This window comes from Panthera tigris, chromosome F2 (genome assembly GCF_018350195.1).
Source record: "Panthera tigris isolate Pti1 chromosome F2, P.tigris_Pti1_mat1.1, whole genome shotgun sequence".
In the NCBI taxonomy this organism is placed as follows: Eukaryota; Metazoa; Chordata; class Mammalia; order Carnivora; family Felidae; genus Panthera; species Panthera tigris.
The window spans coordinates 72,023,155-72,311,512 of NC_056676.1; the positions used below are offsets into that span (position 1 = coordinate 72,023,155).

The 288,358-nt window shown below is 47.3% G+C and overlaps 1 protein-coding gene, 3 long non-coding RNA genes and 1 other non-coding gene across 9 annotated transcripts; 4 read left to right on the forward strand and 1 right to left on the reverse strand.

Annotated features, from left to right (window-relative positions):
- The first annotated feature begins 11,051 nt into the window (after positions 1 to 11,051).
- LOC122234925 lies at positions 11,052 to 14,398 on the forward strand. Of its 2 annotated transcripts, none has more exons than XR_006212917.1 (3): positions 11,052 to 11,185; positions 13,541 to 13,669; positions 14,202 to 14,398. It is a non-coding gene; the product is annotated as an uncharacterized LOC122234925 (long non-coding RNA). The 2 variants fall into 2 exon arrangements; XR_006212918.1 differs by having other exon boundaries at positions 14,205 to 14,398.
- Positions 14,399 to 15,803: 1,405 nt separating this feature from the next.
- ADCY8 (adenylate cyclase 8) lies at positions 15,804 to 236,932 on the reverse strand. Its single transcript, XM_042973080.1, has 18 exons — positions 235,970 to 236,932; positions 189,260 to 189,409; positions 152,825 to 152,955; positions 140,787 to 140,898; positions 135,006 to 135,133; positions 122,447 to 122,605; positions 118,271 to 118,541; positions 100,106 to 100,303; positions 84,784 to 84,884; positions 68,638 to 68,839; positions 66,509 to 66,598; positions 54,819 to 54,991; positions 46,119 to 46,197; positions 35,954 to 36,112; positions 27,213 to 27,359; positions 20,635 to 20,727; positions 19,043 to 19,157; positions 15,804 to 16,291 (listed from the first exon to the last, which is right to left on the reverse strand). Exons 1-18 carry the CDS (start codon positions 236,930 to 236,932, stop codon positions 15,804 to 15,806), a joined length of 3,759 nt encoding a protein of 1,252 aa, XP_042829014.1.
- On the forward strand, positions 26,100 to 47,752 carry LOC122234923. 3 transcript variants are annotated; one of them, XR_006212914.1, is made up of 5 exons: positions 26,100 to 26,580; positions 27,107 to 27,405; positions 31,667 to 31,839; positions 35,978 to 36,147; positions 47,311 to 47,752. It is a non-coding gene; the product is annotated as an uncharacterized LOC122234923 (long non-coding RNA). The 3 variants fall into 3 exon arrangements; XR_006212913.1 differs by lacking the exons at positions 35,978 to 36,147; positions 47,311 to 47,752 and adding an exon at positions 33,025 to 33,246; XR_006212912.1 differs by lacking the exons at positions 27,107 to 27,405; positions 31,667 to 31,839; positions 35,978 to 36,147; positions 47,311 to 47,752 and adding an exon at positions 26,886 to 27,100.
- Positions 81,367 to 81,472, forward strand: LOC122235219. The gene has a single exon (XR_006213342.1). It is a non-coding gene; the product is annotated as a U6 spliceosomal RNA (small nuclear RNA).
- Positions 139,964 to 153,115, forward strand: LOC122234924. 2 transcript variants are annotated; one of them, XR_006212916.1, is made up of 5 exons: positions 139,964 to 140,165; positions 140,414 to 140,616; positions 140,741 to 140,864; positions 144,094 to 144,276; positions 152,917 to 153,115. It is a non-coding gene; the product is annotated as an uncharacterized LOC122234924 (long non-coding RNA). The 2 variants fall into 2 exon arrangements; XR_006212915.1 differs by lacking the exon at positions 152,917 to 153,115 and adding an exon at positions 145,718 to 146,012.
- Positions 236,933 to 288,358: the final 51,426 nt, after the last annotated feature.

The following is a 288,358-nucleotide window of genomic DNA, read 5'->3' on the forward strand; positions in this document are numbered from 1 at the left end:
CTTGAAGAGATGGGCAAATCCTCTTGGCCAAAAACAAGTGTGAAATTGGACAAAAGAATCAAACAGGCCAGTTGAGGGCTCTGACAGTCGACCATAGGCAGACGAGAAATTGAGAAGTGTATTTTTTAATAGCTTTATTGAGATGTAATTTACATAAAGTTAGCCTGTTTAAAGTGTTGGATGTAATAGTCGTTTTTGGCACATTGATGGGATTGTGCCAGAGAAACGTTTATTTGGTGCACTTGGTGAAGGGGGTGTGGGTCCGCGGTCTTCTCGCCTGGAGCTGCCCCCTTGGCTCCTTCAGTTTGGGGCTGGCCTCGAACCCCCTGAGCTCTGCTGAAAGGGGCCGTGTGAGGTGGGACAGGGGCCGAACACCTGCACCGCGCCAAGGGAGAGCTGCAGGCGTGGTAAACGGCTGAGGAAACAAAACCATTATTTTATGAGACACAACAGACGCAAACAAAATGCCGTTAATGATACCTGACATCGACTGCACGATGTGTCTTGATTTTGTTAAAATGTGGATCTTGGAATGGATAGAAGAATACGGGAGGAGCAGGAGTTAGAGGGGTATGTGGCCGGGAACATGGAAGGTGCAGATGAGGTTGACTTTGAGTTGTTATATGAGGGACAGATCAGGCAAGTGGTCCAAAGCTCAGCAGGCAATCTGAAGTGTGGATGCGGACTTGGTATGTCACTTAGGGGTGGTTTTGGAACCAGAGGCGACGATCTGATGGCCCAAGAGAGTGTGGAGGCAGGGCCTAACACTGACCTCCCCGCTCCAGCCTCCTGCGAATTGTGACAACCAAAAATAGCTATAGATGTCGTCAAATGTCCATCAGGGGAGAATTTGCTCCCCACCCCATTCCTTTTGAGAACTACCGGGGTAGAGAAGAAGGAGGAGGAAGCCGAGGGGATACCTCGGCTTTAAGATATACTTACATAATGAACACAGGGTAACTGAGAAGGAGCTTGGTATTGATTAAACAATGGCGTGCCTAGTTTTTGTTTTCCCTTTTTTCATTTCACTTGGTGTGTGTTCTCTGGCCTTACAGTGAGCAGGCAGTGCTGAATTTCAGTTGCTAGTCCGCAGTAGTCCAGGTGTCACTTTTCAAACTTGACCACCCATGGCTGCATGACCCTGACCACTATCCAGCTGCATGGCCTTGACCGCTCAGTGCTGCATGGACTTGACCGCTGTCCAGCTGCATGGTCATGACCACCCATGGCTGCATATCTTAGACCACTATCCAGCTGCATGGCCTTGACCACTCAGTCCCGCATGGCCTTGACCACCGTCCAGCTGCATGGTCATGACCACCCATTGCTGTATGGCCTTGACGACCATGCTTCAAATTCCCCTTTCTTCTTCCTCCTTTTCTTCCTCCTTCTCTCCCTCTCTTCTTCCTACCCTCTTTTTTCATAAATATTTATTGGAAGCCATGTCAATCTTGATTGGAAAATCATTAGGATATGAGCATACAAATGAATGTATTATTAGCCGTTGTAATAATGGCTATGAAGGAAACCTACGTCTGACATCCTTGAAAATCCCTGTTAATCCTCCACTCCATGAACAACCTGTGTTCAAGGGACTTCATGGCCTCTCAGGGATGACTTGGTGGCATGGTGTCCCTGTCAGTGAATTTCGGAGGATGCATGTCCTGGGTACGAGGGAAGCTGTGGAGACAGACTGTCCCACGTACGAGCCTTGTGACTTTGGCTAAGCTCTCCAGTCTTGTCTGGGATAAGCCTAAACTGGGATATAATAGTATATCATCCATGTAATAGGATTGTGGAGAGGTCTAGATGAGATCATTCACGATACGTGCTCGGACCAAAGCCTAGAGTGTAGTCCGTGCCCAGTAGGCACTGTGCAGCTGCGAGGGTCTTGGAGCACATTGCCAGGAAGTGGGGTTGAGAGTGGGGTGGCGGGCAGGGGGCAGCCCAGACGATAGTGCCAACAGGGATGGAGAAAGGAGAACACATTTCAGGTAGAGCGAGTAAGTAAGAGTAGGGCCTGAGGAGTTTTGGAGACAAGGGGGTCCCAACAGGCATGGGACCAGCAGCGCTGCTGCTCTGTCAGCGTTAATGCCCGGGGCAAGGGTAAGGTGGGAACCATTACTTTGATTGACCTTGAAGAGGGAGGACAGGAGGAGGCAGACAAACTGGGAGCACCTGTGGGGCCAAGTGTCAGCAGCCTTGGAATAGGAGACAGGGTGAGCTTTAGGAGGCTTCAGTATGGCTTCACATGGTGCGAGAGGGGGCCCGGAGGAGCAGAGACTCAACCAGCCTTCTGGTCAGCTTCCAGCACGATCTCATCCATGCTCGGTGCTCAAAAACCCTTGGCAGTGGGATGAAGAAACCATAGACGGTCTAGGTCACATAGGTCTGGTTATTCCAATTTTGCAGGCGATCAGAGACACTTAGTGTTTTGCTCAAGGTCACACGGCTGGAAAGTGGTAGGGCCAAGGCTTAAACTCAGGTCTCCGGGGTCCTGGGGCTCTTTCCTTTGAGCATACTGTGGCTCTGTTAGGATTTACTGTCTGGTCCCTGACTCCGAGCCAACCTCCCGTCCTCCTGATGGACTATGGGAAGGCAAGAGAGTGATGGGCCAAAGGAGTTCTCAGTTCCAATCCTAACGTTTCCATGTCCCAGCTGTGTGGTCTGGGCAAACGTTTTAATTCTTTAAACCACATCATCTCCTCTGTCAAATGAGAAGGGCTCAGCCTTTGCGCAGCATTACCTGACCGCCAGCTAGAATGCAAGCTCTGTGAGGGCAGGGACTGTCTCTTTTGTCCACGACTCTGTGTCCAGCACCAGCACCGGGAACAGTGTCTGGTCATTGCTGGAGTTGACCTCAGATGAGCATCCCTCCCACCGTTCAGGCTTTTATTCTGAAATTCGACCACAAGATGGCAGCAAAGGAAAGCGGATACCCATGACAAGGCTGTGGCCCGTCCAAGGGCCTCTCAAGACTTTTCGGGTTGCTGGTCTCCCTGAATTAGGAAACGGAGGGCTCTCGCTGTTCCCCGAGCTTCCCTGTGCACCTAATTACTACCCTGTCTGCAGTGGCCCAGGGCTGCTCAGGCGTGAAGAGGTAGCTTTCTGACCTTGGTCTAGTGGAGCTTTCAGTGGGAGCTTGTGTCCTTAACTGGTCCCCACCGGGGCTTTGGGGACGGGGGGGACGAGGTCAGCCTGGGATTGTGGATGAGAGGCTAGCGTTTGGCATGTCGTGGCGGTCTCTACAGACTGATTACGAATCCACACCATCATCTCACTTCGAGACAGGTGTCATGATCATGGGCGGTGCCTTCAGATTTCAGGTTGCTTCCCATATCTTGGCCAGAGCAAATAATGCAGCAAGAAACATAGAGCTTACCCTTCCTTTTCCATCCAGGGCTCTTTGCCCACTCTTGGCAGGATTCTGGGAACCAGAACTCCTCTCTGGACCACCCCGTTCTCCTCCTGGCTCAGGAGCTAAGCAGCTGGGCGGGGCTGGTGGGGGACTCTCGACACGGGATCCCGTTGAGCTCCCGAGAGAGGGACAGCTAATCCCTTTCTACATAGGTGGGAAACTGAGGCTCGGAGAGATTAAATAACCGTCCCACATACCGAAACTCAGAAGAGGTGAAGGCAGCCTTTGCGGCCAGGATTCTGTCGCCTCTGAATACAGGTGCGACCTGAAATGAAAAAGGGAAACAGAAGAATTCTGACTTCCGCTCAGTCTCTCTCATTTCTTGGCTCCTTTAACTGTGCCTCCTCACCTCACCTCAATCCTATTAGCTGCGATTCTGATCTCCAAAGGGGATTCAAACCTTCTGGTGTCTCAGGCATTTGCATCAAGATTCCGGCACTCTCTGTAATTGGTAGTTACGGGCCCACTTCAAAAAGCCTTCCTCCCCTGCCCGCTTTCTGTCTCCTTTTACTGTGCTGGGCAGGAGTGACTGGCCAGCGCCAGCTCCCGGCCTCCTCAGGACTGGACGCAGGTGCCCCCGGCTTTCCTGTTCCCTGTTGATCCTCTGCCCCCTCCCCTCCAGGAGCTTAGCCCCGGGTGGCGAAGGCCGGCCTCCCTGCCTGCCCGTGGCTCTGCAGCTAAGTGGCATTTCCTCTGTGGCGCTGGAGGTGTGCCAGGCGGCCCCCATGCTGCTCTCTGCGGTCTCTCTGCCCGGCCCTCACCCAGGGATGGTGACATCAATGAAAATGAGGCCAGCCGAGAGTGAATTTAATAAGCACGGGAAAGACTGCAGTCTGAGACTGAGGCTTGAGCTAAATGGGGCTGTGGGGTCTTTAAGCAACAGAGAAGATCAGCAGCCTGAACACAGGCGCAGGTAACAGACCCCAGAGGCCCTGGGCCGTGGCCAGGGGACATCTCGGACACGCAAGGTTTCATGTAAAGGGGATGCCGGCCTGGGTTCTGGCCGAGGACACCGACCGAGGGCTCCGAGTCCGGGGTGGGGTGGGTTATCCGCACTCTTCCCTCAGCTCCCCCGCTCTCTGGCCCAGGACACCCCCTTGGAGGACTTTTTGGATCCATTTGTCATCTGTGTGGTCAGAAGACCGTGGTAGATGGCATGGGACCTTCTGCCCCTCCTCTGTGCCCTCTAGCCCTCCCTGTCCCCACAAGGAAAGTGAGTTCAGGACACTCACAGGGCACAGACTGGCGAGCTGGCAGGATTATATCCCACAACACAGGGGCCTATCCTCTGCTCTTTTCTTAGACTTCCTGTCTCTCTCTATGGGGCAGAATTGGTAAACTGAGCCAGGACCCTCCCTAACCCCCTTCCAGCTTGAGATCTGGCCGTCTCTTCCTGTCACCCTGCCCTGGTGACAGGGTCACCAGGTCCCGATGCTGGTCCCGATGTTTCCACTGGTTGGAGAGGTAGGATGCTGGGTGTGTAAGCGGCCAGCACAGCTCAACTTTAACCAGAGGGCAGGTCCCCCGGGGTCACTGTCGGCGGGGCCAGCGGCGAAGAAAGCGGTACTCCGACTCCGCGGCTGCTGTTGCGTGTGTGCGCGCGCGCACATATGTTGACAAAGACCCCCCCCCCCCCTTGACGACTATTTGTCAGGGCTCCTCCGAGCCCTCTTCGCAACTGGGCCTCAACCTTGGCCTTTCGTATCTGTCCTGTCCTCGCTGGGTCTGCCTAGAGCAGTTTGGGCAAGAATCCCGCTAAGTCATCCCTGCCACCCTGGATACTCGATCGGGTCCCTCGGCCCCACCTTTGATGCCCCCTTCCTCAGTCTCCCGGCGATTTTCCATCCACTGGCCCCTCCCCCGCTCCTTGGTTGTAAATCCCCACTTGTCCTTCTATTCCTTTGGCGTTGAGGTCCGTTTCTCTCCCCTGTGATTCCCTACGCCGTGATCTTGAATGAAGTCTTCCTTGCCATTTAAAACATTTTTTAAGTTGATTGATTGATTGATTGATTGATTTAGAATCCTAAGCAGGCTCCTCCTCCCTGTCAGCACAGAGCCCCATGTGGGGCTCGATCCCACGAACTGTGAGATCACAACTGAGCCGAAATCAAGAGTCCGATGCTCCGCCCGCGGAGCCCCCCAGGCGCCCCATTTTAATAAGGGTCAGAATAACTCTCTCTTTAGTAGTGTGTGTTTGTGTAAGTCTGTGTAGAAAGAGCTTTCTCAGCTCACCCTTAGGGAGGAAGGGGAGAAGGAAAGGCAGGATTAGGACACCTCTGTGTCCTCAGCTCTAAGAGCAACATTTTGACAACGGAACGTGTTCACATGATCCGACCGGGTGAGGCTGATCCACTGGAATGTAAGCGCCACGCAGCGGTGGGGGACGGGGCTGTGTGTTTTGTTCGCCACTGTGTCCTCCCACCTAGAAGAGAAGGAATGTATATTGGAAGAAAGAATAACTCTATGCCCAGGGGCCAGCGCTGAGGGTGATGTGCCATATGGGGGGGAGGGTGGTCCATGGTGTTTGGCAGTGTGGGATGGATGATGTGTGGTGCCATCAGGCACGGAGTGACCTGAGAGTGAGCTGGACACGGTCCCCCCCTCCTGACTGGTACCGTGTAGTAGGAGGAAGTCAGCAATTAAGCACGCGATAACGTGAAGTCTGGCAGTGCTGATGGGACAAAGTACGGCAAACTTGGAAGCACGAGTGAGAACACATGACCCGGTGTAGCGGGGGGATGAGGAAGGTGCCCCAGAGCAGTTACTTCTAAGGCGAGTCCTTGGGCCGTCCCAGCGGGTTGGGGGGAAGGAAGTGGTCTTTGTCCGCCTGGGGCATGGAAGGCGGCGGGCACGAGTTAGAGACATGGCTGGAGAGGGGTCAGGGACCAGGTCTGGAAGGGCTTTCCAGAGAGTTTGGGCTGTTTCCTGTCAGCGGGCACACCTGCATCCTGTTGGTTTACATCTTCCCTCCTGTGTTCATTGAGTGGTTCATTCGTTCAGTCATTTATTCATTCATTCAGCAGATGATCTGCGGCCACCGCGTCAGCCACAGTGTTAGAAGGAAGAAAGTGACATGGTCCCAGTCTCGAGGACTTCACGTCTGGTGGGGAAGCTCGAGGTGCCGTCACTTAGTTATTTGGGCTCCGCACCTCCTTCCTCCAATGCATCCCTTCCTACGTGAGGCCCGGATGCTATTGGCCTTGACGTTGGCCAAGGTACTATTTTTCAGAGGTTGGATTCTCCGGAAGAGAGAGATCCCTTTTATTTAAGCAAGGGGGGACTCGGCGCATTGCATTTTAAACTATTAGTGCGAACTGTGACCTCATCTGTAATTAGCAGATGGGGAAGTCACAGGCAATTAGCAGCGCAGGGTGACAGCACCTGGACCGAGAGGCAGCGCAATGTGCTGTAGTGCGCGGTGGGGAGCTGGAAGGGACAGCCCCCGCGTGCTGGTTGTCGCTGTCAACTTGGACCCACTGTCGCCCTCCTGTAAGGTCTTCTCTCCATCACAGAGGAGCCAGGGAGTGCACCCTAGAATCACCTCCTCCACGGAATCCTAGGTGACAGTGTTCTAAGGTGCGCGGTGTTTGCGGGCTCTGGGGTCTGATCAAGGGAAAATAGGCGGCCACGGCGACTGTAGCTTGCTCAAGCTTTCTTCGGGCAACATGTTGATGGTTCCAGTTCACCTGGCCCCAAAGTCCACACCTTAACCACTAGATTCCAGGAGGGTGGGCTTAAAGTCAGACAGCTGTTATGGGAGAAAGGATTCACCGCAGGATCTTAACCAGGAGTGTGTGTGTGTGTGTGTGTGTGTGTGGTTGTGTTGGCAAGGGGTCGGGAGCAGGAGGAAGGAGAAGGGAAGGGAGGTTGGAGAACCTTCTGGACGGGCCTCAGCTGAGCTGGGATTCCGGGAGCTGCTCTCAGGGCCACAGGGGCAACAGGAAGCTAGAAGAGAAGACGAGCTCCTTCACAGAGGACTGGACTAGAAGCTCACGGGACATCCCGGTGGCCTTGCCTGGAGCCAGTGAGATGTTTGATTTCCCAGTTCAGGAGAGAAGAACGGGCTTACCATCTAGGTGTGGGAATCACCAGCAGAGGTGTGGGTGATGTCATGGGAAGAAGTTCCGATGGATGGATGGGGGAAGCATGGAGGGGGAGAAGGCAGCTTAGGATCGGGGAGTCAGACAACTGCTCTAAGAAGATTGACTGAGGTCGGAGAGGTTGAAGTGACACCAGGAGGGACGGCGCTGGACGGCAAGGGGAGGCGAGCGTTCAGGAGGGAGGGAGCAGTGGCTGAATCAAACTCTTTGTCAAGGTCAAGCACCATGACTGTCTGTCCAGCTCGGACCTTTCCTCTGAACTCCACGCACCCATGCAGGTGGGCAATAGACACCTCAACTTTACCTGCCCGGAAGTGAACCTGTGGCTCCCTCACCCAAACCCAGCTCCTTCTCCTGCACTCTGAATCTCAGCACCCTTCTAGTTCATCGGTCCTCAAAGCGTGGTGTCCTGGCCCCGTCTCCTCCATAGCTCACATCCAATCCCTCATCAAGTATCATGAGCTCAGCGTGTACATATCCAGATATACCCAGAATCCGACCACTTCCTGCCCCCGCAGCTCCCAGCGTGGTGCAGGCACATCCGCATCTCACGGGTTATTGCACTGACCTCCTGACTCGTCACCCTGCTTCTGCCCTTTCCCTGTCGCTCTAGCACAACACAGCAGACAGATGTCCCTGCAAAAAAACACATGACTCCTCTGCCCCAAACCCGTCTCATTTCACGGGTGGCCCATCTCATTCGGAGGAAAGCCCTTAGTGTTGAGGGGACATCCAGGGACCAAAGGGTGTGGGTGTGCCAGTCTCTTTCCCGCCTGGCTGCTGAGAGATTTATTTCAAAACTCAGTATTTGTCCAGCCCCCCACCTCCTCCCCCATGCCTTCGCTAAAACCAATTTAACAATCCCAAGTACTGGTCATCTGAACAAAAGAGATGTATTCCTTTCAATCAAGAAGACGCATATTTCGGGGCACCTGGTTGGCTCAGCTGGTGAAGCATCTGACTCTTGGTTTTGGCTCAGGCCATGATCTCACAGTTTGTGGGTTTGAGCCCTCTCTCATTGTGGAGCTTGCTTGGGATTCTCTCTCTCTCTCTCTCTCTCTCTCTCTGCTCCTCCCCTTCTCTCTCTCTTTCAAAATAAGTAAGTGAACTTAAAAAAAGACACTTCTTTCGGCAGGAACATGGTAAATGTCAGGGGATGTGATGTCTTCTACAGGAGGCTGGGGTTTCCCTGGCTATGTCTGCACACCCATCAGAGGCCAGCCTGCAGCCCCCAGCTGCCACCAAGAGAGGGCATGTCTCTCCGAGACTGGTGCCCAAGGGAAGGTGTTCCAAAGGGTCCATTGCTTGGGCGACTTCAGTAGTTTCTTTTGGGGCTATTTTGGTCATTTCTGCAGAACAGCAAGCTGTCACTCAAAAGAACCCTTGGTCAATTGTTCACCGCTTGCTCCGGGCATGTCATACAACTGTCCTTCCCGTTTTTAATAATCTCTACCCCGTGGGGACAGTGAAGGTGGCTAACGGTGGGACTGCAGGCGTTAAGAAAACAGGTTGGCTGCTGGCATTTGTAATGATCATCAGCCTTATAAATGTGCATAGGAGGGAAGGAGTCAGGACAAGCAACAAGAAACGTTTTCCAAGCGATGGCATTTCCCTATTTTTCTTCTGTTGCTGAAATGTTTCTTTGGACTGGGCACCAGGGCCACATTCCTGGTTACAGAGGAGGGATGGGTGTCGTGGAACAGTCCTTCGGAATGCAGATGCCCAGTGTGTGTGTGTGTGTGTGTGTGTGTAAGTGTATGTGTACACAAACTGAGAAGGGGCCGAGTTTCGGGTTGGAGTCCAGCCGTGTGGGGCAGAGGTGGGTGTGGAGATGTGGGCACCAGAAGCGGAGTGAGGACGAGGGTCGTGGGGGCTGGCGGGCATCACAGGCTTCCAGGGGACCTCCAGCCAGCCTCACTCGGGCTCATGGGGCAAGGAGGACCTACACGATGTCCAGGGCACAGCGTGGCCTTACTTGCAGTGAACAAAGGAGAAGAGGTCAGAGCACCTACGTGGAGTCAAAGGTCACGAGACAGGAGTCCGGTTCTCTGCACTGGCTCCAATTCCGGTCCTGGTTGTTGAATCTTGACCAAATGCGTCCCCCTCTTTGGGCTTTTGTTTTTGTATATACAAAAATCAAGACTTCGGGCCACATGTGATCTGTAAGCTCTTTTCAGCTTTCACGCTTTAGGTTTAGATAGAGCTTTTAAAACGTTCATTTTTACTGATTTTTATGAGCCTGGGTGTGCTGGAATATTGAGATAACAATCCCTCTCCCTGACAGTTGTTATGAAGGTCAACTGAAATCATTTTTGGAAATGGGCTTCACAAACTGTAAAGCACCCTGCAAATGTTAGTTCTCATTACCACGATCGTTAGGATAATGTCAAGACAGGAGTCGGTGAATTACGAAAGAACTATATTTGAAATTATTTCCAAACGGGAGCTGATGGCACTTGAGGCAAGCTGTCTGTTTTATAAAAGGAAAAGACAGGTGCATGGAGTCGACTGAGAACGCTTTGGATGCTCACGCAAAGAATGGCGATATTATCTTCCTGGGGCCAGAGGGCAGGATGGTGGCCGGAGGTGTGTGGCTGATGGGCAATTAATAATTCAAATCGGCACAGGGTGCTATGCTTCAGGGCACCCGGCCCCCTGGTAACTCATCAATAAAATATTGGGTTCAGTTGTTTGGAGCCCACAGCTAATCTGAGAGCAGCACTCTCACTTGGAAATGCTGGTTGGCACAGGGAAGCAGAGCGTCAGAAGAGCCTGCGGGTCTGGAATAAAAATGTCAGGGAAGGAAATGAATCTCCAACACCCTTTCTCTCACTGCCTCCGAAAGGGCAGCCTTGAAATCTGGGTCAGCAGTGGTTACTGCGGCCCTGGGAAGATTCGGCCCCGGCCGTGCACGGTGTCGAGCTGGCTCTCTCCGCAAGGTGTCTGCCCACCTCTGTTCCGGGAGGGCTCCAGACCCTCTGGCTCAGGGTGGGATCCCCAAGGGCCCAGTGAAATCCTCTGCAGCTCTTCAGGTCAATCCACATGCTTTACTTTGGCTTAATTATACCTTTTTATCATTATTATTATTTATTAAAAATAAATTTATTATGCATTTTATTTATCATTTTTATTTTTAACGTTTATTTATTTTTGAGAGACAGAGCGTGAGCAGGGGAGGGGCAGAGAGAGAGGGAGACACAGAATCCGAAGCAGTCTCCAGGCTCTGAGCTGTCAGCACAGAGCCGGACAAGGGGCTCGAACTCACGGACTGTGAGATCATGACCTGGACTGAAGTTGGATGCTTCACTGACTGAGCCACCCAGGCGGCCCTCATTGTTTTCATTATAAAGTAACGTACACTCGTTAAAGCAGATTTTGTAAATGCAGACAAAGAAACAAGGCTTAAAGACAAAGGGGAGTGACCAATGCCCATTATTTCAGAACAACCTTCATGTGTGATGTCAATGACAAGCTATCCTGGGGTGTGGCAGAGGGCCAGGCTGCTGGGTGACGAGACACTCGGTCGCTTGTCATCCGTACGGCAGCCTTACGAGGCATTGTGGGTGGACAACCATTTATCGACACTTCAAATTCCACAACGTTCTAAGCGCTGACGTTTGTTTTCTAAGGAATCTGGGGGCAAAACGCGACCTGCAATGGGTCCCAGGTACAGACTCTGGTTACGCTGCTTTGTGTGTCGTTACATTACGAGCGAGTTTAATTACTGAGCAGTGCCGCGGACACCTTTGGGGTGTTTCCTAGTGTATGATATTTTAACCATGTTTCTCAGATCTGAAAGCTTCAAAATTTCCAAATCGCAGCGGCTTCCGTTGCCATCCTCGTGGGGCAGGGGAAGAACGTGGGGGGCACGACTTACGCTACTGGCCCAACATCAAACCACTGACAAGTGGTGGGGGGCCGGGATTCAAACCACAGCCTGTGTACCTCAAGGAACTGCCCTCGGGGCTCTCAGCCCAGTACGTCCTGTCCCCGACCGTCTCCACATCACAACCCGCAAAGAGAATCAGAGGCTGTCTGACCTCCTGGGGTGGAAGGGGAGGCTGTCGAGGGTCCGGGCGAGTGGTGCTGAGTTGTCCCCCCCCCACCCCCCCCGACTGCCGTTCCAGAATTCTGCCCTGGCTCGTCCATCTTCTCTGCCCGCCAGGGAGTCTGCTCCCACTTTCAACTTTCATTTAATGAATATCATTCGCCCACCACAGGGCTAGGCAGTGGTGCTTAAGGGCAGGACTCTGGAACGAGAGCTCCTGGGTTTGAATCCTACGGCCACTCGTTGCTGGGTCGAAGACCTTACAGCGTGAGTCGCTCAGGAGCTCTGCGTCTCAGCTTCCTCGTCTGTGAAATGGTGATGACAGCACAGTAGTCACTTCCAACTGTAGGAGGGAGGCAGAGGCACTGGTGGGGGGCATTTCTGACCTTCAGGTGATCCGCCTGACTTTACGGGAGGGCAGAATGCGAGGCAGCCGGGGCTCAGACCCAGCCCTTGGAGGAATAACTTACATCTTCCCTAAGAGGGGCTGTGCTCATCTCTGGGGAAGGCGTGCATCACCCACACAGGCTGATAAACGCAGTTGGGGGGTGCGACAAAAGATGTCATCACTGTCCAGAATACACAGCTGTTGAGAAAGCCCGTCTAGTGGGCCTGAACGTCTGAAGACTAAGCCAGGCCCTGTTCTGTGTTTCTCTTTGTATTTCACCATTTGGGGCACTGTTTCCTTGGCCAGAGTTTTTACACTTGGCATTCCTAAGATCAAATCCAAAATTTCACAAGCAGAAATCAGTGGGGGGGAGAAACATGAGGTTGGAGCCCCTGGCTGGAACAGGATGCCAGGTTTGTTTCGGAGTTAAGAGCAGGTTCTCAGAAATCACTTGACATTGGAAGTTCTTTTCGTAAATGAGATGAACAGACCAAAAAAGTAGGCAAACAGAAAACCGCTCTCTCATTTCAAGAAGACTGTCTTTCTTCACCACCCCCTCCAGCCTTGCACAAGGCCCGAGAAGAGGTGTGCCTCTCAGCTACGTCAACCACGGGCCAGTCTCCCGGTTCTGTCTCTGCAGACCCGCTGGGGCCACGGAATGGGCTGACCCAGGGGCAGGGACCCCACGCTTTGGGGCCAGAAAAAATTGGAGCAGAGTTCAGATGTCCACTGGGTAGGGTTCTTGATAATTCAGTGAGGATTCTTGGCACCATTGTGCCTCCTTGCTCCTCTGTTTGTTTATTTATTTTCGCGTTTTTATTTATTTGGAGAGAGAGAGAGAGCGAGCGAGCATACATGTACAAGTGGGGGAGGGGCAGAGAAAGAGGGAGAAAGAGAGAATCCCAAGCAGGTTCTGCACGGTCAGCACAGAGCCCGACTCAGGGATCGAACCCACAAACCGTGAGATCATGACCTGAGCCGAAACCAGGAGTCAGACACCTCGCCCACTGAGCCACCCAGGTGCCTCTGCTCCTCTGTTTAATGGAGCCCTGAAGGAAGCCACGTGTCCCATCCCCCCTGTCCCCTCCGTGAAGCCTGTTTCGCTTTAGGGCTCGTCATCACTGAGTCAGCGACAGGTTCTGGGTGAAGCTTCACCCCCGAAGTGGCAGCATCCAGGAGCCTGGGTCTGGCTTCATGCCTCCTCCTTTGGTTCCTGCCCAGTTATCTTGCTTAGGATGACATTCTTCTAGTCCAGGGACTGGGTCCTGAGTCCTAGCTCAGAGCTTGGGGACAACATCTGTGCTGGGTAAACTCTTTCCCTGGGACTGGATCCATCTCACCGTGGCCTGTCTGCTGCATGCCGCCCATAGAATCTAGAAGGATCCTGCCCTCCGGATCAGACCAAAGCTTGATGGCCCGCATCGAGTCTTCTCTGTCTTTGGGAGACAGTGCTGTCACAGCCTGACTGCCGTCGCCGAGGCCGGCCTCTTTGCCGGGATGTTTGCCGCAGCCCCAGACCCCCAGCTTCCCTCCTCTTCTCTGTGGCTCCAAGTCTCAGCACCCCCTGGGGCTTTACTTTGTTTCAGTGTCCTCAGAAACTCGCCTGAATAAACCAGGAGGCTTCCTCTGCGTCTGTGAAGATAATGATGAACACTGGCATCAGAAGGACTTCACAGTTCACCTGATGCCGTCTTCTCATTCCGTTGGGACCTCAGGTAGTTCTCTGGCAGGTGTATAATTTCTGAGAGCAAAGGCCATTACCCACATGGCTCAAAGTTCAAGGGCCCCCCACCTCTGTGCGTCGTGCTTCTCTGGAGACCGTAGTCTCTCTCCTACCTGGGGAGGGGGTCTCGCCTGAAATATTCTGGGTAGGTACTTCCTTGAAAGCATGTCCACTGGAGGTACGTTTCTTCTAAATGGCTGTTGTTAAGAGCGCAAGAGTTTAGAGAATGGTCGGGATTTCATCCTTCTCCTTCCATTGCTTAAACCTTGTACGTTCCTCCAACACAGAACTTACCAGAGCAGCTCCGCGTTGGCAAAGATGGACTTAGACGAGTGTCGATTCTTACGAAAGAGATTATGCTCCTTGCTGTGTTTCGTTTTACTCTTAGTAGTGAACACAGGGAGACCCCATTCCCTAACTTCCCCTGGAGTGAGGGGGGCCAGTGACGGCACTAATGTGCCACTTCCAGGCCAGGTACCTAAGATCTTCTGAGTGACACTCCTTCCTTCCTGTCTTTTCCTTAGCAGGCTGGACACAGAGGATCAAGCAGAAAGCTCTACGTCCTGAGAGAAAGGAAGTTAAGCCCTGACATCATTGTATGGAGCCCCCACCACCCTCCACCCCACGCCCCATAGGACATGAATGACAGAAATCTCATCGTGTTTTAGCCACTAACATGGGAGTGATTCTCAATACCGGTCAGCCTTGGCTGACCCATATGGTTCTGATCCCGGTTCTACAACTAATTATACGGTCTGGGGAAAATCCTTTACTTTTCTGAGCTTTCTCATCTGCATGAAACTTTGCTGGTAGTCTTTGTGGTCACAGGAGAAGATCTCAGGAGGCAGTCTTCCCGGGGGAGAGTGAACCTGCCTGCAACAGCTTCCCCACCCACTGCCTTTGGAGCTGGTCCTCCAACAGATCACGTGGGTTTGATCCCACCTCGGGGCCTTTGCCCTTGCCATTCCTTCCCATGGGGCCACTCTCCTCCCAGGGTGCTTCGTTCTCATTGTTTAGGGCTAATCTTCAACAGGAAGTCCTCAAAGAGGCCTTCCTTGTAGATCCCAGTTACACGGCACCCCCGACCTCCAATTCTCTATCCCAATTGTCCTCCCCAATTTTCTCTACGGCATCTACCCCTATCTGGAAGTAGATTACTTATGTATTGGTTTAGAGGAACGTTATGGATTATCCCCACGCTGACTGCTAGTTCTGCGAGGGCCGGACTTTTGCCAGGATTTCTCTGGAGCTTAGGAAAGTACAGGCACAGCTCAACACACGCTGGCTGAGGGGCGCCTGGGTGGCGCAGTCGGTTAAGCGTCCGACTTCAGCCAGGTCACGATCTCACGGTCCGTGAGTTCGAGCCCCGCGTCAGGCTCTGGGCTGATGGCTCGGAGCCTGGAGCCTGTTTCCGATTCTGTGTCTCCCTCTCTCTTTGCCCCTCCCCCGTTCATGCTCTGTCTCTCTCTGTCTCAAAAATAAATAAAAAAACGTTGAAAAAAAAAAAATTAAAAAAAAAAAAACACACGCTGGCTGAGGGCATGCACACAGTACTGTGAGGGTCGCGTGAGGTCATTACGTAAAGGGTCTGGCACCGGGTCCTGCGCGTGACAAGAGCTCGACAGGGGCGCCTGGGTGGCTCAGTCGGTTGAGCGTCCAACTTCAGCGCAGGTCATGATCGTGCGGTTTGTGAGTTCGAGCCCCACGGTGGTCTCGCTGGTGTCAGCCTGGCTGGGTAGACCCTGCTTTGGATCCTCTGTTCCCCTCTCTCTCTGCCCCTCTCCCACTTAACGCTCTCTCTCCCCAATAAATAAAACATGACAAAGTAATAAGGGGCCCTTGTGTCGAGTGTCTGCTTACACGTCCCTCTTTCATACTCAGTTGTGAGCCTTTCAAGGTCGAGGGAGCAGGTCTTATTTATCTGTGCTTCCCAAAGAACCTCGTGCATACGAGATGATCGATAAATGTCTCTGATTTGAGGAGAAGCTCAAATCCTGTCTTCAGTCTAGTGTATCCCAAGACCAATGAAACCATCCTTGTTCTAAAAAAAATTAAACCTTTTTATTAGTATATTTATTTTATATATAAAAGAAATACAAAAAAAAGGAAACACAAAGAAAATGCTTTCATGGCAAGTCGGACTTGTCGGCCTCCTCAGCCTGGGCCCCGGGCTCTGGCCCACTGGCTGTCAGCAAAGTCCGCCGGTTGTAGTGGCCCTTGATGATCCCTGTGTTGATGTTCTCATTGAGCAACTGCTTCTGCCTTTGCCTGTTGAGGGACTGGACAAGGCCCAGGACGACCGCGGCCAGTGAGTACTGCCCGGGCAGTCTTCTCGGGGGCAGGATGAACGGGTTGGGTTGGACTCTTCCCAGGAGAAAGTACGTTTTGATTTTTCCTTCCTGCTCACTGATGCCCTTCACGTAGATCTCCCCTCGGTAGTCGAAGGCAAAGCCCTGGTCCTTCAGGATGAGATAGGTCTCCTCGGGGACTTGGATCCTGCCGCTGACCCCTGTGCTGTCCATTCGGCTCGCCAGGTTCACAGTTTTGCCCCAAATGTCATATTGTGGCTTCTTAGCGCCGATGACCCCAGCTACCACGGAGCCGTGACTGATGCCTGCGAGCGACCAAAGGAGCGAGAGGTAAGAGAAGAGAAGAGGGACATCACTAAGGTGGCTGCACCCCCGCCTGGGACAGTGAGCAGGGAAGGTATGGTCTCTGTGGATAAACTGTGGGGCCCAGATCCCGCCTGGGCCGCTCACTGGGTGAGCGGCCTGGGTCAGTTACTTAGCCTGGGTGGACCTCACTTTTCCCACGTGCAGAGTACAAGGAAGATGGAATGAGATAACGGGAGGAAAGCCTTGGCATGGTGCCTGACTACCAGGGACTGCTCCCGAGCAAATTAGGATAATTTTCACCAGGACGCTGACGTAGCCCGTGGGACGGACGGAGCACTGTGCCACGAGTCAGGACGCTGGGGTCTCCTCCAGCCTCCGCTGTTGCAGTACTCTGAGAGCCTGGGTAGACCTTTGCCTTCTCTGTTTTAGTCCAGGGCCTGAGCATCATTCCCTTGGTCTGTGGCACAAGCCTCCCAACCGGCCTCCCTGCCTCCTCCCTTGTCCTCCAGCAGACCAGCCCCCATCTGGCCAAGTTCCAACCGCTTCAACACCTGCCACAGCCCCTTTTGCCTATAGGATGAAGCCCAGGCCCCTTGGGATCACAGCCAAGGGCTTCTCGAATCTGGCTCGTCCTGCTTTGTCAGCCTCCTTCACTGCCACCCTCTCCTTCACCTTTGTGTCCACACTGACCAGCTAGAGTCCCCCCTCACCTGCCGGCCATCGCCCACCTCTGTGCTTTTGTCCCTGCCTTTCTTTCTGCTTGGACTATCATTTCTGCCCAACCCCCACATCTTATTTGGCAAATGCCTTTTAAGACATCTCCGACACCTCCTCCTTTACGAGACGTAGACTTCTCTGCCAGGAATAATAGCATTTCACCAAACATGTTGGTGAGCACGTAGGTCTCCTTCTATTGGACTTTGAATTTCTCGTGTATTCTACTAAATTGACTAGACACCTGCTAGGTACCAGCGCTGTTCCAGGCACCGGGGCAATGGGTGGGGAAGAAAAGAGACGAGAGCCCCAACCCTCATGGGGCTTACCTTCACCTGGAGAGAAGGAAATATCAAAACAAGTAATACGATATCAATGAATAATAGAGGCTAGAACGAAAACCCGGTCAGGTTAAAGGAAGAGAGAGGTGGGAGGGGGCATTTTGGAGGAAGGTGGCTAGGGAAGGGCCTTTCTGAGCAGCCATCTGAAGAATGTGGTGGGACAAGCCATGCAGATGTCTGGGTTAGATCATTCTAGGCGGAGGGCAGTACAACCCCTCCCCGCCCCATACAAAATAAACAGAAATCAGAGAAGCAGACCCTACAGAATGTGTGGGCATCACAGTGATGGGGCTCCCTCCACGCCTTGCGGAGCCCCTCACAGGCGTCACCCCGTCTGATCCCTCGTTACTGCTACGAGGCAGGCAGGGGTGGGGGTAATAATATCACACCCAGCTTGCACACGAGGAAACTGACCTTCAGAGGGCTGGAATGATTGGCCCAACTTCACAGAGGTGGCCACAGCTGACCCCAGACACAAACAGAGGTGCCCCGTGAAATGGGGAAAATAATCTTCTGACCTCTGGTCTATGCCAGCACTGTGAGATTTCACACCAAGGGTCGGCCCTGACCCCAGCGGCATCTCCCGCCTTTGTTCAGGGTTAAAGTTCTGGTTTTCAGTCCTGGTTCCGTCGTGTGGTCAAGGATTTCAGCAAGGACACGTAGGGTCAGTGGAAGATGCGGGAACAAGCCTTGAACATCCCATCCATAGACCAAAAACATAAAATAGAGCTTTTACATATGAACAAAGATCTGAGAAGTCAGATACTGGTATTTCTTGACTGTTTTTTTCTTGAAAGCTGGTGAGGGAGAGCCAAGTAAGCAAAACGGCATGAAGGCCAGAGGAGATGTAAAATACGAAGACTGTGGCAAAGGCCGTCTTAGGCTGCAGCCCGGCAGCCAGAACGTCCCCGGTCTGTCCGGAAGTCCTGGGGCTGCCTCCAGGGTGTCCGCTTGGCTGTGTGATCGGAAGCTATCATCCCCTTCTCTGGGCCTGGGCCTGAGTTTACGGCTTTCAGACCATGCTGTAGGGGGGCCTTCGAGAAGCAGCAGAGATGCCAAAAAAGTTGGCGAGTTATACAAAGTATAAAGGGTCACTATTCACCGGGCTGTGGTTTCTGTTGCATTGCTGTGCTGCACGAGGGGGTCTCTGAGCGCAAGGAAGGGCGAGCTGTGTGGCCAAGTGAGGAGCTAGGAGCCTCTCTGCCGTCCCTGCACACCACAGTATCTGACATCTTTGGGAGTGCAATCCTGCTTTTGCTTTAAGGCATATCCAGAAGGACTGGAGACCAACACACTGACCAAGGACATGGGACAGAGTGAATGAGAGATGACTCAGCTCCCTCCCTCAACAGGGTGTTGTGCGGGTGGGGCACTGCACAAGTGAGCTGGAGGAAAGGTGGCTATGGTGTAGGGCCTGCTGTGTATGTCTGCACCCAGGCCAGCAGGCTTCCCTGGCTTCCAGCACCCAGAGCAAGAGGAAGCCTAGACAGGCCTGAGCTGACGCTGTCCCCGTCCCTGTCCTTGGTGAGGTCACACTAAGCCTGCTGCGTGTTGTAGGAGAAAGCTCCCCACGGCCCAGGGTGCCCAGGGCATGGGGCAGGGAGCGGGGGAGGGGTCTGATGGAGCCAGGCCAGGGAGCTGGTGGGGGGGAGCGGGGGCGGGAGGGAGGGGGCCACACCTCCAGCTGCTACTCACCAATCCGGAGTTCGAAATTGTTGAAGGAATGTTTGTTGATCTCCTGTATGCTTTCGGTCAGGGCGAGGGAGAAGTCGGCCAGGGCACACAGATGTCCCCACTTGTCTTCACATTGCTGGAGCACAAGTGAGAGGAGAACTCACTCACTGTGGTGAACGTGGACCTTTCTGCAGCAGAGGGGAGCCCCGCTCTACGTCCCAACCCACCTGCGCATCCCTGGGATGAAGACGGCCAGGTGTGGGAGCCCCCGAACACCCCCGTCGGCAGTGTCCCCGAACACAGGATGGCAGGAGATTTGCTTAACTCAGTGTAATGTGTGCGGCTTCTCAGATTCCTTTCTCCACATCGACACTTGTGTATTCAGGCGGCCACACTATGAATTCCTGACTGTGCTCACGGGCGCGCGGGCGCGTGTTTATGTTTGCACGTGTCGTGTTTCCATCTAGGAAACGTGTACTTCCTTTCAAGTACTCACACTGTCTGTTCAAGGGATGTTTCACATTTGCTTCGACATTTGGTCACGGACCTTGAGGGGGGTGCGGAGTAAGCCTCTGTGCCTCTCTGAACCTCCGTCTCCTCACCTAGAAGATGGGGATCAGCATCCTTGCCCCGCCTACCTCCCTACCTCCCGGGGATTGAAGGAGATTGTGTATGCGAAAGAACTTGGTACCCCTCCAGAGCAGAGGTTGGCAAGTAGTTTCGGTAACGGATTAGAGAGCAAACGTTTTGGGCCTCCTCAGGGACACTCAGAACTGCCATTTTAGCTTGAAAGGAGCCGAAGAGAAAATATATGTAATGTGTGTGCATGCGTGTGTGTGTGTGTGTGTGTGGTTGCGTTCCAATAAAATTGTATTTACAGAAACAGATGATGGGTCAGGTTTGGCAGGCAGGATGTACTTTGTGGACCCCTGCTCTCAAGTGCCACGCACAGGTAACTGATTACTAGTAGGGTTTTCTTCCCAGATAGTTACTCTTGGAATGTTTCTAGGTGTTTAGCTGGAAAGTAAACAAAGGGAGGATGAGAAGAAGGAATGAGGATTCCTTCTTCCCAGGAACTTAGACTCATATGCACGTAGCATTTATTGAGCACCTACTGGGTGTATTGAGCACCTACTGGGTGTAGACAGCATAAAGCTGTTGCGTCCACTAACGCTGCAAGGTAAGCGTTAGTGTTCTCACTTAAGGCTGGTGCCCGGCACAGGGCCCTCAAGAGAACAGGAGATATTATCGTTCTTACGTCCTACTTACACAAGTAAGAACAAGAAAACAGGCTGGTATTGGGGATTTGGTGACACTCACAATTAAATCATAATCAGGGTATTTCTCGGCCAGGGTATTTTGTCCATCAAGTCAACAATGACGTTCAGAATGGAGCCTAGAGGTTTCTGGGCCATAGAGGCATCATTTCATCCAGCGGACCCTCATTCCCTCGGGAGCAAATGTACGTCACACGACTAGAATATCCAGTGCGTCAGATTTCCTCCCTACCCGTCCCCAAGCAGCCTGGTGACGATGGCCTCTCTGTCTTCAGCGACCCGACAAGAGTGAGGCCCCTGCCATATGGTGCAGCTGAATGCAAGGTGTTCCTTTACCTGTTTTTCAGGTGACAGGCCCGACACGGCCATGTAGGTGCTGCCGATGGTCTTAATCTTTTCAATGTCCTGAAACCGGTCTTCGCCTAGCAGCTGAAATAGATCCAAGCAACCACGTTAGCTCTGGTGTTTATTCTTCCTGAAGACAGGGGCTTCCCGAAACAGGCTCCCGGCTCACACAAAGGACGGCCTCTGCCTGGTTTAGCAGCCTTGAGGACGCTACCTTTCTCCCTGTGGATCATGCATTTGGGCAATCAACATGTTTACTGAGCACCCGGCAGGTGGCAGGTGCCGGGATGGGTGTGACCAGACACCCTTTAAGGAGTAGATCGGTTTCTATGAATCTTTTTTTTTTTAAATTTTTTTTTTTAACGTTTATTTATTTTTGAGACAGAGAGACAGAGCATGAACGGGGGAGGGGCAGAGAGAGAGGGAGACACAGAACTGGAAGCAGGCTCCAGGCTCTGAGCCATCAGCCCAGAGCCTGACGCGGGGCTCGAACTCACGGTCCGTGAGATCGTGACCTGAGCCGAAGTCGGATGCTCAACCGACTGAGCCACCCAGGTGCCCCTCGATGAATCTTTGAAACGAACGCTTACTTCATTACTTCAAAGAAGAAATCCCAACTGTTCCCCAGAGCATCAACAAATTTTGGCTACACCTTCCACATGGATTTGGAGTCTTAACTCTTGTCTGTCAGCATCCTGGCCTGAGCCACTGTTGGCTTCCACCCGGTGGTTGTATCAGAATAATGTACCTGCTTGCTCTCTGCCTCACCCCCCCTCACCGCCCGCATGGCAGCCAGAGTGGTCCCATTCGGGGGAAAGTCAGATCATGTCCCCCGTCTGTGCAAAACCTTCCTGTGGCTTCCCATTCCACTGCCTGCAGAAGATGTCCAGGTCCTAATTCTTGGAACCCGTGGGTATCTTACCTTCCAGAGCAGAAAGGACTTTGCAGATGGGATGAAGTTAACGATCCTGAGGTGGGGAGATTCCCTAGACTAGCTGGGTGCGTTCCAAGTAATCGCAAACGTCCTCATAAGTGAAAGGAGGAGGCGGGAAAGTTGGAGAAGGCAATGTGATATCAGGCAGGAGCGGAAGTCACAGCAGGGTGACCACGGGCTCTAAAGACAGGGGAAGGAGCCACCAGCCAAGAAATGCAGGTGGCCTTTAGTAGCCAGAATGAAACAGAGTTTCCCCTAGAGCCTCCAGAAGGAACACAGCCGCGCTGACACCTTGATTTAACCCTGTGACATCCATTTTGGGCTTCTGACCTCCAAACTGTAACATCGTAAATTTCTGTTGTCTTGAGTCACTAAATTTGCGGTGGTTTGTTACAGCAGCGGTAGTAAACTAATACAGGAAATATCCACTGAGCTTCTGCAACGTCTCATGAATAGGACAGGAGGTCCCAGCCATCCGAGGGCTGACAGCCCAGGCAGGGTGTGTGTGTGTGTGTGTGTGTGTGTGACATGTTAAATAAACCATCACACAAAACGTGCCCTGCCTCAATTCTAGTAAAGCACATGATGGAAACATACAGGATGTAGGAACTAGGAGAGAGGAGCATTTTGATGAAATCTGGAGGGGCTGGGAAGGCTCCCCTGAGCAAGTGACTTCTAGCTTCACTTCTAAAGAGTGAGGAAGGGTCTTTTAGTGGTGGGTGCATGGGTTTGGGTGCTGGGAGGCTGGGGGGGGGCACGGAAAGGGTTGAGAGGGGCATCCGGACAGAGGGGACGACATGAATGAGGACTGGAGGTTGGGGAAGATGCGTGGTAGGTTCAAGGAAGTCAGGAGAGGGCTGCGGTTATTTTTCCCATCTTAGAGAAAGTCTTCCGGGACACCCCATTTCTTTCCACCTGTCTCCTTCCTTTTGCTGTAAAAATTTGCAGAGTTCTCTCTACTCACTGCTGCCAACTTCTTCCCCATCATTTTCAAATTCCCCCGGAACCACCTTGACACTGACATTGCTCTGACAACCCCTCCCATTGTCTGGCCTCGCTTGGTCCACTGTCTGGATCTTACCCGGTTGACTGCCACACCTCTCCCACATGGTTTCTGCCCACTCATGGCTTTACTTCCACACCACTGGCAACTCCTCAGCGTCCTTTGCTAGTTCCTTCTTATCTTCCTTATCTCACAGGCCCTCTGGGGGCCCCGGGGCTCAGGCCTCAGACCTCTTCTTTTTTTCTGTCACCATGGTTCGTGGGCTTTCAACACAATCTCTCTGCCCAAGATTCCTCAATGCATGTGTCCTTCCTTGACCATCAGACTCTTCTGCACAAAACTGCTGTGACATCCCCATTACAGTCCTCAAAGGCATCGCCAACCTGCCATTCCCAAAGCTACACCCTTGGTCCTCTCTACCCACCTGCCACCTTGATTAATGGCGTCTCCACTGTTCCAGTTGTTCCGGGGAAAAACATCATAACCCACATCTGATCTTTCAGAAAATCCTTAGCCCCATCTTCAAAGCCATCCAGATTCTGTGTCTCACTCCCTCCGCAGAAAAGGTAGGTTCAAAACTCAAACCTCCTTGGCTCCCAGGGCTAAGTTCTTAGCCTCCTCTTCCTCCACGTGGGTGGGTATCTAAATGTAACTTCTGGTTTTCCAACTCTCTGCTTCCCTTAAAGACTGTGATGTCCTTCGGGGTTCATGCCGTGCTGGAGCTGGGCAGACGGGTGGGCCAGACCAAGAAGAGAAGATGGATTTTCCATATGCATCTTGCTACAGGCATCCTGTCAAAAATGATTCTGGAGCTAAGAAAACGTGAAAAATTCCAGCTGGAGAGAAATTCTTCAGAGAAACAAGGGAAACACAGGCAGGTGCTTTTGAGATTTGCTTTGGGGTGTGCGTGCGTGCGTGCGTGTGTGTTTGTGTTGCCTGATTCACGGCTGAGGCAGCCTTTGTTTGTTATTTTTGTTTCTTGAGCCATTGAGTGAAGCCCCTCTTCTGCCCTGGCTGAGATCGCACAAACCGCGTCCAGGGAAGGCTGAGTGTCCTCAGCCTGGGATCATGTCTGACACTCGCCCTCAGACACTGCACTGAGGTTTGGTCTCAGCATCCCTTCGGCCGTTAAAGTGTTAGTTCGGGATCTAAGGCATGTCTTTGGTGGCCCACCTCTGTCCTTCTGCCTCCGTGCAGCTGCATTTCCCCAGCTTTCTGCGGGGAGGGGGGGCTCTTCCTCTCTGCTCTTGGAAGTACCTGGCCAAGGGCCAATTTCAGGCCCAGGCAATGCTGCCTCCTCTCAGAAGTGGATCAGAAGGCAGCAAGCGGCTTCATTATTTTCATTTAGTGTCCATGCAGCAAATCGATCCACCGTAGAGCTAAAAGCGTCTGGGGGCATAACGCGGTTCCTAATCAGCCCCTTTATTAATTCACTAGTCCGCACGGAGTGCTGAAACGTGGGAGCGCCCTTCAGCCTTCGAGGAAGCAGGGGCCCTGGGGTGAGGAGTCTTGAACCCGGTCTTGGCGCATGTGCTCCGTGCGGTGTTCTGCTTTCCTCGAGCCCGGAGTGAATTTTGCAGGCGCTCAGGTTCCCGTGGTGATTTTGTCAGCCGGAGCAGCTTTGTTACTAAAGTCAGCATCAGGGCCTCCATCTGGCTGGAGCTTCGCCAGGGCAGAATGCAGAGGGTCTCTCCTGACACAGAAGGGACGTGCGGGTGGCCCGAGGGGTTGGCAAGCCAGAGAATGTTCCTGCTGACCACATGCTCTTCCCTCTTCCTCCTCCTCTGTGCCGTCTCTTCTTTCCGTTTCTCCTTCTCTGCTCTGCTCTCCTATCTTTCTTCTCTCCTCCTCCCTCTCCTCCTCCTCCTGCTCTAAAGTCCAGCTCCTGGACCAATCCCACCCCCACCCTCCTTCTCCTAGCCTCCCCAACCTCCCTCTGCAAAAACACGCCACTACCACTAGGGGCGCTGTCTGTTTTTCCTAAGACTCCTGGGGTCTACCAACCGGGGCACTGAGATGCAAATTTAGTTGAAATTTACGCATTACAATTGAAAAACTTGCTTGTGAGCCCTTGGGAGGGATGGGGGGTGCTACAGCGTTTAAAATAAAACTGGGGCGCCTGGGTGGCTCAGTCGGTTGAGCGTCCGACTTCGGCTCAGGTCACCATCTCGCGGTCTGTGAGTTCGAGCCCGGCGTCGGGCTCTGGGCTGATGGCTCAGAGCCTGGAGCCTGCTTCCGATTCTGTGTCTCCCTCTCTCTCTGCCCCTCCCCCGTTCATGCTCTGTCTCTCTCTGTCTCAAAAATAATAAAAAATAAACACTAAAAAAAAAATTTTAAAAATAAAATAAAACAAAGCCTGATGGCTCAACCTTCGGTCAGATTATTTTTAATACAGCTATTTTAACTTTTTTTTTTAAATTTGAAGATATGTTCTGGATTGCCCTAGTTTCTCTTCACCTTGCTATTAGTCTGCTGATTTTTGTCCCCCATTAATTAATTAATTGATTGGTTGATCCCATGAGCAAATACTTGGTAAGCATCTGTTACGAACATCTCTTATGTTCTACGCACAGCCCCAGCCCCTGAGGACTTAAAAGGATACATAAGAATATAATTCCTATCTTTATGAGCTTATGGCCTGTCAAAAAGAGCTGGAATAAAGATACTGTTACCATAGAATCACCCTCTACTCTCCACAATGCAAGGCCCTCTGAATGAGTGCACTTACTTCCCATGTAAAGGTGACCCAATCATCTTGTCCCTCCCTAGACTGGGAAGCCATGCGAAGCAAAAAGGGACCCTGTCTTATTTATCTTGATCCCCATTCCCATCCCTAGGACAACCAAAATGGCCCTTGTTGCCTTTTTGCCTGCAAAACTGGAACCATGAGATGCCAGTTAATGGTTAAAAACCCAAACAGTATGGCGGACCTGGGTGGAAATGTTGGCTGGGACAACTGGTGGTGGCAAAGCCTGGGCTCTCTTGCTGTCTCTCAGCCTCAGTTTTGCTTATTTGTAAAACGAAGGCTAATAATTCTCCCCCTGCGGGTTTTGTTGAGGGGTAAGTGACTGAATGTTATGTCTTGAGCTTGTTTTGCATTTGTGGCAACACGTGGTAAACATTTATATTAATAAGATGGGTCTCTGCCCCCAAACTAAGTGGCTGGTGGGGGAGGCAGATTTGCACACTGAAGGGTTTCAGGCTCTCTGAGGGCAGGTTCCAGAGTATACGTTTTTCACCGAAAAAAGAGCAACGACATTTAGCTGGGTAGAAGGGGGATGAGAAGAGGCGTCACAAATAGAGATGATATCTGAATTGACTGTTCATTGAGTGTTACATGTTCTGCTGCCCGTGGAGTTGAGGGAGAGAGGACAGGGTATAGTGACGATGGCATAACTTCTGGGCACAAAGGGCAGTGGGTGAACAGCCAGGTGGGTGTAAGGGCTTGTAAGTAGCTGGATGGTGCTTGGTGGGGGGGGGGGCAGGTGGCACACAGTGGGAGGTAAAGCTGGAGAGGGTACAGGACCAGCGTGTTCAAAGCAAGTGCAAAGCCTCAGGTGACCTTATGAGGCGCTGGAAAAGGGGAGGCACTGATGGGCTTCAGGTTTCAAAGGGATGTGAAAAGATAGTCTTGCTTTTGGTGACCGCTGAGGTGAGATACGGGAGGGGGCAGCTAGAGAATGGCTGCAGTCATCCAGGGGACAAGTAAGAGGGCGGAAAGCAAGGATAGGGCAGCAATGGTAGTGAGGAAGGGGCAGACCAAAAAGCCATCAAAAAGGAACCCACGGGGCTCAGTGGCTAAACGGAACGTGGGGGTGGAGCGAGAGGGTGATGATGTCACAATGGGAAACGTCACCAATGCTCCTGGTGCCCCACCCACGTCATTCTCAAGAACGCCATGAGGCCTGGCTACTGATAATGCACGGCTGTACCCTTTTTTGGATTTCCACGGGAATCGGGCTAGCAGGCTAGACTTCAGCTGAACCCACATCTTTGCAAGGTCTCTTCCTCAGCATTTTCTCAATGAATCACTTCCCTTCTCAGGCCTGGGCAGACAGATGGACAACGGTGCCCCACTTCAAGCTAGAAGATGGCAGGCGTGGGGGGAGGGGGTGGGGAAGGATCATTCCTGCCAAGCCTATTAATGTAAATTTAGTACAGCCAAGAGTATCTCCTCCCATGTGATGTGTTCTTTGGACTCATGGAGCCTAAAAGAACAAAGTACTATCTGGATTATGCGTACGCTTATGTTTAGGTCTTGGACAAAATGCTAACTGATGGTTTTATCTCTGGCACTTTGAACAGATGGAGAAAAGTCCCCATCACTGCCCAGTCTCTGTGACGCCAGTGCCCGAGTAGCAGCGGCCTCCAAGTCCTGGTTTTGCCATTTGATGGTTGTTTGACATTGGGTTGGATTACCTAGCCTCACTGAGGCTTATGCTCTCGATCCCCCAGATGGAGAAACCCTGGTGTTTATCTCTTGTGAACATTAAATTAGATAATACGTGTTTGTGTCTACACTACAGCCTGGAGTCCCATAAGTGCAAACAATGGCTACTGCTACGGTGGACATGATGCTTTTACAAGACCGGTGCCCACTGGTGATTGGAGGCTTCCGAGGCTGTGACTTACCTCATCGAAGTCAGCAATGATCTCATTCAACAGACGCAGGCATTCTACCCCCTGGTTATTCATCTCAGTCTGAGAGTAAAAGTCTGCAAACCCCGGGATGGAGGCGAACATGACCCCGACGGCATCATAAGATTGGGAATACAGCTCCTGGACAGGGAGACACATGGGGGAGGGAGCCAGAAGGTCATCAGAGGTGAGGTTCTGCAGTGACGCTCCCCGTGCACGCGTGCACTGGCACCCACAGAGAGTGCAGAGAACGGGGCTCTGGCACAGTCATGTCAAAACAGTAACCATGTGGATGGGACCGTTGACAATTCATAGTCTCCAGCCTTGGCTGCGCCCAGAGGTCTGACTGCACATCCTTTGTGGCTGGCCAGCTTCCTTCTCTGTTCTCAGCAGCGAGTCCAAACCCTCACCACTGTCCCTAACTTTCACACCCCACACGACTCCTCTTAAGAGATGATCTTGTCTCTCACTTCTGTCGGGAAACTGAGGCTCTTGGCAGTGACCCAGCTCTGTTCCAGTATTTACACTCGTGTCTACATTCATATGTATTTTTATCCCTTTGGCTTCAACCCTAGACGATGTATTTTTCTTCTGTGGAAAGCCAACGTTTCTACCTGATGTCTCGACAGCACTCGCTTAGACCTTCTTCAGCAACTTCTTCCCGCAGCGATCCTTTTCCTTATTTCTTCTCTCCTCCACGACCTCCTCCTCTTCCTCCCCCCTCCTCCTGCAAATGTCCCCTGTTTGGAAAAGTACAACACACCCTGGAGCCCGAACACACCTGTGACCACCCACCTGTCTCTCTTTCTCCTCGTCCAAACTTCTCAAACTGGTTCTCTCCACCACCTGTCCCCACCCCTGCAGTGTTCGCTCCGTGTCAGACTTCCAGCCAAAGTGGAAAGCCTCGCCCCACAGATATCGCTTCTTCCAGATATGTCTTCGAGGACGCCTCTGCGGGGTAGCGTGGTGACTGCTCCCAAGACCGTGCGTCTCGACCTTCCTTGTTTCACCGATGTCATACTTGCTGCCATTACGCCTGGCTCCCTCAAAGATGCCTTTTTTGGGCTCACCTTCCATCTTAAAGGTGGCCGACGGCTATGGCTCCGTTCTGGACCCACTGCCAGGTCCAAAGTCTGCACACTTACCTGGGCCACCTTGTTTACTCTCAGTCTTTCTCCAACATGCAAGTGGGGCAGCCTCTGAAGTCTTATCCTCAAGTCGGCTCCCCTTCTTGGGCTTCCAGCTGGGTTGTCCTCACACCCCTCACGCTCTGCACGTTGAACCCAAGTGCATCTTCTCTCCGCCCAAACCTGCTCCCTCCTTCTCTCAGTCGGTGGCACTAGTGTTGCTGAGTCATCAAAGTTCGAGACGCTCAGAGATGCTCGGAGATGTCCTGGCCCCTTCCTCTCCATCACATCTGGATTCAGTAACTTGCTAAGTGCTGCCGGCTTTCTCTTTATCTCCAATGTTGTTTTCTGCCCCTCCTGCCATTTGCTGTTCGTCAGGCCCACCGGCTTTCCCGCCCACACTGGACTCCTTGACTCGTTTTGTCCCATCCAGAAGCATGTTCCACATCGTGGCCGGAGCGATCTTTTGTTTTTAAGTTTATTTATTTTGAGAGGGAGAGAGAGAGAGAGCGTGCGCGCATATGAGCGGGAAGGGATAGAGAGAGAGGGAGAGAGGATCCCAAGCAGGCTCTGCGAGATCAGTCTGGAGCCCGATGTAGGGCTTGATCTCATGAACCATGAAATCACGACCTGAGCTGGACACTTAATTGGCTGAGCTTCCTAGGCATCCCCCCCCCCCACCCAGGGTGATCTTTTAAAGACAGAACATTGGCCATGTCTCTTCCATTCTTAAAACCCTCCGATGGCCACACTGCCCTCAGGACAAAGCTCAAACACAGCAGCATGACGTGTATTCATATACTCATGCCCTCGCCTCCACCTTTCTCTTACTTTTCATTGCCTGTGATTCCCTGCATCAGACCTCGCGTTCCAGAAACACCGAAGCATTGTATTCTTGGGTACACATGGCAAAAGATGCTGCAGGTGTCCTGACCTCTTCTCTCACAACCATCGGCTATGAGCCCTTGTGTTTCTTGGCGTGGAGCTTTTCTCTGACCACTAGAGGGCATTCTGCGCCCATTGGCATCGGGCTGATGGCTCCGGGAAATTCAGGCCCCCAGTACTGCTCTCAACCAGTGACTGATGGCAGTTGGCTGATACTTCTCAGCTCCTTCAGCCCTTGGGCCAGATAGCTGTGAGATATGCTCTCTGCATTTCCTGGAATCCCAGGGGGATGGAGCTCCAGTCCCCTACAGGGGTAACTAGTCTGCTAATGCCTCGTTTATCACTTCTCTTCCCTTCCTTCCCACTCTCCTGCCTCCCAGGGTTTCCTGGGACCACCTCCAAGCCAATTACTTTCACCCAAATCCTTGTCTCAAGGTCTGCTTCTGGAAGAGCCGAAGACACAAACGCGCTTCTCACCCTTGGGAACGGGATATGTCCTTCTTTCCTGCAGTTAGCCTCTCTCACCAGGCTAGCTCTTCTCCTCTGCCATCACTAGCCATGTGGATACCACGTCTTTGGAAACCTTCTCAGACCCACAGGTGGCGTCAGGAGGCTGAGCGCCGTGCTACATCCCTTGCTGTCTACATTATCACCTAATGTCTGTCTCTTCCTTTCGTGCGAGTTGCACAAGGCAAAGACCCCGGGCCATTCATCTTAGTGCGTTCAAATCATCCAGTTCATAGTTTCTGGATGCCTGGACTATAGCGTGTGCCGTCTATAGGGTCTGGTACAAGATAAAACACTCTAAATTGTTGGAAATCAATGCCGCCCCGGTCTTGGCAGGAAACATCAAAGCTCACAAAGCGCTTTCATAGGAGTTCAGTGATTTCATCCTTGCAATGATCCTGTGAAGGAGCCCCGATTCTTACTGCCACTTTACAGGTAAGGAAAACGAGAGAGAGGGGTCAAGCTATTGTTCTGGATTAACACCACGAGCAGTGGAAGACCCAGAGAAAGACAGTGTCCCTGATTCAAGATCAGTCAAGCACGGATGAACCTGGATGAATGCCTTTGCCGGCCCTTGTCCCCAAGAGCACAGGCGGGAGTGACTGGCTGCAGGGGATTGGGCTGGGCAGGGTGCGGGGAGCACAGACCGCAGCCCAGGAGCAGAGCAATGGCACGCAGCTTCCTATGGTGCCGCATTCCCCTTGGCCTTGAGCAGCGGAGTGATCCCTGAAAAGGAGCCCAACTCTGCTTGATGGGTCAGATAACCTGAGGAATCGAACTTACAGAACTGCATCCTCCAAAGGGCTGTGATTTGGAGAAGAAAAAGTGTGTTTATTACCTGGTACATTAGTTTGTTCAGGCTGCTCTAACAAAGCCCCACAGACCGGGTGGCTTAAACAACAAAAATTTCTCATCCCACGGTTCTGGAGGCTACAAGTCTAAGATCAAGGTGCTGGTCAGGGTCGGTTTCTCTTGAAGCCTCTCTCCTTGGCTTGCAGATGCCATCTTCTCCCTGCGCCCTCACATGGCCTTCCCTGTGTGTCTATGTCCCAATCTCCTCCTCTTAGAAGGACGCGGTCACAGTGAATTAGGACCCGTCCTAATGGCTTCATGTGAACTTAATTTCCTCTTTAAAATTTCTATCTCTAAAGAGAGTTGCATCCAGAAGGGCTGGGGGTTAAGACTTCGACATAGGAATCGTGGGAGACACAACTGAGCCCCTAACACTCATACTAACGATTTACTGTTTAAAACAGAAAAGAGGAGACCCCAGCAGAGCCCTCTGAAACCCTTTCCATAGTTACACAGTTGTCCAGCTTGCCTCCCGCTTCCCCTAGGAGATGTAAATGCCGCTGGGATGTAATGGCCGGTCACCAGGGGGCTCTTACCAATCGTTCTCATGGATCCTAGCCCCTCCCACCCTCCAGCCTCCTCTTAGATTCAGCTCCCAGCCTCTGCCAACAACGAGAATGTTCTGATCGCTTATATAACACAAATAATGCTAATAATATCAGCTACGGCTACTGAGCCTTTACTGTGGGACAAGCGTGACACAGAATGCTGCACACACATCCTCTCACTGAATCCTGACTTCCCCGGGGTGTAGATGGGAGTTAAGATCCTGGTTTATTTGTGGGGAAACTGAGGCACGTAGAGGTTAAGTAACTTATCCAAGACCCGCGGTTGTGAAGGCACAGAGTTGAGGGGCGCCTGGGTGGCTTAGTCAGTTGAACGTCCAGCTCTTGATTTCGGCTCAGGTCATGATCTCATGGTTTGTGGGTTTGAGCCCTGTGTCTGGATCCAGGCTGGCGGTGTGGAGCCTGCTTGGGATTCTCTCACTCCCTCGCCCTGCCCTTACCCATTTATGCTCTCTCTCTCTCTCTCTCTCTCTCTCTCTCAAAATAAAATAAACTTAAAAAAAAAAAAAAGACACAGAGCTGGAACTCACACCCAGGCAGTCGGACTCCAGAGCCCCCACCGTTGCCACTACGAATGCTAACGTGAGTAAGCAAGCACCAGGAGGGTAGCCATCACCACAATAAAACAGTAATAATCAGGATAACGCCTAAGGGAAATGTCACCAGAACTGGAAACCAGATCCGGTAAGTCCTTCCGAATGGAGGGTTGATTTCACACAGGGTGGCTGTGGGAAGGGGTGTGGGGGAGGGTCTCTGTAAACCTCAAGACATATGACTTGAGTTCGGATCTTGACTGGCCATCCTCTTGGAGGCTGGACGGGTGGGACTGGGGTGGCGGGAGGCTCACCCCTCTCTGCCAGATGCTCTCTGGTGAACACAGAGGCCAGGAGGAACCAAACCCAGGGCCCTGGGCTTTCAAGTGCACCATGTGGCCTTGAACCCATAGGGTGCACCAGGCTGGACGGACCACTTCACATCTTCTTACCCAATTTGATTCCCACATCAGCTCAGCGAGGTCCGTAGTATCTCCCATTAATCAGATGAGGATATGTGCTCAGAGACGTTGGGTGAGCCGCCCTAGGTCACACAGCTAGTTAACAGCAGCGATGGAATTTGTGCTGTGGGGGGTTGGAGGGGCATGGAAAAGCTCCAGCCACCTGCCTACACCTTTATCTTATTTTATTTTTTTAAAAATTTTTTTTTTTTAAGTTTATTTATTTTTGAGACAGAGAGAGACAGAGCATGAACGGGGGAGGGGCAGAGAGAGAGGGAGACACAGAATCCGAAACAGGCTCCAGGCTCTGAGCCATCAGCCCAGAGCCCGACACGGGGCTCGAACTCACGGACCGCGAGATCGTGACCTGAGCCGAAGTTGGACGCTCAACCGACTGAGCCACCCAGGTGCCCCCTGCCTACACCTTTAAAGACAGCCCAGTGTTCAACCCGCCCCAGTCAGCTGCTTTGAGTATGCTTGCTGTTACCCCAGTCATCTGCTGCTTGCTGTCTGGGGCTCCAAGAAAATGGCACTGATCGATGAATACAGAAAAGCTATTATTGTGCCACCCTCCTCTGGATTGAGGTACAGCTCTGGGCTTTCTAGAGGATTTTGAGCACATGCGCACTCCCTGCTCCGCCTGGATATCAAGCTGAAGACTCAGCCGGCTCTTTATCCAGGGAACCTAGGCCTGCCTCCTTCCAGGTCCTGAGTCTCTTATACCAAGTTAAGCCACCTCTCTGCAGGGGAGGAACAATGTCTGAGACCGGGTGACTTTATTAGTGTCCTCGGGTTTCTGTGCAAACGTCACCACCTCCGAGAGACCCTCCAGGGCCAGCCCCACCCCCTTCACATTACTCTCTTCTCTTACTCAGCTGCTTCCGTCCTCGGAGAAGTGACCACTGCTGGGCACCTCTGAATATACATTCACTCACGTTCATGTCCATAACACATGCTCCGTATCGGCAAGGACTTCATCGTCTTAGTTCACTGTTTGAGCCCCAGGATCTGGAACGACACCTGGCATATGATGTCTTTCAATAAATAACTTGCCGGGGAGCCTGGGTGGCTCAGTCAGTTAAGCGTCTGACTTAGTCGGGCTCAGGTCATGAACTTGCGGTTCATGAGTTCGAGCCCCGCGTCGGGCTCTGAGCCTGGAGCCTGCTTCCGATTCTGTGTCTCCGTCTCTCTCTGTCTGTTCCTCCCCTGCTTGCACTCTGTCTCTCTCTCAAAAATAAGGATTAAAAAAATTTTATTAAAAAAATACTTGCTAAATGAAGGTGTGAATGAATGGGTGGGGCACTGGAATTACGAAGGAACGGAAAAAAATTGTAGGTGTGCTCCTAAAACGTGCCAAGCACCGTTGAGACGCTTTATGCATCAGAACTCACGGGAACAAGCCTTGTAGCAATTGGATTAAGTTGGGACGTACTGTCACTTTGCAGGTGAGGGAAGTGAGGTCCAGAGGGGCTCATCACTTGCTCAGTTACTGAGGTCGTGAGAGGAGGAGCTGGGATTGAACGTCCAGCGTCAGGCTGTTGAGGGCAAGCACATAGCCTTTCCACACTGACCCCCCTAGCGCCAGGCTACGCAGGGCACTTGATGTGTTCTCACTCAGCTTCATTCTCACGCTAAAGTCAGCAAGATTGGAACTGTTTCCTCAAAAACTGGATGAAAAAGTGGACTCAGAGAGGTTGGGTGAGCTGCCCGAGGTCACACAGCTGCTGAGTGCCAGAGACGGAGTTCGTGCGGTACGGACTTCCCAGCGTCTGAGACACCCGCTCTTGCTAGTGTCCTTTCAGCAGCGAGCTGCAACGAGCGGGTGGGTTTCCCGGGACCCCGCAGTAGCCTGCCTGACACTGAGGACCCAGCCCAGGTGGCCTCATCTGTGACAAAGTACCCGCCCCGGGGAGGTGAGCATTGTCCTACGTCAAAGTCCAGCAGAGTCCAGCCTCTGCTGAGGCTGCCAGAACCTCTCTGGGGGGACAGAGCCGGAACCGACTACACAGGACGTTCCCGGGGGCAAGGCTCTGTCCACTGCCCTGTGGCCGGTTGGTTTGAGTCCCTGCTTGTCACTGCCGCTCCTTCTCTCCCACTCATGCCCTAGAAACAACTTGGGACAAAACACCAGATTTAGCTTTGAAGTTACACAGGCCTGGGGGTGAATTCAAGCTTGCTACTCACTAGCTCTGAGCGAGCCTCAGTTTCTTCATCTGCGAAATGGGGATAATCATTGTCTTTTTTTACCACTCATACCCGGGAGCCCTGCGGCGGCCTCGTGAAAGCTGGGACCCAAAAGCATGTCCAAACCCCAATCAGCTTTTCAGAAGTCTGTATCGTAGTTCAGATTTGCAGCAAGAAGAGAAGCTAACATTACGCCCCACAATAACAAGATACTGGGAGTTCTTGCAGGTCACAGAAGTCCTGCCTCTGTCACACACACACACACACACACACACCCCATAGTTGTGCCAACCCCCCAGAGACAGCACGGGCTGCCCCACGGCTGGGGCAGCGCAGCACAGAGGGAAGAAATCCCAGGGGTTGGATTTGAGTCATGGCTTTGCTTCCATAAGATGAGGCAGGGCATGACCTCACTGAGCCCCAGTTTCTTCGTTGCTAACGCGGGGTGACGAACTCTCCCCTTAAGAGTGTAGAGACAAGGGAAGGTCATTTACATCAATTGCCTATATCGGAACCTGGCCCGCGGCAGGTGTTCAGGAAACGGTACGTCACCACAGCGTGAACGTTCTCTAGGCGATGTAAAATCTGAAGCCTTGGTCAAGGGTGAACTATTTAAACGTTGAAAGCTTCAAAGAAGGGTGACGACGTTTTATCGAAAACGTCTTATATGATTGAGGCCCAAACCTGTCATTTGTTTTGCTCGGGGGAGGTGTGGCCTGGACCCCAGCTGCTGACCGGGGGGTCTCAGCATCTCTGGTTGGTTTCCTTCCTGTCGGGAGAAAGCCAGTGAATTCTCGCTCCTCCCACCGGCTCCTCCGTTACCCCACTGATTCGCTGTCTTCACGGAAAGGCGGCTTTCTTTTCATTTCTCTTCTGGTTTTCCCTCCGAGGGCTCCAACGTGTTCGCTGCTCCTGCCGGTGGTCATAGCAGGCGCACATCTGCGTTCTCTGTTTCCTTGGCTTTGTCAAGAAGCTCTTGCGACAAAGCCCCTGACCTTAGGCGGCCCGGAGAAAGCCAGGCCCGAAGCTGATTCCAGAGAGCTTCATCTGTTGATTGAGGAGGGTGGGCGGTGCTTTGACGTGCATCCGGGAGATCTCCGGGACCCAGGTTCATCAAGACTATTCAAGCAGCAGCGTACTAACCCCCTTTGCTTCTCTTCCGCTGGTCTTGTTGCGGTGACTTGGATGGGGAATGGACCCTCGGGATCTCTCCTCCTAGTCCTATCCTCAGGCAAGGGTCACAAACTCAAACGTCTTCAGCGCATCAGCAGGTGACATCAGTGGTAACATCTTACCCCCAGAGAGGGAGACACCGGAGGGTCCACTCCATGCACACACATCAACGTGTGCACAGACGTACGTAAAACTTACATTTCAACCCGGTCTCGCAATGGTGATCTCATTATGTCCATCTTACAGATGAGACGCCCGAGGTCGGGGAGGCCAGGCGCAAACCTCACGCGCGCTAGGCAGCCTGGGTAGCCTGGCACTCTGGGGGTGGTAGCACGGTCTCCGTTCTCGTGTGCTGACGTGAGGACAGCAGAACTCTCCCGGAGCCCGGGGCCGGTGTGCCCACCTCCACCCTCCCCCTCCCTCGCGGCCGGACAAGCCCGGGCTCACCTCGTTGTCTCGGTCTTTCTCCAGGAAGTGGCGGGCCACGTGGCTGGGTAGAATGTTCCGGAGCATGTTCTCATTGTGCTCCCTGAGCTCCTTCATCTCGTTGATCTCCTCTTTGGCCTGCACTCGCCAAAGGAAGTCCAGACGGGCCGTGTACTCCAGCTGCCGGGCACGAGAGAGAAAGAGAAGGGAAACAGGTGAGCTCTCGGGGTACGGGCTCGGGGACACAGCGTGGGACGCGGAGAAGGCTTCTCGGGAACCCGTCACACACAAAACAGAGCCCGAGCCGAACGGTTCTGGGGGGCATTCTGCAATGCCAAGAGATCGGAGGGTGATCAGACTCCACAGGGCTGTGCACCTCCCCTTTGCTACCATTAAGGTACCTGTGACTTTGCGACTGTGTGATTTACTGAGGATGCCTGGGTCGTCTACTAGACTGCAGGTGCTAGGAGGTCAGCGGTCCTCGTACCCGCTCAACGATATCCTCACCATGTAGCAACATGCCCTGTGCAGGACAGATGCTCTGTCAGTGTTGCTGACCCCACGAATCGGTTCCAATAACAGCCAGCGAACACTTAGATGGGGCTTCCTGTGTGCCGGGGATTGTCCTGAGCAACGTACATCTGTTCACTCCTTTCATGACACAACGGCCTCGACAGCGAGGTCGTCGGGATCCCTCCTTATTCTGCAGATGAGTCAGTTAAAGCCAACGGGGTTTAGAGGGACTTGACCAGAGTTGCACCCGAGTTAGTGGGGAAGCCCGGACTGGGGCTAACTCCAGAGTCTACCTCCAGCATCCGAGCTCTTCGTCACTAGACAAGAGAAGGGATGAGTGAGGTGACAATGGAAGGACCACGCACTGAGCTGGGACACAGAGGTGGCTTGGCTTAGAGTCCCGGTGCCCCGCTTAAACACCGTAACCTGAACTCGTGACTCCATTCACGGATTCCTCATCTTTAAAGTTGGGACGAATACTGCTGACCACGCAGGGCTGGCAGCAGAATTATTCAGCAAGTTGCAGAGAAGGCACGTGGCTCACAGTAGGTTCTCAACGCACATCATTAGCTCCTTTTTGTCTCAGTGTCCCTGCACTGGAAGGCGGACAGCTTCTTTTCTGAAAGACTCTCACGCACCGTATTTACCACAGCTTTGGGGATGCCATTATTTCCAAGTCTCTCACTGTAGAAATGAGCCCTATGATGCCTGGTCAAACACGTGCCCTGAATTCAAGGGCTTGAAACGTCCAGCTAGTTTCTCTCCTTTGTCTTACGTGAAAGTCTCAGTGGATGGTAAAAATACAGAAAGACAGAGGCACAAGATTATTCCTTCAGCAGAATTTGTAACAGCAAAAGCTGGAAACAACCCAGGTGCTCATTTTGTGGCTTGAATAAACTTTTGTGTACGGCTATGAAAAAAAAAAAAGGGAAGACTGGGGCACCTGGGTGGCTCAGTCGGTTAAGTGTCTGACTCTTGATCTCGGCTCAGGTCATGATCTCACAGTCCCTGAGTTTGAGCCCCGCATTGGATTCTGTGCGATGGCATGGAGCCTGCTTGGAATTCTGTCTCTCCCTCTCTCTGCCCCTCCCCGACTCCTGCTCTCTCTCTCAATAAATAAATAAGCTTATAAAAAAAAAAGAAGACTTTCTCTATACTCTGATGGATTAGTCTCCAACATGGAGAAAAGCGTGTATAGTATGTCACCATTGATCTAAAAATGGGAGCATCTACTTCTCCACACACACACGCACATATTTTTCTTTATTTATGGGAAAAATGAGGAATAAAAAATAAAATACAAAAACTCATTACCAATGAGATGAGAAAGGGAGGGAGTAGAGTGAGAAATAAGGAACGAATTTAAAGTTTTAAAATTATATCCTTTTTTATAAACCTGGCCGTTGTTGAATCATGGAAACATTCTACTTAATTATAAAACGAAAGAGATGTTTAAAAAGACTCCGTAAGAATAAACAAACAAACAAACAAACAGTCAAGCAAATGAACCTACATGTATAAGTACACTGGGAGGAGATACTCCAAATGTCTTTCACACAAGAATTTGATGACACATTTGGAGAGGGAGGTACTCTGAGCGTAAAAAGAACTCAAAAGGAATCTTAAAACTGTTTATAGCACTCATAGTGTAGGTGGTAGTGTCTGTCTATTACCGTTAGACTACTGCATGTGAATTGCAGGATATAGCAAATGGGTAATTGCATTGCTGTCACTGAGAACTGGCCTTTCTGGGAAGGGAAAAAGGGGATGGAGATATAAAATGGATGGGTCTAAGCCAAAAGCCTGTGTGACTGTGAACTCATGGTACTTCCTAGTTTTGCCCACTGGGGAAAAAAAAAAAAAAAAAGCCTAGAAATAATGAAAATCTAGAGCAATGGGCCTTCCTGTCGTGGTTTCCAAATAGCGATTCCTACAAAAATGACCTTGCACTCTTGGCAGAAATGGCTAAAGTTTAGGGCAGAAAATGTGCAAGCCTGGAAAATCTTTCAGATCAGAAAGTAGGTAGACCCCCGGAGACTACGGGCCTATGTGACTAGGTTCCCACGTGTCAAAGATGTGACAAATGAGCTTTTTTTAAAAAAATTTTTAATGTTTATTTTTGAGAGAGAGAGAGAGAAAGGGAGGAAGAGAGAGGAAGAGAGGGAAGGAGACACAGAATCTGAGGCAGGCTCCAGGCTCTGGGCTGTCCGCACAGAGCCAGATGCAGGGCTTGAATCCACAAACCACGAGATCATGACCTGAGCTGAAGTGAGACGCTTACCCGACAGAGCCACCCAGGCACCCCTGATTGAGCTTTAATAAGAATGACGATTGCGGTGGATTGCAACACAGGAAATATGGCAGAATGCATCAGTCCACAACGACACTTAGGACACAAGACCTCACTGATCATCTCTGGATGGTGTTTGGGAACAGACTGGGAAACTTACAGGGAAGGCATTTATAGGGAAAGAATTAAGCACTTATCCTACTTTTGCTTTATGAGCTGTACTTGGAGGAGAAGGTTCTCCTTCAAATTGTATTCCAGCCAATGAATTACAGAGTATTGACAGAATTGAGATATCACCACCTATAAAATAAGTGAATAGAGGCTATTCTTGTCAATAGCTGCTAGCAGACAAAAAGATAAGCAGGTATTACGTGCCTGTTAACAGTTATTCACAAAACCAACCAATAATATAGTTTCGTAGAAAAAAACTGAACCTAAGTCTGGCCATTTCTAAATGTAACTACCAATAAAGAAAAAACAGGGATGCCTGGGTGGCTCAGTCAGTTAAGCATGTGCCTTTGGCTCAGGTCATGATCTCATGGTTCGTGGGTTCGAGCCCCACGTTGGGCTCTGTGTTGACAGCTCAGAGCCTGGAGCCTGCTTGGGATTCTGTCTCCCTCTCGCTCTCTGCCCCTCCCCCACTTGCACTCTGTCTCTCGCTCTCAAAAATCAACAAACATTAAAAAAAAAATTTTTTTTAAATTAAATTGAAAAAGGCTTAAGAGACATACCAACCCATGGCAATATGCGCATTTTATCTGCATTCCAATTTAAATAAACAAACTTAAAAATATAATTATAAACCAATTAAGAAACTGAAACACTGCCTAGAGGTTTTGACAATGTTAAAGAAGCACCACTTTCTTTTTTAAAGTGTTTAATAGCATTGTGATGAGGTTAACATTCTCTTATCTTTTGGGCGCATATTGAAGCATTTACAGATGGAACAGTAGGACGTCTAGAATTTGCCTCAAAGTGATTGGGAAGGAGCCATGAGCAAAATCAATAGGGAGATAAGTGGGAAAAGACACATGAGTTAATGACTGTCGAAGCTGTGAGCTCATTATACATTCCATGAGCTTTTGTATATGTTTGAAATTTTCCAGAAAAAAAAGGAAAAAAAGAGGGGAGACGGCAGATTGCACCAAAGAATGCTGGTCTCGACTGTTCTGCTGTGTGACCTTGGTTCCCCTTCTAAAAAATGAGGAGAGTCATCCCCATCATGTCTAGTTCAAGAGGCACGGATTATTATATGGATCTATGACCCGGGCCAAATCACGCGAGGCGTGCAAAAGAATTCTGAAATGCCTCAAATGTAGATTGGGAAGGTACTACCGCTACAATTCAAGGCAGCAGTGGATATGGTCTGATCAAAGCTGTGCTTTCACTTTTTCCCCCTCAGATTCAAGAGCATCAAATTTTAATCTGTCGCATCGCAGGACAGAATTTTCTTATCCAAATGAAATGTTTTGTCATTCTCCTTAAAAATGCGTGCTTGGTTGAAGCAGGAGACACTTTTGTATTTCTCTTCTGTCTGAAAACCTTTCATCTGGTTGAATTCAACTCAGAAACACAGGTAGGGAAGTCTGGAGCACTGGAGTCCATTTCAGCAAGGATTTTCCAGTTACAACCAAGAACACACCTCGCATTGGTGACCGCTGGCCACGGCGTTGAAGGCATGTCCATAAAGAGACTCTCTAATCCAGGGTGCTGGGGTGGCTCAGTTGGTTAAGCGTCCGACTTCGGCTCAGGTCATGATCTTGCGGTGTGTGAGTTCTAGCCCCGCGTCCGGCTCTGTGCTGACAGCTCAGAGCCTGCAGCCTGCTTCAGATTCTGTGTCTCCTTCTCTCTCTGCCCCTCCCCGGCTCATGCTCTGTCTCTCTCTCTCTCAAAATTAAATAAACATTAAAAAAAAATTTTTTAAAACACTCTTAAGTACAGCTCTGTCTCTTGAGAAAGCAGGTCTCGGGCAGGCAGGCATCACCTATTATGAAATTTCTTTTCCAGTTTACTAAAGATCTAGTGGGTAGTGCCCCTACTGTGTGCAAGGTGCTGGGCATACAAAGATGGGTGAAACTCAGTCTCTGCCTCCCCAATTGGGACAGTCTCTGTCTCTCCCAATCAACATTGCACCAGCATTCTTCTCAAAGCTAGAACAAGCCATTCTAAAATTTGTATGGAACCATAAAAGACCCCGAATAGCCAAAGTGATTTTGAAGAAGAAGACCAAAGTGGGAGGCATCACGGTCCCAGACTTTAGCCTCTACTACAAAGCTGTAATCATCAAGACAGCATGGTATTGGCACAAAAACAGACACATAGACTGAAGGCATCGAATAGTGACTCCAGAATTGGATGCACAAAAGTATGGCCAACTAATCTTTGACAAAGCAGGAAAGGATATCCAATGGAAAAAAAACAGTCTCTTTAACAAATGGTGCTGGGAGAACTGGACAGCAACATGCAGAAGGATGAAACTAGACCACTTTCTCACACCATTCACAAAAATAAATTCACAATGGATAAAGGACCTGAATGTGAGACAGGAAACCATCAAAACCCTAGAGGAGAAAGCAGGAAAAAATCTCTCTGACCTCAGCCGCAGCAATTTCTTACTGGACACATCTCCAAAGGCAAGGGAATTAAAAGCAAAAATGAACTATTGGGACCTCATGAAGATAAAAAGCTTCTGCACAGCAAAGGAAACAATCAACAAGACTAAAAGGCAATCAACGGAATGGGAAAAGATTTTTGCAAATGACATATTGGACAAAGGGCTAGTATCCAAAATCTATAAAGAACTCACCAAGCTCGGCACCCAAAATCAAATAATCCAGGGAAGGATGGGCAGAAAATATGAATAGACACTTCTCTAAAGAAGACATACGGATGGCCAACAGGCACATGAAAAGATGGTCAACATCGCTCCTCATCGGGGAAATACAAATCAAAACCACACTCAGATATCACCTCACACCAGTCAGAGTGGCCAAAATGAACGAATCAGGGGACTATAGATGCTGGAGAGGACGTGGAGAAACGGGAACCCTCTTGCACTGTTGGTGGGAATGCAAACTGGTGCAGCCGCTCTGGAAAACAGTGTGGAGGTTCCTCAAAATATTCAAAACAGATCTACCCTATGACCCAGCAATAGCACTGCTAGGAATTTACCCAAGGGATACAGGAGTACTGATGCAGAGGGGCACTAGTACCCCAATGTTTGTAGCAGCACTCTCGACAATAGCCAAATTATGGAAAGAGCCTAAATGTCCATCAACTGATGAATGGATAAAGAAGTTATGGTTTATATACACAATGGAATACTATGTGGCAATGAGAAAGAAGGAAATCTGGCCTTTTGTAGCAACGTGGATAGAACTGGAGAAGTGTTATGCTAAGTGAAATAAGTCATACAGAGAGAGACAGATACCATAATATGTTTTCACTCTTAGGTGGATCCTGAGACACTTAACAGAAGACCATGGGGGAGGGGAAGGAAAAAAAAGAGGTTAGAGAGGGAGGGAGCCAAAACATAAGAGACTCTTAAAACTGAGAATAAACTGAGGGTTGATGGGGGGTGGGAGGGAGGGGAAAGTGGGTGATGGGCATTGAGGAGGGCACCTGCTGGAATGAGCTCTGGGTGTTGTATGGAAACCAATTTGACAATACATTTCCTATTGAAAAAAAAAAATGAACATGGTGGTTTGAGCAGACCTGGGCAGTGAGCAGGAAAAACACGTGGGAGGCATGGGTGGTGAGTTTTTAAAAAGGAAAATTCTTCAGCATTTGCTTAAGAGACGTCAGTGGACTTGGAAATGCCATCTCTCTCTTGAGTGTTACCAAAGCACGAGAGAACTGGCTCTACGAGAAGAGTACTCGAGAATGAACACATACCGTTCATCAGCCTTGGGCCAGGCTCTTAGCACATCATGATGCCTAACACTGGCCCAGCTCTCGCCTTGGCCCAGGCGGTTCCAGGCACTTCCTACGTTTCATCACACAACTCAGCAAGGTCGGCACTTTATTTAGTCCCATTTCGCTGGTGAGGTCATCCTGTTCATTTTACAGGTTAAGGACGGGCAGCTCTAGGGGCTTGAATTTCTCCATGTCACCCATCCTCCAGTGACACTGCTGAGATTCAAATTTAAGAATATTTGGTTCCCATGAAGGCACCCGGGCGGCTCCATCAGTTGCACGTACGACTCTTGGTTTCAGTTCCGGTCATTCTCTCACGGGTTTGTTGGATGGAGCCCCTCATGGGGCTCTGGCACTGATGGTGTGAAGCCTGCTTGGGAGTCTCTCTCTCTCCCTGTCTCTCTGCCCCCCTCTCTCTCTGTCTCAAAATAAATGAATAAAAAACAAAGAAGAAGATTTTGTTCCGACGCTTGGGTCTTCCCTTCGAAGCCACACCGTCCCAGTGCCTGTCTTCATCTGACCAGGAGGTGACTGGAGACCTTATTAACCTCTGTCCCTGTGCATAGACTAGACATGGTTCCTCTGCTATAAATGGAGCCCCCGAGGCAAAGTCCACACCTCGGGGGCTGCAAGTGAACCAGGCGAAGCAAGAGGCACCCGACCGCTCTCTCCTGTCCAACATTTAGAACATTCACCTGCCTCACGGGAGGAGGAAGCAATGGCATATCACCTCGACGTATGTACAAGATGAAATTTCCTAATTGCTCAGTTACATAACACCCTCAGTCCCTCTGGAGGCATATAATTACCCATGCTCCCACCGGGCTGGCTGCTGCGTACCAGGCATCAGTGGGCATTATTCAGCCCTAAAAAAAAAATCGAGGGCCGCTGAGTCACAAAGGGAAACTGGTGGAGGCAGGTAGCAGACCCAGGAGGCAGGAGGAGACAGACTTGGTTCAGATAAACAGGACCCTGGCAGAGGACAGAGAAGTGATGCAATCCTGCTGAAAGAATCTTCTAACAAAGAGAGGCAGGGACATGTGGTGGAGAGGTAATGGACCCAGGTAACGGATTCCTGCTTCTGTCTGGTTTTCCTTATTGGTTTTATGACCTCAGATGACTTGGGACCAGACGGATAGTAATATTTTATCTGCTTGTCTCGGGCTTGTTTTCCAAGTAAAATATCCATAGCTTACCATTTTTGAAAGCTTCTTTGTGCAAACCACGGGGATAAGTATATTATAGTTATGTTCTCATACAATATTATAACAACCCCATGGAGTCGAAAAATGTTATTATGGTACCCATTTTACAGGTGGGAAAGTTGAGACTCGAAGAGTTACGTAAATTGCTGAAGGTCACATGGCCACCACGTGGCAGAATTGCGGTTTGAATACTTCTTTCCCACTCCAGACCCACTTCAGAACTTGCTCTGTCTTAATTAGCTCTGAGGGCTGCTCATTTGTCACTTTCAAACCTGGGACGGGGGTGGGGAGTGGGGAGCATAGGTATGTTTCTCTGTCTGATCCTCTCCTCTGACTCCGTCTTCATAGCCCTCGAATGGGCTGCCACTTGCACGTCCGACTAAGTTCTCTGTAACTTCTAGAAGCCATCAAGACATGGAAGATATGACCCCAGCTCTGACAGATCCAGAAATACCTCACTACAGGAATTCTGGAAACGGCTAGATCTCGCCGTGTGCCTTATTGTTTTGCCATAAATCCGGCTAAAATCTAAAACCAAATCAAAGTCCCGCTGCAGGATTGAATGCCCTGGGCCGTTGTGTTGGTGCGTTAACTTCTTTCTGTCTCTCTCCAGTCTAGAGAAGTGGAAAGGGGGAGGTTCTGGAGAAAGATCCGGGTTGGACTTCTAGTTCTCCCGCCAACTAGCTGAGTAGTATGACTTTCTTCACCTGTAAACTACCAAATCCCGTTGTTGGAAGGGTTCCACGAGATAATAAAGGCACACACCAGTCACTTGATACATCGCGACTCCTCCCTCCTCCTCTTTCCTGGCCAAGTCCTTATACTCCTCCTTTCCTCCCTTGACTACATTTTCCCTTCCCCCTTATCATACATAACTTTATATGTATTTCTAGGTTCTCGGGGTTTGGGGCTGTTTCAGGGTTTCTCAGGGTTTCTTACCTCCCTGTTTCCATGGCGACTTCCCAGGGCTCTGTTTCTATTTCTGCTCTAGCCCAGAGCCTTCCTGTTTTGTTTTTCTCCTTTCCTGGTTACTTTTTTTTTTTTGAAAGGCATGCAGACCACAGAAAGATGGACCGGGATCTAGGTCAGGGCAGGGGAGCTGGCAGGACCTGGAACTACCAGGGAGGGAAAATCTCCCCAGCCTTCGTGGTCTGAGTCCACGTGGAGAAGTCCTACTGGCCACAGCAGGCAAACCTCCAAGGCGGACCTGGTGTCAGGCTCCCGTGCAGAATCGTTTCATGCGGCTCCAACTCTTGAAGTCCTCAGACAGCCTGACCCACACATAGCACGTCCCTCTTTGCGTCATTTGGGTTCTTCTCTCCTCCGGGATACTGGAACCTTTGGGGCCAGGGATGGGGTTATGTACAGAGCCAGCCACAGTGCCCACCCCAGACCCCAGCGGAGCAGAGGTTCATAGGGAAATGGCATCACAACGGTAGGCACTTGCTTTGCTTAAGACAAAGAAGTAACGAAGCACGTCCTATACTTTTGTAAGGCACAGGGCCAGCGCAGCACATGGTAATCGCCACTGATTCCTCAAGACAGCCCTATTCAGGTGTTGCTATCCTATTTTATTTTATTTCAAATATTTATATATTTTTGAGAGACAGAGAGGAAGAGGGAGAGGGAGACAGAGGATCCAAAGCGGGGTTCTGAGCTGACAGCACAGAGCCTGATGCGGGGCTTGAACTCTCAAACTGTCATCAAGACCTGAGCTGAAGTCGGACACTCAACTGACAGAGCCCCCCCTCCCCCGCCACGTCCCTTTATCCTATTTGAGGCGCATAGAGGAGGTCTGGGCTCAGGGAGATAAGTCACTTGCCTGAGGCCACAAACTGCGAGTCAAAGGCGGGATTAGAACACCAGCTCAGCCGACACTCAAACCTGCCTGCTTATCTAGCACAGCACACAGCTTCTCCAGGGATGACCGTATCCAGGCAACGGAATTAGGAGGGATCCTGGTTCGCCTCAGGCAGAAATTAAAAGTTTTTTTGTTCTTTTTTTTTTTTTAAATAACTGTGATCTCTTTGAAAGAGATTTACCTAAAAGGCATTAAAACCCCCCCGGCTTGCCAAATCATCTTTGTCGGTTTAGCTTTTCATGAGGTGGGCTTTACGAGGAATCGATTGGTTAAGAATCACAACTTCCTGCAAGCAGCTGAAGGTCATTGGCTCCAGGGAAGGGCAGAGGTCTTGTAGGCCAGTTTCACGGCGGTGGGAAATGCCAGGTAACAGAAGGGAGTCGGTGCTAAGTGTTGGATTACCTGCTGTCCGTGGTAGAACACGGCAAGGAGGAACATGGCCATCAGCAGCAGTGACGCCTCCTTGGTCCCCAGGAAATCTCTGTTGGAAGAAGAAAGGCAAGTGGTGACAGGGTTACAACCACGGAGGGGCTCCAAGGAGACTCATTAGGAAACCAGGGTTCGGAGAGGACAGGGGTAAACAGAAAGGAGCGACTATTTCCTGAGCACCCACTAGGTGAGAGGGGCTGTGGCCCCGAGGGTTTCCCCATAGGCGAACTCAGAAATCAGTTGATTCCCAAGGGTAGGAAGTCACTTCGGTCACACCCTGCGGATGAATCTAGAATCCGGCATCTCGACAATGTACTCACATCGATAAAAATATCTTCCCTTTGCAGAACACTTCCAGACTTCAAAGAGCTTTGAAACTTTGTCACAAAAATCCATGTGAAGACAAGGATCCCTTCCTTTTTCTTTAGATGTTTTTCTTTATTATTTTTTTAATTTTTTTAATTTTTTTTTTTTAAATTTATTTTTGAGACAGAGCATGAGCATGAGCAGGGGAGGGGCAGAGAGAAAGGAGACACAGAATCTGAAGCAGGCTCCAGGCTCTGAGCTGTGAGCCCAGAGCCTGACACGGGGCTCGAACCCACAAACTGTGAGATCATGACCTGAGCCGAAGTTGGACGCTTAACCGACTGAGCCACCCAGGTGCCCCTAGATGTTGTTCTATTGAAGAGAGAGGGACGTGATGCTGACGATGTGGCCTTCTCTGTTCTAAGTGCTTTCACTTAGATTGTTTAGATTCTTAAGGCAGTTCTGTATGAGCTGGACACTATTTTAATCTTCCATCAATTTTTAAAATTCTTCTATCAGTTCTGTGAGTCAGGCACTGTTATAATCCCATTTCAATTCTTCTATCTTTTAATAAAGACTTGGTTCCCTGTGCATCATCTCCTCCTGGACTGACACCCCCTTTCCTCCCCACCTCCGCCAAACACTCCATTCAGTGCTTGTTGGGGCACAAGCTGCCCCAACAGGTGTCACTGGTCTGGTCTGTCCCAGACTTTCCAGAAGACCAAGCTGGAAGGCAGCTGAAGACGGCCAGTGGCAAGTGTGTGCTTAAGCACCAATGTGACTTTCAGTCATCCAGGGAATTCAGAAGTTCTAAGGAGTCTCTTGTTTGATTCCAAACGCTTTCTCTCTTTCATTTCAGCCCAGCACAAAGCCTTTTCCAGAACAAGCTAGGCCAGGAGGCAAAGGGTTTGGAGGAAGCAACATCAGGCTTTGAATGTGGACACTGGTGGCTTGTGGAAATAAACAGTCCCCTTGACAGGCTTCCATCGGCCAGTGAAGAAAACTCAAAATAAAAATGTTTTAGACAAATTGTTTCCAGGCACCTTGGGACTTGCTTTCCATCACCTCCTGGTTCTTCTACCAGTTTTCTCCACCTCAGGCGATGCTCCCCTCATCCACTCACCCAGGTGCTTGAGCCAAATATAAAAGCAAACCTAGGAATCAGCCCTCACCACCCCAATATCCAAATCATGTCTGCTCTCGTGCCCAAATATATCCCCAGTCCATCCACTCTCTCCATCTCTACCTCCAACACCCGAGTACAGCCACCATAACTTCCGATAGCCCCCTGGCATTGCCCCCCACCATCTGTTCCTACATGGTTGCCCGAATATTTTGTCTCACCAAACCCAGATCATGTCACTCACTTGTTTTACTGTCTTCCAACTACAAGCACACGTGTGCTCAGGAGTAACTTAACTGATGAGGCTTAAGGACACAAGGAGCCATCAAAGAGGAGATGCAGCGTTTAGATGGAGGGATAGAGTGAACACTGATATGGCCCCATCTGGGAAGTCTCCGGCCTTCCCTTTTCTTTTCTATCCTCCCTGGAGGTGAGCAGGGTAGCATTGGGCTCAAGAAATGGAGACAAGAGCTCAGCTCCCAAGACCAGTTTCTCATCTAGCTTTATGTAAAACACCCTCCCAGCTGATACAACTCTTCATATAGAACAAGAACTCAGGAACAGAACTGTTCTTTCTCCGGGGCGGGGGTTGGGGGGGGGGCGGTTGTCCATACGGGGACCCAGGGGACCAGGACGTCTGTGGGCTGGAACAAGATTCAGATTCATGGATTCCTAGTTCTATCTGCTTTTCCTTAGAGATAATATGCTAAAAATAGATGGTACTCATTATCATGTCTCTTCCCTACAGCCCCAGTGAAGCACATAATTATTGAGCCCCAACGCGTGCCAGGCACACGCCGGGATACGGAAAATGAAGACGGCACATTGTTTTTGCCCTCAAGACGGTCCAGTAAAGGAAAGGACCAAACAGAGAGTACGTTCATAACACAATATACTCCATTGTCAAAATACAGCCTTGTTGCCATGGGAATCCATGGGAAGTGAAAGTAACTCAGCATGGATGTTCTGGGAATTCAAGAGCTGGGTCTTACAGGATGATAAGACTTGAGGAGGAAAAGATGGGACGGGTTGTCTAGGTATGGGACATCGATCTTGTTCAGCTAGGTGGTTTAATAGCTGCGAGGCTGAGTCTGAATGGGAGACATCCTGTGTTTAACTCCAACTTTTGCTCTGACGAGCATTTCTGACATCCTTTTCTTGGTCATGTGGAAGCCTTTTGTAAGGCCTGCAATTTATCACTAACAACCTGCTTCCAAGAGAAAACACAAATGCCTCTTGAAAGCAGTGGTTGGCGAAAAATAGATGACTAGATTGAATTCAGAAGCAAAGAGAAAATGATTATGAATGGTTTCTTAGTCTTTAAGATGTATTTCAGACTGAAGAATTACAGTCTGAGTAAAGACGGCAAAATGTTCAGAGAAAGTCAGCCAGGCCAAGCAACATCCAAAAAGAACCATCATTTAAATTTAGAAGTAGGGGTGCCTGGGTGGCTCAGTCGGTTAAGCGTCTGACTTCAGCTCAGGTCACGATCTCACGGCTTGTGGGTTCAAGCTCCGCGTCGGGCTCTGTGCTGACAGCTCGGAGCCTGGAGCCCGCTTCGGATTCTGTGTCTCCCTCTCACTCTGCCCCTCTCCCACTCCCACTCTGTCTCTGTCTCTCTCTCAAAAATGAATAAACATTGAACAATTAACAAACCGTAAAGCTAGAAGGAATTTTTTGTAGTTCTTGTGATTCTTTGAAGAACTTCCAAGAGAGCCAAATGACCAACATTTGTATGAAATTATAATACTCTGCTTGGTATTGGGTGGCAGAGAAACCAAGGGCGTTTGAACTAATTCATTTATACTAATAAAATCACGGTATTAATACTATTATCTTCCTATGCTAACAGAAAGAGGCATAATTAAGTGAAAACACATGTAGAATAATGTAATTCTCCAGGGCTAGAACAGTCTTTAGAGATCATCTTATCTGATGTCTCATAAAAATGAGTATTTAGTTTGAGGGTTACTTATTACAGAGGCATTTATACTAGTTGTAGTCAATTTGGAAGCTAATGCAAATTACAAATAAGAAAATAAAGGTAGTCCTGAAGCCTACCACCCAGAGAAAACAACGGTTAATACCTTGGAGCCAACTAAATGTCGCTCCATGCAAAAACATGTTTGCAAATTTAGGACTGTATGGTTCGTACGATTTTTGTAACCTACTTTGGCACTTAGTGTATATAATGAAACTAATTCCATGTAATTACATACTTTACCACGTGAGCTGAGTGGGTCCATTCTATTTCATATTATGTGATGTAACATCCCTCGGGTGGCTCTCATTTTATAGATCTAAGGTTGAAGCCCAGGGAGAAGCTACGTGTCCAAGTTCGCACAGCTGATTTCTATTAGAGTCAAGATGCGCGGTCACATCTCAAGCACCAAGTTCAGAGCTTTAGCGATTACGTACCTGAGGCCAAAGTTTTGGTTTAGCTATGAGTTCCCATTTCCCCCTTTTGAAACTCAAAATACACCATCAGTTGGAACTGATGCTTTATTCTGTCCCCAGACTAGTGGCTGCATCGGCTACGTGCTGATTTTGTGCCACGCCTCTGATAGCACTCTACATACCTGTTGCTCGCCCTTTGTCACATCAACAATTAAGTACCATTATCCCCCTTCCAGTAAAGAAGAAACCGAGGCTCAGGTGTTAAACGATTCAGTCTAGTTCACTGATCTGGTGCGTGGGGAAGCCCGGCTGTCAATCCACACCTTAGTCATGCTGTCTCAGGAGCCACTGTGCCCTCCTATATGCACTTTCTTGTACTTTCTTGCCCCTAAGCTCCTTGAAGATAGAAACAATGTCTTATTCGTCTGTGAATCTGCAGGGCCTAGAAGAGGTGGGACACAGAAGTGCTTACTGGATGGGGAACGCTTGGTTTAAGGGTGATGGTGAGCAAACATCACAGGGTTGTGGAGAGCAGACGCTTGGCTTACGGTGACTCAGTGGTACAATATGATTCCAAAGGAGCTAACGTTCCTTTCAGTCCCTCGTGTATTTAATGTTTCACCCAACAAGTCTTTAACTGGACACCCACTGCCAGATAACCTCACTAAGTGCCAAAATATAAGCATGAGTAATGGTCCTTGCCCTCAAATGCTCCTACTCTAATGGAAGAGGAGGACGTGAAAAGTAATGATGGCAACACCGAGGGAGAAGTGCAATGAGAGGTTAGGCGCACAGGTTAAAAGCGAGGAACGCTCAGAGGGGGCATTACTGCCCTTGGGCTGGACCTTGAGAGGGATGGGCTGGGAATAAGGAGATGTTCGCGTCCGGCAGAAGCCCCCTGGGCGGGTAACCAGCCTGGTTTCCTATGGCTAGAACACAGGATGGGTACGCTGTGGCCTCTGGACCTACAGAAGGAAAAGCCTAGAGGAGTCATGGGGGCCAGACCAGGATGGCGGGTGGAGTCCTTGAGAAACAGGTTGAACTTTTAGCTTCGTAGAGGCAATAAGGAGCCCCTTAAGGGTTTTAAGAAGGATAATGAGTTCACCAGATGGCTCTGGTGGCCTTCAGAGGGGTGGACTGAGAGTGGAGGCCGGGAGATCAGTTAGGCGATCGCAGCAATGAGAGTAACGACCTTTCTAGAACTGTAGCGTTTGCAGCGTGGAGGGGGCAGGTGGGACACTAATTGCTAGTACTCATCAAGTGCTTGTTCTATGCCAGGCCTTGTGCCAAGTTTCCATGATCACATTTGATCTCTCTGACCCTTCTACTCTGGACCAGTGGTTATTGCCCCCACGTTACAGATGAGAAAAGCCGGGCTGAGAGAGATGGTCACTTTTCACGAATTCCCTTGGGATCCCACAGCTGGTTGATGGCACAGCTGGGGTCTGAACCTAAGTCCTTTAACCCCGAAACTTGTACTCACGCGTGTTATGATAGAGTACTTCTCTGCAAGGGCTGCTGACGAACGGGAGTCCCCAGGGATTGATAAGATATTGGGGGAGAGGGTGCCTCTCTTGTTTTGGGCTCAGCGTCATCCACTGAGACAAGGAGTTGTGCAGATGGGGAGATGCCCGTCTGAAGTATGTGGGACCATCTCTCTGGAGACGCTGCCCAGCCACCCGGTGTAAGGTTTTCTGCACTTCTCGTGACCGGGGCACCTGACCCCCAGGAGCAACCCGCAGAATGCCCCCGAACCATCATGAGCAGGCTGTGGGTGACAAAGAGATACACAGTGGCATCTAATGAACTGCTGACTTCCACCGTAGTGGAGAGAGAAGCCTGAACGAGCAGCTTCCCGCTCCTCATTAGTTTAGTTCCTTTGAAAGCAAAGTGGGAGTCAATACAATCCTAGCCGATAACCGACCTTGGCGCAGGAAGAAGCTGAGAAAAACACTCGGACGCTGGCAGCCGTGAGCCTGGGATTACGTTTACGTTCACAACCCTACTTAACAATTTCACTACAAGTTTTTGCTGAAGACCTCAGATCAGGGGCGCCTGGGTGGCTCAGTCGGTGGGGTGTCCAAATCTTGATTTCAGCTCGGGTCACGATCTCACGGTTCCTGGGTTGGAGCCCCGCGTCGGGCTCTGTGCCGACAGCTCGGAGCCTGGAGCCCGCTTCGGACTCTGTGTCTCCCTCTCTCTCTCTCTCTGCCCCTCCCCCTGCTTGTACTGTGTTTCTCTCTCTCAAAAATAAATAAATAAATAAATAAATAAAGACATAAAAAAAAATTAAAAAAAGAAGCTGTGCTCCCCTTTGAATGGCTAAGTTGTAGCTGGTTTAATTTTATTTTTACCACAAACGTGGCTTATTTTGTTCCCACATGTCTTTACCCTCTGTTTGGCCGCAGGACACCGGTCGCCCCTAACCACGTTACCTAATTTGGAACTATTCTGATGGTCTTTGAACCCTGGGCATCCGGTGGGAGTTTCTTCAGCTTGACTTAAAAGAAGTTTACGCGGTATTGACGAAGGTGGACTTTGGAGCCAGGAAGACTCAAGTTTGAATCTGGGTCTGTTCCTTACCGGCCACGTGCCCAGGATAACTGTTTAACCTCCCCAAGCCTGAGTTCTTCAGACGGTTGCCATGGGGATCAAATATACATACAGCGTCTGATGCATGTGTGCAGCAGGCACAAATTAGCGTCTAGAGTTCACAAAGACCCTCTGCGAATCCCGTAAGAAAAAGGCAAACAGCCTAACACGTAAAGCAGGCAAAGGATATGATCTGACAATTCACCGAAAAGGAAATCCAAATGGTGAATAAGCAAACATATAAAATGCACACACTTAGTCATGATCAAGGAACTAATGAAAATAATGAGACACCCATAAATGCAACAAGAATTTTAAAAGTCTAACGACAGTGTGGGTGGCAACCAGAAGCAACGGGACCGCGGCTTGTGAGAGGGAAACTGTTTTAAGCACGTTGGAGAGCAAATTTCGCAATATCGTAAAAGTGGGAAATGCGGATGCCCTACAATGCAGCGAGTTTACTTTCGAATAGAAGTTCCAGGAGAGGTCTTCGATAATGGTCACTGAAGCGTTTTTTTAAGTAGGGAAAACTGCTAACAGCCTGAAAGTCTATTAATAGATCAAAGGATAAATATATTTTGGTACGTTTGTATTATATAATAGGAACATATTACAGCTGCGGAGATTGTGAAAGCTGTCAACAGAATTACATCTGTAGACATCAACCCACACGTAACTAAAAAATACAATACTGCGTGACAACAAAATAATTTTAGAAGTAATTTATAATACACACATAACTAAATATATATTTAGAAAACCTGGGGGGCGCCTGGGGGGCTCAGTCGGTCAAGCATCTGACTCCTGATGTTGGTTCAGGTCATGATCTGAGGGTTGTGAGATCAAGCCCCGCGTCAGGCTCTGCACTGAGTGTGGAGTCTGCTTGGCATTCTCTCTCTCTCTTTCTCTCTCCCTTTCTCTGCCCCACCCCTACCTCAAAAGAAATGAAACAAAACAACAACAACCACAAAAAATCACAGATGGGAAGGGTACACATTAAGTGCATTAGAAATTGGCACGTACGAGAAAGAGAGGAGAGGAATGCCGGGGAAGAGAACTTCAGCAAAATAGCTTAAATACTTTACCCTTTTAAGAGTGCAGAAGTAACTACGACTCGTTATTAACACTGTTTATGCAGGGGTTGGTTCATAGACGTTCACCTTATTAGGATCATGCACATTTTCTGAGGTTTTTTTGGGGGTGATCTTGGCCTCATCTTTTTCTCATTGGGTTGGCCCCTTGTGGGCTCAGTTAGCCCGGTGCCTCCCACACCAGGGGAGAGTGGTCTCTGCCACTTCCAGCTCAGATAAAGCTCCACACTGCAGGTGCAGAGTCTGAGTGAGGGGCCACTGGCTGTCACCAGGAAGTTCATCCAGAGAATGAGCTGCGACTCACGAGAGCCAGGAAAGGGCTGGAGCCGATGGAGAAATTCCTCTCCCTTTCTTCGCCCTGAGCTGCCTTTCCCCCCCCACCTCACTGCCCATCCAGAGACATTCCAGCTGAGTGTCTCTCCTCAATCTCTTCACAGTCCACGTGGCCATAGAATACCTCGTCAGCTTGCATTTGCCTCCTGCCCTCTTCTTATTTTCACTGACCTGGGGGTGTACCAGCCCTTCAGCCTTGTCTCAGGCTCTGTTCTAAGAAATCTAGGCTGAGACATTTTTTTTAATGTTTATTTATTTTTGGGGGGGGTGGTGCAGAGAGAGAGAGGGAGATACAGAATTGGAAGCAGGCTCCAGGCTCCAAGCTGTCAGCACAGAGCTTGACGCGAGGCTCGAAATCACGAGCTGTGAGATCATGACCTGAGCTGAAGTCAGGTGCTCAATCTACTGAGCCACCGAGGCGCCCCTCTTTTTTGGTACTTTTTTGTATTTCAAAAACAATACAGTGCAAGGAGCATAGTAAGTGCCCGACGCACAATGTCTGCTATTGTTAATACTGCCCCAGCCAAATTATAATCAGATCCTGTACGTCTCGGAGCTGTGACACTGGAAGGAATCGCATATTATTGGGTGTGGAGGAGACCGGAGCTCCTATTTAGTTACTGTTCAGTCCAGTCTATAAAGCTGATGTTCAGGATTGGAACTGGGGATGTTGCTTAGACTGGTAGGCTAGCGAGTGCCTGAGCTGAGAAACAGAAGTCAACGTCCAACAGTCCCCAGGTTTTGGTGTCTCCATCTCAATCACTTTCCCAACGGCTCCCTTTCCCACTGGGAGTCTGAGCACTTTTTGAGCACGCAACGGCGGGCACTTACTCTCCGCTGTGGTTTAGGTTGTCATAGCGCAGGAAGAGGCCCGCGTAGACGGTCTCAGTCAGCAGCGCGTAGATGGCAATCATAATCAGCAGCACGGCCAGCTTCAGGACAGAGTTCAGGCGGAGGAAAACCGCACAGGTCACCATGGCCAACACCCCAGTGAAGACGAAGTACTGGGAAGAGAGAGAGGGGAGGTGGTCAGACTCAACAGGAATGTGGGAGGCTCGCTCTCCTCGGCATGGGTCTCGGGGTGGTGGGGGGGGTGGGGGGTGTCTCCTGATACAGATGGCCGCTGAGCACCTCCAGTTGGAGACCTCAGGCTGCCCTCCTGTTCAACAAGCCTCCAAGAGAACTCATCAGTGCCTTACCACCACCTCCCAAGCCTCTGTTCCGTGGTGTTTGGGGACCATTTACACCAGCCCTAGGCCAGAACGCTCGGTCTCTTCTCTGCTGCCTTTCTCCCCCCCCACCCCCCATGTTCCACAGCCGGGCCACCCCCAGTCTACAGACTCCACTCCCTTCATAGAGCTCACATCCATGCAGTCTCCCCTTCTGAGCTCTTTCCGTTCTGGTTCTGGAACGGTTTCGGCAGCTCTGTCTCCTCGCGGGCCTCGACCCTCACTGAACACACGCTGGCTTTCTCTCTCCAGAATCTCTAACACACGCCTCATCACCCCACTCCTCGCCTTGAAGGCCTTCCCTGGCCCACCATTCCCTCAAATGGTGTTCTCCTTGCTGAGTGGGAAGCTCACAAGGCCATGACGCATCAGATCTCCCTTCACTTTCCAAACCCAACGTAGGCTTCAGCCTCACAGTCTCCTTGCAACTCCCACAGCTGTTTCTGGACCCTCCTGGGCCCCCGCTTTGCACCCCACAACTTCTAGCTCAAAGCTCATTCCCGTGACTTAGCCTCGCTTCTCTGACAAGTGTGAGCTCAGGTGTCCTTGCCCCTGAGAAGCCTTGGTGCACATCTCCAGGTGCCCTGGAAACGGTCTCGTTCCTCCACAGCACCCCCCCGCCCCCCGCCCCACACCCAGGATAAGGTCTATCTCCTTATGTTACAAGTAGCTGTTTAAAGGGCCAGTCTGGCACCACTCAAGCTAGAACACTGAGTGGCCCCCACGGGTCAGTCTGCCCAGGAAGATTTCAGCCTTCCGGAAGACACTCCCCGGAAGCCTATTTCCCTTACAGAAGCAGCTCATTGTATCATTTTGGATGAACAGGTTCAGATTCTGACTATCCAGTGGGAAAAAAGAATAAAACCGGCATCATCAAGGGCCACTTGATGGCTGTACTTGGATCTTTCCACACTTTTTCTCTTGCAATTTTCAACGTAACTGGCCAGGATGGGCATCGTAATTCCCATTTCGCAGGTGAAGAGACTGAAGCTCAGAGAGCTCACGTAAATCGCTCGAATTCTCACAACTGGCAAATGGCACCCAGGACACCCAGATGCATCTGTGCACGTCCCCGTGACTCCAGTGGACACACGGAGCTTGAGAATTCCTCAAAATCCATTCTAGCCCTGTTATGCATGGCTCTGTGTAGCAAGTGGAGGTCTCCTCTCTCCTGTTATAGACAGAGACCACTACTGTATGGGCAGAGGAGACCAGCAAGAATTTCTAGAATCTCCGAATAACTACAGAACAGGTTGATTGAGTTCCTAAGCCAAACTGACCCATTAATGTACACAGTCAACAGTGATATCAAGCGAGACCCCACTGAGGGCAAAGGCCCCGTGCTATTATGATGCATGGGGTAGACTCAGGAATAAATAAGGCAGTGTTCTGACAGATCCCCATGTCTGGGGCGGCCTTCGCTTTTGTCTTTCTTAGTAAAGCCAGTTGTGTCCTTGTCTCAAATGGATGATGTGTTTTCCTCCCCTCTCTAAGATCTTCCCTTGGCAAGATTTTCGGGTAACTCATCTTGATGTCTCCATGCCATCAATTTACCAAATAATGGAAAGATGAATGGGCCCGAGGCATCCTGTTTCATCATTACCTGCATCATGATGAAGAGCTGTGCACAGTTTTAGCAGTGCAAATTATGAATCATGTATTAAATCAAAGCTGTCAAAATGACTGTGCCCTTGAGAAAAACTTTATGAGGGCACAACAGTCAAGTTAAAAAAGCGTAATGAGGATTTATGGAGTGGCTATTGCAATCAGGGCATGGGCGCTGGGCGCTGGGGATTCCAAGGTGAGTGAGAGATGGCCTGGACCACATCTTGTGGTCTAAGATGTGAGGCTGATGTGGAGACACCGGTGACAATGTGCCATGGAAAGTGCTCTGCCAGCAACGTGATCACGTGTGATGGAGCACAGGGGCAGAAGGCATACACGTTTGGAGAAGGATTTGTGGGGCAGGCAGATCTGAACTGGATCTGAAGGATGGATAGGATTCACACGATGGAAAATGGAAAGGGAAGAACATTCTATGAAGATAGAATGACGTGAACTCAGGAGTGCCAAAGGCCAAATCTATAGAACTCCTGGGGTATGTCAAAAAGTCGCATAATAAATCATAAGGGGAGCCAGGAACATAGGCAGGCAGATCAATTTCAAATGAATTGCCCGCCTCCTTTCTCTGCCAAGACGTCTGAAATTATCAGAGTTAAATACAGTCCCATATCTGCACGAAGGGTTGATGGATCTTTCTTTTTGTGGTCTCAACCAACCGGGTTAGTGCTCTCTCTCCAGTTCTACCACCTCCCCCCAGTCCACCGAAACAAACCACCCTGCTCACTGCCTTGCACAGTTTAGGGAACTTTCCGCCCTAAAGTATAAAGCTGAACCTCATGGTGATGCTGTAAACCGCAGGATCATCAAAGGAAAGAGGCCCCTGGATAAATAACATCAGGAGCTTCTCCTCTGTCTCTTTCGTAGCTTGAATGAATAGTGGGAGTGGGACCAGGAAATGGAGAGGAACAGGAAGCTACCGAAGTATTAGGACTTCGTGAAAATCTCTCTTTCAGCTGGGTCTGGACCCATAAATTTCCTGTTTCCAATAACGTGGGAAGATGCCGGACCTAACACAGTTACTCAGTTTCTGTCAAATGATAGTCTCTGTGCTCTTTAAGTCACTCCAGGAACTCAGAAGCCCCATAGTCTTTAGAATGCCCCCCACAGGGGACCCGAGTAACATAAAGGGTTCATAGGTGGGGCAGGGCAGAGACCGTTGGCAAAGCCACATTGCAAAAACTCTCATGTGGACCGCTGAGAAGTCTGCCCTATAGTCTGCAGTCCACAAGGAACCACGGATGGGTTTCAGGTTTGCGATGGATTCAGTAGATCTAGGAAAAAACTGTGATGTGGGTAAGTACAGGATGGAATGTAATGAATGGAGAAAAGCTGAAGGTTTAAAAGAAATTTTTTTTTTTTTTTACATTTACTTATTTTTTGAGAGACATAGAGGGAGCACAAGTTGGGGAGAGGCAGAGAGAGAGGGAGACCCAGAATCTGAAGCAGATTCCAGGCTCCGAGCTGTCAGCCCAGAGCCCGACGAGGGGCTCAGACTCACAAGCCGTGAGATCATGACCTGAGCCGAAGTCGGACGCTTAACCGACTGAGCCACCCAGGTGCCCCAAAGGCTGAAGGTTTAAAGACAAGTTTAGGGACCTACCCAACAGACGAAGCAAGAGCTGTGTCTAGCTTCATGTGAAGGTGAGGAGAGAGGGGAGTCGGAACTGGTGCTAAGCATTCCAGGAGGGATTAGTCTATTAACTAAGAGAAAAAAAAAAACAACTACAGAATGAGGGATGGGGAAAGGGAATGCGTTCAGTTTTAGGCTTCTCAAGCTTTAGGTATCGAGGGTGGTTCAGTAAAGACAGCTCGTGGCCACCGCAGGTGTGAGGCTGGGGTTCGGAAGACAGATGGGGCTGGAGACGTGCAGCTGACATCGTTCAGCTGACCCCACAGCTGTGGAGACCACCCAAGCAGAACATGAAAAGGAAAGACAGAAGACACAGAGACTAAAATGTAGAGATTCCCATATTTGAGGGGCTGTGGAGGAAGAGAAATTGAGAACATTGATTAGGGATTGTTGGGGGTGTCAGAGAACAACGAGGAGACAGGAGTGTAAAAGCACAGAACCCAAAGAACAAAAATATCCATAGATGGGGCGCCTGGGTGGCTCAGTCGGTTGAGCAGCGGACTTTGGCTCAGGTCATGATCTTGTGGTTCGTGAGTTTGAGCCCCACATCGGGGTCTTTGCTATCAGCACAGAGCCTGCTTTGGATCCTCTGTCCCATCTCTCTCTGCCCCTCCCTTGCTCAAAAGCATGCACACTTTCTCTCTCTCTCTGTCAAAAGTGAAAATAAGCATTAAAAATAATCTCGATAGACAAAGATTTTCAGAGGAACATTTCAAAGGCAAGATATAGAAAAATGTCTTCCAAATAACTGTGGAAAGCAGGACGTAAAATTTTGTATGCGCTATAATCACAGCAATGCAAAATATGGACACAGATAGGACATGGCTTTGGAGTGGATTATTTCCATCTAGTCCTTTAATTTGATCATAACATCCAATATCAAATGAGGCAATGGGTCGAATGCACTGTTTTGCAGTGAGTCCTTGTATTCCCAAGAAGTCTGTATCCCAATATAGTCATGGGGTTCTCTGCTTCTTCCTAGTTTTTTTTAAGCTTATTTATTTATTATTTTTTTTTGAGAGAGAGAGAGAGAGAGAGAGAGCGAGCAGGAGCACGGGAGGGGCAGAGAGAGGGAGAGAAAGAATCCTCAGCAGGCTCCATGCTGGTAGCACATAAGCCAGATGTGGGTCTCGATCCCACAAACTGTGACATCATGACCTGAGCAAAAACAAGAGCCAGAGACCCCCAACTGACTGAGCCACCCGGGTGGCCCTGCTTCTTCCTAGGTTTTAATGATGAAAAATAATAACACCAGGATTTGCATGAGTAGTGTTAGGGATGGGCCAGTTTCCAGCGACCTCTGATAAAGAAAACACACAAGCTGTGCACTCTAAGGGGAAAAGAGACCCAATAATGACACATCAGTTTTGACCAGGAAAATAAAAAGATTGCTGCAGTGGGCACTAGGCACTGGTCCCCAAGTTAGGAAATACAGATCAGAGGCATTTTGATAGTGAGGCTGAAACATGGGTAGGAGAAGAGAGACAAACCAGGAGCATGTGCAGATGTGAGGCAGCCTGGGTCCTGATGTTAGACGAACACTAGGTAAGAGGGGCAGGGGGCGGGGCTCAGGTGGGGGTGCAGATGCCTATACATCAGGGGTAAGTTGGTAGAAGGTGGAAATAATAATTATAACCGGCCACTCGCTGGGCGGGCATGAATGCTGTGTAAGGTCCTTTATGAATGCCTGCTTCTGAGTAATTGAGACTTTCTTCTTTCAGATAATACACGGACTTGGGAAATTACAAATTACAAATTCCTTCCAAGTGTATGCGGAAAAAAATCGGAGTCCTACATCATGGCCAAGGGTCAAGGGAAGCAAAATCTGATGAAGTTTGCGGGAAACAAGCATTTTGCCAGCTAAATGCTGGCAACTCGTTGCTCTGCGCTCGTTCCTCTACACTTGCAGAATGAGGACCTACAAGCCACCAAGAATTGTGGCAGGCTGGAAGACACCATGCTAACGCCAGGACGTTGTCATAAAGTATCATAAATGACCTCAGCAACGGGTGTGTATTGTCCTCCTAGAAGAGGGGGGGGAAGACTATCACACAGCGAGAACGTGAAGGAGGCCTTGAACACCGACCCACGGAAGTCACCCAAGCTGGGCTGCGTCCATTTGGTTGCTGTGGCATTAGGAACTCAGAACAAGAGGGGCAGATAGCCGGCGGACCATTTTCAGAAGTCACTGCCGTTCAAAGAAAGAATCCAGACTTTCCGATTCACGCAAAACCGGATTCTCAACTCTAACTCTTCGTACAAGCAGCAGAGTGAAGGGCACGGAGGCCAAGGCTGGAGGCTGCTCTGTTTCGTCCCGAGCCTCCCCTCCCCACCATCGAACAGTGACGGTGTTAGGAACCTGGGGTCACCACGAGCGTGGGTGGGGATATAACCAACCCGATGTTCCCCGCCGTTTACTGGGTTGTGTGTGGCAGAGGAAAGGGGCGTTTTGTGTATGTTGGGTGCTCTGGTACAATCTTCCTGTGCTTTGGCTTATTCTAGATCCCGATTTCCATGGTTGACCTTTTTCTCCCCCCATACGGGGGGAAGAAAGGTTAAGTGTTGTCTAGTTCATTACAGTGATTAGCTTAGGTATGTCAAAGAAATACCACAAGGAGATGCAACGTTTATGACTGACTTGTGTTGAGGGCAGATGGACTCTTCTAGAAATTTCCTAGAAGCATCTACATTCTCAGTCAATACTTTCACCTTGAAATCTTTCCTGGAAAGGCACGTCTATATTAATGATGCCTACAAATAATGACTATCCCAGGAAAGCTATGAGGCAAACTCTAATCACAGAGCAGGCACAGTAGCTATTTCTTATGGAAAGGCACTACTAGAAAATATTTTTGGAAATACAGGATGATGCTACATGCTTGTCTTGTCTCTGCTTCTTTGAGGACCGAGCCGAGACCCTTGTAAATGACCATCACAACCCATTTTTGAAAAACATCAAGAACGCAGTCTCTCTCTGTGTTCTGATTCCTAAACGGCGACGTCTCGCCGGATCACCCATCTCAGTGACTTCCAGAAATTAAATGTGCTCCCAAAGGACGGCAATTTGACATTGTTAAACATACATCTAGGAAGTGTATGCGGTCAGCTGAGAACAACAGGCAGGGAGGAACATGGTGGGATTGTTGGAATAAAGTGTGTGCCCTCCAAGGCCCCTCCCTGGGCGTGGGCAGCAAGCGCAGGGTCTGGAAGGATCTGGCTCCCTGAGAACGGTGCCACACAAGGTGGTCACCATCTTGTACCCAGGGGGTGAGGCCAGAAGAGCAGCATTATGAAAGGGAAGCAGGCTATGAGAAGATGGCCTGTTCAAGTGTTTAGTCACACATCGGGCGCATAACCATGTAGATGATCTCATGTTTGGAGCACAAAGCCTTGTGCATTTAAAAAAATATGTTATGGCCCTTAACTGCCACTTGGGCAGGCTCTGTTTTCCCCGAGTTACCAAAGACGTCAAGAAAGAAAGAAACTAGCATTTAATGAGTGTTTTGGGGCGTCTGGGTGGCTCAGTCAGTTAAGCGTCTGACTCTTGATCTCAGCTCCGGTCATGATCTCACTGTTCATGAGGTCGAGTATTTTCTGTGTGTTTGCTCTATCTGTCACCCAAACAATCTCATGGCATAGGTATCATCAATAATCTCCTTATACAGTTGAGAAAACGAAAGCTCAGAGAACCTATGTGACTTGTCCAAGGCCACACGGCAAGTCAATGTCAGAAGAGTCCTCGCTCATCTGAGGTCACCACGCAGCCTCTGGCGTCCTCACCTGTTCTGTTTCCCATGTTCCGTTACTGCCCTTGAAGATCTGAAATCTAAGCTTTGGTGAACTGGGGCTGGTTGGTTTCTGGATCACGCTGTGCTTTTTATGGCTTTTTGGCTCTTTGTGGGGAAAGGCAGGTCTAAAAATTGATTATCATTTGGGAAAAAAAAAATCTCCTTTACGGATTTAGGCATAATACAAAACTGGCTCAGGGCAGAAACAAAACGGGCTTGTAGAACATCCCCCCTGTTCAACTTAGAAAGAGTCCTGAAGTTATAGTGAAGCCATCTAACATTCATTCTTCGTTCGGATGTTTTGGGGGCCCTACCACTGCAAAAGCGTGGGAAAACCTAATTTCATCCTGAACAGCAGCTGGGGAATTTTAGACCACACTCAACAAAGTTCCCTCCGAAACCACTTGGGGTTCCGACTCCTACCCGCGGAATTGACCAGAGAAATGAAGGCACTAGTTTTTATAGCCACTTTTGGAATTTAAAAAATCTGCTTCTTTGCTTGTTCACGGATTCCCTTTTCTTTTGATCGTTTCTCTTCCTCTTTTTAAAAAAAATTTTTTTTAATGTTTATTTTTGACAGAGAGAGAGGCAGAGCATGAGCGGGGGGCAGGGTGGGGGCGGGGGAGAGAGAGGGAGACCCAGAATCCGAAGCAGGCTCCAGGCTCTGAGCTGTCAGCACAGAGCCTGACACGGGGCTCGAACTCACAGACCGCGAGATCATGACCGGATCCGAAGTCGGACGCTTGACTGACTGAGCCACCCAGGGGCCCCTCTCTTCCTCTTTTTTGACTCCTGGTTTTTTTCTCCCTCTCCTCTTCCTTTTTCAGTCTCCCCTTTCTTCTCTCACCTTCATCATGACAGCTGACATTTTAATGAGCAAAGACACGGATAATTCCACCCCTAAGCAAGACTGGCCCTTAGAACCCTTTAAAATGTTAGCAAGCTCTGACTGCTTTTGCATAGTCGACTCTTTATTCAAATGTGCCAGTGCATACAATAAAGGGGGTCTTTATTGTATGCAATAAAGGTCTTTATTGCAGGTCTTTCCTTGGATCCTGCCAAGAACCCCAGGCAACGTTTGTGGGAACTCTATTCCTTTTACAAACCTGTGCCTCGTCCCTCCCCCCAGCCTACTTCTCAAATCATCCTGAGAATGCAGCTTTCTTCGCTGGCATTTACTGCGTCTTCATTCATTTTCAGGAACCGGCCAACTCCAGTTCAAGGCTGCATGATGCTTACTACCATCCATTACAACAGCCTCTTATTTTTACATCACATCACCCAGTTCCTTACACGCTTTGGGACCGAGGGACCGAGTATTGTTTCTCACGGGGTGAGGCAGAGAGGTCAGGTGAAGAAACCAAAGCTCAGGGAGGTGAAGTAAGTGATTTGCCTGGGGACGCACACGTGGGGGAGCCATGAGGGGGGTGCTGCGTGTGGATTAAGCCTTTTCCCAGGTCTGTACGTCTCGTTCTCGTCGGGTAGACAAATCCTTAGGTAGAGCACCACAGCCATGTATCTACCAAGATGGCAACCGGTTGGTCAAATCGGGTTGTTGGTGGTAGATGTGATGGAAAGAGTCCAGCTCCCCGTCCTTTGGGCCAGTGGGTGTCCTGCGTCTGAGGGGATGCCAGGAGTCAGCAAACTTTGTCTGCCAACGGCCAGACAGGATATATTTTGGCCGTCGCAGCTACTCAACTCTGCCAGCTGCACTATGAAAGCAGCCGGGGGCCATCAGTAAAATGGGTGTGGCTAAGCCCCAATCAAACTTTACTTACGCAACAGGTGGCGGTTCGTCTTTGGCCAGAGGCCACAGTTTGCTGACTTCTGAGCAAGACGATCCTTTGGTTGTGGGAGGAAAGTACTGAGATGCTCATTTACTTTAACTCATTTTTTTTAGACATTTTTAGTTTTTGGATACGGTCCCCAGTGTACACGACACATTAGCACAGCGAGAGGGGACTGTCACGTACAGGTAAACATATACTGGGGTGGCGGGCTCAAAACCTCTTCTACAGGAAATAATACGTACATCACGGCTGATGTTTACTGAGCAGATACTATGTGCCTGGTGTTCCTCTAGACGCTTTACAGGAATTAATTCACTGGCCCCTCACAACCACCCTTGAGGGAGGTACGACTTTCATCCCCGCTTTGTAGATAAGGAAACTGAGGCCCAGAGGTGATGCTACACCATCCAAAAGCCACTTTCTTAGGACCGGCAACCCCACGTGTGCTATGGTCCTGAGTGCGGGAGCCTGGGTGTGGGGCCAAGGGCAGACACTGTCATAGAGGGACGCGGAAGCCTAGAAGAATAGCTCGCGTCCCATGACACGCTGGGAGCTCGGCATCTGCTAACCCACCTACGGAGGCACCACGAGAACACGACATTCCCACCAGAGGCGTGTGAGGAAGGTATTATTTCTCCCACTCTACAGACAAGGACGCTGAGGTTCAGAGAGAGTAAGAACTGATTCCCGATTCCACTGGCAGAAAGTACGGGGGGCTCAGTGGGGTGCGCTGTCCAGCTTTGCCTGGCTCTACGCATCTGACTGTCGGCCAACTTCCTGCCTCTTGGGCCACCCCTCCTGCCCTCCAAACCGAGACGTTCTCGGGGAGCTGGTATCCCACAGAGTCCACGAAATCTGTGCTCCCGTCACTACTTGGTGGGAAGAGGTCCCCCCAACGAGAGCTAGCCCCATCCTGCCCTGGACTTCCTTAAGAAATGCCTACTGCCTCCCTAGGGACCGAGCCTGGCTCCAGAAGCATGAGGTCAAGAACAAGCCAGGTATGGTCTGAACGGCAGTCCCAAGTCTTGATAACTGAATTAAGAAGAGGACAGAAAAGAAGAAGGAAGGAGAGAAGGGGGGGAAGGATGGAAGGCAGGCAGGAGTGGCACGGAGCAAGTCACTCTCCAGGACCTTGTTGCATTCTCTGTGAAACGGAGGGCACTCCTGCCGGTGCCCGTTTCAGCTTGAGGATTTCATGCTGCATTTAATGCTGCACGTCAAATAGACGGTCTACACCTTGTGCGGCGCATGAGGCTTTCTCTCCCTTTCAGAGCGTTTCGAACACCGATTTCTCACACCTAGCTGAGACAGAGAGCCTTTCCTCCACCCAGATATTGGCAGGGTCTTACAGAACTAAAGTCTGCCTGGTCCTCGGGGTGTGAGGATGGGCGGGGTCTGCCGGGACATCCCAGCCGTCCTCTCTCTTGACCCAGAGCTTCCGTTCCCAAATGTAAAGGTCTGGGCCGTGGCTAACACAGCTTAAAACTGTCCTTTGCCCCAATGCTGCAGGTTTGATCCCCGAGGTCCAGAGCCAGACCAGTGGCTCTGTGATCAAGGGAAGGTCAGACTTACATAATGATGGTGGATATCTGTTGGGACATGTCCTGACCCCGTGTCCTGCAGTTTGCCTTTAGTGGTGGTTTCCTGTGTTTGCGATTTACTAGCTTCCTTCCTTCCGTTTCTTCCTCTCCTCCTTTCCTTCCTTCCTTCTTTCCTTCATCCCTCCTTTTCCCCTCCCTCCCTCCCTTCTGTCTCTTCCTCCCTTCCTTCCTTCCTCCCTTCCTCCCTTCTTTCCTTCCTTCCTTCCACTTCTTTCCTTTTCCTCTCCCTCCCCCTTCCTTCTTTCCTCCTTTTCCCCTCCCTCTGTCCCTGCCTTCCTTCATTCTGTCTATTCCTCCCCTCCCTCCCTCCCCCTCCTTTCCTCCCTTCCTTCCCCTTCTTTCCTTCCTTCCTTCCCCTTCCTCTCTTCTTCCCTTTCTTCCTCCTTTTCCCCTTCTCTCCCCTCCTCCCTCCCTTCCCCTTCCTTCCTTCCTTCCTTCCTTCCTTCCTTCCTTCCTTCCCCCCTTCTTCAGTGCAGCAAACACCATCTGAGCCATAACTCTGCAGCCTGCCTACGCTGGAAGAAGCAGCAGCACATTCTGTGGTAGGATTTTGAGATGAGCAGGGGAAATGAGTGGGGGAGGGGGAGAAAAAGGGGGAAGAGGAAAATGGATAGAGATAAAGGTGAAGAAGGAAGAAAGGAGGAAGAAGAAGAAGGGAGACTAGGGAAAGGCCAGAAGTGGGAGCAGGGAAGAGGCAGGGGAGAGAAGGAAAGGCAGAGAAGGGGAAGGAGGAGGGGGCAGAAAGAGGAGACGGGTCTCTGGAGCACTTTCTAAGACCCTTCAGCCAGCCCTGCTTGTGTGGAGCTGGTGGAGGAGACTCCTAGGCCAAGTCTCGCCAAGGGGAGCTCGAGAATAAATACCTCTGGGCAGGAGCAGATATCTGTAAACACAGCTGAGGAATTGAAAGTCAGGTTCTTCAAGGGTATCGACTTGTCAAAATCACACCACAGCTGCGGATTAAAAAAAAAAGAACAACAACAAGAAAACAAAACAAAACAAACAAAAAAAACAACAACACAGGAACAACAAAGTCAGCGTGAGTGCCGGGAACCAAGGATTGTGTGCCGTCACGGTGTCATTCCAGAATGGAGGTGCCAGCTGGGATCTCCTCGTTCATTTTAGAGAAGGCCCTGGCTCAGAAAAAGCATTTGCAAGCCAGCCAGGAAGCCGGGTTGAGACAGGTCTGCTGGCCCCATCACGTAGGGTCATTGAGGTGTGTTTGCGGGGCTCCGAACAGAGCCAGACGGCAGGAGGCAAGGTCTGAGGTACGCTCGCAGCCGGTCCCCTCATCAAAAGCTGGGAGGATTTCAGGGATCTGAGGGGCACATTTTCCAGAAAGACTCTTGGCATGGGGCGGTGGGCGTTCCCTAAGCCGGCACCTGCTGCAGATTTTGTGGTGCTCAGGAAAGAATGGCTACCATTGGCCAAATGCCTCCTCTGTGCCACACACGTTGGACAAAAATGCCTCACAAGCACCTTGTGATGTAGCTACCATTTTTATCCCCAGTTTACGATCGAAAACCATGAAACTCTGAGAAGTAAAGTAACTTGTCCAGGATCCCCAAGCTGGTAAGTGATAGAGCTGAGATTTGATCGCACGTCTATCTGACTCCAAAGCCTCTGAACCTCCTACTGCATTGCTGTGGCCCCGGTAGCCGAGACAGAGTCCTGACCTACAGCCACCGGATTTATTTCCAAATCCTGCACCCCAGAAACACCTGACTCGTCAAGACTCGAGATCCTGGCTACACCTCCACAGGCCACGATCAACGGTCCTAAGCGTTTCCATTTTCAACTGCAATAATCTATAAAATATTCATGAGATGATGAGTTAGTTAGAGTATGGTTTTTCTCTTTCTTTATCCCATAGACTCCTTTACTACGAGGCCAACCACAGAACTTGAGAATCTCCACAGACGCTAAGTAACTATCGGGCCACCCTGGGCAATGAATTTCAAGCAGTATAAGCCTCCGACTCACAGGCTGACAGTTGTGGGAGTGCACAGTTTGGGTCCCTGAACACGTGGAGACCTTCCCTCAGGCCCAAAGGGCCCAGTGATGGGTTCGGCCACAAGATGATGCCTCAACTAGCCCCCCTCAACCTGCCAAGTTCATAACCTGGAATCGGATAAATCACTCCCCAAATCTAGACTCACTAAGTCACGGACAACACAGACTGTTCGTAGATACACAGAAAATGCTATCGCTGTCATGTTACCACTCTAGAGAGAAAATGAAATCATTAAAACATGGACCACCAAATTAGAAACAATGAGAAATATGGCAGCTGGAGAGTCATCTGAGTTCAATATGTCACAACCAATATGAACTCTTAGGAAGTCATAGGCAAGGTCTCAACCTTCCCGAAATGCAGTTTCCTTATCCATTACATGGGAACAGTAATACCTACCTGCAGCACACAGTAGGTGCTCGAGAAAGGACAGCTATTTTATTTCCATCCCCCCCCCCACTCCCAGAGATACAATTTAGCATTTGAGAATGAGCATGAGTCATGGAGTCAGACAGACCTTATTTGCAAGTTATTTCATGTCTCTGAGCCTCAGTTTCCTCAGCCATAAAGTGGGGATAATGAGACTTACCTCACGGGGTTCATGTGAGGATTAAGTAAGAAAAACGCATACAGCTTCTCCTTCAGTGCATGGCACATAGCAGGTAGGTACTTAATTAAAGGTAACTCTTATTTATGATTATAAATGATTGGCCATTGACAATACAGAAACTGAAGGGTGCTTGAGCTCCTTTGGAGCAAATAACCTCCCCCACTGGGAAGAAGACAGTTTGCCACCAGTAAAATGCACAGTTCTGACAGGAGTCCCATCTCTGTTCTCTGTCCCTAAGCTTGGGGCTGGACCAGGCACATGACCGTAAGTGGTCCCAAGGAAGGCAATGCAAAACTGCAGGCTCCATAAACTCTTCATTCCTGACTACACACTAGAAGCCAGAGGGTTGCTGGGTTTGGAATGCTTACGATATTCAAGATGGCGCCCAGGAAGTTAATCAAGATGGATGCAAAGATGATGACGTTCCGGGCTAAGTAGGTCTCGTTAATCCAACAGCAAGTTTTCCGGAGGACGAGAGGCAAACACTTGTAATCTTCTGCCGTGGTGATGAGGACCAGAGCCGAGTGCAGCATGATCAGGATGGAAAACTGGATGGCCATTGGCATCACCCTGCGGGGAAACCCAGAATGTTGGGTCATGTGGCATCAGTTGTCTGATCCCCACTCACTGGACAATACGGGTAATCACATCCACGAGTGCCCTTCCCTGCCCCTGGCACCCAATAATTCTCTAAGGCTCTGTTTGTTTAAGAAAAAGACCATCAGCAGGAGACATTTTTATTACATCCGTCCCTAGAATATCCCCTTTAGTGAGAAACTTCGGAATGACCATCGGATATTTGGCTTGATTTATTGTTTCTGCTTTTTTTTTTTTTTTTTTTTTTTTTTGCTTCTTTTATCATTCATCTTTCTCACTATGCGACTGCTGCCAAGGCAACACATTACTGGAATTTTATCTCAACACCCCGGCTGTGGGAGGGACCCACATGCCCTTTCCCCTTCAGGGTGGGCTTTATGAAACACTTTCCCTCTTGGTCTACTCTGTTGCCATGAACTGAAACCCAGCACCTGTCTGCTCGGTTGGTAGTGATTACCAAGTTTCACACGGAACGTACTATGTGCTGCTTGGGACATACCGGGTACAAACTGAACTATAGGTAAGGAGAACTCATCCTTGCCCGAGGTTTCAACATCGCTCCCAAGTATCCGTCTCGAGCTTCAAGGTCTCACCAAAGCTCTGTTCCCTGGTAGCCCCTATCTATTGGACACCTCCTTTAGCTTATCTCCACTCCTTGGAATGGACTTACGAAGTCTTTTGATCTCTCTTTTAGATGAAGATTTAAGGCTCGGAGAAAAGCAACTTCCCCGGGGTCACCGAGTTTACTGTTGGAGCTAGGATTTAAAGTCCACTATGCCATTCTAATCACTTAGGTGAGTGACTGATCTCCCACATTTGCGGTCATCTTTTTTTTGCTTCTGTGGTTTCATCTACGTATTCATTCGACAAGCGTCTTCCCAGGCACAGTGGCATGCATCATGGGGCACCGGGACCCAAGACACATCTTCCTCATCCTCTAGGAGATCGTCATCTGAAGGGGAATATGGACATACAAACGATGAACTATTGAATAATATGCTATGATCTCTGAAGGATTTTGAGCAACCATCATTTAGAAAATAGGAAATGCAATCCCGCGAGGCTTCACAAAAGAGGTGACATTTGGCTCAGGCCTTGAGAGGGTTTGGGGGAGGGGAAGTAGAGAGCACGAGAAGAGCATCAGAAGAAGAGCGACCAGTGTGTTTAGAACCTCCACTGACTCAGTAGTGGTGAGGCTGTTGGGCTGGAGTGTAAGGGGTTTCATAAATGCTGTGTAGAAAGCTCCACGTGGAGGCCATGCACGGACGTTCCGGAAGCTTGATCAGGAAGGACGTGGTCAGGTCTGTGTATCCGAAGGACAACCATGGTGGGCAGTGGGGGATGGAGCGAAGAGGAGAGAAAGTGTTTAGCAGAGGTTTAAGTAGTTGGGACCTACTTAGGGTCCTTAAGTAGTTGGCACCTACTTAAGTAGTTGGGACCTACTCCTGAGTTACCAGGAGAGGGACATAAGGTAGCCGCACTGATAACTGGGAGAGTCAGGGAAAGACGTGGAGGTAGTCTCAGCGTTTTGTATGTGTGTGCAGGGCGCGTGTGGAAGAGGGGCGTCGTCAAGGATAGCACTCATGCTTTTACCGTCTTAACTGGTAAATGCAGGAAGAGAAGCTGGCCGGTAGAGGAGAAGGATAAGGAATTTGATTTGGGGCCAGCTGAATTTTTGGTGCTTGGGGATCATCTGGCCAGAGATATGCAGAAGGTTAGGCAGTCAGAGGGGGCGGCTGTGGAACTCTGGGTCTGGAGTGAAAAGGTGGCGGCTGAAGAACTGAGAAGGAAGGCTTTGCCCAAGGAGGGTGAGAGGTAAGGGGACCGCAGACGAAGCCACAGAAGAAGCTGAAGGGCCGGAAGAGGAGAAGGCAGCGAAGGGAATTTAGGAAGTGTAGTCGAACGCGCAGGAGGAAAGGACGCATAGCACCAGGGAAGGCAGGGGAGGAGACATTTGTAAGGTGGGGGAGTAACCAAGCCTGGCAAACCCCCGTGCCTGCTGAAGCATCACCAAGGCTGGAAAGTGACTCTCCCGCCCCGGCCCCCAGCTTTCATTGTGGGAGGTTTTATGTTTTCCCTTTTTAAAAAAATACTGGCACAGTTTTGATTTTATGGATCACCTTGACGGGAAATCTCTGCAGGAGTTCTAGATGAGAACAGAAGGTCTGTGCAGCAGTGGGTTCCCAGAGGGCTCTGGGCAGACGGGAAGCTTCCCCCCAGACAGGCTGGGGAAAACACTGCTGAACGGCATACCATCATACTGGGGGCCCCAGGAGAGGCGAATGAAGGAAGCTGCAGGTGGAATGCTTTGTCAGACAGTCCCCGGAGAAGAGGGGCCGACTTCGAGGCCCGTGCATCTCAACAACGCGAGGCAGCCACTGAGAATGCGAATGCCTTGTTTCAGAGCGCGAGGCAGAAGCAAAGCTTGCAGAGGCCACTTTCAGAGCTGCTCAGAGGGAGCCTCATCTCTCGGGTGGCCCCCGCTGCCATCCAGACACAGTCTGTGGCCCTCCAGGCCGCGCGGGGCCGCGACGGCTGCCCTGGGCTCCCTCTCTCACCTCTCTGCCCTCCAGTGGCAACACTCGGCCACATGCCTTGAGGACTGTGCTGCTTCTACGTCTGTGCTCTCTCCTGGGGGAATGTCTTGTTTGGCCTTCAAAGCTCAGCTTTTCTCTGGATTCTTCCTTGACACCTAGTATAGAGCTGAGCACACACAGCGCGCTCAATAAACGCTCACTGACGTCTGCTTTTGTGGGGAGAGCAGGGGCTGTTCCTCCCCTCACCGCCTTTGATAGGGAAAAGGATTCTCCCCCACTCCCTAGCCCCTCTATCTCCTTGCCTCTGGGAGGAGTCTGCTATTAGCCTGATAAGAGCCTGTCTGGGGTATTCAGTGGACCTGGTCCTTCTTGGAAGGCAGGGCCACTGTTAAGTTCGATGTTTATATGAAGTTCAGCTGTTGGCCCTCTCCTCCTTCTAGATCCACTACGCTGCTTGGGAAGCCAGAGTCATGACCTTCCCTAGGAGAAGAGGCCTGGCCATCTCTTCCTGAGCAGAAGCTCACGTGCCCCCAGGAATTTACCAACAGGCAACTGCCCAATTCCTTTGGCACTGGGGCAGGGGGGCGTATGTGCCTTGTATAGGTCTTTCTGGGGATCGCAGCAGTGAGACCCCACACTGGTGTGGGAGGGTAGAGTCGGGGAGACAGGTGGAAATCCAGGAGGTCCAGAATGGACATCATGTAGTCTCATGACTTTCACATCCTGTTTTCCAGCCTTCACCATGGGTTTGCACAGACAAAGCAAGCATTTGCTTGGACATTTACAAAACGGGTGCTTTGTTGCCCATTTAGCTATTGTGCTTTGGGGTCCGCTTTTGGTGGGGTGTTTCGGGATGCTGGAGCGCCGCGCGTGGGATTTGCACGCAGAACCCACTTGAAGCCCTAACATGATTTTAAGTGATCGGCCTTCCCTTCTGGGTTTACTGAAACGAAGGAAAGGGCAGTGCTAGTGACGGACTTCTTACGTTTCCCCAAATTTGTATATTGAACCCTAATGCCCAATTGACAGTATCTGGAGGTGGGGCCTTTGGGGGGTGATCAGCTCATGAGGCCGGAGGCCTCACAAATGGGACCAGTGCCCTCATAAAAGAGGCCCCCCGAGAGCTCCCCGGCCCCCTCCTCCACGTGAGGACACACGTACAAACCAGGAGGAAGGCTCTCGCCGGACACTGAGTTGGCCAGTGCCTCGATCTTGGACTTCCAGGCTCCACGACTGAGAAATAAAGTTCTGTTATTCATAAGCCCGCAGTCTGGAGTCCGTTGCTACAGGAGCCCGAACAAGCCAAAGCAGGAGGGACAAGGCAGGCGTGTGGGTTAGTGAGCGGCAAGAGGGAACAAAATCTTGTGTGTTTGAACCGATGGCTCCAAAGCCTAACCAGGGACACAGCCTCGGGCAAGGTAACTAACTCTTCTGTGCATCCCTGTGAATCTGCAAAACCAGAATTGTTAAGCGCGCCTCTTAAAGGCGGCTCTGAGGTTAAAAGTCATAAAGCAGTATGCTTCGCACGTAATACGAACTCAGAGAAACATTAGTTCTCTATTCACAGTGAAATCCAGAAGACCGAAGGCGTTTTAAGGATCTACGGGAAGAGTATTAATTACAAGATGCAGGGCGCTGGCGCTGCGTATAAAATTCCTCTAAGAATCCCTGCAGCCGCTCTCCGGGGTTCATTTCTTTTCTGCGCACACAAACATCAGAACAACGATTTGTAGTTTTCAAATCTAATTACAGAGCTACTCGGGCATCCAGGGTTTCTGAATTCGCTTTGCATTGTTGCTGGACGTAAGAGGCAAGGAAACCTTTCATTTCTGAAATCGAGTCTGAAAAAAATGACAAAGGATCTGCAAACAGCTCTATCCAAATCATTTGTGGATATGAAGTTCTAACTGTTCTCAGCAGTCTGTCTTTAAAGCAGAGTCTGGGCTGGTAGCATGACCGGATGTTTGCTGGGGGGGGGGGGGGGGGGCGGGGCAAGGATCAATGCGGATGGGTGAATAGCCTTAGCAGCTTGTGGTACAGTAGGAACAGGAAAGTGGATCATACCCCAAAATGACATTTGAATCACCCTTCAAAATCTGCAAAGAGCCTATGAGTCCAATAGTACATTTGAGCCTCATAGCAACCCTGAGAGGTAGGTATTCTTAGCCACTTCGACAGATGAAAATGTTACGGCTCAGGAAAGGGAAGGAAACCAGAATTTAGCAAAATGGATACAGTTCTTTTAATTCTCGTGGCAACCTTGAGAAGTTGGCATTGTTATTCCCATTTTACAGATGAGAAAACCGAGGCTCCAGAGAGATCAAGTACATACACAGAGCTAGTAAGATGCACAGAAAATAAGATCCAGTGCCTTTCTTTCTTTCTTTCTTTCTTTCTTTCTTTCTTTCTTTCTTTCTTTCCCTTTCTTCCTTTTCTTTTTCTTTCTTTCTTTCTTTCTTTCTTTCTTTCTTTCTTTCTTTCTTTTTCTTTCTTTCTCTTTCTTTCTTCCTTCCTTCCTTTTTCCTTCTTTCCTCCTCCCTCCCTCCCTTCCTTCTTTCCTTCCCTCCCTCCCTTTCCTTCCTTCCTCCCTCCCTTCCCTCCCTCCCTTTCCTTCCTTCCCTTCCTTCCTTCCTTCCTTCCTTCCCTTCCTTCTTTCCTTCCTCCCTTCCTTTCCTTCCCTCCCTCCCTCCCTCCCTTCCTTCCTTTTTCTTTTCTAACCTTCCTCTCTTGCTTGCATATTTTCTCTTTCTCCTTCCTTCCTTCCCTCTTCCCCCCACCTCGCCCGCTTCCTGTCTGTCCTCCACCTCCTCATCACCATGCATGTAGACTGAGATACACTGTTCTATAATCACAAAAGATATTTTCTGTTCTTTCCTCAGTTTTCCCACTGGGAGAGGAACATCTGCGTGCATGTGGAAATTACAGCAAAGTGCCGAGCAAGCACTGTCTTTGCCAGGGTCCGTGCAATTTTGCTTTGGGGGCTGGGAATTAGCTTCGGTCACATGAGCAAGGATGGTCTCCTCTGCTAAAAAGTCCATAATGGAAGAAATGCAAAGTGAAAGGCACCTACCATCTGTTGAGTCGTGAAGAATCAAGCAGAAACAAAATGAGTTGGAGAGGAAACGAGCACATTAATGAAAGCTTGTGCCCTGCCTGGGGCAAACGGACCCCTCAATCCCCACAACACGTGGACCGTCTGGTCAGAACTCAACTTGGAATTTTTCTTCACTGTCAAGTTTTTTTCTCTTCGCTGTGCAAGTGGGCTTGGGGCGCTGGCTGGTGTTTCAGTTGGCAACGCAGAGTCAGGGACTCCCGCCGGCCAGCAGGTGCACCCGGATCCAGGTCTCTTCCCGTCAAGCCAGGAGCCAGGCATCGGGGCTGGCTCACCTTCCTTGGTAGAGGCGCTTGGGAAGGGAGCCTGCCCAGGCCACGGGAAGTGCCACACCAGTTCCCTTTTGGCACGACCCTTTCTGCCCTGGTGCCAGCCCAGATGCTCAGCCCCATCCTGGGCTCCTCTCCGTCTCCCACCACCCCCGGCCCCCACCAGCCCATCTCTGCACTGTCTAGCAAGTTCTTCCTCTCTACTCCACTGCCATTTCTCACCCAGAGTTTTGTAGCCACCTCCTACTGGTCTTCCCGACGACAGACCATTCCTCCTATTCATTTTCCGTGTTAGCGTGATCCTTCTAAACGCAAAGCCGACCATAGCGCTTCTTTGATTAAAACGCTTCGATAACGTCTTCTCTGCCAACCAGTTACAATTCCTCAGCAAGGCTTGCAAACCCTTCACCTCCTTCTCAGTCCTCTCCCGGGACCCAGCCAGCTCCATCAGGAGGCAGCTGAGATGACAGTCACCTCCTCTGGAAAGCCTGCCTTGATCTGTTTGCTTTACCTCACCCCTACACATCCTCTTCCACCTTACCCTTGCCCTACCATAAGAGTCTTTGCACCATATTCTAGCTTTTCAGCTAATTGCCTCCCTCCGCCCCCCTCCCCACCCCCCCCACCCCCGCCTTCATGATGACAGGGAGCAGGACTGTGTACCTCCCGGGTCTGGCACAAATGGACACATAAAAGATGTCTGTTGGGAATGTCAACACCCAGTGTTCCAGGAGTCAGGAGGGAGCATGAACCAGATATGGTCCTTCTTGGCTCCCACACCTCCCCTGACTGCAGTGAAGAGGACAGTCCGGGAAGTTTGGGTGAATCTGGCAAGACCCTGCCATCACTCACAGCTCACCACCCTGAGACCATCCCTGAGACCCTGGGCCCTACATGGTTCTTGGGGAGTCAGGAAACCCACCTCCTTATGGCATTCCCTGGTACCTTGCCTGATTCATTCGTTGATGTAGAATTGATACGAATGTACATTCATATATGTAGAAAATACATGTACACGGTCTGTACATCATCTATATGCATAGCATAGACATAGACATATCTACATATGGATCTATCTATATATAGCATATAAGTAGCTATATATATGGCATATACATCTAGACATATGCATATATTTTCATTATTTATCTCCTACCGCTAGACTATAAGATCCAGGAGAGCATATTTTTTGGGTCTTTTGGTCTTTTTTTGTTCACTGATCTATTCCCAGCATCTAACACAGGTCTGGCTCATAATAGGCATTCAATTTAGCAGAGGTACATCGTCTTTCCTTCTCTCTCTCTCAAAGCTTTTTTTTTTTAAATTGTAAAATGAAGCATACAGAAACCACACTGAAGTGTAGCTTCATTAGTTATTAGAACATGTCTGCCTTTGTAATGACCACTGAGTCCATGAAACAGAACTCTGCAGGGCAGTCTGAAAGCCCATCCCTAGGCCCAGTTATCACCCTCTCCTTCAACACCAATCACTTTTCCTTTTCTTTACAGTTTTATCATCTACCATTAGACATTATAGTTTAATCCTGGCCACTTTTAAATTAAATTTGCTTTATCTTTTAAGTCTTGAAAAAAACTCTACAGATTCTCTCTTTATCCCTTTATTTTCCTTACAATTTATTTATTGAAGAATACATTACCTTTGGCCGACAGCATTTCCCACTGCCTGGATTTTTTGCATACTCATTCAGCAGCCTTCATCCTCCATGATTCTTGCAAATCGGAAGCGGGATTCAACGGCCCGATCACTTAGGCTCAATCCCTTCGGTAAGATTATAGATGTGTTGTGTTCTTCCATCAGGAGACATGGTTGTCTCTGCTTCTGTGCAGTTCCTAGATCCATTAAGTCATTGGGGTGTTGGAAAACGGTGATATTTTAATTCTATAATTTCTTTAAAAACTATTGGCCTGAACAATTTGATGATATTTCCATTCACCTACTGTTTGGTAATTTTGTGGTGCACTTCATGCAGGAAAGGCAAAAAAAATTTTTTTTCTTTTCTTTTCTTTTTTTTTCTAGTTTCCAAGATAAACAATCAGTTCTCTATCATTTACCAATGGTTAGCAACTTTTAAAAAATGTCATTATACACTTCTAAAGTTAAAAATAGTTGACCAGGTTTTCATTCAACATTTTAACAATTATCCGCCCCAAAGCTCCAATTATTCCCTTTTAGGACAGTGAAAGTTCTTCAATGTGGCTTCTGAGTCCTTTAGTATGGCTCATAAACTTGATGGCTTCCTTACTTTCTAGTAGGACAAGATGTTCCAGTCTACCTTGTGTATTTCTGGCGCCAGCCTTGGAATCACAAATATTTCCAAAAATTTTTTTAAAAACAAAAACTGGAGTATTATTTCAAGAGCACAGTCTGGCCCCTCATGCTCATAAATACTGGGTTGGACATTCTTTCTAGGGCTTTCCATATTTGCGTCTCCAATCCAGGAAACCACCTTCATTAAGTTGTCATATCTCCGTAGGCTCTGCTCACAATTTCTTAGACTTCCTTTGCTTTAAATGACCTTGAGAGTTATGAGGAGTACTGGCCAGGCATATTGTAGAATGTTTTTCAGTTGGAAGTCATCTGATTTTCTTCATGATTAGGTTATGGGTTTTTGAAAGGAAGACCACAAAGGTTATGTGCCAGTCTCATCACATCCTACCAATGTGATTTATCCCTATTGATTTGATGTTACGCTTCATCAGCTGAGACAGTATGTGTCCTGTTTTTTCATGCTTTCCCTCCATTCATACCGTACTCTTTGGAAGGAAGATACTTTTAGGATAGCCACACTCCCCCACAGGAGTAAGGAGTTAAACTCCACCTCCTTGAGGACAGAGTAGCTACATAGAATATTTGGAATTTTTCTGAATGGGAGATTGTTCAATTCTTAATTTATTCACTCAATCACTTATTTCTATCAGTATCAATCCATTGATATTTATTTTGTATTTTGGGTTATAACCCAATTCTATTTTATTTATTTTCTTACTCAGGTTGTCTCAGCTTTGGCTCTGGGGAGTTTTTCCAATTGTCCCCCATGCCCCTTTGGCATTCTCCCATCATTGTGTGTGTGTGTGTGTGTGTGTGTGTGTGTGTGTGTTAATACTTCCTTATTTTCTGGCCCTTGTCATCGTAATAGATATGTGTTGGTATAGCATTGTTGTTTTAATTTGCATTTCCCTAATGGAAAATTATATTGAGCATCTTTTCATATGCTTTTTTGACATCTGTTAATCTTCTTTGGTGAGGTGTCTGTTCAGATCTTTTGCCTATTTTAAAAACTGGGTTATTTGTTTTCTTATTGTTGAGTTTTAAGAGTTCTTTGTATATCTTGAATACAAGTCCTTTATCAGGTATGCGAGTTAATACACTTTCTTCTAGTCTGTGGCTTGTGTTTTCACTCTCTGAACAGTGCTTTTCACCCAGCAGGATTTTAATTTCAATAAAACCCAACTTGTTAGTTTTCTCTTTCATGGACCATGATTCTGGTGTTATATCTAAAAACTCCCAACCAATCCCAAGATCACCAATTTCTCCTAAGTTTTCTTCTGGTAGTTTTATACTTTGCATTTAGGTCTGTGAACCATTTGGAATCATTTTTTGTGAAGGATGTAAGGTTTGTGGTTCTTTTTTTTTTTTCATATGGGTGTCCAATTTTTCCAGTGCCATTTCTTGAAAAAATACTCTTCCTCCATTGAATTGACTTTGCACCTTGTCACAAACCAGTTAATTATATATATTAGTGTGAATCTATTTCTGGGCTCACTCTTCTGTTGAACTATGTGTCTATTCTTTCTTCAATGTCACACTTTCTTGATTACTGTAGCTTTATATTGTCTTAAAATTAGGTAGTGTGACTAATCTAGTTTTGTTGTTGTTGGATTTTTTTTTGTATTTTATTGATTATGCTACATCCTTTGCCTTCTCATATAAACTTCAGCATCAGTTTGTTGATATCTATAAAACAGCTTGCTAGGATTTTGAGTGATACCGTATTAAATCTATAGATCAACTTGGGAAGAACTGACATCTTAATAATATCAAGTCTTTCAACCCATGAGCATAGAATTTATTTAAATCTTTTTTGATTTATTTCATTGGTGTTTTTTTAGTTTCATGCATACAGATACTGTACATAGGTTGTTAGATCCATACCCAGGGATGACTTTTTGGTGCTTTAAAAAATATTGTTTAACTTTGAATGCCAATTTTGAATTGCTTATATATGGCACAGCAATTGACTTTTGTGTATTGATCTCCTATGCTGTGACCTTGCTATAGTTGGTCATTACTTTTAGGAGGGTTTTTTTTTTTTTGATGGATTTTTTGGGATTTTCTACATAGAAAGTCACATCACTTGCAGATACACATAGTTTTATTTCTTCTTTTCTCATATGTATACGTTTTATTCCTTTTCATTGTCTTATTTTACTAGCAAGAATGTGTAACAGGATGTTAAATAGTTGTAGTGAGACAGCACATTCTTATTAGTGATATTAGGGGGTAAGCCTCCAGTCTTTCACCACTTAGGATTCTTTATAGACTGTATTTATTAAGGAAGTTCCCTTCTATTTCTGTTTTTTTCTGAGAGTTTTTACTTTAAATGGGCATTGGATTTTGTCGAATGCTTTTTCTGTGTCAAATGAGGGATGACGTGATTTTTTTCTTCTTTAGCTTGTTGATACAGTAGATTGCATCATTTGATTTGCAAATGTTGAACACACCTTGCCTATCTGGAATAAATTCTACTTAGTCATGGTGTGTAATTTTTTTTATACATTGTTGGATTTGATCTGCTAATATTTCATTGAGAATTTTTATGTCCACGTTGATGAAAGATCCTCATCTTTAGTTTTCCTTTATTTCAATGTCTTTACTAGATTTTGATATTAGGATAATGCTGGCCTCGTAAAATGAGTCAGGGACTGTTCCTTCCACTTCTAACTTATGGAAGAGGTTGTGTAGAATTGGTATTATTTTTTTCTTTAAATCTTTGGTAGAATTCACCAGTGAAACCATCTAGGTCTGGTGTTGTACTTTTTACTAAGTTTTAACATTATTGACTCCGTTTCTTTAATAGATATAGTGCTATTCAAGTTCACTTTTTCTTCTTGTGTGGATTTGGGTAGTTTGTGTCTCATTCCACAAGTTGGTATATTTCATCTCAGTTATCAAATTTGTGGGCACAGAGTTATATGTAGTATTCTTTTATTATCACTTTAATGTCCATGGGATCTGTAGTGAAAACCTTTCTTTCTCTTATGATATTGGTAACGTGTGTGTGTGTGTGTGTGTGTGTGTGTGTGTGTGTCTACTTCTCTCTTCTGTTAACTTGGCCAGGGGTCTATCGATTTTGTTGATATTTTCAGAAAACCAGATTTCTGTTTTGTTTTTTCTGTTGTTTTCCTGTTTTCGATTTCATTGATTTCTGCCCTAATTCATACGATTTCTTGTCTTCTACTTTAGGTTTGAATTCTTCTTTCTCTGGTTTCCCAAGGGAGAACTTAGACGATTGATTTTAGATCTTTCTTTTGTGATACATGCATTTATTACTATAAATTTCTAAGAACTACTTTGGCTGCATCTTACCAATTTTGCTAAATTATATTTTCATTTTTATTGAGTTGAAAATATTTTAAAATCTCTCTTGAGATTTCTTTTTTGGCCCATGCTCTATTTACAAGTGTGTTATTTAACCTTCAACTATTGGGCGGTTTTCCAGCTATCTTTCTGTTATTGATTTCTAGTTTAAGTCCACTGTGGTCTGAGATCATACTTTGTATAATTTCTACTCTTTTAAATTTGGTGAAGTGTGGCCTATGGCCCAGAATGTACTCTAGGACATGTCCCATGTGAGCTTGGAAGACTGTATATTCCTTTGTTGGATGGACTAGTCTATCAAAGTTGATTAGCTAACACCGGCTAACTGTTCAGGCTCTCTATGTCCTTAACACCGTCCCACCTGCTTCATCCAATTGTCCCTGATGCAGTGCTGAAGTCACCAACTGTAATAGATTTGTCTCTCCTTTCGTTTCTATCAGGTTTTGCTTCACGTACTTTGACACTCGCTTCATAAACAGATACAAGACAGGACATCCATATGGTTATGTCTTCTTCGAGAACTGATCTATCATTATGTAATGTCCTCCTTCACCTCTGGTAATTCTCCTTGTTCTGAGTCTACTTTGACTGAACTTAATATAGTTACTACAGCTTTCTTCTGATAAGTGTTAGCATGGTATATCTTTCTCCATCCATTTACTTGTAACTGATTTGAGTTTTTATATTTAAAGCGAGTTCTTAAATGCTTTGGTCTTTTTTTTCCCCCACTTATTTTTCTCTCTGTATTTCAACTTGGGAGTTTCTATTGACCTATATACAGTCAAGCTCTCTGATTCTTTCCATGGCTTTGTCGAGTCTACTGACGAACCCATTCATTATTTCTGTTGTAGTGTTTTCATTCCTAGTATTTCTTTTGATTCTTTCTTAGAGCTTCTATCTACCTATACTGCCCATCTCTTCTTGCGCGGTGTCTAATTTTTCCGCCGGAACACCGAATATACTGTGCTCGCTTCGGCAGCACATTGCCTAAAACTGGAATGAAACACAGAAAACTGGCACGGCCCCGTACGAGGATGAGACACAGATTTGTGAAGAACCCTTGATATATTAAAAATAGTTATGTTAGGTTCTCTGATAATTTCAGCATCTTTGTCATGCCTGAGTCTGATTCTAATGATTGCTTTGTCTCCTCTTGCCTTTTGGAATGTCCTGTAATTTTCTGTGGAACACTGGTCATATTGTGTCAGGTAAGAGAAATGGAGGTGAATGATCTTTACTTTGAGGATTTAGGTAACTGTCTCTCAGAGGTGGGCTATGTTTAGTGTCTACGGTATGTTTATGTGTATGTATATGTATATGTATATGTATATGTATATGTATATGTATACGTGTATGTATATGTATGGCCCGCTTCAAATTCCTCTTGTGTCCTTGTTTTTTGTCTCCCCTCTCAAACTGGGCTCCCCCAAGTACACCTCCTCAGAAAGAGTCTGTGTCTTGCAGCCCTTTCAGCCATAATCCACCATTAATGCTCTGGATTCTTGTCCATGTGGCATGAAGGCGTGGGGGAGGGGCCCTGAGAACCCTTTTACTCTTCTTTCTGATGAAAAAAATCCTTCCTTTGCACCTTCTGTTCCTCTTAAGGCATTCCTCGCCTTGTTTATGGGCTCTACGCTCTCTCTTGTTAAGTCTTTGTTTCCGAAATCTGTCTTGTCCTTTTTCTTCCTTTCCCGGGCGCTCTTGTCGAATGCCTAAGTTTTTCTAATTCTGGTTTAGGCTGTTATTTCATGTCTGGAACTGCATTAAGTGCTTCGATTCCTTTTGAAGGAGTAGGTTAAAGATTTGACATATGTTGCAGGCCTGTCTTTTTGGAGTGTTTTCATCAACTCTCAGGATATCGATCTACTTTTTTCCCTTTTTTCTTGTAACAGCAGGGTATGGAACGGCTACTAATATGTGTTGTTGCTCATTTTCGTGTCAAACTAACTTTGCTGAGCTTTTCGAAATAGGTGTGGTTTAGGAGAGATGATGATGATGATGATGATGATTATTTTAATTCTGGAGAGCTGTTTCTGTAGTTGATTTCCTGTGGCATTCAAAAAAGTGATGGCTACATTCTCTTTCCACTTTCACAAGGACCCTATCTTTCTTTTTTTCCCCTCTATAGTACGTATTGTGAGTAATCTTGATTCCCCTCACAGAGATCCTTCCAAGGCACTCTCCTGGGAGGGAGATGGGGTAGTCAGTTGGGGGGGGGGGTTCCTCGTGTGTAACAGTTCACGCTCTGCAGATTTGCTGTGGCCCTTTGCACTCCCTGGATGCCGGATTGGGCAAACCCTTCCTGCTTTCAGCTGCTCTCTCAATCTGGTCCATGACACTTCCCAGTAAATGGCCCCTCGTTGGTTCTACTGGGACTCCTTTCGTTCCCAGATGTGACAGGTGCCTACTTGCTTGTTTCTGATTCCTCACACACAGACGCTGACGTCGCACCAATCCTGGGGCTATTGGGAGATTGTTGCCCCCCACTTCCATTTGGGAACTTATGGGGCACCTGCCTCACCTGTTTTGGCTGTAGTACAGTCCATGAGGTTTTTGGTTCTGCTATCTAGCTGTTCAGACACGAGGGAATGTTGCCAGATTCAGAAATACACGCCCTCTGCCACCACCTTTCTCCTCCTCGTATCCCTGCCCATCCACAGCCATCAAGCATGGCCATTCTCTGAGTGTCATCGCGCCTGAACACCTTTTATCACTGAGGTCACAGCAACTGTGAGCTAGCTCATTCTTTTTTCAGCCATGGCACCCACAATACCTTTGCATAAACCTTTACTCTAGCCTCCCATGTGCCCACGACTCTACAAACACAAGGGTTTCCGCACCTCTGTGCCTTTGCCAATGCTCTTTTTTAAGACTGGGAATCTTCCCCCACTCTATCTCATTCTTCTCAGCCCAAAATATTACTTTTTCTGCCAACTTTTCCTTAAACCATCTGCTCACAATGAATCGCTGATTTGGGTACACAGTAGGTAAGCAGTTAAAAGCACAGACTCTGGGGCGCCTGGGTGGCTTGGTCGGTTAAGTGTCCGACTTCAGCTCAGGTCATGATCTCTCGGTCCGTGAGTTCAGGCCCTGCGTCGGGCTCTGTGTTGACAGCTCAGAGCCTGGAGCCTGTTTCAGATTCTGTGTCTCCCTCTCTCTGACCCTCCCCTGTTCATGCTCTGTCTCTCTCTGTCTCAAAAATAAATAAACGTTGAAAAAAAATTTTTTTTAATAAAAAATAAAAAAAAAAAAAGCACAGACTCTGTCTCTGGATTCAACTCCCAGTTCAGCCATTATATAGGTATGTGACCTTGGATATAGCCTCATCTACAAAATGGGAATCAGAGTGCGCCCTCACTTACCGGTTGTCTTTGAGGCTTTGTGGAGACAACCCATGCAAAGGATTGAACATTTTTCTGCCAGGTAATAAGTGCTCATTAACCGGACAGTCGTCATTAATGTGTCTTAGAGGATGCAGACCTCCTCCCACAAAATTGTACCATACTCGGGGTCTAGCGTATCGCTTGCCTGTATTAGACATTTAACAAGTATTTGTCGATCTCATCAAAGGGGAAAATTCATGGTAAGTTTTGGGAGAAGGGAATTTACCTAAGAAAGCAGGTAGGGGCTTCCTCAAAGTACAGGAAGGGCAAAAAGCATGGCCACGAGACTAATCCGGAACTAGGTTCCAATGCTGGCTGGGGCACCCAGGACCTGTGCGATACGAGTCTGTATCTGCATGGAGTGTCAAGGGCCCACACGCCGGAAGGAGACTTCCTGGGTTTGAATCGAGGCGGTCACAATTGCAACTGTGAGACCTTGTGCAAGTCATTCCATTACTCCGGGCCTCAGTTCTCTCCTCTTTAAAATGGGGACAGCAGTAGTACCTACCTCACAGGGTGGCCATGAGGATTTTATGGGCTACTGCATGTAAGGTATTTGCAACAGTGACTGGCCACATATAGGTGTCTGCAGTGTTATTAAAGTGCCAACTTCGCTGGCCCAGGAAGCTATGATGATGCTTTATCTATGAACAACAAAGAGGTCATTAACAAAGGGACGAGACCATGGGGAGGGAGGCTCTAATACTTACTTGCCGCATTCGTGGGTGCAATGTCAAATCAGAGCGGGGCCTATTTTGATTTTGGTTGTGGTTTTTATTGAGACTGGGGAAAGACTCTTGCCTTGGTAGAGCAGGGAGATGATGCAGAGTAAGACAACCCGGACAGACACTGATAACTGGCCAACGTTTCCGTGTGGATCCTGGATCCCGTTATTTTAAATTCTGAGCCTTTGAAAAGGTCAGCGGGCTGGCTCCAGGTGAGGGACCATCAACGCACAAAGACATTTCACCTGATAACTTAGTCCTTTCGTATTTACCTTGAAGAAGGAAGCAAACTTTGTATTGCCGTGATAAATAGGAGAACGATAAATGCACAGACCAAGTTTGACTTGAATACTTCATCCCTCATTTGAGAATACTGTAATTAAAAAAAAAAGGAGAATAAATTACTTTATAGCAAAGCTGGACTTCTGGAAGAGTTAAGTTTTACCAGTGTTTGGAGTGGCGGGAAAACAGCAAGAAGAAACAAGGCATTTAAACATTTTTTTTTTTTTAAAAAGAGGAGTCCATATCTTAATTAACCCTTCACAGAGTCTTACGTCCATCCCTCCCTCCAACCTCCCAGCGAGAGCCCAGAAGTGAATGCAATTCCCTTTGCAGCAAAAAGGAACGGGAAGGGACCCTGCGCATTTCTCCTGCTCTCCTTCCTCCGAACTAACATCCCTTTAACAAAACAGAAGCGCACACATCCATAAACGTCGCAAATCAAATTCACGTGGACTTGCTTCATGAGTAAACTTGAGTCATTGAAGGGTCTCGCTCTATTTCGTGTTAGGTTTGGAACACAGGGAACGGTTTTGCCTGAGTCTTCCTGCCTCCTTTTTCATGGAAACTATTAAAAACTAAGGTCACAGAATCTTAGAGGGGAGAGCAGCCTAAGAGAGTTCTAGCAAGGGCAAGCCCTCTCATTCCACACAGGGAAACCCAACGGATTGACCAGCATGCTCAATGCCCTTCTGTTGTCTGAGGGAGGAGGCCCCGGCGAATGGTGCCAACTTTATTTTGATGATCCGGAGTGCCCAGTAATTTCATTGTCCATCCTTAAAAGCTTCTGGAAGGTCAACACTGAATGTGAACTTGCCTTAGTCCTGCCTAGTTTCCGGAACTGTCTGGGAGTCACTAAATGAAGAAGCATCCAATTCCTTTAGGAGGAGGAAAGGATTTTCAAAACTGAAGACGACCTCAAAATTAGCCTCAAGCAAGCCCCTCATTTTCCCTAACAGCCAGAGAGGGCGCGAACAGACAGCTAAGCCTGGCTTTGGAACTTTGTCATCCTGGATTCGAATTTCACAGTGACTCCGTAGAGGAAGCAAATGAATAGAACCGTTGCAACACCTCAGGCTCCGCGTCCCCAGCACCAAGAGACGATCTGGGCCAGGTTGATGAAACAGTATCAGTCCAACTGGTCGGACTGCTGGTGACAATTGACAGTTACCTGAGTTTTATTCTTCGCCTACATCCTGGTGTGGCCCGGGGTTTAGGCTGACCTGAGTGCTCAGTGTTACGGCCAGGACGTGGGAAAGTCAGTGTCCCATAGCTGGAGCTCTCCAGGGGGGGAGCACAACATTGCTCAGAGACCGCACATTCTCTGCGGCTTCAGGACAATGCTTTTTCTGCTCCCTAGTCCTGAGGCCTCTGTCTGCATGCTGACAACCTGCTTGGTATCTGGACGGGAACCTGGAATATTCCCCCAAAGGATCACGACATGCCATCTTCACTCCCGATAAAACTACAGACAATCCGTATCACCAGGGGCTGCAAAGAGCGTTAGTTACCTAGGACCGGGGCACAGGCACAGAGAGAGGCATGCCCACACACACCAGCTGGGAAATCAGTAAGTTAGCCACAGAACAGTTAATTCAAGGACAGATAGGTGTCTGAATTTCTTCTAACAGCTAATTGCACAAGATCTGACTCTTCTTTGTCAGCTGACGGATGGATTTCACAACAGCTTGGTCATATAGATTTGATAATGAGATTTTGAAAGCAGCACGAGTAACGTTTAGCGTACTTAGTCCCTCTCCTCTCGTTTTGCCTCCCCATCATCACCGCCCTTAGCACAGCACCTTGGTGTTACCATGGATCGTCGCCTTCAGGAAGCCTTCCCGTGGCATCCCTGGTGTCTACTCCAATGCCTGCTGGTGACCATCAGATGATCTTCTCTGCTTTGTTGGAGCAAGTGGGTTTCTATCCTCTGAGCTGGGGCAGGCCACCCTAGGGCTCTAAACACCCTCCACTCGGACACTCCCAGTGCCTGAGGACTCACTCCTTTGCCAAGGGTTCCTTCCCACTTTGGGTCTATTTTTACTGTGAAAAGGTATTTCCTGTAGACCCCAAGCTTGAGTTCCTTTCGTCTCCTGAATGCTTCTTGCCGATGGCTTTAAAAATGCCCCACAGTCCTCATTTGTTCAGCCTAAAGTGCGCATGGCTTTAGGCTTTTCGTTTTCTTCAGATGGCAGGCTGGGAGACTCACTCTGCCTCCAGATCTTTCACTCAGTCAGTGCCCCCACCATGAGCGACGCCAGTTTCTCTGAATCTCACTTTTCTTATCTGTCCGATGGGGGATTAATACAATTCACAGGTTCTCAATGCTATTATCCTATTTGTGCTAGAATTTAATGATACATTCCCTTTTTTTCATGTTTGAACTCCAGTTCCAGCACCGTCACAAGAAAGAGCCTTACAATATTTGGGAAGCTGATGTCAATCGAATGTAAAATACTGGGTTTCAGAATGGAGTGCATTGTTACTTTGGAAACACAAAGGAGAACAGGACTATGGCAAGACAATTCCTAATTGGTTCAGGATGATAGGGTACTGACATTGGGGAGTGATTCATTTCACTTCCTCTTGACTCGTGAAGGTCTGAACACGCTGGCTATATTAAGTTACAAGTACCCTCTCTCCTGCCACAGTCAGAGACTGCTCACCTCATGTCTGTCCCATCCTCACTTGGTCTTACTTATCCTTTGAAGCCTCAGTCATGAGCAAAATGGTCAATCTAGAGCTAGACGACCTGTATTTGAACCCCAGCTCCAACACTTACTAGCTACGGGACCCCAGACAAGTTTACTAAGCTTTGTGTCACAGTTTGCTTATCAAGAAAAGTGCCTACGGCAGATGCTTAGGGCTCGCGATGGCCTCATACACATATTCCCTATACTTGATTTACTTATCTTGATAATACTTACTTGATTGATTATACTTATTGGATTGCTATGAATGTTACCTTTTTGAAGCCTGCTTTTCAACTGCATGGTTGCCTTCTAGAATGCTGTCTTCTATTGCTCTACAGACAACGGTATCTTGTATTCAGTAAGGTCCCCTGAAGCGTGGCTGATTGATTGGTCCATTATGTTAGAAAGGGAATAGTAATCTCATTTTTTTTGTCTTAGTTAAAAATCCTGCCCTTACTCCTTCCCCTTCCTCCCAAAAGATCTAAAAGTGTGCGGAATTCTCCACTTCCCCAGGGACCTTTAGGAAAGGAGTCCTTGGGAATGACCACTGGGCCTTTATAATTCACTGAGCCCTTGATCTGCAAGAGATTGTATATATAAATTCATCTGCAAGAGAATGTATATAGAAATTGGGAATCAGATATAGAGAAAGGGTTTGTTAAGGTCAGTTGGGGGGATTGGTGGCAAAGTTCAGACAAAAAGCCACATCTCTTGGCTCTCAAAGGAAGGTTCGCTCCATTAGACCACTGTCTGAGAGCAGAAAATGCCTGAAGCCAGCACCTGAGCCAACTGTTGGAATTGGTACCAATTAAGAGTGCATGCCACTTGGAACAAATTACAAATGTTTTCTTTGAAGCCTTAGATTAGAACTTGGATTACTTTTTGTTTTGAATCTGTAAGACTCTCAGGAAATGGTCAAAATCTTGCAACATATTTGAAGAATAATAACTAATGCCTGGTGCAAGGTAGGCACCACGCTATGTACTTTATGTGGATGATCTCTTTTGGTTATCCCAACAGCACTTTGAGGAAGATACCATTTATCATATCCCCATTTTGCAGAAAATGAAACTGAGGATTAGAATAATGGAATAACTCAACCAGGACTTTACAGATTTTCGGTAGAGAATCCAGAGTTTGACCCCGGAGTGCCACGTCTCATTGGCTGCACGATCTGCTGCTACCTTGATGTTTCGAAGGCAGGGCCATTGTCGTAGGGTACACGATAGCGTGTCTTGCTCTATTTCAAGAATGTGGTTCATGATACAAAGAAAGGGAATGTCTTGAAAATTTGAGTCTATGTAAGCCATGGTTAGAATGAGGGTAAAGCATGATCTGGGCTAAGGATGAACCTTCGAGGGGCACCTGGGTGGCTTAGTCACTTTCGGCTAACTGACTCAATTTCCGCTTAGGTTGAAATTCGTTCATGGTCATGAGATCCATCCCCGCACTGGATTCCATGATGACAGCATGGAGCCTGCTTGGGATTCTCTCTCTTCCTCGCTCTCTGCTCCTCTTGCATACTCTTTCTCTCTCTCTCTCAAAATAATGGAACTTAAAAAAAAAAGATAGACCTTCGAGACACCCTATGAATGAGTTTAATACAAGGGCACTGCTGAATTTCCATGACTGATGAATGAGTCCTCAGCCCAAAGCAATACAAAGTTAAGGGCCCTTTTCTTAAGGCCTGCGTGGGTGAACAAATAGAAGAAACTGAAAGACACAGTGGACTTTAAGTGTAACCATGAGAGGAACCATACAAGTAATGAAAACGTTGTTTGAAAAATAGAAGTTTCCTACTTGTTTGATCAAGTTGAGACTTGGCACCTCTTCCGGGGAGGTGGGGCAGGAAGGACATGCGTTCCACTTTGTTCACGTTGGGGATGTGGGCCCTGCACTCTCTTGAAAGGCATCTTCAGGAATGAAATCAGAGCCATGAGGATCTAAGGGTTCCTCGATCTATCACAAGGGAGCCCGGAAACCAAGTTTGATCACACAAGGAAAAACCCATTCTAGATTCTTCATCCAGAAAGGTGCGACCAGGGAAGCTACCTTTCAGAGGGGAGGCACAGGGCTTCCCATGTTGTTTTTGTGCCCGATATAGGCCTGGAAAACCTTTCGGTATGTGTGGGACAGAAGCAATCCTTTTCTCTTAGATTTTCTACTTGGGCTCTGAGTGAGCTAAAGGGTACTGACTAAATACTTGCATCCTTATAAGATGCAAAAAATACTTCTAACTGAAGCCATGACCTAGTTAATTGTCCGAACTACAACCACACTGTCTTTTTATCCAGTTGTGTATGTGAGATTATGCAATTTTTCAGGAGGAGTGGACTGTATTTGTCACTTTGGTCCAATGCTTACTAATGTCAGTTTCACTCAGTGAAACCTCTCAGAAATGAGCCATTGACTCCTGCCTGAAGATTTCCAGTGATGGGGGAAATCAACCCCTCACTTGAGAGCCTAATTCCATCATTGGATAAATCTAATTGGAAACAAGATCATTTTCTAGCATGTTTGCTAAAGTAAAGAAGAATCTCAACCGGGGCAATCTGCTCGTTTCGCACGAGTGAATGGAGGAATTTAACTTCTATTGTTAACCTCATGTATTATGTAGTGTGACGATGGCTAGAGCACCCTTAATTGATCCTGTGGGTAAAAGACATAATTGCAATAAAAGAGGGAGGGTCTAATTTTCACTAAGTTCATATTTTGAAATAGACAGCCTTCTCTATCTTGGTGTGTAGTGTCTAACCAAATCATCACTGAAAGCAACTCTATGAGTGACAAGTGCGTCCGAAGAACGTCTCACTATCAGACTTCTTCCCAAGTAACCTGACCTTTGAACAAAGATAGATTTCTTCATCTTTAATAAACTCACAAGGAATCAGGCTAACACATATCTAAATGGACAGCTTAGAATGAGGCCTGGGAGGACACTACCCCAGGCATGACAGAAGACCCTTAGTGACCCAATATCCTTCATGGATTAGGCTACTATGTTCTGGTCTTCCTTGGTAGGGAGGTTGACTGACATGTGAGAATCCCAAGCAGGTCTTTACAAAGCTTCCAGCCCAAATCTTCTAGCCCACCCTCTCTCAAACGTCCCATCCTTGGGAGGAGAGACTGGTTCTTTCCTGACTGTCCCAGTTCCCCAAGCCATGATAAGCTCCAGGGAGTGGTAACTACTCCTGTGTTCCCTGCCTAGAAGCCCCTGTTTAGAGGTGCTGGTGATGTCTACATATGAAGAATTAAGATTGCTCTAAGAACTTGACCAATGTCCTCTGGGCTGAAATCATCCTAATTCTACCATTCTACACTGCACTTCCATAGATGGAATTGGTACGTCTGACTCTGAAAATATTGGCTTTGTGGGCCGAAAGCTACCTAATTGGTCTGGTGAAAAGATACAAGTGAAATGACCCTCGATATCATTTGACCGCCTGGAGGGTGTTAGAAATAGCAGTAATTTTACAGGACAATATCATGAATATAAAGGGAGTCTCACAAAGCTACTGTTTGAATGAGGGATGGATTTTCTTCCTCAGCCTCCTTGAAATCTTTGAAACCTGTTCTTCCTGCCTGAAGGAGGTGGCCTAAATATTCTTACCATTCTGGGCCTCACAAGAGCAGTAAAAAGCCAAGAGTAACCTGATACTGTAACAGGATAGTTATTTTTAAAAAATGACTTCAAAAATAAGGTCATTGAAATGATCGGGACGTATCCGATTCAGAAAAGTAAGAGAGAACACCTGAGACCATTTGGTTCACGCTCCATAGTCCTACCTCTCTGCATCTCCAGGGCATTTAGGAGAGCACTTGTCGGAAGGAGCACTGGGTGTCGTACGTAAGTGATGAATCATGGGAGTCTGTCCCCCAAAGCAAGAGCACACTGTATACACTGTATGTTAGCCAATGTGACCATAAATCATATTTAAAAAGTAAGAAACGGAGTGGTCCGACAAATTCTGAGTGTCTCCAAAAAAAATGCGTTTTGTCACTACCTAATTCCAGAGTCCAACCTCCTAATCTACTAGAAAATTCCTTCATTCGCCTAGCCTCTGCCACAATTCCTCCTTAATGACGCCATTCCAGTCATTGTAACTTCAACAGGAGTGGGTGGGAAGGAGGAAAAAGAAATGTCCAGGTTTGTGATGCGTTTTTCTGCAACTCTTGCAAGCCCCCACTTAACTTTGATCTCTTCATAAAAGATAAAACGGGGAGAACTTCTGAACATAGATAAGAACCAATGGTGCTCAGCCAAAGGCTTATCTAAAGTTTCTCTTGTGTGACAAATGCTTGCTTTCATGTAGCCGCGGACAGCAAAAAAAAAGTAGCATTAAATGAACGTATTGAAAGTACGCAGGGCAAAATTCGGTTCGTTCCAAGTACTATCCATGACAGGTATTCCTACTACTGGAAAAGTGGGCGAGCTCTGATCGCTGACTTGCGAGTGGAAAAGGAAGCTCGCCCATAGCTTTGTCTACCAACGCCTTTGGTCTTTGAGGTGGCTCTTCTCTGCTTTTGCCTGCTCTCTCAAGCCATCGGCTCACACGGTTCATTCCTTGACTGCTCACACCCAGCCTTCTTTTCGGATACACAGCGCAGGGGCAATTCCGGGGCTCGACCTTCCTACGTCCACTGCTCTGAGATGGATGGAGCTGTCTCACGTGCCTGCTTATTGGCTTCTTCCATTTTCACACGTGTGTGGGCAGCGCGAATGATGGGGGTGCCCTTGTTTTATCTGGGTGCTTCCAGGAACACGTGGTGGATCGTGTGTGCGTGCGTGCGTGCGTGTGTGTGTGCATATATGCATGTGTACATATCTGTGCATGGGTGTGTGTGTGCCTGTCTGTGCATGTGTGTGTACGTGCATTCATGTGTTTGTGCATGTACACGGGTGTGTGTACCTGTTTGTGCATGTGTGTGCATGCATGCATGAGTGCCTTGTGTGTACATGTGCACACGTGTAGCCACGTGTATGTTTATACATGCCTGTGCATGGGTTGCCCATGTATGCGTGTGTACACGCCTCTGCATGTGTATGGGTGTGTATATGCATGCAAGTGTACGTGTCTGTGCTTGTGCATGGATATGTATGCATGTACACCTGTGTATGTGCATGGGGGTGTGTGCACAGGTGTGCATGTGTACGCGTCTGTGCATGTGCCTGTGTGTGCATGTATTCGTGTGCATGCACATGCATGGATGTGTACATATATGTGCATGAGCGTGTACATATATGTATGCGTATATTGTCTGTGCATTGGTGTGTATGTAGCAGAGGCAAACAGAGAATGAGAGAAATGATCATGGTTTAATTTAGATTGTTTTGTTTCTGCCTCCAAGGTATTTCCCGCATGCACGGCTATGTGTTTGTGCATGTGCATGGGTATGTGTGTACCTGTTTGTGCATGCATGTGTACATGTATGCATGTGTGCATGCAAATAATCCCTCCCACGCACCCCGCCAGCCCCATCCTCAACACGTTCCAAACTATAGAAAAGAAGCACCCTGAAAGCAATAAGATCTTGTGCAGTGTGGTAGAAAAAGTCCGAGTTTTGGAAAAAGCTAGATTTGAATCCCCGTTCTGCTGTCCTCTACATGTTTGAGCCCTGAGAAAGTTACCCCAAATCTCTGAGCCTCCCTCCTCTATCAAACAGCGAAACGAACCCCTACGTGAAAGGACTGTTGGAAAAATCAAGTGAGGTCACAAATATAAGACGCTTACGGTGGGGCCTGATAAGAAAGTGATCAGCAAATGCCAGCTTCCTCGCAACACTGTCGCCTCGAGACGCTTAAGAAGTACTATCTGCATTTCATCTGCACAGCAAGCTTGTGAGGTGGTCACTACCGTGCCCATCTCTAGGATGGGAAGCTCAGAGACTTGCCCGGGGTCACAAAACGAACTGTCGGCTGGAAGGCAGTGGAGGCCGTGTCTTTCTGTCTCGGTCTGTGTCTGAAGCAGGCAGCACACAGCACATGCTCTGAGCTGAGCCTGACGGGCTTCCCAGGGGGTCACAAGCATGGACGGAAGGACAGTCCTTGCAACGGCAGAAAGAGACCCATGTGTGAAACATACAGTCCTTCACTGGTTTGGTTTGGGGGGGAAGAAAGGCATGGCCTTTGGGACACCAAATGCTCTTAAAGAGCTGATCTTTCTCATCTTACTCGGAAGACGGTTGTAACAGAGAATTTGGAGTAATCAAATCATTTAGAGAAAAGACACCTGAATCACCCTTACCTAGTTAAATACATCCCAGGGGGCCAAGGGGGCCACGCGTGTGCTCCAGTGACTGAGAGGCAATGCGGGGCTCCCTCAACGGGCTGTCTGTGTGCACTCAGTTTGTGTGCACCTTTATGTACCTTTGTGATTACGAATTTATGAAGGCTGTGCCCCTGGTACACAAGGCACAGTGAGATGGTCACCTCCCACCATTTTTAATGAGCTAGTTTCTTTAAGGAAGCTCTAAAAGTGTGAGATTTATTTATTTATTTTAGCCTCATCCTGGTTTGGATCGGCAAAGGATTAATCAGAAAGGAAGGGAACAGAATAACTATTGCATTTATTCCACCATCTATTCTCTGAGTCTTATGTCATCTTATATTCACAACAACCCAATGAGGGGCAGATATTATGACCGTCATCATCTCAGTGAGATCACCTTGTCCTGTGTCACCCAGTCAGTAACTGGCAGGAAGTGGGTTCAAGCATGTCTATCCGGTAATCAAGAGTAAGTTCTTCCTCTGGCGTTTAACAAAGACCAGACACTTGTGAGATAAAATGTAGCTTACAAAAGTCCACCCGAGAGATGGAAAGTTCTCAACTTGTCAGCATCCACTAATGACCAGGAAATTCATCAACCCTCCTTTATACCTGCTTCTATTTCCAAAGTGGGATTTGAACCCGGGTCTGCTTGACTCCAGAGTCTGAGCTCCTAGAACACTGTGAGCTCTACAGAGACATTCCCTCTAGGCCTGCCTGAGGCCACACTGGCATCCAGTGTGGATCTAGGACCTTCTGATATGCCTTGATCTCTGAGGGTGTAAGGCAAGGGACAACCCCAAGTCCTAACATACAGCCAAGGACAGAGAAAGGTGGCCACCAACCTGGGACAAAGGAATCCTGGGAGAGTGTTTCCCTAAATGTAACTCCCCCTGAAAAATCAGAATCTTGGGGACAGAGTAATGGGTGGGTATTTGTATTTTCAAAAGAACCCCAGATGATCTTCTAGGTGGAAAAATATCAGCCTAGGACAAGGAGACTTTTTATCACTTGAAAGTTTCACAATCACATAAGGAGGTCTTTTCTCAAAGAAAAAGGTTTTGGAATTTAGCAAAAAGATGCCAGCATTGAAGAAAAGAAGGAAATTTAGTCATTGTTGATATGGTTTGATTTTAATACTTAGACTCCCAAAACGCCCACACCAAAAGCATAACTTCTCATAAACAAATTTTGAACTATATATTAAACATAGCCTAACCTTTATTTGAGAAGAGGAAGTTGACTCATTCTGAGGTGGTGATATTGTTTTTGAACACTAAGCTTAATGAAGTCACTCCAGGTAAGTGTCCTTATGCTACTGAGCTCTTCAGGCACTAAAAATATTAGGCCAGTTTATTTGGCCTGGCAGCATCCATACGTAATTGTAATTAATTGCCTTCTCCATCCTAAGCTTCATAAATAGTAAATAAAGAGCCTTGTCCTAGAAGAGAAATGAGGACCAGAGGCTGATAAATATCACCTTCTCGTAAATGTTCTGGGGTTCATTATATAAAGAACACTCACAAATCAGTAAGACCGAGGTGAGCACCACAATGAAAAATGACAAGGCGAATGTGCAAGTCACAAAAGAAGAAACAGACAAAAACCATAAAAATACACACAGACACAATTTCAACCTCAAGAACGACTGAAACATTAAAAGTGACGGGAGGTGCTATTTCTTATCAAGGTGGCAGTTTAAAAGTAGAGACACAATTTTGAGAGCGATTTCGGAACGTACATCAAGTATTTTTAAATGCAGATCCCCTAGCAGCCATGTTTGGGATTCTATCTCAAGGAATGAATTAAGCATGGGTGTATGATTTAACTAAGGCAGTGGTCACTGCAATGCGGTTTATAATTTATAATAGTGAAAAACTGAGAGAAGAAGAGCCAAAGATGCTTAAAACAGGCAAGGAAGTAACGTGCAGTTACAAACATTCGTACAAAAATTCGTAACTGCACACTTAATAGTATGGGGAACAGCTCAAGCAAAGAACACCTAACAGCACGTCACCCATTGTTATTTACAAAACAATCCCATTGTGAAAGAAAATGGCGCGTGGATGAGTACAGAGGATCACGGTCATGGAAGCGTAGCATGACTGTGCCCAAGTCTTTACAGCGGTTATCCTGGACCGTAAGATCACATGAGATGCCATTTTCTTCTTTGTCTTCTATGCTTGGCACACACTTTTCTTAGTGAAAATACATTCATTGTTTTTTTTACAAGAAAAAGGATCATATATAAGAAAAGAAAAAATCCACTATGGTCAGTAGTATTGGACAAACGTGTTGTGTTTCTACACCCCTTTACCATAATTCTTGTTTCTGTTTGCCCCTGAGATCTGTCAGCTGTCTCAGGAAACAGTGAGCTTGAGACTAAAGAAGGGCAGAGGATTCGTCTGTGAAATTTGGGAAGACCTTTGATGCCTGGTCTGTGCCTCCCAGCCCCACCCAGAAGTCTGCTCAGAAAGTCTTCGTGGGGATTCTGGGAACTAGAGACGCTAAGAACCACTGATTCTAACCGGGCTGGGGCCCAAGCCCTGGCTCACGTTTTTTGTCCTCCACGTTGGTAAGTTTTGAAAGTGAAGAGAGGTGCTCCCAATAATCACACTGAGAAAATAAATGTCTCAGGCAAACCAGGACATATGGTCACCATGGTCAGAGGGAATTCAGAGGCTCATCGCATCGATTGCTGAAAGGTACCAGGGGCTGTCCAACTCTCTCTTCACAGATGAGGAAACTGAGGGCCAGAGAGAAGGAAAAAAGGGTTGCCCAATCTCGGCGAAGCCACATGAGTCATGAGCATGCTTTTTTGAAGCTTAACACAAAAGACTCCTGTGTGTGTGTGTGTGTGTGTGTGTGTGTGTGTGTGTTTGTACCACCATGAAATGACATGGTAGGGAGTGATCAGAACTTCACAGTCTTCTCTCCTGAAGCTTCGCTGCAAAGAGTCACATCAACACTGACTCATGTCTTTTGGCTCTTACGGTTCTAAAAAATATCCCGAGGCCAACTACAGGAGTCAAGACAGTCTTCTCTAAACTTCTCCTGAATCTGCATCTTCGTTCATTCAGCAGACATTTATGCAACACCACGCGGTATGTAAAAGCCCCAGCTCACAGAACCCTGTTGGTGGATGGGGCCAATTTTTATAAGCGAATGAGACCGGGAAATGTGTGAATGACATTTCAAGGGAGATTTTATGTTCTCTAGTTCACTATAAAGGCGGGGAGGGGATGGCGTTCCCTTGTTCGCAGGTCTTCTTATCGTTCGAATAGAATGAAGCCTTTCCTTCCCCACAAAAGTTCCGATGGTAAAATCGTTGTTTCCGTTTCCTGTCTTCCTTTTGGAAAACATGCCTTTATGGCTCAAACTTGCTCCTAAGAAGCAAGGTAGGGCAGTGGGAGGAAAGAAGTCTTTGGGGTCACAAAGACTGTATATATTTCAACAATCCTAAGATGTGCTATTTTTTCCCCCACCTTTTAACAGCTCTGGAACCAGAAGGCAACTTATTCTCAACGGAGTTCTTCCAGAGAGGTCTTTGACTGCTTCTGCTGATCAGCAGGGGGCAATATCACCCCGGGACTTCTGTACATTCAATTCTCTGCCTGAGGCTTCTTAAAGGCCACATTCATTGGGTGAAATCAGGTGGCAAAGCTATGTAGATTTCGTTTTGGAGTTTAACCTCTTGGAGAGCTCCTTTTTTGCCTCACCAATATCAGGAGATAAACCTGTGGGTTTCCTTACTCTCCTTATCTGCCGGGTGGGATTTTTTTTTGGTCCATCTTTACCTCGAGGGTAAGCCCAGCTTATTGGGAGGAGTTCCTTTTAGACTCCGCCTACTGGGTGATTTTTCCTTCTTGATGACGCAGAGAAAATGGGGCATCTCATAGTTGATGGTACCTTCGAGTCAATAAAACGTGGCAGCCAGATTTTGAGATCTAGGACCTCTCCTTGACCTCTAGGAGGCTCAGTTTTCTCTTTTGTAAGCAGGACAGTAATGTTTCTCTGAGGACGCAATAAACTGATATACATAAACACCAGGCACACGGTAGAGGCACATTGATGCTGGTCTCCAATTGTGGAATCTTGTGGACTTGAAGGCACTGTGTCAATTTTGCTAAGGTTCTAGGACTCTTTCCTACTTACTCTCTCTCCCGAACCCCTGCTCCCTGCCTTCCACTCCATCCACAGTTCAAAGAGGAGAGAATGGAAGTTAGCACAGCATTGTTGTCTTTATATGAGGAACTGGGAGAGAACGAGCCCCGGGACTCCCAGGATAGACAGTGCGGTGCATAGACCAGGCACCGGCTGGGGGGCTCAGCCGGTGCCCTCCGGGGGCACCGGAGGGCTCAGATAGAAGCCCCTCTACGGACAGGTGGCGTCTGGGCAGGCTACCTAATCATTTCCCCGTGTCTCCATTTCATCAAGCATAAAATGAGGCTCATAATAGCACTTACGTCACATTGTCATTGTCAGTGCATTCATTCTAAAAGCTTAGAATAGTGCCTGGTATTTGGTAAATACCAATACCATCGATGGGATCAATAAAATCAATGATTCCTACTTGTTATATATCCTCTGCTCGACAGTGATGCAGCCCCTGGAGAGAGAGTCTCAAAGCAAGAGTCAAAGAGGAGTGTCTCTGTGACAGAAGGGGAGCGAACCTTTCCCGACGCGCCCTACTGTCCTCACTGCGGGGAACCAACCCATGCGACATGCAGAGCCCACACTGGAAGGTGCAAGGCTGGACAGTCAGTGGGCAAATCCCCCGTGTCTGTTCAGGGAACTACCCTTTGCTTTTCCTAGAAGAGCTTCTCCTGGACCCAGAAATCAACCACAGACACATTGTACTCTCCCCAGCCCCCCACCCCCCCCACCCCCAGGTCCATTCCTGCTCCAATACCGGGTCCCTGCAGAGAAGATAGAGACACCACTGAATACAATGCATTAAAAATGATCTATCGTCTGTAGGAGTCAGGTCATTAGCGACGCAAGTACATCTTTAGCAAGAACGAACAAAAGGGTTTTGTATAGCTCTGGACATAGGTATTTTACCCAGGCTAATTGAGAAGATTCTTTGCTAGACTACCTCGTTTTCCTTCAATATAGCAACCGAGAAAGAAAATGCATTTAATTTGGACCTTAAGCCCTTAATTATATTACAAATAAGAAATGTCTACCTGCTACTCGGAGGGGGGAGGCGTTGAGTGAGGCAAAATGGTTCTTCTCTATCTGTTTTGTTAGTACACAGACTCAATGCATTTCAAATTATGAACCAGAGGTGAAGACATTAATTTTGGAGTTTGCAACCTTTCAGGTAGTTATCAAAGACACTCATTGGGAACGGTACATGCGCACAGAAGTGTGAATTCTCCAAATCGAGGAGAGCAGAGCGTCCGAGGGAGCTGAGCAAAGTAACAACAAACTGCTCGCTGAAGCTTTGCAGAATATCGGATCAAACTCCTGAAATTTGCTTGCAAATTCCCTGCTGTTTTTGCCTGAAGCTCCTGCAGAGGCCAAGCGCCTCCTGTGCTCAGTCAAGGAAGGTCTGTCAGCTTCCATCAGCACAGAGGAGCAGCCCAGTTAAACAGGGGCAGTGCCTGCCTCCTCACCGTCTTTTATAGATTAGAGCGAGAGCAGGAGAGAGGCATGGGAAACCGTCATCTTCAATAGGGCGATGGCTGCCATTTTTGAACACTTGACTTAATCGAGGCATTGCCTGGAGCCTCTCATAATAGCCTGTTACGAGGGAGGTACATCCATTGTGCTCACCACCCATTGAGGAACTCAGGCTTAGAAGGGCACAAGGCAAGAGAGTGACAGAGGTAGAATCTGCACCCACCACCCACCTTCTTTCCCCTGTGCCTACATCAGGAGCGCTCCGAGCCAGCAGACAACTGGGAAAATGGGAGAAGAGGGGTCTGTAATCTAAGAAAGGTGGTCTTTGTCACCAATGCTGGTGTCAAGTCATTGGGTGTCCTCATACCTTACGTGACAGAGAGCTACAACTGACTCGAATTCTCCTAAAAGCAAAAGCACGTGCGTGTTACTGTCACTTACTGGTTAAAAATCTCACAGTGGAGGGAACTCCTTTGTTCTTTTCATGACCTTCCCCTTAGAGAACAAAGCTGGGGCCCCCTGTATCTAACCAGCCTCTCCGTTCATGGCCTTCAGTCTACTCATGATTTGCAAAGAGAAAAGGAAAAGACAGCACCAAACCAGACTAAACAAACAAACAACAAAGACACCGACCAACACCGCAGCCCCCGGGCTCTCTCTCTGGTCCCGTCAACATTTACGACAATTTACGTCGGAAAAAAAGAGCCACTGTGGAGACCCAGCTCTACCTTGTGCTCCAGGCTGGAGTCTTTAAACATCAGTGAGAATGGCTTGATATGCTCTCTTCTCAATTTATCGCCACTCCGCAAGTCGATGGTATGTTCTATTCTCTTGTTAATTTCCTCAGGCCCAGACTGGACATGCAAAGCTTGTGCAAGATGGTTTGGAAGTAGATTTATTGAATTTCTTGTTAGGGCAGCCAGAGTCTAGGGGGAAAGCACATGCAAACACAATAAACCTGCTAGTCCCCGTTGGATTAAGAAGAAATGCAATGTTTTTAGATCAGGTTGCATTGCAAACACAGTAACAGCGCTCCATGCAGTTGTATACGGTGAAACCTACAGAGGTTCATCAGTTAGCATTTGCTTCAGAGAAACACAACCCGGCGAAATATCACATCAAAAGGGACACTTGCCTCTCCTCTGGGTCGGTGCACTGCCTTCCTTTGGTTCAGGTATTTAAAGAGGTGTTGGCTTGGAGATGTTAAATCAAGAGCCTTTCTTTAACCAGGCACATCCCTGGTATGAGAGAAAGAGCACCGACAGGAATCACAGAAAGTGAAATAGCTGAAAAGCCCACGGAAAGGCTCATCTCCCACCGAGCAGCATCCACACTTTCATGTGGTCTTTCCTTTCATGGTGGTGGAGAGACTGGGAGACCCAGGGCTTGCATTTTTGTTTTTGTTTTTGGTATTCTTTGTGGCCAGACAGCCAAACGTGCCGGGATGGGCTCCTTAAACTCGATGAAGGTTGTTCGATTTTTACACTTGGCAGGTACATTCCCCCCGCCCCCCGCCATAGCCCATTATATATCTATATCTTCATACGGGTGTATGGGCTTAATTCCCTTTAGGCAAAAAAATGCAAGCAGCTGGAACCTCTCACCATTTCCCTGGGATAAACAGCATGAGGTAGGGAAAGGCGCGACCATCCTGGTTGGTCACTGGGTGTGGCTACATGGAGGCAGGAACAGCATTGGCTTCTGAAGATCCACCGGGTGCGGCAGGGGGGGCCTCTGTCTCCCGGTGTTTCAGGGCAGGTGACGAGACCCACCGGCTGGATCGAGCCGAATGCGATGCCTGTTCGCAGCTCCAATTTAAGACAACTACTTTGACAAAGAAGTGGGAGTTTGAGCTGAGGGGGTGCCCAGCTCTTCCTCCAGGAGATTTCCCCCAGGAGAGGTACAGGATGCGGTGCGTTTGTAGAGCCAGGAAGTGAAAACTCCCTGCCTCTGTAGACACTCACCGCATCGGCTTTTCTCTGCCAGCCTCCCAGCTTGGCCCCCGGGGCCAGACTGGGATCAGATGATGGAGCCAGCGGATGGCAGCCTGTGGGTACCGACAGAGCACCCAGAGCCCAGATACCCTTCAGGTATCCCCGAGCCTCACAGATGTGTGCTCAAGAGCCATCAGCTCATCTACAGCTGGGCCAGATCCTCTGACTCTAGAGCCAGAGTCAGGAGCTTTGAGCTCAGGGAGAACTTCTAGCCCATTGCATAAGGAATCTTCCTGTGGTCCTGTTAGACTCTGCATTTTAACCTTCACGGAGGTAGTCAATGTACCCTACATTCAAGGTCTCTAAAGAATTCCGTAGTAGGCCTTCATCACCGGTAGAATGTACTGAAACCCCTTCTCCAGCCCCAGGCTGAAGGGTGGGGGAGTATGTGCCAACATAAGTAAGTAAAGTAGATGGTCTCAGGGCACCGAAGCGGTTGATTTCAGCTCTGAATACCAAATGCTCTCAGGGCACTGAAGCAGTTAATTTCAGCTCTAAATACCAAGGAGGCTACCGCAGAGAAAAAGATAGCCGTTAGGGGGAGGTATGGCAGGATGAGAGGGGAGGAGGAGGGCTGGAGCGGAGAGAAGGAAGCAGGGACCAATGTTCCAGAAAATTGAACAGCAGGATCCATGCAGCGCCAGAGGGCTGGAGCCCCTGGGATTAAATTCTGTTACAACAGCATCTCAGAAGGCAAAGGAGACTGTACTGTCGGCCACACTGAGCGTCCCCCGGTTCGTTTCTCGGGCACAAACTCTTTCCACAGTTTGGAAAATGACGGAATTTAGGTCTTTCTCTTGGCGGGGGGCGGGGGTGGGGGTGGGGGGATGATGCTCAAACTGCCCTTGTCCGGGCATACACTTTGACCCATACACTTGGCTTAGAGATGCCAAGATGCTTGCCCGGCAGGTGTTTGCGGCCGGGACCTAACAGCCGGACGTGCCACCGGCTAAATATCCACTCGATACATTTACAGCTAGGTATTTGTTTCTCCCCCTGCCATTTTAATTTTCTCACAGTTTTCCTTCTTTGAACTAAACTGATCCTACTCTACCAGTTCCTTATGCCTTCAATGGCTCTTGACCCTCTGGATTTCACAGAGGAGTTTCCAAAAATATTTTGGGGACTGGTTTCTATAATTAACAGCAGCAGCCACAATTGCCATGAGGACAGTTGATGTGAGCACCGCTTTGAAAACATAAAGGGTGTTTCCCCTGATAAGAATGATGCGCTCTTGAAACAAAGGAGAGTCCTTTACATCGCATGCATTTATTTGAAGGGGTAACTCCCCGCTTTGCCCTCATTTTTCTTAGGTTGATGGGAACTGGCGAAAATGTCAGGAGAGACTGACTCTGGTGTGTAAAGCAGACGTTCAAAAAATCAGCAATGCATGTTGCTTCCTGGCTGCCTGCACCATTGGCCACTTCTCTAAGGCACAGACGAGTGAAATCATCTTTCAGAGATTCCTAACCCCCTCCCCCCCCCCATTCTATTGGCTGTGTGGCTCCTTCAAATAAAAGAGAAGTCTGGAAGCACCTCTCTTTTTTCCCCCCTCATTGCTATCAGGTTATAGTTAACAGTTAGGAAGGAGCCCTTGTATCAACAGGTCATTGGCAAAGTATTGAGAATTCCTTTCTTGTCTTTTCTTGTCCGGGCAGTTCTTTTTATCCTGTGCAATTACAGCCCTTGGGTTTTATTGCAGGAGTCAATGTTCAGGGGGTCCTTTTCTGATCATTTGCTTTGTCAATGACATACGACCATTACACCTGCTGTTTGACCAGCAATCCCTCTGTACCCAACTCACACCGTCAGGTTGTACACGCTCAAGGGGAGACCAGCATCAACTCAAGAAGTCAAGCAACTTGCAATGAGGGAGGGAAACTGCTTTCACTTACCCCCCGCCTTCCATCACCACAAAGCATGGGTGGCTTTGGGGACGACTATGGTATGAGATTAGCTGTGGTACCCTTCCTCCTCCATTAGGGACAACCACTAAGATTTGACCCAGTGCTCACTTTCAGTGGGCTAAGGCTGCCAACAGCAAGAATCCATATCCTGATACCCCCAGAGGGATTCATTTGTAAGGAGGATTGGAGAAATGTATAACAGGTCTCATTTGCAGATTTAGAGTCATAATGGAATCCGTTGTTTTTAACAGACTATGGCTTTCTCTCTTTCCGAGATGGGCGGGAGCAATGAGAGCCAGACTAAGATCATGTTAAAAAGGAGTGTCAGTTGTCAAATAGGACTCCAATTTAAAGTGATCTCTAAAATGTCAAGATTGTTCTTTTACGTAAATAACTGAAGCAGTTGGCTAGGAACAGGAAAAACAAAGGGATGAAATGAGAGGAAATGGGAAATGCCCTGAGAATATTAGAATATTGTTATATATGTAATCTATGTATTATATAGATATGTGTACTCAATTGTTTGTGTATGTATATATATACCATATTATGTTACATTATTAATATGTTATATTATATATACATACGCACAAACACAATTGAGTACATGTATCTGAATATACGTTTCAGTGTATAACTGAAATACTTGTTATGCTTATATACAACAGCAAGTGTGTATCTTTACTTATTGACCTTAGCTGGTGTTTCCAGATATCTGGGGGCTCGTACTGGAGCATCAGTGTTGGGAAACACCAAAGGTTGCTGCTGAGCCGGCCTCTCGTGTCTGAGTCTCTTCACAAAAAGGCACTGCAGCCCTGAGATTTATCCTCACCGAGATCCACACCCTCCTGAAGCAGTTCAATTATTTCCTTACTCATAGGCACTTAGGACGGACAGATCAAAAGCTCGGATGAGAACCAGAGGCCCTTCTGAGCCCACGTTTCTGAATGTAGGGTCTGCCTGAGAATCCGGGAGCTCTGGTGAAAATCAGTATCGGAGGCTCCGGGAATTTTTCAGTAAACTGCATTTGAATGGGGGTGGGGCAGGTCATAAATCCTCTTAAACTCGTCATCTGGTTTTTGGCCCCATGACTTTTCTTTGGGAATCATCTTTTATCTACATACACAGCAAAAACCCATTCTTCCTGGAGTCCTGTCACTTCCTGAATGACCTTGAACTCTGGTATTCCTTAATCAGGTCGTGTCAGCAAAGCAATTCTTCCCAAGAAGATCTCAGGCTAATGGTGTTCTCTCCAGAAGCATCCAGTTTTGTTGAATCGGAAACGCTTTAGGTCTTATGGCTCACGTATTGCAATGACAGAACACCCTTGTAGACACTGTAAAATTAGCTGAACTAGTGGCAGTGCTGGTATCTGGGGAGGTCATCACCGGCTCTCCTACTTAACTCCTTCCTAAGAAAGTTGTCCCAAAGAACGTAAGAATGAAGGGACACTTCTATACAAAATGGTTCTTTGGACCAATCAGGTTAGGAAATACAGATCTATTACTGTTTACTGCCATGTCTCCCCGCCAGTCTCCATGAGAGAGGGAGCTCTGCCTCTTTTGTTAATTTCTTTGCCCCGAGGGCTCCTATCAGTGCTCGGCACAAGTCTGTTGAATGAACAATTCTTACATCCTCCTATCGGAGGCTCACAGTCCACATGACTGAAATAAAGGCTCTGATAAGTTCTGTAGAAATGAGATCTTAAAACTCTGCGTTTTCCAAACTTAGAACCACAAAATGCTTTCCGCTCAGATCACCTCCACAGGTTGTTCTATGAAATACCATCTGGGAAACGCTGGTCTAAAGTTTTTCTCTGCTTTTGTTCATAACTTCTACCCATGGACGTGCCTCTGATCTCTGAGTAAGATCTTATTAACCTCCTTCCATGTGGCCACCTTCTTGTGTTCAGCATCAGCCCAATGCAGATGACCTCTGACCATCTGACCTTGTGCTGGAGCCTAGACACCTGCCACAAAATGACCTACTGAATGATGACTCGGCCCATTATATTTTATGTATTTGAACATGGAGCATCTAAGTTGCGTGTCCTACCACTACGTTAAAAGCCAGTCGGGTATCACCTTCTCCACAAAGCCGACTTGAGCCTGCACGTACCCTCAGCACAGCGGTTACTATGATGCATTGCAGTTGCCTACTTGGGTGCCTGTCTCTTCCTCTAGGCTCTGGTCCCCTTGAGGGTTAAGCACTGTGTTTTAGCCATAACTCAATCCGGAGCATCCGACATATTTGGTAGGTTCTTAATACGTACGTATGGAGTGCACACACGAATGAGTGGATAAAATGACAAACAATACAGAACACTAAAAAGGGCGTTGTTTCCAAACTCTTGCCATCAAAAGTCCCTTTATTTTTTACCTCTCTCCAGTCGACTCCAATTTGGAAAGATTCAATTTACTGCACTGTATTTACTAAATAAAAAGTAGTTTATTTTTCTACCATTCGATCAGTAGGAGATAAGAGGTATTACACAACTGAATATAATTCCAGCCAAGAGCAAGAGCCTTGAAAGTCAGCCCCACAATGCTTGTCAAGGTTCTGGGATCCAGAGAATGTCCCTGCCTTTACTGTGTCCCAGTACTGGTCACTAAGGGACCAGAGGTCACAGATGAGAAGGACCCGCGCCTGGATTAACATCAGCTTCAGTGCTTGCCACAAGACAGCACAAGGTTGGGGTCATCACTGAAAGGGCTTCCTCTTTCAGCACCTCTGGGAGGTGGACAGGGCAGTCTTGAGATTTAGCCACAGGCGGTTGTCATTGGGGACGCACGAGATGGGCCATCTCGTTGCCGATCTGGGAAAGACCCAGAGAAAATGCCAACTGCGGGGGGTCTGGGGCCCCTGCCTCTTTGTGCTGAGATGCTTTATCTTTTTCCAAGACCCTGCTTCTTCCAGGCTCTGGCTGGAGCCTGCACGCAGAAGCAGGTAGGGCCATGGCTTGCTCAGCTAACTTCTGCTTTGCCCCCCCACTGCCTCGATGGCAGCATTTCCCTGTGCCTGCCTTGGAGGCCTTCATAGCTCTCTTTCAAACCTGCTGCCTGCGTGGTCCGGGTTGTGGAAAAGACAGAGGTTTTCCCTTCCGGTTCCTACCCCCCTTCCTGCATCCTACAACTACACAAACGTGGGAAGAAATTGCGGGAACCCTAAGCTCAAATAAGAGCCCCCAGCTGCACACATGAAAGCTCTTTCTTCTTCTGTTTAGTAAAACCCCAATCCAACCCCCAGAAGAGAAAGTTCCTACCTGCTTAAAAAAGAAGACTTTTGTTGTTTTTGTGGTTGTTGTTCTTTTGAAGAAAGCTCACTTCTTAGGAAAGCTTTGAGGTGACCTAATGCATGACGATTTGCATTCAGGGCCTCAGTTGGTTATGTCTGAAAGAGACATAATCCCCCCCTTTCCCCCACCCCCCCTCCTCAAAACTAGGGAGGGGGAGCAGAGATCTTCTTAGATGTGGTACATTGTGTTTTCCTGGTGAGAAGGCTCTGAGTGTTGGGGCTTCCCAGAACCTACTCCCTAACACTTCTTCCTTCTTGTAGGAACAGAGGCCCTAGGGAGCAGGACCACTCTCCATAAGCAAGGGACGCCAGTCAGGATTTGCCACAACTTTTCCCATCTGTACTGACAGAAAAGGAAGAATCACATTCAGATTACAGGCCTGACAGCGTCTTACTTAGGGATATCACTTACTTTTCTTTTATGTTTTGTATAGTTACGTGACTGTAATCTATTTTCCGAACACAGCCAAGGAATGGTCAATGAGACCTTACTGCAGGAGAGGTCTCCGTGGTATCGCCGTGGGAAGAGGTTTAAGTTATTTTCGTAAGCTCGTAGCTTCTGCTCCAAGAAATGAAATAACAAGGGGCAGAACTCTGCTGAAAAAACAGTCCAGATGTTTCCAGCCGGCCTGTGTGGGATTCCAGCAACCGTCTGTAACCTGGTTCCCAAATGTCAATCGAGCACACGAGGTGAGTCTGGGGCCCAGGCTACAGGGACAATCATTGGTTCCCAGCTTTACGCAGAACTGAAAGTTTGCAAATATCATCTGGATGTTACATTTCATAAGGAACAAAAGTTGCGTGGAATTCTCCCATTGGTCTTGGTCACTCTGTGTCTGGAAATTTCCATCTGTTTGTGATTAAGAGAATAAGACAATGATGTGGGAGGTACCCCTAGTTCTCGTAGATGCCACATTAGTAAGTGTTTTCTAGAGTTTGCTACTTATCTGAAGCCCATAGCCTTGCTCTTGACTTTTCAGCTAATATTGATAAGCTGGATCATGAAGACACTTTCTTCATTTGGGGGTTTAGTTCCCAGACTTGCTGAGCTCTCTCCCCAGTGTGTTTTGCCTGACATTTAATGCTTTGCTCCTTGCCTCAGTTCATCCTACTGGAGGCTTATGGTCTTGAACATATACTGGTTGGGTTCTCTTTGGATGAGGTTTGGGCAAACGGTCAGCTGTGGCTGACCTTCCAGGCCAACCACAAATCCAGGCGATGGGGCAGAGCGCCCAGGATCAGGGGACTCGGCGGGAATCACCAGCATCCCAGATTTTGTCCCCAAGCTCTGGTTCAAGACCGCAGAGCCAGGTTGACCGAGGACAAGTGGTGTCTGATACCCAGTCTGTCCTGTCTGAGAATCTTGTCTGGCTCTGTTCAGCTCTATTAAGCTAATTCCAGATTTCTTTCTCTGATATTATCCTTTGAGTTTCTCAGAAAGATGCTAATCTCAGTATGGGAATGTCATTGCGCTTGAGTCATTTACACACATGGGCCACTCTTAATCAAAAGGAGTCGTCACACTTCTGCAGAACTGGCTGAGACAGAATTTGGCACGTCCATTGGGATGTGGCCACTTTGAAGCCACATGATTGGAGGCAAGCTGCCAATTGAAGTTTTAGCTTTTAAAATACCCATCCATACTAATGTGTGGAATACATACACAAACCCCAGCAATGACCTCCTCTCAGGGTTGAGCTGGGATGAGGGACGGGGATGGGGTGAGCCCAGCGAGGGAGACAGGATTCCTGTTTGGGACACGACTCAGGAGTTGGGGAGAAAGACTCTGACACATTAATGGTTTGGATCAAAGTGCTTCTAGCCCTACAATGACTGGACCAAAATGTCATCGAGGCTGTGGTTGGACAGGTAACCAAATACCCACTGACCAAATGACCTCTGGGCTAGCAATATGGATACTTCCAGCTCAGGAAATGAATCAACAAACATATCAGGACCTAAGTTACTCAGTTTTGTGTGTGTGTGTGTGTGTGTGTGTAAACATCAAAGATGTAGACTTTTCAGAAAGGTCAGTTACCACGGGAAAAATGAAAGTGTGTGGGGGGTGGGGAAGGGAGCACGTTTGTGTGTGGAGTGTGTGTGTGTGTGTGTGTGTGTGTGTGTGTGTTCTTGGACATTTGAAGAGAATTAAAATATGAAAATTACCTAAATGTTTATTTTTGCTAAGGTTATGAAGTAACTCTTTTCAGGTAGGAATAGGAAATAAGGATCATAAAGGTGAGTTGTTGATAGATTACTCATGTTTGGTGTTTTAAGTCTATCAGTCTGAGTTTTTCTATTTTTTTCCAGATTCCTACTCTACAATTTGTTAATTAAATTTAGTTACTGATGTTTTCATTCATTTGGTTCCAATGGAGCTAGGCATACTGACCTTCGAGAACCCAGCCTCTTACTTTTCACCAGTTACGGCAGGACAGAACCCAGCAAAGAACCTACTTAGGTCACGTTCTGTCTTTGGGACTTTGTGTCGTCCACTTTCTCTTAACTTTTCTACCACACGCTTTTCTGCTAGAATTGTCTCATTCATTTCGCTTTCCTGGGCTGTTATTATCCCCAGTGTTTGTGTCTGAGCTCATCAGTCCAAGACACAGAGTCCTGAGTGGAAGCCACCACCCATGACATATACAAAGCCCTTCCCACGTCATGGTGGGAGATCCTTTGGGGGCCTAAAGGTAGTAAAAAAAAAGTCGTAGAGTAGGAAAGGCATAACTCAGCTGGGAGGTTCCTAACGTGGAATTCATAACAGCAGTTGGGAGACCTTGAGATGTGCGAAAAGCTTCCAGAAATTTCCACCGATGCCCAAGCAAGGATCAGGGTAATACCTTTTTGACCCTGAGGGAAGTGAAAATAAGTACATGCATAAATAGCTAAGATGAGGCCAAAAGAAATGTCCAGTGTCTGCTCTGGGCTGGAATTAAATCACCTTAGAGTGGTAACCCTGGTTGCCGTGTGCCGAGAAGCAGTAATGGTGGGTTATGGCACATATGCCCAACCATTTTAAAAAGCAAGAATACACATTCATTCACACCCAATGCAGTTTTGTGTGGAAAGAAAACCCTTCATACGCAGGCCTTGCACTGGGCCAAAATAATCGTAAGTATCCTCGGTGGCAAAAAAGATGGAAAAATCTTAACATAGCTCAATGAAATTTTACAACGAAGAGTCTTAACCGAGTCATTGTCCCAATTAGCCCAGAGATTAATAAAACATAAATCCCAGTTCAAGGATATAAAGCAGCTAGGGGAGAAAAAAAACCATATTTTTGCTTTCTCTTCCTACCAACCTTCACATATTTAAAATATCATGCATTAAGTTTCTCATATTGAAAATACGATGCAGGGGCACTTGGACGGCACAGTTAAACGTCTGACTCTTGATTTAGGCTCATGATCTCACAGTGGTGGCATCGAGCCTCACAATGGCCTCCATGCTGAGCGTGGAGCCTGCTTGGGATCCTCTCTTTCCCTCTCCCTCTGTGCTTCCCCCACCAAATAAAATAAAAAAATAATAATAAAATAACATAACATAACGTAAAATGAAATCCTATGCATTCATGGGTTCCAGCTCCTCGGGCTACGATTTTGTGACTCCCCGAGTCAATCGTTGGTGAAAGACGAGTCCAGCCAGTTTGTTTAGAAAAGCTTCAGCCAGTTATCGGCCAGTGGGGAAGCCTGGGCTGTGTGTTGTATACTTGACAACTAACGTGCATTTCCAGGCTTCCAATTCCACATGAGCCGCAGGCTCACCTCTGCCTTTCTCTCTCCCACCTCACTCTAGCCCTGGAACTTCATGGAAAAGAAGCGTGATTAGTCAAAGTTAATGGACCAAATTGCCTACTTAATCCACTCAACGCTCCCTGAAGGCTTCAAATCCACTTGCCTGTCTGAACAGAGTGAAAAACCAGACCCCTTTAATGACTCTCCCGGGCTGAACTCAGCGGCTGTCTTCCAAGTCAGGGCTAAGGGCTGCCTGGGGAGATGTGTTGTGGGAAAAAGCCCTGTTACCAGAAGAGCGCAGGTGCACTGGGGGGAAACGGACCAAGCCCTCCGTGTTCTCTATCCAAAAAGCCTGCAGCTGTCCCGTCCAGTGAACATCAAAACTTAATCTGATGTCAAAATGGTTAAAAATAAGTAACGGATGGAGAAAAATTCACCTGTGATTTCCTGCATACAAGATTGAATACAGACGATTAGATTTTCAGCAGCCTACCCCAGAAGCAGTAAGGTCTGAGAATACACCGTCTTCTTTCTCTTCAAAACCAAGGCCCAAGATTTCGGGCATGTTTAGGAGGAGTAGTTTCAGGTCAGGGTTCTCTGGGGCAGGGTGGGGAGAGTGACAAGTGCTCCTTCTGAGCAGTAGAAACCCAGGCTGAGATGGTGGCCTTGCCGTCCCTCTCCTCCGTGGGTCTTGCTCCCTCACCCTTGGCCTACGTCTGCTTGTCTGTGGGTCTCAGTTTCATAGTCACTACCTTGAGAAGGTCTTCCCCAATTACTCTGCCCCCTGTCCTTTGTTAATGCTGTCCTGCTATGACAGTAAGTTCACACTGAGCTGTTGACCTGGTGGTAATCCCAGGGACCAGGAACTCTTTGACAGCTTGGACTTCCTTTCTCATCCTTCCCCGCCACCCCCCTCCCCTCTAGTCCCCAGCACAGTGCCTGGCAAATGGCCTTTACTCAATAAACAGCTGAGTAACGAATGACTGAATGAGAGAACAAATGAATGGGGGGACTGACTTGTTCAAGTGGATGACAGAAGTAAAATGAGCTTGAATGGAGAGCTCTTCTTGTGGGCATTGGCATGCACAAAAAAGGCACCAGCCACTTTGCCCCTGCCCTGTGGGGGCAGAACCGAAGGAAAGACATCAAACCCCAGGGATCAATGTTACTCAACAGAACACAATGATCATGTTGAAAGCAGGACCCAGAAAGAAGGCAAAGGCTGATGATGTTTGCAATGACGTCTGGGTGTTCATTTCATGCAACCGAAACTCAATTGCGAAAACAGACTTCATTCTCTAGTTAGGCAAGATTCTACCTCAAGTACCTTTTTATTTATTTATTTATTTATTTTGGCTTTCACTTGTTGCTGAATTTGATAATGATGTTTTAAGACAGTTCGCTGGATAGTAATTATGCTCAACCGCCATCCTATACTAGGGTAACTGTACATAGTGGGGTATCCCCGTTGCTTCTCGGTAAATTCTTATTTCCTGGGCTTTGCAGGGGGAAATTCTGAAGTGTAGATAACTCACCAGGACAGCCACAGATTCCCGGCATGCATCTGGGGCTGAGAAACTAGGGCCAATGTCAGTGCTGAAAAAAAAGTGAAGGGACGTTCCAGGCAGACCTGCCCTTGTGCACATGAGGGCACTCGGGCTTGGAGGCTAGAGGGGCTGCCTTAGGCCTTGACATATTAAGTGCAGTAGTCAGAGCTCCCACTTAGTTCTCTGGAGTTTTCCTCCAGACCCTTCCCACCATCATTCGGACAAATTTTGGGTCCTGCAGAGATCTGCCCCAAGATGACAAGACTGACCGGCAGTTTAGCACAAGGAACCTGTGACCCTCAGGTCAACGTGAGGGTTTTGATCAGAAGGGCGACCACAGGAGAATTCTTTCTTTTCTCCCTATGGACACAAAGAGCAGCATCTAAGAAAAGCTCCATCTGGGACTGATGAAGACATAACAACCCAAATGTGTTTTTTTGTCCTGCTTCGAGCCCAGCCAGCTCTCCTCCCTCCACATTTTCTTGTCCCTTGGGCTCAATATTCTCCGATCCAAGTGGGACAGTGTCAAATGTTTGGCTGTCATTTTATCCTTAGGTGGACATGACAGACTGTCGAGCTTAGCCTTTTCCATGCAAGTGGTGATCCCATCAGGACACTCAGGGGACGAGACACTGCCTAGTATGTAGGGACAGACTGGAGGAAAATCTGGTCATTCCCTGCAGCTCTCGCAGAAAATTTCTAAGTATCAGTGGTGACCCATCTTTAGAGGGTGAACACACATACACACACACACACACACACACACACACACAGGCACACAACTTTGGAGACTCACTGACTGATCTGGCAACAACGTAGAAGGTAGAAACCCAGCATAGACCTTCGAGCAACAAAGGGGAGGCAGTGTGGCCGGATGGCAAGCATGTGGCTTTTGGAGTCAGACATAACTGGGTTCTAATTCCAGCTCTGTTATTTATTGGCTCCATGGCCTTTAGGGAATTAATCGATCTCTGCGAATCACAATTTCCTCATTTGTCAAGCAGGCACATCACACTTATCCTGTAAGGTGGGTATGGGCATTAAATGGAAACAATATGAATGATGATCCCAACGTGGTACCTGACCCCAGACTCTCTACTTCTAGCACTAGCCATGCTGGGGGTATTTATCTATACCCACAAGGAAGCACAAGGAAGCACATCCGTGTGGTTTTGTTGTGTGGAATGCAGAAATTCCACCGACGTCTTCAACCTCCACAGTGCCCGCATTAATTTCAGATGCCCCAAGTCAGTCTACAAATCTCTACAAGGAAGCAGCAAATGTGTACTCTTCTCCAGGGGATTCTTTTAGAAAGCTCAGAGGAGCACCAGAAAAAAATGTCGGACTGTGATGCCGTGGTGGGTGTGAAAGGGATGGACGGGACAATGCTGAGGATTTCACAATCGATGAGGGACAGACTCCAGGCTCTGAAAGGGGGCTTGCTCCTGACGCAGCAGCTTGGCCGATCGCTTGTCATAAAAACCAAGTTAAAATTACTACTGACCTCACATAATACATTTTACAGCAACATGAAAGCTTCCTCTCATAAATCTAAGACGCGGTGTGTCTGATTAAGTTCATTGTTGCTCCTATCATCCATTCTCCGCAAGGCAGTCAAACCGATCTCTTAAAAATCTAAGTCAGAGCATGTCACTGCCCTGCTTAAAACCTTTTATCACTTCCTTTAGAATAAAATCCAAAATCAGCAGGCCTGCAGGGCTGAGCTCCTGTCTCCTTTCACTTCATCTCATACCCCTTTCTTCCCTGCTCATTATGTTCTAGGACAAGGGCCTTTTTAACCATTTTCTAACACACCAAACCTTTTCCTACTTCAGGGCCTTTGCACTAGCTGTTTTCTCTGTCTGCAAAGCTCTTCTCCTGGTCATTTGCATCTAGGGCCCTTTAAGCACTCCAACAGAATCTTTAGAGGCCTCTACAATCCTTCTGAGTAATTCTAATCACCTCCTATTCATAGATCTCTACTTCTTTGCGGCACAGTATGTTATAGTTCATTGGCTGCATTCCCCGTAAGAGGCAAGCTCCTGCAAGACGGGGACCAAGTCTGTGTCCTCACTACTGGATCTCCAGGATTTAGAATGCTGGGTGCCTGTTAAATAACTCGATGAGTAAGAGCCCAAGCCCACAGGCAGATTTTAAGACAGAACATGCAACCAGCAGGGAAATGTGATCTTTAATGTAAGAACCATTTTCTTCAGTCTTCACTTAACATCCCAAGTTCTGTCTTTATTCCGAGAGCTTTGGTGACCATGTTGATGACCCATCTGATAACCTCACCTTGAAATTTCTGGACATCCTCCCTAAAGGTCAAAGTCTTCATTTTCGGTCTGCTCCTATGACCTGCTTCTGCTTTTACAGTCTTAACTTTCAATAGTCTACCATGATTCAAACTTCCTGACTTCTAGTCTTCTTACTTTCATTCCACCTAGAGGCTCAGAGCATAGGCGGCTTCCCTGGTTACTGAGCCTGGGTTCAGGAAGCCAAGACACCAACTCAGTGAGCAGAACACCTGCCCTTGTTAAGAGTCAGGGATGCAAAGCGTAAGTGCTCAGGGCATCCAAGAGCAGCCTGGATACCAGAACCCAGAGGGCTGAACGGCAATTTTAACCGAAATGGGCACAGACACAGGGGCAGGAGGGTGCACAACATCAGAACAAAGAGATTATCTTTAGGTTTAGTCAGGGACCAGAAGATACAACCGAGGGCCCAGAAATAATTCTCGGTAACATCTCTTGCTGTTTCAAACCACTGATAGACTCCTGAAATGGGCATCAGGGAGGGGAGAGGAATGGAGTTGGGGCTCTTCTTGGAAATCCAGAGTTCTTTCGTATCAACTCTGACAGTCTGGCTCCTGACCCCATCACCTCATCAAATCTGCCTCCTACCAGTGATGGTTTTCAATCTAATTCCCATTGGTAGTTTCCCTTCTTCACCACCCTGCGCCTCTTGGTTACGGCTGTCATTGTTGATTGCCCCCTCCTTCTCAACATGCTATGTTCTGCAGGCTTCTGTGACACCACATCCTCTAATTCTCTCCTGATCACTCTGACTGCTTCCTATCTGTGTCTGTCGTGGGATTCTTACTCGCTTTCACCTCCCATCAGGTGCCCCCCAACATCTATCCTGTGCCCTCTTATTGCTTTATTTTACATTTCCCTACAGTGATCTCTGCCACTCTTGTGGCTTCAGTTTGCATGCAGGTCCTGAAGACGGCCAGGTTCACATCTCTTGCACTGTTCTTTCGTGTCTGAGCTTCAGAAGTGTGTGTTCCATAGCCTTCTGGATCTCTCTCCCTGATCCATCCCAGGCATCTCAAGCTTAACATGCCCCAAACTGAATTCCTAGTGTTTCCTTCCCAGTCTTCCTCCATTCCAGTTTGTCTTATTTTCAGAGGGCGGTTCTACCATCTCCCCAGTCACCTGGAAGTCAGGTTTGACTGGCTCCTCCCCCTTACCACCTGTAGCTATCATTTCACTCATTCATTCATTCAACAAACTGTAATCAAGCCCTGCTACCTACCAGATACCGTTCTAAGTGCGGGCAAAACAATGGTTAAGTGAAATCTATGTTCCCTGTCTTCATGAAGCATATAAACTCCTGGCTGACTTTACCTCCAAAGTGTTTCTTTCCTCTGTCCCTCCTTCCCTTTCATCACTACTAGTAGTTGGCATATAATAGATGCTCAATTAATCTTTATTGAATGAATGAACACATGAGAACGTAACTCTCTGAACATCTGCTGTCTACACAGCACAGATTACGGCTCGGCATACTGATGTCATTAAAAATATTTCTAAGCACACATTATGAATCAATAGAAGCCAAAACATCTGGCCAATTTAGCTGGAACACCCCCTCCACCCCCCAGTGAAGCATTAGTATGTTTCATCTGTCTTATGCAAACACTCAGATGGTCTGGGCTTTCTGCAGCACTGACTGGGTGTTTGGCAGTGAGCAGGCTCAACCAGACCCCTCCTGATCCCTCCCAAGTGCACATTATGTCTCTGAATTACACGCATGGCTCCCTGACTCCCAGAGTTAAGCCTAAGCACAAACTCTGAGAGCCTAGCCTGTGACCATTGCAACCGATTCAGTCATTTCCAAAATGTTATGAGTGCCACTCGGTTACTTATGAATATCAACACACATTCACTGGCTTCTAAGTCTGGAGGCATCAAAACGAATTGAGATTATTCGTGCAGAAGACGGTACAGATGAATTGTATCCAGGCAAAATTCGGCATCGCAAGAAATACACGGTATGGTTAAACACCAAGAGTATAATTTTTGACTGATGATGACACGTTGTAACAGCTACTTCATGACAACAGCAAGTTACCTTTAGGGAACCAGCAAAGAAAATATTCCAACTATTCCTATGCAATTTTACCGGGTCAATCAATCATGAGCTAAAACCCAGCATCTCTACTTCTCTCTGCTTGGTTCTCAATTATTAGTAGCAAGGTCAGGTACAACAGAGATTAGAACCATCAGGAATTACCCCAACTTCCACAATCAGCGTAAGTAGAAAGCGTTTCAAATGGAAAGACCAAAAAGAAAAACAGAAAACAATAAACGCAAGAGAGAATTTCATGCACCGTTACGGAGGTATCCAGGGTGAGGCACACATCTCCTCTCTTAATAACTGGGATTCAGGCTCAAGCTCAAACTAGGCAAAGGGAACAGAGAGGACACCGTCAGCTGGCCGTGCACCCACTGCAGAAGTATACAAGACCGTTATTTTGTAGAACAGCAAACTGTACCTTGCGTACCGCTCCAAAGATGGAAAGAAGGGAAGGCACTGAAATCACGTGATGACGTGTGTGGACACAGAATTGGTGGGAAAATGAAACACTCAGAAGAAACGCAAAGACCTAAATGTAGACTCTTACAAGGCCCGCAGGCTTAGCTGGACCTACATCCTTCCCCACTGGAATGTGACCCAGGCGCTGTTCTGTATGTAGCTTCTTCACACAGAACTGGAAAGAGACAGGTTAACCTGGCCTCCGGGTGTCCCAGGCATCTTTCAAGTGCAGAAGAAAGAGGGAAGACTTTCGGAATTGTAACCATTTCCGTTCTAAATGTCTTTAGGCAGATAGATTTTTCTTATCTGCAAGTCAATGAGAACAGTTCAGGTTCATGAATTGAAACAACCCTTTTACGTCTTCATAAAGCTGGTGACACCTTGGTTGGGTTGACTGACTGCACAGCGCTTTCAGCTTTTGTTTGATAAACTATTTCCAAGTCTTATATAATATACTGGCTCTTGTTTGTTTCTTTAAAAAGGCCTGCTGGAGTCACATGAACTGACACAAATTCGGCTACCTGTGCTTGGCCTAAATGATTAAAAGTAAACTCCTAAGAGGGCAGGTAATTTAGCCCAGGCTCTGGACAAGCATGCTGGGGATAAGAGCACCTTTGAACCTCTCTGGTTCTCTCCCCCGATCAGTCTCCCTTTTCCGGTGCATCTTGGAGTCCGAGCATCTCATTGGATTTAGTGGGATTCTGGTATTGGAAGGAATAATTTTGAAAATAATTTGATTACTAGTGAGTTACACCTATGTACCCACTTAGTAGCCCTGCCCTGCATTTAAGATACAAATCCGCATTAAATAGGAACAGAACTAGGGCGCCTGGGTGGCTCAGTCGGTTAAGCGTCCGACTTCGGCTTAGGTCACGATCTCGCGGTAAGTGAGTTCGAGCCCCGGTTGGGCTCTGTGCTGACTGCTCAGAGCCTGGAGCCTGTTTCAGATTCTGTGTCTCCCTCTCTCTCTGACCCTCCCCCGTTCATGCTCTGTCTCTCTCTGTCTCAAAAATAAATAAACGTTAAAAAAAAAATTTAAAAATAAATAAACAAATAAATAAATAGGAACAGAACTATGTGGGCAGCTCTGAAATGGAAGGCTACTCCTGAATGCTCTGGTGCTCCCCCTGGGCATCACTTGGTGATGCTTTTATATTCCCAGATCAACAGTGCCCTCCTGATTTTGAATTTCAGAGGGCAACTCAGAACTCCTCGCCTACCAGCTGCCTAAGAAATGGTATTCTCACGGACTTGATCTTCAACTCTTGTGGTTACATTAATAACATCAGGTTTATCTTTTCCAACACGAGTAATTTTGGGAGGGGGTGGAGATTATAATCCACCTTCACAGGACATTTATTTTCAGCTAGGTCAAAAAAAAAAAAAAAGAGGGTGTGGGGAACCCTCTGGCATTTCTGGCATTTCCTGAAATTGCATACATAGGTTAACTGCATCATAGGAGAGATGTTTAATTGTTTGCAATTACGACGCTCAGCAGAGAAAAGGTTAAAAAGATGAATTGGTTCTCTCTGGGCTGGGGGTATGCTACAGCATGCATTCGTGGCTAACCAGAAGAAGGAAGCCAGGACTTACGTTCTGTTTCCCCACTATGTTATCAAAGGGCAGTTCGGGGCTCCAGGATCCTTCTGTGAATGTCGCCCCACTGTTTCTCCTGTCTGAGAAGCTCACCGACTCCTTGACAATGTCTTCGGGCAACGTCAGTAGGCTCTCCTCAGGCTGCTTAATCAAATAGGTCTCTATGTTATGCTTCCTCAAGAATTCGTTTCTCTCTTTACCATGACCCTCTTCCACATTATAGTCACCGTTGAGGCAGTCCAGCGTGGCTTTGGAAATGTGAATCCTCCTGTGTGCACAAAGCATAGGTCATTATACACTCCCGAAGGGGCCTGCAAAGGCCATCACTGGTTTTTGTCCTATGCAAAGCCAACATCAGGGCCACACATGCGTGCCATGAAGACAAGTTCTCAAAGACAATATGCGTTCCCCTAAAAAAGCAGAAAGAATGAGAGAAAACAGAAGTACAAGCATAAATCAGTGAGCAGCATTATCGCTGACTTCACCCCAAGGGACACTGCAGCCTCTGATAAAATACAGTCTTGCTGAGCCACACTTAAGCACTTCTTTTGGCTTTTCCTATGACTGTCAGACTGACCCCAGAAACCTTCAAGAATCAGTGATTTTTCAGCGTTGTTATTGTACTAGACGAACAAGTTCCATATATGTTTCTGAACCCGACAGCAATTACTGTCCAGATCACCATGAAACAACAGTAGTTTTCTCATGGTTTGGGGACTTTTCTTATCATTTTAATTTTTTTTAACTTTTTTGAATGTTTACTTTTGAGCGAGAGAGAAGAGCGGGGAAGGGGCAGAAAGAGAGGGAGACACAGAACCGGAAGCAAGCTCCAGGCTCTGAGCCATCAGCACAGAGCCCGACGCGGGGCTCAAACTCATGTCCAGTGAGATCATGACCTGAACCGAAGTCAGACGCTCAACCGACTAAGACACCCAGGCGCCCCTTTTCCTACCATTTTGACTTTCATATATTTATGCCTGGATTCTTCAACTTGACTACAAGGTTCTTAAGAACAAAAGCAGGTCTTACAAGTTCACAGGGCTGCCTGCAGGGTCCTTTAGGAAAAGCACTGGATGATGTACTTTCCTCTAGAAAGTGTATATGTCAAGGAGCAGGGAACAAAGCTGGGGAATGCAGGCAGGCAGCTGGCTAGGCTCACTCACAAGGTAAGTGACTCATCTGAACATCATTACTGGCCATCCCAGCTCATGATCCAAGTTTCATTTTTTGTTTCGTTTAGCAAAACAATAGACGGCTTAAGGATCAGACTTCAGTTGTGGGAACTTTGCAAGGTAAATCCTTTGGCGAAGAGCATTTCTGTCCTCATAACTGTCTAACTCAGGCAGACTACTTACTGTGACGTATCACGGTCTGGGTAGATTAGTGTGGTGATGATTAGCACCGACTGTTTGGGCAGATTGCCTGGATTGAAACCACTTGCTAGCTGAGAGATCTTGGGCAAACTACTTACACTTTCTGTAAATGTGTTTTCTCACCCATAAACATGGGAAAATAACAGTACCCACCTCTTAGGGTCACTGTATTATAGGAGTCGATTTGTGTAAAGGAGTCAAGACAGTACATGATGGATATACTGCACATACCCCAAAAGCAAGTGCTAACTTACTACATTATTCTCAAAAATGCCGCTGTGATCATGTCACTGTCATTTATTCCTTGTATCCTCAAGACTTATAGGACACGACTCAAGTCCTGAACAGGCTTCTAAGCCTCTATTCTCTGGTTTCTGTCACTTCAAAGCTCATTTTCTGACACTGCTCCCCTACTCTACCCTATGCTTTCTCCAGCTAATCAGGTAACCAGCATTTCTTCAAATTCAAGGTGCTATTTCATGACTACTAAACTCAGAACAAGGCACTCTCTCTGCCAAGAATGCTCACTCCCTGTTTTCGACATGATAATTTTCTATTCCCTGATTCAGCTCAGAAGTCATTTCCTTAGGTTGATTTTAGTGCTCCTCTGAATGAATGAATGAACGTGTGTATGAATGAATAAGGTGGATGCTTGATATTTTGCTTGGCTTCTGTAATCCTAAAAAAAAATATATAGCCAAGGAAACAATAAAATTTTTTGAAAGAGGCGTTTCCAAATACACTGTACTCAAATACACTGTACTTTTCACCCATCCTGCTGAACCCCTGCTTACAGGGAATAACTCACTGCAAAGGACATGTAAAGAAACAGCATTTCTGACCATTTAAGATCCATTCTCCGTATTTTCCAAATAAGTGTCGTTGTGCATAGTCCTCGATCTCAAAGGCAAGGCATACTAAAAATAAAAGTGTGCAAAACACGTTTTGAGCTCTCGAGAAATGTGTTGAGTAAATGCAAATTATTCTCGTGATGGATTTTGTGAACGCTTGGGAACTGAGTCATGCTAACCGAGGAAAACAGAGAGGTCACTTGACCTTTTATGAAATGGATGTTCCAGTCTCCTTTCTCAGATCAGGCTCAGAACTGGGTGCTAGAAAGCCATCTTCTTCTCCCTGGCAAAAGGAAACTCCTGGAAGGGTTTCGTTAGGTCCGAGGGTTGATTTTCTCTTAAAATAATTAAGTTAAATACCAACTTCATTTGATATTTTCTCTGGATTCTACATTTCATTATTCTGCTGCCAGTGCTCAGGGGAACTAATATTTGCATGTACTGAATCAATATGATGTTTCCCATAGTGGAAGGCATCCTCGTTTTTATTTATTACTGATTCCTCTGCTGAAGTTGTAATCAATATATGCTTAAATGTTTTGATAGAAACTGGGCTTCAGATGTTCATTTTCATCCTTTCTACCGCCCCGAGGCTGTGGGTAAGGCATTTGCAGATGACAGCGTGCGTAATGACATTTCCCTCTAAGGGAATGAATCAGTTCTCAGACAGTATTCTCATATATTGAATGGCGGGCCAACATTTTCTAGTAATTTCAAATGCTAGGATGTAATAATACAAACAGTCATGATCGTAAATAAGATGTAACAATTGGGTAGCACTTAGTTTGCATAAGTGCTGTTTTGTAGCCAAAGGTATTACTATATGCTTAGTTGCATGGATCGTCTCCTACAATCTCCATTCTTCCAACAACTCTAGGGGACAGGCATTTCTTCCCCTCCTTTTGTGGATGGTGCAAACTGGCCCAGACACAATGGTGGGTTTTGCCCATTTGGTAGACGAGAAAACGCAGCTTCGTGGATACGGAGCATCAAATCACAGGTACCTTAGCAGGATTACCATCTCTTCTTTTAAAGTGAGGAAAGTGAGACTCAGAGAAGGTACGTGTTGGCTTGAGAGCATACAGACACAGCAATGAAAGCTCTAGGTGCCGTGCCTGCTTTCCATGACTTGTTAAGATTAACAGAGCTTAGTACAGGGCAGAGTGGAAATCCTGCTTTCTCTGAGACCACGCCCACGGTTTATTTCCCATGATACCATGTTACCTGATATTAAATATAGTTAGCAAGGAATGATGACAGATACCAGAGAATTCTGTGGCTCCAAATGTAGGGCTGGGGGTGAGGGGTGGGGAAAGGAATATGCATAGGCGTTCTATCTTAGCTTTCTGGCTGTCTATTGGTCTATCTATCATCTATCTATCTATCTATCTATCTATCATCTACCTACCTATTACACATCATCTCTTGGAAAGAAAGAGTGTGCAAAAGTCAGTACACCTTACTGGCTTACATATATCTAAAATCTCATCAGGCCCCATGTGTGTAAGCAGAATCTCACTACTACTTTCCAGGGTTCATTGACCCCTTCCAGGCCACTAGTACCTTTGAGGATTCCATACCCATTGGTCTTGCTCACATTTGGAGAGCTGAGTTTTCAAGGGAGGGTAAGGTTGTATAGAAAGAAGGTCAGGAGGTCTCATCCCTGGCTGCCCAGGAGAAGTGCTTTAAGAAGTTACAGATTCTGCACACATTTTGCTTTCTATGAACTGACATGGGGTCTGGACAACACCGTTTTTAAAATGCTTCTCTGCTGATTTCAGCGTGAACTCAAGTCTGAAAACCAACGTTTGTGTGAAGTTTTAACGTTCTGTCTCCGCCCAAACGACGGTTTCTTAGATGGAGATCTCTAAATTCTGCACAGGGAAAACGATCGCAAAGGGAGCAAACGATAAGGGTTAAACAAGAAAAGGGCTTTGCTTTTGACTTACCCAGGGATTCCTCCAGACTCAAGTTTGTTCGCGATGTCCACGTCCCAAGACCAGACATCAAACTGCCACTTCCTCAGACCCAACACGCCACACAGCACCGAGCCCGAGTGGATTCCGATCCGCATGTCAACATCATGCTTCGTCCTTGATCTCACATACCTGTTGACATAGGTGCACGAAAAGACGCGCATAAGGCCAGAGCAGACACTCTTGGCCTCGGCGGCAGCCCCAACCTTTCCAACTCCGTAAGTTCAACTCCTGCCCATTCATATGCAACCTCTTCCGTGAAGCCTTGTTAGATTTCCTGGTAGCTGGAAGGATTCTCTTCCTCCCCCAAACTCCCGTAGTCTTCTATCTGAAATTTTAAGGGTCCTTATCACCCTCCTCCCTAAGCCTGCTCGTTCTATACAACCTGCCTCAGAGAATGGCCTCAACATCGTTGTCTGCCCCCTAGTGCATAACCTGGGATCCACCATAGATTCCGCTCTCTCTGGTACACTCCTTTTCCAACCCAAGTATTTTCATTTCCACTCAGTTTCCTTCTTTCTGTTCCTCCCGCTAGCATTCTACTTCAGCATACTTCGGTGCTTTGGTTCAGAGTCCCTGCTCCAGCCTGACCTTCCTCCAGCCTGTGCTCTACACGGCTATCACAAACGCAAATGCGACCTTGTCATTCTGTCACTCCCTTGATGAAAACTCTTTCCTGCCCTCCTATCCCCAGAGCCGTCTCCGAACAGAGCGCTCCCATCCCAGGGCTGAGCGGGTTCGTCCAATGGCATGCAGGAAGAAAATGTTAGGACCCCATTTACAGCTCTTTAAAAATCTTCACCAAAATTTGATATATAGGTTGCTCTCAGTGAGCTCACAGGGTCCACACCAGATGGTCCTCTGACTGCAGGCATGGACGAAGCTTCTTGAGAAAAGAAAGGACTGCTACTGTTGGAAGGTTTCCACAGGCACCCACATCCCTTCTTAACGTACAGAGCAGTTCAAACACTTTTAGTTTATGCGTTAAATGATGTTGTTTATGTAGAAAGAAATTCAAATGGTAGAATACAATACAGCTGACCCTTGAACTATGCCTGGAGATTCATGCCTTGTAAACAGTTGGGCTTAAAAACGTGACTCCCCTGCCCCCCCCCTTTTCTGAAAGAATAAATGAATGAACGATTCCACGTACAAAACTGAGTGTTCGTGTTCGCTCTTCCTAACAAACTATAAGATCGTACAAAGTTATTTAAATAGGAAGGTAAAATTGCGATGGGTTGAAAATATAGAAATATTGAAATAAATCAGATTCTAGGAAGGCAGCCATGGAAGACTGTCTGTGGCTAAAGAAACAGTCCTCATCCCTGGTGAAGAATCGGGTTTCTGGATTTAACTTTAACTTTGAAGTTAACACTCTATAGTATCCACTGATGATGCTACTAGCAGAGGCCATGTGAAAAACCGGAAGGAGGCAAGAGGAGAAACAGCGTCCAGCACTTGAGAGGAGCATTTGAGCTCTGATGCCTTTTCCCGTGAGTTTTTGTAAGGCAGGTCCCTGGGAGAGGTCCCCGGTGCTGTCTGCCAGCTGTGTTTAGTACCACAGGATCCAAGCAGGTGGGAGGATTGCACTCACCTGTACATTTCACGTTGCTTTCGGCCAACTAAATGTGAACAGAAGTGAAGGAGCACGATTCACTTCCTTCACTTCCGGGAAGAGGCTTTAAGAGCCTGAACAATCACACTCTTTGTCTTTTTTTTATCCCTCTTCCTTCTGTGTCAATCATCAGTCAAGGACATTGGGGCAGCCTTCTAAACCAGAGTTCTTTTTTTTTTTTTTTTTAATTTTTTTAAACGTTTTATTTTCTTTTTTGAGAGACAGAGAGAGAGAGACAGAGTGTGAGCAGGGGAGGGGCAGAGAGAGAGGGAGGCACAGAATCCGAAGCAGGCTCCAGGCTTTGAACTGTCCACACAGAGCCTGATGCGGGGCTCGAACCCACGGGTGCGAGATCATGACCTGAGTCGAAATCGGACGCTCAACTGACTGAGCCACCCAGGTGCCCCAACCAGGGTTCTTTTTTTAAACATTTTTAAAATGCTTATTTACTTCGAGAGACAGAGCGAGAGAGGGGGAGGGGCAGAGAGAGCAAGCGAGAGACAGAATATCTAAAGAAGGCTCCACGCTGTCAGCACAGAGCCCAATGTGGGCTCAAACCCACAAACCTGGAGATCATGACCTGAGCCCAAATCAAGAACCAGATGCTTAACCAACTGAGCCCCCCAGGTGCCCCTAAACCAGGGCTCTTGAGTGAGGATGATGCACAGTGGTAACCTTCCACTCTCCCAACCCTCCCAGGGGGACAAGAAATGTGAGTGAAAACTATTTGCTGTTTTAAGACCCTGAGATTTGGTGGGATGTTTGTTACTTCAGCATAACCAGGGCTATGCTGACTGGCACAATCATTATTCCAACGTACCTTCTTCTCATTAACCCCTATGGTTGTAGGCGTTAATATGGGCTCTGCATGACCTTAGGCAAATTACTTAACTTCCTTCTATAAAATGGGGATCATAAGATCACTGTCAGGATTAAGTGCATAAATGCATGCAGAGTTGAGAAAGTGTGTGGCACAGATGTAGGACGAGTTGGTCGCTTATCACATATGAAGGGACTGCAGCCCAGGAAAGTAGAAGGATTTTCTTGTGGTCACAGAGCCGGTCAGCAGGATTCTTGGACCAAAGTGGTGTCTTCAAACCTCGGCCTCTTTGCAACACAGGTGCTGTATATGGCACCTGATCCTGGGTAAACAGCTCAGTCTGACCCTGAGTTTCAATGGTTACAAAATAAAGCTCTAGCAGATTGTTTTACTAACGGAGGCTTTGTGAGCCCCAAAGGAGGTAAAGGATGTTAAAATGCTTCGCCAACTAATTGTGAGGGACTGGGGAACAGCACACTGTGCTAATGCCATTAGGTAATTAACATGACACAGGACTGTATGCGAACGTCTTAATGAAAAGGCATTTAGGTCTTTTATTTTCTTTCACCAGGCAAAAATCCTAACAGGACCAAATTTCCTTATTGCGTTTTTTTTTCTTTCTTCCCTTTCTTTTTGTTCCGTCTGGGACTTGTCTCAAACGAAAGACAGCCATGAAACGGTGTGAAAGTAATGAATAATTTACAGGCATCGATCATCCTCCTTGGAAAGGCTACCCGGCAGTTGCACAGCACCTCAACCGTGTTTCAGGATCAGTGCTGGAGGGGACGGACATGGCACACGCCTGTATGTGTGTCGCGTACAGACACGGATGCGGACACCCCCACGCCGTGAGCGTTGCCGAGGCTAAAACGAACGGAATCTGCTCTGAGTTCCGAGTGTCGCCCACTTCCTCCACGGCGGAGCCCCAGGGATATTTTGCTGTGTCCCACCAGCCGCAGATCAAGAGAAAATGACTGCAGATCACTTGCGTCCTAAACACCCGCACCTTCTCCTTCCTCCCCACCAACTCTGAGTTTCTGGAGGGCGAGGGTATGATCTTGTATTTCCACGTGGCCCAGACCTTAGCACAGCGCTGAGCGCATAGGGTCGGTCCATGCTCCAAAGTACTTCCTGAATTAAAGGCCACAGCTCAGAGACTTTTCTTGCTCTCTAGCCCCACGTGGTCCTCGGATGCTTCTGAGAGCCCTGGGAACCACAGGGATGGCTTTGGACCTGCCAGCTGGGGAGGCGGCAGCCCCCCCCACCCAACTCCCCCCTTCAAATAAAGCATCTCTGCTTCTCACGTTAAGCTTCCGTCTAACGTTTCTTTTAGGTAAAGAATGCACTGAATAATTATTAGTTTTTGGCTCTGCGCGGACAGCACGGAGCCTGCTTGGGATTCTCTCCTCTTTCTCTGCCCCTCCCCACCCTCAAGATAAATAAATAAAATAAAAACTCAAAGCGATAATAATTATTATTCGTTTTTGCAGCTGTATGTCAAGCTGGGGACCGATAACACAACAATAGACCCGCAAAAGTTTGAAAACGTCATTTCTTTTAAGGGTGTCGTTAAAGAGGAGAGGGCTCGGTAAGTGGCAGAGCATGAAAAAAATGAGACTTTTTCTTTTGATTTCAGGGCTCCAAATGGTTCTTTCTGAAGCCAGTTAATCAATCTGTAGAAGGTGCTGGAGGAATGATGGGAAGTATCATCTGGTAGCCATCACTGATCTGCGAATCAGACTCTCTCCACTGTTAAGTAAATGGATGAACAAAAAGACCAACTTCCACACGGGAGCAGTTGGCACCGTGGGAGGAAGGACACCCAAGTCCTTGGCTTTGGGGGCAGAGACCGGAGTTCGAATGCTGGCTCTACCCCTTGCTGCCTGCGGGAACTACAGCGAACGTATATTCCCCCTTCCCCCCTGGCAGTGGAAGTGGTGTGGGCTCCTCAACGCAAATCACTTCAACGCCACCGAGAGGCAGACTCCGCATTAAAGCAGGCCCAGATGTGAAGCTGGGTTTCCCCACTCGCTGGCTGTGGGTCTCAGGCTGGGTGCCTTAGCCCCCACCTGCTGCCTTCTCAGGTGCAATGGGAAAGAGAAGGGGTCCTTTGTGGAACCGCTAGGACGCTTGGTAAAATCACGTACATAAAGCACTCAACCTGGTGTATTCAAACACCCCAAAAGAACGGCTGATACCGATTTTTGTTAGTAATACCGACTTGTAATTACAAAAGAATTAACACAGGTTGGGGTGCCTGCGTGGCTCAGTTGGTTAAGCGTCCAACTCTGAGTTTTAGCTCAGGTCATGATCTCACGGGTGGTGAGTTTAAGCCCTCAGTCAGGCTCTTGACAGTGTGGAGTCTGCTTGGGATTATCTCTCTCTCTCTCTGTGTATGCCCCTCCCCCGCTCATGCTTGCACTCTCTCTCTCTCTCTCTCTCTCTGTCTCTCTCAAAATAAATAAGCAAACTTTACACTCACAAGCATTTTCTTATACCACTGAATATTAATGTAAACCATGGTGCTTCATGGTTACCCATTTTTCTATTTTGTAGTATGCCAAAAGTTATCCAACTATTTATTTGCCTTTGCATATACAGAGTCCACTGGACATGGCTCAGCGTCTTTTATCCGCCACTTACAAGCCGTGTGCCATTGATCAGAAGTTACTTACCCTATCAGAGCTTCAGGTCTCTCCTCTGGAAAGTGGGGAAAGTAACAGTAGTTCCCTCACAGGGTTTAGGTGAGGGGAGTTAGGAACTTTAGTATAGTGCCTGGCACATGCTGAAACTTCCACTAATCACAGCTGTATCAACTATTATTACTAGATATATTCAATCTCCACCATTGTAAGTAATCTTTCAAAAAAAAATCCTGTCCATGGACTGAAGAACACTCTGACTGCTACATCTTTAAGAGGAGAGGGGGCTTTATGGCTGCTGTAGATAATGGTATTTCAGAACAAAGAGAGAGGGGGCATTAGGGGGACAGAAAAAGAGACAGTGATTGGTAGAGGAGGGGAAGGAAAGAAGGAAGGAAGGAGGAAAAGAAGGAAGAAAGGAAGGAAGAAAGGTGGGAAGGAGGGAAGGAAGGGAGGGAAGAAGGGAAGGAAAGAAGGATGGAAGGAAGGTGGGAAGGAGGGAAGGAGGGAGGGTGAGAAGAAAGGAAGGAGGGAGGGAAGGAGGGAAGGAAGGAAGGAAGGAAGGGAAGAAAGAAGGAAGAAATGTGGGAAGGAGGGAAGGATGGAAGAAAGGATGGAAGGAAAGAAGGAGGGAGGGAGGAAGGGAAGGAAGGAAGGAAGGAAGGAAGGAAGGAAGGAAGTTAGGAAAGAAGGAAGAAGGGAAGGAAGAAAGGAAGGAGGGGAGGAGAAGGAAAGAAGGAGGGAGGAAGGAAGGTAAAAAGGGGGGGAAGGAAGGAAGGAAAGAAAGAAGAAAGAAGGAAGAAAGGTGGGAAGGAAGGATGGAAGGAAGGAAGGAAGGAAGGAGGAAAAGAAGGAAGAAAGGAAGGAAGAAAGGTGGGAAGGAGGGAAGGAAGGGAGGGAGGAAGGGAAGGAAAGAAGGATGGAAGGAAGGTGGGAAGGAGGGAAGGAGGGAGGGTGAGAAGAAAGGAAGGAGGGAGGGAGGAAGGGAAGGAAGGAAGTTAGGAAGGAAGAAAGGAAGAAGGGAAGGAAGAAAGGAAGGAGGGAGGGAGAAGGAAAGAAGGAGGGAGGAAAGAAGGGAAAAAAGGGGAAGGAAGGAAGGAAGGAAGGAAGGAAGGAAGGAAGGAAAGAGGGAGTGAGGGTGGGAGAGAAGGAAGGAAGGAAGGAAGAAAGGAAGGAAAGAAAGAAATAAGGAGGGAAGGAAGGGGCAATGATGGGAGAGTGGAGAAAAAGAGCTCAAAAGAAATACAAGAAACAGAGAGAGAGACTGAGCAGGAGACACCAGGAGGGGGCCTGGGCATTTCTGCCTCCAGGAAGGGCGGCAAAAACTCCTGTTTCTCACTCCTTGTCCTGCTGTGTGGCTTGGCAGGGCAACTCCACCACAGGGATTAAGATCTTTGCTCCAAGTAACTGTTGGGGACCAGCCAGTTCCTGCTCGCCATGCTGGTGTCATTCTATGACTTTTTAGCAAAGGCGCTGAGAAGACCAGACTCTGCAGTCTTCATGAAGATTCATCCAGGAAACCTTTTCAGATCATGAACAAGGATACTGCCTGTAGCAGCCCACCTTACCCCTGTGTCTTCTCAGCTCTAAAGCCTCCCCCAAAATAGACCCGGGGTGTGTGAAGGGGAGCCCCCTGGAGCCACTTTGCAATATATTTAATGGAACTATTATCTAAGCCTATTTTAGTGAATTTAATTTTATGAACAGACATGCATGAAATGGTATTAAGTGCTTCATGAGACATAAAGTTACACTCAATCACTTTTTTTTTGCCATTCATCTAGCTAATACCAGGTTTCTAAAATCAAGCATTCTTGATGGAATGGATTTACGATGAGGCTTGATTAAGGCTTACGATCTTGTTATTCTCAGATGTTAACTGACGTCCCCTCCCTCTCGGTATCGGTTCTGCTAATTTATCAGGGATGTATGGACAGTCTCTTGACCTGTGTGTTGAACCTTCGGCTATTAATGGGAGGTTTCAGACATCAGAAGCCATTGCAGAAGCCTGGAGGTGAGAGGCGGGGCATTAAGACGGTGAAGGCCAATGGCTTCGGAGTCAGAAGGTTCCAGATGGGTGTTCCTTGTTCTGCCACTGAATGGTTGTGTGATTTTGTGCAATTACACAAACACTGTAAGCTCTAGTTTCCTCTCTGGTAAAAGCAGAGGCCAACTTTCAGAGTTTCAACGAGTCAGGATGTACCTGTAGAACTATACTGGTTGGTAATGGCTGCCATCCATTCTGATTGGCTGCCCTGGACTATTCCGTACTGTGGTCACACGAGTGGTTCAGTATTTTGCCTACGACCCCTGCCTACCTCTTAGGATCGTTGTGAGGACTTAATGAGATCATGCACGTAAAACACTTATCTCTGTGCTTGGCAAGTAGCATCGTAGGTGGTCAATAAACCCTATTATCATTATTTTCCAAGAACAGAATAGAAAATGTAAGAAAGGAATAGGTTTCTATAACTTAACTGAGCCAAATTTTCCGGTGTCCAAACTCAGCCTTAACTGCAAGGTTCTATTAAAAAATATGTGGACGGTCATAATGTGCCTGTTATTTGAGTTTTCAAAATCCATTTGAGTTTTCGAAAGAATACTCTGAGGTTGGATCTTACGATCCTCGTTTTGCAGCAGAGTCCCTGCAGGCTCTGAGAAGTCAAGTCACACTTGTCCACGGTCACACACCCAATAACAGGAAGGAGCAGAAACCAGATGAGGTCTGCTGACTGCAGGCCATACGCTCGACCCGTTGCCCGTAAGTCACCATTCATTCAGGGAACACCGCCATGGTCGGCATGACCCAGCAACAGACTCTATCTTCAGTAAAGTGGAATCCCTTCCCAAATCCCTGGAGCACTGTCAACTGATAAATAAGTTCACTATTCTGATCCACGTCTGGTTTAATTTAAATGTTTACATCACGTATTGTCTCTTGCGGAGACGCTCGGGCTCGCCGGCTCGAATCGTATCGCTCTTCCCTTGTTGTCTCGCAAGGTCACCAACTATCTGTGCACTAACTAGTGATCATCAAGGGCCTGCTTCAAATGCTGAAGACACACACACACACTTGCACAAATTCACACATGTGCACAAACACACGCCTGCACACGTGTACAGGCACGTATGTGCACGCACATGCATGCACACACCCACACACTACACGTGTGCACACACACATGCCAGACACACACGTACACATAAACACTGCACTTCTATACATATACACATGCACACATTCACGCACACACAGGGCTTCTGCCATTCTTAACAGCTAGGAAGGCATATTGTTGACACCTTTCTTTCCAGGAAAACACCTCTATTTTCCCATCAAAAAGACTAGAGTGGAGATACCTCTGGAAAAGACAAAAGGCAGGGGAAATGACTTTGGTCACACTCGTTCTTCTGACTGCCTCGACCCTCGCTCACTTGGGAATCCTGCCTAGTGTTCTAACCAGCAGCAGCTGACCGTGTCCTCTCCTGGTTTGGGCACCTGTCCTCAGCAGTCTGGGATCGCAGGACGACCTCCATCCCGTATTCAGACTCATCTGTGAATAAGGGTCAGGGTTCTTTTGAGAGCTGGTTTGCCATTTGTGCAAAGGTTGTAAATATCAACCAACAAAGGAACTACTGGAGCTCTTGGGATCTACAGACCCAGGATCCAGATGCCATCTGGCCATCAGAGCACCGGCCCTTCACTGCGCACTCTGGGGACCACGGTGGGACCCCAACTCTTTGAGGAAATGCCAAAAAAGGCACAAGGAGAGACCTTGACAAGGTGGGGACAATACCTCGAAGAGGGATCGATCTCTGATGACAAATATAGGGGGCAGTCATCAAGTCTGCGAACACCATTCAATAAATGGCTTATTTTCATTACACAACAACACGCGTAGTACGATGTTATGAATGCTTCCAGACCTTATGACTTCTAGTAAGTTCTCCAGTTGGAACAAGTGCCTTTGGGTCTGAAGAAAAAGTTGCATCTTGTGTAAATGATGGTTAAGATTGTGAACTTTTTGATACAGTTATGGAAATGAGATTCTCTTCTACACACATTCAGAAATACTGCCTGCCCGTCGTTCCTCAGTCTGGCAACAGCAGACAGCAAGAGTGGAAGCTCTAGAAGTCTGAACCTACTGCAACTAAAGTTGCCTAATTCCAGTGTTCTTATTTATTCCCCCGCATCATGTTTTCTTGCTAACTGGAAGAATTAATTTTGGACCTCCAGTCACCTCTCTTGTAATCAAGGAGTGTTTGAATATTAATAGACTCTGAGTTATGCAGTTTAAAAAATCCTACTGAACTGTCTTATTCTTAAAGAGTAAAAGTAGCCTTAATAAACTGATGAGAGAAAGCCCTCGAGTCATTTCAACGCATCCAAACCTGACCTCTCACTGACCTAGTCCGGAACTCCAGAAAGGAGACCTTACACTGGACAAAATGGTCAGGAGGAATGAGGTCTTTTCCAGAGAGATAAATGACCATGTTGTAAGTATGTTAAGCATTTTGATGATCGCTGTTCATCTCTTCTGCAAAACCCTCTCTGCAGCGTTTCTGCTGTTTACGCTCAAGATACAAACTCCCATGGAAAGTCTATGGATGAATAGATAGAGAAGATGTGGTATGTATATACATGCACATGTACATCTACGTATACGTAATGGAATATTACTCAGCCTTAAAAAGAGAAGGAAACCCTACCATTTGTATCAACAAGGATGAGTCTGGAGGGCATTACGCAACGTGAAATAAGCCAGACAAAGAAAGACAAATACTGTGTATGTGAAATCTAAAACAAAAAAGCCACATTTATAGAAACAGAGTAGAAAGGTGGTTGCCAGGGCTGGGGGTGGGTGGGGGAAATGGGGTGATATTGGTCAAGGGGACAGACTTGTAGTTATAAGAGGAGTAAGCTCTGAGGACTTAACGTACAGCATGGTGATGACAGTGAATGATGCTGTAGCATATACCTGAAATTTGCCAGAAGGGTAGAACTCAAGTGGGCTCACCAAAAACATGAGAAAAAGACCACTAAGTGAGGCAATGGATGCTCACTAACTAACTTGCCTTTGTAATTATTCCACAACGTACACATACATTAAAGCAGCACGCTCTGCACTTTAGACCCATGCAATTTTTTTTTTGTCCACGATTTCACCATAAAAAACAAAATTAAATTAAAAGGAAAGTCTGTGGCACTTGCTGGGATGAGCACTGGGTGTTGGATGTAAGTGATGACTCACCGAGTTCTCTTGCAATCATTATGGCACTGTGTCAACGACACAGCGATGTGAACTACGTTAACATATGTTACGTTCTGTTAACTAACTTGGACTTAAATGAAAAATTAAATTAAATTAAGTCTAATTAAATTAAATTAAATTTTTAACTTAAAAAAAGGAAGCCTTTTTGTGATGTGGGTGATCAAAAATCACAGCTTTTCAGAACTGGCAGAGACTTCAGAGCAGGTCTGGCCCAATCTCCTCATTTCACAGACAGCAAATCCACGTTATCACCCAGGGTGATGACACCCACGGGTGAGAGAAAGACACCCACGACACGTTGATCACTGTACTTCTAGGGATTAGTATGGTGGCACCCGACACGTGGCAGAGCTCCACAGATTCTTTGTTGACTGACCTACGGATTGGCCGGTAGAACAAACTTCACACACCTAACAAGTTGTAGAATGCACACAAAACATAGAGCCTTCGGGGTGTCCTGGGGCCTTCCTTGAAGCCAGCTAGAATATTACAATTCACCCTAGTTTTCAGGGCAAGACTCGCCAGTGTCCAAATTAATAGCCAAGAAGCACCTGCAGCCTTTTCCATCGACCAAAAGGGAACTTTGGGTTGGAACTTTTGGGCTCCTCTCTCCACAGGCCGTGGAGGAAACAACTTCTGAATTGCTGTCAAAGAGGGGGCGTGTCCTGTCACTCTCCACCTGTCTACTTGGACTTAGGGATGGTGATGGTTGGATTTGCATCATACACCCCATAGCAAAGCACCACGTCACCTTGACTGGCCCTGGTCATGGGTTGGTCCCAGAGGTGGGAGCCTAGGGGTCAGCCAGCATATCTGCCCACCGGGAATGTAATCTATGGCCAAGTCTTGAAATGACCAGTGTCACATCAATGAAGGAAAATCACATTTAGAGAAAGAGCTTCTGTCCTCTTCTTAATTAGAGGGCCACACAGCATTTCCTGATGTCAAGAGACCTCTTCCCTAAACCTGAATGAAGTCAGGGATCTATCAGCAGGTCGAAGGAGCCCAGGCACACCGTGTTGGGCATGGTCAGGCTCTAGAAAGGGAGGCTCCAACTGCATAGATCCCTCCTGCCCACTCTGGGTTTGGTCCCGGGAGCCAGCAGTTGGGCTGAGCCTTCAGAGGAGAATATGTGTGGGGTTCAGGAGTTGTTCTCCTGCTGTTCTTGAATCCAGATGGACAAGGCCAATGGTCACAAACATGGCTGCTAGACCACACAACCGAGGCGTGAGTTCACGAAAGAATATTCTGGCCTGTTAATGGCAGGATTCTTCTTCCCTTGTAAGATGAAGGCATGAGCCACAGAGAAGACTTCAGCCCACGTACCTTCCTTACTGTCTCTGTTGTGGTTGGGAAAGGCTGTAACGCTTGGAGGCTCTGCAACCACATTTAGAAGCTCAAGGGGAGCTCTGGCAACACGGAGCATCTGTCCCAGAGCCACAGTCTAATTCCAAAATCCTTGACCTCAATCCCTCCTGCCTTCTTGATTAAGCTTCTATTTACCAGATACACTGACCAAAGCCAAAAGCACCCAGGAAACCAACCATGGCGGTGGCCCTACAATGATTTCCTGTGGGCCTCAGGCTACAGTGCAACCCTTATCATGGCTGAGAAGGCCCTGTGGGCCCTGCCTGGTCTCAGTCTGCAGTCCATCTGTCCTGGCCCTCTCCTCCCTAGGCTTCACCAGCTGTCACTGCAGCATGTCCCCATATGTCCAGCTGTGCCCCAAACTCCTCCAGGGTCTGATATCCGTTCACCTTTCAGAAAACAGCTTGGCTCTACTCTGGAAGGCCTTTTCCAGCACCCTGGCCCAAAGGAGCTGCTCCTCCTCTGTTCCCCTTGACGCACCCTGGTTTGGATTCATCTCAGAACTTACGGTACCATACTGAGTAACCTTCCCGAAGTCAAGCACCACGCTCATCTCGGTCCTCGATGTATCCCCACAAGGACATTGGTAATACAAATTTGCTGCACGAGTCATTGAAAGTGAGGTAGAGATAGAACACGATGAAGCTGGCAGGTTCACCGGTTCGTGCGGGAGAACTAACGGCCATGCAGGTTTCATGACGTAAGTCAAGGGGCGTCACCATTCAACACACGCGTGATCTACCACAAAGGATAGATGGGGTGGTTCGTCTCTGTGCCCACTGAAGGCCTGGGAATTACGGAGGAGACCCCGGATTACCTGATGGTTTTGATCATGCTGAGGCCCATTTCAACGCAGCAGTGGGCGTGGTCCTGGCGGGGCTCTGGAAGCCCTGAAACACAGTAGTAACAGTCCCCCAGGATTTTAATGCGAAGGCAGTGATGCTCCTGGAAGGAACAGGGTGGAGAGGAGAGGACTGAGTCAGCAGACAGGCAAGTGCTCCTGAAAGTCTCCTGAAAGAGGGCAGTGGAGTCAAGCGGTCTTCACCCTGGGGGCAGAGCACCTACCTTTGAAATGAGCTTCTATTATCTTGCTAAAATATTGGGGAGGTACCCTAAATAAGGGTTTCAGGGGTTCAGCAGTGGAATGGAGTTATTCAAAAACACTGGATTTTGAGTCCAACAGATACAGGGCTATATCCTGGCTCTGTCACATACTAGCCTTCTGATGAACACTCATCATACGGGCAGGCCTGGCAAAGAATGAGCACGGTCAGTGTTCCTCTGTGAATCCTGCATCTCGATGTTTTCGTGCAGGACGAGTCTCTGAATGAACACGCTTCAGCAATCTTTAGCTCAATAATAAGCACTTAAAAGTATAAATCATTCAGCGATGCCTGTTCTTTCAACTCTAGCACCTTAAGAAGGAGGGCTGATTATGTCCTACATATCCTTTTATTCATGTACCAATTCACAGACTCACTCACTGGAAAAAATGTCTATAGGGCATCACGGTAGGTCAAGCGTTGGCCCTGACACAAAGACGATGAATAACAACCCCTACGATGCAGCATAGACTAAACAGACATAACCCTTACAACAACCTTGTGAAGTAGGTACAATGCTTTTATTTCACAGGTGGTGAGGGTGACACAGTTGTTTGGTAGATTGACAAGTTGCCTCATCTATAAAATGGTAAACGAATGGGACTTCACCGTGTGACGGTGAGGATGGGTGATACGATGCAAGGCTTACTACAGGGTCCGGCAGAAAGGGGGCCTGTGTCTGTGATAAAGAGGTGGACTTCTGACCCAGTGTTCTCACATCATGGACAGATGACTTTCCCTTCTGTCTTCTCTAGATACACGGACGGGGCTGAATGACCTCTGACAATGCATCCCAGATCTGAAGTCGAAAAGATTTATGGGCTTTTTGGGTGAGAGGCTCTCCTTTGGAGACCGGGGTCCAAGGGCAGAGAAGGAGGGGCATAGACAGAAAGGGGCCCATCGAGACACCAGCAGCCCGGTGGATACCTTGGTTATCAACCTATACAGCACCACGTTGGCTTCCTGACCTGATCACGGATTCAGCCATTGTGTTTGGGTGACAAACGAAGGAAATCGCTCTCCCAGTAAAAAACCCAAATATCAGAGAGGGAAAAGAGGCTCAGAAATGGCTTTGGTGCTTCTCCGTCTGGATCAGACGGCCAGGGCTTTGCCAACCTTCCCAAGTGGGGCACAGCTGCGATCCTTAGAGCTCTGATGGCACGCACGGCCGTCCCAGTGTTATTTTTAGGAGCTTGCGGTTCCTGTCTTTGGCTGCTCTGATGCGGCTAATTTGGCAAGACAGTTTCTGGTGAGGTCTGATCAAGAAGGGAAGCTTACAACCTTCAGCTGTTTCTTCTAAGACCCCTAGTGGTATGTGTGGAACAGAACCAGAGAGCACTTGTTCTATGGGTCTTGGCATTTTCCAGATTTGTGGCATCCATGGGACAGTTCTAAGAAAAAGAGGACCTGGGGACTATTCTAGGGTTCAATTTTATATTTTGCCAAAGAATTATGAAAAATTCATCAACAAACAAAATAACAACCCAAGCACCATCCACTGTCCCCATGGCTTTATTAAAAAAAGGGCATTTTTAACACGAAAAAAGTAAAAATACATTCCTAAGAGACAGGAAAGTTTCTTGTACTAAATAAAATTATTATAAAAACTCACTACATTGCAGATAAATATAACATGGATGTATTTTATCTCATGGCCACACACTTAACTTCCTGACATTTGTTGTCAAAGAGCATTTGAGAACCACTGATGGAATAAATCCCTCATTTGTTTTTTCAATAATTTTTTAAAAATTCTTTAGAGAGAAAGAGGGAGATAGAGTCTGAGCAGGACAGAGAGAGAGAGAGAGAGAGAGAGAGAGAGAGAGGGAATCTTAAGTAGGCTTCACGTTCAGCATGAAGCCCAACACGGGGTTCAATTCCCTGCCCCTGGGATCATGACCTGAACTGAAATCAAGAGTCAGATGCTTTAACAGACTAAGCCATCCAAGCACCCCTAAATCCCTTATTTGGATTTTGCTGAGGACACTGAGGCTGGGGGCTCAGGAAGTGATTTCAACTAGCCACACTCTTTGGGGCAGAACCAGCTGTGGTGGTAGTCAGGAGCAATGGTAGTCAGGAGTTGGGATTGTCGGCAGTGGAGGGAGGAGGGAAAGGGTAGAGCAGGAAATACTTTGGTCTAAGAATCCAACATCTGCATTCTGGTCAAATTTACCAGCTGTCTGACTTTGGATAAATCACTGAAGCCACTGATAGGTGAGTTTCAATTCCCCATACAGGAAACGTGTCACAATAACCCATCTTGTTCTTGATACATAACAAAGTAAGAATGGCCATCAGTTAGCAACAGTAGCAGTGACAACAAACACCTGGAAACAGCCATCCGAGCGTTCAACGATCTTTCTTCCTTTGAGTCTTATCATAACTCTGAGCACGGGAGGGCAGGGAGGATTTACATCTGTTTTTAAATATGAAAATTTCAGTATGATAGGAAATATGTGAAAATTTCCCTGTGCCACAAATCAGCTGGCTAAAAGTAATGATATGGCAACATTTCGTTGTTTTTAACGGCTAAAGTAATATTCCTTTATGTATATACAGACCGCATCTTTATGTATTCATCAGTGGATGGACATTTGGGCTGTTTCCATAGTTGGGCTATTGTAAATAATGCTGCTATAAACACCAGGGCACATGTTTCCCTTTGAATGAGTATTTTTGTAGTTTTTGGATAAATGCCTAGTAGTATAATTGCTGGGTCACAGGGCAGTTCTATGTTTAATCTTTTGAGGAAGCTCCATAATGTTTTCCCCAGTGGCTGCATCACTTTGTGTTCCTACTAACAGTGCGGGAGGGTTCCCCTTTCTCCACGTCCTCGCCAACACCTACTGCTTCTTGTGTTGTTGGTGTTAGCCATTCTGACAGGGGTGAGGAGTATCTCCTCGTGGTTTTGATTTGTATTTCCCTGATGATGAGTGATGGTGAGCATCTTTCATGTGTCTGTTACCCTCTGGATGTCTTCTTTGGAGAAATGTCTATTTAATCTTCTGCTCATTTTTTAATTAGATGGCGTGGCTTGGGGGTGTTGAGTTTGTGAAGTTCTTTGTATATTTAGGATACTAATCCTTTGTCAGAGATGTCATTTGTAAATATTTTCTCCCGTTCTGTAGGTTGCCTTTTAGGTTTGTTTGTTGTTTCCTTCGCTGTGCAGAAGCTTTTCATCTTGATGACCGATGAATGAATAAAGAAGATGCAGTGTATATATACACAAGGGAGTATTATTCAGCCATAGAGAATGAAATCTTGCCATTTGCAGCAACATGGATGGAGCTGGAGAGTAGAATGCTAAGTGAACTAAGTCCGTCAAAGAAAGAAAAATGCCATATAATTCCACTCACATGTGGAATTTAAGACAACAAATGAGCAATGGAGGGAAAAAAGGAGAAAGACAAACCAAGAAATAGACTCAACTCAAGGGAACAAACGATAACTACCAGAGGGGAGAGGGGTGGCGGGGATGGGTGAAACAGGTGACGGGGATCAGGAGGGCACTTGCGATGTGCACGGGGTGAAGTGTTGAATCGCTGTCGTGTATACCTGAAACTAATTTTACGCCGTATGTGAACTAACTGGAATTTAAATGAAAACTCCAAAAACTAAACGTTATGGGCCATAGGTGATAATTCACCGACTCTTAATCAGTGGCTTTTCCATGAAAACAGAGGTAAAAGCATTTTGGAAACACTTACGTAGGGAAAGGAGGCAGCATTTACTGAGCACATACTATGTGCCAGGCTACGTGTTAAACGCGTAACATCTATGCCGGTGAGTCTCCACGACCACGTTTTGAGCCGTGCCATTTCCCCAATGGCTCAAGGAAGTGAAGGTCATGAAGCAAGTAAGAGGCAGAATGGGAATTCACACTCAGGTTGATCTGACTTTTGTACGCCATGCAGTCTCTACGAAACTGAAGAAAACATGGCGGTGTCCAGGATGTAGATCTCCTGACAAAACTGTGTTTCGGAAGGAAACTGTGTAAAATGCTTTATTACCCTTCTGGTGCAGACACACACAATGTGGTGAATATATTTGTGCCCAGGGTCCATTTTTCTTGTAAACAAAACGTGAGGCTTGCAGCCTCTTTGAAAAATTTGAGCCCCAAATTTGAGCCACGCGTGTGCGTGTGCGTGTGTGTGCGCGCGTGTGTGTGAAATATAAATATATAAATATATATGTACACGGAAAACAGGTCTTATCTGTGAAGTTCTGCCCATTTGCAAGCACATTTTTCTGATCAATTCCTGTGAGCTGTTACATGACTCGACAGTAATATCCACCTTCCCTGCCTTCCGCGCCTCGCGAATTGGTATACGATAAAACGTACTGTTTTGATATGGGGCACAGCGATGATGGCACATAGAGCAGCTACATCACTCTCAAAGCCACTGCACCTCATGTCTGTCTGTGCAACTCGTCTCTTCCGTCCACCTCTAGCTCCCGGCCACCACGCGTCTCTTTCCTGTCCCTATAATCTCGCCTTTTCTACGATGTCGTATAAACGCCTTTGTCCTGCCATCTGGGCTTTTGGGTCTAGCTTCTTTCACTTGGCATATTGCTTTGCAGGCTCACTGATACTCCTGCGTGTCTCAGGGGTTGACTCCTTTTTGTTGCTGAACTGTATTCTATCGTATGTGTCTTCCCACTTTTAAGACTCGGTCCAAGAGTCGCCTTCTCCAGAAAGTCTTCTCTGACTCGGATGCAAGCACGAATGGCCCTCGTTGGAGGGAGGCAGCCTTAACTTCAGACACGCCGATGCTCTACAAATGAACTTCCAAGGGATGCATTTACCTTTGATTCTCTCAACAGCCCTGTGACATTGGCACTGATCTACACACTTGATGAAGAAGGAAATTAAGGTATTCCGGGGTGAACCCAAAGCCCACTCTTAAAATAGAGGGTGCGGATGACAGTCTTCCCCAACTTGGGTGGCTTCGGGACTAGGAACCTGTGTTTTGATAGCAAATGTCTATCTCCCTTAGCCTGTTCTCTCGAGCCAGCTAGAAAATAAAGGTAGTGTCCTGTTGGCTAGAAAGAAAGCTGTTAGATCACGTCAAACAAAATGGGGGTCCAGCAGGTTCCTGGCTCCCAATAACAGTCATTTCAGATGGCTAGAGTTGGCTTGGGAAGCTGCAGGCGGCTATCCTTGCACGAACCAAACTGAGGTGGCACTGGATGGCACCTGGCCACACGCAGCGGGGACATGATGGGGAGCAGAAAACACATAAAAAGAGCTTTGGCTTCACTGTCGCTTCATCGGCTATCTCTCAGCTGGGAAAGTCAATCTGACGCACCTCCCATTCAAGATCTGTAAGTAATTAACCCCGGTTCCCAGGAGGTGGGAGGGTCAGGAGTCCGTGCCGGGGAAGAGGACGCGGAACAGGAGGTCCCCGTGATGAAGCCTGAGTCTTTCTCTCCCTAATTCCACACGCAGCCCCTCACTCCCACAGAGGACCAGGAGGGAATTAAATTCAACTCACGTGGGCCAGTCGATCAAATCTGGCAAAGAGCTCGTTGAGCATCCTGACCAGCTCCTGGGCAGACAAGGTTGTGGAGAGGTTGGTAAATCCTTTAACATCTGCAAAAAGAATACTAGACAACAGGGAAGGGATGGGGCAGGGAGAAAGCACATTAATATTTTAATCCGTCCTGGAAGATGTCAACCCCACCCAAATAAATCTACTGTGGTCTGAGATTCTAGCTTTCTCTGCCGGGGAGTCAGGAGGAATGTGTCGGTATTTCCCAAACATCTCAGCAGAGGGAGTCCACCCCGGGGGTTCAGCAAGGGCAAGGGGACAACGGCAAGCCCTTCTTCCTGTGCAGGGCTGCGGCAAACAGCCCAGGAGGGGATTTGTTACTAGGAACAGATCGATTTGTTGTGGAAAGCGAAACGAAGCTTTCTGGAGTACCTCTCTATTTTCCCAACCAACAACACGGCAGCTGCCATGAGCACAGAGTGAAACGGACACCCGGGACAAAAGAACAAAAGGTCCCATCATCTCCAGCAAACGGCATACCGAACATCGCAGGCAAGGAGAGGCAGGCAGTTTTCAAAAATTCTGAGAATAGGTGGCCAGAGCCAGGAGACCTCAGGCGGAAGAATTAATTACCTAAAAACTCTCACATTTACTAAGGATTTAAGTGAGACGAGGTCTTCTCTCTGCGTGTGGTTTGGCATAAGGGGCGAGGAAAGGGAGGGAAGGGGGTAGTCCTTGAAAGCCTTCTGAAAGCAAGGCACCGTGGGAGCACTGCCTTGGTTCATCCATCCAGGCGCCCTGCAGGGACGGCATTATTCCCTCCATTAGGATGACAAGCAAACCGGGGCTCAGAGAGGCAAGGAGACTGGCCTCACAGTCCGCCCGGTAGCGCGGGGCTGAGTGGGGATGGTCCACCTGCACTGTAGGGCCCTGTCCTCCCTCAGCGACTCATGCAAAAGCAGAGGCACCTCTATGTGGAGAAAGAGGAAGCCTTGTGCACCGCTGGTGGGAATGCAAACCGGTGCAGCCGCTGCGGAAAACAGCACGGGGTCCTCAAAAAATTACAAAGGGAATTAGCATACGATCCAGGGATTCCACTGCTGTGTACCTTCCAGAATAAGAAAACGCTAATTTGAAAAAATATACGGCCCCTTCTGCTATTGCAGCGTTCTTGACAATAGGCCAACTATGGAAGCAGCCCAAGTGTCCATCAATAGGTGGTTGGATACAGAAGGTGTGGCATAGAAAGGCAACGGGATATTATTCAGACTTTAAAAATAACGAAATCTCGGGGCGCCTGGGTGGCTCAGTCGGTTAAGCGTCCAGTCGCGGCTCAGGTCATGATCTCACGGTTTGTGGGTTCGAGCCCCGCCTCGGGCTCCGTGCTGACGGCGCGGAGCCCGGAGCCTGTTTCAGGTTCTGTGTCTCCCTCTTGCTCTCTGCCCCTCCCCTGCTCATGCTCTGTCTCTGTCTCTCTGTCTCTCTCTCAAAAATGATAAACATGGGGCGCCTGGGTGGCTCAGTCGGTTGGGCGTCCGACTTCAGCTCAGGTCATGATCTCGCGGTCCGTGAGTTCGAGCCCCACGTCGGGCTCTGTGCTGACAGCTCAGAGCCTGGAGCCTGTTTCAGATTCTGTGTCTCCCTCTTGCTCTCTGCCCCTCCCCTGTTCATGCTCTGTCTCTGTCTCTCTGTCTCTCTCTCAAAAATAATAAACATCAAAAATTCAAAAAAAAAATAATGAAATCTTGCCATTTGCAACAACATGAATAGACTAGAGAGTATTATGCTAAGTGACGTTAAGTCAGTCAGGGAAAGACAAATACCGTACGGTTTTACTGCTATGAGGAGTATAAGAAAACAAAAAATGGGCAAAGGGAAGAGAGAGAGAGAGAGAGAGAGACACAGAAACCAAAGAACAGACTCTTAATCATAGAAAACGAACTGCCGGTTACCGGAGGGGAGGTGGGTGGGGGATGGGTGAGATAGGGGTTGGGGATTAAGAGCACACTTATCATGATGGGCACTGGATAGTGTAGAGTTGCTGAATCACTGTGTTGTATACCTGAAACTTACACAACACGGTCTGTTAACTATACTGGCATTAAAATAAAAAAAAAAGAAAAAGAACTTGGGGTGCCTGGGTGGTTCAGTTGGTTGAGCGTCTGATTGCAGCTCAGGCCGTGATCTTGACGTTCAAGATCGTGAGTTCGAGTCCTGCATCAGGCTTGCCTCTGCCAGCACACAGCCTGCCTCAGATCCTCTGTCTCCCTCTTTCTCTGCCCTCCCCCTCTCAAACATTACAAAAAAGAAAAAGAACAAAAGAACAGAAGAACAAAGAAAAAAAAGAACACCTCTCAGATTTTATCTTTCAAGCTAGAATAGCATCTTAGCGGCCTGTCAAACTTTCGGGGGCGTTTCTTAAGTGGCATAAAATAATGGGCATCTTGCAATCACTGTAACTTAGTTTTAATGCAATAGGTTAATTAGCCAGAAAACATTGCGGAATGTTTGCTGACTTACGTTGGTTACCCCCGGTATTCAGTGGTTCTTAAATCTTTCTCCATTACAAACCCTTTTAAGAATCTGATGTAGGCTCTGGGGGCGCCTGGGTGGCTCAGTCGGTTGTACGTCCGACTTCGGCTCAGGTCGTCATCTCGTGGTTCATGGGTTCGAGCCCCACGTTGGGCTCTGTGCCGACAGCTCGGAGCTTGGAGCCTGCTTCAGATTCTGTGTCTCCCTCTCTCTCTGCCCCTCCCCTGCTCGTGCTCTGTCTCTCTCAGTCTCTCAGAAATAAATAAATGTTTAAAAAATAAAAAAAAAAAAAAAGAATCTGATACAGGCTCTGAGCTCCCTCTTCTAAAAGTGCCCAAGTATTCACAATTTTGCACTTTACTTCAAGGACACTTTCCCTGAGTGCATTCATGGATTCATTTGGAATCCTCAGGCCCCAGTTCTAAAAAAACCACTGGTTGAATTAATTATTCACTGCCTTAATTATTTTAGCAACGATTGTTACATTTCCCATGTGTCTGGCTACACACGGTGCTAGGAAGTCGGACTGAGTGATAATAAACAGGCCACGTGTGTCCTCAAGATGCTCAGAGTCTAGGGACCCCGGGGGACGCCTGAGCCGGTGGCTACTACTGAACTCTAAGTAGACTGTTTTTTCCTATACATACCTACTTAGGACAGAGCTCATTTTGTAAATTAGGCACGGGAAGATATTAACAACCATAGTAATAGCACAGAACAATTACAGCAATATACCGTAACAAGTTACGTGAATGCGGTCGCCCTCTTTCTCTCTCAGCACATCTTAGTGTCCTGTACCCCCTCCTCTTGTGAGGAGAGATGATAAAATGCCTACGTCACGTGATGAAGCAAGAGCAGTGATGCAGGTACAATGTCAGGCTACCGTTGACCTTCTGACATTAAGTCAGCGGAGGAGCATCTACTTCCGGGCTCAGTTAACCGTGGCAAACGGAAACCGCAGGTAAGGGAGGGGACCTCTGTACTCTGGCGGAAGGACACTCTGGGGGGTGACCCGTCACAGGGGAATCGGCAGTCTCCCAAGGCATCAGAGTTTCGGCCAAGTTTTGCAGGCCCGTGGGACTTGCCGGAGGGCCAAGCGTGCAGAAGGGTGGACGGTCTGAGCAGAGGAATCAGCGCACGCTGGGGTCGGCTTGAAGTGTGGCAAATGGACGGCAGCTCGGCAAGAATTCAGGGGCAGCTCGTCAGCAGGTGGCACTGAGCAACGAGGTCGGGGAAAGAAGAGGGGGAGAGACCGCGTCCGAGTGAGAGATGGCTGGCAACGGGCTGGTAAGCCAAGTTGAAGAGCACGGACTTTGTCCTGAAAGTGACGGAAAGCTAGTGAAGGGTTTTAAACCTGGGGACGACGCCTTGAGATCTGTAACGTATAAAGCCTGCTCTGGAACAATCACTGCACAGCCGCTGTCCTGTACAGCGATCTGGTGGCACAGCATCTGACAAGTGCATGGGGCCAAGTGCACAGGACTGGAGTCTAGACAGATCAGAGTTCAGAGCCCAGCTCACCAGTTACGAATACCATGACCTTGGGTTATTACGTCCCAAGCTTCTCTAAGCCTTTGATTTGTGAACTGGAGATAAGTGGGTGGCAATTGCTTAGCACAGTGCCCGGTATACAGTAAGTGCTCCATAAGCGCGTTAGCTCTTTTTACTATTTTACAAAAATGGACTGTGATTGCATGATTGCTTTTGAGAGACAGTGAGGGAAGAGAGGTAACAGAGGAGAAAGCGGGATCATTAATTAGATCATTTGCTACTTGTAGCTAAAGGAATTCCTAATTGTTGACATAAAGACCACGAGAGCACCAGCGATTTGCAGAGTACCTACTGTGGATTTTAAATACTGTCCCAAGTTCCACAGGTGTTCCTCACAAAGATCGATGAGGTAGGATTTATTTTGACCATTTCCATTTGATAGATAAGGACACCGAGACCTGAGTAACCTGCCCAGACATGGAAAGCCAGGATTTGAACCAGGCAGCCCGGCTCTGAAATCTATACTTTTTTTTTTTTTTTGAAGTTTACTTATTTATTTTGAGACAGAAAGGGAGAGAGAGAGGAGGGAAGGGGCAAAGAGAGAGGGAGAGAGACAGAGCCCGGTGTGGGGCCTGAACCCACGAACCACGAGATCGTGACCTGAGCCGAAGTCGGACGCTTCACCGACTGAGCCACCAAGGCGCCCCTGGAATCTATGCCCTTTATCACTGTAGTATGCCACCTTCAAAGTAAGGACGGTCACTGCCATGGCAGGTGGAAACAGAAGGGCCCATAGACGACCTAGTCCAACCCACTCAACAGAGTCATTCGCCCAAAACTATTAATATCTATGTCGAGAATGATCCATTCAATCATTCATTCATTCATCCATCCCGTCATTCATCCAACAGCGAAGTAACTGAATGCCTACTTGTGCCAGGCAGTGGAATTATAGTGGTGAGCAGAAAGAACCATCACAACCCTTACGGAGCATGCAGCCTACTGACAGAAGAAATGGGATTTGCAGAGCTCAAAGGTCAAAACGGTTTCAGATGTGCTCAGCGATCCATTACCATCCAATTGCTGGTGGTTTTCCGAACACACTGTGCTTTATGCAACTGGGTCTGGACATGATGTACCTGCTCCCTGACATAGCTTCCCTCCCTGCTGCTGCCTATTAAACTCCTACTTGTCCTTCAAGAACCCACTCGTGTGTTTAGATCCTGCTTTTTTAAAAGTTTATTTATTTATTTTGAGAGAGAGAGAGAGAATCCCAACCAGGCTCCCTGTTCAGGGTGGAGCCCGACACGGGGCTCGAACTCATGAACCATGAGATCACGACCTGAGCAGAAATCAAGAGGGGCGCCTGCGTGGCTCAGTCGGTTGAGCGTCCGACTTCGGCTCAGGTCATGATTCCGCGGTTCGTGAGTCTGAGCCCCGCGTCGGGCTCTGTGCTGACAGCTTGGACCCTGGAGCCTGCTTCAGATTCTGTGTCTCCCTCTCTCTCTGCCCCTTCCCTGCTCATGCTCTGTCTCTCTCTGTCTCTCAAAAAAAAAATGAATAAAGTTAAAAAAATTTAAAAAAAGAAATCAAGAGGTGGATGCTTAACCGACTGAGCCACCCAGACGCCCTGTAGATCTTGTTCTATAGATCTTGCTTTTACAGAAAATTCTTTAAGCACAGCCAGTCATTGTTTTTCCACCTCCCTCCCAGCCTGCGGTCCCCTCTGTCATGGTGCTTAACACTTGATAACAGTCACTTAGGACGGAGTGTGCTCCATTTACTAACTAAAAAAACAGGAAGAAAGTCACTTCTGTGTCCCAACTGCCTAGCACACAGTAGCCTCATGACATGCTTCCTGAATTGAATCAAAACAGAAATCTTTAGAATTAAATCTTTTTTTTTTTCTCTCAGAGTGTGGTTATGGCCACCACTGGCATCTCCTGGGAATCTGGTTAGAAATTCAGAATTTCAGGTCCCACCCCCCCAACCCACTGGATCGGACTCTGCTTTAAAAGGAGCCCCTAGTGATTCGTGTGCACACGCAGGATGGGGGAGCACCTGTTTAAGTCATGGTTGTGCAGTGACAGCTTGTTGGGTAGAAGATGAGAAGCAGAAACCAGGGCCCTGATCTTCCCTGCATTTGCTCATTCTGCTATCCCCAAGTGGTGAGCTCAAGGTCAGGTCCTTTTTTTTTTTTTAATGTTTTTATTTATTTTTGTGACAGAGAGAGACAGAGCCTGAGCAGGGGAGGGGCAGAGAGAGGGGGAGAGACAGAATCTCAAACAGGCTCCAGGCTCTGAGCTGTCTGCACAGAGCCCAACACGGGGCTCGAACTCACAAACCGCGAGATCGTGACCTGAGCTGAAGTCGTTCGCTTAACCGACTGAGCCACTCAGGCGCCCCGGAGTATATTCATTTTAGAATGTACTGAAGAGGCCATGTTAATTTTCAAATCTAATTTGCTTAGATACGTTGTTTATTGGGCTAAAAGGAAGCGATGTTACCTAATAGTCACTCTGCAAATAGAGACCTCAAGAAAGCGTTAGCAAAGTTCAAAAGAATCGCTAGGAACGTGGGCTCTATGTAGACTCTTCTTCCTAACTGTGTGTCCTTGGGAAGCTTATTTAACCTCTCTGAGCTTCCATTTTCTTGATAATAAAGAAGAGATCACTGAAGCAATGATCTACCTACAAGTAGTAGCTTCTGTTTATTTTTTTAAGTTTATTTATATATTTCGAGAGAGAGAGCACTAGCAGGGGAGGGGCAGAGGGAGAGGGAGAGAGAGAATCCCAAGCAGCCTCTCCTCGCTGTCAGCATGGAGCCCGACATGGGGCTCGATCCCACGAACTGTGAGATCATGACCAGAGCTGAATCAAGAATACGTATATATATTTTTTAAGTTACCTAGGGTTGCCTGAGCCACCCAGGCAACCCTAGGTAACTTAAAAAATATATATACGTATTTATTTTTGAGAAAGAGGGAGTAGGGGAGCTACGGAGAGAGAGTGGGGGACAGAGGATCTGAAGTAGGCTCTGTGCTGACAGCAGAGAGCCCGACTCGGGGCTCGAACTCAGGAGCTGTGAGATCACCACCTGAGCTGAAGTTGGATGCCGAACCGACTGAGCCACACCTATGCGCCTCCCCCCCACCCCCCAACCCCTCCAGTTAACTTTTAAATCACAACGTCGTCTTCAATAAGTGGAGGGTATGCACTTCTAGGGAATCAGAGAGTATTTAATAGACTGCCACGCAGACAGGTCCTAAAAGCCAACAGGTTCTCTGGACGCATTCAATTGCATTTCGCTTGTGCGTGAAACTCTGGTCTACGTGGTACACGTCGTGGCTGCACACGTGGATAGGGCCGGCTGGGAATAACAGCCAACCCAGAAATTGGGGAGGCTGAGTAAGCCTGTAAAATTGAGGGTCTTCCGATCCCTGATGAAGGCTCACTGAACTGTACACCGGGAAAGGCAAAGACAAATTTGTCTCCTGAGTGGATCCAAACAAGTCAGACGGTTAACCGACTTCACATAGCAAATATGCCAGTTTGTATGGTGTGGGGCTGGGCAAGAGGAAGGTGAAGGGAGCTTTGGGAGAGAAGCTAACTGTCCACCACATCCACGTTCCCCTGTCGCTAGGAAAGGCCGCCGAGCCCCAGACTGTGTTCTCCTCTTGTGTCTGCGTGGGGCCACGCGATCGGTCTCAACAGTAGAATCTACCCTTCTCCCTCCGAGAGCTGAGTACTGAAAACGCCGAGGCTCAGGGGAGGGCCTTTGTCTCCAAGTCACCCACTGACCAGGAGTGTGAGCAGTGAGCACACAGTATTACCCTAACTAACGTAAGCGTCTTAAATATACGGGAGAAAATAAGAGAAATAAAAGGAATTGGGCACCAAGCGGCTGGGTGTGGCTCCAGAGGGATGCTGCTGGAATCTCAGATGCACAGGGCTGAAATCAACAGGAGAATCCAAAGTTTCTGTCCATTTCAAACAGTTCAGTTTTTGGAAACTGAGGTCCCCAAAGATGAAATGATGCACCCAAAGTCTAGCAGGGGATGTGGCTCAGAGAATGCATTCTGGAATGAGAAGCCTAGTCCCCTGGCTCTCAGTCCCCTGAGCACGGTAAGGGCACCTCTTACCATAACCTATACCCACCTATTCGCGTCTACATACGCGACAGGAGACAAAGGATTGTATGGAACACAATCAAGGATTAGACGTTTACAGCAGACCGTTTTCAGGGAAGGGTCACCAAACAACCACAGCAGTAAAAGCAACAGAGAAGAAAGAATGAGCAGAGGTGGGTTGCCCTGAAGAGCCAGACGGGATTGGAAATAATTTAGAAACTGCTCCCCACACCGCAGCAGGTGCTCTGGGTGCTGGGGAACAGGGCAGAGCAGTCTGTACTTTTCTCATCTCTCATCTTATTTTAGTCTCCAGCAGCCCTGCAGCGGGCCGGAGGGGCCCCTCCTTCTCTCCCAGAGTTCACCCTCCCAATTCCAGGGGGAGGCTCTGGGCATCCCCCACCCCCAGCCTCCGTGAGGGCAGGAGAGCCCCCAGTGTGCCAGCAGGCGTCCGCAGACTCTTCTGTTAGAAGCAGCTCCTTTGCCTGGGGCTGAGGCCACTGAGAAGCACAGGGAAGCAAACCCAATTCTAATTTGGTGCCGTCTATACTTTTGCAAGAGGGTCTCCAGTGCAAGAAGTCCGTTTAATGATTTAAAATAAATGGGTTAGGGGAGCCTGGGTGGCTCAGTCGGTTAAGCATCTGACTTCGGCGCAGGTCATGATCTCAGGTCCATGAGTTCGAGCCCCGCATCAGGCTCTGCACTGACAGCTCAGAGCCTGGAGCCTGCTTCAGATTCTGTGTCTCCTTCTCTCTGCCCCTCCCCTGCTCATGTTCTGCCTCACTCTTTTTCTCTCTCTCAAAAATAAATAAAGATTAAACAAAATTAAAAAAAATAAATAGGTGGAGTGGGGAGGGCAGAAGTCACCTTAGCTGTTCCCGACTAAGGGAAGCACTGGAAACTGATCGATGCAGAAAAGAACACCAAACGCATCGTTTATTGAGCTTATGGCTCCTGAATAAGTTGGTGTGGCTGTGCAGGCTTGTTTATTTTTTTCCTTTTTTTCTTTACTAAAAGTAATTGTCTCCTTCCCCCTCCCCCTGCCTTCTTCATGGTGACAGGCACTTGCATAATATTCTTTTCCTATTTTTAGATGTATATATATCATATAACATATATTATCATATTCTATGACATATATCATGTATCATATCATATATCGTATCCTATACATAATGATAACCGATTATCAGTATCAAATAATATAATAATCACATACATATGATATATGTTACATATTATATACAGATACAGATATAGATAGATCTCACTGTTCAGCCTTCACTTGTACGAATCCTTTGGCTGGGGATTCCTTTCTTTGATATTTTTCACTAAGCTGGCTCAATTTCAAATAAGGTAAATAAGAATCATGTCTTTTAGGAAGGTTTCTCTTATCACCCCCATCCCCTTCCCCTCCCCCTAGCTCTTCCTCTTTATATGATCCATTAACAGCCTTACTTACTTTAAAAATAGAATCCTACACTGTATTATAATTATAGGCACCTCCCTGAACCTGTTGTCCACAACTGGCATCGATGAGTTCTCATTATCGACGGGACTAATCTGTACATCTGGGGAGTATCTTTTATGGGAGTTGCTATTTGACAAAAGGCTGCTTTGCAGACCCAGGCACCTACACCAGTGGAGCTCTAGTCTTGGACAAAATCCTGAGAATGACCTCTACTGAGACGCCTGCTGTGTTAGAATCATGATCGCTGTTGGACTTCCTTTCAAAATTTTTTTTAATCTTTATTTTTGAGAGAGAGAGAGAGGGAGTAGGGGAGGGGCAGAGAGAGAGGGAGACACAGAACCTGAAGCAGGCTCGAGGCTCTGAGCTGTCAGCACAGAGCCCAACGTGGGGCTTGAACTCACGCACCTGAGATCATGACCTGAGCCGAAGTCGGACGCTTAACCGACGGAGCCACCCAGGCGCCCCTGTTGGACTTCTTTTCAAATGCGTGTCCCAGCATGCCAGGTGAATGCCCAGAGATGCTGGTTAGAAGGAAAAGCTGTTTCTCCCTCAGACCAAGGTCAGGACGAAAGGAGCTAAGAGGGTACATTGGTCACTCTTAGAGCTGTTTAGCATATAGAATGTTCTCCTATGTCTGGGTATGTTTGCCCTCTGATATTTAGCGGGAGGGAGGTATAATTCTATTGTACAAGATGCCCATGTCAGGTATCTGCTTTCCAGGCACTTCTGGTGAGTGTCTGGGTTAAGCCAATCAGACACATCTGCCCCAGGCTCTAACTTGCAATGCAAACAGGCAGGGGGAACGGGGAGTGGGGGCAGGGCAAAGGCCACCACATCCAGATCCCGGGGGCTGCAGGAGGATTCCAAGAGGTGGCAGCTGTGTTGGGGAGGGTGAGGGAGTTGGTAGCGCAAGCAGTGGATTCTTCAGGGACAGTGGAGGCAGCATCCTCACTGGCCTAGTGCTCTGCTGTGATTCTGGCTCTGCTCTGGCTTCGCTCTGCCTCATTTGCTGAGCCTGCCTCTCCATCCTTCCCCAATTATTCTATGAGCCACTAGGCAGCCTTTTAACAGACTTGGATCTGTTGTTTTTGCTTATAATTAGGACATATGTCTAAAACCATCTACAGATGCCTAATGCTCTACTGTATGCTTACCTCTATTCTATGCCTTGTATATAACTTCACTCACATTATGTACATAAACCCCTGCAAGGTGGCTATTAAAATGCCCATTTTATAGGGACTGGTCCTGAGATTCAAGTATGTAAATTGTCCAAGCTTTTACACAAGGAAGAAGTAGAACTGGATGGATGGATGGATGGATGGATGGAGGGATGGATGGATGAAGGGATGGATGGGGGAAGGATGGGTGGGTGCAAGGGTGGGTAGATGGATGGGTGGGCAAGTGCATGGATGGATGGATGGATGGATGGATGGATGGATAGGTGAGTGGATGGGTAGGTGGATGGATGGATGGATAGGTGAGTGGATGGGTAGGTGGATGGATGGATGGATGGATGGATGGATGGATGGATAGGTGAATGGATGAGTGGATGGGTGGATGGTTGGGTAAGTAGGTGAGTGGATGGAAGGAAGGAAGGATGGATGGATGGATGGATGGATGGATGGATGGATAGGTGAATGGATGGGTGGGTGGATGGATGGATGGATGGACAAAGGGATGGATGGGTGGAAGGGTAGGTGGGTGCAAGGGTGGGTAGATGGATGAGTGGGCAAGTGGATGGACAGACGGACGGATGGATGGATAGGTGAATGGATGGGTGGATGGATGGATGGATGAAGGGATGGATGGGTGGAAGGGTGGGTGGGTGCAAGGGTGGGTAGATGGATGGGTGGGCAAGTGGATGGATGATGGATGGATGGATAGGTGAATGGATGGGTGGATGGATGGATAGTTGGATGAGTGAATGGGTAGATGGTTGGGTAAGCAGGTGGATGGATGGATGGATGGATGGATGGATAGTTGAATGGATGGGTGGATGGATGGATGGATGGATGGTTGGCCACAAATATGTTTGCAAAAAAAAAAAACAACAACTGAGCTGTAATCCATTTTACATTGTTTTAAAAAAAGTTATAAGAAGGAGACCAATGTGATCACCCCTGAAGTCTCTAGGTTGCATTTGGAATTATTTTTTTAATCATAATGTAAAAGGCTTTTGCTTTTCCACTCGAAATGTGAAGGCAGGCAAGCCGACAGAATTGTATTTCTCTGACATTCTTCTCGAGCCTCAATTTGGAAATGAACTCTATGATGAATAGTCACTGGTTAATGAATTAATCAGCAAAATGAAGAAAGGCACTGGCATTCAGCCAGACAGAAGTCATGGCAGTCTGACGAGAGCAGCCAGTGACACACAGATCAAGTGCAGAGCAGGGGTCAGGGCGCTGTCTTTCTCACCTGACATTCTCGTAGCGGTGGATGTAGATCCGATGGAATTGGTGCTGCAGGTGCTCGTCTTCAACATTGGTCATGTCATTGATCATTTCCAGGACGACAAACCGGGGAAGCACAGACAGCACGAGCCGCTCCTGGAACACAACAAAGCAAAGGAGACGGATAGTCTCGTCAGGCCCCCCAATAAGTCTGAGATGGGTGCATGCACCACGTAGAAGTCGTGGGGCTCTTGGCTGACCTTCTGGAGGAATTGGTAACTTCACACCATCCTTGAACATGACAAGTATCTACTGAGTACGTGTTATTTGCCAGGCACTGTGCAGGATGTTGGGTAGACGGTGGTGATCCAAAGGAGTGTGGAGCTTATAGGGATCCGATCATTAAACATCACCCACTCAAATGCACCCATACACATTCACAAAATGCGGCGAGTGCCATGCGAGAACAGGTCATGGCCACAGAGCGCGGCGGTTGATGACACGATTCAAATCAGGTTAGGAAGGACCTTTTGGAGGACCTGATACTTAAACTGAAATCTGAAAGATTGGAATGAGCCAGCCCTGTGTAGTGCAAGAAGAAGAGAGGTCCAGGGAGAGGAAACAGCGGGTGTAAATGTTAAAAAAAAAAAAAAAAAGCAATGGTGTGGCTGGAGGGTGGTGACAGAGGGGTGGGGTGACAGATGATGAGGTTGCAGGGGTAGCCACGTCTCCCATGCTTGTGTAAGACGTTGTGGCACTTAATTCCATCTACAACTGGAGGCCACTGTGGATTTACATTTTAAAAGATCACCCTGGCTGTGGTTCGGAAAACGAAATGTGACGAGGGTGCCCAGGGTAGAGGCAGAGAGACCAGGTGGGGAAGCTGCTCAGTGGTCCAGGTGAGAGGTGACGCTGAGACCAGACCTCGAGGCCTGGCAGCTGCGATGGGAGGAGCAAAAGAGGGTGTGACCACGGGGAGGGCCAGGCTCCGAGTCTCCCTGATGGGGACAACGTGCTACGATTAATGAAATGGGGGACAAAACCAGGGTTAGGAGGTACTGCCTCTTTATCAAGAGGACAGAAACGAGACACACACGGCCTGAGAGCAGGGACCTAACACTTGACAGAAGAATGTTCTTCTGTTGCAATCAACATGGTAGATAAAAAAAAAAAAAAACAACAACTGATTCACCGGCCACAAGAACCAAATCCTAAAAAGACGTGTGCTGTGGGGGCCAGGCAGGGATCTGGCTTCTTTGCTCTACAGTTTGCTGCGATGTGGAGCTGAGCTTAAGACAGGTGAATTCCCAACACTGAAGTTTCTCGTATCTTTATAGTTATTTATGGCTCTTAAGGATTTTCACCATCCATTTGCAAAACGCCGACACTAAGCAGGGACAAATTATCACTGGCCTTGCGTGGACGGAGTCCAGGAGAGATTAAATTACTCGCATGGCCTGCACAGTGACCAAGTGGCAGCGGAGGTGGGAAAGCCCTGGGTTTTGAGGGTGACTGGAGTCTGGACCTTGTCTTCATGGCCGATAGTCACGTAGCATTCGGCGAGCTCTACGTTCTCTGTGCTTTAGTTCCCTAATTTGGCAAACGGCAATAAAATCATCTACTTCCCAGGGTTGCTGCGAAAATTCAATGAAATAAAACATGAGATGGGCCTGGCATGAATCCTCTCTCTCCCCTCTGCTCTACTTAACTCGGCTCCCACGCAAGGGGCTTTATTAGTGAAGGGCCTACAGAGTTTCATACGATGAGGCTTCTCCTCTCTTGAAGGCTGTCTCACAGTGGGACTGAGAAGCATGTTTATTGCAAACGCCCCTGCACCATATCCATTTTGTGCTCATTAGTGCTTGTTGCCAACTTCCTAGGTACCCGTGGCCTTGCTCGCGCATCGCTGCTGGACGGGAGTAGGTGCTAATCATGGCTTTGCGGGGCACTCAGTGCCTGAAAATAGTAGACACTCAATAAATACTTCCTAAACAAATGGTGAACACACAGAGGGCAGAGATTGTGCCCAGATCATGACTGGACTCCCTGCCCTGGCCAGCACAGTCCATGCACAGGATGATTATTTGCTAGACAGACTTTTTTTTTCTTTTTGAGAGAGAGAGAGAAAGAAAGAGAGAGAGAGAGTATGCATAAGAAGGTAAGAGGGACAGAGAGAAAGAGAGAGAGAATCCTCAGCAGGCTCTACGCTCAGGGCAGAGTCCAATGTGGGACTCAATCCCATGATTCTGGAATCATGACCTGATGATCATGGCCAACTGAGCCACCCAAGTGCCCCTAAACAGATTCTTTAAGTGGCAATGCACACTCACCTCAAAGGATGATATCAATGCCTTCATGGGAGACTTTAAAACTAAAATTCTAAGAGAAAAATTCTCCAGCACCCAGACTTGCCAGTCTCCAGTCAGTGGTGTTACCTATAAAAGCCCATTTTCAGGGCACCTGGGTGGCTCAGTTGGTTAAGCGTCCGAATCTTGATTTCGGTTCAGGTCATGATCCAACCATCATCAGATCGAGCCCTGTGTTAGGCTCAGCATGGAGCACAGAGCCTGCTTGGGATTCTCTCTCTCTCCCTCTCTCTCTGCCCTCTCCCACGGGTTCTCTCGCTGTTTCAAAACAAATAAATAAACTTAAAAAAGCCCATTGTCAGCACTTTTGTTTGCCTCAGATCCGTTCACTGCTTGAGAAATACCGCTCAAGTCCCCTGAAAACACAATCAGAAAGAAAATGAGGAAGTTGGCCCCTTAATGCAATTCCCAGCTCCTGCTGAGGCACAATATCTGATTTTCTGCTCTGGAGATCAGAGGTATGAGAATCTCTCCTGGAGCCAGACTGTGGCCAGGGTGGCCTTTGTGCTCAGAGTCTGCACATCTTTTTTCCCCCCCAGGGCGTTTTCCATCTGCAATGAAAAGGGACCCAGGTTGATTCAAAGAGCACCACTGGCTCCTGCCTGGACTTCCTTTCCTCTCCCATCGTGTGCTCTATTCATGTCACCAGAAGCTGCTTCAGGGCATCGACTGCTACAGTGGCCCCTGGGGGGAGGTCCAGGTGAGAAATGGTGAGGGATTCAAGAGGTTTATTTTATGCAGACGATTGTCCTGGGGGAGAGAGAGAGGGGGGCAGGCCCCCCATGCAGACAGCACTTCTGGGCTTCTATGCCCCAGTGATTCCGAATGGCTTTAGGAAGAACCCACCACTCCCAGGCTGTTGCAAACTGAGAGACCTCTCACCGACCTGTCTCTATGGCAAGGCAAAGCGGGGTTAACGGCAGTGAAAGTCAAGGCACCAAGAGACCTCTCCTGGGGTTATAGACAGTATCTTATTTTTACTGACCACTCACACCGTAGCACACCAAATGCTTTGTATCCGGTATCTGATCAAAACCTCCCGTCAATCGTAGGAGGGAGTAAGTTACAATCCTTGTCCCATTTCACGCACGAGGATACGGAGATTCAAAGAGTTTTAGGGGAAATCCGGAAGCCCGAGGTCATGCACTTGGCAAGTGCACAGGGAAGACTCAAGCCCACGTTCTTTTTCACTGATGCCTGGCTCATAATTCATCCATTGGTTCATGCACTCACCATGTCAAAGAGGAGGGGCTCTGTGCCAGATGCAGCGCGGAGCAGGGAGAATCAGCAGAAAACAAGAATGGACACGGCACTTGCCTCTGTAGAGCCAAGGTTCTAGAGCTGGCAAATGGACCCTGGAAGAAATGAAGGCGAGCCCGGTGGCGGCTCTGGCTGAATGGTCAGGGAGGGACTCCTCAAGGGGACTGAAGCTGGGATGTGAAGGACAGAGAAGGTGCTGCAGGCACAGGGCAACAGCCAGTACGGAAGCTACGGGATGCAGTCTCTTTGGAAATTCATTCATTCATTCACTCAACACATTTTTACTGAGATTCTCCTGTAGACAAGTAAGTTAGCTGCTAGGACTACAGGAGAGAACCAGCAGATGGGATCCTGAATTCCATGGGGGCCTACAGTCTCCGTCTCAGAGAGGACAGGCACAAGATGTGATAGTCGTGCTATCCGAGAGGTCCCACGAAAAGGAGCTTGACAAGCACTAGGACAGTAAGTCAGGAACAGGCCCTCACTAGTGCTGTGGGCAGATAACCCGGCGACGTGGGGCAGACTGCTCTATAAGCCACAGATGAGGTCCTGGGTAGCCTTTCGAGAGCTGCAAAGGCAAGAGAGGAGAGGCTGGGCTCCTACTCAGTGGGTCCTCAAGACTCAGAGCGAGGCAGAGAGCAGGGGGTGAGAACTTCACCTCCAGACTAACCATTCGGTATTTAGTCTCAGGAATAAGGCATGGGCTCATCCCTAGTACAGGGGCTCGCCAGCCCAGTGTTTCAAACCCTCCAGGGGCGCCTGGGTGGTGCAGTCGGTTAAGCGTCCGACTTCAGCCAGGTCACGATCTCGCGGTCCGTGAGTTCGAGCCCCGTGTCGGGCTCTGGGCTGATGGCTCAGAGCCTGGAGCCTGCTTCCGATTCTGTGTCTCCCTCTCTCTCTGCCCCTCCCCCGTTCATGCTCTGTCTCTCTCTGTCTCAAAAATAAATAAAACGTTAAACCCTCCAGTTATTCTGATGGGCCATGCAGTCCTCTGATCATAATGGACCTGTCCCTGGGATGCCTTCCTTCACTGGTCTGCGGAAGTGACACCACTTCCACGAAGCTCCCCCTGAATCCTCCTATGCCACGTAGACCTGCCTACTTCTGCCCTGACTGCAACCTGCACCGGCCTCTGACTTTACTGCAACAGCGGCTTTCCTGGGTGACCTCCACTTACCAACTCTCTGGATTACCTGACTCAGTGGGTCCACTTTTTCCAGTCCCTCCCTCACACCTGTCAGCTGAGCACTGCGGGGCTGAAGTTCCCCCAGCTCATATGGAGCTCTCTAGACGCCCGTAGTTTCTATGCCTTATGTAGCCCCACGCCGGCCAGGAGGTACTGGGCTTGTTCCCAAACATGATTATGTCACTTCATCTGTTGGTGCACTCATTCTATTTAATTAGATACTAAATTAGAATTTTAAAACAAGTAGGAACAAGTGATGCTCTTTGTATGCAAATGCAATCGAATGCTTTGGAAAGACCCGGTAATGCTGGGTAGCTAAAACACTGTCACCAAATCAGATGTGGGCAAGGTGGCCATGAATATTTGTGGGAAAAGTAATAAAAATTCAAAAGTCCCTCTGATCATGTTGCAAGTCCTTTTCAATCCTTGCTCCATGTTAAGGAACTAGAAGCCTTGGCTGATGCCCAGTTAGCTATGGTCTCAATAAGAAACAATAGATCTAAGCTAAAAATAAATGCGTGGGCTTTATATCAAAAGACCAGACAATGAATTTGTTATTTTATGTTTAAGTTATAAGCCAAATGTTTAAGTACAATGTTTCAGAATTCCCCACTTTAACCCACTTTTCCAATTAATCAAGCACCTTCTCATCCTGATGGCTTCAACCGAAGCGATCTTACAATTCTTGTTTAGATGTCTGTCCGTGAAGCCTTTGAGAGTCGCGGTGGTGTTCTGTCCACCTCCAGAACCCAACACAGGCTTGGTAAGGAAAGAGTGGCCATATTATCCAGATTCCTCTGTTGACGGATAGATCCCCTAGTCTGCTTCAGAAAACTCAGGCTTTATCCTAAGTATACTGGGATGTCTCAAGGAATCTAAGGGTAAAACAGAGGCTGGGTATGGGGAACCAAAGGGGACCCATAATGACTCTTTCCCCTAAATGTGGATCTCTGCTTCTCCTCCAAGCTGGCTTCATCCTTCTCTGTCACTTCTCATTCACTGAGAGCTCTTGGTCCTTATCCCTTATAGCTTAGGCCAGTTTAAGAAGAGTCTCGCTCAGTTCAAGCCTCAACGTGTCTTCTAGATGACTACCAGACGCACGAAAAGATGCTCGACATCGCTCATCATCAGGGAAATACAAATCAAAACCACAACGAGGTATCACCTCGCCTCTGCCTGGCTAAAATTAACGACACAGGAAACAACAGATGCTGGCGAGGATGTGGAGAAACGGGAACCCTCCTGCACTGTTGGTGGGAATGCAAACTGGTGCAGCCGCTCTGGAAAACAGTGTGGAGCTTCCTCAAAAGGTTAACAATAGCACTACCCTATGACCCAGCAATGGCACCGCTAGGTCTTTATCCAAAGGGTACAAAAATGCTGATTCCAAGGAGTATATGCAACCCAATGTTTATAGCAGGGCTATGAAGAATAGCCCAACTATGGAAAGGGCCCAAATGTCCTTCGACTGCTGAATGGATAAAGAAGATGTGGTATAAATACAATGGAATATTATTCAACCACCAGAAAGAGTGAAATCTTGCCATCTGTCATGACTTGGATAGAGCTAGAGTGTATCATGCTAAGCGAAAAGTCAGTCAGAGGAAGATAAATACCATACGATTTCACTCATGTGGAATTTAGTAAACAAAATAGATGAATAAATGGGAAGGGGAAAAAAAGAGAGAGGGAAGCAAACCGTAAGAGACTCTTCAAGATAGGGAACACACTGAGGATTGGTGGAGGGAGGCGGGTGGGGGACGGGCTAGATGGGGGAAGGGGATTCAGGAGGGCACCTGTTATGATGAGCCCTGGGTGTTGTATGTAAGTGATGAATCACTGAATTCTGCTCCTGAAACCAATGTCGCCCAGTATGTTAACTAACCAGAATCTAAATAGAATTTTGGAAGAAGACAAAAAAGACTTAACACGTCTGCCTAAGGAGTCAAACATCCAGACCTGCCTAAGGCTCACGGTCAGAGATGCAGGGGCACAATAAAGAGACTGGTCATCACTGAAGTGACCCTTGAGAAAGGGGTGGGTCGGGTGCAGAGGGGAGAAACTAAAGTCCCCCTTCCTTCCACATTCGTGGAAGGAAAGGATGAGTAAACTATAAACACCTGCTCCTGAACAGAATCCCGCTTTGACCACAGGGGTGCAGAGCAGGGAACGTGGAGACATGGGTAAGTTAGAGGAAGGTCGGTCATAGGCATGGCTCTGGCTGCAAACCCTAGCCCTGCCCGCTCCTACCTGGGACCTGCTCTTCAGCTTTTCTGTACCACAATTTTCCCATCTGTAAATCGGGGCTGGTGATAACAGCATCGATCTGCTAGGGCTGTAGAATTAAGTGAGTTAGTATTTGTAAAAGAATTAGAGAGGGTCTAGCATACTGGAACCACAGCCCACGTGCCGATGAAATTCACCGGCATGCATGCTGTATTTTAAGCGCTGTTTCAGAACTCTGATTGTGCACTGGTGTAAAAACTTAAAGCTCTTAGAGGAGGAACACGACACAGCAAATACGGGGAGAATGCATAGACAGAATCTAAAAAGGCAATTGTGGTACACGGTGAAAAGCTTCAGCCGCACTTGTAAAAATTAAAATTTCTTAAGTTTTTATCACCAAAAATCTTGACTCTGGCATTTGAGTTTGTATCACAGAGGGATTTTATAGGATTTTCACGCGGAACTGCTACCATTTCTGAAAGGTAAGGGTGAGCACAGAGGTGCAGAAGCCGTTGTTGAACTGGCTCCTGAAGGCGTATTCCATATACGCACTTCAGGCTGATTCGGCAAGGAGGCTGAAAAGTCTGCATACCATCCATGCCTCCTTGGTGATGGTCTAAGACCACCAGGATCCTTTGGTTCTACCCGGACATACAAACACTAAAAGGTTTGGAGTCAGGCAAGCTTGCAGTTTGCTCAACAGCTGGCCCACCTCGTGACCATAATAACCTCTATTACCCCTCTGTGCCTCAGTTTCTTCATCTACAAAATGGGAATAGTACCGCCTGCCTCCCAGGATTGTTGTTTACACTAAAGCCCCTTTTATAGATCCTGGCATACAGTAGGTGCTTACTAAATAGCAGTAGTGATCAGGTGTGCTTTTAATTCATTCCAGCAGCCAGCTCACAAGCCAGAGGCTGCGTCACTCTCTCATCTGTAGTCCACGACGGGGAACACACTTTAAAGAACGCACACCTTCTGGGATGAGCACTGGGTGTTGTACGGAAACCAATCTGACAATAAATTTCACATTAAAAAAAAATAAAGAACGAGTAACAAAATTCAGGTTTCAGGGAAGTTATTCTTCTTTTCATATTTTCAAGGAGTTAAGATTTTTCCAGGTCCCTTCATTTAGTAGTTCCCAGGCAAGGCTCTTTCCTTATTCTTTGATTTGCTTAAGCATTGCTGAATGCCTACTGTGTGCCGGGAGAGTCCAGCGCACAAGGCCAACAAAAGCCCTGCCTTCACAGACCTCGGCTCACTGCAGGGAATTTAAAACAATAGTAACATAGTCAAAACTGCTTTGCTTTTTATTATCATCACCATTCACCATTTACCCTTGATATTTCAGTTTGAAACAACGTCAGTGCCGAAATACTCCCCTCTACTCCCCAGGCATCTGCTCAGTAGAGATGGCACACGGTCACTCTGTCCCCACAATTTTTAGCACTTTCAATGCAGAATGACCCGTGATAGGGCATCACACGCCTTCGCCATCAGTTTTACACCCTCCCCGACGCTTAGCACACGCGGGGTAATTCACAGCTGAGGGCCTCCTCTGGTGTGTCGACAACTCTTACATTATCGGACAGAAAGGAAGGCAATTTCTGGGTCGGTAAAACAATGATAAATCAAAGGCAGTAGTATGACGGTCGGGCACAATGCTGAGCTGCCCTGAAAGGAATTTCGTCAAATATGAGGAATAAAGAACACATTTGCTGTACGCAGGAGACACGAGGGGCCGAATCTGCTCTCAAGCAGCTCCTCTAGAAAAATCTTTCTTTTGGGGCGCCTGGGTGGCTCAGTCGGTTAAGCCTCCGACTTCTGCTCAGGTTATGATCTCGCGGTCCGTGAGTTCGAGCCCTGCGTCAGGCTCTCTGCTGACAGCTCAGAGCCTGGAGCCTGTTTCGGATTCTGTGTCTCCCTCTCTCTCTGACTCTCCCCCGTTCATGCTCTGTCTCTCTCTGTCTCAAAAATAAATAAACATTAAAAAAACCAAAAATCTTTCTTTTAAGCATTTCTTACGGCTTGAGGATTTCAGTCTTTTTAGAGAGCGCTAAAAGGTTCTTTCACATAAGGTTTGCCACTCTTCTCTGACACAGAAAAAAGTAAACACCGGGCCATTTTCAATAAAAAGACATTGATATATAGGTCAGAAATCCACAAATGGAAGACGTGATTTTGAGTCTCTTTCCGGCATGCACCGACCCACTGTCTGATCTTGGGCAAGCTCCTTGATACTTCTGAATCTGAATTTTCTTAGGTGTAAAGGCAGGCATTGAACTTTGCTCTGCTGGCTTCACAGACGGTGAGATATTCCAGCTGGATATTATCACGTCTTAAAAAAAATAGGAGGGGCACCTGGGTGGCTCAGCGGGTTAAGTGTCCAACTCTTGATTTCGGCTTAGGTCATGATCTCACGGTTGGTGAGTTGGAGCCCCTCATTGGGCTTTGTGCTGACCGTGTACAGCCTGCTTGGGATTCTCCTTCTCTCCCTCTCTCTCTCTGACTCTCCCCTGCTGACATTCTCTGTCTTTCAAAATAAATAAATGAAGCTTTAAAAAAAAATTAAGAGTTTGCCAGTTAGAGTTAGAGAAGACCATTCAGACAATGAACAAAGACCCAGGATGGACAGGGGATGGCAAGTTTGTGGGTGAGTTCACCATGGTTAAAGGTTCTCTGTGAAGGACTAATCAGAATAGAGACTTGAGAATTCCACTGGGAACAGTGTGGCATGGCCCTTGCGAATTGTGGCAAGGAATTTGGTCTTTAGGTCATAGGGGAATAGGGAGCCAATGATTTTTTAAGTGGGAAGGGAGAAGGGAAGTAATATTATTTGTGTGACTCTAGAGAATGGACTGCAAGCCTAGGGGACAGACAGAAAATAGGTGACATAGTCCTTGCTAAGTCTCCAGCAAAGAAAGTAGATCTGAACATGGGTCAGTGCAGTGGGCAAAGAGAAGGAGAAAAAAAGGGAAGCTACTGTTATTGTATATAGGCTGAAAAGTTTTCCAATTTTTGAAATTGCACAAGGGATGAAACAGAAAAAAATGGTATATACATATATATATATATATATATATATATATATACACACATATATATGTACATATATATACACATTTTTAGCACTTTGTATATATGTAGATGTGTGTGTGTGTGTGTGTGTGTGTGTATATATATATATATATATATATATATATATATGCTTGGGATTCTCTCTCTCCGTTTCTCTCTTCCCCTCTTCAACTTGCATGCAAGCTTGCACTCTCTCTCTCTCAAAATAAATAAATAACTTAAAAAAAAAGAATTTCCAGCTCTTTATCCATTTCCATCTCTCTACGATCATAAATCTGAAAAAGGAAATTCCTTTTAATATTATTCGTCTAGTTATTTAAGTAATCATTCATCAATTATTTTTCAAGCTCTCCCTCAAAATGACACCATGTAATGAGGAAAAGGCTGCTCCTCTCACTGAACTTCAGACAAGTACAGAAAGATATTAGGGTGGTAAGTGCAGTGATGGATGGGAGGTGAGGGGCAGTGTGAGTCCAATTAAGGGTATCTTGACCCAGTCAGGGAAGTCTTCCTGGAAGAGGTGGTTCTTGAGCCGAGTTTTGGTTTTGAGTAGAGGAAATCGTCTGAGTGAAGCCATGATGATGTAACAGACGGTGTACTCACAGTGCTTCAAATAGTTGAATGTGGAGAAGGGCCAGGTCTTAAAGTCACTCGTGTGCTAAACTAAGAAACAGTAACTTCACCTTGAAAGCTAAGGGGAGCCACTGAAGTATCTTTTTCTTATCGGTAACTGAAGTGTAATTTACAGAGAGGGACATGGGCGTATCCTAGATGTACAGCTGGATGTATTTCCACAAATGAAACACGCTCTCGTGAACAGAACCCAGACCCAAAAGCAGAACAGGACAGCAACCCAAAAGCCCCTCGTGTCCCCCAGCAGTCCACACGTTATTTAACAAAGCAAATGCCTAAGAAAGAATAGCAATCGTATTGTCAAAATAGGATTCTGTCCACCACCACTGCTCCTGTTGGCCGGCACTAATGGGTCCAACTCTGTACGTGAATCGTCTCATTTTGTCCTCACCACAACTCATGAGAATGATACCTTTATCGTCCTTGCTTTACAGATGTGGAAACTGAGGCACAGAAAGACTAGAGAGCTGTGTCAAAGGCACACAAAGGGGCACAGAAAGGCAGCACCTGAATGCAAAGTCAGGTGTCTTGGTCCAGGCTCTGTGTTATGGAGCCTGATTCAGGTTCATTCTTTCCTCGGGGACAGAGGGTCACCTGGGACTGCCTCTCATGCCACAAGCTTTTCCACATCTTCATATAATCTACTGTGGAATATCACCCGCTACTCACTCATGCGTCTGGAGAACTGTTATTTAGCAAGCATGTACTAAGGAATGAGCGAGTGCTGTTTATTTCACTGGGCAAAGCAGGGGACGATCTTCACTTCTGCCTCCCCCACGCTCGCGGTGTAGTCGGCTGAGAGGCTGAAAATTGCTGCCATAAAATATTAACAGCAGTGCACTAAACATCAGTTCAGGACACCACCTGGCTCTTGCCTGTTTCAAAGAGATGGCGGGATAAGAGATGTGGAAGATGAGATGCTTTGAGCTGGTGGAGAGTCAGAACTCCCAACGCCAAAGCTTAGTTTTTCCTGTCCTGAGCTTCATATAACGTAATCACCTGTTCTCCTTTGTGTCTGGCTTCCCTCGCTCTCCACCCAGGAAGAATGGGTCACTGATGGATCTCCTGTGACCTTCTGGCAGCCACTGAAAGAAGTCATCCACTACTCCTCCTTGGAACGTCTTCTGGTTCTGGTCTATGCACCTTGCTCTTCTGATTTGTTGTTGTCGTTGGGCTGTTTTCATCTTATTTTTATTTTTTTAAACTTTTTAACATCTTTGCGGATTGTTTCTCCTCTACCTACCCCTTTAAGTGTTGGGGGACTCCAGAGCTCAGCACCATACTTCTTCCTGTTTTCTCGTTTGCACTACCCTCCTGGATTAATTCCTCTAGGGAAATGGCTTTCTACACCATACGTATGTTGACCCACTCCAGAGGCTGTATTTCAATCTTAGCTTGTCTGCTGGACTCTAAGCTCTATATCCAAGTGCCTAAATTTGACACATCCACTTTGATGAATAGCAACCCAAATTTACTTGATCCAGATATGTGCTCTGGCCCAGTTTCCCATCATTCATCCCAATCAACACCACCCTCCAGGCACATGAACCTTTCTGCTCCTTGAACGTGGTAATAAGCTTGTTCCCATCTCATGACCTCTGTGTTAGGTATCCCTTCTGCATGGAATGTTCGTCCCCCAGCTGCTTGTTTAATTTGCCTTTTCCCAAAGGTCTCAGTTCTTCAAAGCCCCAATCTGGAGTACTGCTCCTTGTCACCTCATCTATAATCATGGCACTGATCATGAAAAATTTCATGCTTATGCCTTTGTTCATTTGCTCACTGCTGATCTCCTCTCATCTCCCCCTAAGTCCACGAGAGCAAGGATCTTAGTGGTATCCTGAGTACCTTGAGCGATGTCTGGGACACAGTAGGCACTCCGTAAATGTCAGCTGACTTTCTTCATGAATGACTCACACCGCATCTTTCAGAGATACGCAGGCTGAGGAACCGTGACTGATCGCAGGAAGGCAAGAGGGAACCGATAGGTGAGTTTAGAACTATTGAGAACACTGTCCATAGTGACAGACTGCCTCACTGGCTGTCAGTGTCCTCACGGCAGCCTTCTCAAGTGTCTAGGATCCCTGGGGACAAACATTTGAGAACAGTTGATCTGCACAGTGACCACGCATTAACCAGCATATTTTAATGTCTGGAACATCCTGATCTTCGACATTTGGGGAGAACAGAAATCCCAGTGTATATAGGTCAATATGGTTTTTCCATGTTATATAGTATATGGTATACCTACAATCATATGGTGTACAGGTCTTATGGTTTTCTTTCTTTTCATCATGTGTTTTGCTAAACTTCATGTTCCTTTTGTCAACAGGGCTGAGATCAATTTGCAGCACACACACACACACACACACACACACACACAATGAAAGATCAAAACTTAGACTTTGATTCCTTTGGCCTTGTCAGGACAAAACAGCTAGCAAGCTATAACAAGGAAAGCAGAAATAAGGCAACATTAAACGTAAAATTTAAAAAGTCCAAGATGTCTATTTTGGAGTGGCTTCCTGAGCCTGAAAAATGCCATTTCTTAGATATATCAATGGAACCAAAATACTTTGATATTCTCTTAGGGATCCGTTCATATTTATAAATCCGTTTTGTAGTCAGAGGTGGACCTGTTATGTTCACTGAAAATGAAAATAATGTTTTCTCTAGTGGGCATTGAGGAAACCACGGGAAGGACATTCAGATTTACCAGCCTGATCTTCATGTTACCCGCGAGAAGGAAGAGATTTTGCTCTGATGTAAGACAAACTAGGTCTGAGGTCATTTTCTCACTGAATGATCTTGCAGGAGTGTCAATTTCTTTATCGGGAAAATGGGAATGAGAAGGAGCCCTCCATGCGGGTCTCACGGAAGTGACACTACATCTCTGATGTATGGTGGGGGTTCAACCAAAGCTGACCGCCTCTCTCTCTCCTTTCCTCCTCCACGTTCCTTCCTGTCTACACTTTAACCTTCCAAAATGGACCAGAAAAGAAGGTTTATAATATAAACATCTAATACTAGAGATATCTAATATAAATAATATAATATTAGAACATGTGCCTTTTTTTAAAAATGTTTTTATTTATTTTTGAGACAGAGAGAGACAGAGCATAAGCAGGGGAGGGGCAGAGAAAGAGGGAGACACAGAATCCGAAGCAGGCTCCAGGCTCTGAGCCGTCAGCACAGAGAGGGGGCTTGAACTCATGGACCATGAGATGATGACCTGAGCTGAGGTCGGACGCTTAACTGACTGAGCCACCTGAGATGATGACCATGGACCCCAACGTGGGGCTTGAACTCATGGACCATGAGATGATGACCTGAGCTGAGGTCGGACGCTTAACCGACTGAGCCACCCAGGCGCCCCATAGAACAGGTACCTTTTTTGATAAGCCACACCGTCTACAACAAACATCTTCTCATGTGCTGTAAACCTATAGGTGGGGAGAAAAGTGAGGGATGTGGTTTTTGTCCGGTGTTCTGCGGAGCTTCGGCAAAGGGGAATCACGGACAGCCCAACCTTACTAAATGTGGTAGATGATATGTAAATACGTGCATAATAATTCCCCTTGGGTAGCGGCCTCCCATATGGATTCTTGGCTTGGTTAAGTTGCTTGCTTTGACCAACGGGACAAAAGCACATATGGCACAAGCGGAGGTGTGAAATGTGCCTGTTCACTGGGACTGCTATTACCTCCTGTAGTGCGTGGACCCCTGCGACCACCACGTGAATGTGCCCGAGCTCCCCCTTGGAGGACGAGAGACCACGTGGTAGAAAATTAGATGCCCTGGTCTCTGGTTTGCCAAACTGCCTGATGTGTGAGTGAGATCACTGCACAGGTAAGGGAGATCACCCGGCACACATCAGTCCCACCCAGTGACTGGAGACACTCATCAGAGCCCAGAAGAACTCCCGGCCAACCCAGAGAACTGTCAGCTAAATAATGGTGATTATTTTTTTTTTTAACGTTTATTTATTTTTGAGACAGAGAGAGACAGAGCATGAACAGGGGAGGGGCAGAGAGAGAGGGAGACACAGAATCGGAAGCAGGCTCCAGGCTCTGAGCCATCAGCCCAGAGCCCGACTCGGGGCTTGAACTCACGGACCATGAGATCGTGACCTGAGCTGAAGTCGGACGCCTAACCGACTGAGCCACCCAGGCGCCCCAGTGGTGATTATTTTAAGCCACTACGTTTTGGGGTCATTATACAGCAAAAGGTAAGCAATACTCTAAGGTAACAGGTATGGAAAGACAAGGTGGGTGATTAGGATCAATGACTAGGAAAGGGACTGACATCTGAGCACCTGCGTGTGACAGTTATCGCCCAATTTATGGTCTTGGACCCTTACAGCTAGCCAATGGAGCAAAGCCTAGTTTACAGCCAAGAAAAATAAGAGAGATATTATATATTGTCCAAGGACATAACGACAAAGCGAGTCTTATTATCCTATTTTATAGATAAGCATATTGGCTCAGAAGTGAAAAAAATCTGCCCATGAAATCAAGAGTGGCAGAACCATGCTAAAAACTTTGGTAAGTATGGCACTAAAGCCAGGGCTATCTTGAATACTCTTGATGTTGTGTCTACACTGCATGCTTCCAAAGCCGTGTAAATGAAGAAAGCACTATTAATTTTCCTTCTTCATTGTCCTTTGATGGGCTACTTCCCCTTCTTCCTGTGCTCTATCATCATCATGGAGGAGGAATGGATGCCTTGCTCCCAGGATGCTTCCCCATGGGGTCCTGGATCCGGAGGCATCGGAATCACAAGCCAAAGCCACAAGCCAGAGGGACTAGAGAGTCTGCTGGAACGGGCATATGAGGAGTGTGGTAGGCATGGTGGCCTTTACCCGCAACCTCTAATGCAGCATTTTTTTAAAGTTTATTTATTTATTTATTTGGGGGGGGGGAGGGGCAGAGAGAGAAGGAGAGAGAAGATCCCAGGCAGGCTCTGCCAGTGCAGAGCCTGACATGGGGCTCAAACTCACGAACTGTGAGATCATGACCTGAGCCGAAACCCAAGAGTTGGATGCTGAACCAACTGAGCCACCCAGGGGCCCCTAGTGCGGCATTTTTTAAACTGGAGTTTGCGACACAATCGTGGGCCCGAAATCAAGCGGATGAGGCACGGCCTTGAAGTGTGGTTTCACGGACACTTTCTCTGTTTTACATTGTATGCCTTTGTGACACTAGGTCATAAGTAAAATGAGCTTCTTACTGGGAGCTGCCATCCCAAAGTGGAAAGGCCCCGAATATTCCTTTCTGAATGAAAGAGGCTGGGAAGTTAATTTCCTGCATCTCCCTAAATCCTGCAGCTCTGAATACAATTTGGATGTTGCAAATTAGGTGTATTCCTGCAAGATAGAATGTGGAGGTGAGAGAGAGGCTATTTTCAGCTACTTCTGCTCTTGGTTGCTGGCAATCGTGGTCATGGAGATAATGGATTTTTAAATGGCAGTCTTCTAGTGTCCCGTCACAAGATTTGTGGTCGTCCAGAAGATGGCCACTGTCCCTATTTTGCCAGGGGAGACCCAGGAGGCGGCGGGCTCCGGAGTTAACATCTGTGGCAGTGGCACAGCTAACACGCTGTCCATCACAGTGACTGCGAGGCTGGTCCACAAGGTCTAGAAGAGGAACACTGGGGTCCCAAGAGAGGATTTAACCCTTCTGCGAGGCCAACAGACAAGGAAAGTCCTCTTGTTTAAGGGCAGCAGGGATCAGGGGAACAGGAAGGGATTTTATAGTCTCATCAATATTCAAAGATCCTTTCTAAGAGTCATCAGTCCAGGAGAAATAACATACACCCTAGAAATCCTCCTGAACACATGTTCGCAAATGTTGTACCACACATCCCTCTGCTTTTCCGTTACATACCAAAAACGCGTACATATTTGGCTCTATTGAACCGTTCAATTCAATTTCCTCCAATAAATGGTAACCATGCCTGGCGTGTGCCAGGCTTGGAGGGTGTTAATCAGACTCTGGCCCCAAACAACGCATAGCCTGTGGGGAATCCAAGATGCGGGAACATCCCGATGGCTCGATTCAAAAAGCTCTGTCGTGGAAACCAGAAGCCCTCACTCTGGGAACACCGGTCATGATCTGGGGATGCTGAAGCAGGGATCTGTGGTACCCGTTCGTCAGGCACACCGCAAACATTTATTTCAGGTAAGCCTCACCATGGTCAGTGAGGTATGTCGGATTATTCCAGTTTCACAGATACGGAAACGGAGGCACATCAAGTTAACGTTCTTTGCCCAAGTTTTCACAGCTACCGAGGTGCAAAGCTGGGGCTCAAAACCAGGTCCGTCTGACTCCACTGTCCATGCAGCAACTAAGCTGCCTGTGAACACAGTCGGGATTTTATCAGAAATAAATCTCCCACTGAAATTCTAACAAAGGACAAAATTAGAAGTCTCAGATAGACTTGCCCTTGGAGGACTCTCGGCTCTATTCCCCTCCATTCTGATAAATCCCTGTCCTACTACCGTAACTTCCAAATCTGTTGTAACAACATACTATCGTTGGTGACGAGGAGCTATGTTACAAAAGCTACCAACTATTGCTTCAATATGCCAAAAAGGCACACATCTCTTGGACAACTACCAATCTTGGTGTGGAAAAGACCTCCACATTGTTATTTCCCCCCGGAAATATTTGAACCCATTCAGCAGAACATGTACATTTTCAAACTGGCTTCCGTGTCTGGCGACGGTAACCCCTTGGGTGTTTATGGGGGGGGGGAAGGCTTAGGTTCTGAAAGTATAGTCGGCACAGAGCCCGACGTGGGGCTCGAACTCACAAACCGTGAGATGGTGACCCGAGCCGAAGTCAGACGTTTAACCGACTGAGCCGCCCAAGTGCCCCTGGAAAGATCCTCTTTTTTTTTTATTTTTTAATTTTTTTTTTTAACGTTTATTTATTTTTGAGACAGAGAGAGACAGAGCATGAACGGGGGAGGGGCAGAGAGAGAGGGAGACACAGAATCGGAAGCAGGCTCCAGGCTCCGAGCCATCAGCCCAGAGCCCGGCGCGGGGCTCGAACTCACGGACCGTGAGATCGTGACCCGAGCCGAAGTCGGATGCTTAACCGACCGAGCCACCCAGGCGCCCCTGCAAGGATCCTCTTTAAGAAAAAGATTGCAAGTAGTAACTAGACACTTGCCAGGACCCTCCAGAAGGCTTTGGAAGGACCTGTTAAGTGAGAGGTCCTGAGGCTTAAGTTTCATGAGCTTCACTAGAGCTGGCAAACAATCCTGCATTCTGAGCAGAGCAACTTTTATTATTGTAAATGCTGGAAGGTGCCCACAGCTTGGAGCAGCACCCCGCCCGTGGCTGCATGTGGACAGATAAAACAAATTACTGCCTACTTCAACTCTTAGCAGGCAGCTGTTCCCACAGATACCTATTTATAAGTGTGCCATAATACATGCTTCCCAGGCTCTTCGAACGGTGAATTCTCTTTTTTCCCCCACACGGTGCATTCTCTTTTTTCTCTCTCCCCAGAAAACGTTCATTCACTCAATACACATTTTTCAAAGTTTGGAGACACGATGAACAAGACTGATCAGATCCCTGCTACGACCAAATTACATACTAGGTGGAAAGAAGGAGGCATATGCATTCACAATGTAATTTCACGTAGTTTTAAGTTCCACCGAGGAAAGAAAACTGGGCGGTGTGGTATAGAATATACCTGTGTGCGGAGAGTGTGGAGAGGGTCAATATCACTCAGGGAAGGCATCCTAATTAAGGATACATTTGTGCCGAAGCCCGAAGGACGAGAATCCAACACTGGGAATTCTGAGTTTCTAATTCAGTGGTTATGATTCTGGGGTCTATTTAATCAGCAATTGACAAGAGCTTTATAACACTCATTCGTGGAAATTTGTAAAGTATTGACTATGGGTTATCTTTTCACACTGATCCAAGAATATTGTATGTCAAATCTCACGGTTCATGGGTTCGAGCCCCGCGTCAGGCTCTGTGCTCAGAGCCTGGAGCCTGCTTCGGATTCTGTGTGTGTCTCTCTTTCCACCCCTCACCCGCTCGCCTCTGTCTCTGTCTCTCAAAATAAATAAATGTTTAAAAAATAAAAAAGAACATCATGTGCCAATAGTGATTGGAGGAGCTCGAATTTGGAGGTAAAAGACCGATGAAACCTTAAAGAAGCCCCTTAAAGGCAGTATTATCAGGACATTAACCATCCTGCTCCAATACAACATTTAAATAATTTAAAAATAATCACTTATAGGGGCGCCTGGGTGGCTCAGTCGGTTGGGAGTCCGACAACGGCTCAGGTCATATCTCACAGTTCGTGAGTTCGAGCCCCGCCGTCGGGCTCCGTGCGGACAGCTCAGAGCCTGGATCCTGCTTCAGATTCTGTGTCTCCCTCTCTCTCTGCCCCTCCCCCGCTAACCGCTCTGTCTCTCTCTGCCTCTCAAAAATGAATAAACGTTAAAACAATTTAAAAAAAAAAAACACTCACATCTGAAGTGCGGTTACAGTTAGAAGATCACCTTCCTGGGGCGCCTGGGTGGCGCAGTCGGTTAAGCGTCCGACTTCAGCCAGGTCACGATCTCGCGGTCTGTGAGTTCGAGCCCCGCGTCAGGCTCTGGGCTGATGGCTCGGAGCCTGGAGCCTGTTTCCGATTCTGTGTCTCCCTCTCTCTCTGCCCCTCCCCCGTTCATGCTCTGTCTCTCTCTGTCCCAAAAATAAATAAAAAACGTTGAAAAAAAAAATTTAAAAAAAAAAAAAAAAAAAAAGAAGATCACCTTCCTGTGTACGAGCTCATTGAATGGGCACAAGAATCCTGCGAGGTAGGAATTATTAAAACAATTTTACAGGTGAAGAAACTCAGGCTCAGAGAAGTAACTGGCTTGAAGCCAACCTCTGTATTAATACAGGACAGCAAATTGCACATCCCTCTTCTGCTGCATCTAAAAAAGCATGGCTGTCAATGCCTGAGCTCCAAAAAAGAAACCGAGTCAGAGGCCAGAGGGCATGGTGGAGGCAATGTGGCAGGAGGCCCTTCCAACTGCTATCTCCACGAACTGTCTGGAGAAACTGTTCAGGGCAGGTATGGACATGTGGTCCCTGTGACCCCCTCCTCCGAGCCTATAACACCAATTGGCTGTTGATCTGAATCGTCACTTTTCACTTCGGTGTGTAATGATAAGCTGATGTCAATTTTCTGCTCATGAAAAAAAAACGATTAAACACTTCTCATTTATATTTGAAATAACAGGAAGTATCATAACCAGCAAAGTTTACCTGGAAAACACAGGCAACGTTCATTCTTTAGTTCCCTCTAACTCTGGGCAAACACAAGCTACCCCCTGACCAGAAGGCGTAATTCAATTGCCTTTGATTTCCGCGGCTTTTCACACTGCAAACATCTGAGTCTGGCTCTGTCTCTACTTATTTAAAATCAATTCAGTCTCAGGGCACCTGGGTGGCTCAGTTGGTTAAATGTCTACTTTTGATTTCAGCTCAGTGGGATCGAGCCCTGCGTCAGGCTCTGCACAGAGCGTGAAGTCTGCTTGAGAGTCTCTCTCTCTCTCTCTCTCTCTCTCTCTTTCTCCCTCTGCCCCTCTCTCTCGCTTGTGCGTGCTCTCTCTTTCTCTAAAAATAAATAAAATGAAAAAAATTTTTAAATCAATTCAGCTTCTGGTTTTTGTTTTCTGTGCGAGACATTGCCTTATGATTAAAACAAATGCTTTAGAAAGAGTCACAATTATGGGATGCCTGGGTGGCTCAGTCGATTAAGCATCCGATTTCAGCTCAAGTCATGATCTATTCGTGGGTTCGAGCCCCACTTGGGGCTCTGTGCTGACAGCTCAGAGCCTGGAGCCTGCTTCCGATTCTGTCTCTCCCTCTCTCTCTGCCCCTTCCCCACTCGCACTCTGTCTCTCCCATGAATAAATAAACATAAAAAAAAATTTAAAAAGAAAGAGTAGTAATTACAATGACAACCCCACTGCCAACAACAGATCTTACTCAGACTTAACTACACGTCAAGCTTTATGATACACGATTCACCTCATTTGCCCCTTCCTCACAGCAACTCCCAAGATAGGTACATTTCTTACTGCCATTTCACAGATGTGGAAACTGAGGCTTAGGGAGGTCAGATAGTTGTCCCAAGGGCACGGAGTGAGTCAGCAGCAGCACCTGAATGCATACCCGGCTGTCCTGGTCCATGAGTGAGTGAGTTCTACGCACCAGGCTCTGAGCTATGGAGCCTCATCAGGGTTCATCCTTTTCTAGAGTGCCACAGACCATGTCGGGCTGACTCTCACCTCACGAGCTTTTCCGCCTCCTTGCATAATCTATTGTGGAATATCATCCGCTACTCATCTGCCCGTGCAAGGTGCTATGCGTGTGCTAAGGAGGGAGTTAATGGCAGGCATCGTGGTCTGTGCCGAGCAAAGCAGGGGATGAACTTCACGTCTGCCGTCCCTGCACTTGAGTGTACTTGACTGACAGACTGAAGACGACGGCAATACGATATTAATGGCATTAGGATAAAAGGTCGGTACAGGGCACCACCTGTCTTTTGGTGTCTCTCAAAGGGATATCAGGAGTATCGATGCGAACGACGAATTGTTTCGAGCTGCTGGAGACTTAGGAGGTATAAGATGAAGTATTTACATTCCTGTGATTATCAGACAAAAGAGGGGGTTTCCACCAACTTAAACTGCAGACTCTTGGACAGTAAGGAAGGAGAAAGAGGAGTTGATGGGGAAGAGCGGTGAAGAGGAAACACCGTCAGTTGTAAACGGAATCTTCTGCGGAACTCGTCATCCAACTGCTTGAGGAGGAGAGGGAAAGGATTCCTCCATATTTGTCAGTGATACTCAAATCTGGGGGAAGGGCTTCATGGGCAACGCTCCTTCCTTCGGTCATTATTGTATTTATTTGACACAATGCTACTACGTGTTTAAAACCAGGTTAGATATGAGGAGGGAAACCTGAGTCGTCCACTGATCAAGAGACTTGGATTCCAGGGAAGAGGTAGAAGACATGCCATCTGTCACCATGAGAGAATTTGCAAAGTACCAAGCCCACCAAACTCCAGCTAATTATGCGAAGTTCTATCTAAAAAAGAAATTCATCTTGTTTGATTCTTGACACCTAGTTCCGGACTTGGTCTACACTCCCTAATGCACTAACTTGATTAAAAGTGATGACACAGCGAGGGAGACACAGAATCCGAAGCAGGCTCTAAGCTCCGAGCTGTCGGCACAGAGCCCGACGCGGGGCCCAAACTCACTAGCAGGGAGAACTGCTGATGCCCCATGATGACACCCTTCTTACTAGTAGGACAGTTCTGGAGGGGGCTCTGGGAAAAAAGTCAATTGCGGTGGAATTTGTTTGGCTTTTGGGGACTTAGCGGAGTCTCCAATAATGAAGAAATCAACCAACTGTACTGGAGGGCCCCTGGATCAACGTGTGCCTGAAGCCTGTGAAGAATGGAACCCAGGTAGGTCAAAGCCGGGCCTGGAGAAGGACTATACACCTTGACGAGTGACCCCCTGAGGTCGTGATCAGTTTGGTGCATATGGTGGGTAGGTGAGCCTAAAGCTGGAGCCTTTGGAATAGTTGGGAGGATCCAGGATGCTTTTGCTGCGAGAAAAGCAAAGGTAATTTGCTTGAAACCCTACACTCTTCCTTGGTCCAGCCAGGCTCTCCCAATTGGAAGCAAGAGTCTTCATGGCGCGTTCACCGGAAGCTGGCAGCTTCACGGGCTGCTGCGTCTTCTGAGTACATCACTCTACGTTTTCCCTAAATTAAGAAAACTCATCTGATGTCCCCACATCTCTCCATTATTCTTACAGATCACGTCCCAGTCCTGCTGTGGCGAATGCACGCCGGTCCCAGATAGTCAGTAACGGGAGGTGGCGTTATGGTTTTGATTGCCAAGACCAGTGCGAGCTGGGTTTCCTGTCATTCCCCACTGAAAGTCTCCCGTGAGGAAGAGAGGGCCAGGGCCCTCCCGGCCGAGGAAACAGTTCACATTGAGGCACGGGGTTGTGAGCCGCACGGTACGTTGAGGAGATTTTACGAATTCACAAAGCGTAATAGTTGGTATATGCGTGCACTCTGGAACAGGACTGTCGAGGTCCAAATACCAGCTCTGGAACTTACTACCTATTATGTAACTTGTTTCCCATAGGTAATCGCTGCTCTGATAATTAAACAAAGTAATGCAGCGGACCTGGTTTTTAAAAAAAATTTTAATGTTTATTTATTTCTGAGACAGAGAGAGAGACACAGAGCACAAATAGGGGAAGGGAAGAGAGAGAGGGAGATACAGAATCCGAAGCAGGCTCCAGGCTCTGAGCTGTCAGCACAGACCCGGATGCAGGGCTCGAACTCATGAACTGTGAGATCATGACCTGAGCTGAAGTCAGACGCTTAACCGACTGAGCCACCCAGGCGCCCCGACCTCCAAAATCTTAACTTAGTACTGAAGCCCACTGTTGACTGGAAGCCTCACTGATAACATAAACAGTCGATTAGCACATATTTTGTGTTATATGTATTATGTGCTGTATTCCTACAACAAAGTGACCTAAAGAAAACATTAAGAAAATCATAAGGAAGGGAAAATGCATATACAGTACTGTACTGAAGTTATGGAAAAAAAATCTGTGTAAAAGTAGACCCACCTGTGTTGTTCAAGGGTCACCTACATACATAAAGAGGTTTGGGGAGCCTGGGTGGCTCAGTTGGCTAAGCCTCTGACTTCGGCTCTGGTCATGATCTTGTGGTTTGTGAGTTCGAGCCCCACATCAGGCTCTGTGCTGACGGCTCGGAGCCTGGAGCCTGCTTCGGATGCTGGGTCTCCCTTTCTGGCCCTCCCCTGCTTGTGCTCTCTCTCTCTCTCTTTCAAACTAATAAACATAAAAAAAAAATAAAAAAGAAATAAAGAGCATCATAATACAGCATCCTAGCACCCAGTCAATGCTCCATAAGGGCTAGTTGTTGTTAATTCTATCCAGGAAATGTTTACGGTGGAGAGAGAAGTAAGAAATGCACTGGATTCTAAGAGCATGGACATTTGTCCTGGATTCCTAATTACCACACCACCACGTGGCTTAAAACAGTAGCCATTTACTCTCTCCCAGTTCTGGAGGTTCAGGAGTCTGGAATCAAGGCGCGGGCAGGCTGGTTCCTTCCGAGGGCTCTCAGGGAGAAACCGCCCCATGCCCTTCTCCCGGCTTCTGGTGCCCACCAGCAGTCTTGGTGTTCCTTGTCTTGTGCATCTCTCCAAGCTCAACTCCAAACGGGACTCGTAGATCTGTCAACGCCAATCGCTGCCTTCTAAAGTACTGCTCTCAAATTAGATGTGCACGAGACATTTGCAACAGACTCGAAACAAACACAGACAATTCTAGAATGGCTCTGTACTCAGACTGCTCTAAAAGTATTCTTTTTTTTAAGAGAGAGAGAGAGCGCGCGAACACATGTGATAGAAGGAGAAAGAAAGACTCCCAAGCAGCCTCCGTGCTAAGCACAGAGTCTGACATGGGGCTCGGTCTTGTGTCACACCCGAAGATCGTGGCCTGAGCTAAAATCAAGAGTTGGATGCTTAACCAACTGAGCCACCCAGGCGTCCCCTGCTCTAAAAGTATTCTTAAATGATTTGTCCTCTTTTATGGCCAATCCATTGTGGCTGCAAAACAGAGAAGACAGAATTCCCGTCAGGGGATCCATACTCAAATCCAGCTAAAATAAGCTATTCTCGGCATGAATCATTTTTTTAGAGAGTTATTTTGGGGGCGCCTGGGTGGTTCAGTCCATTAAGGGTCTGACTCTTGATTTCCACTCAGGTCACGATCTCATGGTTGTGGGATCAAGCCCCGAGTCGGGCTCTATGCTAAGTGTGGAGCCTGCCTGAGAGGCTCCTTCTCTCTCTCTGCCCCTCCCCCGCTTGCACGGGTACGCTCTCTCTAAAAAAATTTTAAACAATAATATTTAAAAGTAAAAACGCTTATTTCATCTTCCCCTGCTCCGTCCTACTCCCGCTTTTGAGACGTGCCTTCAACTGTATCGACGCAACAGAACGTGTCCTGCCTTCGGCACTTGATAGTGGACTGTGTCTGGTTTCCGGCGAGCATTTTTTCCGTCAAAATTCCCGGGACAGGTTTGGGAGACAAAAGGGACCCTTGTGACTCTCTGGCTCCTCCTTAGCTTCTCCAGGCTGGATCAGAGGTATTGAGGGCGGTGGTGGTGACTGAGTCCTCTTATCTGAACTGCCTTGGGAAATGTTAACTGTGCAAATGAGCGTAGAGGGCTGGCCTCTCTTTGAATAGCGGGAGCACTATTTCTGTATTTATTTATTTATAATTTATTGCCAAATGGTTTTCCATACAACACCCAGTGCTCATCCCAACAGGTGCCCTCCTCCATGCCCATCACCCACTTTCCCCTCCTTCCCACCCCCCCCATCAACCCTCAGATTGTTCTCACTCAGTACTTAAGAGTCTCTTATGGTTTGCCTCCCTCCCTTTCTGTAACTTTTCTTTTCCCCCCCTTCCCCTCCCCCATGGAGTTCTGTTAAGTTTCTCAGGATCCACATATGAGTGAAAACGTATGGTATCTGCCTTTCTCTGCCTGACTTATTTCACTTAGCATCACACTCTCCAGTTCCATCCACGTTGCTACAAATGGCCAGATTTCCTTCTTTCTCATTGCCAAGTAGTATTCCATCGTATATATATAAACCACATCTTCTTTATCCATTCGTCGGTTGATGGATATTTGGGCTCTTTCCATAATTTGGCTATTGTTGAAAGTGCTGCTATAAACGGGGGGCACATTTAAAATTAGTGCTGCCAGAGCACCCGGGTGGCTCAGTCAGTTAAGTGTCTGACTTCGGCTCAGGTCATGATCTCCCAGCACTCGGGCTGGGGTTCGAGTCCTGCCACTGGGCTCTGTGCTGGCAGCTCAGAGTCTGAAGCCTGCTTCAGATTCTGTGTCCCCCTCTCTCTGCCCCCTCCCCGCTCCTGCACACGCTCTCTCTCAGAAATAAATAAATGCTAAAAAAATAATAATAAAATAAAATTAAATTAAATTAGTACTGCCCAGGGATGGCACATATGAATAAGAACACGAACGAACAGCAAGGAGAGAAATCCTACAGTTTAGAATCAGAGCCAGAGTGCGTTCTGCTATTAAGTTCAGGGCATGACCCAGAGGGTCCGATAGTTCGAGGGCCAAGTCTGACATCCAACTTTCACCTCTATGCTCGATTTCCTCGAAGCAACCTTGAAATACAGGGATCATCATTTTGGACGGGTGGAAGATCCAAACTTCAGAGAGTTTAACCGATGCCCCCAAGGTCACCCAGATACGGAGCGGGAGCCAGCAATCGAATGCAAGTTCATTCTTGAGAGCTCACCCTCTGTCCGCCACGTCACAAAATGCAAATAATGTACCGAAAAGACCACAAAGAAGCCGGCAGCCAGATGGACTGTAAGACTTGCGGTTCCGCCCACAGGAGGCAAACACAACCCCTTGAGTGAAGTCAGCTATTCTCGAGAGGCAAGGCCATTAACGCTGGTGTCTGTTCGCTGCTCAGAATCTTACCAACGCTTAGAGGGAATCGTCCTACTAAGCGTGATACCAGAGTCTAAAAAACCCGTGCTGACTAATAAGCTCTGAGTGCCAGTCATATTTCATGACTGGGAGGAGCACAGGGAGCTTCCTAGAGGGGATGTCTGGGCGTCAGCTCGGGGTGTCGGGGAGATTTTCACCGACATAGCCCTAACATTTGTGGAGTTATTTATGGTTGAAATGACACTGAAAAATCAGGCATTAATGCTAGTTGTCTCTCAGAACACCCCCATGGGTTAGGGCAGGAATTACTTGTAATTGAGAGATGAGAAAGCTTGCACACAAAAGGGTTCAACAACTTGCACGGTCACATAATTGACATGGAAGGAGCATCTAGGGCAGCCGCGTCGAGTAGAAACATCATGTGAGCCACATTTAAACTCCCCAGTGCACGCGTTTTACTTTATTGTACGTTATTTTATTATTTTTTCAATGTTTATTGATTTTTGAGAGAGAGAGAGAGAGAGAGAGAGAGAGAGACAGAGCACGAGCGAGGGTGAGGGAGGGGCAGAGAGAGAGGGAGACACAGAATTGGAAACAGGCTCCACGCTCCCAGCTGTCAGCACAGAGCCCAAGGTGGGGCTCAAACCCAAGGACCTTGAGATCATGACCTGAACCGAAGTCAGACGCTCAACCGACTGAGATACCCAGGTGCCCCTAAAAATCCCCAGTGTGCACATTTTAAAAAGCAGAAAGAAACAGTTGAAATGCATGTCAATAGTATATTCTATTTAATCAAATATAGACCAAATATTATTCTGATACGTAATCAGTATGTGACCAACACGTTAAAAGTTATTAAGGAGAGGGGTGCCTGGGTGGCTCAGTTGGGTAAGCGTCTGACTTCAGATCAGTTCGTGATCTTACAGTTGGGGAGTTTGAACCCCACGTCGGGCTCTGTGCTGACAGCTCAGAGTTTGGAGCCTGCTTCACGTTCTCTGTCTCCCTCTCTCTCTGCCCCTTCCCCTGCTCACACTTTTGTCTCCCCCTTTCTCAAAAAGAAAGTCTTTCTCAAAAAGACTCCTTGTCTTTCTAGTTCTACTAAACTGCTTCACAAATACAAATGGCGAGGGATGGCAGCAAAGGGAGCGATAGGAACATGGAATTCAGGGTCTTAGCAGGACACAACTGGTCACTCAAAAAGGGTAACAAAGAGACTTGAATGAGGGGCCCCTCAGTGGCTCAGTCGGTTAGGCGGCCAGCTTTGGCTCAGGTCACGATCTCACGGTTTGTGAGTTCCAGCCTCACGTCGGGCTCTGTCCTGACAGCTCGGAGCCTGGAGCGGCTTCGGGTCCTACGTCGCCCTCTCTTCCCTCCCCTCCTTGCGCTCTCTCTTGCTCTCGAAAATAAACAAACAAAAAATTAAAATAAAAAAAAGAAGAGACTTTAACGAAAAGTTAAGGAAGCCGACAATGGATGGTGAGACGCAAGATAGCCAAAGACTAGGAACAGTGAATCTGCAAGTACCCTTGGAACCTGGCAAATCCTGTAGCTGGAGGAGAGGCCTACCTGATAGAAGCTGTGGCCTTTGGTAGAGAAATGTTAAGCACTGGCGTTCCACAGCTCAGCCTGGTAGGTGACGGGGAGATAAAACCATTGACCTCTTGGTCCTCCCATCTACTGGTCTCCATTCTGTGGCTCCCATTGGCCAAACCCAACCAGAAACTAGATGGTAATGAGCCTGTGGATGCTTCCCTAAAGGTCAGCCTGCAGGGGCGCTGATAAAAAAGAAGGGTAGAGGTCGGATCAGGAGGGTGATCAGGAGACATCCAGCAAAAAATCAAAGGCACAGAAGGGTGGGCGCGTTTGCTGGTCTGGGTGGAGTACGAGAATGGAGGTAGCAAGTGAAGCAATTGAAAGGTTGGGCTGAACCAGGCAGAGGATGGGCTGTAACGCCGGGTGAGTGAGATTGGGCCATACTCTATGGGCAGTAGCAATCCACGGGAGGATTTAGTGTAAAGTCTTATATAACCAAAACGGGGCACTAAGATGATGATCATGACAGGTGTTACACTGGGTAGGGTTCTGAGATGTGAATTAGTTACGTGCCTCACCCCTCCGATGAACCTGCCGAGAAACACCCGTAAGAGGTGAACAGGAATCAAGAGAGACACTGTATTACTGGCAAAGGGATGGGGACTGTGGGTCCGAAGGAGAGCCTCAGGGTGGAGTGACTACAGGGGGCTAGACCAGCTCCCAGTAGTTAGAAACTGGTTAGCACCCATTAGGAAGCTAACCTGTGTGGGAGGGCTTCAACAGTATCCGACGAAGAGGTACAGGGACAGTGAGTACATATATGGCGGAGACAGCATTAACGGGCATTAGCACCACAGTCGATGTGGACAGATCAGGTCAAAAAAATGTGTATGACGGAAGAAAGTGCATTCGGGGGAGATGAGAGGATCCTGAACAGGCTGAGCCAATGATACCAGGGGGCCATGCAGATGAAGCTGCCCAGCAGGAACGGATAACGAGCATCCGGAACCGGGAAAAGAACACGGTGTTAGAGATATGGACATGGAACAATCCAGAAGTGATGGGCGAAGCCGCGCTAAATCACCACAAGAGAGACAAGAGACAAAAATGGTGATTTAATAGTTATTTAAATCCAATCAAAAGTCGGGACCAACGGTTACGTCCTCCCCCCATTTCACAAAAGTCCTATGTGGTTCGTGGTTTCTGGACGGCACAGCTTTGGAATATTTCCGGCATCGCAGGAACTGGACAAGCACACAGTTGCAGAGCATTATATCCTGGGGGAAGACGGTGACTGGGATACCATTTTGCTTTTTATCCCCAAAATACCCGAGGGAAGTGGAAGTGAAACCGTGAAAAGGAATGCAATGACGCTGTGACAGAAAGGGAGCATGGAGGTGGAGAAACTTCCAAGATGAGTTGGAAACAACAAAGATGAGTTGACGTGAAACTTATTTATTTATGTATTTTAAATGTGAAGTCATGTATGTGAACGAATAACAGAAGGAGAAGCTGGCCGGGAAGAGGCACAAACAGGAAGATTTTACGCGTCAAGGACAGACTGGGCTCCTGGTTTTGGAGGACAGGGGCCCTGGAAACCATAGCACAAGAGGAGAGTATTTCCCCGATCTATTTATTCACAAGTATTTTTGCTTGAAAGACTACTGCGAAAACACAATGACAGCATTCATTATGACGTTCATTGTCTCTGCTTTTCTTCCCAGCTCGGGCTTCTCCCCTTCTGGATCCAGAGCTATTGTGAAACACACAATGAGATACATATCCGATCTTCGGGGAGCTCACGGTGTAGAAGGAAACATAAAGCAAGGACATGGCCGAATGTAGAAAGAGATTAATGCCATAAAGAAATGCACAAATGAAACACTCACGGAGGCCACAGGTGGGGAGAACAGAGAAGGTCTTTGTGGAAGAGGTGACATTTGAGCGGAGCTTTGAAGAGTGGATGAGGTTTATGGATGAAAGGAGTGTTGTACCAGGTAGGGGGAAAACAGAAGCAAAGGCATGAGCTTAGTAAGGCAATAAGAATGTTGAGGAGACCAAGAATATTCTCGTATCATCTAGACAATAGTTAATATGTATTAATGACAGATAAGGATAAACATGACAGATGCTATGTGGGTGGTCTTCAACGTAAAAGATGGAAAATAGTAGAAAAACGGACGATAAGAGACTCAAGATGTTTTTTGGAATATAACGAGAAGACAACAAGTTGGAGCAGAAAATCCAAATATTCTGAGATTCTGCCATTTTCAGGTCAACCTTGATTCTTCCTTGAATAAATGGGCGAATACATGAATGGATGACAAGGCTCTGCCTTAACAGTTACCTGTAATTTTAGAAAAAACTAAAGGGGGGGGGCGCCTGGGTGGCTCAGTTGGTTGAGCATCCGACTCTTGATTTCAGTTCAGGTCGTGATCTCAGAGTCATGGGATCAAGCCTCGTGCTGGGCTCTGCACTGAGCATGGAGACTGCTTAGGATGCTCGCTCTCTCCCTCTCTCTCTCTCTCTCCCCCTCTGCCATTCTCTCCTGCTTGTGCTCTCTTTCCAAGAAATATATATAATTCCCTCGATTCTGTAGGGCACTAATATAAATCAAGCTAACCAACCCAGAACTCAATAGGAAACCTAACTTTCTCACTATTGTCCGAATCACTAGCTTCCACCAATGTTGTCTAGCAAAGATTATTTAAGTTAAACAGAATTGTTTTAACATAGCTAAAACATCTGCTGCATTTAAGAATAATCTTCCTGCTGTTACAACATATGGCATCATCAGAAACTTTATTTCACTGCCCCCAGAGCTTTGGAGACACCTCGAAATGCCACGATTACCATAGGCAATTTTCAGCAATTCTCAGACTAAAAGAAAAGCAATTAATTCATTTTAATATTTAAAATAAACAGAGACCATTGGATCATTTGGGAGGAGCAGTGGGATCACAGTAACTACAGTGATTAGAATCCAGTTCCCCAAAGACAGATGTCTTAAGATTCAGCTTCTAGATGGAAAATTCCCCTAACAGGTTTGTACCAGACATGTGCTCAGTCTGTCCCAGTCTATTCCTGAATTGGATAAGAGCCCTCCCCATGCCGTTTTGATAGGGGGTCACAAAGGGCAGAGACCCCTTCACTTTTACATAGGAGAAGTATCACAACATGACCCTCGTGTAGGCAGAAGTCAGGCCCCGGGGGCCAAAGTTTGAATTCAATACAAATCAGTTAACCAGACATTAATCAGAAGATCTTTTATTCCAGCCATTGTGCTGGATAAATGCCAGAGAACCAGATGAATTAGAAACAGCAGACATCTTTAAGTAGCCCTTATTGGCTGTAGAGGACAGAGGGAACACAGACTAGTCCGTGGCATCAGGTGCGACAGGCTCTATAGCAGAGTTAACTTTAAGGAAGGCTGGAAGCCTGCAAAGCTGCAAAAAGCATTTCCACTCAACTCGGGAAGAGGAAACCAAGCCTCGTGGAGGAAGGATCCCAGAATTGTCTGGGTGGAGACGTTAGGAGGGAGGTGGGCTTTCCAGGCTGAGAGAACCGGACAGCACAGGACAGTCGAACAGCAGTTCGGGGGGATGACGGTCGGTCATCCAGTATCGTGAGAGTGGAGAATCTGGGAGAGAGGATGGGGGCTGGAAGGTGGGCCATGTGTGGGGGTTCGGATTTTGTCTTGGCGGGAACATGGCCGCTGAAGGGTTTTCCCGCAGAGAGAAGAGTGACATCAATGGCATTATCATCATAGCATCGTGTCTTTCGTATGGCTTGAGCACACCCTCTGCCTTGGGCTAAGAACTGTTCCTCCTTAATCAGCACCACAACTCTTGGAGGAAGGCAGAATCATCATGTTCATCTCATACCCACAAAATCAAGGTCTCTAGGAGGAATAGTGTACCTGCGTTTCCATAGCCAGGAAGCACAGAAAGTAGGACTGGAATCCAGATCTTGCAGACATTGAAGGTTTGGCTCTAAAGCACTAGCCTCTCCAGGCTTCTGGACCAGACCAGGCTTTTGGAAAGGAGAACAGATTAGAGAAACAGAAGCTGGAGACCAAGAGACCCAGAGATGCTTAGTATGCGCCATGCAGGTGACGACTGGGGATAAAATTACCTTTTATTTGTTTCTTTTTAGAGTTTACTTATTTACTTGAGAGAGGGGGGAGAGCATGTATGAGAGATGTAGGGCAGAGAGAGAGAGAGAGGGAGAGAATCCCAGGCAGGTGCCACACTGTCAGTGCAGAGCCTTACGTGGGGCTCAATCTCACAGAGCGTGAGATCACGACCTGAGCCGAAATCGAGTCGGCCGCTTAACCAACTGAGCCACCCAGGTGCCCCCGAATTAATTTTTTTAAAAAGGCAATGCCCTTGCCTGACCAAAGGAAAAAATCGATATGTCCTCAACCTCTTGATATCAATCATCTAAATGAAACATGTCAACATTCGGACCCATTCAGTACCTTCTGTCTGGCATTGTGCCAGCCGCCTTGGGAGGGAAAGGTGGTAAGAGCCACCTTCAAGAAGCTTTGTTAAAAATCTCGGTTGTAGAGACTTTGAGCACAAAGTGTTAACATTTGCTCGTCTCTCTTGCCTGCTTGCTCTTGACCATGGAACCACCCATGCAACCTCAGGTTATCCAAGGAAAGAGCCTCTTTTTCCCCTGACCTCAGGCATCATCATGCCATGGGACCCGCCAAGCAAGCGACAGCAGGGCTCGTGTGCCGTTTATTCTCTAGCTGATGCTGGGCAATTTTTCTTTGGAAAAATTATTGGAAACCACTATTAACCATTGACAATTTCAGTCACTTTATAACCGTGTCCTCCACGCTGGTTTTCAGGCACTGCTAGGTGGGCTGTATGGACGAATGAGCCACAGGTGAGTTTTAAGGAGCTCCCAGATACCCTGCCAAACAGGCATGCGATGATCAAGGTCCAGTGTGGCATGGGGTAATAAAGATGTGCAGTAGACCTTCTTCATTTTGGTATGCATACCACATAGTTAACACTCAATAAATATATATTGAATGTCAGAGTGAGCGGAAGAGTTTGCCATTGAAGGAAGTACATAACTTTGCTAGGGGCCGTCAGAGAAAACCTACGTCCCCATGTTGCTGTCCTTCATCACATCATATGCATCACATCATCAGTGTCTTTGCTAATTCTTTCTCCCCCCTCTTCCAATAATGAAAGTTCTACTCATCCTCCAGTCCCAAACCAGAGGACAGACGGAGACTTATTTGTCCCTGTAACCCCACCACGAGTGGATGAATGGATGGACGAGTGCGTAAGTGAATAATGGGCGTAGGTCATCATGGAGTGCTTCTAATTGTCCGAACAAACTGCGTCCTCCCTTCTTTTAGGTTGTTTGTGTTGATGGGCCCTTACATGGCACTCTTCACTGCTTCTCCGCCGAGCTAAATCCTACTCACAGGTCAACTCAGGCACCGTGTCTTGTAGGTAGCCTTCCATCAGCTTGCTTCCAGGTTTGGCCCATGCATTAATGCCATAGGCATTTGTGCAGCCACCCCTTTCCAAACCCAGTAAACTCTGTAAGACCTGGAACCAGCTGCTAGTCACTGTTATGTTCTCAATGTTCAGCAAAGTTCATGGCACATAACAGATCCTCAATAAATGAATTAATTCGTGATTGAACAAATTAAGTCATTTGACGATTTCCTTTGTATCCTACCATGAGATAAAGCCAGTTCTCGAAGAATCCCACAGAGCTTGAACATTTCTGTGGAATAAGGCCCCTTGATTCTGCATTTGTAAGTACAAAAAAATGAAATTTAGTCTCCTTTGGGATCACTTCCCAAGGAAAAAGGATCTGCTGTCACTGAGGCTCTTTCAGGGTCTGCTTTGCAGGGTATAGAATTTCTAACAGTTATGGTATTGCAATTAGCTCTGATAAGAGGTAAATGGGGTTGGATTCGTTACTGACACAAGATATTTTAACAGATATGGAGCCTAATGCTGAGTTCTGGTTGCTATGAACGTGAGGCAAGCCACGATCCTGATTTCCTTCCCAATGAGTCACTTACACTTGGGGTTTCAACGGAGACGAGCCAATCCATAATATGTTCTCACAGGAGTCCCTCCCGGGATCGAGCTACGCTGGCTGGCTCATGAATCATTATGCACAATCATGCAAACTCCTCACTGAGCTGCAAGGGCACGACACACAGTACTTCTCATTAAGCTGCCTCTTCAGGAAGAGTGTTATTAGTCCCATGCCACAGATGGAGCAGCCAAAGCTCTGAGCTTGCTGGGCCTCACTAAGATAGTAAGTCATTCAGCAAAGATGTCCAATCCTGAACAGTCTCATTTGAAAGGCTTCTCTGCCTCCCTACCACCGGGGAAGTTCTCAGGGATAATGGGCACCTGAAGCAGAGACCAAATGGAAAGTAATTTTATCACTGAGGGAAACAGAGTCAGCTGTCTTAGCTACTACCACGGGGGTGAAGGGAATGGTCAATATACCGGAAACACATTATCATAATTGTGAGCCCAGGGCTATACCAAACCTACAGCGTAGTTTGCTGTATATTTAGAACGAAGAGTATTCCACCGAAAGACAGTCTTTTCTTATAAAGAGGCCGACTTATAATTTTGTATTGATGCATACACATGATCTCACTTGAGGCAAACATAAAGCTGGAAAGAAAGCCATTGCCTCATGTCTGGACGAGGAACAAAGACAAGAACTCACTGGCTCCAGTGGCCCAACCAGGTGTTAGGACAGCTAATGCATGAACTCTAGTCACTGCTCCCTATCTTCCAGCTGTCACGGGTTCTCGCCTCTGTATACTGTTCTTTCCTTCGTCCTTCCACCAGCTTAAAAAAAATAAAGATTATGAAAGACGAAGGAAGGTCCCTCTGCCATGTGAGATGACTAGATGACAGTGACTCCAGGGCACTCAACCTGAAGGAGGGGAGACGGAAGAAAAGTCTTAGGGGTATGATAAAGCAGCCCTTTCTTGCCTCCCATACTTCGTAAACATTAAACAAAAGCCTGAGCTTCCCAGACAACTCACCCACAACTGCAGCTCTGGTTGCAAGAGAACACCAACAACAGTCGAATAAATTATTAATACGGCAGCATTCTCTGAATTGGCTCGCGTCCCATGGAAAGAGGGACGGGCCAGTCTGGCGGGTGCTCTGCTCTGCAGCGGAACACGACATATCGTCCCGGAAGATACCCGTGTTTATTGCACAAGGTTGATTTCAAGCTATTTTTCTGGATTATTCTATAAGGACATTCAGGACCGCTATAATCAATCTATTATGAAGTTGCATGACGGCTCTAGACATTAATTTGAGAAACTTGATGCTGATATTCCGCATCCTATGAAGTCCACGGAGGGCCTGGAAATTTGGTAGTTTCCTCTGTGCCCCTGGCAATGGCATGTGGCAGTGGGACTTGAGTTTGGGGCAGTTGCACCTGCCTACCTGCCTCACTGAAGGTCGCCCAGACGTGGCTCCCGTCACTTCAAAGATCCATGTTTTTACTGATGATCTGACCAAATTAAGAGGAAGAAAATGTGGCGCTTTTTGGGGGCAGCTACTCTCTTTATAATTTCTCAAACTATTATCGCGTAAAGCTTAATATAACATGTGCGTATCCACAGACGTAACATTTCTGAAAGAGAGCCTAAGACGAGAGAACTAATACATCTGTTGCACCCAGAACTCCCAAGAGCAAATAAACTTAGATTATATGCTGGTTCTATAACCGATTTTCCACACATTCCTGTTATTCCTCTTTGAAAACGGCTTTCAGAGGCAAAGATGTGCACGAATTTTGAAGAGGGTATGAATAATTTTCCCGGGGCAAATCTTTATTTTTTGAAAGCTAATTCATCCGGCGGGATATATATATATATATATATATATATATATATATATATATATATATTCAAAGCCAATATATATTTGAATTATATAATTCAACGCCAAAACTACTTTTTAAATCCTTATAACATCCATCCAATCAGGAGGTCTACGAAACTGAATTTCAGTCTCTTCAAACTGGAAACTCATGGCCCCGAACCCAACCCCACCTGCTTTCCCTGCTGCATCCCCTGGCCTGGGACCGCCATCATGTTCCACGAGATATACTGTGTTCAGTAATCTCTTCTGAAAATCAGGACGAGGCGTCACGACCTACACATACACGAGATTCTTCCATAAGCTTACTACAATTTGAATTGGTGGGTCAGGAAAACATTTACTTGAAATAACCATTCACGGTTTCAAAACAGAAGGATCAAAAATGAGAATGTTCGTGGTTTTTAGGACCCACGGCCTCGTTCACAAACACAGATGTCAGTCCACGTGTCAGAAAAGCACTCTGGGACAAATCGCTTTATTTCTCGTAGACGGCATTTAATTGAAGGTGGGAAACAAAACCAGACGTGCTTTGAGCTAGAAGTCGAACATAACTACTTTGGACTCTGGAATCCTGGACGCAGACTTTAAGAGAACACTCGAAGTCAAGATTTGTTTGGGGAGGGAAAAAAAAAAAAAGCTCCATGGATCTCAGACTGGCTGGGGATACCGAACGCCAGGCCCTTCCAGTTGGTACCTGTCTTTGGTTTTCCGTCTCCAGGCGCAGCCTGGCCTCCACACACCTCCGTGTCTCCAGGAAGGCTTGGCGCTGGGCCCGGTCTGACAGGTAACTGATGAAGGTTCCAGCCGTGTTCATACACATGAACAGCACTGCCTGGGCCATCACCTAAAACACATTTGCAAACATAGGCCGGTCAGATGGTTAAAACAACAGCTGTGTGGAGACAAAGAGGAAAACATAAAGAAAGGCTCCCCAGGTAAACCTTAAGGTACTCGTGTAAAGTATGAGGCTAACAGAACCATATCCTTCATTCAGGCCTTGGGTGGAACAGTGCCTCAGAGAGGCCGCCCTCGAACTTTCTATTCAACTCAAAAGCTTCTCCCGCTGCAAGTCTGGATTTGAGCCTGAATTGGAAACTTAAGGTAAGATGAGGGGGGGCTTCTCTCTTCCTCACTCTGCCTCGCTTCCTCTTCACTAGCGGAAGTGGGTCGTTAGCCTTTCAGAGGATTGGAGAAGCAGGTCGGAAGAAGGGAAAGAGACGAATAAGAAACAGGAGAGGTTAGTAGCTGGACGGCGCTCTCCTGTTTTGCCTTTGTACTGTTTGGTAACATCCAAGTCCTGTGGCTTCTAACTCAAAAAAAGATATCATAATTGAATGGATAAAGAAGATGTGGTTATACATACAATGGAAATCTACTTGGCAATGAGAAAGAATGAAATTCTGCCATTTGTGGCAACGTGGATGGAGCTGGAGGGTATTATGCCAAGTGAAATAAGCCAGTCAATCATATGTTTTCACTCATGTGGATCTTGAGAAACTTAACAGAAGACCGTGGGGGAGGGGAAGGGAAAAAAAAGTTACAAACAGAGAGGGCGGGAGGCAAACCATAAGAGTCTCTTAAATACAGAGAACGAACTGAGGGTTGACGGGGGGGGGGGGGGGGGGCGGGGGGTGGTGCGTAGGGGAGAGGGGAAAGTGGGTGATGGGCACTGAGGAGGGCACTTGTTGGGATGAGCACTGGGTGTGGTATGGAAACCAAATTGACAATAAATTATATTAAAAAAGATATCATATTCATTAACTGCTTTTAATCCCCGTGGTTATTATCCTATCCCTACACACCAAAGTCTCCCGGCTGGACCTTTACATCAGGCTTCTTACTTGCACATTTTCCCCTTTCAAACTACTCTCCAGTGAAGAAAAGCAGGAAGACTCTGGAAAGGAGTCAATACTTGGAAGAAAGAAATAGCCAAGTGTGGATTTTTTTATTTTTATGGCTTTAGCCTGAGGCAAGTCACGGAGGGCACCTTGTAGGGTAGCAAAAACTCAAACAGAAAACCCAGGTGGCCTGAAAAAGCAAAGATCAGAGTTCAGACAACTATAGCTGCTAGGAAATGAGGGGCAAATCCCCCAAAGAAGGGAACCAGTGAGGGGGAAGCTTAAATTCTTATATAAAATCTTCTCTGAACCACACATCCACAGGGAAGACAGCAAGTGATTAAGCTGATGGTAAAAGAATTTAACTGAGATTTGAATTGCCTTCCAAAAGACCAATCTTGTCATTTCATTTGCACCAAGTTAATCACTTGCTAAAACAAAACAAAACAAAACAAAACAAAACAAAACAGCATTATTTCCCAAAGAATGCAAGAGAATCTATGATCTTAAACACATAGCCATCACAGTGCCCTAAACTCAATGCAAAATTATGTGATATAGGAATAGACACGAAAATGTGACTCACTCGAAAGAGAAAGAAAATGAACCGAGATGTATTCTGATGCCCCCCCCCCATATGTTGGAATTAGCAGACAAAAATTCTAGTAGCTTTTACGGCTTTTGTCAATGACGTAAAGGTAAGCATGGTAACAATGAATGCAAAGCCAACTCTTGGCAGAGAAGTAGAAACCACACACACGCACACACACACACACACACACACACACACACAAATGAAAATTCCAGAAGTGGAAAACACAACATTTCAAAGCAAAACCGTCACTGGAGGATATTAACAGCATAATGTCGGTGACAGAAGAAAAAAAAAACCCACTAACCTTAAAGATAAATCAATAAACCAAGAATAATCTGGGAAACAGAGGAAAATGTCATAGACAGGGGACACACTCTCCAGTTACAATAAAGATTTTTCAGGGTAGATAAAAAGAAATACATTTCCAAACGCACTGAAACAAAAAGTCTGAAGGCCAAAACAGAATACAGCGGGTTTTGCTGTGTAAATAAAATGAAAGAGAACTGAAGGAAGACAACATCACGAGCGATAAAAATCCCTAGATAACGGTAAGAGCTTTAATTTACCAGAAAGATACGAAAATTATGAACTTGAGCACATGTAGCGACAGAGCTCAGAACACACAATGCCAAGTATGAGAGAAGTCTGTGACATTATTTACAAGTCTACCGTCACGCTGGTCTATTTTTTACATAATGATCAGCAGTTAAAAATCAGCAAGCGGGGCAACTGGGTGGCTCAGCCAGTTAACCCTCCAGCTCTTGGTTTTGGCTCAGGTCACGATCTCACGGTGGCGAGACGGAGATCTCACGTCGGGCTCAGTGCTAAGTGCGGAGCCTGCTTAACAAAAAGTTTGAAGTCCAAAACAGAATAAGACAGACACTTTGAATAGCTCATACAACTAACCAATGTGAAATGAACACTATGCAGCAACGAGATGGTACAAATTCTATTTAGGTACATATGGAACAATTATAAATAGGACTGTATGATAAAACCTGAAGGTAGCTTCAACAAATTTCAACCAACTAGTATCGTATAACCATAGTCACTAACTACAATAAAGTCAATTTACAAAGAAATTTTAACAGATAATTAAGACAACATCATGTGTTTGGAAATTAAAAATATTTCTAAATAACTCATGGATCTAGAAATATATTACAATGGAAAATATGCATAATGGGGCACCTGGGTGGCTCAGTTGGTTAAGTGGCCAACTTCAGCTCAGGTCATGATCTCGCGGTCCAGGAGTTCGAGCCCCGCGTGGGGCTCTGTGCGGAGAGCTCAGAGCCTGGAGCCTGCTTCGGATTCTGCGTCTCCCTCTGTCTCTGCCCCTCCCCTGCTCACACTCTGTCTCTCTCAAAAATAAATAAACATTAAAAAATTTTTGAAGAAAATATGCATAGCTGATGAATAATGAAAATGCTACTGAACAAAATTTAGTAGACCTCACAGAGGAATGTAAGGTAATTAATGCTTTATTCTTAAAAAGGCTGAAAGTCCCTGTGCTAGCCATTCAATTTAAGGATTTAGCAAAAAACGAAAAGGAATAAATCCAAAGTAGGTGGAAGGAAAAAATAATAAAATAGGTGCAGAAATAAATAAAAAACAAATATACACTAAAGAGGATCAATGAAGTCAAAAGCTCGTTTTCCAAAAACACTAGCAACCAGTAAGAATTCTTACAAGCTTAATTTAAAAAAAGAGACAAGGTCCAAACAAGCAATGTTAAGGATAGGAAATGGGACAAAGACATTGCAGAAATTAATAGGTCATAAAAATGTTATGAAGTTTAATGCTAAAAAAAATCTGCAATGACACTGATGTACTTCTCAAAATACATCTTTACCAGAACTGACTCGAGAAACAAGGAGAAAAAAATCAATAAATGGAACCATAATTAAAAATCTTTTCATAAGGAAAGCAATGGGTCCAGACGCCTCTAATGGAGCACTTTACAAATAATTGCAGAAGAAAGAATTTAAGTATTTCATAATCTCTTCCAAAGACAGGATAATTGCAAACACCCCCCAACTCAGTTTATATGACCGGCAAAGCCAGATACCAAAACCAATATGGTTCGCGGATGAAGGTAAGTAACTGGTGAATCTCACTCGTGAACGTGGACGGAGATACCTACACACAGTATCAGCAAATCAAATCCATCAAGAGATAGAAAAAATAGTTTAAGTTGACTACAAGGAATTTTCCTCAGGAATCTGATGACAGTTTAACATTATCAACTCAATTAATGTAATTCACATTTACAGCTTTTCAAAAACATATATTCAGGGGCACCTGGGTGGCTCAGTAAGTTAAGCATCTGATTCTTGATCTCAGCTCAGGTCTTGATCTCAGGGTTGTGAGTTCAAGCCCTGCGTTGGGCTCCATGCTGGGTGTGAAGCCCACTTAACAAAAAGCAAGCATATAATCATTCCACTGAAATGAAACGGTACTGATAAAATTCAGTATCTTTTCATTAAAAAACAAAAACAAAAACAACCCTGAGATTAAAAATAATCTTTCATTTTTTATAAGTTTATTTATTTACTTTGAAAAAGAGAGGGAGAGAGAGAGAAAGAGAGAGAGAAAGAGAGACAGCAGGAGCAGGGGAAGGGCAGAAAGAGAGGGAGAGAGACAGAATCCCAAGCGGGCTCCATGCTGTCAGCAAGGAGCCCGACATAGGGCTCAGTTTCATGAACCACAAGATCATGACCTGAGCTGAAATCAAGAGTCGGATGCTTAGCCAACTGAGCCATCCAGGTGCCCCTAAAATTAACCTCTCTCAATCATTACGTAGAACATGTACGGAAACAAAAACAAAAACATCTAAAGCAAACATCCTGCTGCATGGTAAAAGGTTCAAAACATTTGCTTCAAGACCAGGATGCCAGTTACCATCAAATGTATTCAAACAGGAGGGGCGGAGGGAGAGGGAGAGGGAGAGGGAGAGGGAGGGAGTCCCAAGCAGGCTCCACGCTGTCAGCACAGAGCCTGCCGTGGGGCTTGATCTCACAAACCATGAGGTTGCAACCTGAGCTGAAATGAAGAGTCGCACGTTTAACCCACTGAGCCACCCAGGCGCCCTTCGTTATCATTTTTATATGCACGGTCTCCTTCAGTGAGGCCGTGGATAGTTCTGGGGACAGAACTGAAGCCTGGGTTTATAATTTCTGGGTTGTACATTTTGTACATGTGCGTGCAGTACCTATCCAAGCACATGGATTTTTAAATTGCTAGACTGATAAATTTATTGCTTCAAAAAAGGAGAAAGGCCAAGTCCTCATCATGGCAATAATGCCTGCTTGATCGTCTTCAAGTTCATTGCACACCATTTCTCCCCTTACTCACTTTGTTCCAGCCAATCTGGTTTCATTTCTGTTCTTCTGATAGGCCTGTCCCACCTGGGAGCCAACGTTAATGCTGTTCCCCGTGCCGGAGACACCGTTCCCCACATTCCTTGCCTTGCTGCCTCCTCTTGTTCATAAAGAGACTGGACTTCGTGGTAGTTTTTTTCAGAGAGGTGCTCCCTGATCACTACATCAAAGTGGGATTTTCCTGCTTTGCTTACCCCTGCACACTGTGCACTTAGCACACACTGCAATTGTACCTGAATGTGCTTGGTGGGTTGGTTGATGCCTATTTGTCACGTTGGATTATTAGCTCTACTGATGTGAGGATGACGCTCGTTTGAGCCACTGACACCTAGTACCTAGCACAGCGGATGATCAGTGCTCAGCACAGTGACTAGTAACTGCTCAGCAATCAATAAGCACTAGATATTTGCTGAATGAATAAATAGCTTTCCTATGTCCCACTAATCATCATTTACAAGATATGATGAAACCCATCTTATTCACAGTAGCAACAATAATGTAAAACACCAAAGAGCATCCTTGACAACAACAAAAGCAAATGTGAGAGCTGGAAAACAACAGCAACAACAACAAGAAAAACTAAAGTATGCAATGTTACAGAGGATAAAGGAGGGAGGCATTTCCGGTAAAGGGATGCTAACTGCTGTTAACTATGGAAATACTGCCTGAATTGCTTTACAGATTCAATATTTTACTCCCAAGTGGAAGCCAATTTAAAAGTCTATCTGAAAGAACAGAGAAGTTAGAATACAAATGGGATTTGGGAGGGAGGAGCCGCGGGGGGCTTGCCCAGCCAAAAGGTAACAGGAATCATCACGCTACAGCAAGTAACATTCTGTAGCAGTAGAGAAAATCCCAACTGAAAAATTAGTGGAATAGAAATAGAGTACACTAGGGGCCCCTGGGTGGCCCAGTCGGTTGAGCGTCCGACTTCAGCTCAGGTCACGATCTCGCGGTTCATGAGTTCGAGCCCCATATCGGGCTCTGTGCTGATAGCTCGGAGCTCGAGCTTGGAGCCTGCTGCTCTGCCCCTCCCTCTCTCTCTCTCTCTCTCTGCCTCTCGAAAATAAAGAAAACTAATAAAAAAATGACAAGAGAAAAAAGAGACAAGAGAAAAGACAATGAGTTTTTATTATGATACGTATGGCTCAACAATCACGAAAAAATAATCTTGAGTAAAAGGATTCGATGACTACTGGTCAGCTGCTGGGGAAAAAGGATTCATGGTCACCTCATGCTAAATGTACGCATGTTGATGCCAGTGGATTCAAGAGTTACATGTGGAAAATGAGACGACAAAAAAGGAAAAAGGGGATATTGCTCTCATCTTCTAAGCACAAAAGCATGACCGAAATCCCAAAGATAACTGGTTTTGTGTTTTGTTTTTAGGAATCTCTATGACCAATGTGGGGCTTGAGCTCACGACCCCGAGATCAAGAGTCACATGCTCTTCCTTCCAATGGAGCCAGCCAGACTCTCCGAGATAATTAGTTTTTGGGTTTTTTTTGTTTTTTTTTTTAATTGAAACAATCTAATCACTGCTGGAACGGAAAGCAAATTGGCAACATGTTGCAAAACTTTACTCTTATCTTTTGGCCTTCTAACCTAACTTGTCGTTACCTATTTTAAGGAAGTAATCAGGTACAAGTCCAGAAACTTCTGGTAAGGGATGTTCACTGCAGCGTTCTTTATGGGGAGAAAAAGGAAACTGTGTATTTTTAGCAGCAGGGGAAACGGTTGAATGAATTGGGCTTTGCACATACGAAAGAACGTAAAATCACATGAAAATATTTAGCGGCACGAGCCATCCTGTACAGTACACTAAGTAAAACGTAAGTTTAATTCGAAACTTTTAAGATTTAATTTAAATTAACTTTATGTTTTAAAAGCTTTCATTTAAAACTCTCAGTTTAAAGCTGTGTTAAAAAAAATGGGGCGCCTGGGTGCTCAGCTGGCTAAGCATCCAACTTCGGCTCAGGTCATGATCTCGCGGTCCGTGAGTTCGAGCCCCGCGTCGGGCTCTGGGCTGACAGCTCGGAGCCTGGAGCCTGCTCTGGATTCCGTGTCTCCCTCTCTCTCTGCCCCTCCCCAAAGTGATCTACTACAGGTCCACGGGCTGGCCTAAGGGAATCTCTGCTTCATAAGCATGGTCGGAAGATCACATAGAACACTACCCTTTGGCCTCCTTTCTCTAGATCCACGGCCTTACTAAATTCTGAAAGCCCAGAGGGCAGACACCGTGTCCCTCCATCTCTTCCACGGGGCCTGGGGTCCTAGTGCTCAGCAAACACCCGTCCAGTCCAACTGAGCAAAAAACGTGGCACAGCCACATGAGCAAATCCCAATCACCCACCACTTTGGTCCAGTTTTGTAATCACCGGAAACGGGGAGATTGTCACCGAGATAGGAAGCCCTCCACGAACTTCTCCAGAACAGGACGAGTCCCTCCCCCCCTCCCCCCCCAACGCCTCCCTCCACCCCTGGCATTGGAAAGGGTTCTCTCTGTTGGACCCGTGGCCTCCCTCCCCGCCAGGGTGGTGACCGCACTGGGGGCGCTGCTGTGTGAGGCCAGGGGGCTCAGAGCTGGAAAGGCTCACAGAGTCGGCTTCCCTATTTGATGCAGGACGTGCATGCTGTCCCTGCAGAAAAAAACCACTGCTACTTGCCGCCAGGTGGCCAGACCGGAGGTGGGGGAGAGGACCGGCTCCCTGGGGCCTCCCAATCGCACTGTGTGATTTCTGGTGTCACGGAAGGATGCGACGCGTTTTGTCCGTGGCTCGCTTTGTGCAGGAAACATCGCCCGGTCTGCAGCCTGAGCTGCCGGCGACTAGAGGAGGCCTGCTTTGCTAAGAGCGGGGGAATCATCCCCCTTCCCCGTGTTCCTGGGTCTCCAGGAGTATCCACTCGAGTGCCATCGCGTGTGGAAAGGCCAGACCTGCGAAAGTGATTCTGTGCCTGGAGACAGTTTTATTTTCTTAACTGAGAAGGAAAATAAAGGAGAGATGTGTCGCGATCCAATCACGACTGATTTGCATCCGGATAATCTCTCACGTTGTACTGGAAACCAGAAACTTGAAAGGTGATACCCTTAAGCTCAACTTATATGAAATTCTGAAAACTAAGTTTTATAGGACGTCCACCTGGCTTTGACCTTAGCACCAAAGTTTCATCATAAGCTTTGGAGGATACGCAGACTGAAACTGGGAGAGTACAAGATAGCAAGTATAACTTAGTTTTTTGGGTTCATATTAAGTGCAAGGTATCTTACAAGTAATTTTCACGTATGTTCTTAAATAATCTCAACGGAGAAGGAACTATTATTATATCTATATGAGGAGGCTGGAGTTCAGAGAGGTTAAGGAACTTGTCTAAGGTTAAACAGCCCTCACAGTGGTAGGACACAGAATTAAAGGCAGGAAGTCTGACTTTGCAGGGTCCGGACAAGCGTTGGCCAGGACCCGAAGGAGACCTTTGATATTCAGAAGAAATGGCGCCCTTTCCGGAGACTGGGGTATAATTTAGCAAATAAATACCGCACAAGGCCTGAGGCACGCTGAATGTTTTGCCACATAATGGGCTTGGCCAGCTGTGGTGTGCTTGCAAGCGTCCCACCGACGACTGGAGGAAACGTCCCCGTGCGTGGGCCTCTGTGCTTGAGGACTCAGGCCTGTCCTCATGGGGCCCACGCCTGAGCGCTGATGGCTGCCCACGGGGCACACGGAGAGGACGCAGAAGCCGGAAGCATGGACACAGGGACGAATGAGAAGAACCGTGCCTGGAGGCTGGGATGCTCTCTCCAACCCCCAGATGCGTTTAGCTTCTGTGGAGGGGGGACCCTGACGAAGTGAGCGGGGCAGCCAGCCCGGGCTGCTGTAACCAGAGACCCGGGTTCGCATCCCGCACCTTCACTACTTGCGAGGCGTATGACCTCAGGCAAGTCGCCTTTTGCCTTTTTGAGCCTCAACTTTCTCATCTGAACAATGGGAATAAAATTTTGCCCCAGAGACACGATGTATTTGTATGCAGATCTCTATCTACCTACCCATGTACATATAGCATAGATGTATATGTGTATGAAAGTGCCTGGCAGATTAACAGATATCCAAGAAATGTTGGTTATATATTTACATATGAGGCCATCTTTTTTTTTTTTTTCCAAATTCTAGTCTATGGTGTAACACATATTTTTTTTTTCCTGAATAAATGATGTCTTACAAATTTTCTGGGGCGCCTGGGTGGCTCAGTCGGTTAAGTGTCCAACTCTTGATTTGGGCTGAGGTCATGATCTCGCGGTTTGTGAGTTCGAGGCCCACATTGGGCTCTGTGCTGAGTGGGCTCAGTGCAGAACCTGCCTGAGATTCTCTCTCCCCTCCCTGCTCTCTCTCTCTCTCTCTCTCTCGCTCTCTCTCAAAATAAACAAATAAACTTAAAAATTTTTAAAAAACACCAATTTTCTTCCTCCCTGGTAAATACTCCAGAAGACCATGAAGTATTAAAATCTTTTGTACTTATGCTACTTTGCAAAGATGTTGACTTCCCATTATTTACCATCAGAGAGGACAGCAGAGGTGGGGACTAGGGAAAGAACTCTGGAGTCAGACAGAGTGGGCCTTAAATCACCATTTACCTGGGGCGCCTGGGTGGCTCAGTCGGTTGAGCATCCGACTTCGGCTCAGGTCATGATCTCACGGTTCGTGAGTTCGAGCCCTGCTTCGGGCTCTGTGCTGACAGCTCAGAGCCTGGAGCCTGCTTCAGATTCTGTGTCTCCCCCTCTCTCTGCCCCTCCCCCATTCATGCTCTGTCTCTCTCTGTCTCAAAAATAAATACACATTAAAAAAAAAATTTAAATCATCATTTACCTGCAGGGTGACCAAAGCAAGCCATTCCCCTCACTAAGGGGTAGATACTCAATAGCCCAGTTTGCTGTGCTGTATAGAGCTTAGCAGTCTAACCCAGTGGCTAAAGATCTGGGGTCCTACTTCCTTGTTAAGGTGAACTTGGTCCGATTGGTTAATTTCTCTGGCCCTCGAATTTCCTCACCTGTAAAACAAGAATCTTTCCTACAAATTTCGTTTGGACAACTGACACAAACAATTAGCCATAGGGCTGTAGCATGGTAAATACTCAATGTGTATTGAGTATCGTTGTGGTGATGGCCATCATTGCTTGTCTTTTCTGTCACAGCGGTAACACCGGGTTAAACTCGGTCTGTGAGGGTTCAGGGAAGAATGGCATGGAGGAATGATGAACTGGACGGCCAAACGAAACGGCCAACATCCTCTGCCAGGGTCGTGGGCTCTCCCACAGCTGCTGGCCCATGACCACGCTTCCTGCCTGCCCTTTATAAATAGTACACACTGAATTAGAAAAAGAAATCACCAGGAGTACAGAACGAAGTTTAAAAAAATAACAGAGCCATAAAGCAGTAAACTTAAGGGAATTCTCTAAGAAAAAAGAGTTTTGAAAAACGAGTCCTGCTGAATCTCTCAGCGCGTGTACAAGAAAACAATCAGACTGATGAAAAACCTACACGAAAAACCTGATTTCGGTGACGGGTGTCCTGAAAAATCACAAAGCAATGAGGCGACAATGCAATCTTTTCCAACGACAACAAAAAGAGAGAAGTTCGGAAAATGGAAATGAAAAGAATCGCGGAACAGAGAGACGAGATTGTTTTTCACGGATTTAAAAAACGGTGACATTGGGAAGAGGCAAAAATTTAAAAGGGGAAAACGTAAGAAGGGCTGGAGGTGAGGAAAAATAAGTGATCAAACCCTTTAAAACCGGACAAGGTACAAAATGACCAAGGGTGTTGTTTTGGAAGTCTGAGAAACGTAGCAGGTGGTGGCCCAAAGTTTAAAGATAAAGCACGTCAACCCAAAGCAGGTAAGACAGGACGTGGTTATAGTCACTAGAGCACCCACTTGATTTGCTTCCTGTGTGAATTAAATGAGTTGATCACAGGCACGACGTTTACAGCAGAGCCTATGACACAATAGGTGCCTAATACTCTTAGTTAATGACGTCAGCAGTTGGCATGACGGGCATCAGCTGCCGTTGGCGTGGGTCTGTCCTGACACCTGACACCCTGTGTGGGAATCACATCTAATCGTCTCCCCTCCCCGCCGGACCGGAACGTCTTGCGGGCAAGGACATCATCTGTCCTATTTTTGTAACCCGCAGTGTAAGCTCAGTGGATAGCTCAAAGTGAGTTACACAAAGAAAAGACACCCAGGGGCGCCTGGGCGGCTCAGTCACTTAAGTGTCCGACTTGATTTCGGCTCAGGTCACGATCTTCCGGCTCGTGGGTTCGAGCCCCGCATCGGGCTCTGCGGTGACCGCGCAGAGCCTGCTTGGGATGCCCTCTGTCTCCCTGTCTCTCTCTCTCAAAAGAAAGAAAAGTTGAAGAGAAAAAGAAAAGACATCCACACCACTGGGTTAGAAACGTGGAGCTACTTGAAGGAGAACGGCCGTATGTTGCAAACAAAGCAAGTTTTGAAAACGAAGTCACACACTTCGCACTTCCCTAGTGGTAATTTACTGAACATCTGCTGTGTGCTGGTGACTGGAGAATTCCAGGGGGGGTGGGGGGGGTGGTTTCTCCACTTCGGCGCTGCTCATTGCTGTGCAGAATGATTCTTTTGTGGGCAGGGAAGACGGGCTGTGCGGTGCAGGATGTCCAACGTCACCGCTGGCCTCCATCCCCAAATGCCGGTAGGGCCCCCTCCAGATGGGACTTCAGAGCATCTCCAGACATTGCTGAACGTCTCTGATTGGGCAAAGTCTCCCCTTTGAGCCCCACCGCTCGAAGGGTAAGACCTTCCTTCTTCATCTTTACATTACCGTTGAGAGACGGAGAAGTCTCACGCTTGTGGGGTTTGTATGAACACAATCCTGACATAGTGCAGACGCAGGCCTTCGATTTCCTTCCCGGGCCATTAATATTTACGCCGAGTGAATTCAGCGATCCTCATTCTTTTTTAGGGGAAGGGGTGTGTCGCACCGTCAATTCAATAGAGATATTCCTGCCCGAAAAATTCCATATTTTCCACTGTTTTATACATTCGCTCGTTATCTTGGGCCCAGTGTTTGCCAGATATGGCTTCTCTTCATTTTGGCTGTTACCTGTGTTGGATAGGATGCCTTTTTCTTCTCTTCTTTGGTCTTATAATCAAGCAATCTTCTATACATGTTGCAAACAACAGTCATGAACAGTGTTAAAAGACCAGTGTCATCAAAAGTGAAAATCTTCTATTTTTTTTATTTAAAAAAAAAATTTTTTTTAACGTTTATTTATTTTTGAGACAGAGAGAGACAGAGCATGAACGGGGGAGGGGCAGAGAGAGGGAGACACAGAATCCGAAACAGGCTCCAGGCTCTGAGCTGTCAGCACAGAGCCCGACGCAGGGCTCGAACCCATGGACCGCGAGATCATGACGCGGGCCGAAGTCGGACGCTCACCCGACTGAGCCACCCAGGCGCCCCGCACCTTTCCTTTTTTGAGTCATTGGCTGCCATTTGCAATGGCCCAGGAAGTGATTTGTTCACTAAGCCACCAGGAATTGTCACAATGTGGAAATGTGAACTTTCCAAGACTTCATATGCCATAGGCAGATGAAAAAAAAGCTAAGGTCTGGAGGCCTGCCGTGTTTACTTAGATGTTTCTAGGTAGCGGGTCTTTTATTAAGAAAAGCAAGTTGTAGGGGAAACCCCTTTCTTTGTCAGGGTCAGTAAACTCGAAATAGACCCACTTTCCAGGAAGTCAGTCTCTCTCTTTTTTAATGTTTATTTATTTTTGAAAGAGACAGAGAGACAGAGCATGAGCAGAGGAAGGGCAGAGACAGAGGGAGACACAGAATCCAAAGCAGGCTCCAGGCTCCGGGCTGTCAGCACAGAGCCCGACGCGGGGCTTGAACTCACAAACCGCGAGATCATGACCTGAGCCGAAGTCGGACGCTTAACCGACTGAGCCACCCAGCTGCCACCAGGAAACCAGTCTCTTGATAAGGGCATCCGATTTTCCCTGGAGGAGTCCCTTTTCTTACAGCCAGAAATGCACAGAGGGCACCCGTGCCTCTTCAGTGACTCTCCTGCCAAATCTACAGCTGGTCCTTAGACGACCCTGAAAGTGTCCTGTCAACAAATATTTACCGCGACAGCTGTAAGTTAGGTATGGGATTCAGCAAGGGAGGACAGTAGCCATTGGCCTCAAGGAACACACCGGCAAGGCCCAGGAATGGACAGGAGTTTCAAGGCCACGTGCAGACAAAGTCTGCTGGCAGGAAGCACTGAGTGAGTGACTACCTGGAGGGTAAGGGACTTTCAGGGAGGACTCCCAAAGAGAAGATGCTTCTGCTACATCTGGAAGAGTTCCAGGGAGATAACATGTGCGTGTGCTGGGAGCGGGGGGCAGGGAGACGTGTTAGGAGAAGGGACCCAGATGTTCAAAGGCCTGTGGACGTAAGAGGGTGGGGTTCATGTGTCACTCAGGGTCCCGGCAGGAAACAGATAAACACTCAAAGGGGTAAGTAAAGGGAACTCAAGCTCAAGCAAAGGTTTGGGGCAGTTAAGGGAACTACAAGATGTGAGGAAGCTGTTTCCACCCCCGGGAGGGGGGCGGGGGGGGGGCAAAGGGCCAAAGGGAGGGTACTACCAGACTGGGAGAGCTGTCCTATGGCAGAGGAGACAGTCCTTGGCCAGAGGGCAGAGCAGGACTGGTGACTGCCCAATCTCATTCTCTCTCTCTCACTCTCTCTGTCTCTCTCTCTCTCTCTCTCTCTCACACACACACACACACACACGCACACATTCTCTCTCTCCTTCACTCCAGCTTTGTATCTCCTGCTTGAGCTAGCCACAGCAGAACCCAAATCAAAGCTGGGGATCAGGGGACCTGCTGCAGGTTCCAGAGACACCAAGCTCTCGGGGCACAGAGGGCAGCTCTTTAGGGCAGAAGGGGAATAACCCGCAGAGTTGGCCCAGATGCCTCCAAGTTATGCTGTGTGACCAGAAGCCACAGAGCATCTGCAGGAGAAATAAGGGTCCGGAGAGGCAGGGGCAAGGGTGGGGCCAAATCCCCAGGACTCGTCCATAGTCTGTGCCCAGTGCCTCATTCTGGAGGCAGCCTGCCTGCTTGAGAACAGCAACACTAGCGGCTGCCATTTTGGAGCCTTTGCTGTGTCTCAGGCAAAGGCTGGTAAGTCCTTCATACGCAGCGATTGCCTCCGTTAATCTTTATAGCCACGCGTGGGGCGCCTGGCTGGCTCGGTTGGTTGGGCATCCGATTTCGGCTCAGGTCATGCTCTCATAGTTCGTGGGTTTAAGCCCCACGTTAGGCTCTGTGCAGACAGCTCGGAGCCTGGAGCCTGCTTCGGATTCTGTGTCTCCCTCTCTCTCTCTGCCCCTCCCCGACTCAGATTCTGTTTGTCTCTCTCTCAAAAATAAACATTAAAAAAGTTTCTTAAAAAAATCTTTATAGCCACTCATGAAGGATCATTACTTACTGACTGCTAAATTCCTGTCACGTTGATAGCGACATTCACGAGTTGTGTTATTTTATTTTCGCAAGAATCCTACGTCCCAGGAATTTCTTTTTTTCATGCGAAAAGAACAGTAAATTTGCTAGGATATAAGCTCCAAGAGGAAGAGACTTCTTCTGTAGCCCTAGTACCAGGGATAATGCGGGGCACATATATAATAGGCCATCAATAGGCACTTCTTTTAAAAACCAAAATTGGGGCGCCTGGGTGGCTCAGTCGGTTAAGCGTCCGACTTCAGCTCAGGTCACGATCTTGCGGTCTGCAAGTTCGAGCCCCGTGTCGGGCTCTGGGCTGGTGGCTCAGAGCCTGGAGCCTGCTTCTGATTCTGTGTTTCCCTCTCTCTCTGCCCCTCCCCCGTTCATGCTGTGTCTCTCTCTGTCTCAAAAATAAATAAAAGTTAAAAAAAAAATTTAAAAACCAAAATAGGTTCAGGGGCACGTGGGTGGCTCAGTTGGTCAAGTGTCCAACTTCGGCTCAGGTCATGATCTCATGGTCTGTGAGTTCAAGCCCCATGTCGGGCTCTGCGCTGACAGCTCAGAGCCTGGAGCCTACTTTGGATTTTGTGTCTCCCTCTTTCTCTCTCTCTGCCTCTCCCCTGCTTGTGCTCTGTTTTTCTTTCAACAATAAATAAACATTAAAAAAAAAAACACCTTACAAACCAAAAGGGATTCAGAGGTTGTCAGAGGTTGAGTGTTGGCGTTAAGCTCTGGCTCCCAAACTCTAAACTCCTAAGCCACAGGCCCTTCCTGGCCACATGAGATGGAACAGATGAGACTGTGCACCTTCCCCCTTCCCATGGGTGTCCAGGAGAATCTGGCCTAGCTGAGGCCTCCCCCGAGACAAGGCAGCAAGCCGCATGGCCCCTGCCCCTTTATTCTCTTCCCCATCAAGCCCGTTCACTTATTCATTCAACAAACACACCCCAAGTCCTGCAGGATTATTAGGCTGTGACCTCCGTGCGGGCGGGACCGGTGTCGTTCGTCACTTTCCCACAGCCCTGGCTTGTGCCAGGCCATTTGGAGACCAGTAAACATTTGTTGACTCCTGAGTGTGTGAGAAGCAGGAGAGGTACCGGTGTTCTCCAAGGCACGGGGATGTCTAGAGTCGACCGTGGAAAGACGGCGCAGAGGGGCAGCGATGGATGTCTACATGGGCACCATCCCAGCGGGAAGGAAGGAGAGTGGTCGTTTCCACACGGGGAGGGCATCAGGCTGCGTCGTTGAGTCGGTGATTGCCGGATGGACGGGAGGAAGCTTCAGAGAGACCACGGCAGGAAGATGGTGGGGTTTCAACAAAAGAGCGTTGGGGGTGGGGGCGCCCGTGGAGGGCAACATACGAGGCGACAAGGGGCAGAACAGCGAACCCAAGGGCCATCGCTCATTCCCTGCCTCACTGAACTCCCAGAAGCCCTGGACCTGGTTGTTCACTCTCTCCTCAACTGCACTCTCTTCACCTGGCTTCCAGGACACCTTCTGGGGGCTTCTTCCTACTTCAGGAGAAAGAACACCGGACTAGAAACCCGAGAACGGTATTCTGGTGAATTTCTCATTGTTTACAAAGAAAAACATTGGCGAGCCCACCTCATGCGTGAGCCGTACCCTTTCCTTGGCTTGCCCTCTCCTTGTACCCTTTCCTTGGCTTGCCCTCTCCTTCCACCTACCACACGCCCATGCACACACTCACACACACACTCGCACTCACACCCATCCTGGTAACCTAAACAACCACAGGGACCCACCTTCTTTCCCTGATATTACCCCAGAGTGATGGGGAGATCGAGGGTCAAACACGATTTTTCTGCAAAGGACCAGCTGATAAATAGGTAAATATTTTAGGCTTTGTGAACCACGTCATGAAATCCGCCTCCCCCTCCCCCTCCTCTTCCTTCCTCTCCTCCCCTCTCCTCCCACAATATTAACAAAAAATGTGAAAACCACTCTTAGCTTACTGGCTGTACAAAAACAGGCTCTTGACTGATTTGCCCGGCATGTAGTTTGTGGACCCTGAGGGAGAACTTGGATGAAAACTCCTGCTTTTCCCCAGGACTGTCCAGATTTTATAACAAAGTTCTGTGTACTGGGCACACAAAACAGGATATGTGGCCACTCTGGTGCCCCTTATGAGCTCTGTGACCTTGATAATTAGTTGACGTCTCTGAGCCTCCCTTTTTTGTAAAATAGAGCTAATAACACCAAGCAGGATTGCTACTGAGTGGTCCGTAAAATAGCACATTTAACGGCCAAAGGACAGTGTCTGCTATACAATCGGGGTGTGTCAACAGAAGTTCTCCGAAACTCCCCTTGCAAAGAGGTCGAGAGAAGACACTGAGTGGTAGACGTACCTCTTGGAATCTGCAAAATGGAACAATATGGCCACTTGTGGAATAGACTTCCGTGGAATAGACAGTATAACCACTGGAATAGACAGTCTATTCCACGGTGTCAGAGAGGGAGACACAGAATCCGAAGCAGGCTCCGGGCTCCGAGCTGTCGGCACAGAGCCCGACGTGGGGCTCGACCCCACGAACCGCAAGATCGTGACCTGAGCCAAAGTCGGACGCTCAACCGGTCGAGCCACCCGGGTGCTCCTCAGCTGTCATCGCAGAAGGAAAACCAAGAGCCAGACCCGGAGTTTTGTCCAATATGCATGGAGCATGGGGGGGAAGGTTCTCTACCGGACCCTGGGTCCCCCAAAGTAACAAATTAGAACACCGTGGAGTTTTCAGCCCTGTGCATTTAGGGCATATGTATTTCAACTACAAGCTGGGGGTGAGAAAGAGGGAGGGAGGGAGAGACGGAGAAGAAGAAGAAAGCAAAGGGACAGAAACCAAGGGAAGGGAAGGGGATAAGGCACCCTAAACGGTTTGAGCAATGCTGTCTGCTTGGGAGCACTCCCGACCTGGCGTGGGAGCACTCCCGACCGGGCAAGGGAGGAAGAGCACGTATAGTCTGTTTCAGGCCTGCAGCCTCCAGCACAGGGCCCACCCGACTGCACTGGGTATGTATTGGGCTTAACGTCCCATCTTTTCCACCCATCATGGTCTCTACGCAAAAACCCACTGCTCTACCTGGGGCTCGATCCTATCAGGGGAAAACCTGGGTTGGGTTATTGAGATGATGCATCCATTCACGGACTCTTGGCATTTCAGGGATTTTTTTTTAACAGCAGGATTTCTGACTCAGCTGTTAGCCTTAAAACCTCACCCCAGTGTAAGCTGTGATTCCAATGTGGTGTAGGCCTCCCACGGGCGGCAATGGGTCCTGTGACAACACGTGTTCCAGAAAATGGAGGCGTTCACGGGCAGCAGCCGCAGGAAAAGCCAGCATCTTGACTCACACAACCCCTGGCAGGGTAGTTAGTAACGGTGGGTGCATCGCGAGTATTTTTAGCATTAAAAAAACCAACCCCGAATTCATGACCCAGCCGCCGCTGGCGGTCAGAAAAGAATCGGGAGCACGTTCTGGAAAGGCTCCTCAGGCATGGGCATTTTGCAACGCTGCGTAGGAAATGAAGTCTATAAATATTCACCAGCCGGCGACTCGGCGAGGTTTATGAAGACCCGAGCGGACACTGATTCAATTCTGTTCCCTCTTCCTCTGGGGCCTGTCAGGCAGAACATCTAAAGTGCTTTACAGACGTGGCTGGAAGGAGGCGAAGGGCCCGCTGGATGGGGACACAGAGGAGTTGTGCCCGTGCTCAGGTCACGGGCAGGTCGAGGAGGAAACCGCCACCTTCACCAATTCTCCGTTCCTGACACACAGGGCAGGGGAGAGCTGGTCATCTGCTTCAGCTACTTTGAAGTGTTTATGCTGCCAGGGTCAGTGTTACCAATCTCGAAAGGGAGGGGACAGGGTGAGCCCGCGGTGGCTCTGCTAGGACTTTGGGGATGGACGCGTGTGGGAGTGTCTGGCTCTGGTGGTCTCGTGTCAGACCAAGGGACAGCCTTAATGGCAGAGGAAGTGTGTGGGACGGGATGGGACACAAGACTGCCGGGCCCAGTGGCTGCCTCATTTACTCACTCCCAGAAGCGGATGCCATGAGAGAAGGAAGGAGCTCCCTGGTGCCATCTTGTAGGCAATACCTCCGGAGATGGGATGCCACCCTCCAGGATGCAGTGGCCACTTTCCATCAAAGGCCTTCTATGGGGCTGTGCCCCTGTAGGAACGATGCAGGACTCTGAGAAACGAGGGGTGGAAACAGGAGTGGCCCTAGTTACCATCACTCCTGGTGATGCACGTGGGGAGCCTGTGATTTCAGAGCCTGAACCTTGGCTTCTATAGCTTTGGACTTCCAGCTTTCCACCGGGGGACACACAGCAAGAGCCCCACTGAACTATAAAATATGGCCTGTTGGGTGCCTCACGCCGAGTGGCCACGAGACAGGAAGAGTCACCATCCAGGTGGAGGTTGGGCCCTGGCCTGAGAAAGGCATAGTGAGTAGAGGCTCAAATGCCTGACAGGTGAGAATCTGCATGATGCCATGAGGTAAACCACCAAGACCAGCAGAGGTGCTAGCTGAGGGAGAGGCGAATCTAGAATAAAGCGTACAGGAGGGAGACCACGTCTGTCAGTAGGGACCCCGCCATTAGCTGTCCTCCTCCAAGGTTCTCCAAGAAGAAAGTGCCCCTGCCCCCCACGATCATAGAATGGCTCTCAGAACTTCACTGGTGAAGTAAGTCCTGGAGGCACAAGGGGTGGACTGTGGTGGGAAAAGATCTCCCTCGGGGAATGGAGGGTGCATCCTGTCACAGTTACTGTGGGTGGACGCCCTTGGCTGTCCACCTCCTTGGGAGATCACCCAGCTAAAGAGGTCCTTCTCACCAAGATCATGCCCAGGATCGATCAACTGGGAGTACATTTGGAATACAGTCATAATTCCAATTCTGAGATCACAGAAAGACCATCCCAGCTTCTGGGATGCCCACGGCACTAACGGGTCTCTGTGTAGAAACCGCATCACAGCTCAACTTGTTCATCTGCCTACTTCTGCCTCCACATCTTCCTGCCCATGGGGGCTGATCCCAACAGCATCCCCTAATCAACTTCCTACCCACTGACTTCCCTCCCAGAGTCTGCATCTCAGAGGATCGAACCTGTAACAGCCAGAAAGCGTTCACTACCCTCACTAATGCTGTCAGCTTTTTGTATCTGTGGAAGGGGTGATTTAATTAATGGATATAATTAGTTTGTGCCATCCAGACCACCAGATGGATGATGATGATGACTGTTTTGTAGATACTTTCCCCTTCCTCAATTCCTTTTATCAGTATTTCCTGAGCTCCAAATCAGACCTAAGCACTGTTGTAGATTCTAGCAGCAAATATGAGAACAATGCCCTATGGGGCATCTCGTGGGGACCTTAACTGAGATCAAGGGGTGCAAGGAAAACCTCTCTGGGGATGAAATATTTCCATGAAACGTAAGGAAGAGAATAAGTTGGCCAAGGAAAGAGCCAGGCAATACCTATGCCAGGTGAAGCTCAGGGAGGGTGACCGTGATGGGGGGGGGGGCGTTGAGGGAAGGGAGAAGGCCTCTTATTTAAACCCTAATCTTTAAAAAAATGTTCATTTACTTATTTTGAGGAGGGAGGAGGGGCATAGAGAGAGAGAGAGAGAGAGAGAGAGAGAGGAAGAGAGAGAGAATCCCAAGCAAGTTCCACGCTCAGTGCAGAGCCCGACACGGGGCTCGATCTCATAACCACAAGATCACGACCTGAGCTGAAACCAAGAGTCGGACGCTTAACTGACTGAGCCACCCAGGCGCCCCAAACCCTAATCTGATTTCCCCTGATACTCTTGGGTTGAGCCGCTTCCCAATCCTGGTGAAAACCCCTACAGACTTTCACAGAAGATGATCTTTCCCCCCAGCACGTCCCTGGCTCCAGACTCTCTCCGTTGGCAATGACTGGCACAAATCAGAATTACCTTTTTCTCGTTAGACCACCTCTCCTCCTCACTACAGAGCAGATGGGGGTGGTCAAGAAGGTGGGGGCGGAGGTTCCTAAGGAAGTCTGTCACCTGAGCACAAGGATGGGTCTTATAACGTGACGGTCACTATGGCAATTTTTATTGGGTAATTGGGTTTGAAGAAACATTTTGATTCATCATTAGTTACTGAGCCAAAAATAGCACTCTTACCAAGAGCTCATTTTCTCTTCAAATGCATCTGCTTCTCAGGGTTAATAAAGTACAGTCCGCGCACCGAAAACCGGAGCATTTTCCCGAAGTCATTGCCTCTTGATCCACACTTCTCACAAGCAGCCCGTATCACCTGCTGCTTTACTTAAAAAAAATGTTTCGTGTTTCTCGTTACTAAGAAAGATGAAAAAAATAGTTTGTTATGTCCAAACTGAGTATCCCAATTCTTTTTTTTTTGATGTTTTTATTTATTTTTGAGACAGAGAGAGACAGAGCATGAGCGAGGGAGGGGCAGAGAGAGAGGGAGACCCAGAATCCGAAGCAGGCTCCAGGCTCCGGGCTGTTGGCGCAGAGCCTGACTCGGGGCTTGAACTCATGAACTGCGAGATCGTGACCTGAGCTGAAGTCAGACGCCTAACCGACTGAGCCACCCAGGTGCCCCAGGATCCCAATGCTTTAAGGAAGGCGAATTTACACGGAATAACTTCACAAAGTTTCTCAACTGTACTATTTTACACAGTTGGGGGACAAAGAAGCCTCGAGGAATCCTTTTCTCTGATGAGTACAGACCACAGAGTGGCTGAAAAATGACTGTCTACTTAGGGACAAACACCGGTCGACATCTGCAGGAGGGGATACACACGAATAAAAGGAAAAGGGTTTCATGTATTCTTGCTTTTTAAACGAGTACACTCAACTTAATGTCTGAATCAAATAAAACATTCCTCCAAAATTTAATACAGGGAGGTTATGAGTAAGCACAATGTGTTTTGGTCTAGAAGGCTGAGCTACATACCTTGTGACACATTAGGAAGTAAAAATATAATGGAAGCCAGGGAACAGAAAATGTCTTCAGCCCATGGTGACTAATACCTAACACACCAGGCTGTTTGCAATTTTTTTCACAAACGTGCTTATTCTAACTTTGAATGCGGATTCTGCCACTGCACACAGCTAAGCTGGTTTTACCACTTTAAGATATTGGGACAATGAACCTTCCAGGACTGTCACCGAATAAAAGGAGGTTACGTGTGAAAAAGCCCCTCAGTGGCACCTGCTAGGCTTACCTAGCAGGTGCCCAGGTCTGTCTGCTTCGGGGATTTGCATCCACGCTCTGCCTTTTACTCGTGGTGAGAAGAGGAGATGTTTACTTAACCTCTCGAAGCCTCAGGCTACTCGTGTTGAATGCGGATGACAACTGAACGTACTTCATAGGTTGTTGTGGCGGAGAGAAGTAATTACATAGAACCCTTGACAGAGGATGAGAATTCAATACACGTTAGCTGTTAACTATCAATTGTAAATTTTTTTCCCTTCTCATCCGGACCATATGTTCCTCTAATGAGGGATGATCTGTCATGCCTAAACCTTTTGGACTTCGTAGCTGTTGTGTCGGTGTCATTTAGTTTGCAAACTGGGCCACTTTGGAGGTGAAAGGAGACAGGAGTATATCTGGAGTGTCCTGGGTATGCTGCGACATAGGGTGGCCGGCCCTACCCATGGCACACACTGCTGGGTTAGGCGGAGGCCAATTGTATAAATCTTCAAGCTATATTCCCGGCCGGTTGCGGAACGAAGAGAAGTCACTTCAATTCACAGTATATATCTGAACAGGCCCTGGGTCTACGTCAAAAAACAAAATAGACTAAATCTCTTCCTCACCCTACGGGGACACAGACAATAAACAAAGATATACAGAATTACTGTATGTCCTGTGCATTGGTAAAAAAAAAAAAAATGCGGGGTGCCTGGGTGGCTCAGTCGGTTGGGCGGCCAACTTCGGCTCAGGTCATGATCTCACGGTCTGTGAGTTCGAGCCCCGCGTCGGGCTCTGTGCTGACGGCTCAGAGCCTGGAGCCTGTTTCAGATTCTGTGTCTCCCTCTCTCTCTGACCCTCCCCCATTCATGCTCTGTCTCTCTCTGTCTCAAAAATAAATAAACATTCCAAAAAAAAAATTAAAAAAAAATGCTATGGAGAGAATTAAAGGTGATAAAGACGAGAAAAGAATGGCCCTTTCTTTTATATGGGGTCAGGAGGGTACCTCTGATAGGCTGTATTTGAGCAGAGACCCCAAAAAGGTAAGCAAATCGTACAGGTATCCAAAGGAATGATGGTGAGTATATATCCCATTATCAAACACATTTATAGCAATTGTCTTGACAAAGGCAAAAGGTAAAAGGTAAAAATAAAGGACGATGAGTAAAATATAAGCTACCCAATGTTATAAAGACTTTAAAAACTCATTTCAGGGGAGCCTGGGGGGCTCGGTCAGTTAAGTGTCTGATTTCAGCTCAGGTCACGATCTCACGGTTCACGAGTGTGAACCCCGCATTGGGTTCTCTCTTGTCAGCGCAGAGCCTGCTTTGGACCGGACCCTCTCTCTCCCTCTCTCTCTGCCCCCCCGCTCTCTCTCAAACATAAATAAACATAAAAAAAACCTCATTTCAGGTATGCCTGTTGTCTTCTCTGTAATTTTGGCTATTTGATCCTGACAACTCATAATCTACGGCTTTATCCAGCTTTTGCCAGGATAAATTAAATTCATTCAATTTAAGTTAAATTAATGAATGAATTGTTAATTAAGTTAAATTAAATCTCTCCTAGTTGCCTGGTGCTTTAGTATACGTGCTGTGGAAGCAAGCACGTTGCCTGGTGCTTTATAAACAAGACGTCATTCCTTCACATGTCAGTACGGGACAAGACACCCACTTCTCAGGTCAGAAGCCCGAGGCTCCGAGACGTGGAAAACTTTCCATGCACTCAGCCAGGGAGCTGGGGCTGGCCCTGAAATGCAGGTCCCAGTTTGCTAGTGTCTGGCCTCTTTTCTCAAGATTCTGCTTATAATACGAACACCTAGATGAGAATCCTGTGTCCCCGAGGGCAGAGAGCAAGACACAGTTTTTGATGGAAATCCATTCTTTCGTTCCTCATCCCACAAATATTTCCCGAGTGCCTAGTACATGCCAGGAACTGTTCTGGACCCCAGGGATTCATTTCCGAAAAACAGACACAATTTCTACCCGTGTGCCCGCCTTCTTGCTGACAGAGATAAACCAGAAAACTAAGTAAATTATTTGGGGTGGGAAAAGGTAAAAAGTGATTTTTTTTTAAATTTTTTTTTAATGTTTATTTATTTTTGAGACAGAGAGAGACAGAGCATGAACGGGGGAGGGGCAGAGAGAGAGGGAGACATAGAATCGGAAGCAGGTTCCAGGCTCTGAGCCGTCAGCCCAGAGCCCGACGCGGGGCTCGAACTCATGGACCATGAGATCGTGACCTGAGCTGAAGTCGGACGCTCAACCGACTAAGCCACCCAGCTGCCCCTAAAAAGTGATTTTTAAAAAAATAGAGCTCTGTGGGGTACTTGGGTGGCTCCGTCGGTTAAGCGTCCGACTCTAGATTTTGGCTCAGATCATGATCTCTAGGAGTTTGTGAGTTCCAGCCCTACGCTCTGCTTGGGATCTCTCTCTCCCTTTCTTTCTACCCCTCCCCCGGTCGTGCTCTCTCTTTTTCTCTCTCTTTCCCTCAAAATAAATAAATAAAACTTGAAAAAATAGAGCAGGGGGGATGCCTGGCTGGGTGGCTCAGTTAGTTAAGCGTCAGGTCATAATCTCACGGTTCATGGGTTCAAGCCCCGCATCAGTCTCTGTGCTGACAGCTCGGAGCCTGGAGCCTGCTTCGGATTCTTTGTCTTCCTCTCTCTGCCCCTCCCCTGCTCACGCTCTGTCTCTGTCGCTTTCAAAACCAAATAAACACTAAAAAAGCAAAACAAAAAAATAGAGCAATGTAACAGAGGAAGCAAGGTCCGGGGGTGTGTGTGTGTGTGTGCGGGATGTGGTGAGATAGAGAGGTTACTAATGAGAACTCCAGGATAGACGCCGGGACCGAGAAGGTGGCTTTCCTTCCAAAACGTGGAAGAGGAAATGAGTGGATCATGGGGCTCTCTGGGTAAAGAACACTCCAGGCAGAGGGAACAGCCAGTGGTACGGCCAGGAGGGTATGCTCAGAGAAGCTCTAGGGGATATCTCCCCGCCCCAAAAACAGCTGTTGATCCATGTGCTGGAACTGGCAGAATACAAAACGCTTTGCAGGCTGCCTCCTGCACTCCTCCTAAAATTTCCTTACCCCCAAGAGTTGCTCTCCTGCCCCCATCCACAATACTGGATAAAAGACACCTGCTTTGATTAGAAGGGGAATTTGGTGGCCTTGAACATCCCTTCCAACTTGGAATGCCAGCGATTTTAAAGGCAAACTAGGGAGAAATCCGAGCTGGATGACCGGAGGCATTCAGATTGGAATCCTTGCTCCCCCCCGGAATCCTTCTTTGGATAATTGTCTTGGCTTTTTAATTGAACTACAGTAAAAAAATAAAACCCAAATATGTTTGCATAACCGCTCTTTCTGATCTAGGAAGCAGCAGGTGCTGGTTGCACCGAAGAGCCGCCCCCAGTCCTGGCCTCTGTGGGGGCGGCCACCAGGGGTCCCCGTTCTCATCTGTGCCCACCAGGTGGGTCTGACCCCACTGCCTACGCAGGATAGGCGGCTGGAGCCCCAGCACAGTCACAGCCTGTTACTGGTTAATTCCCTTTGCCCATCAGAGTTTTAGAAATGGCAAAAGGAAAGTATCCCATGTAAGAGAAAAAAAAAATCCCCCTAGGAAATGAACTAAGAGAGGAACAGCCCAGGATGGTAACCTGCCCAGTGTCTGGATATTAAGAAATCTTTCAGGCCTGGGCTTCCTCAAATTTGCCCTCTATACCTTTTGGGATGAGCACTGGGTGTTGTATGGAAACCAATTTGACAGTAAATTTCATATATTAAAAAAAAAAAAAAAAATTTGCCCTCTATATCCGAGTTATTATACCATCTGGTATGCGTTAAGTATCAGAAAACGTTAAGATATAAATTGTGCTACAAACGCCAAGTATTTTCTTTGGTATGAGGGCTCTGAGCGGATAATTCGGACTAAGGGTTGGTTCAAGGGAGAGGGCTGGGCTTTGAAACACACGTCTTCCCTCAATATTTAATCAAAATTGTGACTCAACCTAGTTCCAATATTGCCTCCTCTAGCTATTATTATTTTTTAAAGGTCAAAGAGTATACTCAAAGAAAGAGAGGTAGTTCTGCGTCTGTCTTTATCTTTTGGTGAAATACACCCTCTTGGAGAAGTGATGTTCATATTAAATGTATTCTTCTAGCTTTCAAAGGATTTGGAAACATCAGCTAAATATACCAAAGGCATGCACTTTATTAATCAAGCCATTTGCTCATGCTTTGACCTGAGCCTACTGCCCAGGTCAAATTAATGTTTATTTATTTTTGAGAGAGAGACAGAGACAGACTGCAAGCAGGGGTGGCCAGAGAGAGAGCACAACGCAGAATCCAAAGCAGGCTCCAGGCTCTGAGCTGTCAGCACAGAGCCCAGCGTAGGGCTCGAACCCACAAACGCAAGGTCACAACCTGAGCCAAAGTCGACGCTTAACCAACTGAGCCACCCGGTGCCCCCACTGCCAACCATTTCGGTTTGTCCACGCTACTCTCCCGGGTGGTCGTTTCCGCATTCATAATTACTTACGGAGCACCAGTTATGTGCTAGGCAGTGTTCTAGTGGCTGGAGACATGGCAGTAAATCGCAGAATCAGGGTCTCCGCCCTCCAAGTTTGCCCTGCCTCCTGCATAATTCACAGGTGATACTTAGGGGCTACGCGCCGTTCCAAGACTTTACCCGAATCAGCTCTGTGAAAGCTCACACCTTCCTTATGAGATGTATACTTTACCTAGCCCCATTTTACAGATGAAGGAACTGAGGTTTATGGAGGTTGAGTAACTTGCCAGCTCAGAAGCCAATGAGTGGTGGTGTCAGAATCCAAATCCAAGCACTTGGGCTCTGGAATGTGTGTTCTCATTCGCTGGACCAAAACACTTTCTCTTATTTGAGAGGAAATACAGGGCAGTGTATATATTCCCTGAAGACTAAGATCCAGCAAAGGGTTGGGGTGCCTGGGTGGCTCAGTCGGTTGAGCGTCCGACTCCAGCTCAGGTCACGATCTCACAGTCCGTGAGTTCGAGCCCCGCGTCCGGCTCTGTGCTGATGGCTCGAAGCCTGGAGCCTGCTTTGGATTTAGGGTCTCCCTCTTTCTCCGCCCCTCCCTGCTCATGCTCTCTTTCTGTCTCAAAAATAAAAAAAAAAAACATTAAAAAAAATTAAAAGATCCAGCAAAGGGTGTGAACGTAGGCACCTCATCTTCACCCAGTAAAGGTCTAAGTTCATCACGACACCATTTTGTGGGAATCTCCAGATCCTACCCCTGAATTTCAAGTTCACCTGCCACCTCCATGGTGAAGTCTTCCTCAGTCAGAATTAACTTGCCTTCTGGCTCAAAATACTCTGGAGACATTAGGGACACTTGTGGGGATGATGAAAGGGGAAAGGAAGGGGAATGGTGGGGACAATGAAGACAACGGTAACGTTGATATTAACGGAAATGGTAATGTGTGCTATCTTAGGCAGCACTGACCTTCTGCAACACACAAGTTATGGCAGCTGCTTAGATCGTGTCCACAACAAACAATCTTTTCTACAAACAGGGTTGTTAACATAAGGCAAAGAGCTACTTGGGATGGGAGAAAGCCCCCCATCGTTGGGGCAGTCAAGCAGAATTGGGATAAAAATGTGGTATGAGATTTATAGACTAAATAGGTTAATCCGTATCTTACTTTCCTGTGTTCTTTACTCTTCCCAGACCCATTCCCAAAATTGAGAAGACAAATGAACAACAGTATGACTCAAAAACCCTCCTCAGTAGTCTATCATCTATCTATCTATCTATATCTATCTATCTACCTATCTATTTACTATCATCTATCTATCATCTATCTATCTATCTAATCCAATATTAGTGTCAACTTCCTCTTCATAAGGTCCTGTATGTCTATGTTGTAACTCGGTCTTAACAAGATCCATTACAAGAAACAAGCAAGAGGATAAGAAGAATGATGTGTCGTAAAATTGTTGTTTGTCTCTTTAATGATACCGTACATTTAAAGACTGTGGAAGCCACAAGTATTTTTACCAGAGCACAGACTATTAAAAGAAAAGCATCATTCTGGCATAATGATTCTGTGTATGATCACTTGAGTAACAATTTGGCAGGTTCAGTAGGCCATCTTTGCCCGGTAGGATTTCTGTTCAGCTGCTAGTACTGAAAATATTTTATCTGCAAGTTTTAGCCTTATCCAGGAGGTGAGCCACGGAGACATGGGCCAGAAGCCCAGCGGAAGCACTAACCTGAACCCTGATCCAAACCAGTGTTATCTCACCTTCCCGGACTATTGACGTCTTTTGTTAGACATTCTCTAGAGAAGCCAGAAGAACCAACAGGCCCTGGACACACCAGCCCCAGCCATTCCCATTCATCCATTCATTCTTAAATACATATATATCAAACATGGGATGCTGAGAATATTCTGGTGAACAAGCAAACCTGACTCATTCCCATTTTTCAGTTACTAGCTGGAAACAGACACAGAACAAATACTCTCACCACACACACACACATGTGTTTTCTAAGAAAAGTAGGAAGGAATCTGAAAATGTAATTAAGTGGTAACCTAAGAGAGGGCAGAGGAAGCTTCCCTGAGAAAGGTTCCCAGAGCTGAGAATGAAGGAAGAGCGCCCCAGGCAAAGGAGGAACAGAAATTCAGAGAACTCAGAGGCAGGAAAAGACAGGGGTCTTTAGAAGAATTGAATGAAGGTCATGTGATTTGAGGGAGGTCGGGGAGAAGAAGAATGGCAGATCTAAAGGTGGGTCCCAGGAGGGAGTTCTGCCTTTGTTTTAAGGGCAAGAGGAAGTTACCGACATTTACTGAAGGATTCTAAGCCACCATCGGGAGAAAACCTCCATCCTGGTGACACCGTGGACAATAGACTGGAAAAGACTGAAAGTGGATACAGTGAGACTGCTATGATTCAGATGAGGAACAGTGTCTCCTGCACTAAAGCAGAAGGAGCAGAGATAAAACTGAGGGTGGGGGGAGCTGGGTGGCTCAGTTGGTGAAGCTTCCAACTTCGGCTCAGGTTCATGGGTTCGAGCCCCGTGTCGGGCTCTGTGCTGACAGTTCAAAGCCTGGAGTCTGCTTCACCTTCTGTGTCTCCTCCCTCTCTGCCCCTCTCCTGCTCATGCTCTGTCTCTCAAAAATAAATAAACGTTAAAAAAAAAAAGAGTGAGTGGGCTTGAGGGTATTCAGGAGGCAAACTTGTCAGGAGCTTGCAACAGACTGGCAGTAGGGGCTGACAGAGGGAGAAGGGACAGGGGTGCCTTTGGGGCTTTCTGGCTCAGGCAGCTGCAAGGATGGATGACAGGCCCCTGGCTTCACTGGGGGGCGGGGGGGGGGGGTGGCGAGATCCATGAAGAGGGAAAGGACACGGGAGCGGCTGGATGTAAATTTCTAGCACTCTTTTCTGAGATTCAGGTGGTTTCTGGGACTCCTCTCCTTTTTAGAGTCCAATTACTCTACATCTAACCAATTATTTATAACATCGAGACACAGTCATAAGCGGGGATCTCAAAAATAATTCAGTTCAACCCCATCCCCTTTGCCCCAAACCGCTGACAATGGGCAGCTGGCCTCTGCTGGGCACCTCCAGGGATGAGTTTTCAATCTTGCAAGGCCTGGTGCAATTTCAAAGAGCTATAAATAGGAAAACATCAGTTTCTTCCCTTGAGAAATAGTCCCTCACATCTTCTCCGGCCATAATTATTGCCTGGCATTTATTCCGGTGCTATAAATTATGTACCAGGTGATACAACATCTGATCTGGGTCTTTCTGTTCCCCAAATCTCAACTATGGAGCAAAAAAAAAAAAAAAGAAAAATCACAAAATGAAAATGGGTCTCTTTGTCTTAGACAATCAGATTGTCAAGTACAAGAGTTGCAACGTTATCTCAAAGAGTAGACAATGTTAGTTTATTGGCTAATAAGCCATGAATATATTTTACAGCCAGGTTTTATTCGGATGCTGTAATTTGGAAGTAAGACAACAGGGGGTTAAATGCATTCAAAGTCTATTTTATGTCACATAAAACAATTCCTGGGGATGAGCAGTCTGGGGCTCGTACAGTGACCCGAGCACTGGCAGTGGGTACTAGGATTCTGATTTCTTTGTGGTGTGCCATCCTGCTCTGTGATTTCCATCCTTAAGGGCTGCTCATAGTCCAAGATGGCGGGTGGAGGTGCCATTATATCTGCTCACCAGGCAGTAAGATGGTTAAAGGAGATGGGGTGGGCAAGGAAAGGCAGCCCTCCCAGATGAATCAGGCATCTTCTCAAAGCTCTCCGAAACCCTCCAGTAGCAAGTACCTCTATTTTACTGGCTAGTCTCAGATACATAGGAGGGATGTCTGTACAAAGAAGAAAGGACAATGGGTACCACCAGCCACCCAGCAGTCTCTGAAACACGGCTGTAGGGACGCCGAGTGGCTCAGTCGGTCCTTAACCAACTTCGGCTCAGGTCACGATCTCACAGTTGGTGAGTCTGAGCCCTGCAACCAGCTCTCTGCTGTTAGTGCAGAGCCCGCTCGGGATCCCCTGTCCCCCTCTCTGCCCCTCCACCACTCGTGGGCACACGCGCTCTTTCCTTCTCAAAAATAAACATGCAAACATTTTTAAATGAAATAAAATAAAAGTAAAATACGGCTGTATGCAGAAACCTACCTCAGGTAGACAGACGATGTCCTCAAATGGCTTATCTCTTTAAAGCATACAAAACAGTATAGTGTAACTCAGAATCACATGGGCAACTAGGTCTAGATTACTTTCAAGAAGCTATTTATTTTGCTAGAAGGGATTTGGGCCCAAAGGGCTTGGTCTGCATATTTTAATAAATTATATAATGATCCTCTGCTTTTCCTTCTGGTGTAGCCACTAATCCGGTCTTGAAGACAGATGGTGAACTGTGAAGTCATCAAAACTTCAAGTTCCTCTGTCTCGGTTTCCTCCCTAAATGTTCTACTTTGGGCACATGCACAGAAGGCCAGGTAAGGAAGTGCGCCGTATCTCAAATCTTTATACTTTCAAGGTATGAAACCCACTGCAGCTGTCTGTAGAGGCCATCCAGGAAGCAACCAGGTATCAACACATCAACGTTTCTTTCTTGCCTTCATGCTCCGGAAATATAAACGACTCGAGGACAGGAAAGGGATCTTATTTGAAATTGCAGTCCTCAAGTTCAGCACGCTAGACAGTTGAATGAAAGAAACACGCTCTAGTAAATGTGAATATACATTTACTTAAATGGAAGCCTGGCGTGTGCGGGGGGTGGGGGGGGGTGGCGGTGGGAGCCAGCAGGAGCCCGTGTATGGCTGGAGCCAAACCAACTTGAGGCTGAATCCTCACTTGGCCACACACATCCTGAGTGACAGAAGCCAAATGAATCTCTGATCCTCAGTTTCTGCATTTTGAAGTGAGGTTACAAGCCAACTACTAGAACAGGAATACCATTAGGAGTAGACAGGACGTGTGTGAAACCATATTAACACAGATACCACCAGAGCTTTGCCAAATCCAAATGTGTTCTGCTATCCAGTACTGCCTTTTGGAACATCTAAGTTAAGTTCTCAAAACTCGGAGGCCTGGAAGGGGTCTTCTAAAGGAGCGGTTCTCAGACGGTGCTGGGCTGAAGCTTGGTGGTGCCTTGGCCCGTGGGGCAGCAGAAGAATGGCAATGTAGCGAGGAGACAGACAGAGCGGACCTCCCTCCACTCTCCAACAGCACAGTGCCTCTTTCTTTACTTTCGTGTCTTATCGCTTAGTCTAGTATGTAAATGGGATTCTGGCTATGCTGAAATCATTCGTTTATCCCATTTGCTGGGGGAAGTGGGTACTTACTGTGAGTTTTCCTTCTAATTTTACTGTCCATCGATTCATTTCGCTGTCATTTAATGGGTGTTTAGTACTGAAATACGTTCGCGGCTTAAATTCTGCCCGTGCGCGTGAAACGAAATAAAGTTTACTAACTAGACCTTGAAATGATCTTCTTGGCCTTTTTCACATTCCAATTATCCTGACCCAAAGTCTTTTTTGCAGGATGTCAAATGAGCATCTGTTCCCCCCTTCCATAAAATTAGGAAGCACTTTCCGTAAGGGAAGACTTGAGTGTGGTTATCTGTAGGGAGATATAGCGGCTGTAGGGTACACGGTGTATCTGTAGGGAGAAGCGCAAGAAATGTTTCTCTTCCTCCTATGAATGTTCCGAACATGTGGCAAAAGGGTGACTCCGAATGACTGGGTTCTTGTTCGTGAAAGGAACACGGGAGCGGCAGTGGGTAGCCAGAACGTTAGTGGGCATCCTCTCACCCTGGGTGCAGTTTCTGCTCCCAGTGTGCAGGGGTCATTGTCGCTGGGAGTTTCAGGGCCCTTCCATTTCACTCACCCTGCAGGCAATCAAGGGGCAGAGCTCCGCCCCAACCCCAGAGTGAGAAAGCCTGCTACCTGCGGCCACAGCAAGCAGACCCATCTGAGTTACAGAAGTAACACTACTCCCGCCCCGTGCTTGGTGACCGACATTTCTCCATTCACAACCTTCACCTTCTTTCAGCTCCACTCATATCGATAAACAGTACAGGCACCGCATTCTCTTCTTGTTATAGAAGAAGGGACCAACGCACAGCAAGATTAAGTGAGTTCTTCCAGGCCCCGGTGTCGGTTCCCTGGGGTCTGCAGACAAAGAAGACGGAACCACAAAAGCCAGCCTCCCAGTTACGGATCTTCAGCCAGCTAAGTGCCTGGTTCAGTTGCTTCTGGGTAGTTCGGACATAAAATGGCTTGTTGATCACAGCGGACATGCACATTCTGAAAAAGCCAGATAGGCGATTCTGACAAGCACCACAAAGTCACTAATTAAATATTCACAAGGAACAATTGCCTGTCAATTAAAGAGCCCAGCCACTATTCCCTTTGAAACAAATCGAATCACCAACGTGACGATTTTACAACTCATGGTGTCAACGCAATTAAACCACCAGCAGAAATTAAATATTAAATACTACCTAATAAGTAATTCTCTCTGTATTTGCTAAATCATTATTCATCCTATTTTTCTTCCTTCTCAGAGGTCAGAGGCCTCAGCAAGCTATGTTTTCTATGTCAATTGCTTTATCTGATCTTGGGAGCCAGATAAACCAGGAAAGCAGATACATATCCCCAGATTCTCATTCACTGTAACTCAGGGAATAAAAATTTTACAGCTGGGCGGAGCCTCAAAAATCATTCCATGCTGATGGAATTTTAGAGCTGTGAGGAATTCGAGGCCAAGGCAGGTGGATTGGTCTGTACAAAGTTGAACCACGCTGGGTACAAAATCGGAGGTCAGTCTTTTGACGACTGTTAGGATGCTATTTTCAATACAATGTGTATTCCCCTGGCGCCACAAAGCTCTAACATTGCTATAAGCATTGCTACCATTTGGAATACAAATCTCATTTTTCCTCTTCTTTATTACTTTTAACTCACTGCCTCTGAAACTAGCTGCGTTAATTGAGATAAAGTGGCCTTCAATGGCCATCAAATCCAGGGGTAGTTTTGAAATGAGACAGATGTGGCTTAGAATCCCTCATTAGCGGTATGACCAAGGGGAAATGATGTAATACTCTGAGCTCCGCATTCTCAGCTATGAGAAGGGAAGCAGCAATGCTCATGCTAAGAGGACTGTTCAGGCATTTATTCAGCAAGTCCCTGCTGCGAGACTCCCTTGCGGTGTGCCAATGTCTCGTCCAGGGACATACAAAAGGACAGAGCCTGTCCTCAAAGAGCACATGTTTTAGCAGTAGAAACAAATAAAGACACCATAATTCCAGGTTCACCTGCCAACTTCTATTCCTCTCTCAGGTCTTAAGAATGATTTCCAGGGGCGCCTGTGTGGCTCAGTTGGTTAAGCGTCCGACTTTGGCTCAGGTCATGATCTCGCGGTGTGTGAGTTTGAGCCCCACGTTGGGCGCCATGCTGACAAGCTCGGAGCCCGGAGTCTGCTTTGGATTCTGTGTTTCCCTCTCTCCCTGCTCCCTCCCCCCCGCCAGCTCTCTCTCTCAAAAATAAATCAACTTTGTCCCCAGGATGCCTTAGTCGCTTCAACAGAGCTTGGTGTTGAACCATGTCACCTGGCTTAAAAGTACTTAACTCCGTTTGAAATTATTCACGGATTTAGGTCATTATTTGATTGATGGCTGTCTCTCGCTCTAGATGAGAATCCATGTAATAGCAGGATCGTGGATTTTTGTCCTTACCACAGTATCTCTACTGCTTGTGCCCCGCACGCAGTGGCACTCCATAAACATTCGATGTATGAAGGACTAAAGAGAAGTATGAACTTGTAAATGATGGAGGGAGGTAAGGGGAATGAGAAGAGTCCCGGAGTCAGTGGGATCCACCAGTGGAGTGTCTGGGCAACCACTGCAGAGAAGGTGGTGTCTGTGCTGAATTCTTTTTATCACTATTAATTTTTTTTTTTATTTGAGAGAGAAAGAGAGAATGCACACATGAGCAGGGGGAGGGGGCGGAGAGAGAAAAAGAGAGAGACTATCTTAAGCCGTCTCCATGCTCAGCACGGAGCCCCACACAGGGCTCAATGCCATGACCCTGGGATCGTGACCTGAGCTGAAACCAAGAATGAGACGCCCAACTGGCTGAGCCACCCAGGTGCCAAACGCTAAAGCCTTTCTCCCCAGACTGGATGTACCGACTGGCAGCATGTAGCACCTGGGCCCTGACGAGGGATGCGGAATGTTGGGACACCCTTCCCAAATCCAAAGGCTGTTCCAAGACCTCCAGGTGATCTTCACGCGCGTTAAAGTCTGCAAGCATAGGTCTACTGTACACAGGTGTTTAGAAAGGTCAAGCCTGGGAAAGGACTCCTCAGGGCAGAGGACTCCATGAAAAAGGTAGTCAGTTCTGAAAATGAAGTTACCAGAGAAAACAAAACGTGTTGTGCAAGGTTGTGCACTCGCCCCAACCTAAATACTCCAAACACTCCAGGGGTACTTCATTTCTTCAGCAACCTTCCGGGCTGTTGTTATTATTCTCGTTTTACAGCTAAAGAAAGTGAGATGAAGAAAGACTAAGGCCCTTATTGGTATTATAAAATTACCAATGGCCATCAGTCCCAGGCGGTTTGAGCCCTCATCCTGCACTGGGCTCACAACTCCAGGGCCCTCCCGTGATACGCGAACGCCTGGCTCGTAGCAACCCTTGATACCTGTACTTCCCACTGAAAGAGTCGTACTTGAAAGACCATTTATCTTTTCATCAAACGTAGAGCATCTGCTTACCCCTCCTCCCTTAAACACCTCATCTGAGCTCCGGTCCCCCAAATCAAACACGCAAACGCGATTGATTCTCCGGACAAATAAAACGCCATTGGTTCTGAAGCTGGCACGTGTCTCGGAGCAGGGGCACAGGGGAGGTTTCCTGGAGCTGGTGACCCCTGGGTGAATTCTGGCAGATAAGGAAGGGCCAAGAAGACAGAAGAGCTGCCCCAGGATGCAGATGCAGGAGTAAGCCAGTGCCAGGAAACTGGGGATGGGTTCACCAGTGGAACTCCCCCGTGGGCACGAATGGTGAGAACACTCGCATTTGTGAGAAGCCTACTCAGTGGTGGATGGGGGTGGCTTGGAGAAGCACAGGGAAATCACTGGGTTGAGTAATCGTGGGGGCTTCCCTGGAACAGTAAGGAGGAGGAGGACGGAGAGCTACGGACAGATCCCAGCAATGGAAGAAAAAATCATCAGGATTTCACGTGGATGTTGGGTGGGAGGGAGTCAACTTTTGATTTGCTGACATTGAGCTGCTTGTAAGACCCTTAAATAGAGGTGCCCAGCAGACCACTAGATGGCCTGGTCTTAAACTTAGCCAAGAAAGCTGGGCTAAAGATCCAGATTTAGGAGTAAGCAGCACATCGGTCCATGGTCAGTAATGGATGGAGGGAATGACTGGCCAGGGTTCGGGGGGGGATCGTGTGTGGAGTGAGGTAATGAAACACGTGGCCTGGCAATTTAAGGAAGCCCAACATTAAAGAAGTGAACCAAAGCATCTGAGAAGGAAGAGAAAGAAAAGCAGCACTAGACTATGTCACAGAGATACAACCATGACTCAGGTACAACCCCTGCCTCCATGAAGCTCACAGCCCAGCTGGCGAGACACCTGGGGACCAACAGCAGCACTGTGTGGCAGGGCAGGTGGGCAGGGGAAGGCCGATGCGGTCAGCAGAGGAGGAGTGTCTAACTTGGTCTGGGGCACTGGGAACCCTTCATGATCCTGTATTTCTTGCCACTACTCACAAAACTCTCTTGGGTATACAGATACTTGTGGCCAAAGAAGCCAAGGCCGTTTGGCCAAAGTCACCAGAAAAACATCATGGCAAACACAGGATGAGAATTTGTGGTTTCTAGGTTTTTAAGGAAATGCATTTACATGGTTTCAAAAATACCTCTAACTGCCCAATGACATAGCTCAGAGTTCGTCTCTGGCTGAAATGACGTGGGCAGGGCCCCAACGGCTGCTTATGACACCGTTACTCACTTGGGAAAAGGCAAGGGCTGTATCTGTCTCTTCAATAGGGAAGGGGAGGGGCTCTGTCCATTGGACACTGTTTTGGCCATGAACCCATTCTCACATGAGCTGCCCACCACCAACAGGCAAGGTAGGAAAAGCTCACCCAAGTGATGAGGGGAGTCTGACTTTGAACTTAAAAGGAAACAAGCTTTCTGTTCTTGATTCTGACTTTGTTTCATGAACTAGTTGAAAAAGGAACCAAGTGGGATAATTCCGAAAATGGAAGACTTAACTCATAACCTTTTGCGGACTTCATGAGGACTGTTTTAGTTAATTGCATGGGGTTCCCATATCTAAAATCAGGCTTGATTTTGCTGTGAGGCAGCCTATAGATAAACTGATGCATTAGGGGGCAAACTGGCCTTTCTGTGCGAGGTTTTAAGCCAAGGGGAACTAAGGGCAGTCTAAGCAATTACCTGTTCACCGTGCTTCGCGAAGTCAACCAGTTGTGTGCAACGCCTTCCCCTTACGAGTGAGGGAGACCAGCCCTGCTGGTGTGGAATGCCAGAAATGAGGTCTGAACATGGGAGTGCATCTTGTCCACAGCTATCCCTGTATCAAGCCAGAAGGTGAACATTCACTGGAGACCAGAAGTCAGGCCGTAGAAGAGATCTGGGGTGTGTCACAAGGAAAACCCAAGCAAGGTCTCGGTGTGTGGTTTCAGAGCCAGGGTGCTGAACAACCAGGAAGGAAGTGAGTGAGCAGGTGAGCCCCGTGTTGGGACTCTCCTTTGTATGGCTGGCCCCGACCCATTTACAATTTTCACAAATGGACAAACGCTTAATAGAATGTCTACAGTGCATTGCTTCCCCCGCCCTGTTCTCCTTTCCTCTTTCTTTTTTGACTTAAATGATCACTTTGCTTTTTCCTCATGTTACCGGCCTCAACTTTCTAAAACACTTGCCTAGCAAAATCTCAGCTTGGGGCTTTCAGCCCAAATCACTTCAGAAGGGAAGAACTTCAGATGTGTTTTCTGGTTTCTCATTGGCCTTCTCTTCTCTCCTCTTAGAGAAACTAATCTCTCTTCTCTCGCTGGTTACTCATTCCCCGTTGGTAACTACGTGATTTGGCGTGGAGGGGGTCAGGGGAAAGGAGGTGGTCATGCGACATTCGTTCATTCCACTCTTTTAAATGTACGGTACTCGGAACTGCCCAAGTGCGATGCTACATGCTGGGAACACAGAAATGAGGAAGACGCAACCCTTGACCTCAAGGGGCTCACGGGGAACGTTAGGACATTGCTCTGATAGGGGAAAAGGGCAAGGTGTAGCAGTGCACCGAGGAGAAGGAGCTGAGCTCTGACTAAGCTCTTCGTCTGCCTACCTGTGTGTGAGGGAGTGGGGCGGGGGGTTTCCTGGAGATGCTCAGTTTGTGGCCGGGGTCACTGTGCACACAGACCGGCTGGGAGTGCCCTGAGCTTCACACCAGCCTGACCCTCCCCAGTATGAAGCAGACATGCCCTCGTGCCACATCTTCGGGTCCAGGCTTAGGGTGCATTCAGTTTGTGGTTAGATAATACTCAAATAACTGAAAAAAAAGCCCAAGGGGCACCTGGCTCAATGGCTCGGGTCAGTTGAGTGCCCGACTCTTGATTCTGGCTCAGGTCATGAACTTGCGGTCTGTGGGATCAAGCCCCAAGTCAGGCTCTGCGCTGAGCATGGAACCTGCTTGGGATCCTCTCTCTCTTTCCCTCTGCCTCTCCCCTATTCACACCCTCTCTCAAAATAAATTAATAGACTTTAAAAAAAAAGCCCAAGACTTGCCTTTCCATAAAGTATTTACCAAATGCTGCATTCCCGACATGTTCTAAGAACCAGGTACCAACCTCCCGACCTCCACACCAGTCACAAACTCCCTCTCAAATTCCATTCAAGTATCGGCCTCATGTCAGCAACAACCTTGACTGTCCCCTACACAGCCGTGCCCCAGAACCGAGAACCCAACAGGCAGTCAACAAATACTTGGTGAACTATTTACCTATTCAATCCTCATTCTCCCCTTCTTCCTACGCGATGCTGAGTTGTTTTTTTTTTTTAATTTTTTTTTTTAACGTTTATTTATTTTTGAGACAGAGAGAGACAGAGCATGAACAGGGGAGGAGCAGAGAGAGAGGGAGACACAGAATCTGAAACAGTGTCCAGGCTCTGAGCTGTCAGCACAGAGCCCGACACGGGGCTCGAACTCACGGACCGTGAGATCATGACCTGAGCTGAAGTCGGACGATTAACCGACCAAGCCACCCAGGCGCCCCAATGCTGAGTTTTTGAGATGTGGTCAAATCTAATCTATTTTTGCCGTCCTCTCTGGCTGATGGAGTGGCTATATGTCAGGATTCGGGTCCCCACAATGTAAGCAGATGTCATTGGGCACGGAGCCCAGAGGAGCTCCTCGAAGGGCAGCCCGCTCAGCTGGCAAATGCCCATGGGCCATCTTAGCCTTCTGCCTTTTGCCCTCTCCTTTTTCTTGCCTGCGAAGAGGCCATGACAGCTTGGAGATGAAAACCAATGGCTTTCAACTGACTGTAAGGAAGACTCGTGGTGTGGAATCTACCACAGGCCATCCCTGATGGATTGCTGTATAACTTTTCCTTGAAGAATCCCCACGACAGGGAGCTCATTACTTCACAAAGCAGCATCCGGGCAGGTCTCTCTGTTACAGAATCTCGCCTTTAGATGAACCAAATCTCTCACACTACACAGACCATCGATGGGTCCTTATTCTGTCCCAGAGGAGACACGTAAAACAACCTCTCTTCACCATGGCAGCACCCTAAATATCTGAGAGCGCCCACCCTATCTCTTCCACTTCCCTGTATCCCTAGGCTTCCGAGCATTCTCCCTTTTTTCCTTGGTCTCGTTCTGTTAAAGTTTTCATGCTGCGTTTTTTCTTCTTCCCGTGTTCAGAGTTAAAGAGACACATATATTTCGATTATGCACTTCCTAATCCTTGGTAGCCTCCATTTTGTAAGCGATCATGGGTATTCACCATGGAATCACAAAAAGGAAAAAATGAAAGAACATTCTGGAATGATTTACTCCAGTCAACTGGAAAGCTGGCTACACAATGAAGTGGTTACAGTTCTTATTTCATGCGGAAATTTTATGCTGGTACCCACCCTACATAGAGACGGCAGCTTAAAAAATTTACTCCCCCCCGAACCCACATTACTGGGATTTAATTTCACATCGAGCTCATGTCTTCGCTATGTAGAATTTTATCATTTCCTGCTTTAGGAGAATTTTGGGTTTCAAGGACATGCTGGCAGATAAGGCAGGAAACGGGATGGAAAGGAGAGAAAACCCCAGTAGCAAGGAATGTGTAAGATACCGCGCGTCTTCAAACACACGATCCAGATTAATGAAATCCAAATATCGATCACAGATATCAAAGGAACGAGGACCACACTGAGTCATAACCCCACTCCGCCGGTCGAACTTGCATTTGCTGGTAGCGTGGTTTTTCTTCCTACCGGGGCTGTGGGGCCTCCCCGGCCTCCCTCGAAATGTCTGGCCCCTCGGTGGTTAATTAATCTACCTTATGCTTCCTCTACCCTGCGGGGCTGACTGTAACATCTTGCAGTGAGAAAAGCTGGCTTCTAAGTGCTACTTAAGTGACCTGCCTTCTTAAAACAGTCCTTCATACACAAAACACACATGATATGACTTGAGTGTGTAAATCCAATTACGCATCCCGGGGACGCGCAGGGCAGACGGTACTGGCTTCTGCGTCTCCGCTGTGCCAGCTGGGCCAGGCAGCGTCCCTGCCCTCGGGCCCCGAGAAACGCCAGGGAAGAAATGATCTACAGAAGCCATCCTTCTGCTTACTAAGGTTCAAACCCCTCCACCACCGCAACCTGCCAACCTTCAGCTTCCATTACCTTGATGTCCAGCCCAGAGAAAGCCCAGGACGCGCTTCAAAAGCAATTCATCAGGTGAACGGATACGCTGTCCAACAGGAGACGTGGCCCTGCTGGTTTCTTGAAGAATTAACATTGGGCCGATTTGCGGGTAAGAGGAAAGCTTTGAAAGGAGTGTCGTGGGTACCTCCCATGCCCCGAAAACAAACACATGTAAGATCAGCTAAGAGAGATCTGCTTGTGAAGTGAATAAATTGGCCTCCCCAGAAATATTTAGACAGCAGTGAAATGTCACGTCAGCATGATTACACGTTACCAGCGGCACTAAATATGGGCTATGCTTTTTTTTTTTTCATCTTTCCTTTTTATGCTTGGTTTCACTTCTTTCTGATGAGCTCTTACGGCGCCATCAATCATCAAGGTGTAAATATGACTAATGCATTTGTCCTACTTAGCATATGACATTGCAATAGCTCTTCCAGAAGGAACGTCCTCCCAGACTTCCCAGTTTTGATCTAATTACGCCCTGACCCACTGATATCAGTCAGGTGACATTACCAGATAGGAAGGAAAACAAATTCCTAATTCAATCTTGCAAAGCACACGCTTTACGATCGATCGTTTTTACAACTCTCCCTAAAAACACAGGCACCAAGCCTATTAGCGACTCAAGAGCCAAGAGGGTGGGGTCCAGGCCAGGGATGAAGGGATTTCACAGGTCATTCCAGCAGCCATTAAAAATATCCTTTGTAAAGCCTACGTTTCCATCACACACAAAACCTCCCAAAAAACCCCACAAAAAAACAAAAAAACAGAAGGGCAGGATTGAGGGAAGGAGTGAGGAAGGGAGGGAGGGAGAGAGGGAGGGAGGGAGACAGGAAGGGAAGAAAGGGGGGAGGGAGGGAGGAAGGAAGGAAACTAGGAAGGATGGAAGGAAGGAAGGAAGGAAGGAAGGGAGGAAGGGAGGGAGGAAGGGAGGAAGGGAGGGAGGAAGACAGGAAGGGAAGGAATGGGGGAGGGAGGGAGGAAGGAAGGAAGCTAGGAAGGATGGAAGGAAGGAAGGAAGGAAGGAAGGAAGGAAGGAAGGGAGGAAGCTAGGAAGGAAGGAAGGAAGGAAGGAAGGGAGGGAGGGAGGGAGGAAGGGAGGAAACCATAAAGGCTGGATGGTCTCTGGGCACTTTTCACAAGAAAGAAAGAGTAATATTTCCATTTCCTGGCAAGAGGAACCTCCTGGGAATGGTGACAGTCAAATTTGTTTCTGAAAGACATTTTCTCAGACACGCTGGGACACTGTAATTATTTTTTTAAGCCTATATGAATTTGCTTAAGGAAAATGTACAGAAATGGAGGTATCTGGGGTTTTACAAAATGCACGCTATAACTAGCAAGGTGCATTAAATAGATAATTTAATGGGCACTTTGTGTGTTTTGAAGTGAGCGCTCTCTTCGGTACTGGATACCAAATTAGGAGGATTTAAATTGCAACGCCATTTGCTGTATGTTAAGTAGTCGTACAGTTCCCTTGATTTGATTTGAGTTAGCAGAGTTAGACAAAGAGCACAGAATATACACGTACGGGTAAATTTTACAAAAGGGGGGAGAGATATCGGTAATTCCATTATACTGACTTAACGTTTACCCTGCACTCAATCCTTCAGATCATCAGAAGTGCATTGTAAAGCACACACAAAGCCTGCTTGTCACCTGACCCCTACCTGTTCACACCATCAGCCACCAACTTACCCAGTACAAACACTGCATTTCCTCCCAAAGGGTTTTTTAAAGGCCAGATGGAAGCCAGAGGCTCTGGTTATCAGTCAAGTTGAACAATCACGATTTAATTAGTACTTTTCTGGCTCCGGCTTCTACTGTGTGATGGGATCTGTGTGAGACAGGAAAGAAAATGCAGCCCAGAAATTCAGATCTCAGGGCATGACCTTGAGCACTAACTAACCTGGCTGCTTTGGCTCCGAGACTTATCTTGGAGGAATCACCTTTTCTCTGACACTTCGGCTTATCTACCTTGCCAGGAGGTACAGAAGACTAATTAGACACTAGCTTTAACATTTCAGAATCCCCAAGAGGAAACATGATGCAGCAGTCGTTCTGGTTAAATATTGCTGCCTCTCTGTTTTCCAATAACTAAATGATCTTCACCATTTTATCGCTAATGAGCTGAAGAATGAGAACAAGAGGAGTTTCAAATGTTAGCTAGCTCATATTATTGTCACCAGCAATTAAAATAGAGTAAAATGCACATTACGGCAACAGTCCTTAGAAATGTACTCACCCCACGGAAGCACCTAGCAAGGATAACCTTATTATTAGTGTTTTATTTATACAGATCGTATTATTTTGTAACAGATGGTTAGATGAATAAAGTGAACAAGCAGGACGAACCATTTGTTTAAGATGGGGACAAAAACCGTGTCGTATCTGGACAAAGACACTACTGGCAGTGACCTGATTCACATACGTGAAGCCATGAACTTGAGGTGGATGGGGCGTCCTGAGGAAGGAATAATCGCAGCCCCCGTGTTAACCTATAACTGAGCTCCGTCAGGGTGGATGGACAAGGAACCCTTTGAACTGAGCTTTGAACCTTCCGAACGTTCCTTCGTATTTCTAATGTCGCTTGAGACCTAGAACGTATACGGATGATCATGTCTGCCATGGACAATAACCTTTTCATTTGGGTGGGAAGTCCATGACTCCAGTCTAACAGTTCACTGAATGGAAAAAACACAAACGACCTCTGTGCCGATGGCAAAGACCCCCCCCTCCCCCCCGAGTGGCCCTTTTCAGGTTCCATCCTGTATCCACAGTGGAAAGCACAGGATGATCTAGAAGAACACAAAACCCTGTCTCTTCACATAGAATTTCTGCAGAGATTTGCAGCTTGGTGGTTCCCCTGTCGAGCCACAGATGTAATTTCCATCCGGAGGAAAAGAACAGAAACACATTCTCATAGCTTGGATTAAGGGAAGGCAACCATTGACTCATTTGTTACTTTTGAAAATGGCACGTTCAGTAAGTGAAACAGTTGCCGAGGTGTGTTGACTTTACACTCTCATGTAGCTTCTCGCTTCTTGAAAATGCTAAGTTAAATGTGAGCCATCCTCTAACGGGAATCAAGATTAATGTGGAGAAAGAAGCTATCCCAGGGTGTGTGGCCTTCAGACGACAAGTTTGTATGCAGCTGAGCAAGATGATGGGCTAGCTGCAAAGAGCCTGTGCTCAGAGATTCAGTTATTTTCCCCTCATGATTTCCTTCTGGCTTTCTTCAGTAACTGTTCATTGGTGCTATAATGGGCATTGCCCTCTTGCGTAGCGACACAGGCACGCCTCGGTCTGGAGTCAGTTTGAAATGTGTGTTTGGAAGGAACCCCCCTCAGAGGGTTTCGACTTTAGAGCCAGATCTGAATCGTGTTCTTGCCACGTGTTAAACTCATCATCTTTGGGATGTCTCTTGAAAGTGCTTAAGAATGTGTTATATCTTCTCTGAAATGAAAACGAAGGATACGTCTGTTTGCCATCATTAGATGTGATGACGTACGTAAGTTACGTGTAGTTATGTTAGCTACATGTAAAATAGTGTACGAATGTGAAAGCTTCTCATTGTGGTTTGATTCCTCCAAAGGGGTTTATGTGGAAACGACCACCTTATACACATGTAACTTCCACGTGTTTGTGCACGTAGGAAGCTTTCACCAGCACAACATCAGGGGGCTTGGATATTTTATAGTATTGCCTTCACAGTGGACCGTCTTGTTCATCCAGTGTCTGTGCTGAGTGCCTACTATGTGCTTGGCATTTTTCTAGGTGCTGAGGATATATGGGTAAACACATAGGTGTCTGTGCTCTTAGGTGGTATTTACATTCCTTTGGGGTTGGAGGAAGAAACACCGTAAATATAAGCAAATAAGATAATTTCAGACGGTGAACGTGCTCAGGAGGAAACAAAACAAGTAACGCACTAGGGAATACCGCGTGAACCGAGTCCAGAATCACGTGAACGGTTCAGCCGTGTGAAAACCTGGGAAAAATTATTCTAGGCAGCTGTCACTAAGGCTGAGAAGTGGGAAGGAGTTCAGGATCTCTGAAAGACACAAAAGGTACTGTGCGTTTGGAGCCTGAGGAGGAGAAGAAAAGGAAATATAATTAGAGAGGGAAGGAGCAACCACCTTGTAAGGGGACCGAGTGACCATGGTAAGGAGTTAAGATGTTATTCTAATTGCTATACGATGTTAGCCGGTTTTAAGCACGACTCGTATATTCCCCATCCGGGAAGCCTAAACAGTACCTATCAAAAAATCAGATTTTTTTTTTTAAAGCGATGATTTCTCTACCTTACCCGCCTGCAAGATCTAGGAAAGGAGCTTAGACCTCTAGAGGGCGCCAAAGGAAAACATTTTGCAGCCAAAGCCACAAAGGTCTTTTCAGCACCTACAAGGAGAGGAGAGCGCTCGGGCTGTTCCCTCCGAGTCTGGTACAGGAGGACTCCGCTTGGGAAACTCATCCATCCACCATTCCTACCCAAACATAAAGTCGAATGAGCTTGGTTTGCATGTACCGGGACCTTGGCTTTCAAGCGCAGCACTGTTTTACCACGGGATGGGAGTGGGAAGACATTTGGGGGTTATTTTTAATCTTCTTCCATCTGCTAGTAGTTGAGTAGAACATAAAACAAATACGAAGCCAAAATTTACTTTCTGGATTCATTTGGCAAGCAAAATGTCTCTATACTTAGAACTTTGAAAATATTCATCATTTGCCACTTGGGCTGTGTTATTCTAAATACTATTCCAAACTTACTTGATGGGAGTCTTTTCGCAAGGAGTACTAAGGAAGGCTACTGCATGGAGAGCCGGGGGTTACGATCAATGGGGTTTTCTGCAAATGAGCAAATACCTATGATACAGGAGAGCCTTTATCACATGTGAATGCTAAAGGCTCGTGGTGATTTCGAGAAGACGTTCATTATTGTCTTTACTAAGGACAAGTTCAGCTGCTCGGCCCTTACTCACAGAGGCTCTCATCTCCCCATTTCGTGCTGGATGATCACAGCCAAGTACTTTATATACTCTTTGCTTTACCCAGGGAGACTTCAAAAAACACTGAAAAAGCAGCCGACCAAATAAGTAACCTGAGCAAATGGATACAGAGCCATCAGAGAAGACAGAGAATCCCAAATCAACTAGAAGCCCCAGAAGGTCACTGATGAGTAAAGCACTCTATAGGTGCTAGCACTCCAGAAAGCACGAGCGAGTTTTGGAGGTGTTGTACCCGGTTATTTGATGGTATATTTGAACCCAGCCAGAAGGAAGAGGAGTTTTTAAGCTTCCAATTGAGCAAAGTGACATAGAGGTTGAACCTGCAACAGGAACACGCATACAAAGCAGGTGCGTGTCCAAGAACCTCTGTCAGCCTTCTATTTGGAAACACTTCAGCTGACATGTTGCCCTCATTTTTATGGAGAAGCTCTTGCTTCTCAAATTCAGTCTCTTGCTACCTACCAGACACGCAGCAAAGAAAGTGCCAGACCATTAATTATCTATTGATTTTAATGGACTTAAACAATAAAGTCACTATCTACCTTCTCTTTCACAGACAATGGGGAACTCTGTTCCCAGAAACACATCCATATTTAACGAGAAAGACAGGAAGAAGGAAGAAAAGAGACAGAGTCAGGTCCGCCTGAGTATTTCAGACCATCTAGAGCAACATGCCCTTTATCAATTGAACAAAACTTGCGATCTTTGCCGAAGACACTCCCCCACCCACCCTACCGGCCCCAAATGAGGCTGATCCATGCAAAGCACTGGGTTTGGATCCCATAATAAAAGAGAAGATATCATGTGAGATCTCCAAGGCAATAAAGAATTCCCAAGTAAAATACGTTATCAGGGGACTGTCTGAAGGACTGGATTATAGGACACATAAAGGTCCCCACCAGCAATCAGTGTCCAACAAATGCTGCTTCCTTTAAGAATTGAGGGTTTGTGGCAGAAATACACAGAAACCCAAATCTGAATCCCAGAGTCTCTTACAACACCCTCTGGAGACTCTTGTGAGGACAGCTGTTAAGGGATGGGTCACCTTCTAAACAGGGGTGCTCTTCCTCCCCCTTGGGTCTCCTGCTCCCTAGACTACAGACCCCGAGGGACATTTGCAGAGCAGGAAGAAGGCTGTTTCTCAGCTGATGTCAGAGAAGAGTTACTCACAGAAGCACAGGAGAAGGGCAGGGCTGGAAGAAACTTTAGAGGTCATTTACCTCCAACTCCTCTAAGATGAGCGAAATCCCATCCCACCAGCACCCTGGACCTCCCAAGTGCGAGGCTCTGTGCCAGGCTGGGGGAGGGGCCTCAAAGCGAGCAAGGCAAGCCAGCATTCCCGGAAAGCTGCTTCCAAATAACCCAGGAGAGGCAGGGGGAAGCGCAAGGCAGGCAAGGGTTACCTGGTTGATGGAGATGACCGCCAGCCGAGGAATGGCCACCTGCACGACCACCTGCAGCAGCGAGGTGCCCAGGCCGGCCAGGATGGCCCAGGTGAGCGGCAGCGGCAGCATGCTGTAGGTGGCAAACAGCGTGAAGAGGACGTAGCCGATGCCATCACCCAGAAGCCCGTAGCCGAGGCCTGCTGCCAAGATCTGGGTGGTCATGGCCACCCAAGTGACCACGCCGCTGTACTGCAGGTACGTGTGCGAGGTGGTGTCCTTCCTGACCACCACGAGCGCGCAGATCACCACCTCGATGCCAGTGAAGAAGCCCAGGAGAATGCCCTTGAGCGGGTCCATGGGGGCCGACGCCAGGCTCAGGTGGAGGACCAAGAGGGTGAGTTTGGTCAGCACGTCCAGCACGTTCATCACCACCTCGGATTTGCGCCTCTGGCCCAGGAAATAGCGCTGGTAGAGGCGCTCCAGATCCCTGGACTTGAAGGAGTTGCGCAGAGTGGGGAAAATGACCCCTCGGTAGCTGTAGCCCCCATTGAGGAAGAAATCCGAGTTGCTCGGGGCGCAGTCCAGGTGCAGGAAGCCCAGATCGCCCCCGCCCCCGCTGCCGCTGCCGCTGCCGCTCCCGCTGCGTTCCGGGAAGACTTTGGTGCCACCGGAGCTGTGCGCTCTCTCCCCGGGGCCCAGCGAGTAGAGGGGCAGCGCCGAGTCCCCGGACAGCTGCGCCGCGTGGTGGTTGGGGCCGCCGCCTGCAGCGTCCGAGGCTTTGCCGGAGCCTCTACTCCCGCTGCCGCCGCCGCTGCCCCGGTGCCCGTGAATGAAGCGCTGCTCGGTGATGTGCCTCACCGCCGTCTGCCACAGCAGCCGCTGCGGCCGGGAGCCGCTCCCGCCGTCGCCGGCCGGGGGCGTCGGGTGGATGGTGTAGAGTTCCTCGCTGCCGCTCAGGCAGCGCACATCGGAGAGCTCCATGGCGCCGGGCCGCAGGCGGGGAGGCGCGGAGCCGGGCCGAGGCGGCGGGGAGGCGGGGGGGGGGGGGGAGGGTCCCAAAGACCCCACGGCGGCCCGACCGGAGCTTGGTGGCGAGCCCCCCGGTATCCCCGGCCGCCCGGTCGCGCGAGCCCTGGACAGGAGGCCCCGCGCGTCAGGTCATAGTGCGCCCCGGGGCAAAGGGCGTCTGGAAGATCGCCGCAGACCCCTGCGTCCTTGCGCGCCGCCCTCCCGCCAAGCGGCGCAGCTGGGGCGCGCGGCAGCGGTGGCTCGGTGTCCGCAGAAGCCGCGGCGCTCGGAGCCACGCAGCCTCCTTCCCGGGCTCAGGCTTCTGGGCCGCTCCCGGGCTCAGCGTCTTGGCGCAGCCTTTGCTCTCCAAGAGGCACCCGGGCGCCGTGCTCCTTTCTGCTGCGCGCCGGGCGGGTCCTGGCTGCGGCACCGGGCTCGGGACACCCACGACTCGGCGGCCGCGGGAGGGCTGGCCCACGGTGACCGGCGGCGGCGGCGGGTGCGAAGTTAGCCGCTGTGGCAGGAGCAGAGCTCTTCGGGGAACTCCATTGCGCCGGGATGGGGAGCCTGGGCGGAGCTGGGGGCGGGAGCAAAGAAGGGGGCGGCGTGGGGGACGGGGAGGTGGCGGGGTGCCCCGCGGAAGAGGTGGAGAGGTGACAGCCGCAGGGCTAACAAGTCACCAAACAGTTAATTTGGAGAAGGGGGTGTGCTGAGGCTCCCTCCTCGGCTCCTCTCTGGCTGTCTCCTCTTCCTGCGCGAGGACTGACAGCGCGGCGCTGGCTCTGGCCCGTCGCATCCCTCGGGGGAGGCGGCAGGGTCCCAGTCGCGGCTAGAAGACGAGGTCAGCCCTTCCAGCTGTGCTTCCGAGGGGTCGGAGCCCGCCGTTCCCATTTCCTTCACTTCGTTCTTCGGAGTCCATTTGGCCCGGAGCTGGGAGGAGCGGGAGGTGGGGGCAGGAGAAAGTGGGGAGGGCTCGGAACCCAACAGCTCCGAGGACGCAGAGAAGCCACCGGTGCGGATCCCCGAGGCTAAGAACCGAAGCGTGGCGGGTGCGGCGAGTTTAAGGTTTGGACGAGGAGGGAGGCCCGAGGCCGCGGGGAAGTCGGCTGAGACGCCACCGGATCCAGGCACGCGCCGCGTGCCACCCTGGCGCTCTGAAGCGCGCAGCGGGCACCCGGCGGCGGGGAGGAATTTGGAGACCTGTCAGATCGGTCAGACACCCGCGGCGACTTAAACCCGCCCCCACGCCAAGCCACGCCCCCGGAACAGGGTTGGGGAGGGGTGGCGGGGAGCTGGCACCCAGATCTGGCCAGGACGCCCCAGGTCTTGGAGGCAGCAGCACGCGCAGACCGGCGTGGGTGAGGACGACCGCGGGCGCCCCGGTCTCCCCCCGCGCGAGGATCCAGCGCTCCAGCTGGCCGCGCGGGCCGGTTCCTCCGCTATTCTTTTTTAGGCACTGGCTCTGGGCCTCGGCAGGTGCAGAGCCAGGACTCGTAGGCCGCGCTGCCCACGGGCTCCGAGAGCCCAGCGCGGTGAAATAGAGGGTCTCCTTTCCGCCCTCCCCACCCGGGCATCGTTTGGCGTGGCCAACTTTCGGGCTAAAAGCAAAAGACCCGCAAGGAGCCGCAGTTGTAGAGACAGCTTCCAGCAAGGGACTTCACTACACCAGTCGGGAGGGGTGGTGGGCTCGTCCCCTGAGCGCCGCGCGCACCAAGTTTCTCCCTGCTTGCGGCAGGGGGAGAGGGGGAGGACGTGGGGAAAACATTTCCAGCCGCCCGCCCTAGCTCCCGTTTCCCGCCCTCCGGGCTCCGCGCCCACACCGGGCGGAGCCGGAGCGCCGGGCGCCGGGGCCGCAGGGCAAGTGTGGTCGCCGCAGTCCCGGCCTCTGCTGCAGGTGGCGGAGCCGCGGTGGCCGCCACGTCCGCCACCGCGACTGCGGCTCTCGCCGGTGGAGCCCGGGCCCTGAGCACAGTCAGCTGATGGCCGATGACGTCAGGCCCTGGGCGCGTTCTCGGCTCCCAGCGGCGTCCTGCGAAAGCCCAGAAGACCGCTTGCTGCCCCCTCAGCCCTTTGGAACGCGCGATTTCCCCTGCTCTCTCTGGGAGAAACTCCCCTCCCTCTGCCTGCCCCGAGCCGGAATAGCTTTCTACGGCCCCCCTCCCCAGCCACACACTCGCATCTTCAGGGTTATTTGTGTCCACCGTGTCCCAGAAACACGAGATGTAATGCTTTCCTTTTTATTCTCTTATCCACACACATGGGTTTCGGTTTAAATCCAGGACTGGTCCACTGCCTTGCACAGAGAATCCCAAAAGGGAGAGGACAACTAACATTTTCTCCTATCGCTTAGCAGTAGATTTCTGGGGTGTAGAATACACCCGGAAAAAAAACTCCTTTAATCGCAGGCCTTTAGAGTTGTAGTCTTTCTCAAGAAAGAGAACAAAACTGAATGCTCAATTTCAAATAGAAAGAAGGTCGGTTCTATTTTTAAGCCGGCTTGCGAAGGAATTGATTTAACTACAAAGATCTCCCAGAGTAGCTGGCCCACTCCCAAGGGGGGCTGGAGGTTAAGAGCAAAGCACCCCCCAAAACTCAGTTTCGCAGTTATCTGGACCTTCATGAAATCATCCCAGGAAAGAGACGTGGCTTGTTTCTTGGTTCCTGAATTGGGTGGACTTCTCACCCTCACCAGCTCTCCTGAAACTCTGGTGGGTCATAAGTATGTTGACTTGAGGAAGGAGCCCAAACAGGGCAGAAGGCTGGTGAGGGAGGGGGGCGGGTTCCTGCAGACCCGGTGCCAGGATGTGTGGGGAGCTGTGTCCTCTTTGTAGGCATTGCCCCAAGTCATCTGTGCTAATGACCATATTAGTAAACTTGGCAGTGGAAGACACCTCTTTATTTTCTCAATTCTTTCTCCTTGGGAGCCTGAGAACTCAGCCTGAATAAATGAGGGGTTGAATGCAGATGGAACTTTCCTATGAAAAATCTTCCTCCTGGACATATCCCAGGATGATTTATTCAGCAGTAAAGAAGGCATGCCAAGGAGGGGGAGACTGGACCCAATCAGATAAAATGACTCAGGCTGATGAATGAGCATAGCAAGCGACAGAAAAAAAAAAAAACAAAAAACCAACAAATTAATGAACAATGCAGGCTGAAACTAACATATCGAGAAAATACTGCATCTGGTCAACTGACTCCTCTGGAAGTTCCTTTGCTGTAAGGGGTGTTAGAACAGGTTATTTAAAAATAATAGCACAGGGGCGCCTGGGTGGTCAGTGGGATAAACATCTGACTTCAGCTCAGGTCATGATCTCATGGTTCAAGCCCCCCGGTCGGGCTCTGTGCTGACAGCTCAGAGCCTGGAGACTGCTTGGGATTCTATGCCTCCCTCCCTCTCTCTCTCTGTCCCTCCCCCGCTCGCACTGGCTCTCTCTCTCTCTCAAGAATAAATAAACATTAAAAAAAAATTTTTTTTTTTAAATAACAGCACAGAAGAGAATTAGATTCTTCTTCATCTCGGGATGACACCGTGCCATTCAGCCAAAAAAAACCATTCTGTTTTCAAATGACAGCATTGGCTTTACACAAATATTGAGAGCCTTTTTGGACTATGCAAACCACCAAATGATTGTCATTTAAAACAAGTTAATTCACTGCTTTGAGTCTACCATGGGCCTCTTTTCCGGCTTTCACTTACTCTCTGCATATTTATTTGGGGTGGGTCTCTGTTATATGCAAGGACCTGTTCAGCATTTTGCAAACTGAAGGTCTTTCTGTACACAGTTGCCTTCTCTTGGAATTTCTCTCTATGCACACCCCCTCTATGCATGAACCATAGGGCAGTCCAGCAAAGGAGAGGAATGTTATTCTACGGAGAAGAAGGAGGATGTTGGGAAGGGTTGTTATGAGAGCAAGTCCCCCACCCCCCACTGCCATTTCCTCCTCAAAATACTACTCCTCTCATCCTTCAAAGCTTGAGCCGGGTCCTTGCACAAATCCTTTCCCGATATTCCTGGTGAAAATTAAGGACTTCTTTCTGTGGAAGAAGATTACAAAATGGAGGAGGCATTGCTAAAAGAGTCACTCAAAATAGAGTCAGAAGGATATCCAGGAAGTAGGACCTGTGCCTGTCTCCAGTTTTCATTCGCAGAACTTTTGACTTTTGTCAATTGCGGATCCGGGAGCTCCTGGAACACATCCTCCTACTTTGGACTAAAATAGCGATAGTGTAACACCTGTTAGCCAAATAACCAGCCGTGTATAGATTTCTTTAAACTCTGCCAGCACCCATCATAATTCTTTCAAAACAACTTATGTAACCTCGTGTGTTTTGCCTTTGTAAGCCTGTACACCACTCTCCCATTGACTTCTGTGGATTCTGTATCCTCTGTATCTCCTGTGTCTCTTGGCTTGTGATTCCTAAGACTCGCAAATAAACATGTTTGGTTGCTTTATAGCTTTGTTGTTTTCTTGGTCGACACTTGTCCGTCGTCCAGCAGTCTCTTCTGGGTACTGCTAATGTGGCACCTAGGACGGGGGACTGGTTCTATGCTCCTTGCTTACCCGTTTCTCTACCCCTTCCCCATGAAGCAGTGAACTCATTGAAGGAGAGAACTGATTTTCTTGGGCCCACAGTCTCCAGTTTCTAGCAACTAGAGTGTTGACCTTAACCATAAAGCCATCAGGTTTTTTTTTTTTTTTACCAGGAAAAAAAAAATTGGGGAATAGTCATTTGGCACATGCAAGCTATGGAAAAACCACGGGGCAGTCCAGCAGACAAAAGAGAGGAATGTTATTTTCTGGAGAAGAAGGAGGATGTTGGGAAGGGTTGTTATGAGAGCAAGTCCGTTGGAGAAAAGCAAGAGTTCAGAGTGATGACAGTTTCTTATAGGCTGAGTTGCAGGGATAGTGGATTTCTGAAAGATTCCGTGTGTATCTTTCCCTGTTGGGGGGGTCTGATCATTCTTTCCTGTCGATGATTCTTCTGTTTGAGTCTGTATTGCAGTTCTTCCTGCAATTGTAATTCTTCCTGGTATGGTTCCCAGCCCTCCTTCTAGCCTCCCCACCCTACCCAGCTTCAGTGAGGTTTTCCTTTATTAATTTTCACAGTAATAAGATTAGCAACAATTTATTGAGCACTTCTCCCTTAAGATCTTTACAAACATCTCATTTAAGCATCTCAGCAATTCTCTGAGTTAAAGAGAATAAAATGTTCTTCCCATTTTACTGAGTAAAATACTGAGGCTCCATCTGGCTAAGTAACTTCCCCGGGATCTCATGGCTAAAAGATGACAAAATTAGAGCGATTAAATTTAGATTATATAATTTGAGTATTCACATGCTTAATAAAAATGCTGTCACAAGTAGTCAACAAATGTTAACCTAATTTAAATAGGACTGACAGAAATGAAAACATCAACTATATTTGGACTTCCCAAATGCAAATTAAATAAGAGACGGCTGAGACATTTAGGCTTTGAAACTTCTGGTAGCATGATTCAAAGGTCAAATACAGGTCACGGAATTAATTCTTGTTTGGGTGGACGGCCCGTTAGTTTTTGTACAGTTGAAGCCACAGACACTATTTCTACAGCTTGTGAAAAAGCAGATTTTGACATACTGGATTTAACCAAAATAACTGAGTCTACTTCACTTCCTTTGGGTGGTAGTGAATTGGGTGGTTGAGGGGGAAACATCTTGTCCCATTAGAAAATAACATTGTTTGCTTTATGACCTGGCCATACCCACCGGCCTCGCCTACAGTAGACGTGTTTAAGAAGGGGAAAATGTGTTTTCCTCCGATGCATCTTTGACTTCATAGGTTAAGTGTATTAATATATAAGTTTAAATTTTATAGGCGCGGGGCCCTTTGCAAAATGCCCGTAGAAACCCTGCCACTCACTGAAGACATATAAAATATTCACACGTAAAAGAAAAGATGGGCTCAGTTCAGGAAGGGGACCTGAAACCAGGGAGATCCTGTTTCCAAGGGGAAGGAGGGTATTTGTGACAGGCGGCTTCCAAAGCTGGAAATCCTTAAAGGAAAAGTACATGGCATTTTGCTAAGAGGTGTATCTTAATTGTTCTCCCTTGCACCCCACCCGAAGAAGAAACAAAGCGAAGGGTAACAAAATGACCTCATCTTGACTGTGGTGATTAACTGGCACGATGTATGAAGTTGTACACCTTAACTATGCAGTTTTTATTTTCAGCTTTACCTCAATATGGCTGGAGGTGGGGTGGGGGGAGGCCCTGACTGTCTTGCCTGGAAAGCACTGCTCTTAGGGAAATATCAAAGGCATCCTTGACCGCTTTGATGGAAGTCAAGTGGCTAAAATAAGTAGGGCTTACTTTTTATCGTGTCAGTCATTCCATAATGTATATAAATGTCAAAGCACTATGCTGTACATCTAAAACAAACATAATAGCGTATGCTAACTATACTTCAGTCCAAATTTAAAGTAAGTAGGGCTCATCCATAAAAAACGGTCTATGAATTTACAAACTTGGAACTCAGGTTTCATCGGGAATGCAGCACAATGTACAATAGAAAAACAACAAAGTATCTCCTTTGCTCCCCTCTTGTATTTTCTTCTGCCTTGTAAAATGCAAGAGAGGAAAACAGCCCCTAGTATACATTTTGGATCTTCACCGGATCTAGTTTAAATTAGATTCTGGTGCCTGGAAGGAGAAGGGAGTCTCATTAGTGGGAAAACAATTCTGAAACAATGTATTTATATACAGAAGTCATCTCTTAGTCAAGTCAGAGGAAGAAATCTTAAAGTGACTCAAACATTGTTTTTTCTTCTTAAAAGATGATTGATTCCCTTGTCTCTGGTTTCACTAGAGTATGAGCTTCTTACGACATCACTTACTAAGGTTTCACTTACTGAAATCATAAGATAACAGGAACACACACACACCCGTGTGCGCGCACACACAGCTTGTTGGAGAAACTATTAAGGAATTAAAAGAAGTAATAATGAAAGAAAAAATAAGAGAGTTTCCAGCCAGTCTACCCGTGCAGCCAAACCCCCTTTTGGTCATGGCTTAAGACCTGCTCAAGACTTGCTTTTTAATTTGACACACATATGAAGTCTTGGGACAAAATGATCGGACTCAGTGGGAAACAAGGCAGATCATTTTCCTCATTCTCTTTTGGGAAAAAAAAAAAAAAGAGAAACCTACCCGAGGGCTATTCCAATAACAGAAACATCTGATTTTTTAAATATTTCGTCCTATTACTGACCCCCCTCCCCCACTCCCCAGGAGACCCTTGGAATCTATGGAGACTATTCAAGCTAAAAATGTATAGACAGCATTATAATATATTCATACACATATATGTCGTTGTATATATAAATCTCTGTCCATTAAATGAGTTTGTGAAAGAAACGTATTTCTTCACTTTTCAAAACCCAGTGTATTTCTGTCCTACCCAGTTGGTGACATATTTAATTGACATCAGTCTGGAGGCTTTCGTTTGTATCCTCCCACCCTAGGCGTGAGGGTGTGTTGGAAGGGGAGGGTGCACCCGTGAATGCGCATGCCCTCTGGCACCTGACTGTTCACAAAGGTCATCCCTGAGGCAGTCGGTCTTTTGTGCTACTCGGTTCCCTGCAGGAGAGTCTCCATAGGTCCCCGGTGCTTGGTGTAACACATTGCCCTTCTCTTTACAGTAATGAAACCTCTCCACGACACTCCTGAAAAAAGTCATTATTTAAGGCACACCGGCTTTCTCTTTTTCTCTGTCTGTCTGTCTGCCTCTCTTCCTGCTCCGGCTTGGGATCATCTCCATTAGACTGATGAAAACCCTTGCTTTATGTTGCCTCCAAGCCCATCTGCTTCACCCATGCGCACGGGTTCCTCCGTGCAGTTCCAAAATCTTTTAAGTTCTCTCTGGGGATTATATTTTTGTAAACACCAAAGATGAACACATGACTTTTGCTCTCTGCTCTTTCTTTGCGGAAGTGATTTAAAGAAAGCCGAAGTGAAGGCAAGGAAACAGAGGAGCACACAAAAGCAAATCCCATGAAGTAATATCTTAAAATATGATTCCTATATGCCAATGTGAGAGTCACTCCTCCCAAACAGTGTTTTGTTGTTGTTGTTGTTTTTTACACGGTGGGTTCCAACCAGATCATAGATTGTGAAATGACCTGGTGGGTCACAATTAGCGTTTAAATACCAAATTCATAAGGGGCGCCTGAGTGGCTCAGTCAGTTGAGTGTCGGACTCTGATTTGGGCTCAGGTCATGATCTCACGGTTCCTGAGCTCCAGCCCCGCGTTGAGCTGTGTGCTGACAGTGGGGAGCCTGCTTGGGGTTCTCTCTCTGTCTCTGCCCCACTGGCAAGTGCACATGTGCATGTTCTCTCTCTCAGCAAATAAACTTTCTTTTAAAAAAAGACTAAATTAAAGAAAGTAAAATAGATTAATAAGGAAAATCATGTCTTGCGACTCCATACAAAGGTATTCTTTAGCATCCAAATTCTTCTCCTCTGAAGTAAAGAACAGAAGAAAATTATGGGACACCTGGGTGGCTCCGTCAGTTAAGCGTCCGACTTTGGCTTATGATCTCGTGGTTTGTGAGTTCGAGCCCCGTGTCGGCTCTGTGCTGACAGCTCGGAGCCCGAAGCCTGCTTCAGATTCTATGTCTCCCTCTCGCTCTGCCCTCCCCTGCTCACTCTCTTTCTCTCTCTCTCTTCCTCAAAAATAAATAAACATTAAAAATTTTTTTTAAAAAGAAAGGAAAAATTTTCGATAGGATTTCAGAGAAATTCCTAATCAAGTTCTTGGTGTTACACTATCTGAAATTCACAAAACATAAAGTTCAGTAAACATGGTATTTCTCACTCTACAAATAGATACTTGAACTCACGTTATATAAATAGGAATCAAATAGATTTGGATAGTGATACACACACACACACACACACACACACACACACACACTACATGTACTGGACACAATTTAGAGTGGATTTCTTAATGTAGACTGAAGTAAACGAGATGTTTGGAAGTGATTGGTCCGGTCCTCAGATGCTAAGTGGAATCCTGAAATACTAGGTTTACTTGAAGCCATGGTTTCGTGAAACGAGTTGGGTTTTTAGTCAGCAAGACTGATTCTTGAGTTCTAACTTTACAGGGTGCTAGCTCTATGACCTGGGGCAATTCCTGCACACTTCTGAACTTTCGTAATAAGGGAGGAAATAACAACTTGGCCAGGTTTTGTGATTCATCCTAAAGCACCTGGTATGGTGCACACGTAGCAAACGCTCCGTTAGAAGAGCTCGCCCTTCCTCATCCACTCAGTTAAGAATGTTACCTACTGACAGTAGACCCCAGCTTCGTCCTGTTGCCTCCACCTCCACTGCTCTTTTCTTATTTCTGGCTATCATCCTCTCTCACATAGACTATGGTGGGAGACCCAACATTTCCCTCTGGTTATAGTCTGCCTCCTTCCTCCAGCTGCTGTGATCATTCTGAATTAAATAGATGACTGTGTCACTCTTTCTTTTTATTGTGGAAAAAACACACGACATCAAATTCACCTTGCAACAACTCCCAAGTTTACCATTCAGTGTTGTCAACCGCACATGCGTGGTTGTATGAAGTATACATACAATGGTTGGTGCAGTATATTCCCAGAACCCCCTTGCCCTCCTACATGACTGAAACTTTGCACCTACCAAGGAACAACTCCCCACCTCCCTTTACCCCAAGCCAACCTGGCACTCCTTGACTTAAAATATCGCAATGGCGATGCTTTGCCCTCCTGTGCCTTAAAAATCATAGACAGATGTCTCTAGGATTGCCCCTCTCCAGTCTGCTCTTCTGCTGCGGCCCATCTTGCCCTCAGGCCTTCAGCCACACTCAGCTGGCATTCGGCTCCCCAGACTTACCTGGCTGTCCCATCTCTCTGAATCGAGGAATTCTCTGCTCCTTTTCCCCGGAGCCTCTTCCTACCCATGCTTCTGCTCTTAGCATGGGTGTCACTTTCTCCAGGAAGCTCTCCCCAGCCTCCTATGCCTGGCTACGTGCCTTTATAAGTTAGAATGACAGCAAATAATGGGAAAACCCAAATAAGAGTGGCTTAAATAAATAAGAGTTTATTTCTATGACTCAACAAGAAGCGTGGATGCGGAACTTGGCTGGTTTGGTTCAGGAAGTCAGTTATGCCAGGGGATTGGTATTGGCCAGTCTAGAATTCCTTTGACCTTTCCCTCATGGTTCCGAGATTGTTACAGCTTCTTTTAGCGTTCGTTCTCTGGCACCACGTGGAAAGATCAAAGCAGAGGTAGGAGCACGGCTCAGAGTTTCTCCTGGGTACCTCTTTCTTATTCAGAGGTGAAAGAGTCTGTCCAGAATCCCCTAGAAGACTTCCATATATATGTCATTGGCCAGAACTGTATCCCATGCTTACACCTAAGCCAGGACCTGGCCACCTTTTCCAGTGATCAAGGGATGTGATACAAAGAAGCATGTGGTTTTGGAGAGGCAACAGAGATAATCTTAGAGCCCCCGTTCGCTCTTTGCTTAGCAAGCTGTACGCCTTCATCTCGGCTCTATCTGGAAACCTCCCTTTGCTCATCGGTGGCAGCCAGACTTTAAGATGATTCCCCCAACGCCACTCCCCCACATCCTAGTGTTCATGCCTTTGCATAGTCCCCTCCAACATCATACGAGAATTCGTTTCTTTGACGGATAGAAAGCAGCAGAAATGGTGGCAGGCCATTTCTGAGGCTAGACCATTCTGCTTGCCCTCTCTTGCACTGTCCACTCTTGGGGATGCCAGTCATCATGTTGTGAGGACCCTCAGGTGTTCCATGTAGTAAGGAGCTAAGACCTCCTGCCAATAGTCAGCAAGGAACCGATGCCCCTTTCCAGCAGCTATTTGGGTGAACCCTCTGGGAAGTAAACTTTCCTATCCCAGTCTTACCTTCAGATGATGCAGGTCTGGCTGAGAGTCCGTGAACCAGAATCACCCAGTTAGGTCACTTTTGAATTTGTGACCCACATCAACTGTAACACAATAAATGTTTATTGTTTTAAGCCCCTAAAGTTTGTGATGATTTGTCACGCAGCAATAGATAACTGATACATTATCTGACTGCCCCAGTAACGTATGTTTCTTTTTCTTAAGTTTATTTATTTATTCACTCTGAGAGAGAGAGAGAGAGAGAGAGAGAGAGCAAGAGCGAGAGAGAATGGGGGGAGGGGCAGAGAGAGAGGGAGAGAGAGAGAATCCCAAGTAGGTTCCACGCTGTGCTGTTAGTGCAGAGCCTGACACAGGGCTTGAACCCATGAACCATGACATCATGACCTGAGCCAAAATCAAGAATCGGATGCTTAACTGACTGAGCCCCCCAGGCCCCCCAAATACCACTTCTTAGTTTAAAAGCATTCAGTAGGGACTCCTGGGTAGCTCAGCCAGTAATTGTCCAACTTCGGCTCAGGTCATGTGATCTCACAGTTGGTGAGTTCGAGCCCTGCATCAGGCTGTCTTCTGTCGGCAGAGAGCCCACTTCAGATCCTCTGTCTCCTACTCTCTCTGCCCCTCCCCTGCTCTTGGGTACTCTCTCTCTCTCTCTCAAAAATAAATAAACATTAAAAAAATAAGTGTTCAACAGCTTCCTATTGTACTAGGAATATTTCACACTTCTTACAATTTCTTTCTTTCTTTCTTTCTTTCTTTCTTTCTTTCTTTCTTTCTTTCTTTCTTTCTTTCTTTCATGACCAAATGGGTACATACTGTAGAGATACCAGGACAGGACATTTACATTGGGCTCTGAGACAAATAGGCACTGAAGCGCAATTATTCGCTAAGAAGAAAACGTAAAGAGGACAACTGCTCTCACTCGTACTTGATGTTCCCTCTGGAGTCCCTTTCCAGATCATTGCTTGCCTGGCCCCTTCTGGCATCACTCAGAAATCACCTCCTCAGGGGTGCCTGGGTGGCTCAGTGTGTTGAGTGATCGACTTCAGCTCAGGTCTTGATCTCACAGTCTGTGAATTTGAGCCCTGTGTTGAGCTCTGTACTGATAGCTCAGAGCCTGGAGCCTGCTTCAGATCCTGTGTCTCCCTCTCTCTCTGCCCCTACCCCACTCGCTCTCTCTCTGTCTCAAAAATAAATATTTTTAAAAATTTTTCAAAGAAAAAAAATTCACCTCCTCAGTGGAGTGTTCCTTGACCATCTCACTTATGTTACCTGCTCCTAGAATTTTCCAACCAAAAATATGTTTACTTTCTGCATAGGACATCTTACCATCTGCAATGATCACATTTAGTTATTCATTTATTTGTGTTCTGCCTTCTCTGATTAGAATGTTCCCTCTTTGGGATGCCTGGGTGGCTCAATCGGTTAAGCACTTGACTTCGTCTCAGGTCACGATCTCAGGGTTTGTGAGTTTGAGCCCCGTGATGGGCTCTGTGCTGACAGTTAGGAGCCTGGAACCTGCTTCAGATTCTGTGTCCTCCTCTCTGTCTGCCCCTCTCTCTGCCCCTCTCACTGCCTCTCTGCTGCTCATGTTCTGTCTCTGTCTCTCAAGAATAAAATAAACATCAAAAAAATTATTTTTAAAAAGCATGTTCTCTCCTTGAGGGCAAGGACAGCTCTGCCATAGTCACCACCCTCTCCCCAGTGCTGGGCACATCATAGAAGTGTAGTAAACAGCTGTTGAATGAATTAGTGAAAATCATCCAGTTTTAGTAACTAACTAGCTGACTAGTGACTGACAGGCAAGCCTTATAAGCAGATTAACCAGGCCAAGAGAAAGGCTATTCTTTTTATGAGCTGCAGCAAAAAACAAAACAAAACTTCAAAATTAGAAAAGGACAGCTTACAGCCCTGAGAATGTTTCATGGGATTCTACTTGGGGCACCTCCTCATGGTCAAGAACACTTAACAAAATCGCAGGGTTAGGGCTGCTTTGGAAGGAGCCTAGGAAGGTGTTTTCAAGGCATCTGCGTGCATCCAGAATAACTCCCCCACGCAGATCCGGACTGTGGAAGGGTTGGGACTCTAATTTCTTTCCAAAGGCCAAGAGATTATTGATTAGTAATATTTTTAGCCGCAAGTTAACAGCTTGTATTCGTCTGCTGGGGCCTACCATAACAAAATGCCTTAGGCTGGGTGGCTTAAACAACCGAGATTTATTTCTCACTGTTCTGAAGGCTGGGAAGTTCTGTCCAGACAGAACACATCGGAGGTTAGGACTTCAATATATGAATTTGGTGGCGTGAACACAATTCAGTCCATAGCAGTACATGAATAGCTCGCTTGGGGGGTTATTTTTCTTCGGGTAGGTAGTTGCAAGCGTTGAGTCAGCATCCCCAAGATGTTTGGGTGCAGATTCTCCTGGCCCCCCTCAGACTCCTCTCTCCTTGCGTATGCCTCGCCAGCCAAGGTGGTGAGAGACAGTCTTCCAGCAATAACAAACAACCGACACCTCTGTGTGCTTCGCCGCTCCAAGTGCTATGCTTGTGTTTTAGTCTCTTACAAGTTTTCCAGCCTTGCCAGACACCCGGGGAAGTCTCGGATCCACTCACTGTGTCTGCGATGACTCCTGGTGGCAAAGGGAGAGGGTGAGCAAAGGAGAAAGCCCGGAAGAGGAGAGCAAAGGAGAAAGCCCGGAAGAGGGGGAAGAAAAGGAGGAAATGAAAAGAGAAAGAAGGAAGAATGGAAGGGGAGGAAGGGAAGACAGGCAGCGATTAAAAAGAGCCACCTAACAGAGGGGAGGAGGGAGGAAGAGCGCAAAGGCTGAAGGAGGCGAGCGGGAGAGAAGGAGGGGGGCACCGTCAGGGGCGCAGCCTGAACCCCGCACTCGGGCAGGCTTTACTGCATCTCACCCGTGCAAGGATCCCGCAGGGCGGGTATCAGCACCACCCACAGCACGGATGAGGAAACTGAGGCCTCATGAGGCTCACACAGCGATCCATCTGCACGATTCAGGAATGGGACTGGGCATCAGTGGAGGCTTTCAAGGTCATGTGCTTGTCACTAAATCACAGGAGAGAAGACAGGAGTATGGGAGGGAGGGAGCGTTGATGGGGAGGAGCCGGGGAAGGAACAGGAAGAACAGGGAGGAGACCAAGTAGGCCAGATCAAAGGGGACATCTGGTGCCCTTTTGTCTTCATTAAAGCTGTGGATACTCTCTCACGACGATGCGCGCTATTCGATTGGTTAGTCGGGCTCCGGGTTGGTACTCCTTACAAACCCCAGGGGGGTTGCCGGTAAATGGTGTCTTTGGCTTTAGTTCCCGGTGAGACTGACTGGCTAGAAGGCAAGATTTGGTTCTGGTTCTCCGCAAGGCTGGAGCTAAGACTTCACCCCACCCAACTTTATCTGAGAGCCCCCACGGTGAGATGGCTCGGAGTAGCCATGTGGCCCTGAGTGGGGGTCCCAACATAACAAGGCGCATTTGTCCCAAGCCTCAAACTAACCGAGGACCACAAGTCTGCTCTTCGGCAATATTCTTGCTTTCTCTGCCCCTCCTTCTCCTCCTTCTCCTCTTCCTCTTCTGCTCCTCTTTTCATACTCTTTCCCTCCTTCCTCTATTCCTTTCCTTCCTCTCTTCTTTTTTTTCTTTCCTTCTCTCTCTCTCTCTCTCTGTTTCCACATGACAGCCCTTGATCTACTCAGCTCCAAGGCCCTTCAGTCTCGGGAAACGTCCAGGTTTCTCATTTCCAGAAGATAGAAATATTTCACTGACAGGCTAGTCAGGTGGTTCCGCTTGGAGAACCATCTTTGGTCCCATAGGCATGGTCCCATAGTACCCCATGTGGCTACTGGGTATGGCCCGTGGATCACCTGAATTAGTGTTTACTGCATACATCAAGCATTTATGGAGTGCCTACCGTATGCCAGGGAACACTCAGACGACTGCAACACGGTTTCCAACTTCAGTGGTTTCTAGCAATCTTGGGGAATTCCTGTTCACATTTTACCAACTTTCCATAAATCGGTTCCCGTTTAATGTACTCACAGATTTGGAATCTTGACACCATCCTCTTTCACTCGTGTGTAGGACTAGAATTAAGAGCTATAGGTCTGGAGTTGGACCTAAGTTCAACTTGGCTTAATTGTGGCTCTAGGCACATTTCTTAATTTCCCTTCTCTGTGCTTTGGCCTCCTTGCCTGCAGTGGGACAACAGCACGAGTCAATAGCTTGTGTGTGTGTGTGTGTGTGTGTGTGTGTGTGTGTGTGTAAGAATGAGAATGCATTAAGGTGATGCAGGCACACAGATGCCCAATGGTTGTAAGCTCTTTCTGCTCCTGTTACTATGGCCCTGGTGCTGTTGATCAAAATTGGGTTTCAGAAAAACTGAAATGATTTGATCAATATCCCTCACTATCTACTGGTGGAACTAGACTGTATTTTAGGTAGAAGTGAAGCCACCCCCACATATATACGGCCCTGAATCCTAACTCTAGGGCACTATAACTGTCCAGATACCAGAACACCGGGCAAATCGCCTCCGTCCCGAGCATGTGGCAGTTAGTAGCAACTACATGACTCTAAGCTCTTGTGATATTTCAGGACTAGTTGTTGAAAGTTGTGTGTGTGCCCCCCACGTGCACCTGTTGTGTTGTATGTGTGCACGTGTGTGTGCAGGCCTTTTCTCCCCATCCTACTTAGCTTTTGAAACATATTAAAGGAGTGGTTCTCGTAGAAATTGTAGTCAAATTGGAAATTAAGAATTTGCCGAGAAATCAGAAAATGGGGACTTCGAGAATTCTCTAGCCAAATTCTTTCAGATATTCGAGAGTTCCCTCCTCTCTGTAGTGATCACTGAGGAATCATGTGTCAGGAAGGAGCCTTCTTCTTGTCTTCTTGGGCCCCAGGAACCATACAATGAGCAGATCCCCAGCCGAGCTGGGTCGAATACGTCGCATGAAGGAGAGCTAATTCTATTCGTGTGAAGCAGTCGAGCTTTGGGGATGTTTGTTACACCCGGCCTCTCTTGACCAACACTAGCAATTTGAACTTCACCGCAGAAACCAGTTATGTCCAGATTTTCGGCACTAAGGGGAGGGACCCCAGCTGACATGGGGATTACCTCGTAAGCATTCAGCGACCACTTGCTTGTTCCAGGGTTATGTGGGAATCTGATGTGCAGACATGAAGTTGTTTCTTTTCTTAGGGCGTGTGCAGCAGAGAGGGTGACACAGAGCAGTGAATTAGCGCCTTCGGGTCCAGAGGGCTCAGCCTGCTCCTGGACTATTACGAGACTGGCAAAAAGTATTGGTGGAGTTAGGTCTTGATAAGCAAGTGACAGTGAGTTAAGACAAGAAGCAAGTGGAGGGCATTTCAAGCGGAGGGGACCTTGGTGTGAAGCAGGAACACATGGAAAATCCTGACACCTTCAGGGAACTATGAAGACACCTTGAATCTGGGTCAAAGGTGAGTGAGGAGACATGGGCCGGAGTGAAACTAGAAAGGCAGGTCCAGACCACCTCGGGCTCGAATGTCATTTAGCATACCACGGGACGGTCCTGAAAGACTTTTTTGTTCCGTGTATTCCTCGCGGCAATCCTGTGAGGCAAGAGTACTATCCCTAATACATAGGGCTCAGCTGGGGTTCAGAGGCCAAATGAGGCTTCTTTTTAATCGTTCATTCTCAAGTCTATCTATCTATCTGTCTATCTATCTATCTATCCATCTATCATCTATCATCTATTATTTATCATCTATCTATCTATCATCTATCATCTATCGTCTATCTATCTGTCATCTATCTATCTATCTGTCATCTATCTATCTATCTATCTATCTATCATCTATTATTTATCATCTATCTATCTATCTATCTATCTATCATCCATCTCTATCATCTATCTATCTATCTAGCTAGATATCTAGCTATCATCTATCTATCTATCTATCTATCTATCATCTATCGTCTATCTATCTATCATCTATCTATCTATCTGTCATCTATCTATCTATCTATCTATCTATCTATCATCTATTATTTATCATCTATCTATCTATCTATCTATCTATCTATCATCTATTATTTATCATCTATCTATCTATCTATCTATCTATCTATCTATCTATCATCTATCTCTATCATCTAGCTAGCTAGCTAGCTAGATATCTAGCTATCATCTATCTATCTATCAATCATCTATCGTCTATCTATTTATCTATCTATCTATCTATCATCTATCTCTATCATCTATTATTTATCATCTATCTATCTATCATCTATCATCTATCGTCTATCTGTCATCTATCTATCTGTCATCTATCTATCTATCTATCTATCTATCTATCATCTATTATTTATCATCTATCTATCTATCTATCTATCTATCTATCTATCTATCTATCAATCATCTATCTCTATCATCTATCTATCTATCTAGCTAGATATCTAGCTATCATCTATCTATCTATCAATCATCTATTGTCTATCTATCTATCTATCTATCTATCTATCATCTAGCTATCTATCATCTAACTATCTATCTACCTATCTATCTATCAATCATCTAACTATGAATGGCATAAGTGACACAGAACATTGGGTCAGTTGAAGGCGCCCAGTGTGTTGATTGGATATATTCCTCTATTGCCATATGATTACCACCGTAGTGTTAGCCAACACCCCTATCGGGTCTATAATTACCGTCTCTTTTTTTGTGGTGAAAACATCGACAGTCTAGTGTCTTTGCAACTTTGAAGTATACAACGCAGCATTGTTGACTATAATCACCATGCTGGGCCTTGCAAACTTGTAGTTAGAAGATGAATAAGTTCTGGAGATCAAATGAGATATTTCGATTCCACGCGACTAGTAAGTAAGCCACCAGCTGAGACTTGAATAGTGTCTGGGGTCTGAGTTCCCCAGCTTCTTATCTATGCTTGTCCTTGCCTCTGGCAGCAATCTGGGTTCTCAGATCTTCCACTGACTGCCTTTATTTTGCCATATGATGTCCCCTAAAGTGTCTCTTCAGAGCCGTCCTATCTGAAGAGTCTCCTCACCCTGATTTCCCCATCCCTCCTACTCCGAATTAATTATTTCTCTTCAAAACACTTATTACAATCCAAAAACTTTCTTTGTCATATACCCTACTTACATGTTTTTTCCTTGTGATTCTCCTTTAGAGTATAAGCTCCATGAAAACTTGACTGTTGTTCATTTTATTGATCACCATATCCCTTGCACTGAGCATAGGTACCTGACTCATGGTGGATGCCTAATGAATATTCATGGAAAGAAGGAATGAATGGTCCAATGAATGATTTCTTCAAGGGCATAGTCTGGGAGACAGTCCTGTGCTTATGCTGAAGGTTTAGGGTAAAACTTTGATCCAAGAAAAAGATTTTATGCTGATTTGACCCATTATGGGACCCCCCCCCTCCCCTAATTCCTATATTTTATCCAGGATTAGTATTGACAGGTTAGAGCAAAGAAGGTCTTTTTCATAAACAAAAGCAGGGACACCTGGATGGCTCAGTTGGTTGAATGTCCGACTCTGGATTTCAGTTCAGGTCATGATCCCAGGGTTGTGGGATTGATCCCTGAATCAGGCTCTGCTCTGGGTGTGGAGTCTGCTTGAGACTCTCTCCCTCTCTCTCTCTCTCTCTCTCTCTCTCTCTCTCTCTCCCCCTCCCTCTCCCCTGCAAGTGCTCTCTCTGTCTTTAAAAAAATTTTTTTTAATTGAAAAACAAAACAAGTGAACATAAAAAAATCTTCCAAAGCAATCAAGGAAGGCTATGTGTTTAGCAAGGATCTTTCAAATTTATCAAATATATGTTGAGCACTGAGTACATTTCAAACATCTCCAAGGATGAAATGATAAATATCACCACGTCCTTACTCATGTTACCTAAAGCTGGCATCTTTTTTTCCACCATTATTTTATGTTGTTGACTTGCAGTGATAATCTCAATGACATTTTATATCTGGAAAAACCATGGTTCCTGGGTAAAAGAGTCCTAATGGATTGAGCACCGTGAGGAAATAAATCAAAGATACATACAATTGCAGAATTTTAGGGTTATGTGGCCTCGCATACAATTTCAGCTCATGTCTTTTGCTTATAGAAGGAGAGCAGGATCACAGATTCTAAGTGACATGCCTCAGGTGACACCTAAGATAGTTGAGAGATCTGGATCCTCTGATTCCTATTTTCCAGATTTTCCTGTGTAGAAAATGAAACATTAAAAACAAAAAAGAATAAAGGGAGTTTCTTCCTTTCAAAGAAATATTGAACCGCTCGAAGGGGGCACGACGACTGATGGGATTTGTAACGAATCATGATTTCTACTCGATGATTGCTTAACCAAACAGAAGCTCCCAGTTGAATCGTGGTGAACTCTTTATTACCTGACAGGAGGTCAGCTACTCGCTTTAGTTGCCCTCGCTTTGGTTGTTCTCTCTGTTTCTGAGGGGTTGTTTGGATGCAAGTGCACCTGTAATCATTATTTTCAACCTACATGGATAACGCTCTGTTGACTCATGTTCACATTTAGATTTGAAAGCTCGGTTTTGTCCTTGCTAATTAAAATTACCTCATCCCTGAGACGGGCAGGGAAGATAGCAGTTCTATCCCACTGCATAACAGATAAGATCTGTGGAAACACCAGGACCTGTTTATTTGAATCCGATTACCATCCCCTCAGGAGTGCCAGAACATCGAAGGTATTCGTAGTGAGTTTATGAATTTCTCCTGGTCATATGCTCTTGCCTTCCTCTCACTGAGTGGTGGAAGAGGTTCCTATAACTGGAAGTTTCTTGAACATGGTTGGAATGGAGTGGGTTATTGGGGCACTTTCGTCGCACTGATCTCTGTGGGTGCCAGGATTCCATGACCATTGGCTTCACAGATTCATGGGGGCTGGGAGATCAGGGAGAGCAGGGGCTGGTGACCCAGGTCAAGTGGGGCTGCCATTGGCAGTGAGAAGAAAATGCAGCGTCTGGTTCTTGTTGTACTGTTGAATGTGAATCACGGTCAAGGCGGCCTTAGCCACAGAGTACTTTTTCCGCCCTTTGTGGACCAGACATCTGCAGGGTTGAGGGAGAAGGTCACGTTCCAGGTGCAACACGAGTGATAGGAGTGTAGAGAAGCCGAGAGGTAGCTTCTGGAACGTCTGGGGCCACAGTTGCAGAGGCCAGCCCAGAGTCCCCCGAGTTCACAGATACTGGGTACTTCTATCCGTTTTGCTGATGATGTGGTCGTTTGCGGTTTGCCTTTGGTGGTAATCCTTTTACACTCTTTCAGTCCGAACTAGAGGATAAACACTTTATTCACATCCGTTCTCAAGTGAGAACTTCTTCATTGTTTTGAAATACTCTGTAACAAAACGTTTGACTGCGTTTGAAATCTGTTTACAGGCTCGCCAGGCATTGCCTCAATACTTGTCAGTGAAGGAAGAGAAGGATCTTTTGGATTCTGTAAATTTAATTTCAGCGGTTGCAAATCCTGGATGGTTGTAAAAGGGTTTTACGCTTCATTATCACCTACGTGTGCAAAGACATTTTTTAGTGGTGGTAGCTATTAAGATTTTGAAAAGAGCCTCATTAAAACGTATCCATCAGAAATTGTGGGTGGCCAATTCAAGCATAAAATCCACTATAAAATAAAAGTTATCACCAGAGAAACAAGTTAGAATTTTCATTGGATTTCAGTTGGATGTTTCGCACAAGTTTAATACTTACTACGTTCTGCAACGCTTTTAATCTTTTATCATAATTATGTTATATAAGGAAATTTAATGATTTTTTCCTCTACTCCCAGCTTTCCTGCACTAAAAAATAGTATCACATTTCCTGTTGCAGTAAAAAGGGTTCCACACTACACCGTACTACCTTCAACAGTCCTTTTTTACCAGTTCCTATTGTGGTAACAATAATGACCCTTGTAAGAAGTGATTTATAGTTTATTTGAAAAGAAAACTCTCCCTGGTTTACATAACAACTTGGTGAATGAGGCAGATTGTTTTTCTGTCTTTGTAAAGATGAGGACAGAAAACAGTGAGGTTAACAGTCTTTCCCACATTGAAGCAAACTGTGAATGGCCTACGTCTTTGCCTCCTGTCCTGTGCTCGCAGACCCATGCAAAGTTACTCAAGAAAAGAGATGACTTTCATGGGGCGCCTGGGTGGCTCAGTCGGTTGAGCGTCCGACTTCGGCTCAGGTCACGATCTCGCGGTCCGTGAGTTCGAGCCCCGCGTCGGGCTCTGGGCTGACAGCTCAGAGCCTGGAGCCTGCTTCAGATTCTGTGTCTCCCTCTCTCTCTGACCCTCCCCCATTCATGCTCTGTCTCTCTCTGTCTCAAAAATAAATAAACGTTAAAAAAAAAAATTTAAAAAAAAAAGAAAAGAGATGACTTTCCCCATCCAAACTAGAAAATTGAGACAATTCTGGTTGTTATTAGTACCCTCGCCATGTAAAAGAATTTTAAGGGCGTAATCCCAGAAATCCATGTAAAAGTTCATCTTAATATGTTGCATTAATCCTTTCATTTGCAGACGATGCTCTGCTCGTGAGGAGTAGAATATCTTTTGTTTTTAAGTACTTATTTAGTGTGTGTGTGCGTGAGAGAGAGAGAGAGAGAGAGAGAGAGAATCCCAAGCAGGCTCTGTCAGCACAGAGCCCAACATGGGGCTCGTCCCATGAACCGTGGGATCCTGACCTGAGCTGAAACCGAGTCAGATGCTTAACCAACTGAAGCACCCAGGCACCCCTAGGTTACCTGGTGGATAGGAAAAAGATGTTTTGCTAGGTCACACAAGAGGGGACGGAAAGGTACATGATCTGGGAACCTGTGAAGTGATACACCAAGAGGGAAAATAATGCAAACCCTGCATTACCCACTGAGGACACGAGTCTAGGTGTAAAACGAGGGTTATTACAACATTCAGCTACAATCCTTCCCCGGCTGTCCCGTCTGCTGTCGTAAGGTGTCTCGTCGTGCACGACCACCTCTCAAATCTTTCTCCTTTCCTTTCAACTCCACGGCCACTTGGTCCAAGCCACAGCAGCTTCTGAGTTGGTCTCCCTGCATCCTTCCTTCTTTTTGTTTATTCTCCCCTCCCCGGTCAGTACTGATCTGGTCCACAAAAAAAACTGCTAAACCACCCCCTGGTGGCTTCCACTGCCAATCTCCCAGAGGGAGCTCAGGGCCTCCCGTGACCCAGCCTCTACCCGCCTCTCATCCTCACCTGCCCCGAGGGTCACCTGAACTCCACTGTCTAAGCACCTGTTCCACATCGCCCATGAACGTCTGTCCGCCATCACCCCTTGGTGCCTTCCCTCCCTCTTGTCACCTCAGTGACCCCTTTCATCACTAGTATTTTTACGTCATTGTGGCATCCTCGGAGAATATTTCCCCGATTCCCTGCCCCAGCTGCTCCCATCACAGGCTCTGAAAAGATCGTGTAACACATTCTTGGTTCTGCTTCTCAACTTGGCAGTTTTTCATTTACTCGGCAGTTATGTGATTAACGTCTATTTTTCCCACCAAACCATTTGCTGCCTACGAGAAAGGACTGCGTCTTTTTTTTTTTTTTTTCCTCACCATTGTGTCCCCAGGGAGCAATTTTGAGTCTGATCAAATGTAAATGCTTAGCGCATCTCAGTTGCTATTTAATCTTATTATTTTTTTAATGTTTTTAATGTTTATTTTTGAGAGAGAGAGAGAACATGAGCAGGGGAAGGGCAGAGAGAGAGAGAGAGAGAGAGAGAGAGAGGGAGACACAGAATCCGAAGCAGGCTCCAGGCTCTGAGCCGTCAGCACAGAGCCGACGCGGGGCTCGAACCCACGAACTGTGAGATCGTGACCTGAGCCGAAGTTGGAAGCTTAACCGACTGAGCCACCCAGGTGCGCCCATAGTAAGTTTTTATGAGGAAATAACCATTAACTTTGCCCAGGGCATTCAGGTGGGACTTCTCAGGAGACACTAACGTATGAGGTGAATTCTAAAGGTTAAGGAGGGATTTCTCCAGCAGATGAGCTGGGTCGGGGAGTTCTGAGGGGAGGTGGGGGCAGGCTCTCCAGGCAGAAGTGAGGAAAATCAGCTGGTTGATTCGGATGAAATGGAGCTTGCGGGGTGGAGGGGGTGGTGTACTCAGAGCTCAAAGCCACAAGGAAACACGAACCCCACGTTGTGGTCCGGCCACCACGTTTCTGAGAAACATAGTGGAGAAGGTCCAGGAAAGCATCCTGGTAAAATGAAAGACCACTGGGAGCTGGCAGAAACTAACTTCATTCATTCCCTTCTTCATTTGGTAGAAGCATCTCGGGCGCCAGGAGCCGCCCAGGTCGGAAACGCAAAGAATGCGAGGTGGTGGAACCACAAAACACGGCAAGGTTTTTTGGGCCAAGGTGGGACATTTAAGAGGCTGCTCATCCTTATTCAAACCCGCGTATGCCTTTTTAAGGCATAATAACCATGAAGTGGGAGGAATATATTTCACGTATGAACTAAAATGTGTTCTTGCTGGCAAAAAATATTACACCCTGGGTTACACACACCATGCTCAGTGTTTAAATTTTTCAGCAGAAATAAACATTCCGAGTGATCACATAGAACGACAGAACTAAGTTTATTCTTATTTACTTTGAGAGAGATAGAGAGAGCCAGTGGGGGAGGGGCGGAGAGAGAGGAAGACAGAATCCCGAGCGGGTCCCACACTGTCCTCGAAGAGCTCGACGTGGGGCTCGAACTCACAAACCATGAGATCATGATCTGAGCTGAAATCAAGAGTCAGAGCCTTCACCGACTGAGCCGCCCGGGGGCCCCTAGAATGACAGAAGTAAAGCAACTCTCCTTTTGTTTATCTTTACATCCCTGCACTGTCCCTGGTTGTTGTTATTGTTGTTGTTGTTGTTGTTGTTTTTCTCACCTGTTGGTTAAATAGAGCAATGAATGCTTCCTGCCACAGACGCTAGAGACGTTGAACAGCACTGTACCTGAGGTGAGCACGGACGATTCCAAATCGTTACACGCTTCCTCTCAAAATAATGTGTGTAGCCAGACCTGCCCGTGTCAAGGGGGTTCTTGAACCAACTTCCGTTTTATTCATGGACAATGAACGTGCCCGTTTGGGCTTTATCTGCACATTAGTAAAACCCAACTGCAGTAACAGCAATGGTGCCCACTTACAACAGCAAATATTTGGAAGGAATGTGCGTTTTCTCACCGACCTTGTTTAGAATTGCCAGTGAACGGTGATCATAAAAGCAGGTGGAATTTCAGCTAGGTATGTTCTTGTTATGAAGGTTGCGTAAGTTAATATGTAAAGTGTTTATCTTTTTCCAATATTTTAAAGTTTATTTATTTATTTTGAGAGAGAGAGAGAGTGCAAGCAGGGGAGGGGCAGAGAGAGGGAGAGAGGGAATCCCAAGCAGGCTCTGTGCTCTCAGGGCAGAGCCCGATGCAGGGCTCGAACTCACGAACCCTGACATCATTTCCTGAGCCCGAATCAGGAGTCGGATGCTTCACTGACTCAGCCACCCAGGCGCCCCAGTGTGTGAAGACTCGGAATTTTAAAATGAAGGGTTATTTGGGGGAAATTGGTTTATGCCTTGTCGCATGCCAGTTTTCCAAATTTGGGCAAGGTGTGTAACCTCTCTGCCTCAGTTTGGCACGAGGTGTTATTGTAAGGAAAGTGGGAAGACGGATCTATAACAGCCGCGTGCTGTGTGCACCTGCTCACTGCTCAAAAATCGATGATTTTTATTACTATCATTATTACATATGAGCGCTGTCCAACAGAAATAGAGTGCAAGCCACAAGGCTTGCCATAAATGGAATGTCAAGTTTCCAGTAACCACGTTTCAAAAGTAAAAAGAAAGAAGTTGAAATTAATTTAATAATTTAAAATAAGCTAAATTCGTATTAGAACAACTTATTGACAAGAAGTAACTTAAAAGTACGTTTCATGTAACCCAACGTAGCCAACTATTATCACTTTCAACATCAATATGCAAATCAACAATGAGATTGATACATTGTTTTCCTAGTCTTTGGAATCCAGTGTGTATCATACACCAGACCGTGTCTCAGTTTGAGCCACTCACCCTGCAAATGCTTAATAGGCACAGGTGACTCTGTCAGATAGCACAGGTATAGATAGTTACTCTAAACGGTGGCATAGATTGAGGCTATAAATAGTTTGGGTAGTCAAGTACAATCAGGGGTGTCTGAGGGTCATCCTGAACTTTGAAATATTTTATATAAAGTACAGATGTTCTTTATATAAGATGTGTGTGTGTGTGTGTGTGTGTGTGTGTGTGTGCGCTATTCTAATGATGTACCAAATAAAGATCTTTGTAAGGGTCCACTTAGAGTTGAGTGCAATGCTGTTTTTCCTATAAACATTTATGCTTCCATTGGTCAGCTTTTGAGACCTCTGTCTACTGAGGTTGATCGCACTGCCTGCCAGGAATCTTACAGCTAAGTTGAGTATTCTGTCGTGACAGTTCTCTTCAGCCAAAGTGTTTTCTATCTGCCCTACTCATGGGTCCTTTTTGTCTGTTTGCTCTACCAATTTTGCCTAATTTTTGCCAAGTTATTTATTTGTTATTGCTTACCGAAAATTATTTGAAGAGAATAAATAATCTCTAAAGGAACGGGTATAGAAAGGCTCCTAAGAAGCGTTTTGTTGGCGCCTGCTTCGGACAGATTTTTTCGGCTGAATGAGTTACAACCACAGGTGAGACGCGACTTGGAGATTGGGATTCTTAGAAGAGTAATTAAACCTCAAACTCTAGATTGAGAGATTTTCAGAGCCTGGAAAGGCCGAGAGATTATTTAGTCCGACTCTCTGAGTGCCACGGAATTGAAACAACCTTAAAGGTTTCAAGACGGTTAATGGCAGAACTGGCTTCCAGACTGACCTTCTCCCAGCATATAAGCTGCCTCTACATCCATTTCAAAAAGATCCAGATAAATGAATCTTTAAAGAATCAGCTGTTCTTGGAGAGCGGGCAGAGGCGTTTAAATCTTGACATTTGCTGGTATATTGGAGACAGGGTAACACTGATTTATATATTATTTGCCGAGAGAAGACTGTGTTGGACCTAATTGGGCCACCCTATGAAGGAGTCTAGGCTCTCCGTCCCTGATAATAGAACCATTATTCACGTGAGATGACGTGCCACTGGGAGTTTGGCCTGTAATAGATCTTGATTTTCATCTACCGTACTCAATAAAACCACACAACGTACTAATTGCTGAAATTATTTAATAAAATTTGACGTTGGTTTGGGAGAAAAAGCAGCCCTTCCCGTACACTTATCTCAAGCCTTTTGGAGAGCAGTTTGTAAAGGTGTATCAAAAACCTTCAAAATATACATGACCGCGGGACCAAAAATACAGCTTTTAGGCATTTAGTGCAAGTCAGCATAAAGTCTCTGCTTATGCATGTTAACATTATACAAAGTACCTTCTGGTCACAGGTCTGATCCTGGGAAGTAGGGCAAACCCAATGATGCCCATTTTATAGATTAAGAAACCAGGGGTTGAGCAAGTTTAGACCAGCAGCTTGAGGTCCCATAGCTAATACACCGCAGAGCCTGTACTCAAACCTGCCTCCAAATCCAGTACTTTGAACGCTATGGTGAGTGTTGTCTTCTACAGTTCTTGTCCACTTCAAATATATGCTGTGGTAGCACTTCCGTATAAAATACAGGACATCCCCCAAAACTCAAACTTAATATCAATAATAAACAAGTCTGAGTTTAAGTCTGTTCCTAAACAGTGCACAGATGTCCGCGCAATATTTGATACATACTCATACTGAAGTTTTGTTTGTCATTTACCCGACATTGAAACTGAACTAAATGTCTTGCCTTTCTATTTCCTTCATCTGGCATCTCTATTCCGTGGGTGCCGGGGTTCCGGGCCCGAAGATAATCAAAAGGAGGACAAGATGGGTGGGGAGTACAAAGCCATTCGGCCAGTCTCGATGCAACAGGAGTCAACGTGAGTTGTCTAAGGTTGGAGAGACTGCACGTAGAAAACCATTGGCCAAAGACAGAGTCTTCATCTAGACGGGATGACTCTGAGCGTCTTACGTTGCGTAGTCATGCAAAATAAGTCCCAGTCTCTCCAGGAGGGAATATTTAAATTGTTTAAGAGTTAGGCAGTGGGGCTAAAAGGTAGACAAGAAATCTATTGGATCTTATACAAAATATTGTGAAGGAAAATCAGACTTAAATACTTGCTGGAGAGAACACGTGTTTACGGTGGCATACAGGCATGAATGACCCTATTACACGACAGTGAGTTTGTTTATTGCACATGTAATTGAAAGGAAGGGGTGGAGGATAAAGACAAGTAGAAGGTGAATCAATGCCGTGATGATAGTTTTTTAAAGAAATAAACACAGTATAGAGAGAGTGCAGTCAAGTTTCCTGGAAACAGATCGAAAATATATTCAGGGGGTTTACTGGGAACACACAATGAGGGAGTAAGGAAAGGCTGGGGTGGGCAGAGGGAGACGTTCAGTCTCAATGCACTTAACCCAGAGAACGCAGCCAAGAGCCTGGGAGGGTCTGGGGCAAGATGACCCTTCAGGGTTGTCCCAGTTTGAAGCAAGTGTTTTGAGTTTTGTATCTCTGCATAGACCAGTCATTGGATGAGGGATGCCCCCGGGAAGGGGAGGCGTATCCCTCTGGCTGAAGGTGATCCCTAGAGAAGGGCAAAGTGCTCACCTCCTTCAGGGGGCACTCTTGGCAGGTGGGAACATGAGTGCCTCGGTCCCGAAGGAGATCGGAGAGGCACATGCCACGAAAGAAGTGACCAGGTGGCAGCCATGGCCTAAAGTTCAGTGGGACATTGACAATGTCTCCTGGTGGGGGATTTGGTTGTAAGGCACGACTTGAGCAAATGGGTGACTAATCCGTAGGATGGACTCCCATGGGTATGGCCAGCTCTCAAGGGTAATGACCCAGAAGAAGGTACACCTCACAACATCCCCACTGGTGTGGAGATATTTGGAGGCAAGTACTTGACTTCTTTGCGTTTCTTACTCATTTGTTTTGGATTGGAACGTGCCGAGCAACTGAAGAATATAAAAAGGTTTCAAACCTTCGAAGATGGCTGACAAGAAGAGATAAGGGACTCTGGACTTCAGCCAAAGAAGCCAAGATTCAGGGTAGTTTCCAACTCTAAGACAGCAATGGAAATGTAATCAGGAAACCGTGACAGATTTGAACGGGGTGACATTGGTGGACAATTGGAGAAAGACATAGCATGAAAACATACCAAACCTTGTAGCTGAATGGACGGTGTCCCCCTGAAACTCATATGTTGAAATTCTAACCCCCAGTATGATGGCCTCAGAGGATGGGGCCTTTGGCAGGTTAAGTAGGCCATGAGCGTGGAACCCTCATCAATGGAATTAGTGCCCTTATTTTTTTTTTTTTTAAGTTTATTTCTTTGGAGAGAGGAAGAGAGAGAGAGCAAGGAGGGAAGGGGCAGAGAGAGGGAGAGACAGAATCGCAAGCTGTCAGTACAGAACCCTATGTGGGGCTCGAACTCACGAACTGTGAGATCATGACCTGAGCTGAGATCGAGAATTGGATGCTTAACCAACTAAGCCACCCAGGTGCCCCAAGGATTCGTGCCCTTATAAAAGAGACCCCAGAGAGCTCCCTCACCCTTTCTACCATGTGAGGATGCAAAGAGAAGGTGATGTTCTGCAACCTGAAGACAGGTCTCACGAGAACATGGCTGTGCTGGCACCCTGATCTCAGACTTCACCCCTCCACAACTGTGCGACAGAAGTTTCTGTTGTTTCCATACCATAGTACCCGTCTATGGGACTTGGTTACAGCTTCCTAAACTAAGGGCAAAGGCTGTGAACTCAAACAGGTCTGAGTATGAACCTCAGCTCTGTCGTCACCCAGCTCTCTGACTTTCTCGGGGACTCAGTTTCACTTGGATAAGGGGCTATAAATACAGCGTATGAAGTTTAGAGAGAAAGCGCGTATAATACATATCCTGGCATCTGGCCCATTCCTGCCTCCCAAATACCAGTCCACTGTCCACCTCTTTTGAATTATGCAGTCAGCCTTCAAGACCAGCACTTTCGAAGAGACCAAGGAAATTCGATGAAGAGATTAGAGGAGACAGGAAAAAGAGCAAAGGAAGAGCAAGGCATCCCTAAGTGACCAGTCTTATTTGATCCTTAAATATGTTTGACATCGGGGCGCCCGGGTGGCGACCAACTTCGGCTCAGGTCATGATCTTACAGTTCGTGAGTTCGAGCCCCGCGTCGGGCTCTGTGCTGACAGCTCAGAGCCTGGAACCTGTTTCAGATTCTGTGTCTCGCTCTCTCTCTGACCCCTCCCCGTTCATGCTCTGTCTCTCTCTGTCTCAAAAATAAAAAATAAATGTTAAAAAAAAAGAAATGCAAGTTCAAAGTGATACAGTATTTTTCTTTTTATGGCTGTTCATTTAAAACTGGCAAAGATTAGAAGCAGCTACCAACCTTCATTCTTTGGACCAAAACAATCCAGTTTTAGAAGGAAGGACCAAAGAACAAACTCACCATCTTAGCTCATTTAATTTTTTTTTTCTTTTTATCTTATTAAAAAAAATTTTTTTTTTACAATTTTATTTAAATCCAAGTTAGTTGACATATAGTTTAATAGGGGTTTCAGGAGTAGAATTTAGTGATTTTTCACTTCATATCTAACACCCAGTGCTCATCCTAACAAGTGCCCTGCTCGATGTCGGTCACCCATTTAGGCTCCCCCCCCCCACCCCCAATCCAATATGCCACCATTAACCCTCAGTTTGTTCTCTGTATTTAAGAACCTCCTCTGGTTTGTATCCCTCTCTGTTTTTATTTTATTTTTCCTTCCCATCCCCTATATTCATCCGTTTTGTTTCTTAAATTCCACATATGAGTGAAACCATATGATATCTTTCCCTGACTGACTTATTTTGCTTAGCAGAATATACTCTAGTTCTATCCACGTTGTTGCAAATGGCAAGATTTCATTCTTTTGGATTCTTTCTCCACTGTGTGTGTATGTATATATATATACATATATATATCATCATGTGATATATATATATATCACATCTTCTTTATCTGTTCTTCAGTCGATGGACACTTGGGCTCTTTCCACAATCTGGCTATTGTGGATAGTGTTGCTATAAACATTGGGGTGCATGTTTGAATCAACATTTTGTATCTTTTGGGTAAATGCCTAGTGATGCACTACTGGGTCGTAGGGTAGTGAAATTTTTAATTATCTGAGGAACCTCCATACTGTTTTCCAGACTGGCTGCACCAGTTTGCATCCCCACCAGCGGTACCAAAATTTTTATGGCCACCTTGTGAACAAAGAGCGGTTCTTTTCAATTTAAGGGGAGTAAAAACCTTAAGACTCAGACAGCAGAAGTAGTATTTCCAACATCACACAGCTTGGGGATGGCAGAATTAGGAATTGAACTTTCCAAGCCCATGTCCGTTCCACTCTTCTGTGTTCCTTCATTCCATGCTTATGCATTTGCTCTGTGATAATTCATGTTTATAAAGAATTTAAGAAATGAGTATTTTCACAGTGATTCTTGGAATATTTGGGACGTAGATGTGGGCGAAGCAGTTAATACGCACACGACAGCATGAACTAAAAAAACAACCTGCACGTCACATGCTTCCAATGACCATCTATCAGGCAACAGCCATGGGGTTGAGTATCCCCCATGCTGAGCTTGTTTTCCATATGAGACCTCCCCCCACCCCATCATGTTCTAAGAGCTATCATTCTTTTTTCAAAATTTTTTTTAACATTTATTTATTTTTGAGAGACAGAGAGAGACAGAGCGTGAGTGGGGGGAGGGGCAGAGAGAGAGGGAGATACAGAATCTTAAGCAGGAAGAGCTATCATTCTTAACGGTGAAAGCTGACCGGTTCTATTTCCCACCTAAGCTCTTCTTAAACTATTTTTCCAAAACACTCTCACATTTTTTTTTTGTGAATAGTGCCTCGTTTAAATTAGCTGCTTATTTTCATGGCAATTCCACTGTAGAGTCGCCACTGTTTGTTTTCTAACTATTTCCGTATTATTTTCATTCTTACTCCAGTATTCTTGATTTTTCCCTTCTGTTATTTACTCTTCTGATGATTTTTTTTTTTTTTTTGAAAGAGAGAGAGAGCATGTACCGGAGGAGCAGAGACAGAGGGAGAGAGAGTCCCAAGCAGACTCTGCACTGTCAGCACAGAGCCCAACGCAGGGCTCAATCCCACCAACTGTGAGATCATGACCTGGCGTAAACCCAAGGTTGGACCCTTAACCGACTGAGCCACCCGGGTGCCCCTCTTCTGATGATTTTTAATGGCACTACCAAATACATTCAAACAGAAAAATTCCATGAGCACATTTATTCAGGAAGACCTCTGATTATAGATGCCCGCCTTCTTCGTCTCTGAACTTTCTAGTTGTTGAATGCTTTCTATGTGTCAAGAGCTAGTAAGGATAAACCAGAGGTTTCTGCCTTCTGGGGGCACACGGTGTAGATACGGGAGTGGAGAAGACGTGCTTCAAACACCCACAATATAATATAACAAGTGTTTCAGTCAAAGGGAGCTCCAAACATTGATGGAACACTCCGTGTTCCCTTGGTTCTACCAGGGAGAGTTAGGAAACACATTGCTGAAAAAGTGATGTGTAAGCAGAGTCTTGGGGGTGAGGTATGACTTTTCATGATAGAGAAGTTGAGGGAGAACTCGCCAGGCTGTACTGCGTGCTTGGGGACCGGCTTGGTCAGAGAATGTTCAACGTACAATGTGTGGGGAGCGCATTCTGAAAACTGTCAGAGGCGGGAGGAAGACGCACAGGTAAGAGCCATCAGTGATGGTATTTATTTACTTATTTTTGGTGGGGGTGGCCCTTGTCCTGAGCCTTGAAAGTCACAGGATGAGGCTGAACTCCAAGAAGCACCGGAGGGAGGACAGGACATGCCTGCCCAGTGGCAAGGCGACTTAGGTATTCGTCTCCCCCTATAATTCTTGAGACGCCATAACTGATTTTACGCTGGGGCAGGAGACCCCTACATGCGTGAGGCCACAGTCTAATCGTTGAGAAAGAGACTGTCTGTTAGAGTTGGTAGAGTGTGGGCTAGGACTCATTGGACCTGGACTTGAACTGTGGTGCCCACGCTGGGTAGCTTTGGGAGGGTCGCCGGACCTCCCCAGCTGGACAACTGAGTTCGTAGTATGCAAGCTGCGGACTCTGCTGTAAAGATCGGAGTTACTATATTCGTGTACTTTGAATACAAAGCACAGAGCAGGTGCCAAATCACTGGTAGTTATTACTGTTGTTATTATTTGGGATTTCCCAATCTGGTAAAGGAGTGTGGAGAGGAATGACAAAAGTGGGAGATCAGAAATCTCCAGAACTCTGGTGGCAGAAAGACAAGTCTTGATTACATGGGGGAGGGGGGGAGGTCTGCTGATAGTTCTGGAAGCACACAGGGTGATGTCAGCAGGGATCCTGGTGGCCAACTCAGGCAACCCGCCGTCCGCTTTTGCAGGTGAGGGTATGAGGCAGAAAGGGCAATTACCCGTTGACGTCTGTCAATGTTCTGTTCCTTCCAGCGGTTAACAGAGAATATTGCTATCTAGTAAAAAAAAAAAAAAAATACAGACGTGATGTACTGGAGTATATGTGATGGAAAATCAAACGCCAGGGAGTCGTTGAGTGAAGGCAGAAGAAAGGGCAGTTTGGGACACATCGGCCATATGTTTCGGAGATTAAAAAGTACTGACTTAGCGCTAGGAAGACAACCTAAAAGGAGAAAGATACTAGCCTTTAACCTGTTGCACGAGTGCAGGGGAGGAGATAAGAGGAGCAAATGGGATGCTCGAGCAGCCTGATTGGGACTCTCAGTTCAGTCCCGGCTCTGCCTCTTCCCTGCAGACGTCCCCATGGCCATCTGGCCCCCTCTAGGAAGGCAGACTGGGCTCGGGCCACGCATCCGGCCGGGGGCTTCTGTACCGTACAAGAAATGGGTCTCAGTCCCAGACGACGGGCAGAAAAACAAGTTTAAAAAGGTGGTTTGTTCTTACGGTTCTTTTTTTAAAGGCTGGCTCCTATAACCCGTGGAGTCTCTGATTCTTATTTTGAGGGAGGAGGCAGTTCTGGAAAAGGCCACAAATACCTAGTGCACTCTGCCCTGCGAGACCCTGTTCCTCAAATGCAGAGCAGGCCTCGCTGCCTCTTCCTTCACTCCCCCTGCTTTTACCCGGTGTTTGCAGAGGCCCCAGGTGGAGCCACCCCGGGGCACACAAACAGCCAGATGTTCAGCATCAGAATGATTTTATCTGCCTCAAGCCAGGCATCTGCACAAGGGACCTGTGTAATCTTGAGAAGTGAACCCCCCGGGCGCTGTTTGCCAAAGGGCTGGAGGCAGAGTGCTTGCTTCGTGAAACTGGGGACAAGGTAAAGTTAGAAAGCTCAGGATAGACGGGACCCTTCTCTGCAACACGGCCACAGATCAAACCCGGTTCCTGGAGCCCCCGTAGTATGCGACAGCTCTATCACTCTGACACTGGTGATCAAATATGTTTGTCCTTTTCAAAGTGAAAATTACTTTATTGCTAGAGTGGGAAATGAACTTAGTTTTGTTTGTTTTTTGTTTTCCTTAGGGCACAATCCAGGCAACGCCCCGGAATACTGGAGGCCGGAACCGCAGTTCCGAGGCACTATTCTGTGACACCTGATATTAGATTCCAGTGACACATTTTGACCTCTGCTGGTTTGTTCTAAGGTGTGGCTTTCTGTGTTTAGATGCCCTGTTCCCGAATGGAGATTATGTTTAATCTGCAAAAGCACAGTTTACATTAAGTGAAGTCGTTATGGTACTTTGCTTTTTTACAATATATGGGTTTCTTTTTTCTTTTCTTTTCTTTTCCTTTTCTTTTTTCTCTTCTCTTCTCTTCTCTTCTCTTCTCTTCTCTTCTCTTCTCTTCTCTCCTCTCTCCCTCCCCTCCCCTCCCCTCTCCTTCCCTCTCCTCCCCTCCCCTCTCCTTCCCTCTCCTTCCCTCTCCTCTCCTCTCCTCTCCTTTCCTCTCCTCACCTCTCCCTTTCCTTTATTCTTTAGCACAACTTATGACCCTCAGTCTTATGGTGACCAACACCCTCTCTGGTGTTGACACAAGCAACTTAGAATTCCTTAACTCTTCCAATAATTTATCTTCAATCATACATGTTTCTTTTTAGAATATTAGTTCCCCCCTTGTTTTTACACTCCTAAATCTATCAAAATCCTTGTTTTCTAATTAATGTATATCGTGAAGGTTTACCTGTAAGTTAATTCCCTTTTTTTTCATTTCTGAATTTACTCATTTTGGCCTCACACTCTTTTTCTTGATCTTTCTGTCTAAAAGTTTATCAACTTTTTTAAAAACATCTTTTCAGTGATGTTTCCAGCTCTTAGTTTCATTGATCTCTTCTGGTCTCCATTTCATTTATTTTCACTCTGATCCTTATTATTTCCCTTCTTCCACTAACTTCGGACTTGCTCTATTTTTCTTTTTCTGGTTCCTTTGGATGTACGGTTTGATTGTTTATTAGCAATTTTTCTTGCATCTTGAGCTGTGCAAGTGACAGTATTTTGGGATTTCCTTTGTGACGTCTTTGGTACCTGTCAGTTGTTTAAGCAGTATGTTGTTTTGCTTCCACGTGTTTATGGGTTTTTTTTTTCCAATTTGTAAATGTAATTGATTTCTGGTGTCCGAGTGTTGTTTTGGAAAAGATGCTTGATAGGAACTCATCCTTCTCAAAATTATTGAAACCTGTTTTGTGGTTTAACTTGTGATCTACCTGGAGATTGTTCCCTGTGAAATTGTTCTTTTTTTAAATTCACTATTTGCAGCATAACTTCCTTTGTATTTAGTTTTCTTCTCCATGAAGGACATCCTTTAGTATTTTTAATTTTTTTTTTTCAGTTTCCTTGTGGGTACCACTCTCAGATTTTGTCTTATAATTTCTTTTTTTTTTTTAACGTTTATTTTATTTTTGAGAGACAGAGAGAGATAGAGCATGAGCAGGGAAGGGGCAAAGAGAGAGGGAGACACAGAATCCGAGGCTGGCTCCAGGCTCTGAGCTGTCAGCACAGAGTCGATGTGGGGCTCGAACTCACAGACCGCGAGATCCTGAACTGAGCCGAAGTTGGACGCTCAACGGACTGAGCCACCCAGGCGCCCCCTTCCTGGTCTCTTCTAACACGTCTTCCTTATCTTTAGTTTACTGCTTTTTTCACGAAGATGTTGAGTTTTGGGTTTACTTTTATGTACCCTATACATAACCCATTGTTATTCTCAATATGAACATTCATGCTTTTCTATAATTCTGGAAAGTTCTCAGACATTAGCATATCTTGCCTCTCCCCTGTTTCTCTGTTATCTCCTTGTGTACCTACTGATGGACACACGTTGGGACATCACAATGCATCTAATTCTCATCACTTTTGTTTTCTCTGCTGCATGATGTGTATTTTCCTCACGTCTATTTTTCACTGCCTGGTTCTCTCCCGAGAGTTGGTTGTATTAAAGTTGCTGTTTAACTCGTCCAACAAGTTTTTGATTTCAGCGACTGTTTTGTGCATTTTTGGAAGTTCTCTGTGTCTGTTCTTTCACGGTGTTCTGGTCTTATGTTTCCAATTTCTTCTTTTATGTCTGTAATCACTCACCACATATTTACAGTCTCATTTTATGTGGCTATTATTTGAAATGCTTGGCAATCTAAACTAATTTGTTCTGTCTTCTGACATTGCTCATGGCTTGTTTGCCTGTTACATGGAGAAGTTTGGCAAAGGGTTAAGAGGACACGCTGACATCAGAACACACGGGTCTGAACCTCGACTTTGATGTTAGCTGAGTGACCTTGAACTGGTTACATCACCTCTTCATGCCTGACTTTCCTCAAGTGTAAAATGAACAGATTAATACAACCTGCCCTATGCATTAATGCCACATTTAAAACGATTAGAAAGAATTTCTAACGACGTGAGAATTTCTCAGAAATGTTAGTTCTATCCTCATCATCCTCATCCTCAACATCCTCGTCATCATCATCTATTTGGTTTGTGAACTCATTTTCAGGGGGGCTGTGTCTTTCTGGATCCTGCGAATGCTGGTGTGGTAGGGCAATGCTATGTGGCGGTCTTCTGTTTATTTCTCTCGGGCATCTCAGGAGGATCTCCTGGGTGGACTCCTGCTCTGTTAACTTACAGGGCTTTGGGTTACAGAACCGAGGGGCTTTGTGGATTGAATTCCCAAACCTGCGGGTCAGCGGGCTTATATTTGGGTTTGAGGAGGCCCAACAAAGAGTCACGGTAACTAGGAACAGTAAATACATTAAACAGGTTTACTGTCTAGTCATAAAGACGGCAGGCCCTGCCTCCCCAAAACTCACAGCGCGGACAAGCTGAGGGAAATGCCTCTTTCTGTGGCTTGGCAGATCCCAAAAAGCAGCGAAGAAAAGGAAAACGCGGAAGTAAAACATGCCCGATTTATATGCCAAACTCCTGGTTGATAAGATGCTCTTTCTTCTTCCTCCGGAAAGATGAGGGATCAGGAGAGGGGCACTAGAGGAAGCCCCTCCAGGGGCTCCTGGGTGGCTCAGTGGGTTGACCTTCTGCCTCTTGGTTGGGGCTCCTGTCATGGTCCCGTGGGATCGAACCCTGCGCTGGGCTCTGCACTGAGCGGTCTCAGAATGGATGTTAGACCTCCGTTGGAGATGTACTCCTTGAACAACCCCACCTTGGTTGAAACCCCTTGGTTGCATTTTCTCCCGTTTTTGGGTCTTATTACAAATACTGGTTATTTTATACCCAGAGTCTAGCTCAGTCCTTGGCACAGAGTAAGAACTCACTGAATACCTATTGAACAAAAGAACACATTTCCCCCTTTACGGAAAAGACGATTTTGGAGCTAAGTTAAACACGTCATGCTTATTAGAAGACACACCCACCCGATCCTACCTCCGTTACTATTTCTTCTACCGTTTCTACCCATTTTCTACCCCTGGAGTTCATGTATTTAATGCTTATCCTCATCCAGGGACTTCCCTACAAACTTCTAATGCATACACTCATAAAATCCTCATAATCTTCTTAGACTGAAGATATTATCACTACTGCCCTTTTGCTAATAGTGACATTAAACAACTTGTTGTAGATCCGTAATTCTCAACTGGGGAGAATTTCATTCCCTCTCCAGGGATGTTTGACAATGTCAGGAGATATTTTCGGTTTTCGCAACAGGGGTAGGAGATCCTTCGGGTCTTGTTTGTAATTCCTGTATTTTTCACCCCCTCCCCGGGTGTGTAATGGCCTCACTCAATCTTCCATGTATTCAGATTTTCATTCATTCATTCATTCATTCATGTAACCAAACATTTGCTGAGTATCCAGTTGGGCGATGGGTCCTAATCAGTTGCTCTCATAGATTTACACATGCATCATTTCGCTCAACATCCAAGAACCTACTTAATACCTGGCACCTATTAGGCCGTTGTGACTCTTAGGATAAATAAGGCATCATCCTGACATAAAATCTCGAACATGGATCTTACGCTCCAGCGGAGATGAGCATCATGTAAAAACATATACCCCAATTCAACTGGGCGCATGTTATTGGTGGTAAGAACTAAATCATGTAGGAACGTGTAGAAGCTGGAATCTCAGTGGGAGGGTCTCTGAGACGGTCCCCTTGTGTCAGTGGTGGATGTGATGCATCCGATGGTGTTCAATCTGCTCGGACACAGAAACACACTGTTAAGCTGCAGGTAGTACTGCCCTTGGCAGTGATGGTGGGGAGGGTGTAAAAGTCCTCTGGACTCATGCGGTGGGGCTGTGTAACTGACTGAGGGTAGGTACCCAGCAAGTGGCAGCATTTATTAGAAAAGAGGTGGCTACAAAAATCTTTATTTAAATCTAGGGCTTCAGGAAAGCTGTTGAGGAGCAGCTGGGTGGCTCAGTCGGTTGAGCCTCTGACTTCGGCTCAGGTCATGATCTCACAGTTCATGGGTTCGAGCCCCACCTCGGGCTCTGTGCTGACAGCTTGGAGACTGGAGCCTGCTTCAGATTCTGTGTCTCCCTCTTTCTTTGCCCCTCCCCCGCTCGCACTCTGTCTCTCTCTCAAAAATAAACATAAAAAAAAAAAAAAAAAGGAAAGCGGTCGAACTCAAATGGGAGAGGACTAGCGTAGGGAAGGAGGGTAATGATTCTGGAGACTGAACTAACCTGATCAGGTGTTCCAGGTCTGGCTTAGAGTCTGGGAGGTAGGTGGCTTTGCTCTGGGACCTCGGCTACTAGCCTGGACAGAGGGTCTATTCTGGCTGCTGCTTTGGGGCCCAACTTAGAGGCTCCCTCTGCCTAGCAACGAGGAGCACTGCCCACTGGTTGCAGAGAACCCATTACCCATTACCCCAGCTTCTCAAGTGAGTCAGGGATGTCACCTGGTTTCTTTGCCTCTGCTCTGAGATGGCTCCTGGAAATGACTCCTTCAAACACTTGAATTATTTTTATGCCGGACATGCTTTATTACTGTGGGATGGGGGCAGGAGAGTTGGGATGCTCAAGTCTGGCACTCTGGGGACAGATTGGGACATTTATTTATTTGTTTGTTTGTTTTTGAGAGAGAGAGAGAGAGCATGAGCAGAGGAGAGGGGCAAAGGGAGAGAGAGAGAGAGAGAGAGAGAGAGAGAGAGAGAGAGAATCTCAAGCAGACTCCACACTCAGCGAGGAGCACGACACAGAGCTTGATCGCAAGACACGGGGCTCGATCCCACGACCCTGAAATCTTGACCTGAGCCAAAATCAAGCGTCTGATGTTCAACTAACTGAGCCACCCTGGTGCCCACGAGTGGGGCATTTCATTTGCCTTCTGAGCTGGGAGGGATGTGGGCTGGGGAAATATACGCTGGCTAATAGGGATAACAGGATCCACATCTTTATTGGACAGTCCTAGATGCTTGGGTGCTCTGCTAAGGATTTTTCAAAACAGCAAGACCCCTGGGGCACCTGGGTGGCTCAGTCGGTTAAGCGTCCGACTTCGGCTCAGGTCATGATCTCACAGTTCATGAGTTCGAGCCTTGTGTCAGGCTCTGTGTTAACAGCTCAGTGCCTGGAGCCTGCTTCGGATTCTGTGTCTCCCTCTCTCTCTCTGTCCCTCCCCAGTTTGCCCTCTGTCTCTGTCTCAAAAAATAAATAAAAAAACAATTAAAAAAAAGCAAGACCCATGAATTTAAACCCAGCAGTGTGACTTTGTGAAAATCATGTCACTTTTTCAGACCTCAGTCGCCCCGTCTCAGAAATGGGATCATAATTCTACGACCTTTTAGAGCTTCTGTGAGTATGAGTTAATGCATGAAAGGGGCTTAAAACAACCTGACAGGGTTGTTCAGAGTTATTGATATTTATTGCTATCATTTGTTCCTCCCCACAATTCCGTGGGTGCTATCGTTATTCTCCCTTTGCCCATGTAGAAACTGAGGCTGAGGTCATGAAGCTGGTACGTGATGCAGCGAGGCTAGGAATCTCTGTCTGACTCTGGTGCCTGGACTCTGAGCCACTAGGGGGTTGGATAGTATCCCCTCAAAATTCGTGGAACCTCAGTGGTCGTGGAACCTCAGTGGGGAGGACCAACGTATCCAAGATGGATAAAGAAAATGTATGCATAGATACAGTGTGCTACATTTCAGCCCCCCGAAAGAAGACACTTCTGCAATGGGACGCAACCTAGGCGGACCTTGTGGACATGCTACTAAGTGAAAGAAGCCGGCCACGGAAAGACAGATGCTGTATGATTTCACTTATGAGAAGTACTTACAATAGTCAAATTTACAGAATTGAAGATTGGAATGAGTGGTGGTTTGCGGGGGCTGGGGAGGGCAGGAAGAGAATGGGTAGTTACTAATCAATGGGCATAAGATTTAGCAAGATGAATGGGCTCTAGAGATGCGCGGTACAGCATCGTGAACAGTCAACAATGAGGTATTGGATACTTAGAAATTTGTTAAGAGGGCAGATCTCACGTGTGTGCTTACCGGCACGAAGTAAATTTTTAAAAAATGCATGGAGACTCAGAATGTGACCTTCTTTGGAAATCGGTTCTTTGCAGGTGTAATTTAGTTAAGATGAGGCCACGCTGGGTGAAGGTGGCTCTGGATCCGATACGACCGGTGTGTCGTCATATAAAGGACGGAGACACAGAGATGTACGCAGGGAGAAATTCACATAAAGATGGAGGCAGGTATGAAAGTGACCTATCGACAAGCCAAAGGATGCCAAGGATTGTTGTGTCCGCCAGAACTGAGAGGAATTCTTCCCTATGACCTTCAGAGGGAGTACAGCCCTGTGGACAGCTCGGTTTTGCACTTGGCTTTCAGAACTCGGAGAAATGAAATGCCTGTTATCCTGGGCTGAGCTGTTTGTGGTTACACTTGTCCTATGAAACTAATGCAGCCACAAAGCGCCCTGTCACATGGCTGCTGTGGGGCAGTCCTGCCCCCCTGGATGGAGCTTCTGTTTGGGGGCAAAGGGGGTGTGGGATTTTCTGTGGAGTCTTTCCTGCACCTGCCTGGCAAAGTTCTTTTTAACTTTAGCTTGTGAAGCTTATAATAAGGGATTTTTCAGTGGGAGTCAACGCCAACACGCAGGGTTTTAAAATGCCAGCACTGGGGCGCCCGGATGCCTCAGTTGGTTAAGCGTCTGACTTTGGCTCAGGTCATGATCTCGCTGCTCGTGAGTTCAAGCCCCGCCTCGGGCTCTATGCTGACAGCCTGGAGCCTGGAGCTGGCTTCCGATTCTGTGTCTCCCTCTCTCTCTGCCCCTCCCCTGCTGTCACTCTGTCTCTCTCTCTCTCTCTCTCTCAAAAATAAACAAACATTAAAAACAAAAACAAAAAAAATGTAGAAAGGACTTGTGAAGACACGTGGGGGGGGGGTAAACCTTTGCCCTGGATGGTTACCCACTCCTTGCACAATCTATTATGATCATCGTTATCACCATCATCATCAAAATAATTCCGAACGGTATTGGGGCATTGAGTTCCAAGCACTCTGCTAGGCATACCGAGTGCATGATCACAATTAATCCTCATCGTGCTGAGGTAGGTACTATTACCCCCACTTTGCAGACAAGAACATTGCAGCTCAGAGTACAAGCAGAGCATCACGGGAAGAGGGGCAGCTGGACCATGGCGCTCAGCTCACACCCTAAATGTCAGCCCCGGGGGACCTGGCCTCAAGGGAAGCTTCCGGAAAAGAAAAACGGCTGCAAACAGTCAAACCTCATTTGCATCTAAATAGTCTCCATTCCATTAGATGAGGATGGAAATTATTCCATCCACCTTGAGTACTGTGTGCTCAGAATGGCTGGAACTAAGTAAAATTGAATTGCTGCTCTCAGCTTGAGAAGCTACAGATGAAAAGTAAAGAGAAGGAACAAGAATCAGAGGTCAGTTTGGAATCAGAGGCTACCAGCTCTGTTTGTATATTCCACAAAGAAAATAATCTGTTGGGATGATGTCAGAGGGTGTTCCTGCGGCTCAGTGTAGGAAAAAGTTTTCACAGATGAAGAATGAACAAAACACAGAACTTGAAACATAGGCGGAAAATGAAAACTTAGCGAGAACCTTCCAAGTGCCTGACCCTACTTTATGTGTATTTTCACATCGATTTTTCTGCAACCTGCAAGGTAGGCATTAAATATCCCTATTTTAGGGGCGCCTGGGTGGCTCAGTCGTTTAAGCGTCTGACTTCGGCTCACATCATGATCTCGCAGTTGGTGAGTTCAAGCCCCACATCGGGCCTGTGCTGACAGCTCAGAGCCTGGAGCCTGCTTCAGATTCTGTGTCTTTCTTTCTGTCTCTGCCCATCCCTTGATCACACTCTCTCTCTCTCTCTCTCTCTCTCTCAATAAAATACAAAAACCAAAACAAAACAACACAAAACAAACAACAACAATAAACATTAAAAAAATTGAAACAAATTTAAATATCCCTATTTTATAGATGATAAACGTGGAGCTTGGAGATATTATGTGACCTGCCTGAGATCATTAAATGCTCATCTCTCTCACTCTGAACGATATTTCTAATTAATGTTCCACAACACTCCCGAAACTATGTTAACGATTTGACTTAGGTCTCAATCTTCCCAGCAACTGTAGGAGGTAGGTTCCATTATCCCTATTTTAGAATGGAGACGCTCAGATTGTTTAAATCACTGTCCCAGGTAAACCAGGTGGCAGAACCTGGGTTTGAACCCAGGGGTGCTTTTTGTGCTCTGCGCCCTCTACTCTCAAACATGCAGCAGGGTGTGGGAGTAGTAGCAGCAGCAATCGTAACAGTGATAGTAATAAAAAATAATGCGTAAGTAGCTTAAGAAATTTAGATGATGTGCGAAGGACTGGAGAGGATTGGGCAGGAGCCAGTAGGGCAGACGCTGGGGGCAGAAGACAGAAATTTCCGCTTGGGGGAGGAGGGGTGGAGGGCAGAGGTGGGAGGGAGAGGGCCGGGGAGAAGACAGGAGTGTGGGTGCTTTGTCATAGCCCAGCAGTGGTGGGCAGAACTTGACAAGAGCCTGAATACACACAGTGTGGGGCAAACGCAGCCCTGGCAGAAGCTGGAACCCAAGGTTTGGACTCACCCGGGAATTAGGAGAACATCTGTGAGACAGACCCAGACTTGGAGAGGCCATGGCCTTGGAGCTGGGGACCTAAAGGCGATGTCACTAGGTTCTCTAGGTGGAGGGAAGCCCATGGGCTCACTCCCTAAGCTGCAAATGTTATTCAGACCCAAGTCAACCATTACGTCTAATGGTTTTAATGTAGCTCCTCATTAACCTTGTTTTCTCTGTGAGAATGTTATGTCCTTGACCAGGCTCTGCTTCCTTTTAGCCAAGGACTTGGGGATGGGGAAGTGGTGAAGAAAATGCACAGGTGTTCAGTGACTGCCGCGTGTCGCCAATTCATGTGTGTTCTGCAATTCAGTCCCAGAACAACCAACACTGTAGAGTAAGGATAATTATCCCAATTTGGTAGACGAAGAATAAGGCTCAGAGGTTAAATGACTCTCCTATGATCCTTCAGCAAAATGACTCACCCCAGAGCTAAAATCACTTGCCTAAGAAGGGAAATGACTTGCACGAGAGGTCGACCAGGAGGTCAGATGACTTTCCCAAGATCGTTCAGATGTTGCTGGTTCCAAAGTCAGGCTCGAATTCCTGGGCTGCCTCCTCCTGACCCTGTCCTCCTTCCCATGTCCTTTCAGCACCCAACACAGAGCTAAGTTCGCACCAGGTACTCAATAAAAGTTTCTCTTGATTGTGTAGTTGACAGATTACTAAATCCAGCACCAGGATGAGTCTCTGGTGTTACTTCTTCCAGCTGTGTATCTAGAAGGAGCCCTAGATGTCCTGGAAAAGAAAGACAAACAAATACCCGGCTAAGTTCAGGTAATAATTTTGCATCTAACGACGCTAATTGTCTGTGATATCCAACCAGGCTCTCAAAGTCCCACTCAACAGGTGTGCTCATTTTCTTCTTAGATGCCTGTCTACCAGGTGATTCCATGGGTAATGGAGGGACCTTTAATGACAAGGTCATTCCCTGACCAGGTGTCTATGGAGGACAGATACACTGCTCTAACTGTCCTCTCGCTTCTCTTGTGATCCGGTAGGGAAGTCTGTGCTTCAGTTTGTTTTCAGGAAAATGGGGACATTGAATATTTCAGGAATTCATAATGAATGTACTTAAATGAGTCTTTAAAGTTCCAACCAGAAGGAAGGACAAATCCTGAGTTTGGAAACAGATACCTCCTGGAGTCCTGGCTTTGTCTGTCCTACATGGATCCTTGAATATATTCTTAAACTCCAAAACCTAGGATTCTCTTTTTTTTTCTTTTCAAAATTTTATATAAATCCCAGATAGTTAACACACAGTGCGTTATTGGTTTCAGTGGTAGAATTCGATGATTCATCCCTTACTTACAACACCCAGGGCTCATCCCAACAGGTGCCCTCCTTAATGCCCATCACCCATCTAGCCCATCTCCCCCCCCCACCTCCCTCCACCAACCCTCAGTTTGTTCTCTGTCTTTAAGAGTCTCTTATGGTTGTTTCTCTCTCTCTATTTTCTCCCCCTCCCACATGTTCATCTGTTTTATTTCTTAAATTCCACATGTGAGTGAAATCGTATGGTATTTGTCTTTCTCTAACTGACTTATTTTGCTTAGCATAATACACTCTAGCTCCGTTCACGTCATTGCAAATGGCAAGATTTTGTTGTTGTTGTTTTTTTTTTTTTTTGACAGCTGAGTAACATTCCATTGTATATATATGCCACATCTTCTTTATCCATTCATCGGTCAATGGATATTTGGGCTCTTTCCATAGTTTGGCTATGGTTGATAGTGCTGCTATAAACATTGGGGTGCATTTACCCCTTCGAATCAGCATTTTTGTATCCTTTGGATAAATACTTAGTAGTAGTATTTTCTGGGTCACAAAATACTTCTATTTCTAACTTTTTGAGGAAACCCCATACTGTTTTCTATTTCTTTGTTTTTTTTCTTTAAATTTTTTAATGTTTAGTTTTGAGAGACAGAGAGACAGAGTGTGAGCAGGGGAGGGGCAGAGGGAGAAGGTGACACAGAATCCGAAGCAGGCTCCAGGCTCCGGGCTGTCAGCCCAGAGCCCGATGAGGGGCTCCAACTTATGAACTGTGAGATCAATGACCCGAGCCGGAGTTGGAGGCTTAACCAACTGAGCCAACCAGGCACCCCTGTTTTTTTTTTTTCTTTAAAAGTGATAATAACCATTGTCCAGACTCCCAGGTGAGGGTGTTCCCTGGGGGTTGTGCAATGGGCAATCGTTTGTAGCCTGGACCCCTGCAGTGGCTTCCTAAGGGGTGTCCCCACTCATGTTCATGCCGCCCCACCACCCTTTCTCCACACAACAGCCTGGGCCACATGAACGCGTGGATCGGATCCCAGCCTGCTCCTCCAAGAACTCTCTGAATGAAGGTCGAGTAGCTGCAGAAGAGACAAGAGCCAGTGCCTGGCAGAGTCTGTTAATGAACCTCAACTCCAGGTGATATCCGTCACCCCCTCTCTGGCTTTCCACCTCAACACTTAAAATAAGTGCACGACGAGGGCCTTCGATCGGGGGGTAGCGTAAGGTTGCGAAAGACTGTGATCTTTGGTGCAGGACCGGTTGCGTTGGGAATCATTTCTGGCCCTTGCCGATTGTGTAGACCTGGGGAAACTTACCCAGTCTTTCCAAGTCTCAGCTTCTTCATCTGTAAGATGGGAACAGCAACACTGCTTTCTCCGGGGTGACTGTGCGCTTGCACAGCACCCTGCCGTTGGCCCATTGAGACAGTGATCAGTCTGTTTCGTTACTGCCTCCTTACCTGGCTGTTTCTCTGTGATGTTGGAAGTGACACAAAGGCAGGGCACATATCAGTCATATTTTCTGCTGTGTCCCCAGTGCCTAGCACAGGGCCTGAAACAGAGTGGTATGAACAGAGAGATTGTCCAGCGAGCTCTCTCACAGCAGGGATTGTGCCTTATTAACCACTGGATCTCTAGTTCCTGACACAATAAGTGGTATTTTCTCTTCTTCTCTCTTTCCTATTATTGGAGTCTCCACAGCAGCTGTCCTGGAGACAGCACATCAGGACACGCGCAGCTCACGAGGGTTGAGAGATGGGATGTAGACCAGATTTCAGTGAGCTGATTTCAAACTATGTGTGGGTGTGTATTCGTTTTCCATTGCTACGAACCAAATTACTTCCAATTTAGTGTCATAACATGTTTATTAGCTCACGGTTTCTATAAGATCAGGGCTGGGCACAGCTTAGCTGGGTTCCCCGCTTCAGGGTCAACTGAGGTGCTAGACAGGGCTACGTTTTCATCTGAGGTTCGACTGGGGTGGGGTCTGCTTCCAAGCTCATGGGGCCGTGGGCAGCAACCATTTTCTTATGGGTTGCTGGACTGAGGACCTCAACTTCTCACTGGTGGTTGACCAGAGGCTCTCTTTCATTTCTGGAGGCCACCTTCAATCCTCCTTTGAATATGTCCTGTTTGTCACAAGAGATCGAATTTCTATCTGCACTGTGGCCCAGGAGGCTAACTTCTATTTTTTTTTTTTTAATATATGAAATTTATTGTCAAATTGGTTTCCATACAACACCCAGTGCTCATCCCAAAAGGTGCAGGAGGCTAACTTCTAACAAGTCCATCAACTGAGCTCTGTCCTCCAACATCTGGTCGAGTTTGACCAGAGGGGACATCAGCAGGAAATGCAGAGAAGTAGGTACATGAAAATGCATACATGTAAGTTTCCTATTGCTAAAGCAGATAATTGCCACAGACGTGCTGGCTTCAGACTACATAGATTTATTACCGATAGTTCTGGAGGTCAGGAGTCTCAAAGGAGACACACGGGGCCCAAGTCAAGGTGTCGGCAGGGTTGTATTCCTTCTGGAGGCTCTGGGAGAGAATCCCCGTCCTTGCCTTTCCCAGCTTCTACACGCTGCCTGGATTCCTTGACTCGTGACCTGCTTCCAACCTCAAAGCCGGCAATGGCTGACTGGGTCTTTCTCCTGCTACATCCTTTTGATACAACCTCTCCTCTCTTACAAGGATCCTTATGATTCCGTGGGGTCCGCTTGGATAATCTAGGATAATTGCCCATCTCAAATTCAGCTGATAAGCAGCCTTCGTCACATCTGTAACCGTAATACCCCTGCCATATTGCATAAAACATTCACCGTCTCCAGGGGTTAGGACATGGACATTCTCGACCACAACACAGATATTCACACAGCTCTTACTTTAAAATGGGAAACAGAGGGGCGCCTGGGTGGCTCCGTCGATTGAGCGTCCGACTCTTGATTTCGGCTCAGGTCGTGATCCTGAGGTTCATGGGGTAGAGCCCCGCATGGGGCTCCATGCTGACAGCGCGGATCCTGCTTGGGACTTTCAATCTCTCTCTGCCCTTCCCCAGCTTGCACGCGCTCTCTCGCTCTCTGTCAAAATAAATACATGAACATTAAAAAAATGTCATACAGAGAGGAAAAGCGTACATAACCATCAATTAAAAGTTGTCTTGCTTCTTTTAAATCCTCCCTTTTTCATCATAAGTAGGGGTAAGCAGCTAACAAAGTCTCTTAGCATAGTTGTCCTTTTTACTACACTTGGAGAATTATGTCGATCTTATATTGATCTTTGAAATGATATATATGAGTATTATATATATCATGTTCATATCATATACTTAAGGAGTCGTTGGATTTGCTTGTAACAAGATGGGACTGGAGAACCTGATAGGGCTGAGGATCACTCCACTAGGTATAATTTGTGTCCCCCACATTGCTGACTGTGACTGACATACAGCAGAGCTCAGCCAGCCTTGGGGGAGTGGAGGAATAGGTGGGCAAATTATTTGCCTTTAACATCAGTATAAAGAGCTTGGCGGGCACTGCTGTGTGTTGTTGAAGGATACCTTGCTAAGTAAGGGTCACAACCTCTACTTAGTGGCTTCTGAGGTTCGGGACAATTTGTGCAACATTCTGGTCCCTGAGAACAGGGCAAAATCAACGCCAAAAAGATTTCTCTTGCAGGTGGCCTTTTTTGGGAGATGAAACCATTTCTGTTTGCTCAGTGTAAATTTCCCAAGAAAGGGACTGCAGTTTGAGATTGGTGAGCTCAGGAATGGAGCATTGGGAAAAAATAAATAAAAGAAAAACTAAAAAAGAAAAAAAAGAAAAAAGAAAGAGAAGAAAAAGAATCAAGTAGAGTCCCCAGTTGGGAAGATGTTGTTTTGAGGGACGATCGACTTGCCTAATTCTTGCAGTTCTCGCCTGTGTGTTTATTCCGTCGCTTTTTCTGTGCTGCTCTGAAAGGGACTTCTCTTTCTACAAATCAATCAGTCCCTTCCAATCGGCCCATGTTCTTCTTTTGTTGTGAACAGGTCTTCCTGTCCTGTGTATCCCTGAGTTGGTATGTGTCTCCCAGAGATTGGCACTAGCTGCAGTGAACGTTTGCAGGTAGATCTGTCACCTGGAAAGAATCTTAGAGCCCCAACCTCTTCATTTTGTTGACGAGGAAATAGAGAGTCACAGAGATCTGACGACTTCTGTCAGGTTACATAGCTGGTGAGTGGCAGTGCTGGGCCAGGAAAGCTTCACTGAGAGTTCTCAGTTTATCTGTAAAAATTTGTGCTCGATCTGGAAGTAGGCTACAAAATAAAACAGCTTTTTACGCTAAATTACAGAGATGTGGCTTATTTATTTATTTATTTTTATTTTTTATTTTTTAACGTTTATTTATTTTTGAGACAGAGAGAGACAGAGCATGAACGGGGGAGGGTCAGAGAGAGAGGGAGACACAGAATCGGAAGCAGGCTCCAGGCTCTGAGCCATCAGCCCAGAGCCCGACGCGGGGCTCGAACTCACAGACCGCGAGATCGTGACCTGAGCAAAAGTCGGACGCTTAACCGACTGAGCCACCCAGGCGCCCCAAGATGTGGCTTCTTTAATAGAAGTTCAGAACATAAGCGTACACATACATACATATGCATACATTAATTATATAATTTCATTTGAAGCCATATATGCCACGGAAAGGCACTATCAGAATATGGGGGGAATTTGCATAGGATTTACAATTTTTAAGTATGAAAAGGAAACAGTGAAAATGAGGAAAATGGAAAGAAGAAAAAGAGAACTCAATGTGCTGAATAATTTACATACTGACAGCAAGTTTCTTTGAATGGAATATACAAATGTATGTAAATCGCCCTGACGATTTAAAAGGATATGCAAATATATGTCCACAGAAATCTGCTATTTGTCATGTTGAAGGAGAATAACAAGACGCTTGATTTTCACTCAGATTATTTTTCTTCTTTCCAGAAAGTGCCCTCAGGAAACTCTGGGACTAGATTCCTGTCCATCTAGCATCTTAGTCCACCGTGTGTCCCTCTTATAGGCACCCCAAGCCAAGCGTCGGACAGGTTGCTGGAGTTACGAAGGTGGATAAGACAGAGGAGGCATTAGTCTTCCAAGAGCTTGGAGTCTAACAGGGGACACGCGTGTACAGGGACTCTCGCGATGCACCACCGGGATACATGCACTCGGTGTACAAATGCACTCATTGAGATCACGCACTCATTGCGATACACGTGGTTAAATCCACCTGTCGTAAGGTGGTAGTGGTGAGTCTGATGGGGTGAGGGCTATCCCATCGACACATTTAGTGTCCCTGCCTGTCCCTGCCCTACTCTGTCATTCTTTCGTTTCTGCCTTGAGTTTTCATCTCTTAGTGCCTCCAGCTCCTCTTTTCCTAAGTCCTCATTTTGGGTTCAATACTTTCAAGGGTCTCCTGATGGTTGTCTGTCCTGACCAGGTTGTTAGGAGGGAGGCAGGATCTACACAGCCCTTTCTAGGTCCACGCCTCTATGATTCTATATTGAATTTAACATAAATGGAGTCACAGGGGTAAAACCAAAAGAAACAAAGGGAGCAGAAAAAGGGAACTGATTTCTCTTGAATGCTAAGCTCGCAAAGATCACGGGCTTTGGAGAGGCAGCCACGAAATCAAATGTCCATTTAATTTCTCCTTACTTGTGTGATCTTGGCTAAATCACGACCACTTTGGAACCAAGCGGAGGGAATACAACCTACCTTGAAGGGTTGTGAGGAGGCATGAATGAAGCCAGCAAGCAAAGAAAATTTATGGTTCTGTCCCAGAAACTTCCCTCAAACCCTAAGCTCAGAGAAACAACGGACTACTTGAGATCTCTACTTGAACATCTAAGATTAATCTCAAAACGTGTCTAAAATCGATCTTCCGATCTCCCCCAAGCCATCCCACACACATTCTTTTCTTTTTTTTTTTTAATGTTTATTTATTTTTGAGAGAGACAGAGACAGAATGCGAGTGGGTTAGGAGCAGAGAGAGAGGGAGACACAGAATCCGAAGCAGGCTCCAGGCTCCAAGCTGTCAGCACAGAGCCTGATGTGGGGCTCGAACTCACGAGCTGTGAGATCATGACCTGAGCCAAAGTCGGACGCTCAACCTACTGAGCCACCCAGGCGCCCCTATCCCACGCACATTCTTACCTACATTATTTGTTGACCACTCCATCCCTTCTACTGTTCAGGCCGAGTCCTTGGGGCCTTCTTTGGCTCCTTTCTTTCACACATCACATTTTATACATGAGCAAACCTCACGTCCACCTTCCATGTACAACCAGAGTTCCACCATTCTTTCTGACTCCACTGCTGTCACCATGGCCCAAGCCACCACACTCTCTGACCTCGGGTGTTGTAATAACCTCTGTGCAAGTCTCCCCACTTCTGTGTGTGTGTGTGTGTGTGGCCCCACAAAGCAGAGAAAACAGTGTGGTCCTTCAAAACCTTCAGTCAGATCACATCGTTTCTCAAAACTCTGCAATGGCTCTCCATTGTCACTCAGAGTAAAAGCCGAAGCCTTTGCAATGGCCGAGAAGGCCCTGCCTGAAAAGGCCTCTCCCGGGGACGCCTGGGTGGCTCAGTCAGTCAAACATCTGACTTTGGATTTCAGCTCAGGCCATGATCTCATGGTTTATGAGTTTGAGCCCCACGTTGGGCTCCACTTTGAGAGTGTGGAGCCTGCCTGGAATTCTCTCTCTCCCTCACTTTCTGCCCCTCCCCTGCTCTCTCTGTCTCTCAAAAATAAATAAACTTAAAAAAAATTTTAATTAAAAAAATAAATAAATAAATAAAAGAAAAGGCCCCTCGTTTCTCCTCTGACCCTCCTGCCCCCTCTCCCCCGTGCCCCTGCTCTCTCTGATCTGACTTCACCGGCCTCCTCACTGTTGCTTGAATATCTCCGACATGTGGCAGCCACGGGGCCCTTGCACGAGATGTTCCCTCTGCCTGGCATCCTCTTTTCCACGTAGTCTTTTGGCTCATTTTTCCACCTTTTAAAGCCTTTGCTCAGATGTCACCTTCTCAATGAAACCTAACGTGACCACCAAATCTGATGCCACACTTCCCTGCCCGAGTACTCCCTCTCCTCCTCGCCTGCTTTAGTTGTTCTTTTTGGGCAGATATCACCTGCTTCTTTCTAACAAGTTGGAGGCTGTACTGGTCTATTGTAGGTCATGGTTAATTGTATATTTCCCCTCTTCTAACTGAAGCTCCTCTTAGGGCAGAGATCTTTCTCTGTTTTGCGAATGGACCTGCCTGCATCTGTGTCTAGAAACACGGTGGGAAGTCCACAAATATTTGCGAAGCGACGGGATCGCCTGCCCGAACGCAAATGCTCCAGTTGTAACACGTTTTCTCTTCCTTGACATCAGCTGAAACGCTGCGCCCAGTAGGAAGGTAAATAGGACTAGGGATGTAAAGTACAA

Excerpts from the sequence above, each read along its gene's own strand:
- ADCY8 (XM_042973080.1), bottom strand. The coding sequence starts at position 236,932 with ATGGAGCTCTCCGATGTGCGCTGCCTGAGCGGCAGCGAGGAACTCTAC. Across the intron at positions 84,885-100,105 it reads ACTCCAGCCTGGAGCACAAG|TATTCTCAAATGAGGGATGA; the intron begins GTAGAGCTGGGT and ends TTTTAATTACAG. Across the intron at positions 54,992-66,508 it reads ATATCTGCTCCTGCCCAGAG|TACTTCGTCTTCACTGGGGT; the intron begins GTATTTATTCTC and ends CTCTCTTCCCAG.